General features: G+C 44.9%; 10 protein-coding genes and 2 long non-coding RNA genes across 20 annotated transcripts; 7 read left to right on the top strand and 5 right to left on the bottom strand.

The window, feature by feature from the left end:
* Positions 1 to 9,784: 9,784 nt before the first annotated feature.
* On the bottom strand, positions 9,785 to 19,898 carry LOC135915466 (uncharacterized). The gene is made up of 3 exons (XR_010568632.1): positions 19,475 to 19,898; positions 16,567 to 16,901; positions 9,785 to 11,212 (listed from the first exon to the last, which is right to left on the bottom strand). It is a non-coding gene; the product is annotated as an uncharacterized lncRNA (long non-coding RNA).
* Positions 19,899 to 20,117: 219 nt separating this feature from the next.
* On the top strand, positions 20,118 to 22,324 carry LOC135915467 (uncharacterized). Its single transcript, XR_010568633.1, has 2 exons — positions 20,118 to 20,292; positions 22,070 to 22,324. It is a non-coding gene; the product is annotated as an uncharacterized lncRNA (long non-coding RNA).
* Positions 22,325 to 26,377: 4,053 nt separating this feature from the next.
* LOC135915462 (ATP-binding cassette sub-family C member 5-like) lies at positions 26,378 to 81,950 on the bottom strand. Its single transcript, XM_065448545.1, has 29 exons — positions 81,444 to 81,950; positions 76,653 to 76,748; positions 73,203 to 73,361; positions 72,180 to 72,324; positions 67,396 to 67,543; positions 65,106 to 65,188; positions 64,844 to 65,017; positions 63,983 to 64,130; positions 61,303 to 61,559; positions 60,320 to 60,472; positions 57,864 to 58,007; positions 56,978 to 57,049; positions 54,322 to 54,446; positions 54,163 to 54,235; positions 53,159 to 53,519; positions 50,183 to 50,242; positions 49,111 to 49,310; positions 46,962 to 47,019; positions 46,732 to 46,877; positions 46,078 to 46,207; positions 44,318 to 44,600; positions 42,644 to 42,830; positions 40,623 to 40,712; positions 35,690 to 35,879; positions 33,602 to 33,761; positions 33,052 to 33,130; positions 31,980 to 32,093; positions 30,650 to 30,814; positions 26,378 to 28,649 (listed from the first exon to the last, which is right to left on the bottom strand). Exons 1-29 carry the CDS (start codon positions 81,590 to 81,592, stop codon positions 28,539 to 28,541), a joined length of 4,260 nt encoding a protein of 1,419 aa, XP_065304617.1. The 5' UTR covers positions 81,593 to 81,950; the 3' UTR covers positions 26,378 to 28,538.
* On the top strand, positions 80,743 to 87,973 carry LOC135915463 (uncharacterized). 3 transcript variants are annotated; one of them, XR_011512196.1, is made up of 5 exons: positions 80,743 to 80,878; positions 82,938 to 83,045; positions 86,270 to 86,325; positions 86,413 to 86,509; positions 87,743 to 87,973. XR_011512196.1 is itself a non-coding variant. In XM_070534121.1 (5 exons), exons 1-5 carry the CDS (start codon positions 82,542 to 82,544, stop codon positions 87,825 to 87,827), a joined length of 453 nt encoding a protein of 150 aa, XP_070390222.1. In that variant the 5' UTR covers positions 82,306 to 82,541; the 3' UTR covers positions 87,828 to 87,973. The 3 variants fall into 3 exon arrangements, 2 of the variants coding, with proteins under 2 accessions (XP_070390222.1, XP_065304618.1); XM_070534121.1 differs by lacking the exon at positions 80,743 to 80,878 and adding an exon at positions 82,306 to 82,648; XM_065448546.1 differs by lacking the exon at positions 80,743 to 80,878 and adding an exon at positions 82,779 to 82,816.
* A 2,482-nt stretch (positions 87,974 to 90,455) lies between these two features.
* On the bottom strand, positions 90,456 to 113,601 carry 14-3-3epsilon (tyrosine 3-monooxygenase/tryptophan 5-monooxygenase activation protein epsilon). Its single transcript, XM_065448555.1, has 5 exons — positions 113,340 to 113,601; positions 103,365 to 103,564; positions 95,276 to 95,382; positions 94,421 to 94,764; positions 90,456 to 93,165 (listed from the first exon to the last, which is right to left on the bottom strand). The coding sequence occupies exons 1-5, from the start codon at positions 113,401 to 113,403 to the stop codon at positions 93,110 to 93,112; spliced, it is 771 nt and encodes a 256-aa protein (XP_065304627.1). The 5' UTR covers positions 113,404 to 113,601; the 3' UTR covers positions 90,456 to 93,109.
* A 2,464-nt stretch (positions 113,602 to 116,065) lies between these two features.
* LOC135915469 (protein phosphatase PTC7 homolog) lies at positions 116,066 to 139,087 on the bottom strand. The gene is made up of 6 exons (XM_065448556.2): positions 138,637 to 139,087; positions 138,144 to 138,323; positions 134,965 to 135,163; positions 123,109 to 123,232; positions 122,423 to 122,552; positions 116,066 to 116,400 (listed from the first exon to the last, which is right to left on the bottom strand). The coding sequence occupies exons 1-6, from the start codon at positions 138,878 to 138,880 to the stop codon at positions 116,285 to 116,287; spliced, it is 993 nt and encodes a 330-aa protein (XP_065304628.1). The 5' UTR covers positions 138,881 to 139,087; the 3' UTR covers positions 116,066 to 116,284.
* A 213-nt stretch (positions 139,088 to 139,300) lies between these two features.
* On the top strand, positions 139,301 to 150,710 carry LOC135915470 (malectin). Of its 3 annotated transcripts, none has more exons than XR_010568634.1 (5): positions 139,301 to 139,881; positions 140,987 to 141,166; positions 144,037 to 144,094; positions 148,228 to 149,127; positions 150,387 to 150,710. XR_010568634.1 is itself a non-coding variant. In XM_065448557.1 (4 exons), exons 1-4 carry the CDS (start codon positions 139,531 to 139,533, stop codon positions 148,467 to 148,469), a joined length of 831 nt encoding a protein of 276 aa, XP_065304629.1. In that variant the 5' UTR covers positions 139,301 to 139,530; the 3' UTR covers positions 148,470 to 150,710. The 3 variants fall into 3 exon arrangements, 1 of the variants encoding a protein (XP_065304629.1); XR_010568635.1 differs by having other exon boundaries at positions 148,228 to 148,519; XM_065448557.1 differs by having other exon boundaries at positions 148,228 to 150,710.
* A 30,677-nt stretch (positions 150,711 to 181,387) lies between these two features.
* Positions 181,388 to 228,220, top strand: LOC135915472 (piwi-like protein Siwi). Of its 4 annotated transcripts, none has more exons than XM_065448558.1 (19): positions 181,388 to 181,612; positions 186,878 to 187,002; positions 187,343 to 187,820; positions 188,913 to 189,130; positions 189,787 to 189,911; positions 190,041 to 190,121; positions 193,927 to 194,121; positions 194,242 to 194,350; positions 204,498 to 204,621; positions 205,237 to 205,354; positions 212,336 to 212,453; positions 213,243 to 213,430; positions 214,234 to 214,382; positions 214,487 to 214,611; positions 215,977 to 216,151; positions 216,802 to 216,955; positions 218,625 to 218,756; positions 222,904 to 223,051; positions 227,617 to 228,220. In XM_065448558.1, exons 2-19 carry the CDS (start codon positions 186,880 to 186,882, stop codon positions 227,731 to 227,733), a joined length of 2,877 nt encoding a protein of 958 aa, XP_065304630.1. In that variant the 5' UTR covers positions 181,388 to 181,612; positions 186,878 to 186,879; the 3' UTR covers positions 227,734 to 228,220. The 4 variants fall into 4 exon arrangements, with proteins under 4 accessions (XP_065304630.1, XP_065304632.1, XP_065304633.1 ...); XM_065448560.1 differs by having other exon boundaries at positions 187,346 to 187,820; XM_065448561.1 differs by lacking the exon at positions 181,388 to 181,612 and adding an exon at positions 181,732 to 181,837 and having other exon boundaries at positions 187,346 to 187,820.
* Positions 198,455 to 200,519, top strand: LOC135915473 (uncharacterized). Its single transcript, XM_065448563.2, has one exon. It carries the CDS (start codon positions 198,645 to 198,647, stop codon positions 200,517 to 200,519), a length of 1,875 nt encoding a protein of 624 aa, XP_065304635.2. The 5' UTR covers positions 198,455 to 198,644.
* On the top strand, positions 209,042 to 211,117 carry LOC139056160 (piggyBac transposable element-derived protein 4-like). Its single transcript, XM_070534123.1, has one exon. It carries the CDS (start codon positions 209,124 to 209,126, stop codon positions 210,600 to 210,602), a length of 1,479 nt encoding a protein of 492 aa, XP_070390224.1. The 5' UTR covers positions 209,042 to 209,123; the 3' UTR covers positions 210,603 to 211,117.
* Positions 228,221 to 232,493: 4,273 nt separating the features above from the next.
* On the bottom strand, positions 232,494 to 240,286 carry LOC135915474 (rRNA methyltransferase 3, mitochondrial). Its single transcript, XM_065448564.1, has 5 exons — positions 239,873 to 240,286; positions 239,530 to 239,774; positions 238,844 to 239,005; positions 235,805 to 236,008; positions 232,494 to 234,332 (listed from the first exon to the last, which is right to left on the bottom strand). Exons 1-5 carry the CDS (start codon positions 240,094 to 240,096, stop codon positions 233,908 to 233,910), a joined length of 1,260 nt encoding a protein of 419 aa, XP_065304636.1. The 5' UTR covers positions 240,097 to 240,286; the 3' UTR covers positions 232,494 to 233,907.
* Positions 240,287 to 240,491: 205 nt separating this feature from the next.
* On the top strand, positions 240,492 to 254,061 carry Ald1 (fructose-bisphosphate aldolase). Of its 2 annotated transcripts, none has more exons than XM_065448565.1 (7): positions 240,492 to 240,651; positions 243,328 to 243,452; positions 243,930 to 244,196; positions 246,181 to 246,341; positions 247,526 to 247,784; positions 249,623 to 249,822; positions 252,397 to 254,061. In XM_065448565.1, the coding sequence occupies exons 2-7, from the start codon at positions 243,341 to 243,343 to the stop codon at positions 252,490 to 252,492; spliced, it is 1,095 nt and encodes a 364-aa protein (XP_065304637.1). In that variant the 5' UTR covers positions 240,492 to 240,651; positions 243,328 to 243,340; the 3' UTR covers positions 252,493 to 254,061. The 2 variants fall into 2 exon arrangements, with proteins under 2 accessions (XP_065304637.1, XP_065304638.1); XM_065448566.1 differs by having other exon boundaries at positions 240,493 to 240,651; positions 253,726 to 254,061.
* Positions 254,062 to 254,280: the final 219 nt, after the last annotated feature.

The raw sequence follows: 254,280 nt of genomic DNA on the forward strand, positions 1-254,280 counted from the left end.
GCAACGTGAGGAACTATAAGCGGACGTGCCAGTAACAGTGGTTTGGCAACACATATCTTGGCGGCATGTCGGTGATGGTCCAGTTCAATTACTCCTGCCAGTGACATCAGGAGGTTACGAAGGGATGAGCTGGTGCTTTGTAGAGCAAGACTGCATACTGTCGGCAATTACTTGGGAAAGCAAGGTACAACCACGATCCTCGGGCTGTCCTTGGGCGCCATGCACTCATATGATGTCGTCGAGGTGGAAATACGCGGCGTCACTTGCGCAGCTGATGGGAAGCGCTCTGGCAATTACGCAGCGCGTCATGTAATTCGTAGCCACAGTGACCCACCTGTTGCCGGACTTGGACTACGAAAATGACCCGAGAAAATTTAAACCCACTCGAAAAAATGGCTCAGTAGAAATGTCGAGGGGTTGAAGGTGCTCGGCAGGAAACGTCGCTGTTCTTTTTTTTTTTTTCGTTGCTGACGGTGCTCGCATGCCGCAACGTATCGCTACAGGGCGAGCAAGGCTGGCGCAGTGGAAGTGACGTTGGACACGGTTGTAGGTGCAAGCGACACCAAAATGGCCTGGAATTGGTGCGTCATGACTCTCGCGGAGAACGACTGAACGAAGGCTTCAAGGGATGACACAGAAAAGGCAAGGAACGACAAAGTGAAAATTAAAGCGGTACAAAACGCCGTCCAGGAGGACGAACCACCTTATGTAGAAACTGGCGCTTGGAGATCATCTGTGGGCAAATTCGCTGTGGGCAAACACAACAAATTGTGGCGACGTGTCTTGCAGCTGTACGTCGACATGGTCGCTAGGGATGCCACACCGGAGCATAAGAAAGCGGCCTGAAGGAAAGTTTTTCACCTCGATACCTGCCTGCGTCTCGGTCCTTCCTTCAGGCCGCCGTCCTGGCGTGTCCCCTGCACTCTTCCCTATGCCCAGCACTGACGTCCATGGCAGCCTCACCAACACAACAGAGGGCAGGTGTCCAACTACAGGAAAATAGTTGAAAGGCTGTGGAAACAGCAAGTTAAGAAACCCCCGCACTGCTGATGACGTGCTTGGTGTCATTCGTCCTTATGTAACACATGACATGTTTAAACTGGGTAGGATTTTCACCCATGCTGTTTGCAGGTGCGATAGATGGTGCAATAATAACTGCACAAATGTATACAGTGAACTCCCATGCTGAACATAAGAGCAGCTTGCACAACGATTGGCAGACACACAGCTACAGAATGGAGGTGACAGAGGAACTTGCCGCAGCATGGCTTGGGGTGAACTGTGAACTGGCACGTAAAGTTGTATTTGTATTATGGTTACTTTCTTGTTTAAGGGGGGACACAGCTCTTTAAGGCGAAAAAATCACGAAAAGGAGTCGATTTTTTGAAAACGACATTTCCAATACCTACAGCTACTATTCCTTTATTTCACCAAGTTTCCCATCTCGTGAAAAAGTATTCTGCCCGCAATATCAATTTATAACGTCGCTGTGAACTGAATTCCGTTCATGAACAACCCTTTTTATCACGGCACGTAGCTCTTTTCCTACACTTGCGATCGCAGCCATCTTGGTCTCGTTGTAAAGAGGAGCCTTTCTCCTTCAATTTCATGCCAAAAGCGACCGCTGGCTCGCCGGCGACGTTGAAATCTGAGGAGCAAGAAAAGTCCAATCGCGCAATCCCATTCGTCGACTAGCGCAAGTGACCATAAACACGTGCTATGGTTGGCGCGCTGCACGAGGTTCCTGTCATCTGCTCCACTTCGCAGGCGACGGGATGGTGCATCTCATAGTTTTGTGACAAGTGCGCAACAATGTCTAACCCAGTGGAGGAGTTCGAAAGAAGAGGAGATCAGCTTAAAACTTTCAAAAGCGTTCAATTCTTTCGAAAAAACTTAAAGAATAGACCACCGCCAACTGCAAGTGATGCCAAAGCCGTGGATGATCCCTAAGTAGGCCTTAGCCAGCTCACCAACAAGTGAAAGTGTTCCGTAACGCAGTCGAGTTCGGCATGACACTGCAATTTTGCATCGTGTGGATTTGCTGCAGATGAATGCGGGAGAATGCAGATTTGCGGGAAATGAATGCCCCCCTCCCCCCAAATACTTGCTTCAATGCCAGCAACAAGCAGAAGTTGGATTTCCCCACTTGCACCAACAACGTTGTGGCCACACCAGTCAACACCAAGGCAGGTTTCGCTATCATCAGTTTGAACTCCGCAAACGCACCGCTGTCGTTTGCCAAGTGCAAGGTGTGTGACGGTAGCATCACAGTAGGCAAAAACGAACAAGAATATGGCCTCGCCAAAAACATCGTTGTCATGTGCGTGTGGTGCGGTGATGTCATGTCGGCGTGAAGCTTGCCCCGCGTGAACGGCAACCAGCAGAAGAGCAACCCGTTCATTGTGAAAATTCTTGCCGTGCACGCAATACAAGCTACCGGGAATCCAAGCTACCAGGAATCGGGGAATGTCGCTAAACGATGTTTTGCCATATTTGGGTGGCCATAGTCGGAGCGACTACATTCCTGGTGGCTTTTAGCCAATTTCACTGCAAAATATTGCAAATTTTTTTTTGCACTTTTGATTAAAAGTGAATGTATTTCTTTTTTCTCATTTTCTCAAAACACCGATTTTTGACTTCTTGATAATTTGTGGCAGTGATATCTCTGCCTTCAAGGCAGGTAGAGCCATAATTTTTGTTGTGGCTCTTAACTGAGTGTGCCAAGCACACAATAGTACGAACAGATATTGAAATTTATGCTTGAAAAATGTTCAGTTCTGCTTCAAATTACACAGTAGGCTACTGACGTTTGGAACAGTGAAAATAATTGCTATAGAGTTACTAATATTTGTTATATAAAAAAAGTACTCCTACCATTGTTTTCCTTATGTTTTCTAGCACATAGGCACCTAGCACCAATATGAATTTTTGTAGCGCGGTCATTTTCCTATTGTTTCTGCAAATGATGAACAATGAATTTCATTTACCTTCATAACTAAATGGCCTACTGGAAGAAAAATTACATATTTGAAATCAGCACAAAAATCTTAATGGGACTAGAAAGTTTCATTAATAATGTTCAAGCAAATGAACATCATTTCAACCACAGCGTCCCCCCCCCCCCTTAAGTCATATTGTTAGTGTTTCAATAACTATTTTGTTCTGGTTATTTTGTGCCCCTGAAACAGACAGCCAGCAGCAGGATGACTGCAACTACTAAAAAGCCATGCTAAACTATAATTGAAAAAAAGGCAAGGGTGAGCAGTGTGCTGAGTGGATGAAAAAATCTGCGCTGTACTTGCATTTCTGTGGGTCACGGGTATATCAGTTCTTGCCCTCAATGTTAACCCCGCCCAGTGAGTTTTCAATCAGGAGGTGACCCTCCTATATAAGTTACAGCTGTGATAACTCCAGGGATAACGCCATCAATCTCACTGGCAACTAGATCATGCTGTGGGCTCAACTACATGTGTTCTCTATACTTGATGAAAGGATGCTAAAGACAAATTTGATTAACAATGTAACCCAGGATGTTGCACAGGGATTCACTGCCAATGCTGCTGAGCGAACTTTTTTCGTCGTAGACTGAGCCATGATGGTTTTGCTCTCTGGGATCTTCTATGGGATGGGTTCGGCCAGTTGCCTACACGAATGGCCACACATCAATGTTAGAACTGTGCAGCTTAATAATGTCTCCTATTGAACAGTTAAACGAGACTGGAATCACTGTCAAACTGCTCATACGTGACCAGCAAGCCTCTAATGTGAGCTTAGCTAGGCAGCTTGAGTTCTATCCCAAGTTCTATCTGTGGCACAGCCATTTCTCACTGTTGACGGATGTTGCATCCTTTTAATTATTTATATGGTGTACACGTGAAAACAAAGCAGAACAACCTACAGTCCACAGATTGCATATTGGAATAAGGTTATGGACTGGTCGCATATCACTACAACACATGAGCTTAGCCTTAGACTGGCACTGAAACTAATAAAAAGACATCTACCAATTCCATTCAACAACACGAAAGTGAAACGTGCAACCAAAGGGTTTAGTGCGTGTTTCAGTCACCACTAGGGCTCTTGTGTATCTTAGGGCACGTCGCTCTTCTTAGCAAATTTTTGTGACAGTATGGATGAATTCATTGATGCTTTCAACAGCACCATTGCAGAATAGAAAAAAGAGGAAAAAGAACTCACATGCGCTATGCAACTGGTAAAAGACCAACTGCTACCAATTGCTGAGATGCCAGACTTCCTTGAGGCCACTGTTTACAGGCAAGTGGCTACTGAAACATTTCATGACACAATTGTTCATGGCATCAGTATAATAGCAACAATTTTTCATAGCATACAAAGCTGTAGAAAGTCACATGTGCATCGTATCATTAGATTAGACCAACATCATTGTCGTCATTCTCATGCTTGACGAGCCAGCCCCCTCCAGTAAAAAGCTGGATCTGCCTTTGGTTGCACTCCTGGTGCGTGTACAAACTTTACTGCACACTGTAGCTGTACGAAACACGAGCACTGGACATAGACCTTGAGGCCACCATCATCACAGCAATTAGAAAAACTGCATCAGGCATAGATGTGGGAGCTTCAAAATCAATGAATATTCACTTCATTCACCACAAGATGTGTCGCACCATAGCTTCTTGACATTACCTTAGCTTATGAATTTAATCTGTTGCATACTTGCCAACCAATGGACCTCGAAGTTCCGAAGATTCATCGAGCGGAAATGTGTGTGTGTTTGGGGGGCAGGGGGGAACGTAGAGAATGATGACAACAAAAAAGTCGCATTTTTTCCTGGGCCACAGTAACATCAGGTACAGCTCTGAATGGCTGCCAGTACAGTTATTAGAGTCTCGGCACTGGTACTGCGAGTGGAGACAATGTGTGCATGTACAGTAAAGGAACACTGACCATGTTCTGCGACACTGAAGCCTTTCCACTCTCGATATGCTTCACTGCAATCTCTTGCTCATGCGTCTTTGCATAATGCTGCTGTACTGCGGCAAAGCGTACTTTAAAAAAAATGGCCATAATGGAACGCATATTAGACCCTTGCCCCATGCACACCCCTCAATGCATTCCTCGATATGAAGTCAACCGAGTTAGACTTGTTAAGGCCTACACTGCATACACACAAATGGCTTGTACTATTCAAATGTGATGTCGGCCAGCTGCCTAGCATATGATGTCGGCAGCTGCCAGGCGCAACTCTACTGGCCTATCCTTTCAAGTACCACAGTGTGACGTCATCGCTTGGCGCCGCTATAAAAGCAGACCGGCATGATTTCGTCTTCTGTGGGCACGGTGGATCCATTGCCGCCATGTCGCTAAACGGAACGCTTCTCTGCTTACTACAGGTTAGTCCCAGTTCTAGTTCAATACGTAGTGATTGTCGAGGCTTAGTGGTTCTGCCGTGCCCACGGCGTTGTTTTGTAATAGCGTATGCCTGCTTTGTCGTTTGCAAACTACTAATTTGCGGCGATGTCGAGGAAAACCCAGAACCTACCCAGAAGGAACTGTACGAGCAACTACTTCAAGGTCAGACAGAAATTTGCAAGGAACTATTAGAAATAAGAAATGATTTTGCTAAACTCAAAGAACAGATGCACGACTTTAGGCATACTGTTGAAAATATGGTGTCAGCGCTTAGTGCAGCATGAAAATACTGATCATTTGCAAGCCACATTGAAATCGTTTGAACTCGTGATGTCTTTTCAAACTAAATAGCTAACAGACCTCGAAGACCATAGCAGGCGCTCTAATTTAATTATTCATGGTATACCTGAGACCTCTGTAAATTCAGAAGAGGAACTAAAGATCAAGGTTGTGAAAGGTATTTTTCACGACAAACTCGAGGTTAAATGCGAATCTGTTGGGCGTATTCATCGATTTGGTAAGCAGGTGGGAAAGCGGCCTGTAATAGTACACCTGCAAGACTTTAAGGAAAAGAAACAAATACTGAAAAACGCAAGCAAACTGAAGGGCTCAAATATCTTTATTAAGAATTATTATTCTAAAACAACGTTAAGAAAGCGCAGTCTGCTCTCGAAGAGCGCAAAGGCCGAGACAGAACAAGGCAAAAAAATCAACCTGATACACGACAACCTAAAGATCGATAAGGATATGTATTTTTGGGACAAAGTGCAAAACAGGCGGGTGAAAATGACAAGCTACAAAAGCACCACCCCTCAACCGCCAAAACCTTGACGTAATCTGCATGCGCACGACAACCAACTTCGTCTCTTAAATTTGAATGGCCGTAGTATTAGGAATAAAACGGGGCCCCTTGATGTTTTGCTGCTGCAGTACGATCCTCACATTACCGTAATAACTGAGACGTGGTTACATGAAGAAGTGAATGACGACGACATTTTCCCGCCTTCGTATACGATTTTTCGTAAGGACAGGCAATCAAGGGGAGGTGGTGTGGCCGTTCGGATCCAACAAAAATTTGACGCTGTCTTGCTGGAGGACGTACCGGAACTTGAATGTATCTGCATTAAAGTAACCTTGTGGGGCCACTCATTCATCCTATATGCATTATATAGACCGCCTGACTAACCTCTTGAATACTTACTAAAATTAAAGGTACATATGTCTAAATACCAGTACAACAATGTTCTTTTGGTTGGCGATTTTAATCTGCCTGGAATAGCCTGGGAACATTTTGATACCTTTTCAACCAATACCAATCATGCATATACTGTGTTTGACATAATGCTCGCACATAACTTGATACATACAATTAGTTCACGAACCAATGCATTATCAAGGTGCCTCTAAATCTGTTTTGGATTTGGTGTTTATTCCTCGTGATTTTGGTACATCCACCGTTGTAATTGATCAAGGGCTGTCTGATCACTGCCTTGTCTCAGTTTCTATTCCCCTGGTGCCGCTTTCGCAGACTGCAAACCCGTCCTTTCATTATGTGAAAGACTACACACGTGCCCGTGATGCACGCATTATCGACCACCTAGAAACTTGTCTAACAGATTTTGTTAATACGGATGTTTACAGTTTGTGGGACCAATTTAAACGCATATGCTTCTACTGCATTGAAAACTTTATACCATTTAAACATAAGAAGGTGCATAAACATACACCATGGATGACGAGAAGCATCATTCACCTTAAGCGTAAAGCAAAAAGATTAAAGAAAAAGCATGCTGATCCCCAACTTATATCAGACACTCTAAATAATCTTGCACTTGCGGTGCTTACTTCGAAAGACTACTACTTCAATACGTCACTCCCAAGCTTCATAAAAAATGATCCAAAGAAGTTTTGGAACTATATCAGCGAAAAAAAGAAACCCATATCACAGGTTCTTGTCGATGGTTCATTGGTATCTGATCAGACCGCCATTGCTCAACACTTCAATGACTATTTCCATAGTGTATTTTCTGCCAATACTGATTTTCTACCCACCAGAAACATGGACCATACTGTAAATGTAAACTTCATTTCTTATCCTGGCGTCCTTGCTATGTTGCTTGACTCTAAGACTAAACTTCTTGTGGTCCCGACAATATACCGAACATATTTCTTCGTCGCTTTGCCGAGTCTGTTGCTAAATACTTATTGTTTTTCGTGTCTCTCTACTATCAGCAGAATTGCCAGATGACTGGAAGTCAGCCCGAGTTGTGCCTATATTCAAGAAAGGCGACCGTCTATTAGTACAAAATTATCGCCTTCGTTTTGTAAACTTATCGAACACATAATAGCTCACAAATTACACGAATTCTTAGAAGAAAACTCAGTTTTATCAAATCATCAACATGGATTTCGAAAAGGATTTTCTACCACAATACAATTGGTTACTATAGTTCACACCTTTGCAGCTTGTCTAGACACGAACAGTCAAATTGATGTAATATTCCTAGATTACAGCAAAGCATTCGATACAGTCCCACACGATAAACTAATTACTAAGCTTCGAATGATTGGCATACCAGAATTATTCATTACCTGGATTTAGCCTATCTGTACGACCGCAACCAATACGTTCAGGTGGGAGAGCAAGTCTCTGGCTGCCTTCCGGTAACATCTGGCGTTCCGCAGGGGAGCGTACTTGGCCCTCTACTTTTTTTACTATATATTAATGATATTGTCAATGTCGTTAACACTCCAGTTCAGATTCGTCTATTTGCTGATGACTGTGTTTTGTTTAGAGAAGTTACCTGCATTACTGACCAATATGATCTTAACTCTAACTTAGACAACATGTTGAAATGGTGTGAGCAATGCGGAATGCTCCTTAATGCATCTAAGTGTGTCTATCTCCCCATAACACGCAAAAAAGTCCCCTTAGACTACACTTACAATTTAGCTGCATCACCTTTGCTGAAAGTAACATGCTATAAATATTTAGGCTTAACATTAACGAGTGACTTATCATGGAACTTGCACATAAATAGCATCTGCTCTGCCGCTTTCCGGAAACTATGCCTTCTGCGCCACAAACTCAAGTCTGCTCCATCTAGTGTTAAACTACTCTCTTACTTTTCCTTAATTAGGCCAAAACTTGAATATGCCTCCATAGTTTGGGACCCTCACACAAAAATTAACATTAAGAACCTAGAAAGAATTCAAAGAAAAGCAGTACGATTTATTTACAGTAAATTTAAGGCTACTGACTCCCCCACTGCATTACTAACCGATAACGGCATTCAACTACTACAAATTCGAAGAAAGAAAAGTCAGCTAGAGTTTCTTTCAAACTTAATCAATCATAGGATTGCCTTAGCACCGCTACATACGTATCCCCCTTGACAAGCAGACCCACTCGGCACCACTACCCTCATTCTCTAACACCTATTTTCGCAAGACTGACACTTTTCGGCACTCTTTTTTTCCGCAAACAATAGATGACAGGAATAAACTAACTGAAGCATACCCCCAGTGCCCGTGAGCTGTACATAATTTGTGTAAATCTTGTTATTTCGTGTACTATTATAGTTGTATTGTAATCAAGTTAAAATTTTTCTTAATCGTCTACCTTACGACCAAACAAATTGTGTGAAAACGTGTTACTCACTTGTTTCATCTTATTCTTCTGTGTATATCATCCTTGTTTTTTGCTCACCCTGCTTGGACTTCTTGTCCGCAGTATTGTATAAATAAATAAATATGATTGCAATTACGTTGTAGCTGTGCTGCGTGACACATTTTCCATTTTTTTGCAGTGAGCTTGGGGACAACTTTTCGAAAGATTCATGCTTGTGCCGATACAATCGGGAGGAGTGGTCGGAATTCGGGAGTCTCCCTGCAGTAATTTTAATATTAAAGTTTACCCAATCCAATCTCTCAGCCAAATTGGGAGAGTTGGCCGGTATGCTTGTGCTTATGTTATTGAGTTGAGTTTTTGTGGTGGACACCTGTTGGATTTGTGTAGACTTGTCTCAAACCTAACAGCATTTTTTTAAGCTCTTTGAAAGGTGGATTGTATGATCAGTGAAGTGCACCAAAGTGATTGCATGCAGTGATCACTTGTGGAAAAAAAGAAGAGATGACAACCTTTGTGCACCATACTACATCGTTGATCCTTACATCACCGATCCCGATGTGGACAGGGTAAGGCAAGGAATGGGCAAAATGACAAAGCAAGACGCTTCGGCAACCATTCAAAGGAAGTACTCAGTCTTAGCACAGATCCACGTGAAAAAGCAAACCCCACAACCCGCTTTTACCAGCTGTTGGACAAACTTAAGCCCAAGAAGCAATGCAACAATTGTACTGTTATAGTCGCCCATTAACTATACACGAGTCATTGTACGTTCCGTCACAGTCGGTAGTACTCCCACCAGTTCAGCAATACATTATAGCATTCGAAATCAATAGCACTGCTTCTCACTACCAAAGTGCTAACGACGATCATCAACAGTCCGAGGCACATATTGCGTGAGTGCGCTAACCTGATAACGGTCACATTTCAGCGTGACTGTCTGCTTTAGATGCTGCAACAGATGCAGTTTACAAAACTGCAATATATGTTTTTGGTACGCTCTTGGTGCAATTTGACGGACTTGCTGCAGATGTCCCACCACTGCCTCGTCAATGTGCACGACATAGTTTCCAGTCCCCTGTCTTTCATAGCTGAGAGTTTCACAGAGAACCAGAAATTTTGTGCAAGCGCAGTAACATAGTAATTAGTCGCATGTCAGCGGAAGCAATCCCAGGCAAAAAAAAAAAGTCTGCCTCACATAGGCAGATGTACTCCAAACAGCATGACATGCACAAAGGTAAAGATGAAAGGTTCTTCATAAACCTGGAAAAACAAGCCTCTACACAGTACACTGTAAATCGATAGTGCTACGGCACAATATGTGCGATCACGAAAGGCCAGCAGTGTGAAGACGACGACGACGATTTAGAAGCTAGCGCGGGCTGTTGCCTCTTGGCCAAGCGCAGCGTATTTTCCTTGTAAATATATTTGTACATAGCTTGTCATCTGCGTCTTCCTACGTAACATATTTGGTGGAGGTGGACGTTCCCTGTACCTCGTCACGGAGCTTCGCAGTGGACGGTACGTCGAGCCTACCTTCATGGCTCCCGGCGACGCCAACCCGACTCCACCGGCTCCAACACCTGCTGCCACTTCGACGACCTACATCACCCTTTCCGCTCCCCGTGATCCTGGCGTATTCTCGGCAAAAGATGGGGAAGACGTCGAGGACTGGATCAGCCTTTACGAACACGTCAGCCGCAATAACCGGTGGGACCCAACTATCATGCTCGCCAACGTCGTCTTTTACCTCGGTGGTACACCTTGAGTTTGGTATCGGACGCACGAAGCTGAGCTGACCAGTTGGGATTCGCTTAAGCAAAAGCTTCGAGACTTGTTCGGCAACCCCTACGGTCACCAACTTGCCGCTCTGCATTACACTGTGAAGGATCAAGGTCCCCTATCAGATAAGCACGGTCACACACTCAAGTTACCTTTTTTTTATGCGTTTGCTATTTAGCATCAAAAATATTACTGCACGTAATTGTGAAGCTCAGTTTCCTAGATATTGTAAAAATACCATCGACATCGACAGATGGCTTGTCACCCAGGGTACGTCCACAGGAGATGGTGCCGGTCTGCCTTTCGCACTGAAGCCTAATACAGCCTTGGAAAGCGCTCACCTTAAGTCGTCTTCAGCCATACCCATGAGGAAGGTTTCTGGGAGGCTGCAATAAGACTTGCCCTCCTTGCCTGAAAATAAGAAAAAAAGAATGAATGGAATAAATTTATTTTCAGTAAATGTCCTTAACGGGGGCTAAGAAGATGATCTAGCTACATGGGAATGGCTACACGGAATACCTCCATGGGAATGGAAAAGTAATTTTCCTTCGCAACCACAGTACAGATTTTGATGAGGTCTGTTGCATCTAAAAATTAAAAACCAGTGACTGTAGGAAGCAGCTTTTATATTTAGGTAATTTTTTAGCGAGAATTGCTGAAAATTGCAAATGAGAAAACATTAAGTGCAATGTTCTATCTTTTTAACTTAGTAATAAATAATAATATCGCAATTCAGTAAGCTTCGCTTATTACAACATCTAAAGCACACAAAATTGATATGTTATACACCACTCTGAAATATGCCACTAATTTGTCGGTAGGACTTTTGCAAAAGTCTAAACTCCATCTCTGGCTTGTGCAAGCCAGCATGGCACTTCTTAAATATGTCACTGACTGGCTCAAATCGCATTAATAAGACATAGAGAACAAGCACTGGGAAGGCTAGCACTTTGCTTTAGCCCGATACGGCCAGCCAAGCTCTGTCTTTGGCCATGCCCATTACGAGGAGCTTGTGTGCTCCATCTTAGTACGCATGGTGTCTAGTCAGGCCTGGAGTTTGACACATGTGCCTCAAGTGGAGCAGTGAATTTTCTAATGTGAAACCACAGCATGTCCTACTGAAAGCTATTTCCTCCACCCCACGTGTTACGACATTGCTGTTAGCATGCAATGTTTCAGCCCTGGTTGCCCATATCGGTGTCAATACTGGCACTTTTCATCACGATCAAGCTCAACGAGGATTACAATTCTGAACGCAATTGGCTCCTTTGTATAAGCTCGCAGAAGGGAGTCAATGGGGCTTGTAGACTTCAAACATCTTCGTTTGAACATTCTTTCAAAGCGTGCGTGCGGCAGGGGTATTAGTCATTGTCTGCTAGCATTATGCGACACATTCGTCATCTTGTGGCTTAATCCATGGTTCATATTACCTGCCGGCTCCTGTTTCCGGTGCCAGCTAAAAGACAATCTGAATATAGCTAGGACTAACCCATTCACCGCAAGTGACCAAGTGAATGGGTTAGTTGAGTTTGTTGATCGAGTAGGGGGGGGGGGGTGACACAATCAATTTTGCAAGCGTGGAAGTTGCTGGCATGCGTTGGGGCAACAGTTGCATTGATAGAGCATACGAAACCTCTCGTAGTGTAATCAGCAGCTTCTGTGCTCCCTACATGGAGGATGGGCGTTCTTCACAGATTTCCTATGCACATTTTGAAGCACGCACACCCCCTAGTTCAAGTCTGGTGGAGCCCACAAAGGGGGCGCACAATTGATAACATACATAACAAGCAAGTAAAAAAAACATGTGCTGTACGTTAAAGAACATAGCTATGCATCAAAGTTGTTTAAAGTGATAATATGTGAGCAAGTGAAAATTTTACGTAGCTGTTGCCCAAGGCAGCCTAATGAATTCATGCAAACTCACAGGCATGAGGTCGCAGCCCCATGATGTGTGAGCGCTACTAATGAAGCCAGGGGCCACATGACACTACATGGTCTCCCCCTGGGAGAATTATTACTTCCTTATACAAATTTCCTGTAGACATAGCTATTTGTGCCACTAGATCTAGCTCAGAATATCAACGGTCCCAAAGAACTATACAGTGCAAAATGCACACTTTCCTTATAGTGTACAGCATGTCATCATCATCATCAGCCTGGTTGCGCCCACTGCAGGGCAAAGACCTCTCGCATACTTCTCCAACTACCCCGGCCATGTGCTAATTGTGGCCATCTTCTCCCTGCAAACTTCTTAATCTCATCCGTCGACCTAACTTTCTGCCGCCCCCTGCTACAGCATGTAACAGGGAGTTACTTCTGTAGGAGTAATAGAGGATTATGTAGTTCAGTTGTACACAGTAAGCATACATAGTACACTTCCCACTATTAAGCAATAACTTCTCAAGACATTTCAAACCTGTATTAACACAATTATGCGCTGCAATCTTTCAAGCATGAAGCGTAATGTACAATATTAATAATGCTGCAGACAAGCTGAGAGTCACTTTAACTATTTCACTGTTCACTAGTAATGCACAGCATCAGGCGGTGCAGAGCTTGCATTTTTCACACAGAACTTCGTAACATTATGCAAAATGAATGAACCATGTACAGGCGTGGCCACCGCGAGCGGAATCACCGAGCCTGTGGCATTGCTGCCTGAAATGTCCCACCACCAGCGCATGCAATCAAAGCAACTGGCAAAAAGCTTGGCTAGTCATCTGTTATGGTGAGTCGTCTGCCGACACAACACGAGGCACCAGTGCTAGCACTCCACAGAGCACTTCAACGGACTTCCGTGTTCCTGCTAACAGTGGCCGCACCTATACATAAGAACGATACAAGTGTAACAAAATAAAACATGAATGATACAAAACTGTACGAAAATGTTCTGCAAACTCATCAGCATGCCAAGAATACAACAGGTAATGAAATGCCAGTGCCATCGCATATATTGAAGGAAAACAGAAATGTAAGAATCAAACTGTAAGTCGGCAATTAAATATTCACACTGCACACAACACACATGGTCCTTTACAGCAGCACAGCGAGGCCTCAAAGCAGTAGAATCCCAGAGGACAATGCAGGCTGCATCAGGCATCAGTCTATATTGTCACAGTCTTGAGGTCAGGCCGAAGGCTTTTGCATCTTCTGTGGTCGACTTGCCTCCACATCGGCAGTATAGTCGAGAATTGCAACCACTAGTAGCAGAGTGTGATATCCTACATCCATCATTTCCCTGCTCCGTGTTGAAAGATTGTGTAGCCTGGTAAGTAACCTCTATTTGGTACCAGCTCGTAGCTATCTGTCGCAGGATGAAATCGAATTTGGAATCTACATTTGCTTTAATGCATTCCTTTTATTTACATCACTTAGCAAAATGTAGGACTAACCTTTTGCCTAACTGTTAGCAGCTTACTGTATTTGAATGATTGCCTCTTATGAAGCTGTACTTTCACTGTATCGCCTGCTTTGATCTGAGTCGGCTTGGCCCCTCTATGCTCATCCACATACAGCTTAACCTGCTGCATCTTCTGATTTACCTTTTGTCAGACTTCTGTACGAGAAGTATTCTGCAAAGAAGATAACTTAGGCTTACTGATGTCTAACTTTGATCGCGGTTGTCGGCCGTGAAGTAAGATGGCTAGTGAAGTACCAGTTGTAGCACGGGGCATAATCCTGTAAGAGCCCAAAGACTCGGTAGAGCTTCTATTAGCGGTGAGAAATTGGAGTGGCGCCCTCCCGCAAGCGATGACACGGCCAGGATGCTGCTTGTTCTGGCTCACTTGGTTGCTGTGCACACTCGTTTCCTTTGTGCATGCTTGGGGTATTGGTGGCTCGAGCCGTATTTACTAAAGGATATGTCGGCGGCTTTCTGCTGTGCATGCCTGAACTGCAGTCGACAAAATTTGCCGCTTGGCTATCGCAAGCTATGTAACGTTGAAGGGATCTACTGGTTATCCAACGCATATATGCGCTCTGCCTGTCTAAGTTTTTCATAAAAAAAAGAATGTCTGCAAATTCAACATGCAAAATTGTATATGATACTTCACATTACCATTCCCTTAGTACTTTGCTATGAAAGTGATTGCATTTTACATGCAAGAAAAATACTGTTATTTGGTGTCAACATCATAAATCCATGTTAGAAGGACACTGCTCAGCGAAGCTTTCATCATGATCATGATCAGCGAGCAAATGGAAACACTGCAGAAGGCACCCGGACACCACCCGAAGTGCTGCAAACGACATGTGCAAGACCGTGTCTTGACGTCATGCATTGGGAAAAGGCACAGCTAAAGAATTGCAGCCCAGGCCATTTAGAAAGCTAGACATCTAGGTGATGACATAAGTTTTGTTTGGAGCTGTACTCAATGGAGCGACAATGTCCATGCCCAACAACTGCCGTGGCCCTTCGGGCCACTGCACTGGCAGTAATGGAGTTGTGTGTTTCCTCCGCAATGAGACAGTGGTGGGGCAGAAGGTATTGAAAGTAAACAGCCGATAAAAAAAAAACCAGTGACACGATCTGTGCTTACCAATTGGAGAGGTTTGGCCCGGTGCTAATGCAGCCACTGGTCTGCACCATGCCGTTTTCGATGGTGCGAGAAAACGGTGCTTGAGGACTTAGTTTCATTTCTGAAAGCCCTAGCAACCCTTCTGGAGCAGTGTGGGCAGACATTTCTCATATTTTGCTGAAATGTAGGAGGATGTAGCAAAGTACACGTCTCGCCTCTTGGTCCAATCGGTGCAGCGGCAGCATCACTGGAAGTCTGGATGATACATCAGCTACACAGTTTTCTGAATCTTTGCAATGCTCTATGTGGAAGTTGTAATACAGCAGCTGAGCCGACCATCTAAACATGCAGAGAGGTCCCCTACCTGAATCACCTGCAGCTGCTAATAAAGCGAATACTGCTTGGAGATGTGTTCAGAGTAAAACGTCCTCCCCACAGGTAGACATAAATGCCATTTCTCACATGTGAGTAAGCACACTAGAGGTTCTCGCTCCCCAACTAAGTAATTTTCTTTCAGCAGCAGTTAGTTTTTGACGCAAATGCTATAGTTGCTGTAACAGCCATATGGCTATTGCAGCATTTCACCCAACCCTACATCAGAGGTATCCGTCGTTACAATTGCAGGCAGTGAAGGGTTGAACATTTTTTTTCACAGAGTTGCATGCAAGGCAAGCTTTCACTTGTTCAAAACTGCATTGCGCTTCCTCAGATTATGAGAACTTTTGCTCTTGTCTAAGGATGTTTCTAAGCGGTTAGTCAAGATATGCGCAGTGATGCAGAAATTTGGCGCAGTAGCCTGCAAGTCCAAGAAAGGACTGGAGAGCTTTTAAGTTTGTCAGAGGAGGAACATTCAGCATTGCATTGACTTTGCTCTCCATAGGAGATATGCCTTCTGCTGAGATCTTATGTCCCAAAAACATGTATTCCCTAACTGCAAACACACATTTCTGATTTAACTTCATTCCACTCTACGATTTGCAGGCTAAGACTTTAGGTTCGCATCGTGCTCAGACTTGTAACTTCCCCATTTAAGTATACCATTCACATAACCGACTATATTGGTACGTCCCTGTAAGATATGACACCAATTTAAAAAAAAAAACAGCCGACGCTGAAGCCAGACCAATGCAGCCTCTTCTGGATCTAAAAAAAACCCTCATGTATGATGAAAGTATTCTCTACTATATTCTTCTAAAGGAAGTTGATGATATGCGGGCATTGAGTCCAGAGCAGAAAAATATAACGCACCATTTAACATGTGGAGCAGTTCTTCACGTAGGGTAGTAGATAACCGTTGATGATGGCCTTGTTTGGTTCCCGAAGGACGACACAGAGCTGGATGGTGCCATTCTTTTTGCAGGTCACCACAAGTGGTGATACGCATTCGGATACTGACACCCACTCAATGACATCGTCATCCTTGAGTCGGCGTAGCTCGGTGACCGGCTGCCGAAGAGCCAGGGGTAGCTGCCGCAGCTTGGCGGACACCAGCACCATGCCCTGCCGCCACTTGGTCCGGTGGATGCAATCCTTAATGAACCCAAACTCGCCATCGAAGAAATGTCCATACACCAGAGGTACACCTGCAGGAAGTTGTGAAGATAAATGCATCTCCAGTTGACATGTTAAAGATGTCCCATGTAAAGTTTAAGTAGTTGGATAGCGTCGAGACCCAATAATAAAATACTGCGTGGAATGTGATGTTGGCTTGTTTTTCCTTGTGTCCAACATCCGTTTGAAAGAGGTATCTCGATGCGCCATTTGGAGAAGTTCTGAAACTGAACTGAAGTTTTCATAAGTTGATATTTCTGGTCAATGAATTCGTTTAGTCCTTCGTCCTGAGTGACATAGTACCTGCCTTATCCATTCGAAGCTGCATGTATATGTCGTGACCAACGACCACTGGAACGTCGAAGTTCCGTGTGCTTGGAAGTATTCATGGAGAGAACCGATGCAGTTTGGATGGATTCTGCTGGCACAGGAGTAACTTTCTGAACTGGCGATGCGCCTTTTTGTCTTTCGGCAAACTGAAGCCAGGTGGTTCTGGATGTGGCAGAAGTTGCCAAATTATAGTGGACTTGGCTTCAACCTTCCTTTATTCAAGCAAAAAGAATAGATTGAAGTCACAACCAGGTCTGATCTATGCAGATGACATTGTACTTATGGCAGACAAGGAAGATTTGCAGGGATTGATATACATCTGTGATAACAAGGGAGATGGGTTGTTTATAGTTTTGTAACAAAATAATGGCAGTCATGATCTTTAATGACAATCTGGGCATAGGATCCAGTAAGTTGAGCTGGGGGCAGTGGATAAGTATAAATATCTTGGCGTGTGGATAAACAATGGGGCTGAGTGCTGACTGGAACATAAAAATATGTAATGACTAAAAGTAGCAGGAATGCTGCTGTGATGAAAAATAGGGCCCTGTGGAATTACAAGAGATACGAAGTGGTGAGACGGATTCAGAAAGCGGTGATGGTCCCTAGTCTAACCTTCGGCAATGCAGTCCTGTGCATAAGATCAGAGGTTTGAGCAATGTTGGAAATAAGCAACAAGGCGTAGGTAGGCTTGCTCTGCAAGCACATATGGGTATACACCAAATTAGGGGTTAAAGGGTGACATGGGATGGACATTATTCGAGGGCAGGGAAGCTAGCAGCAAGATCGAATTCGAGGAGCAATTGAGAGAAATGGTGGGAAAGCGGTGGTCAAGGAAAGCTTTCAGTTACTCACACATGAGGAATGTTGATAAATAATGAAGGGAAAATCACATCCGCCCATTCGTCCTGGTCCGGGACTTCAACTGCGAGGCTTTTCTTTCTAGGAACCTGTATGGGTTTCCTTAGTAGCATTTGCTACGAACGGTTGGATGTCTGATTTTCCCTTCGTTATTTACTTCTCTCCACCTTGCGGGTTTCTGCAGAACTATTACGTCAAAATTAAGAATGTCGACACAAAATGGAGGAAGCAAACCAGAAAACTGGCAAGCAAATATTTGGTCAACAGCTGAGAGGCAAACCAAGAAACATCAGTTAAGAAAAAGGTTAACAGAGAGGGTTCTGTGGAAAACTGACGCAGACAAAATCAGCACTGGGAACATACAGAACTTTGAAGCAGGAAATTGCCAAAGAAAATATCTACGATAATTCTAGAGGAAGCTCTTTGTTGTTTGAAGCCAGGACGGGAGCATTGCAGACTAACACAAACCGAATCAAGTACCAAGGGATTGAAACATTATGCAGTGCGCGTGGAGAGGAAATGGTTAACACCTGAAACTTTTCTGTAAAAGGCTTAAACCTATACAGTTCAAAGCAATGGGGCGGACATTTTCAAGCATTGGGGTTTAGGGTCAGTGGAGGAAAAATAGACTAAGCGGGGGAAATAACCAAATGGAGGTTATCTAACTGATGGCTAAAATCAAGGCAAGAGCTAAATTTCACCCTCCACTACGTACAAAATATATTACTCGGCACGGCTAGGTGGCATGCGTCGCCGCCAGAGTTAAAGGGTTAAGCCTTATCCACCCATACATCTGTTGCAAGTCTTGTTCCTGGCCGGCCAGTTTCTTTGAAGATGCTATGTATACAAGACTATTACAACGATAACATAGGTCCCTTGGATTCGAAGAACTTTAAGGATTTTCGTATGTCACAATTCCCGGCCGATTGTCTCTGGTTCGAACGTCGTTACGCTGACGCCTCGGGCAGGTGCGAGAGCACGCGCAGCCATCTTGGGTACGGCCTCCCGTAGCCAGGAGGGTGAACACGGCCATCTTGACCCAGACGCCGCGCCAACGCGCCAACGAACCGCCATCTTGCGCGGCTCCTACGTGAGAACGCTCTCGGTGCCACCGAACGCTTGGTTCGCTTTCTACGTTGCTTATCTATTCGCAGCGAGGCTGTAGCTTGCTTCAGACATATGGATTGGCGACGCCGTTCGTTATCTGATTGAGGATTCTATAGTAATTAGTGCCGAATTTGTTTGCGAGATATTTTCCATGAAACTCTCACCGGGCCACCCCTTTTGGATAGTGAATAAATAGGTATCGTTCCACCAAAACATGGCTAGTGAATATAAGGTATCGTTCCACCAAAACATTTGTCGCCGCAGAGAAAAAAACGATCCAAGAGTTTTTATAGGTACTCGTACTCACTTGTCGCCGCCGTCACCGTAGTTAACACACCGGGCGTCTGAGTCGCACATATATATTGTCCACCGTTGTACATATAATGTCCACTGTTGAACACTGCAGTTGCTGCTTGCGCTTCAGCTTGCTGTTCTGCTGCAAAGTACTTTCTCTGGCCTTTCCTACCGAAGACGCTGGTGAGCGCTGACGCTCGGCGCCCGTCCTCCCAACCGCTCCCGCAGGCCGCCACCTAAGCCTAACCATAGCCTAAGCTTGGAACGGCTGCGGGCCGATACCATACAGAATAAATGCCGATACTCCGTTCCATGCATATCAACGTTGTGGAAGCTACGCGAGAAGTTTGGTCAAGAAAAGTTAGCACTCCGCGCGTTCCATCCTCGCTTCGCGCCAACCAGCGTTCGCTCGTGCGAGCATGCACGTGTGGGTCCTCGTGAAGGGTTGCAAAGAAAACCCGAAAAGATCAACAAAAATAAAAATGATCTAAAACAACGCATTAGCAGCCGTATACCACAGCGTGTGTTTCTTTCCAAGGATTAAAACTTGTTTCATTGGATTACAATAAAAAACAGTTGCACACAATAAATTGCGGCCAAAAAACATCGAACTATATTCCAGTGCGAAAGAAGCCACTGCAAGAAGTCTCTCTAGCCTCCACAGCGTTCACTGCTATGTATGGAACGGAGTATAGTGTACTAGAATAATGTAGGACGGGGTAAAGCACTCTGTTCCTTGCTTTTCACGCCCGAGCGTACATCTCGCCGGTTGGCGGCATTATGTGCGTCGCCGCGAGGGAAGCGCACGTCGGAGTAGGAAGGCGCCTGGAGGTGGGGAAGAGAATTGCGCTCTAGGGAAAGTACTATAGTGTACCATTGTCTAGTACACACTATAGGTACGGAGGAGCGCGCTGTGATGGTGATCTGTGGGTTCACCGTTTTATATGGTTTATTACAATAGCAACTATATATGGACACTTCACGCGCATTTCTGCCGTCGGCGTCGCCGTGTGGTTGCGTATAATGACAAAGAGCGATAACACCGTCGCCGCGCGCCCTACGCTGTATGTGCGAGGCAGCAAGGCTCCGGCTGCAACTGCGCACGTAAATACGTGGTGGCTGCGCGCGGTCGCTGGCAGTCTCGAGAGCGATCTGCATCGGCGGCAGAGTCTAGCTATGTCGGCGGCTCGTAGCTTCGTGCGTGCTGTGTGTCCTCGACGCTCGGTTTGCGTTGAAGCAATGGACAGCACGAATGTCACTTCGCTCGCTGCTGCTGCCGCGTTTCCTCACGCCAGCGAGTTCATCGAGTGTGATGTGTTCATGTGTGTTGTGCGTGCTGGCACCATGCTTATCATTGCGGTAGCAATTATATGGACACTCCAGGCGCATTTCTGTTGTCGGCGTCGGCGTGAGGTTCCGTACAAGTGAAAGCGCGCGAGGGTGAGCCGGCGAACGCGGTTCGATCTAGTGTGCGCTAGCGCTAACGTGGAACGCGTTCCGGATGCGTGCCATCTCCTGTGGCGCGTTCTTCTCCGGCGGCTGCCATATGCGGCTGCTACGGTGCCTCGATGTCCTCCTCGCTGGTCGCTCCGTACAGTGGAGACAAAGGCGGCGTCTACTACGGCGTTGGCACCGCGAATCGCGGACGCTGTAGTAGACATCTTTGACGGACGCCGTAGGGACGCGTTGCCGACGCCCGTGTCTTAAAAGCGGTCTGCGATGTGGTTAAAGTGCGCGCCCACGTGGGCCCCATCTTCAAAGCGATCTGCGACGTTTGCAGAGTGCACGTAGTGCAGACAGCTTCGTACGCGCTGTGCGTTCGACGTTTCACACGTTTTGAAGCGACAGATGCACAGAGACCAATTGGCTCATGGCTGCTGCCGCGATTCCTACCTCCAAAATTTTCACTCACAGTTTCCACTGTTATCGAGCAATGCGTGTTCATGTTTACCTGTCCGCACGCGACACCGTACTGGTTAATTTAGTTAAAACATGTTGACGGGCTAGTTGGTTTGAACCCATGATAGAATGTGCAAGCACGACTGAACAAGGACGTACAAAGAAGGAGACACACAAAGACAACGCTGCCTCCATGTGTCTGTTTCTTTCTACGTCCTTGTTGAGTCACATTTACGCATTCTATAATTGTTAATTTAGTTAGCAAGTGAATGTTTACAAATTTATATGGCCAATAAAACTACTATCTTTACTTCGTGCAGCTATCTACTAATTTGCTATTGCAATCGGTCTTTTGCCTTTTGGGCAGAAGTGTGAATTTTTTTTAATTAGTAAGCGAATATTTACACATTCATACAGCCGATAATAGTACTATCCTTACTTTCTATGGTTGTGTGCTAATTTGCTATCGCAATCAATGCTTTGCCGTTCAGGCGAAGATGCATTTTTATCAGGCAGACACAACGTTCGCCTCCTATGAGGGGAAAAAAAAGATAACAATAAAACTACTCACACTAGCACAGCAGTTCCCCGTTTCGCCATCTGGATTTACGTCACTTTCCACCACTGTTGTAGTCTGTCCTTTGTTATGGACTTAGCAGTTGTGCAGCGTCCACTGTCCGTAGTGAATCCAAGTGCCTGCTGTATGCAGGCTGGTGTCCTCTTGCGGGGATGGTGAAAGTTGCCTGCGGTGGAGGACCAGATGTTCGACCGTTTAGGTGTGTTGCCCACATCCTACATGCCGCCACTGTCCGTCTCGGGTGAAACCGAAGCATTGGCCGTATACGAGTGTTCTCAGCGCTCCTGCACGGGCTTCAAAGAGCACAGTGTTGCCACCACCGTTGTCATGTACAGACTCCATGGCGATTTCTCCCTCGTGGGGATGGTAAAGTGCAAGTGTTGTTTTTGCCTGCATGTTAGCTCTCCACAGCGGCCACGGCATCTGCTGCTGCATGGGTGTTCTCAAAACTTTAGACTTCAAACCCACCACGCATACAATCCGAATGACTTTTCTGTTCTCTGACAACATGAAACGCATTTTCCTCATTTAACCTCACATCGTCACCGCACTCGCACCCTTAAAAAAGTTTGCACCTTTGTGGGCGCATCTTGTCCCACAACGATAATCGTCATCTACCTTGTCCACACTTCCTATCTTTAACGCTAAGAGCCTACATCCAAGTCATGAACGGCATGTGCGTCATCAGCGTGACATAGCATTCTTGATAGGAAAGTATAGCGAGCGCAGCGTTTTCAAGAAAGGCAATGCAAGGCAGGTGACGATTGTGCTTGTGGGACAAATACTATACTCTCCAAATGGTGCAACTTGCCCTCCCTCACCTAACCACGTGAGAGTGAGGGCAGATGAGAATGAGGAAGGCCCTCGTGAGGGCTGACGTGAGCGCAGACATGGGCACCCTGACGAGGGTGCCCATGTCTGCTCACAGGTACTCGCATTCATACATCTGCTGGCTTACTGGCGCTCACTCATGTTCATACTCACATCCACCTACACCCTTCATTACTCACTCAATTATATTCACGAATTCAAAATGAGTAAGAGTGAGTGTACTCACGAGTGAGTATGCTGACTTGCTGTGCACTTTTTCATTTATCCATCCAACCATCAATCTACGCAACCCGCGACCGAAAATCACCCCTCGGGCTTGATGAAATAACATATTCTGCAGGTATCATACGCTGCTGTGAACACCTCCACCAAGTTTTGCTGTCTTATACGCTGTGCGTGGAGCTTGTAAACGGAGCGCGAAGTCATCTTTCTCTCAAATGCTCTTTTTTCAAACAGAAGCCTGCTCCTCGCTCTCTTCTGGACATTTTATTTCTTAATAAAGTGGATACCCATACGCGGCTGCTATTGGTAGCTACAGTAGACTACAGAGCATAGATAACACAGCTAGGAGCATATACACCAACCGCGGTTGCCACAAGTTCACTGGCTAAGCACTGCGGCTCGCTGAAGACAACCACATTTGGCTTACGCTTAGCACGTCATAGGCATCATAATCGGAACTCATGGCGTCTACGTTAACACCCACAATGAAATAACTGCACACCATGGTGACATTTAGAAGGCGGAGCGTTGTGGGCACGCCCCACTGTGCCATAGCCTTCGCAGTGCAAGGCAGACAGACAGACAAAAAACTTTAGTGAAGGTCCCGAGGAACCGCGTTAGGTACCTCCCTTTTCATGGAGTCCCCGTAGCCGTCACAGGCTGCAGTCATGTCGAGGTCGGAAGATCGTGGTCCTCTGCCCTGTTGCAGGCCGTCTGGACAACCCGTAGTTGCTCCAAGAGGTTGCCGCTCTTAAGAGCTGCCTCCCAATCAGAGTAGTAAGCGATAAGTTGTGTAACGCAGAGCATTGCCAGAGCATATGAGATAAGGAGCAGTACACCTCCCCACAGTCTGGACAGTGGGGCTCTTTATTAGGCGCGAAGTGCCTGAATCGGCCCTTGGAGGGGAATGACTCTGTTTGGAGCATGTGAAAAGCCGATTGTGGTCTAGTAGGTTTAGGATGTGGTAGCGGAAAGGCCCGCTGAGCAAGTTGATAATGTGCCTAGATTTCATGGAAGGTGAGAAGTGAATCCCTGTACAGTCCTAAGTCGCCGCCCGTTAGTCCACCGTAACTGCCGCGGTGTGCAAGACCTCACGCACAGTCATGGGCCAACTCATTGGTGTTAACAACCTCAGAGTGCACATTGATTCCGATATGGGCCGGGAACCATTTCATGATGTGAAAACCAGCAGCCCCCTTGCTGCCAAGAATGGCCGCCGCCTCCTTTGAGATCAAGCCAGAGGTGAACGCTCGGGCTGCAGACCTCGAGTCTGTAAAGATATTGGGACGTAGAGGGTGCTTCAGTGCTATAGCTATAGCAACCTACTCGGCTACTGTTGCTGTTGCAAAACCTTCCACACGGATGCTGAGTTAATAGGAGTGCCATTGGAGTCAACCGAAACTATGGCATAGTGATCAGAGCGGCCGTACTGAGCGGCGTCAACTAAATATGCAAGAGTTGAAGTGGCCACAGCCACCTTTAACAGGGAACGAGCCCAGGCTACCCGCCGCCCTACATTGTATTTAGGGTGGCCGTTACGTGTCATGGGATCTACCTTGAACGTATCTCAGACCATGGGTGATAGGGTCATGTTGCGCTCCGTGATTTCCTGGTGACCGCACCCAACGGATTCGAGAATGCGTCTCCCCGCTCGCGATGATGAGAGTCATATTATTTGGGCCACTTGTTGGGCCTCGATCACCTCTGACAGAGTGTTGTGCATGCCTAGTTCCATGAGACGCACGGTGCTGGCGATAAACCCAGCACGCGCTTGATGCTTTTGCACATGAAGGCGTCCATTTTGGCCTCATCCCGTTTAGACCAGCGCAACGCAGAGGCTACATAGTTACCGTGGCTCTCTCGCATAAACCCCTCCCTGCGGTTCGAGACCCTGAGGATAAGCCGAAGCATATTCTCCGTCTTGGAGGTAATGTGGGCTATAGCCTGCGAGTTGCCCCCGCGAGATTCTAGCAAGTCCGAGGAACCTGATGGTATCCACTCTGTGGATTTGTTGTTCACCCCTCGTATAGAGGGCTATGGGAACTTGATCTAAGGGTGTGGAGTACCTAACCCCCCATCGCGTGGGCCTATACAATAGAAGTTCGGACTTGGTTGGTGACAGATTCAGGCCCGTGTCTAGTAGGAAGTGTTCTGTGATGTCAAGCGCCTCATGGAGTGCACTCTCAACTGCAACATCAGACCCTCCCATGCACCACACGGTAATATCATCCGCATAGAGGATGTGACCCGTTCCTCTTACTGTGGCCAGTCTGTCTGAGAGGCCCTTCATGGCGATGTTAAACAGTAGGGGAGAGATGACCGCCCCTTGTGGGGTGCCTCTTGCTCCCCATGTAAATTCCTTGGATTTGATTTGCCCTATTTTGACAGTAGCCTTGCGATCCATGAGGAAGGAGCCAGGGTACGCATGGAATCGTGGGCCCAGGACCGAGATGGCGTCTAGCACGAACTGGTGCGAGATGTTATCAAAAGCCTTGGACAAGTCTAGAGCAAGGATGCCCAGAGTGATCTCTAGCGTTTGAAGAAGGAATGGGAGCACAGCACGGGCTGATTTGATTTGATTGCCAATAACTCCTCTTTTGCTGAATGCATTGAAGTACTTTTTTGCAGCAAAGCTTTTTTGAAGTAGCCTATTTTCACTTCAAATGCCTTTCTTCACTTTGACAAAAAGTGAAGGAGCAGGCAGGATTTCGAGTGTAGCGACGAGAGCAGCAACTGTGTAAAGAAACATGCCATTAACTACAGCACTTGAGTGAGAGAGAGAGGGAGAAAACATTTATTTCTAATGAAGTGGGGCGACTTCCTCATAGAGTGGAGCCCTTAGTTCAGGGCCCCATTGGCTCACTCCACCCTGCATGCCCACCAGATCAACCGGCGCTGCTCTTGCGGGTCTAAGCTGATCAGTGCAGTCTCCAAGGAGGAAGTTAAAGGTGAAGGAATAGGTTACCCCCCTATTCCTTCACTTCAGTTAGGCTTACAGCTAACAAAAGAATTTAAGTTTCATGCAGATAGCAAGGCAATGCAACTTTTAATTTAATCTAATTTTACTCGAGCAAATAAATTAAGCTCCTTAAAACTTGTGCAAGCAAGCTTTTCCTTGCCTGGTTCGAATTCTCATTAATGCTCATGACCAAAAGAGAAAATCACTAAATTGGTTGAAATTAGGTTGGCTGAAGTCTTGGAACACCTTTAAAAATGATACTTTCAGATAAATATGCAACTGCGAGCACTGCTTTAACCATGCATGTTACACAAATTATTCAGGAACATGATACATGATAACTACACAGGACCTACAGGCATATGGCCACTACACAAAACTTAGAATAAACATGCACACTCCATTGACAACAGCTCTGGGAGCAACAGTTTTGAAGTCCAACGAGCCTTTATTATTCTGAGAGGCACCGAGAAACATGAACATATTTTTAACATGAAAATATTTCAACATGAAACAGCACGCAAAGAACTTTTGTATACAATGATATGTAAGCTGAATAAATAGAATGTGTTTCACTAAAAATATATTTCACTCGTAATGCTATCACAAAATGAGGAAATAAGCACAGCTTTGACTGCTGCAGTCTCTTTTGATAGTATGATGAAATGCTTTCACGATAAAAGGTAGATTAATACTGATAGAAAAGTATCATCGAATATTCACCGGCCTACATATGAACTTGTCATACAAATGAGACTCCATTTGACCAAACAATATACAGGCTACTAAATATGAATACCAGTTCTGTAAATGTTGAACAAAATGAGGAATGAGATTGACGAATCACTTTCTTTACGCAAACCATCAAAATGGTATATATGCAAAGTTTATGTTGGTTAAAAATCACCGGTGTACTCGTATAAGTCATGAAGGCACACACGTACAAGGCTCGTTGTGTGTTTAAAATCTGCATTTCCTGGCCGCCCGGTGCATTGTGACACATTAAAATGACCTTTGGTTTCTGTGGCCAGGCAAAATGACCTAATAAGGCACAACCTTGCAGGGCACCTTCAGCAGTCCAAGTGTCAGTGGCCTTGCAAAAGGAATAAGGCAAAATACAAGCAGCAGACTGGCTTTGTCAGGACGAAAAGGCATTGAGGTGTCAATGGTAGTTGTGCACTGTGCAAACAATTGCATTCAAGAACACATTATGAGCACGACCATAGCTGAAAGAAGTGCTAAGTGACCGCTGAAGAACATCACACGGTGTGACACCAGACTGTATGAACAGGCTGGCAAATAAGTCTCGATGCATGCGTCTACACCATAAACTAACACCAGAACTGGTATAATGTACCGATTCCTTTCACTCAATTCTATTCCTTTCACATCCACCACTTAGAGTGGCGATAATGCAGGTGATAATCCTGGTGATAACATATGCGGAGCGCCACTCGGACCACTGATGAAGTATGAAAAGTAGGGGTGTGCGAACACTGAATAGTAGATTTAGAATTGAAGCAAGAAAACAATGCTAAATATTGAATAGAATATCGAATATCAGACAATTTTGAACATCTAATGCTTACGAGTTTTGGGCAAGAAAATACGGTGCTGGACATCAATGCTGGAAGTCTCCTAGCATTGTATAACAAGAATCTAGCAAGCTACTAGTAACATAGGTACATAGTACACATGCTCGGAAGTCTCCTGGCATTGTATAACAACAAGAATCTAGCAATTGCTAGATTCTACGTTACTATTACTATGTACCTATGTTACCGATATCTTAAGATATCGGTAACATAGGTGCATAGTAATGAAGACATACAGTACAGTCTGCTCTTATTTAAGGCAACACCAAATTAGTATGCTGCCAATGATTACATACAGGTCAGTTCTAGTATATGAAAGTCTAGAAGATATTTTATCAATAAGATTTTTGTTGAATAGAATAAAGTGCCTTTCTTCCTCTGGAACTAATGATTTTGTAAGGCTCTGTTGTACTGAATACCAATGAGGTCCTCAGTTTCATAGTGGTCCTATGTTTTGAGGCAATCTTTTATCTATTGCATGGAAAATTTTGCTTTCCAGTTTTTCTCCAAAATGCAGAAGGGCTATCCCAATTTTGCAAGGTATTTGCCCAGTCACACACACAATACATTAAAGCAATAGCTCTAGGGTGCCACTGCACCCTGAAAATGATGAATTTAGTAAACATACCAACAACACTCCCACAAACCTTGATTCAGCACCTAAAGAAAGTAGACTGTGCTTACCCTGAAGAAATGCAATTCCAAAATATCTTCACGAAAGAATCCGTGGCACAAAGGCAGAAATTTTCACCAACAGAAAAGGCATGCCGATGTGGATTTATGGACGCTAACACACAGCTAATGAAGGAGATTCGTAATAGTTTGCAAGTTCAAAAAAATCAGATGTATATCGCGAGCAGGGACAAAAAAAGTAAATAAAAATGTAAAAATTAGATCCTACAATTAGAACACCCGTGCGATGATGACGGGGTCCCATCTACACATAGGAACCAATGTGTCCACCAGCAGTAGGCTGCAGCTAAGCTGCGCACAGTCAGCGGCGCATTTCACTCGACGGCCCCTGGATGCCAGATGCCCTCAGCATTGCTGAAAATATTGAGCTGGTGTCGTTTGAAAGGGTGAAAGGGCTGCCCATTTCAACAACCTGGAAGGGAACAGGAAATATCAGATGACCTGCTCATCACACAGACAGCCAAATAGCCAAAGAACTAGGTAAAAGTAGTACCAAAGTAAAATTTTACTGTATCAGCAGTGCAGTGAGTGTTGTATCATAAACATCCTTCATTGATTGATGGATCCCCTACTGAGCAATTACAGTCAAACCCACTTACAACAATATTCAAGTCACACGAAAATTTTTTGGTTTTAACTGGGTTGCTTGAAAAAAATCAAAATAGTGGGGTGGCGGAGCTGTTGTGAGAAAAATATAATGGCGAGGAGGCCAGTGCCCCTCCCCACCACCTTACTCCATCCGGCTGCTGATTGCATTCACTCGTTTAACTGCTTCCTGGGCGCTCCAATTGCGTGTAACAATCCGCAGCTGTTGGCATTAGAGAATGGCACTGCTATAACAACTGCAAAGAGGGTCATGGGTGGCAAGCGATGCGAGCTCCACCGAGGCATCACTTTGGTGGCCCCAAAAGGGGCCTTTTAAAACATGCGAGAAGGTTACCGCGGTAGCCCGTCACCTTGAGAAATCCAGAAGAAATGCTGAAATGAGATTGCCACAAGCATCTTGTCACATACTTCTCACTTGCTTGCACAAGAGAACCCTATGTCCGTCAGCCTTGCATGCTTTACGCAAAGCTTGCAGACATCCTTTTCCAAGCCATCCAGGTGCTCCACGTAGTGCAGCGGAAGGTTCCTCGCAAAAATGAAGCACCAGAGGGACTGAATTATCTGCCGGACCTCCTGTGAGGACAACGTTGAGGCAGCCTGCCCTACTGCATCATCGCTGCCGTCGTCACCGTCGCTATCCTATGCAAGCACGTTCGGGACAATCACCTCATCAGTTAGAAGCACTTAAAACCCAAATCTATAGTCGTGCGCTTTCTTTTCAGCGGCAAAGTCGTGCACTACCGATGATCAGCAGGAGGATCAGCCATCTTCCGTTTTAGCGGCAAGTCAAATGAGGCTGAGAAACCACGTGGCCAGGAATGATTTTGACGCAGACGAATGCGAGCGATTAAGCTGTTTGCAGAACTGAGCTGAATGAGGGGCCAGTGAGCAAACTGGGAGCAGAGCAGTTGGCGGGGTCCACTCGTGTTTCAGAGGGTGGTATGGCATAGAGCTATGGGCACAGCCCATTTCCGTTCGGAGGGGTAGAAAGGTGGCGAGAGAGAGGCGCTCGGAGAAGGCTGGAAAATGAGCGCGTAGCAGCAGTCGAGGTAGCAGCAGCTTGAATTCAGCAGCTTGAATTCCTCGTTTTCTTTCTTTCTTTTCAAGGATTTTGCATTTAACTACTTTTCGGCACGGGCACCCAGCAGCCAGACTTCATCATTACAACCGGTAATGCGGCATTGGGGCACTGTAGTAAGCAGGTTATTTCCCCATAGAAAACATAGAAAAGTTTACGGTGCAGCAGCTTTTCAATGTTATAACCAATATATTGTTAAAATTGGTATCATTATAAGTGGGTTCGACTGTATAACTAGGAAACAGTGACGAGAGCAGAGAGAGGCTACGCCCGCTCTTCGTCTCTCCACGCTTCCTTCCAAATCACGAGCAGCATGCATGTTACCAACATTCCCGACAGGCAAGTGCAGAGTTTTTGAGTATGTAAATGCAACCAAGACTGATGACAATTATTGTTTGGGGGCAAATATACGCCCCAAAAAGGTGTAAGCTCTTATTAGAGTGTATAGGCCCTGTATGTCTTTGTTTTAAATTAAACAGTAGCACACTCACTGAGGCAAAGCACAGCCAACAAAATTTCACACATACTTCGTTATATCTAATAATTCTTAATATCAAAAGTTCACTTTGTCGAAGTTACACTTCTCCAGGAATAAACTTTCTAAGCTACACCTCGTACAAGCCTCAAAAATGCTTTTTTTTTTTTTTAGTATACTAAGAGTTTGTATCAAAGCTGCAATGTTTGAGAATCTCATGCAGCCCATGCATGGTACAGAGTGAGCCACCCACCTGTCCTGCGTCCAGCACAATAACCATATCGCAGCTAAGAACCGAGTGCAGCCTATGTGCTATGGTCAAAACAGTGCAGTCTGCAAAGGTCTCCTGCACCGTTTGTTGGATCAACCGGTCTGTCTCGGCATCCACCGATGCTGTGGCTTCGTCCAAGACTAAAATCTGAAAGCAAAGCAAAAAATAACATAGCTTGAGAAGCACGCAAAATCATTACACTGCAATGAAAATAATGTCTACGAACAAAACACAAACAAGCAGCGACAGCGGCAACTGTTGTCATGTTGAGAAAATTTTAGTTCCTGACCCTAAAATGATGGAACACGTTATCATGCTTTCAAAAAGGAAAAGAAAGAAAAATGTGCCGATTTAGGCACAATGTTTCTCTTGCCAGTGACTCATCTGTTTCAAGATCATGCAATACGAAATTGCCTACAACCTGCTGTGCTTGCAGGTGTGTGTGTTCTTCTCCACATGTGCAACATGACACTTGCCCCAGAATTTGGCGTGCATGACGTGCTACTTTTGCAGCTGCTGTGATGACTAGCATTAAAAACACCACCCCCACCCCCCAAACCTACTCAAATACACACAGTTAGTCTTACTTCCTTTGAACATGTTACTCTGAACCATAGTGGAATCTCAATGTTGTCAGGCACATCATTTAAGCAAAATCTATAATTGAAAATTTTTAATTTTTATTTTGCAGTTTTTGTCTTGTCAATAGCTTTTTATTTTTGCTGTGAAGCAGTGAAGTAATCTTGCTTTGCAGCGTTATATTAATGAAGAAGTTGCACCTTGCATGCATACTTCATACCAACCCGAACCAAGACATACTGACTGCATGCATAGAAGCAGAGCTAGCAAGACACTGTTTCGTAATCTGTACTACTCTTTGAAGTACGGGTTCTTTGTATCGGGTTTGTGTATATACTCTATTACATTGAGGTATTTCTCCTGCTGAAGTAACTGCAACTTCAGGCAGTGAACACCACAGTGACACGGCAGATTTTGAGGGATGTGTTGAGTCACAAAACAGGAAGGAAAGAGACGTTTGCAAGCACAGCACAATTGATGTACTCTTCTCGCACTCTTGATGGCCAACTGGACCAGCGGCACACAGTGCTGCTTTGTGCCCTGGTCACTACTACTATCACGAGTCGTCATCGAATTGTAATCCGTGACAGCCAAAAACATCCCCCAAAAACGAACAGCAAAATCTAGCTGTCTTCAGAGAACGAAAATGCTTCAACCTTGAACTTCCCAAAAGCTGCAATGAGAACATGTTAACATTGTGCTCGCTACAGACAGCACAAGACTCGTTTCCCACCTTGTTGTGGCGCAGCATGGCTCTGGCCAGGCACAGAAGCTGTCGTTCGCCGACGGAAAAGTTGTCGCCATTCTTCTCCACGAGACATTCAAGTTGCTTGTCTTCTTTTTCAATCTGCACAATGGAACAACCAACAATGCATATACAGCATATCGACCACTTTTAAAGGGACACTAAACAGAAAAAAATTCAACCTGATGGAGTATTCGTTCAACAAAACACTACTTCATTTCACAGTAATAGGTTGAATACTGTTTAGAAGAAAAAATGAAAGTCCACGCTGCAACTTCAGCATTGGTACGGAAGTGTAACATCACGAATTTCAACATATTTTCTCGCATTTTGGCTGTTCTGCCATAGTGAAAAAATTCTCCAAACTTGTTAAGTTCAGCCTTTGGCTCTTTTACAATACGATGCCAGTTGAACTTTACCAACGAAAACTTAACAAGGCCTCAGAAGACGCAGTCAGAATCCATGATGTCACGTCTGGCTGGTGCAGGAACCTCAAGGTGGCGGTGTGCTTCTTTCATTTTTGCTTATTTTCTGGATTACCAAGCCTCTTTCTCATGGTAGAACGATAACTTGCAATTTCTCATTTGTAATAATTTGTAATCATAGGAAGATAATTTACTAATACAGCTCAAATTGTTTTTCTACTTAGCGTCTCTAAGCACATAAGTATACAAACCAAGATAATGTGAACATATCGTGAACTTCAATAAAAAGAGAGAGAGAGGTTTGAATGGTGCATTACATAGACCTATAATAGCAAAAAATTATTACCAAGGCCTTTAGTATTAAAACTGAGCTATGGCCAGTCCCGAAGAACAAATTTGGCATTCCCTTTAAGAATTGATCGCACTGTAAACTGTGCACCAAGCACGGGCAAGCATATGCCTTGTACACTCTGTGCAGCACCCATTTCCCTTGTACAGGAGCAGAAACTTCAGAACGGCTAAGCCTAAAGGCGCAGCACACATTTTTTTCCTGCATTCCGAACAAAAAGCCTTTGTGCTCCCCAAACTATAAAAATCAGTTACTGCAGCATGATAAGAAGCATGGACAAGCATACCTTTGCCTTTAAATGTGCTCTTTCTAGGACATCCCAGAGCTCTTCATCCGTTTTCCGATTTGCAGGATCCAGGTTGTATCTGTGCAAGGTAAGCACAATGCAGCAGAAGTTATTTGCTTGCTGGCAACTACTTCATTCAGCTTCACTTCTACAGTGCTAAGCAAACACCTTTAAAGTAGACAATTAGAGCCTTCCACAAAACTCCATTTACCTGTGTACCTTAAGCAAAGTTCACTGATACTATGCCTCAAAAAATTTCATGGCGTGCATAAAAAATGTTAAGTAGCATGGTGGACTCTCTATAAAATTAACGTGAAGGTACATTGGAATTCTGCATGTTTCGTAAGAAGCTCAGCTTTGAAGAAATGCACTGAATCACTGGTAGATTCAATAAAGCTTTCCAAACTGTTTAGCCTATTTAAACAGCAGGTCATCTTCAAGCGCACACGCACACACACACACACACGCACACGCACTTATATAGTAATGAACAGTACTCCTGAAAAGTTCAATTACAGAGCTGCGTGCAATTTATCACGCACAAACACACCTGACAGTGCCCTGAAAGAGCACGGGCTCCTGCGGAATCACAGCTATCGCAGAGCGCAGGTCATGGAGCCCCAGAGTACTGATGTCGACGCCATCCAGCAAAATGCATCCAGACTCCAGCTCTTTCATTCGCATCAGCGCCACCAGAATGGATGATTTGCCTGTGTTGACACAAACGTTGCACTTTAATACTGAACTCTTGTAGCAGCACCTAAAATAAACAAACTTAACTGTAAGAGAGGATCAAGGGTCTGAGATATACACAAATGGCCTACGATTTGCAAAAGAATTGCCTGCCACACAAGAAACGTGTTTATCACAATACATATCAAGCCCCTCCATCATGTGAAACTTAGTGCAAGACATTAGACTAGGTGGGAAACGTAAAATTTCAACTAAGGAATGGCCAGCACGATATACATGCTGGGCCTTCCTTTTATTAAATTTTGTGCAAGTCATCACACTACAGTCGCCGACAGATTTTTCGGACTCCGAAAATTCCGACATGTTCGATTATTCGGTCTGCTTCACGGCACAGCCATTCTCCCCATAGACCATAATGTATCACAACTGCCGAAAGTTTGGACCCCTTGCAGCCTCTCGTCTGACTTTTTGGACACTCCTTGAGCCTACTCGATTGAGAGCACCATGCACCAACTGTGACCGGTGCATGGTTCGACTTGCTGAATGCCATTTTTGTTTTGAACGGAGCCTCCTTGCTGCCCCACGAAGTGGCGCTACTGCAAATCCCCGCTCATCATCATCGTTTCTGCCTGGCTCGATAGAGTGGCTCTGCAGCAGTTCCGGTTTCAGCTTAGTAAGCCATGTCGAGACAATCCAGCAGCTGATTTGTTTCTTTATGCACGACTCTGCGAGTAGGCCACGTTTTTCGTTTGTGCGACTGGTGTCGGTGTGACGGCATGGTGATGTTTGCTTTGGTTTCAGTGATGCAACGCGGCACGTGGAAACGTCGCGTCAAGTGTCTAATGGTGCTGACCGTGCCCATGCAGACTGCGCTGGGGAATGCCGGCAAGCGGGTGCCGGGAGGCAAAAGATTTGTCACCTTCCGATGTGCTCCCTACTGACGCTGAAAATGTTCTGCCGAGACCTGCGCAGTGGTTTCATTGCGATTTCGGACACCGCCTCATTTGACAGTTTTACAGGTGCTTACACTGCTGTACTGACATGTGCAGAACTTGACGACGGCAAGATCATTCATCAGGTTTCTGCTGCACTGCCAGACAATGACTCTGAGTCGGAAAATGACGCACCATGTGCTACGCTGCCGTTGCATTCGGAGCGTGTACAAGCAGTGACTGTGCCTTCAGTCGCCTATAGTGACCGTACGACCCTCTCCGAGATTCAGGCTTATCTGATTGCACGTAAATGGAAGAGCGTGCAATGGCGCTTTCACGATTTTTTCAAGCCTACTGCCGAGCCCGAATAAGTGCGTGAAACTAAAAGATTTCTTTATTTTTTTATTAATCTGCTTTTTCGGACACCTGTTTATTCGGACATTTCCGCAGTCCCCGTGAGGTCCGAATAAACGGTCGGCAACTGTAGTTGGAAAGTGTCAAATTTGTCTACTAAGCAAGTAGTTCAGAAGAGCAATATAAATGCCTTCCATGTAAGGATGCTTCGTTGCAGCTGTTCCTACAACATGCACTGCTTAAAATGGTTGGCTTGTGCGAAGCTATGCTCTTTATCACAGTGCAAAGAATGCACAGGTCTCAAGGCAGTTTCAAGTGCCATTTTCAAACCCCGCAAGAGCCAAACAGCTTCTACTCCCTCCAGGACATTGATTCTTGGGCCGTCACTTTCAGGGATAGTGTAACCTTAGCAACCTCTCGCGTGACTAGCACCAGATGCATCAGCATCAGGTGACGGCGTTCCTCGCACTGTGCCAAGACAGCATGCTCAGCATTGTGTCAGGAATGCTGGCACCTGCAGATGCTAGTTTCCCGAAATCTCGCAAAAGTGGAAGTATTATCCCTGCAAGTTATTGCCCCAAGGGTACCTACCGCCCCATTTCTCTGCGGCAGTAATCAGGACCGCCTTTCGGAAACGCAAAAACCAGAACGAGACTCACCTGCGCCAGTGCGGCCGACGATGCCCACTTTGCTACCCCCACGTGCGTGGAAGCTGATGCTGTGAAGCACCAGGGGCAGTCCGTCACGGTAGCGCAGGCACACCTGCTCGAAGCGCAGGTCCCCTTCGCTGGGCCAGCCTTTGAGCTCTCCACAACTCTGCACGTGCTGGGGCGCCTCCTCACTCAGGTCCTGCACCAAACAAGGCAGGCTGTTTTGTTCACACCCTCGTGAAGAAAGAAACTGGGAGCACTCTTGCCAGAGGGAGCAAAGCATTGACAGCAATGGCTAGCACAGGTTTGGTGGGACTACTGCTTGTGATCCCTGCTCTTTCTATTTTCTCAGCATTGACTTGTGCCTCAAGAGGTGCTGTAACAACGCCTCATCGCTCAGTCACGTCTTAAGTTTTGGTTTTAAACTAGAAGTTGCAAGGTGCCATTCAGGCAGCGTCCCTTGTAAGAATGTTTTAAAGGGGCTTTAGTAATAGCATATGTAGAAGTGAAAGAAACATTGCGATACGATTGTGCGAGTAGGTCAGTCACTCTCCTTGCATCAGATGTCTTCTCCTATCGCCTCGGCCAACACATGCACATGAAATTCTTGTACTGCCTTCTCTATTGTTGAAGCCAAACACCCACTCGAGGTTTTGCCACTACCCCCTGTCTCTTTTGTTTGCCACTCCATTTTTTTTTTCTTTCTCTGAGCATTTTGTGGGGTCTGCATTCTAGAGTTGTTTGCATCATTTATGGCTATTTGCTTGCTCCAGATGGCACGCGCGTCGTGTAGGGAAAGTGACTTCTTTGGGAAGGCAACCTTGTGAGCTTTTGTTTGAGCTTTCGGCTGCTTTTGCAGAACACATCATTGACCTTGCCACAAATTGGTACAATTTGAGTAACAATAATAATAATAATAATCTTTATTACATCCAGTCATGTCAAGGTTACAGATCCAGCCCGCATAAGCAACATTGCTTGTGTGCGAGGCTGGGCAGTGAGCTGGTAGTACTGATATGTGTACAAATAAATTAATAAAAAAGAATATAGGAAAAAATGATATTGCAAAAGTGAACAAAAGATATTATTTGTACAAAAGATAACATTGCATCCACAGGGAAAAAAAACAATACACATTGACATTCGAGATGAGTTCGCAATCAGGTTCGCATGCTTCAAATCCCGAAGAAAACTTCAAAGAATGTGGGCATTACTTATCACCCATGACCTTAAATGTGATTTTATTTGTTTAAATGTTCCCGCGATATCATTCTCATTCAATTTATTGAAATGAGCCGGCACGTAGAAAGCACGAGTTCTCTTGCCGTAGTTTGTGTACACACGAGGTACCACATATTTTTCTGTCTGACGTAAGCTGCGAGATTTCACGTTCAAGTTTTTGAATTTAGTAGAAAAATAACTTTTACACATGGCGTCGAACAAAACTTGCTGCTCGACAAACAACATGCCTGACTGGTACATGCTCAGCAAGATATCTTCCCCGTGACCAAGTGTGCCATACGAGAGGCTATAGGCAATTTTCTTTAGGATGCGGTTAATTATCTTAAGTCTACTTGAAGAAGCAAAGCCATAAATTGTTATTCCGTACTTTATGATCGATTCCCCAAGTGCCTTGTAAACCATTTTACGAATATTTACATCACAGAAAGATTTTAGGGCATACAAATGAGCGCACACAGCACGTAAGCGCCTTGCGAGCTCTTCAATGTGGATATTCCATGACAATGTGTCGTCGAAGTGTAGTCCCAGGTATTTTGTGCTATTTACCAGAGCTACCGGAGGACATGAGCATGCAAGGCAGTCACTGGTGTGGAGATAAACAGGGGAAATATCCGCGACTGATTTATATGGGCTGTGAAAACATATCATATTAGTCTTCGATTTATTAATGAACATTTTGTTATTAATGAACCAACCAAGTAGTTTACAGACATCATACTGTAACACTCTAGCGGCTTCGTTTGAAAATTTATTTGATACAACCAAAGCCGTGTCATCAGCGTATAAATAAATTTTTGATTTTATTGGTAAGCAAGCAAGATCATTCATGTAAATGTTAAACAAAAGCGGTCCCAATACGGACCCTTGCGGTACCCCTGATTTAACATGCAACAAAGAACTATAGGACTCCGCCACACGGACACACTGTTGTCTGCCTGTTAAATAATGTTTAAAAAATGAGTAATACGGGCCTCTGAAACCACACCTGCTTAGTTTTGCTAGTAACCGTTCATGATCTAATGTGTCAAATGCTCGTTGTAAATCAACAAAAAGAGTCAAAACAACATTGTTTTTATCGATTTCGTTACAGATATAGTCATTAAAATCTTCCAAAAGACTCACAGTACTCTGTCCCGAGCGAAAGCCAAACTGCGCCGGGTTAATAAGGCTAAACTTTTCACAAAATGAGGCCATATTAATATAGACTACTTTTTCCAATATGCATGCCAAAGACGAAAGAATTGAAATTGGTCGGTAATTCTCGTAAAGTTTTCGAGATCCTTTCTTATAAAGAGGTCTCACAATGCTAATTTTCATGTTTTCATGTATGTGACCGGTTTTTAATGTTTCATTTAGGATGTAAAGTAGTGTTGATTTGAGCACATCGAAATTCGCAGCTATATCTCTTACCCTAATTTTATCAAAACCTGGAGATTTTGTTAAACTCATGGATCGTATAATATCCCACAATTCCGTTTCATCAACAGTAGGCAGAAAAGCAGAATGAATGTTAGAGAACGTGGCATTGTTTCGGATATTTGCCGGCATGCACCCATTTGTAATGTTGTTTACTGATTCGATAAAGTGTTTGTTAAAATCATTCGCTATCTGAACAGCAGGTGACTCGAGAAAGGCGTCCGCAAGAGTATTATCAATACTCTTTTTTGCAGGTCTCCCTATTAGAGTGTTAACCAAGTTCCATGTTTTACCGGTGTTACGACTGCAAGCTGCAAACTTGCCTGAGTGGTAGCGCTTCTTAGCTAGTCTTATTTTAGCGTTTACTTTGTTTCTCATCTGCCTAAATTCTTCTCGTGCAAGAGCGTCCCCGGGTTTATCTTGGCATTTTCTAAGGAGCTTGCTTTTAACGCTGCAAAGCTCCATTATTTCGTTATCAATCCACGGGCTATCTTTATTTCTTCTTTTAAGCTTTATTTTCTTTTCTGAGCAAAGGTAAATTTCTCTAAAGGCCTCTACAAACAGTTCGTAAGCTTTTAGGTGGCTGTGCCGCGTTAGAGAATCCCAGTTGAATGTTCTCACACGTTTATCTACTTCATTAGAATTCAAAACATATTTCTCTACAGTCTTTGTTTCAGTCAAAGCAGCAGCATCTCCTGAAACTGCTATAGCGATAAAGTAGTGGTCCGCTACTTTTTCCTTAATAACACAGCCAAATGAATTATATTTGCACATTTTTGTGCTGATATGGTCTATACACGACCTTGTTAAACGATGACCGAGAATTTCCTCTCGTGTATAACTCTGAATTTTGTTTTCGAGTCCGTAGCTTGCCAAAAGTGTTAAGTAATCAGATGTTGCTGGCTTATTTGCTGTAAAAATGTCTATATTAAAATCACCGGCCAAAATAATGCTGCTTCTGTCCGCGTACTTTTTGAGGAAGCTTGCCAAATCGTCTAAAAATGTATTTAGGTTAGTGCTTGGTGGCCTATAAACAGCACATACTGTAAATTCCAGGTCTGCTTTAGTCATTAGTATAGTAACTACTTCAGCATCTTGAAAATCAAAGGACACTCGTTCACAGTGCCAATCACTTTTTACATAGACCGCTATGCCACCACCTCTTTTGTTATCCCTGCACAAAAAGAAAGACTGAAAACCACGCAGTGCAAAATGAGCGCATTCGTCTTTTGAAATATTGATTTCGGTTAAAATTAAAACATGTAATGATGGCAGTGCTTTAGCTAGATGAATATTTAACATGTCCCAGTGTTTGCGCAGGCTTCTCACATTCACATGGATTAGCTCAAGCAATAAGCTGCTAGAAAGCTCTGACGCCCACTCGTCTTTCATTGATAGCCATTGTTCAGTTGAGTGTACTTGGTCAATCATTTTAGATTATTTTATGTAAGCCTTGTTCATTGTCAATGCGTAACAACAGCACAACTTCTCTAACAGCACCAGCGCATGGTAACATGATCCCACTGTAGGATTTTTCTTTATCTCTTTTTCAGTGTTCTGTCGCTTTTTTTTTTCTGTCATTTCAGGACCAATGCGATTCTTAAGCTCGACAAGGGCACTGAAAGCACATGATGAACTTAAGATGTTTCTTGCTAAGCAATGATCTGGCATTGTAGAATGCTGGGGTGAGTCTTTTATCAGTCAACACATGTACTCTTGTTTTGAAGGCAGCTGTTATTAGTGGCAGTTTTTTCCCTTCTTTTGGTTTACGCATATGCACACTGAACTCTATATATTTTATATTTTCACATAGTAATGATTTAAAAAGAGTACTAAGCACTGTCTGTGACATGTATAAACTGTGTAGCTATAATAAGTATGACTCAACACCGGCTCCTCTGGTTTTTAATTTGTATTGTCTACAGAGTCTTGCTAAACAAGAGAACACAGTTAAAAAAAGAAAACATGCTACATCACGGTGGGTCCATTTTTTTTAAGCAATAGCTATTAAGTTTCAAACACAAGGCAAGAAAAAAAAATCAGCCCAATAAAATATAGTTGCTGGCTAAATATGTAAAGTGCTACAAAGCTTCTAGACAGCTGAAAACCATTATGGCTGACCCGGAAGCCATTGTCATTCAAAACAAATAGCATATACAGCCAATTTCATTCATTAACATTTCACCCATTCTTTTCATTGCGTCTACTAACCAAGCACCTCATCACAAAGTTGCTCTGCCCGTGATGACTGCAGTAAATTTTCTTGGCTAAATTTGTCACTCACCTGGCAGTACTCATGAATTCTTTCCATTGAAGTAAGCCTGGCTGACAGTTCAGACTTCAGCCTCATAATGAAAGGTATAAAAGTGCATACCTGCAAAGACAGAAAGCACGGTCAAATATCTTAATCGTGTGCATAATTGCTCAAGCCACACCTTCCACACGACTTAGCATGTGTTGTGTGTGCTGGTACGACACATTTGCAAGTTAAAGAATAGTGCAAATGAGAAAGGAGCCCACTTGTCCTGAGGGTGGTACTTTGTTGCTGCCATTCTTTTTTTCACTTTTTCATAAATTTTGTCAACTTTACACCAGCGTTGTTTGAAACGTACTAGAAAGTAGTAAAATGAAAGAACAAAAAGAAGGCCCCCATCCACAAACTCTCATCCAAGTGCCAATAAACAAACAGCCATCGCTGCAGTGTTTGCCTCAGTAACATGCCAATCACTATTAGAAGTTCCAGGTGCCCAAATCCCAGCTTATGATGAACTGCTCACGTAAGCATGCAAAATTGTGTGAATGCAGGCCCAGACTCACGCTCATGTCATTGCTTACAGAGTTATACACAGCAAATAGTGGTTTATCCCCCAATCCTGCACAACTAAGCGCAATTTTATGCCAAACCTATCTTATACTTCCTGTGAGACAGGATGCGAGCAGCAAAAGGTGAACTAATCCTGTATATCGTATAGACTCGCGTAAAGGCCACACTTTTTTCACAATTTTGACGAGGTACAACCCTCTCAGGGGACTGAAATTTTTGGTCAATATGGCATCGGCACGGCCGGCGACTAATGCACATCCAGGATCCCTGAATATACCATTGCATCAGAGGTCAGCGGGCAGCTCTCGCCATCTAGTGAGGGTACGCGTAAGTGCACAGCGCGCGAAAATTCGTCGATACCCGTGCACGGCATCAGTGCACCAAACGCAATTGCTTCTACGACATAAATTTTTATTTCCAAATTTTTTGGCTGCTAAGTTGGGGGTACGGCCCTTACGTGGGTACAGCCATTACATGAGTCTATACGGTAATTATTATAAAACCATTTTTTCCACCCTGAGTTGCTGTTTGGGCTTCTGATATGATACTGTTGCTCATTTCCACTTTCTACCACATCAAATTGGAAGCCCAACAAACAGCAGTATAGCACCAATGAACAGCTCTTAAAGGTATCTTGAGGCAAACTTTGCATTAAGGTTCAATGATGCTGCACACCTCAAAGACAGTCAAAAATATCATTCTACGGGCTCTTCTTAAAGCACACATTAAAACAATGAACACTGTTGTGGACAAGTCTCTCTCTATTCAAACTCCAGTAATTGTTCTCGTATACTAAATTACATAATTACAGACTTCAGAACTTCAGATTACAAACTGCTGGCCATATCTCCACTTCAGGAAATGAATAGGAGGAAGTGTCCAAAACAAACCTGGACATTCCACACACTATAATGACATCTCAAGCATTTCCAGAAGCACTGATTCATACTATTGACAAGCTGGTGCCAACACATCTTGGAGTTTGCTCCTGACCATTCATACCTCTGACACCGAAAATTTTGTGGAACAGAAGCAGCTCTGCTTTTGTGGTATGCTGATTCAAGTACAACTGGTGATGACGGTTTTGTGCTGAAACCATGGCCTCTACCACTGCATCGCTGTACGAACAGCACACACTGATTTAGGAAGCCATGCAAAACTGTCACACACGCAATGTTTCCTCTCAGTGTTAGGCAGTTGGAGAGTAATTAGCGAAATCAGGATTAAGTGATTGTATGACTACGACACCTGTTCCAGCTACAATGAGCATAACATGTTCATAAGGCTATAGCTCCATTTCTCTGCTCTCATTGCTGTATGTCATTAACTTGCATTACTCTAATAGAGCCAGAAAATGCGGTTTGAGCACAGCTATGTTACAACTGGCAGTGCGATAACCAAAATAAAAGCAAAAGCTACAAGCTTATATATGCTACCCTCTTGTGTACAGTAGGGTAAAATAAGTAATGAAAGCAACATACAGAAAAGACAGAGGCAAGCATGAGGCCTGCAAGCCCAGTGCTGACACTCTGTCGCATGATGACCACAATGAAGGCCGCAGCCGCGACCATGCAGATGCCCACAAATTCCATGCGCAGCGTGAACCATCGAGAGGCCAGGTGGAACACCACGTGCGCTACAGATTGCTTGTTCACCAACTCGTACATTCTGCAATGCATGCACACATACAAAGATGACGGTTACTGCCTAGGCATTGCTCTACAGTCTCTATAAACGTGAGCCTCAACCTTTGCTAAGCATGTGCACATACAGCTGAACTTCCTTACAACGAAGTTACATCTGGCACATAATACCTTGGTATACAATATTTGTATACAATATTTGTTATAAGCATATGCACTGATACCAGCAGGAAAAAATTCACCGTAATGCTGAACTTTTAAACGGGTCGTTTTTTAGTTTTGTGCCACCTTTTGCACAGACTGTTGCACGGCTCTCGCAGAGTCTGAAACCGCAGGTGGCGTGCGTTTCTGCCACAAACATGCGCAAGAGAGAAGACAACTCTAAGCCTAAATTTTGAAATTCTCACATCATTCTTTCAGTTTGCTATGTCACATTTAAAGCATTATGACACATCTCTACACAAGTGCATTAAATAAAAAAAGCTCTCGAAGTCACTGTCTAATTTTAAAAAGCTCTGTCTTTTCGCATACCAGTCATACCAATTAACTCTTTCAGACACCACTTTATCCTGTTGATTGAAAGCTTGCTTTCACCGCATTTCTTGCATCTTTAGAATCATAGATCATCTACAGCTGCAGAAAAGATTAACAATTTTCAATTGTTTAGAGAGTTTTGTCAAGTTTACAGAATGTTCGATGCGAAAACTCACAAAAGGAACGTCGAAAATGAGAACATAAACTAGCTCGTGTTTTGAAAAGTTTGAAAAGCACTTATGCGGCCACTTGACACTTATGCCTGGTGCACGACACTGTGAAAAACAATGAAATAAGTGAACCTGCTACGTACAACATACTGACACCGAGTGGAGAGACCCAACCATCTACCTTCCCACTCATTCTCCTAAAACATTCTATACATTATTCGAAATTGCAGTACAATTCCAATCATAAGTGGTTCAAGATGTATGTGATACAGTTTAAACATCACTACTTTCATGGGCAATTTTGCTGTTGATGCACTATCTTGCTGTACACATTTGTGTACACAGCGTCTGAGGGAACTAATGGACATCCATACTATTTAATTGTAACTATGTTTAGGAGTTCAGCCCTGGAACTAACAAATACAAGATACAGCCAATCCATTAGGCTGCCCAGCTGGTGCAAGCTTTGGTTACCCTGGCACTGCTACTGTCTCAGCGTGTTCTCTCTCTACTACAGAGTAAATAACTTGTGACAAAGCTTGAAACAAAAGGGCACAGAAGTGACAGCATATAAGTGCATGCATACAGTAAAACCTAAATTTAATGAAACTTGACATTGACATAATAGTTCTGCGGGAACCTGCAAGCTGAACAGAAGTAATTAAGGGAAAATGGGACATCCACCCAATCGTAGCGATTGCTACAAAAGAAACCCATACAGGTTCCTCGAAAGAAAAGCCTCGCAATTGAAAAAAAAATGTTTCCTGGTTAGGGAGCTCCACGTAAGAATGGCTCAAGCGCATCTCACTTGTTGGTGAACCACTTGTGGCAGCCAAAGACTCGGATGACCGCAACACCCTGTAAGGTGGTGGTGAGGTGCACGATCACTGCCGAGCGGGCCACATTGTCCAGCTTCTTGACTTCGCGCACGCCCACGTTGAGCCAGCGATCCAGCAGCAGGTACACCACCACAGCCGCACCCAGCACAATGCAGAACACCTGGTACACGTACACCGAGATGATCAGCTGCAGCACTATCGAAAGCAGGCTCTGCACCACCATCTCCAGGAAGAACGGCACCCGGATGTCCACTGCGAGAAAAAGAAAGAAAAGATATGGACAACTCAAAACTAGACAAGTACCCCTTCACTCTGCTGAAGGTTCTAGGCATAGGGAAAAGTGTTTATAAAACCCCACTACTGTCTTGGTTATAAAAACAGGGTATTCAATACAATATGATCAAAGAGCAAGATTCCCAGCAGCGGTGGACATCATTATTGCACATTAATGGCTAATATTCTTATTGATTACAGTAAAACCTTGTTACGAAGTTGAAGGGGAGCAAGAATCGCTTCACTATGTCCATTATTTTATTATATACAGTAAAATCTTGTTAAGCCATACCCACTTAAACAGTAGTTTCGTCTTAAAAGCAGTAAAGTCAAATCCCTGACTCAGCGGCCATTGAACATAATGCATGTTGTAGCCACATAAACCGTACCAGCTTATTGCATATGCATTGGTTAACACGTTACACGTTATGTCAGCCTCATGAATGCAATCATCACCACAAGAACAGCACCCCGCAATTAAAAAGGCGCCCCGCGACTTCTGCAGCACTACCGCCCGCATGCCGAAAAACATGCAACGCCAACGAGCAATCTGCCATGCGAGTGTTTGCCGAGAGTAGGGGGCTGGCTGAAAAGCTGGCTTGCAGCTTTAGTAAGTTTGAGGCCATTGTCGTCGCTGCTAGGCTGCTGTGGCATCAAACAAAAATAACACACTTTTGTCGCGTGAAGTGAATAAATACTGCATGTTTTTGCTCTTTCATCGCACTCTCTCCCAGTTCCATTTTTGACAGGTAAGAGGGCGATATCATGCTATTTCGGTTAAGGAGTATTACCACTTAGTACGCACTTTTTCCGAGCTATGGCCAACTACGGTTTAGCGAGGTTTCACTGTATTCAGATTCGTTATATAGGGGTTTGACTAATACAATTTGGTCAATCAGTTAATAATTTTAGGAGACTCGTGATTACAAAATTGAAAGTCCGTCATAGGTCTAAGCAAAGACGTTTTGCTAGAAACTCAGGGCCTCACCATTTCGAGAAATTAATATACTCAAGAGCTGCAGCAAAATAAACTGCTGTTCCAATTAGTGTTTCTGTGCTAGGAGAAAAAGAATGAAGTTAAGAAAGGTGCTAACTGGAATGACAATGCATTCTGTGGTACATTTTGAGTCCATATTTATCAAAAATGGTGCTAGACGCAGTTCTTAGCAAAAGGTTATAATTTGAGGACTGACCGACTTCAGTCCTGCAATTATAACATGCTCCCTATGCCATAGCCTATCATTAAAAGTTATTTATTTAGCTTTTTTTTTTACTTCTGTTGATTATCACGCACATTCCGATGTCTGCAAGTGCTATGAACCTTGGCCTGCAAAACGTCACCATTTTATCTCAAATCCCGTATTTTTGGCATTCTGAAACAGTTGCCGCAGAAACATGCAGTTTATTCACATCTAAAGCCCTGCAACATCAGTGGTGGAGCTAAGCGATTACTCACTCTCATCCATGTCTTTGGAAAACCGGTTGGTGATGCGACCAGACGGAGTCACATCGAAGAAGCTTGTCGGGCATCGCAGTATACCGTGGAGCATCTGGTTGTGAAGCTTGCTGGAGGCACGCAGCATAATCTGGAGGCCCAGAACAAGGCAGGCGGTCATTCAAATGCATGGACATGCAAATAGCCAATGCTGGCGTGGCATAGGCCCATGCATAGGAAAATTTCACTCAGAACTTTTAACAAACAACACTCAAGTGGGATCCTTTGACAATTTCAAACTGTCAGAAATGTGCCTGTAGTAGTATAAAGTAGTGCGTGCACAGTAACTACATGCACGCGCACATTGTGCAATGCATTGTAATGCAGTGCCTGTAAGACATGCAAGAGACTTCTGTAAAGTAAACACAAAGCAATGTTGGGAATATGTCTTGCGATAAGTGTAACACAATGTATGTGCACCAAGTCCGTGAGAGATAAACAAAGCTGCCTAAACTGTCCAGCCTACCAAGAGCATCACAGGCCCAGCACTGCTATTCAGCAATCGTGTGAAAGGCGAGCAGTGGAAATCAAAGACTCCAAAACTAAAAAAGTAAGGATACTGTTTTATATCTACGTGCTAAACTTACATCTCCATGAGCATAAATGCAAGCTTACCACTGTGCACGCAATTCCTTTTACAATGCCGCACAACAGCATCACGGGCACAGCAACACCGTAGGCAATGTAGTAGAAGCTGTCCGAGTGGCTGTGTGCATCCGTAGAGTTCTTGTGAAACGACTGGTTGCGAACAGTCAACGCATCTGCGTGAGAATAACAGGCAAGAATAGAGTACAATAAAAACAATTTTAGTGTGTGGCTGGACATGGCCCTGGCGGATTCTGTACCTGTGAGTGGTGACTGCGTGGTTGTTTCATTGGCAAAGGCAGATTTTCGGCTCTGCATCTGAAATGGTAAAGAATTAAGTTCAAAACATCATACGGTGCATGACTCTATGCTGATACCAGCTGACAGGGCCTCAGAACTACTAAACCATGTTTCCATAAAAGTGAAAACAACTAGAACAAACTTAAAGGGATACTAAGCGTGATACAATACAATTGACTTCCATTTAATGGCCCTGATGGGGCTGAAATAGATTGAATCATCCGGTTGGTCAAATTAAACGACGCAGAAAAAAATGCCAGAACTAACATGCTCCTGAATAAAATGCGCGTCCATTTCCTCTGTCTAAAGAAGAAAACTAACATGGAAATGACATTAGAACTCCTTAACAAAGTATAAATTTAATGTGCAGCGATATTTTAACAAGAAAAATTGGCAATGGTCTAATATGTGTTGCATAACGACGGCCGGTTTCATAAAGTCAGCTTCGCTACGAGACACTCATGTTCAGCAGTAAAGCATACAAATGCCAAGAAGGCAGTTTAGGTTTTGTATCCGATTGGAATGCTCGGGCAATTTTTGAGCCGCATTTTAGGGGGGGAAAATGGTGCGCATTAGGATCAGCTAAATACCATAATTGGACATTTTGAGCTATCATTATTGCTTGAAAATTTTCCTAGGGTAGGCCCAAAATAAGCAATTTCGACGGGAGATGATGGGTCTTCAACGCATTCACTGTCCCTTAAAGGGGACACTATTGAAGTCACCCTAGGGGTCAGACACATGCATTATGACTGGTCAAGTTCGAGTTATCCAGCAAAGGCCAATTTTAGGATCAAAATAACAAACGTTTAGGCCCATAGAAATGCATGGGCGCCGGGTGGGACTTTCAGTCTGAATCTAATTAAGTGAAAAATCTAACTGGAGTCGAATTAATGGAAGTCTACAGTACTTTGTTTATTCACTACCAAAAGTTCGCATCCAGATTCCCTACACCATATCTTGAAGCTTTTACATTCATTTTAAATGCGCGTTTCCAAAAATTGCATGCTGCAAAAAAAATCCCCTTTGTACTTTCAGTGCTCTTGATGACTTGAGAATAGCAATCAATCACGAGAAAGATGTTTATTACAATAGGTGCTACCAGAACAGAGGGATGCAAAATGGTTGTTGGCCGGACAGAGGCATGCTTGACTAACCAACGTTACCAAAGGTGGATGTGAAGATGCCTGCACATACTTTGCACATGCCTCTTTCCTTGATTGAAGACTCTGCAGAATGCACACACATGAAGCCAGCATCATAGTCGGGGTGCTGTTTCTACATGCCAAGTATGACAAGAGCTCACGAACGACTTAATTTCAGTGCCTAAGAATGAAGCCTCTCTTTGTCTGCATTCACCCATACTAGGAACCATCACAACTCACTTCACAGTGCAGTGTGGCAGTGTTGGGGCACCATCTAGTGTATGCACCGTAAACCAAAAGAGCACAGCACTGATGGGAGCCAAGGTCAAATTATGCGCCTAATCATTAATCAGAGTGCTGTGAACTGTTTGTTCTTACATTCTTTCTTTTTAGCATCACAAATACAAATATGGTGTATGCAAACTTTTTATAGAAACAGAACGAAACAGGATTGCATTGAATGATGGCGCAGTTAACAATGTGACAGTATGTACCAATCACATGCGTGGTACATTGATTTGTGGCTCACGCCAATTCACACCAGCACTGACGGAGTCTCTCCAGCTGTCTCCTCTACTTCAGAGCTTGATGTGCATTCAACATTAAAAATTCCCTTTAGTGTCTTACCCAAAGAATGCTAGATGTCTTTTTCAGCCTAGACAACACCTTCAAGGTTGATTGTGACAAGCAATAGTTGCTGTGCGGGCTTGCTCACAGCGCTACAGAACACAAAGGACAAAAGGAGGCAGCAAGACAATCACAAGGCAGACTAACAACTGAAAGTTTACTCCTGAATCACACAGAGCACACGCTGACTTACAAGTGATAAACTGAGGATGCACGTTTTACTTTGTGATCATCCTGCTGTCTTTTTGTACTTCCTGTTCTCTGATGCCAAATGCAAGCCATGAGAAGCCAACTAGACCAACAATATGTTCTACTTGGCAGCCTCATGGAGACGTACCGAGTCGACCCAGTGCTGCAGCCACACGTTGGCGAACATTTGCGCACATACGAAGACCAGGAAGGCCAGGGACAGCAGGGTCACCACACAAGGGCCGCCCGCAGCCCTAACGTAGAGCCAGACAGCGCGCTTCGACAGACCCCCGACCGCCTTCTCTTCGTCCTTCACCAGACGGCTGCTGCCTTCCATGCTGCCATCCACTGCGCAAGTTTCAACTGTCAGCACTCATTGAAATGGCCAGAAAAGTTCTTTGACATGAGATGAAGTATGTAAAAGGCAACTAGCATTTATGAAGTGGTACAAGCTTTGCGCTATGCAGAAGACAATAGGGACAAATCAAAAAGGGATTGGATTCATTTGGTTGAGAAATTTCTTAAATAAGGGAAAGCCAAGCTTTTTTTTTCCTTTCTTTTCCCCCTCGAAGCATAGCAACAAACAGCACACAACCAGTGAAACCCAAAAAAGGGGAACTAAATAAGTGTTAACTAGAAGTCAATTAGAAAGTCATACATCAAATCACGTCTTAAAGCAACGCAAAAGTAATGAGAGAGTTATAGTGAAGGGCTACAGACTTTTTTTGACTACTTGGGGTTGTTTAACCCACACCCAAGTCTAAAGGGAAGAGCCTGTTTCTGTTTCACCATCTTTTGCATGAATGTGGCTGCCACAGCAGAGAACCAAGCCTGGGACCTGATGCTCACATGAGAACCTAAAGGAAAGAGCAACATGGTGACACGTCACTTCATGAACAGTGTCTGAATTGGCATAGGAGTCTCAGCAAGTGATCATGACTTGATCAACAAGTGAACATGAAAATCCCAAGTACAGCCTCGGCAGCAGATGAGGAATGTTGTCAGGCTTAAGTATTCTTCAGCACTTCGTAGTAAATGTGCGATGAACTTGCAATGGCCTTGCGATTAATCTGTGAAGCACCACAGTGCCTGTGCAACTGCCAGATACAGGGGAGATCTTATCTAAGCATTTGGCGATATTGAAAGTAGCCACCAACATTACTTCAACTGGGCAACAACAGTTGTTGCCGCAAGATTTCAGCCAAGTCATTTTTACTTGCCTGTATCCTTGTCACTAGCCAGTCCTTCTTTTGAGTCGGCTGAATCCACCATTGGCACATCTGAAGGAAAGAAAATAAAAGATTAGAAGCAGAAACTGAAAATAGTGAAAACTGCACTGTTTAGAAAAACATAAAGATTGTCACTAAAGTTTTAGCCAGCTTCTCCTTAAAGTGGGGCATACCCTTCAAGTATTTCTTTTGAAACGGGTTGGTGGTCCACCTTACTTTGAATGGGATGCTCACAATATCCATCTGTAGTTGGTAGAGTGGTATGGATGGATGGATGGATGCTATGAGCAACCCCTTCGGAGCAGGGCGGTGGCTTGTGCCACCAAGCTCTTATTATTATATTGCCTAATGTCCTACCTATGCTTTAAAAAAAAAACACACACAAAAGATTCCCATCAAATTTTTAGAACCCCTTTTGGAAACTTTGTGTTTGTACACTTCCATTGTTTTTCGTTTCCCTACTTTTCTTCCACCAATCTTTCAATCGGGTCTTACTAATCTCTATGGCGGACATGTTTACGTTCCCCCTGCTCTCATTGAACCGAAGGGCTTCAAGGAGGCCAGAGATGCCTAAATTCTAACATTCCAACAAAATATGCTCCGTGGTTTCTCTAGCTTTACCGCAGCAAGCACATGCAGTGCATGTTCTATCGCATCCTGATCTCACTTCGAAAAGTAATGAGCTTCCCTTTGAGTTATCATGAACTGCTTCTTTCCCAATTTCGTTTTTTCCTCTTAAGTAGTTACTTAAAGCAGGTTTCTTTTCCACTGCCGTTACCCATGTCATTATTGCAGCCTCTCCGACTTTCCGCTTGATGTTCTTTGTTGCCTGTTGCTCACTATACTGGTCGCGTACTTGCTGGTAAGCTTCCTAGTTCTTTTCCTCCACTGTGAACCAATGTTTTTCCTGTGCAAATATCTGAACACTCTCCCAGCCCATTTACTTTCTTCCATATCCCTCAATCACTCTTCATAACCAATTTTATACTGAGCTTCCCTGACTTGCAGCTATAGTGCTGCAGTGCCATTCGTTGGTGAGAAATCTAACTACTATTCAAGCAATAGAACTTTCTTTTTAATTAAAGTCCCATGTCCTTCTGCGCATTTATGTGAAAACAGCATTGCACTTTTATTTACACTCTTCGAATTATTGAATCATAACTTCTGTTACTTTTGGACCACCTTATAGGTATAAGACATAAGGAAGCAAAGAAGAAAACACGCAAGACAAAGTTTTCTCCTCAAAATGGCAAAATAGTTTTGTGAACTGTCGCTCTAGTCACATCTTGTCTAAGGCAAGGGCAAGGTCGCACATGATAATTACAACATATAACTACAAAATGATCACATGTGCAAAAATAGCAAAGGTGCGGGATGCAGCAGCAACAGGCATGTCATCACAGGTTCGATTACTTTTGACAAAATAGCAGCATACTTCAAGCAGAATGTCTTCTAATGCATTCAAAACATGCAGAATCACAAAAAGTGACCAGAGCATTAGAAATGACTGCTTGAGGTTCTTAAATGACGTGAAAAGAAAATTAGACATTGAACTACTGTGCTTTCTTAAAAACGAGCTCTTTTTCAGAGACGAGCTTCCTTTGCGAACCGTCCCAAACTTCCCCGACTGTGGCTGCCGGTAGCTGCTGCTGTCTTGCCGAATAGCTCACATTTAAAGAAAAAAAAAAAGAATGATTGAATTATGTGCCCAATGGTAGGACCAAACCTTGGTCCCCCAGCACAGCAGTCCGACGCTCTAACCATTATGCCATAATCTCATGTATACTTCTACAGTGCAAACGCCATCCTGATCATCGCCGTGGGTAGCACAGGCGCGGGAGAGTACACGCACTGTAGTTGTTGCATACGGCTTCATAACAGTTTCTCTCTTTATTATTGTTTTTTTTTTCAGGTCCCTATAAAGCCAGCTCATGCATTATATTTGCAGCTGTGCAGTTTGGCTCTCTCCGCCTCACAGAGGCGTTTTTTCCTATGCATGCTTGGTTCTGTAGTTTCCCAGTCCCAACGTAACAGACAAGCTTGCATTCCTGCACATCTCAGTTGTGTGGTGGCTGAGCTTGCCGCATATCTGCCCTTTTAGTGACAGATCCTTTCTCCACATTTGTGGCAGAAAACAAGGCCATGCGAATTCATGAAAATAGTACTACACAAACACATATCTTTCTGTCATGCATACGGTATATAGGGAGGCACAATGATCTCTATCAGGATCACAGATGGATAAAGAATGTCACATGCAAACACTTTCAGTGCCAGAAAATAGAGGACAACGTGCCATGCCAGTTGAAACAGGGTGTTCTGTTTCCACCCTTCAGAAGAGCTCATGCTCTCTACAAATCCTGAGGCAAGCACTCTTTGTGTCTAGTAAAAAAGGGGAAAAACAAGGTTGTATAAATGGGAGCATAAGGTGATTCAAGAGGTCCTTCTGCAAGTTGGTAGCTTCTTTTTAACTTGCAATAATAAGTTATACTTTCTCTTTTTCTTCAGACTGAATCGTAAAGCCTCTTCTGTATATTGTGTGCCTTCAAGATGTCTGAACGAGCACAAAGGGGATTAACCGAGGGGCCCGATTTTTATCGTTGAAGACCGTTGGCTTTAAGATGTCTGATCACACAAAATTTTATTTACTTTGTGTTTGCACTGGTTCACACAATCTTATCTGAAGTCTCTTGTGTGTCATATGTCTCATCATGTACCAGCACCACCAGCGCTCACCAACACCATGTGCAGGAGAGACCTTAATATTGCTATCGCAAGTGAGCCCTTTTACTATCAATTTTGTTGCAAAAGGCATATACTAGTAGGTTTTCTTTAAGAGCAAGATTTAGGCATTGAAATCTCACGAATGCATTGCATTGCATCATTTTGTTTTGCGAGGTTTGTATGCAAAGTTCACAAAGACTGCTTTACAGGTAAGCTGTATATACAAACCGCCGGGAGACCAACCTCCTGCTCCAGTCTCGACGGGGGGCTTGGAAGCGGCGGCGTCCACGTAGAACATCTTGCGGTACTCGCCGGGAAACGAGACGAGGGCAGCATGCGTGCCACGCTCGATGATGCGGCCGTCGCGCAGGTACAGGATCTGCTGACACTGCTCCAGGGCGGCCATCGAGTGGGTCACGAGGAAGACCGTCTTGCCACGCAGTGCTCCCAGGATGCAGCGCTCCAGCAGGTGGTGCGCCACACGCGAATCCACAGCAGACAGCGGGTCGTCCAGCAGGAAGATGTCCCGGTCGCTGTACAGCGCCCGTGCCAGGCTGATGCGCTGCCGCTGGCCCCCGCTCAGAGTTGTCCCTTTCTCACCGATCTGCGGAGCTCCCAGGAAGGCCAACGTTTCACTCCAATGACAAAAACGGGCATTGCCTAAAACAGCAGTTAAACATTATAAGGCCTGTTGCTGGGCAAGTTGGCTAAATTATCTGACAAATATCGCCACCACAATAAGACACCGCACTATAGCAAACAGAATAGAACAAGACAGTGACTGCCTCGCCTTTGAACACCAAAATAAATTTCTGTACCCTTGCCTCCCCATCTCGTAGACTTGACAGAATTGGCTGGCAAACTGTTTCCTTTGTGCTGCAGCACCTGCCTGTTAGCGGGCATTCATGGCTATAAACTCCACAAAAATTGAGCATCCGAACCAGATCGGCAAAATGGACAGCCCAAGATGGGACTCGAGTGCAACCAAGCCTAGCACCGACTCTACTTAGAGAAAAGTTGACACATACTTTAACCTTCCTACCAGTGGTCTGTTACATTTCGCTGTGACAGACCTTATTTATTATGCATTTGATTAACTGGGTGCAGTTGTTCAATGATTGCTCGCACTTAGGCACCAGTTGCAGCTAGATGCACCTAAATGGTGTAGCACATTCTGAAAGTTGCTCATGTCCCCTGAAGCAAAAGCGTGTAACGTTAGGACAACGCAAAAGGTGCTATAAACTCACCTCCGTGAGATCCCCACAACTAAACATTGCCAGGTCAGGCAAAAGGCAGCAAGACTCAAGGACTGCGTCATACCTACAAAAACGAAAAGCATAGCATTAATGCTCTTTACACGGTCTTCAAAATTTAATACCTTACACAGGATCAGATTACTGTCTTACCTTGACTTCAGGTATGGCAGCCCAAAGAGAATGTTGTCTCTAATAGTAGCATTAAAAATCCAGGCTTGCTGAGTCACTATCGCGATGCTTCCATTGACGTCCATTTCTCCCTTCAGCAAGTTCATCTGCAGTATTCAACAGAATATCAGCACACCACAGTTTCTTTTTATCATTCTTTACATGAATTGGCATCAATTATTCCTACACCTGCCCAAATGTACTGCTTGCATTTGCAATGCCATTCCTTACACATCTGTCAAATACCTTGGAATAACCTTCAATAGCGACCTTGCTTGGAACTCGCATCTTGAATATGTTTGCCTTAAACTTCGATTTGTGTCTTGTATACTCTACAGAATCCATTACTACATGCGACTGTTCGTACATAAAGTGACTGTCTATGCTTTGGCATAAAATATGCTTCGGTAGGAAATGACAGTTTATGGGCACTGTTTTATGCACTGGCAAATCTGAGTTAATTAAATTTTGCACTTTCTGCTAAAGACTGTCTCATACAAACTGCTTCTTATAAAAAAAAAAGGAATGCATTCAAAGCATTAGCTTTACCTGACTTCAACAGCTTATTACTGGAAACTGTAGTTTTGAAGCATTTTCGGCACAGCCCTTACAAAATTTTGTATATTCCTTCCCGCTCACTCAGACTTAAAGGGGCCCTGAACCACTTTTTATCAAAGTGGAGAAAGAGATTTGAAGCGAAAATAGGCTATTTCAGAAATACTTTGTCGCAAAATGTACTTCAATGTGTTCAGCAGAAGTGGAGTTATTGGCAATTGAATATGGCCTCCGCTGCGACCCCATTCTTTCTTCAATGCACTGCAAAGGCTGCGCAGTGAGGCATGCCTATAACGGAGCCACCTTCTAAATGTCACCGTGGTGCACAGTTAAAATTTCATTTTGGATGTTAATGTAGATGACACTACTTCTGCCTTTGGTGCCTACAACGCGCTAAACGTAAGCCAAATGGGGTTGTCCTCGGCAAGCCGCAGTGTGCTTAGCCAGCGTATTCGTAGCGGCACCCCGCGGTGGCCGCGCTATCTAGGCCATGTAGCTGACCGCAGCTTGATGTCAGCTATTGGCCAATAGCAGCCATCTAAAGGAATGACAAAACAAAGTGTCCGATGACAAAATAAAGCGTCCAGAAGAGAGAGAGGACAGGGCCTTCTGCTGAAAAGAGAGCATTTGAGAGAAAGGTGACTTCGTTATCGGCTTGCGAGCTCCATGCATGGAGAACAACAGCAAAACTAGGTTGAGATGTTCACAGCACCGTGTGCTACCCACGGACTATGTTATTCTACCAGACCAAAGGGTGGTTCAGGGCCTCTTTAAACAACGCTATTGTATTCCTCGCCGGTAAACTAAATATGACAAAAAATAATGCAGGCTTATTACGTTTCATCGTTTTTGAGCACTTTGCCTCCAAGCATCCACCACCCACATACTGTGCACAATCTTTAAAAGAAAGTTTACAAGAACTATCTCAGATTAACTTTTGTTCCTTTCACAACTTCTCTAATGCATTAATAATTGAATATGCAATCATGTAGTGTCTTTTTCTTTTTTTCTTATTGTTCTTTTTTTCTGTGTTTCTTTCACTTACGCTTGCACCTCTTGTGTTAAGGTTTAGGCTGCCTCTTTGGATTCCTTCATTTTCTTAATTGTCTGTTTCTTTAACGTTGTGCAAGATGCTTGAACGATACATGAAATACTGGCTGTACTTATTTGGTAGTTACTTTTCTTGTGCTACCTATTCCTTTGCTCTGACAGAGTTATTAGTTTTGTTCACTCCTTGCAAAATGTACTAAGTGTAATTGAAATAAGAACTATGCGATATCTTTTCTGTTTGTTTTTTCCTCTCTTTTCAGTTTGCACTTTTTTAACTGTTAGAGTTGTATGGTTAATTTACAGAACTGAACTGGAGCTTAACATGTTTGGAAGCTTGTCCCCTCTGCTTTTCTTTTTTGTTCAGGCTAGCCAGTTATAACAATTATCGGTTATAACCGAATTTTCTTGGCACTAGAATACTGTTATAAGTGGGTTTGACTGTAATGCCATGCAGGCAGACACCGAAAATATGACGAGTGATAATGTGTCCTTTATACATGCAGTTAATATCCATCAGCTATCAATGCCATGAGGGGTTATTAAAAAGTTCTGAACATAAGCATGAACTAGATAACGGGCCTAGAAGTAATCACGTACAGACACAGATGGCACTAACACCTAGGCCCATGTGTTTCCTCCTTTGGCCCTAAAGGTGCATCCTGGTGTTAGTGCCATCTATGTGCAACAACTTTCCTTTTTTCTGTTGTCTAGTCCACTCTAATACTTAGAACAGCATGGATTACCCACTCAATAGCCAAACTAGCTCCCACAGTTTATAAAAGAAAGAAAGGCAACTAAGAAAAGAGCCTGGGATGTAAAAATATGTAGTTGTACTCAAATGCCCTCATTGCAACCATGCTTGGGTACAACAGCTGAAGCACAGTGAAGGTTTATCAAAATGAATAAAACAAGTATTTTGCATAAACTTCTACCAATTATATGTTGTCATTTCCACTAATTTCTACTATGAACTAAAATGTAAAGAAGTCTGAAGGCAAAAGCTATATTTTTTAATATCGCAGTGTGTACCTACCTCCCCACACAAAGCATTCAGCAGTGAAGTCTTGCCACCGCCTACGCGGCCACAAATTCCAATCAGTGACCCCTGAAAACATAAAGCACCACAACATTACAGCATTTGCCGCATAGACTAAAATTTTGCTGATACATTTCCAGTTTGTGTGATTTCTCCTGATTAAAGAAATTTTACATTTAGATATCTTTTTTTATTATATTTAAAGTAAATCTGTGCATATATAAGTGCTTACTGAGCCAGACCGACTCTTAACAGATCATCTCTGTGAAAAACAGTATGCTGCGCTAGAATGAATGGAGGGAAAAGGAGGGGGACAAAGCATACTTGCATGAAAAGTGGCTCGGTGTCGGCGTGGCAACGCTCACTCATTTCTATGCCTTTAAAAAATTTATACTACCGTAACCTCTTGGTGGAGGTACTAAGTAATGTAACAGCGCCTTCAAAGAACAATAAAGATCTGACTTCAGAATCTCAACCCATGGTGCTTCACTAAAGCCGCCAATTGCCAGTGTTTTCGCGGGAATGGCTTCTGACAGCGACAACCCCGCCACCTTCAAATTAAATTCTTGGATTTCTCGTGCTGAAACCACGATACGATTAAGAGGCACGCAATAGTGGGGGAACTCCAGATTTTGACCACCAGGGGTCCTTTAACAAGCAAATTTAAAGGCATGTCTGTTTTTGCATTTTGCCCCTATCTAAATTCGACTACTGCTGGAATCGAACCCGGGACCTCGACCCCACTAGCCCAACACCATGGCCACTGGGCTACCATGGTGGGTAAACCTGCCACTCTCATCCTCTTTTACACCCTTTCACTCTAGCATAGCAACATCACCAAGGTTGGAGACGCGTCAACGTACAGCAGTAAGGGCCTTTTTACCTTCTTGATGTGCAAGGTCACGTCTCTTAACGCTTCCTCGGGTTCAGCGATCACCTCCGTCATCGGCGTCCGCTCGTTGGCATCCCCGTTGCACGCCTCTTGTGCACCCCTGTGCCTCGCCCGCTTGGCATTTGGCCCACCCTTCTGTGCAAGTAAAGAGATGTGTGCAGGCAGCAAAGTTCTTGAACACATAAATGTACTGCACGATGCAGGGTGACTGCACATCAATACAAAACCCAGGGCCAAATTTTCATTTTCCATTCTTTTCACGCTTCAATACTGCTTCACACTGCTTCACAAGCTGCCACGACACCGTTAGCATGCACGTCGGCTGCTCTGAGCAGTCCCGGATGACATGCAACAAATAATATAATGAAAAAAAAAAGTATTTTAAATTACGGCCCCTGATCCTGCTTTTACGCAGCAAAGGGTGACACAGATTTGTCTATATTTATTCAAAGTAAATTCAATGGGAAATTTCATCAAGCTGAAGGGGTGCTCAAAGTTTTGCGCAATGTCAATTTGCTAAAACATTTGTGTAGCCTTTGCATACACAGCAACATTATTTTTCATGATTGTTAGTGTTACATGCTTAGGAAGCAGTTCTGTGTCACTTTTCATGCCCGTGACTTCTGTGCTGCACAGTTGCTTTACTTATCCTAAAATTATATCTCTTGTATCCATCACTTATAGAAGAAAAAAGTGACTATGAACCATGGAGATTTGTAGGCCTATCAAGTTAAAGATTAAAATGGGGTGAACTTGGAAGCTGTTCTGCGCCAAAGCACGTAGCTCCTGAGACATGCAGAATAATCTAGTTGACGATTCAACAAAGCAGGGTCATGAGAATTCCAAGTACAAATTCAATATGTGCTGACCATTAACAAGCAGACAGACACCTTGACTAAGCACTGAACAGTACTAAGGACTACTGTATTTATTAGATTCTAACACACCCTCGATTGTAATGTGTACCCATTTGCCATGACCTAAAGAAAGAAAAGTCATTTACAGTACCGTGAACCTCATTCGTTCATACAGAAATACAACTTTCCCTCATTTGGAAAAGCAATGATTTACCCCTAATACGCTAAAGCTGTGATAAACAGAAAAAGTATCAGTTTCGCACGAAAGGCAAAGCATCGATTGCGATAGCAAATTAGTGGAAAGCTATATGAAAAGTAAGGATAGCAGTTTCATTGGCCATACAGACTTTTATATGTTCGCTAACTAACTAAATTAACAAGCATAGCATCACGTGGGCACAAGCAAACATGAACACGTCTCACTCAATGACCACCAAAACTCTTTATCAAAACGCTGGAGTGAGTAAGTGCAGTAGCAGGAGCGAGCGAATTGACCATTTCGCGGCCTCTCGTTTCAACGTGAACTAAGTGACGAGAACACAGTGTGGTGCATCTCTCCATAGCAGATCGCTTTCAAGATGGGGGGCCCGTGGCCACACTGTATGCAGCAGCTACCGGAGTACAACGCCTTTCCTGTTTGCCCCAGTCCTGCACGCAAGTTTTGGGAACTCCGAACCCCCGTGATATGGTCCGATTTCTGGATTTCTGTCCGTCTCCGCACACCTGATCGCTTTCCTTTTAATTGCGGCATCGCGTGTCTTCGCAGTCGGCACTTCCATGCTGATAGAGCAAACACAGAAAACAGGAAGACAGACAGTGTACTACTGGAAGCTATGGCAGCTAGGCTCGAAGCATGGACCAGGCCATTTTGAAATGCTGATGGCAATGTGGTAGCGCAGATTTAGGGTTGTGCTCAACTCTATACGCGCAAGTAATTTTCGGACGCATTTTATCGAAAAAGAAAAGCGCACGTTAGATTCGAGTAAATACGGTAATTAAGTGCAGCTGCTGACCCAGCTTATGCTTTCAGTGTTGATACCAGCAACGAAATGACATGAATGAGCTAGCAAGACAGCACTAATCTTGTCAAAACAGCGTGCTGATGCAGACGATGCTGCTGTCATTTTAAGTGCTGCTGAACGCCAAACAGACATAACACTACAGAGAAATGGAATATGAATGGTAAAGTATAAAGTAGAACATGCCTCACAAGTTGCTATAACTGCATTTTTGTGTATCTGGTCACCTAAGAAAGATGGCACAGGCCTCATACTATGCACACAAGTCAAAACCATGCTAGCATTACATGAAGTGGCAAAAACGTAATTAAAAGAATGCGTTCAAGTTAGGCCTAATTTATTCACACATCGTTTGTCCACAATAGTACAAGCTGGAATAGCATCAATGGCAACCAGCAGATAATTTAGCGATGCATTGATCAATGGTGAAATGCAAAATTATAGACTTTGCGGCTCTCATGTGGGAGCAAGGATGCCGTTAAGTCATGCATGTCTCAGGCTAGTGCTTCGTTTAGCACTCAGAAGTTTAAGAGCGTGCAAAGAAACCGCCCGTCAGAACCAGCTCACTCACTTTAAACCTGTCCTTGACAATGTCAACACTCTTGATGTTGGAGAGCACGCTGTTCCACGTGAACGAGGCATCCGAAACTGTCACAGCAAATCGCTTGTCCTTCTCCTCGATCTTTCTCACCCACACTTTGGCATCGTCCAGTTCCAGGAGCTCCTGCAAGAATCGCAAGGTAATCAACAAGTGCATATGGTGCAGACATGCAGAAGAGTGAAACTCCAGAAGAAAGTTATCAACAAGTGCATATGGTGCAAACATGCAGAAGAGTGAAACTCCAGAAGAAAGTTATCAACGACACATGCAGCACACTGGTGCTGCATGTGATGGACACAAGGGACACAACTCAGTCTTCGAGTGCCAGGGAGCAAGGCACTCAACAAGTGTTAGCAGCTGCCAGTCAGGAAGCCAACCTCCCAACATGATCGCCGGACAAATTAAATGTCGACCTCCAGGGGCAGGGAAGCTGCAGAGCTTCCTGAATTGGGAACGCTTCTGTTTACAGAAGTGCCGTCAATGTCTCCTCTCCATGTCAAATCAATGTACATACTTCATTCAATGTAACTATACAATCCTCAGGGTGACAAAAAAAATAACGAAATAAAAATAAAATAATACCTACCGATATGATTCGTCTGCTGCACGCACCTGAGCATACTGACATGACGAAGGGCACAGTTGTGCCCCAGGGTTTTTTGGGTGTCAGCCATTGTTAAAAGACGGCTGTTCTGTTTCAGCGAGCCCGTCTCAGTTATATTCGTGACAATATATATTTCTTTCTTTTCAGATGCCAAAAAGGTCTCCCTGCACTATATTTGTGCAAACGCACTACCCCAATGGAAGATTTTGCTACGGCCAGTATTAATCAATTCAACCTTGGCAGAGAGTCCGAAAATGGATTTGAGGATCATGTAAAATTAACATAAATGGAGGTCAGCTGTATGTATTGATCATGCCACAACAAAAAACTACACAAGTTGTTCACGCACCTGGATTCTCTGCAAAGCTACTTTGGCCTCCGTAACAGCTCGGATGGAGTAGGGCAAGGTTCCGATGGAGAAGCCCATGCCATTGAAGAGTGCAAACAGAGTGAAGGCCTTGGAGGCCAGCAGTTCGTGTCCCGTTGCCCCATAGCCCAGCAACGTTGACACCGTCGCCATTATCAGAATCACAGGAGTTACGGTCGTCGACAGTGACTGTAGAAAATTGCCCTTCATCAGCACTTTGCGCTCCTCATTCCGTACATCTGCAACAGGAAAGAACAGAGAGAAAGAGAGAGAAAGAGAGAGCACTGATTAGTCACTCTTTCCAGTTTCAGATGTGCCAGCAAGCATACCAAAGTCCATTAGGAAACCAGTCATACATATAGCCAGACCTCTATAATGAAACAGGGAGGAATTAAGCAACACTTGAGCTCAGAAGTGATGTTGCTTCAAATAAAATTCTTCATTCCTTCAAGTGCAGCAAAATAGACACCTCCATGGTCTGAAAGCATTGATGTCACGACATGCTTCACTCAATACTTGACAATTATATACAAGTTGTCCCAACTACAGTAAAACCTCGTCAATTTGGATTTCACAGGACCAAGAAAAATGTCCGAATCAATCCAATGTTGAATTATGTAGGTTATCAAGAAAACAATAAACAAATGCTTACTACGTCAACATGCTTCTATTTATTAAAGGAATGAGCCAATTTTGTTTCTATTTTGCACAATAGCAGTGCAGAAGCTGCAGTCCTCGCCATCAATTAGCGCTCGCAGCAGTGAAGGCCTTGCGACTTCTTTTACAGCGCAGAGGCGGCATGCGTCTTCATCTGAGACAGGCTTTCTACTACCGCGCACACATCCCTATTATTTTTTTTGCCAGTGAGCTGGTCGCAGGCTATCGCGATGTAGCCGGTGCGCCTCAGCCTCAAAAGCTTATTAAAAAACGAGGCTACTGTTTGACGCAACCGCTGCGGACGAAACCGCGGCCGCTGTCGATGCAATCATGGACGGCGACCTTGCGGTTCTGAAGGCGCCCCGCCGACGCACGCACTGAGTCATAACAAAACTAGCATTTGCCGCAACCACCGCGGACGAAGCTGCAGCTGCTGTCAATATGATCAGAAATGGCGGCTACGTAGTCATAAAAGGCTGCAGCAGACGCGGTGTTAGACGTGGCGGTAAACCCAAGAATAAAAAGCTTTACAAAGGCACAAATCGACAGCAATGCCAGAAGGCTTTGTGCCTTTGACGTGCGATTTACACTGTGCGGACTGCGCCACTTCGTTTCAGTGGATGCCAATGCCGTTTTTTGCTCTTCCTGTGCCGCGCATTTGCGGCGCTCCGGCGCTCGCCACGCTCAAGAATTGTCTGAATTAACCGATGTGTGGCCAAATACGTCCAAATTATCCAAATTAACAGACTTTCTGAATGAACGAGGCTCAAACTAACGAGGTGTTGCTGTAAATGTTCACAAGAGTTAAAAGATAGTGCTCATCTCTAAGTGAATGGAGCCACTGCACAATGCTAACAGTGTAAAAAACTGTGTAAAAAACTAACAGTGTAAAAAACAGAGTTGCCCCAACTAAATGTTCGCAAGAGTTAAAAAATAATGCTTATCTCTAAGTGAATGGGACCAGTGGCCGTTGCTAACAGTGCATGCCAGTCCCGGACATCGGTACTTGTAGCACATGAGTAATTAAACATTAATGTTGATCAGTTGATGAATACACACACAAATACCTTAAGTACTCTTTCAAAAGGACTCTTAATAAATTTTTTGCAGACTTATTTCTACAGGAAACAGGAACAAAAAGACGAGAAAAAATATGTAGCAGTGTTTCTAGATGACAAACCCAGTTTACTTTCCTGGCCTGTGAGAACAAGACCCCCTTCTCCCCATAGACTAGCTCATCACAAAGACATACTTCAGGTATACCTATACACATCCTAAATATTTATGTTTGAGAGCTCTGTCATCAAGCAACTAATTACTTTGCGCTAAAGGGAATATCTGACTTAAAGAAATTTTGTAGCAGCACAGTTGGTTCCATATGCAATAGAGCTCTCTGCTGTGTGTGTTTTCTTTTTAATTATGTAGATATTTAGTTGAAACAAGCTGTATCGGCTCCATAACATTATGCACAAGATAGTTTTCTATAAAGCAAGGACAAAAAATAAGGCACACTACAACTTACAGTGTTGGCTACTACAACAGATCTAACTTTTATGAGTCACACACATGCACATTTACTTCCCATCAGGTGTGCAACACACCTGTCTAAAGTGGTTCTTTTTGTCATAGTTCTGTTGAGTGCAATTTCCATTTTCAATTTGTTTCACTAACCTGCCTAGTAGTCGACAATCATCGATAGTTAATGCCTAATAGTAAACACCTGACAATAAGAAGATAAGATGACAAATTGCAGTAGCTTTGGCATTTTCAGAATATCTTGCATTATATGTTACACTGCCATTATCTCGGACACTGTACGAAGTCATCTACAATCTTGTAGATCATTGCAGAGTATATATGCTGTATATAGTCTGCATATAAGCATTGAAACATCATATTATTTGGCATTGCTCGTGCTTTCTCTAACCAATTGTAGAAGACTCGGCAAAAGTCCTAACCCAGTACCCAACTGAATGAGCAGGGCAAGAACAAAGGCGGCACCCACCAAACACCTTGCTTGCAAAGGGCTGCTCCCAAGCATACAGCTTGATGAGGCGGATGTTGTTCACCACCTCTGCCATCAGCTGCACCCGTGCGTCGGCCTTTTTCACAGTCAGTCGCCGCAGCTTGGCAATCACAGCTGCAATTGCACCCTGCAGACAGTGTGAGCGGGCACATGGCCGATGTTTGAAAAGTGACAGCTTAGGTTAATGGCATGAAGTTGTTTTCAAGAACTGAGAACTGCTAGTCCTGTGTGACCAACCATAATAATATGTACAGTCCCTATAGTTAGTAGTAGTAGTAGTAGTAGTAGTAGTAGTAGTAGTAGTAGTAGTAGTAGTAGTAGTAGTAGTAGCTGCATTTGACGAGAAGGAAATGGGGTTAAGGAAAGGAAGGGCCACAAGCATTTGCAACTGTGTCACCTAACATTGGACACCTGAACAGTCCTGTGGCCATGGAAAAGACACAGGGTAACAGAATAAAGGGGAAAATTACAAAAAGATATAAAGAAAACAGGAGGACATAGGTGGAAGCAAAGGGACATAACTACATTGATCAACCAATCAGTCGGAACAATACGACTCTTCCCGGCGTAATGGTACATTCGAGAAGAAAGTAGGTTTTTCTTTCATGACACATTCTTTGCCTTGCAGATTTCAGCACAACTTGCTGCTGTTTCAGCTTGTTGCCAAGAGACATGCACAAACCAACTTCTTACAAGAACAGCCACAAAGTGTATTAAAAGGATTGAAGTGTAAAGAAAGCAGCATTTAAACTATGATCACAGCCTCCCCGTATAACTGGCTCGAACAAAGAAGTTATGTCACAGCATGCCATTAGTTCTAATCCGCGAAAATGTGCTTACCATGACTGGGTAGAACAGCAGAATCACAATGTTTCCCATCAAAGCCCAGTACCCTATAAGGTAACAGCTGTAGACTAGCGTCAGCAAAAACATCACTGGTGTTCCCAACATCAACGTCCCATTCATGGCGGCGTCAAATATCCGTTCCATGTCATTGGTGACATGGTTGATCACCTGGATAGAATGCAGAGCACAGCAACATAGTTTCTTTCCTGCTTATAAGGGATAATTAAATATATGAAAATGAACTCAGTCTACTGACCTGGCCGGAATGTTTTTCTTCAACCCTAACCTTGAGCATTCTTCGATACAAAAGCAACTGCAAGGCTCCCTGAAGTCTGATCGCTGCAAGTGACAAGGCAAAAAGGTAGACGAAATTGAGTAATAAAATGCAAGAACAGTTCATTTATTAATCTTAATTTACCCGAAAAGAACAATACACAAGTGGAAGTTTCTTAGCACGGGTCACACAGCTTACCACTAAATGGCCATCAATAACACTGATCAGCAAGACCACAGAATCCGAACTATGCAGAATTTCTCCAATATTCTGCAGCGGCACTGTCACAGCAAAGGTTCTGGGGATGCTCGACTGCATGTGTCCCCTGATGTCATTTCCCTGCATAGCTCTCACGTCTCCTGTGATCCGGCTTCTCCCTGTGGCTAAGCACCAGCAGCAGTCAGTGTGGTTGCAACATATTACCAGAGATGGTGTGAGTGTTGCGTTGCTAAGGCCGCCTGACGGCGGGGTTAGTTGACTGCGACAGTGAGGAGGCTCTTCCTCTTGGGGTTGGCAAGCGGCACGGATGTTCGGCGTATGCACCAACCCGCTTCGCGGGACACCGGAATGGACGAACACAGTTGTTCGATTGTGCCAAGGTTCGCATGACCGCACACGCAAATAAGCGTTGGTGTCCAACGTGGGTGTACTAAACGTATTTGCTCACTATCTACTTGCGGTGAGTTGGACTTCTAGATTTGTGGCGCGCCCATTGGAATGTTCAATGTGTTGCAAGCCGGCTGGCAGGCATTAGTGAATGAAAGGTGCAATAAATGCACTTGTGATTGTTTACACTGCTGTGTTGTCGTTCCCTTGTCCCAAAAGTGCATGCGAGACCCCACAAAGTCAACACATCAGACTAAATATTTCAACACTGTGGTTACCAAGCCGCAGAACATATTGAGATTCATGAAGAAAACAAGAAAGGCGTAATGCAAGCTAGTTGCAATAGGACTATGCAACTATTGGCATAAAATATGCATACTCAGGAACTTAAACATTTCTTTTAATGCAAAGCTAAGTTAAATACAGCCCATGCCAATTGGACATTGGCTCTGACAAATTTCATCATCAATTTACGTGATTCTCAGGTTTCCTTAGCCTTCGACATGAAGAAAAGATATATCATGCAGAATGCAGCATCCAACTGTCACAAACAAGTCACAATTGCCAAACCAAAAGGTAATATTTTCTTGTAACCAAGTAATCAGGTAACAAAACAACTTTATTACTTACAAGAAAACATTTCCTGTGTTAAAAACATATGACCGAGCCTATACATACACAGGCACTAAGCTGGTGAGGTTATGAGAAAAGCAATAAACAAGAAAAAAAAAGAAGATGCATTCCATTCCAGACTCCATTAGGCTGCAGTTAAAGTACCAGCATGTGCTCCAGAAAGCGCATTTAAGCATGAGCCTACAGACTTGCCCAGCAGGTTCAGATTTGATGACTTCCAAGTGTGCCCGCTGCTACTGTTACTACTAAACCATTACTTTGCTTTCTGGGGAGAAGATCACCCAATAAAGAGTTCAATAATATTTATTCACTGCCGTGTTGGTGATCCCACTTCTAAACCATCTGTGTTGTGACAGCATATCAAAGCATGGGTGAAGTCTGCATCAGAACAGATGTCCTCTTTACTCACAAGTTTAACTGACTGCCAATAAAGGTCTCAAAGTTTTATGACTTTATTCTGAGGTACTGCAAATTTCAGAGAAAGAAAGTCAGGGTAGTAAAGAGTGTGCTTGTTATTACAGTAGTTAAATACACAGTCTGTCACGTTGCACCTTTTCGTTAAAATAATCAAGTCAGTTTTTCGATGCACGTGCACAAGTTAATCACTGGCTACAATCATTACGAGGAACGAAAAATAAGTTTCCTTCACACCACTGCAGACGAAATGCAGCACCTCGAACACGTCGACAAACATGGTGGCGACTTCAGTGAAACGGTCACGTGTCGCTGCACACTGAAGTGGAATGGAGCCACAAAGGTTAAGCAGAGGATTCAATTTACTTGCACTGTGACTTCTCTCTTGCCACTAGTGGACAGAACTGGCCAAAAGAAGTTGCATGCATTCGACTGAAGGGGTCATTCGCCAATTTGCTATGCAGCACTTCAAGAAAGGCAACACTATGGAAATTCTTGAGCATTCGTACACATTAAGCGAAGCCTGAAAGAAAGCCAGGCAGGGCGCAAAAAGGCAACAAAATACATCCATTGCTCGCAAGCAGAGCTGCGTTGGCAGAGCATTGTTCAGGAGCCTCACCGGTGTGCGCACCAATCACCCACGACATGCTCAGGCATCCCGAACGCATCAGCTGAGTCCCCACAAGGCTGAAGGCAAGCAGCAGGCCTGTGCTCATGCTGGCGTGAGCATCCTCAAGGTATGAGAGAATCGCACGCAGCAGCACAGCCTGAAACACCAAACGCCTGTGTCAGAGAACACACTGATACGACGCACATCTTAGATAGGAGGAAAGCCGCTTGCGTCACTTGTTACTCTAGCAACATGAAGCACATAGTTACAAGTGAAAAATGCAGTGGCAAACGCAACTCTCGCAGGCAAGTTGGGGCATTGAAATACCTTAGAATACCTTAGCCTTAGAATATCAAATCGAATACTGAATATTTTTCTGCTTCTAAACATAGAAGATAAACCGAAAGAAAATGCAACAACAAAAAAAGAAGAATATGATTTGCTTTTTTCAAAGCACACAAAGCCATGGTAGCTCATCCAATTACTTCAACTTGTAGACCAGCAAAAGGTGACAGTACCCGATTGGCTCACAATATGCACTTCAAGTGGTTGGTGGACCATACATGCATAGGACTTTTCTTTCTTTCATGGCAAGCAGGCAGTCCCCAATATGCGTAGTAACACTGTATATTCAGTCAAATTAAATATTCTAGAAAATCAAATATAAATCCTCAGAATACTTCATTCAAAGCAGAAGTAAAGTTAAATTCACACTCAAAGTTTCGGATATACACATTTTGCACAAGCCAGCCAATCGCCCTTGCCTTTACCAGGTGACAGATTGGCGTGAGCCTTCAAGAGGGGAGAGCTTGTAGTACAAAAGGCAGAGGTGATCACCATGGGTGGGAAAAGGATTACCTTGGCCTTCAGTAATGCATTTTCTTAGTGACATAGCTTGACTTCACTGTTTCAGAGGGCAGGAAGGTCCCAGAAAGCAATGTTGAGATAATCCTGATAACTCTTAACCCTTTCCCTACTCAGTTTTTGGGTCAAAAACAATACAAAAATACTGATTTTCTTTATTTGCCTAAATAATTCCACGTATCTTGAAACAACAACAACAAAATTTTCTTAAAAGCACATTATTTGTAAGACACATGCAAAATATTTTTTTCAAATTATGGAGAGAGGACTGGCTTTACTGCCCTGCACAGCGGAGAGTCTCCGACTTTCTGTGGTTCTTGATGCAAAAAAAGTGTCTTTGGAAATTCAAAAACAATACTGTGACAAGTGGGGCCCATACTTGTGGCAGGGGATGTCAGATCCCTAAATTGTAGACTTAGTGGGGTACATTTCAAAGTATGGAATAGCACAGAGTGCTATTCCACATTCCTCGTACCAGGTATGTGTAGAGGTTGGTTTTGGGGAGAATGAAATCTGTTAGTTCATTCGTTAGAAACAATTCAAAATATCGTGCACAGTTCCCTTCCTCTGTCACAAGTACCTTTATGCCAGGCGCGGCCGTGAAGACAAACTTTGGAGGCGCCGGTGGGGGGTTCTTTACATCTACTGGCGTCCACTGACGACACATTGTGACGCTGTTGTCGTCTGAATCCGACAACTCAGAAAAGATATGGTGCTCAATATCGTCGCTGCCACTCTTGGAGGAAAACCGAACTACTTCTTCACTGTCCGAGTCCGACAAAACTTCTGCAAACAAATGTTTCTTTTTTTCCTTTTTACCGGAGCGTAGCCATTGCCGGCACACACGCACACAGAGGAGGACACCATTTTTAAATCCCAGTTGCCAGCATCGAAACGTTTCTCAACCAAAATGCAAGCTTTGAGTGTATGTTTAAATTTTTGTACTGCGCCATGTGTAGAAGCCAAAAAGAACTAAACAAGATTTATCAGGGTAGCTTGACTGTGGCAGAGCACAAGCACTTGTTTCAGCTTGGACGAGCCCAGCTCATCTTCGGTGCGAGTGGCACAAACCATGTGAACGAGCTCAGCTCGTCTATGGTAAAGAAAGAGTTAATAAACAGCTTTAGCTGAGCACCAACAGTCAGCTCCATTCAGATGCGTGCACCTTAACAATTTGTACACAGCTGCTTGGTGTGAATGCTAATGTACATGCACACAACGCTTACGACAGCAGCAGAAAGCAGACTGCTGTCCTCGCTCCACTGCCATTACTGGTTAGACAAAAACTGATTGTGCATCCAATTGCATTTCATGTTTTTGCAGTCAGGCTTATAACGTGCTTTACATACCTCCAAGACATGCGCTTGTCAAAAATATGAAATCAACACAGTCTTCTGCTGCACATGAGCGCACAAAATGCGGCTATAGCAGACCGTAAGCTCAGCTCAGCTAAAAGCTGGCTAATGTTACCAGTGTGGCCTCACTGTTAAAGCAAGCACCCAAGTCTGTGCATCTCACTTCACTGGCACCTTAGCTCTGCGGAGGCAATGTCAGCGCACTGCTCAGGTGAGCTGAAAGGAGTCAGGGCTACCAACCACAAGTTATCTGCTGCAAATCTAGACAATTATACTCTTGCGAGGGAGCGGACATCCTCTGCACTCAGGTGCTTCCTTTAACAATGAATGCCTCTGTACGCGCATATGAACCTGCACTGCATCTGTCAATATAGTTTTACACTTTTAGCTGTCTGTATGTGTGATACTTAACAATGCAGCGTTCACTTTTTCACTGATGAAAAACTACTGGAGCTCGTAGAGCTAGCGCAAGCAGTACAGGAGCTGTTCTCTGGAGTGTGGAGGGATGGAGAACAGAGCAGCAATCTGCCATAGCCAGCAAGTGCAAATATCATATGTATGAATCCTTGTAAGCAACGCTTTCTGTGCTCTTTGTGTTTATTGACGATACGTGGTAATGGTTGACGGCATACGACAGTTGTGATGCGATGTTTAATGTTACCTTGACCAAGAGGCCAGATGAGCTCATCCCAGAGATGGTACAATCTTTGGTGAAATGTGGCATGTGTTCTGTTTCACTAATGCCACTGTGCAATTACTAGTTGTGCATCCACAACTAGTCATAGCAATCATGATTAGCATTTGGAATGTGTTACAAGGCATGAAATCATCTCATACAATGCAGACCTTTAATGTTTTTAGGGTGCAATCCATTGAGCCCGGGCCTCAGATTCAAGAGAGGTCATCATGCTGATGGATATGCCATTGCTAGCTATTTAGCTGAAATCTAATTAACTAGCTTGCTAGTTAAGTTACATGGCTAGCTAGATAACAAGCCAGCTAGCAAGCTACCTAACTGAATGCATGGTTAGAAAGATAGGTAGTTCTGTGGCTAATTTTATAATTAACTGTTTAGCAGGCTAGCTATTATACATTAATCAGCTAACTGAGTAGATATTTCGCTATTTAACAAAAACTTACATGGTTAGCTAACTAAATTAGTTAACTAACTAGCCAGCCAACTTAATCCTTTGTTGCATGGCGATGTTCCTAGTTACACTGTTATCTAGTTAGCTAGCTAGTTAGAAATGTAGCTTACTTATTAAGGCGAAAGCATTAGATGACTCAAGCGGCAAAAATTTAACTGGCTTGCATTATAGCACCGAAATTCAACGGAACCAAAATGGGGCGTCGAACCCTTGACCTTTGGTGTTAATTGCAGCAAAGTTCATTAAGACAGAGCTAATTAAAACATCCAAACCCCCAAACTTTGGTGGGAGTTGAACCTATTCGGAGATATACGCACACTGGCCATATCTCCAAGTTCCATTGCAATTGACATTGTGAAGGTCGAGAGTTGAACCAACTACCCACTACCAAGGCAAAGCGAATTAAGGCACAGTTAATTAGGGTAGAGTTAATTAAGGCACTCGAAACCACAACCTTTGGTGGAAGAAAACAAGCAATAGGAAGTAAGAATGCATGCTAGAATGAAAATGTCATGTAAAGAATGTCTCATGAGACGCAGGCTTTCACCTTCATCCTCCTTAGCGTATGCTAAAGAGACTGTCAACTTTTTTTATTAGTTAGCTTTAGTTAGTTAGAAGGGGTGTGCACACAGTAATTCTTGAGACTGAATCGAATACAAATCGAATAGTGCAAGAAGTGAATTGTATCGGATATTGAATAGCTTTCCTATAGCCTTCCAATAATAAGCAGGTGTTCTCCCAATCAATCTTCACATTCTAATATATTCACAATGTTAGCATGCTCCTGTCATTACAATGCATGTTTCAAAGCATTGGTTATTAAAAGCACAATGGAGCATTGAGGATCAAACAGGCAATTTATGCGCAGAGGCAAGACTCATTGATGAATGTGCATGATAGCAGTTTAGCCAGAAAATTCCAGCTTTATGAATCACGGAGCATGCTAAACTAAGTAACTTTTCTCATCTTTTGTCTGCTATGCCTGCCAGGATGAAGTTTATCACACAGATGGCAATTTGAAGTATTCAAAAACTTTTTGAAAATATTCACATTTACAAATAGTCACTATGCAATTCGAAAACTGAATGGCTATATTAGATTCGTTACTGGAAAGTTTCTAATATTCCCACACCCCTAACTAATAGAGACTGTTGCCTGAGAAATGAAGCAAACAGAAGGCTGCTTCACCTTGCAAGGCCTCTTAGTGCAGGAAAGCCAGCCTAGACAAAGGGGCCATGTCCACACTAGGAAACATTTGGGCTGTTGGGGCTAATCCCTGCTACCAGTAAATTTATGTAGGGTAAACTGTGGCACCTACGACTTGGTTTTAAAATGTTGCTGCGACTATGAGTGCGCAGGTTTAGCAGACACAGAGGAGTTAGCTGAGACTCGAGGTGGCAGCTGGGACAATGGACCAATCACTTACGGGACCAAGAAACTGAAAAGTCATGCCAAGACAGATGAAGAGGCCCGCAACAATCGCACGTGTCTTGCAGAATCTGGCAGCTGCTCGCCAAAACTCAGCCTTCTCTCCTTGCAGCAGCTGCTCGTCTTTCCAGAGCCTCTCAAGTCTGTCAAGGACAAGAAATAAAACACAAAGAAAACAAACTTCTAAACTGGCTGGTGACGCAAGGAAGACAACAAACTAGGCATGAAGTGCAGAATATTGCTTTCAGTCACTAACTGTGGTCTACAGTTTTCACAAGATTGTCAAGCTGACTGACAGGAGCTCTACCTCTTGCCATCCATATCCAAATAAATTGAGAAATGCAAAATTCTCTGGGCAACCCTGAAACCAATTAAAATGATATTAATTGCTCATAAAAAATAAATTCAAGTCACTGCTGAGAGGATATTTCTGATTTAGGCCTTCAATTTTTCATTTTTTATTTACCTGTCAAGAAGAGAAATCTTAGAAAATGATAGCATTGTGTATAACATTCCAACTTTGGAACAACAAATATGCAGAGGTTTACTAAACTTCCTCTTTCAGGGCATCTAAAGCAAAAAAAAAGGGGGGGAGGTGTACTGTACTTTTGTACAATGTGCATGTATGATTTTGACGAAGAGTGCATTCCTAAAATGGCTTACAGGTGGCACTGTTGAATATAAATGCACATAAGGGTACTGCTTCAAAGGCAGTGACCACCAACAGACTTAATTCAATTTTTTTCTAATTCTTATTTTTTTAATGCATGGAATTACCGGTGCTAAAAGTTTCAGATCCTAACTTGCATATTATGCACCGTATAACTTCTGTACTTTACAAATCAACTTCACATATATTTTATCTCAACCTGGAGGAACCACTGGAAAACAGATATAATAGCATTCCCAAAAACTTCTTACAAGTATTCTTCTTACTTTGGCCATTTGCTATGTTGAAGGATCTTTACAGAGAGTATTACAGAAACAACAAGAAATAAAGAACTTGGAAAGGTAGGTTCACCTCTTGACGTTGACCTCGGCCGACTCGCTGGGAGCCATTTGCCATAGGTCTTCCTGGTGGATACCCTGACGGTAGGCCTTCCACATCAACTTAGTCATCCAGACGAGCGAGATGAACGAGAACAGACCTGCCTTGCTTGTGGGCATCTCATGCTTGTCTCTGCAGTTGGCGAGGAAGAGAAACAATACACTGACAGGGTGAAGGGCACTACAACTACCACAAATAAAATTGAATTAAATTCTATTGTTTTACATGCCAAAACTACGATCTGATTATGAGGCATTATGGCGAGAGGGGGCGCTCCGAATTTATTCTGACCATCTGGGATTCTTCAATGTGCGCCCGATGCACAGTAAACAAGTGTTGTTGCACTCTGTGCCCACCAAAATGCAGTCACCACGGCCAGGATCGAATCCACTACCTTGAGCTCGGCAGTGCAATGTCATAGCCACTGCACTACCGCGGGGGGTGGCCACTAATCAACATGTACTGCCATTCACTCGCCCGCTTGCTCATTCATCTTTCACTGACAAAATAGAACACGGACTTGGAGATTACACGTGGCAATAAAGGAATGTTTATACAGCTCACAAGCAAAAACATGCGTTTCGCTGAAGCTAAAGGTTCGACCTACAACTAGTGGTTGTATGTTGCGGACGTACCCTTCTTTACAGGATACCGATGCATAATGTCACTTTGTCTAGCTTTATGGATCTGTTAATGAATCTGTATGGATCTTCATGGATCTGTTAATTTAAGATCAGAGCTCTCGGTTTAACTGTCGATCTCACACAGAGTAGCATTTACATAAAAGGAGGCTTTTAACAGCAACTTTTTACATGGTGCAATGAGTTGGCACTCCAAGCAACAATTTTCAACCTGAATCTTTATGCTTGGCTGACACATAGCTAAAAACAGAATTCTGTTCCAAGAAAAAAAATGGCTGTGGCTTAGGTAAGGTTAAGCCCAGGATGCGAAGCATACTAGCCTTTATTTTAGTTGTTGAACCACTGTTTAGCCTGGTGAACTGCTGTTGCTTGGCTATATTTGGTTCGGCTAGACGAAGAAACAACTCATGCATTACTGCTTCGCCTTCAAGAGTGGAACGCGACAGCGTTCCCGTCGACCCGCCAAGGGGTGTGAGACAATGGGCTACAGGACAGCGACTACGCGCCCCGCATTGGACGCGGTGAGCGTCGAGCAAAGCAGCGTTCGGCGCGGCAACGAAATGTGCGCCTGAGCAAGAGACGCACGCCTTAGAAACAGCTCGTTTCTAAGGCAACACCGCATTCACTAGAGGCGCTTTTGTACCGCTTTGAAGCATCGTACTCGTGGCTCAGTGGTAGCGTCTCCGTCCCACACTCCGGAGACCCTGGTTCGATTCCCACCCAGCCCGTCTTGCAAGAGTTGAGCCAAAGCCACTTCTCCTCTGTCGTGACGTCACGGTGTCACGTGGTTTCAAGGCGACACCGCCGCGCCTGAGGAGCTGGGTTGAGCTCTCGTAATATGCTTCGCATAAAAAAAAGAAAGACTGGTAATTACTTTCTTTACCATTCGTATCTTAATGATGAACTGTGCCATTTCTGAAAGATAAGGTTAATCACATGGATCACTGAATGGAAAGATGAACAGACGGCACAAGGCCTCTTTGAAACAAGAGGTGGCAAGTGTCTTCTCATAATCACCCTTTACAAAGCTCTCTCTAACAGTCACAGTAATTTACGGAGGAGATAAAAATAAACTATATTTAGTGCAGTTGTTAAAGGGGGAAGCAAATGGAAGTAGTCAGGAAGCTCCATCAGTATCCTGAGTTAGCGAATGTCTACTGCAACCACAACACCATACTACCCATGGTGTTGCCCGCACACCCCTAGCATCACTGAAATTTCTTGGATCTCAACGAACCCACAAAAGCATCAACAAAGTTGCTTTATACTACTAAGTGTCACCTCTGACCCCTGCTAGACCCATGAACATGCACAACGAACACCCATAAGTGCTGAGTATTAAGTATGCAGCATACACACTCAATACTACAAAGTACTACTACTATACTACTCAATACACACTCGCCTTACACAACACAAAAAGTTGTCAATGATGCGTTCCAAGAAGTAATCATCCCAAAACATAAAGTACCATGTGATGACATTCGTTACCGTGTTTTACCTTGTCTGAGAATGGCAGTGAAAATGGCACCTTGCAAACACTTACATTCCTGTTCTCCAAACAGGCACCACATTCTTGTTCTATCACTTTCGGGATATTTTCACTTTTCCATGAAAAAGCATCTAGCACTGGATCTCACACAAGCAAAGGGCATCATGCCCACTAATTTATCCAATGAATGAGTACAAAAAGTTATATCCCTGAAAGTTATTGACTCAGAAACCCAGAACACTGCATTTATACCTATGTGGCTTAAATGTGATGGTCATCAGTTCATCATTTTCAATGTTACAAGCACTTTTACATAAAATTTGACTTATAATAATACCCGTGAACCTGAATACACATAGTCACATAATCTGCAATAGCTGGGCTCACTGTAAACGAATTATTAACAATATATCGTGTCAATTTCGTGCATGCAGTCACTGCCAAAAGCACATCAAACATAATGAGATGGTTGCCTCATACCTAAGTTCGCCTTGCAGTTACAAGGCTTTCTACATTTTATTTTCTAAAGCTGCTGTTGCACAAGAGCAGACATGTCAATAATCAACAGTTGCATAAATTCACGGAAATGTAGTGAAAGAAACTTTTCATTAGGTGCCTAATCGAACTGTGCTGTAGTCATATCCAGCTTAGTGCGATCAGACAATTGACTGCTCTCTGACATGTTAAAGCTGAATGCACATTTTTCATGTAAAAACTTTTAATAGACACATGAGACTTGGCATAAAAAGAAAAGTACAGCTGCTGCAAGAGCTTAAAAAAAAAAGAAAAACAGAAGAATGTTCATCATTTGCCAATGCCCTGTAGCCAGCATGCCCTGTAGATTGCGATGACTGCAGCCTGCATACCTTGTAGACTGCAATAATTACAGCAGCTAAAACCGTGCTTAGAACCTTAACCTTATCACTCGTGTCATATGCACAGACATTCACAGCATAAAGAACATCATAATTACAGCTGCATGCCATTGTAATTTCAGGCATTTGGCAGAGCTATTGGCCTTTCACTGCTAGACACATACAGATCTAGACACCTTTCACGCCATTAGTGCAGAAGATTCCTTTCATATGCATAGTGAATGTACACACATCAACAAAACAATCAATCTTCTCAACATGCCATTGTTATCTTTCAGAATGGGCCAAGTGGTGTGTTTTTCGCACTCGCTCTGACCTTTTGTGCTTGGTATCCTTAGGCTGTGCACCGATGCAGATTCATAGACCACGGTAAAAAGGTATATATATATGTATATATTGCATTTATATAACTCACTTGGATTGAGGACGGACTGGTATCAGGACCTTCAGGGCATCCTTGTACTTGGACAGGCCTTCGTTTACTTTGAATGTGTCCAGGTCTAGTGAATCGCTATGAAAAAAAAAAGCACAGGTCTATTCAAAAGCAATTCGAAAATTCAAAACCTATTTGAAGCTAACGCAGCCCCACTCAAGTCGAACAACAAAAACACAACTTTTTCTATAAACAACTCTTGAACTAAATTAGGTTATCCCCCCCCCCCCCCTTTTTTTCCTGCAAACAATAGTGAATTCAAGTCAACTGACCAACCCGATCCAGTGATTCTGCGGCTATGGAGCAGCACTGCCGAGCACAAGGTCTCCGGTACAAATCCCTGCTGTACTGGTCGGGTTCTAATGAAGGCGGAATGCAACAACACTTCTGTACTGTGAATTGAGCATTAAAGAAACCCAGGTGGTCCAAAATTAGCCTGGAATGCTCCACTACGGTGTCCCTCATATAACCCGTTGTGCTGTTTCGCGACGCTAAACCCCACCAATTTTTTTTATATACCCCACAGTCTTCATTGACTGAAGCGTTTCCCCATAACCTGTAACATAACTGTACCTGTTCTTTATTTTTTTGTGATGTTTTGTACAATCCTTGTTATCACCGTGCTATGAGCCATCTTCTAATCACCTTCCTGCTTAGACAATGTGCCCACAGTATTTTACGAATGTATAAATAAAAATTCAGAGCGACTTTTCAATCAGTTAGAGCAGACTCTGCATGCCCAGATGCATTTAAAGCTCCATGACAAATGGTTTTAAATTAGGAAAACAAGATCGGAGACATCTGGAAACAAATATTGCCTATATAGAACTAACTTTAACTGTTAAACAACAAAGAGCACTTGCACCTCCATACAAGTTTTTTATAATTCTTATTATTATTATTACAAGGTAAGAGTGTACATAGATGCAGAGGACTGTTTGTAACCTAGATGAACCTACGCAGCATTTTAACCTTACTGAATTATTGTTTGCACAGTTGGTTCATAGCTATTAGGATTACAACTTCGAGCAAAAAACTTGTGTTTATCTTTCTATGTACCCTTTGCACTATCTATCGTCTATTTCTTTGGGCCATTTCACAGTTAATTTCATCAGTCCAACTGACCTCTAGTTATAATCCCAAAGTCTTTTGCTTTCTTCATTCACTATTTCACTAAACAAAAATATCATCGCTAAAAGCAGGGATTCTCTTGCTTTTCTATTCTGCGCAGTAATGCACAAAGCATCTGATTAAAGGAAAAGGGAAGAAATGAATTCAATAGGCATTATGTCGTGCGCTCTATTGGACTAACAGATGCGGAAATGTATACAACAGGTCTTTAAAAAGGAATATTCTGTGAAGCCCTTGAATTTTCTTTAGCCAGTAGTGTGAAGAACACAGGTGCCGCAGTGGCATTGTTTCGGCCGCTGCAAGTTGAACAATTCCAATGCCAAGCTGAACAAGGCAGAAGTTTCCCACATGCACGCACAGCCAAAACATTGATTCTTTGCCAGAATACACATGCTTGCTTGGCGGGCATGCAGCCTGTGACGTCATGGCTTGTGAGCGGGTCAGTTTTACTTCACTGTTATGCTGTGCGAGTGTAGCATAGAAAATTCAATTACAATTTACGTGCCCGCTCAAATGTGCTAAAATTTTGCCGACATGTTCTTGAATGCACAAGGATTACGTCAGACAATACAGTTTGTGATCAAAAATTGGGTGTCATGCCCTCTTTGAAAGAATTTTCTTAAAGAAGCAAGAAGAAAAGGAGAACACAGGTGATGCACTGGCAAAATTACAAAAATACTAGCAACTAAGACTCTTTGGAATATAACAAACCACAAATACCATCTCCTCCTCAAAAATTTCCAATTTGAGCATGCCAACACTTTTATGATTATTGTCACTGCTGCATAGTGTTACTTCGTGACACATGTTGGAACAGGACAGGTACAAATAAACTGGACACACAGGGCTCTGTGTCTGCAGTCTATACCTTCGTGCCTTTCTTGTTCTGAGCTTTATCACAAACTTACACTGAATTAAGGAAACATACACTCTGATTCACAGTGTTACACGTCTGCGATGATGCCAATTAAAACGAGCTAACACATCTATCCTATTATTGACTGTTAATGTTTACGATTTCATGAGATGCAACAGACAAAATGTGGGCAGAAAACAAAACAAAACAAAAAATTTATATTTTTTCAGGTCTCCTGTATGCAACATGAAAAGTGGGCATGACCCAACTGTGAATGTGAAATGCACCCATAGATGAGAATGATGATTTCTGAAACTGAACTAACTATATAATGTAAAGTTATAGGTGGTTTATTACTGTGCCCAAAAAACATGTATATGCCTTCTAATGGGAGAATCAAGTACAAAATAAAATGGCTTGATCGGCTTTGATAGGTTAAATAAAGTTGAATATATTGCCACAGCATCAGAAACTCTAGGGACAAAAGCACACTGGTCAGCAGGACCAACTGCACACCATGCACTTGTCACTTTTGGACTACATTTCCTTTAAATGCTGATATATCTTATTGTCACTGTCCTTCCGGTGCTACAGACGCAACAATAAGCACAGTGTTTTTAAACAAACTGAATAGATTAATTGCATTTTGCTCCTTCTTTTAAAGCAAACATGAATTAATGTGGATCCCACCAACATGAATCTTGTCAGCTTTCAAATCCTCCTGAGCATAGGGTAAGTTGTTAACTTAAACTATGCTGGTTAAGTGCAGTAAGAATATATTTTTGTGTTTATAACAACATGGTGTAAGGCTATGGAAATTACAAGGCTCAAAATAAAACAATTTTTACAAATTTTTTTTCTTCTTTTCCTGTGGCACTGCTCAGGACACATGCTTCCAGATTTCTAGCAGAAATCTTGAGACAATAGCAATTGATAAACAACAAAATTCTTAATGCAAATGAGCACACTTTCAGTTAGTGCGTATCCATAATACGGAATGCATTTGATTGTTTTCTTTCCTTACTATGAGCCTTAGTTTCTCCAGTAGATGATTAAAACACAAATGACTTTAATAGATATGCCAAATCCTGTCAGTGTCAGAGACAAATATGCCTCACTGCAGCCTTTAGATAAGGTGTATAAGATTCTGATAATTATTTCAGAACCTTCACATATGTCAAATTTGCATGTTTCATTTGCCATCAGCCTGGGTTGCAGGTACTATTCAGCCACAATGCAAAGATCTTCAATGTGTATTGCCTGCCACTATCGGAATTAACAGCTCATGTATGGCAAACCAGACTATTACACAGAATCTGAGATTTTGCAGTTTTACAACACTATAAGCTCCATTGTTGTAGATGTTTTTGGCATCAAGCTGGAAAACAATTTCAATAAATGGTCGTTTACCTTCTCGTATTTGCTGCTCAAGAGGAACCATAGGCATTTTATGCGTGTTACTTCAAAGCCGATGTCAAAGCCCATACGTGTTCAAGCAGTAACGCGAACATGCATTCAAAATTAAGATAATCCATTTTCAATTTTTCAATCTATTTTCATTCCTCTTCAAATGAGTACTATTTATTTACTGTTCAGACTTATTGAACACTCTTGCCTACTGAATTCCCAAGCAGAGTAGGCCCTTTGGATCGAAATATATGCCCCCATGGGAAACACAGCTTAGGTGATGCCTGGCTGGGGTAACGTCTAGCATAACTCTAAAGGCATGTCATATATACATATTAAGATACACAACAGAACCTCCTTTTCACTTTCTTAACGAGGTGGAAACATCGATCAGATTTCATTTGCTTGCTTATCTTTATTTTCTTCCCCCCCACCCCCACCTTAGGTATTCGTGGAACGACGACACTCCCAAGAGAGCAAATTTAACCTTTGCAATTACGAAAGGAGCTCCGGCACGGGAAGCTATCGGCGAAGCACACACGCACCCACGCTAGCCGGAGGGCGATGCACGCGCAAGGCGACTTCCTCCCGCGGCGAGCGCAACAGGGCTCCGGCATGATCGTACGTGTCGTCAAGGAAATGACGCGTGCGTGCGCATGAATGCGGCAGGCTCGCTCGACGCGCATTTTTTTTAACACTCTGATCGAGACACAATGCGCGAGCTATAGCTGCATTGTGTGTCCGTATCGACGCAACTACGCGTTGGCTGGCATCGACGGCGGGGCACGTTCAAAGGACGACACGAAGCGGTCAGGTAACAGCAGCTGCGCCCGGGCAACGGGAGCCGGCGCGGTGGTAACCCGACCATTCTGCCAGACGCGTGCAAAGTTCGCGCGGCGCACGCTAAATTCAGTCACCGCGCGAGCTGGCGCAGCACGCACGAAGGCCGGCGATCTTTTCTCTCTTTTTCATCAAGGATGCGTACGACAGCGCAAGCTGTCTCCACGGCCTCGGTCGGAAGCGAAGGGTGCAAAGCCGACCCAATTGAAGTATCTATACATCGGACCATGAGCTCCGATAAAGGAAAAACCGACAAACGATCGAAGTGGCGGAAAAATCTAAGCAGCGCTCACAGGAACAACCACGAAGTTCAAAAGATAGAGTTCCGCGTGAAATTTCAGGCCGCTACACGGCATGACAAGATACACGCCGCGTTTGCATACCGTTTGCCGATCTCTCTTCTTTTCCTTTTTTATTATATATATTTTTTCCATTCATTCAAAGGTTATAGGCAAGCGATCTGTGACTGGTGGCTTGCCGCCAGTGTATCCTGTAAGGTCGAGGGAACGCATTGTGAAAGCGCGGAACATTATACTTACGCGTTAACCATGTTGCATGCTCTGCCATCAGCTGCATCGTCGTCGGCTTGTGCGTAGTCCTCCGCTGTGCCGTACGGAAGGAACAACGAGCCCGTGGACATCCACTTGTGCATGTCCGTGGGGGGCCTGTTGGTCTTCGTTGCCGCCATGCCTTGAAGTCGTGTGCGGCTTCTTTTGCGAAAACGATAACACAGTTGCTCTTCAGATGAGTCAGACGCGTCTGCTACAGCTGGACGTGACAAACGCTGGTCGAACGGTTTCGGACGTCATCATTCAAGGAACAAAATGAATCGAGGATTGCTGTCGCCGCAGCGGCCTTTTTGGGTGATGGGCTGCAACTTCGTACGCGTTTAGTTTAAATTTTCAGTGAAAAAGAGAGGCATCGTACCGTCAAGGTCGAACAGCCGGCCAACCGTTGACGCGCAGGGCAAGTGAAGCTCGCGCCGACCGCCGACCTCGAGCGCATCGAGAGCGAGCGGCGAGCGCACGAACAGGATTGACTTGCCTTGACTGTGACTTCGTTTTGTAATACTTCCGCTACGACAAAACATGGTGTCCACTGCAAATGCTTTTTGCAAAGGCTTTTTACATATGCAGTCAGCAAAAGTGTAGCCTTTGAGATTAGTTTTTGCTACTCAAAGGGAGCCGTCGCTAGGCGCAACCTTTACCACCTATACATAAAACTATGGCCTTAGAGATTCGCATTTATTACTGAGGGAACTGTCACATGAGGTGCGTGCGGCGTCCATAAAATAATGTTAATGTTTGAGATAATCTGACGTTTTATAATGACACTGCAAGTTTAAATATTTATAGTATGGATTGTTTGTGCTTTTTACTCTGTACCGCCGATGCGCTCACTTGTATTGGCTCGAATATGTTGACTGCAAGTACGATCTGCAGCCTAGAACTTTTTTGATGGCTGCGCCCATCTGGGGTGTTCTCATCCGTATACCGGGGCGCCTGAATTAAAAGTGTTTTGCTTTTAGAGATCCGTTTAAAGGATTATCAAACCACAGTGCGTAGATTAATCATGTAGTATTATTACGGATGTGACACTAAGCCTTGACTGATTGATTGATTATTGCTGGACGCGAAATGTCAGACAGCAGCTCCGACGAGAGCGATGAACGACTACGAGAAGCGGCGGTTACTGTTCAAAATATTTTTGCGAAAAGTCCGGTGCAGAAAAAGCCACAGGAAAGGTACATTGATGTCACCTGTGTTCTAAATATGGCGATTCTGACCCGTAGAGTTTCCTACAGACCATCCTTCGTGCGGCCTGGTGAACAGTCCGTTTGTCTGCCTGTTTGTATGTGCGTTTGCCGCCGAAAGTGGCTCATACCCACTATGGGGTACTGGCCAAGTATCGGGTGAAGAAAACGATTATGTAGTCTAACCGCAACTTCTTTCCTTTTTCTTTCTTTTCTGTTTTTGAACACTAATCGCAACGTTCATTTTCTTCTTCTTTCTTGTCCCCCTTTTTTCTTTCAGCGTGCAAGAAAACAATGACGCAACCAAGGACACCGGCACAACCATAACAGACTTGTCGACGGAATGCAGACAGTTCCTCGCCAAGAGCTTGTCGAACAACTTGGACAAGTATGTGCAAGTTTGCCAGCGATGCGTGCTAGGCCGAAAGACTGACTAAATCAGTTTACTGTGATAAAGTATTTCTTAAATACCATGCCGTCGGTCACCTATGGAGAAAAGGGTTTATGATTGCGGAAGAAAATAAAAGCCAAGCTTTCCTCCTCTGACTTTCGCGCCGAAACCTTTGAGCCGGTAGGTCGGTGTGACGTCACGTATTTCCATATTATCGTATTTAGATAGTCAGCTTTGGCCCAGAAGAGAGCGCCCAAAACTTGCTGGTTAGGTCTTCGGGGTTTTTGAAACGCAATGTAGTCCTTTTTACCGGTTAGAAAAAAAAAAAAAGACCCGTGCAGACGATATCACCATCAGCGACGTCACAGCGAGCTGGTGCAGGAACTTCAGGGAGGCGTCGCCACCCGTCTTGCGTTTTCGCGCATTCCAGACTTGGTAAGCCACCTTTAATGGTAACAGTGGCTGATAATAACAATAATACTATTTGTCTAGAACAGCTTTCGTATTCCGGGACCATAGCTTAGCATTCCTATTTGTCATAATGTCATAATTCCTGCTGGTCATAATGGTTTAGCTTGTGAAAAGCCGCAATATAAGAAAGGAAGGTAATGTTAAATGGTCAGTGCACGGTGTCATTACTTGAGTGATAGTTGCAGGCCAGAGACATTGCTCGCACAAGTCTGTTGATGAACTTATAACTAACTCTGCCTACAAAGCCATGCTAACATCACATCTCTTTCTTAGATGCTTTCCAGTGGTATGCACGAACATAAATTTTGTGTTGTTTGCCCCGGATACTTTTTTTTTTAAAGCAGTGATTGAAAGTGCTTTCTGAAATGGGCACATGGTGAAACCACATAGCAACGCATCTGGCTATTAACACCTAATTTAAAATTAATGCTAAATGCAGAATTGCTACTGCTAAACCAGTTCGAATTAAACTTGTTGCATTAAAAAATATAATGCTAAGCTCTGCTGAGTGTTCCAACATTGCTTCTTATTTTAATACATAACTGATTTGACAGGAATACTAATAGATTAATGTTGGGAGATTTCGAGAAAGAAAATTGGTGTATCATGTATCACTAACTTTGCAACAAAGACAGACAACACATTTAAGATTTTCTGCATATTGTTTGCAGAATTAGGGTATTGGTTTTTGTTGTGTTGTAAACACAATGCTGCAAAATTTGTGTATGTGCATGTGTTTCATTTTTATCATTTTTTGTATAGCATTCAAATCCCAAATAGAGGGTCTGCTCACGAAGATCAGTTGAATTTATGTTTCCCTTCGAAATAACGCAGAAAATTACATTCAGATTGTTTAGAAGGCTGCCTGAAAGGAGCATTTCTGCATATTACAGAATAGTAAACTAAACTTCCGTTAAAGGTCTCGAGTACTGCTCTGTGCTCGTACACAAGATCTCCCTATCTCTCCTTAGTGTACAACTGCCCTTCAAGTTAGATAAAGTGGACGCTTAATAACTTCCATTCCCAAAACAGATACCTATACACTTGCGGGCTAGGCACCTTCAGAGCCTGCAGAAATAGCTTTAGCTTAGCTCTGTCATTTATAGAATCATAGTGCTTTACACGAAATGTACCAAAGGTATAAGAACAAGTACAGTAACTACCCCGAGAAATCAGAGCGCCAGCAATACTAATTACATAATTTATGTAGGCTAGGAGCTGCAGATCATCGGTTCTCTCTGAAATTCAGAATAAGGCTCGCCCATTGTTGCATGTCAAGATTAGGCACCTGACTTGCATGTTTGGAGCCTGCTACCTACTGCATGTAAAGGCATGGCATGAAAATAACCATCGCATTACTTGTGCCCATTCTTGTCGTTGTCATTGAATTTAGAAATTTAGAGCTTCGAAGCCCCTTTAGCTCTCCGTGGCAACTGAATTTGTGATATATGGCTCTTGCTTATCATGAAAGCTGGTTTGGGAATATTATTATTTTTTTCCTTTCCTTTTTCATTCGGACTAAAAAAGGTTAAATATATCTATGGATGATCGTTACAGTCTCATTTTTCTTGTTTCTTGAGTCTCAGTCCTACTTTCTTGACAGTTAGATATATTTTTACCCATTGCTTTTCTAGCCAAAAAAGAACACAAATCCAATTGTGTTTTTTAATGGGACATAATTTCACCAGTGTTTGCCAAAACCCTTTTTGTGTCCAGTTGGTTCTGATAGGATATTATTGTTGGTCCAATCTGTATGAAAACATTTTCGTTTAGGCCTTATTGTGCATTCCGTTTACACAAACTTGGAGCCAAAGAGCCTCCACATGCTTCTATGTTGGTTAATTGGCTATTCAGGCTTTCCAGAGAAACTAATTAAAGTCTGTAGCTACCTAGTGGTAGGGCCCCTAAATATCAGTCTGCTTGTATATGAAAATTGGTTGTAATTGGAAATCACTGGACAAGCAAGGCCATGAAACAACAAAATTGTCAATAATGGTAGCATAAGTATAATGTAAGTTCGCAAATAAATTTTTGCAGTTTGCTAGGATCACTGGAGAGCAAACAGGATGTAGGTTTTCATTGAGCTGAAACATTCTTCCAAACTATAAAGTTTTAATGTTTTTCTTGAACCCCTAGCACTACTTGGTTAGCAAAATTTTGCTTGCGTATACGGCACGCGACAGATTTCAGACACTGAAATGCTGGGAAAATCATTGTAGTAAATTGACATTGTGTGTTCATGCATGTTGAGTAAGCTTCAAGTAATAAGTGTCGAACATTTGTGTTCGACAATCTAATATTGCTTGCCTGCATCGAGAATTTCTTTTTTAGTGGTCCCAATGGGTCTAATAAGCCTCATTCTATCTAATTTACCCATTTACTGTGTTTAAAACTTGGTCAAATTGGAAACACCAATGTTGTTCCTTTCCTCATGCTCTTATTTTTGAGTGGGATTGATCCTCCATATGACGTGTTATGGACCAATGCCTAAAGCAGCCTAACAAAATTTAATGCTATAGCATTCATTTGGTAATATGCAGCAACATCCATTGGCTGTTTTCTTAGGTGCTTACCCTGCAACTTGGCCCATGCAAATTCACATGCTTTCTTGTTACTTTAGGTGTGATAGTGCTCTGGTGCCTCAATCAGGTACTCGCCAAATAGACTGTTTGTTACCTCCATCTCACTGTACCCTTACCTGTGAAAGTGTGTGAATGTTTACACACTTTATCTTGTCTTTCTCCGGGCAGGAAAATCAAGATAGTTGATAAGCACTTTGAAATACAAGGTGATGACAACAGCACAGGCAAGTGTTTTTTTTTTTCTTCCTTTCTTTCTTTCCATGTGCAACTTTTCTTAAGGACATCAAATGACGCCGCTTTTCGTCATGCAGGCATTAAGCTTTTTACTGACTCCACCGTGGAATTGGTTGAGCTTGAGGAACCTGAAGTGCAGCGACCTCGTAAGAAACACAAAAAGTCTAAAGAAAAGTGAGTGTGTGATAAGCTGACATCCAAGTAAAACATATAAAGCAATAGTACAGCTCCTCCCCCTCCCCCCCTTTCTTTCTTTAAGCTCGTACACAGTTTGCAGCATCTGTGAACCGCATGTTTAAAGTGAGAACTTGTAGCCACTTCTGTAGCACACATTCCTGAGAAGCATGTCAGAAACAGCATGAAAAAAAAAAGCACCAATAAATTAATAGTACTGCATTTCTACAAATTTGGTGCAAAATGTTTTACCTTCAATTATGGGCACCAAGCTGCAGTGATCTCAACCACCATGCACATTAGCTCTGTGAAAATGCCAACATCCGAACACTCAAGGGAGATCTTAGTGCAGCATGGCGTGAGAAATGCGCAACAATTAAAGATGACAGCAGTGCATCCCAACAGCCAAGTAATCGCCCAGTCCACTACTGCAGTGTGCTTTCACGAGAGTTTGTCTGTGTGAGTGCAGCTGCCCCAGCAAATGTAAAAGGGATAGGGTGTACGCAAAAAGAGCAGACAACAACATTGAAACTTATTTTCTTTCTCACTTTAAACTATAACCTTTGCCCATTGATTTTTGAGAATATCTCTTTATTTACTTTCCAAAAATAAAATAACATAGTGCCCGTGCACCTGCATGCTTTGCGCAGTGTCATGCCCTGCAGTTCATCTACATGGGGGGCACTTAAGGTCATCCCAATCACCACGATCAGCACTGTTAAGAAGCTGGGTTATTCTGATTCACCTATCTGCAGCTTACTGTGCTCCAGCTTATATCTAATGACACAAGGGAAGCTGCTAACGGAACAAAACCAAAACATCCTTTATGTGACATTTGCACCCCTGCGCATGTGTTCCATCTCTGTAGGGTATCTCATGGCGACATTACTCAACATAAATACTATTTTCTGGGTTATTCAACGTTACCCCCACCTCTAGTTACATTTGTGATCAAATTGTAAGAGTTATAGCATATTGCTACCTTTATTTACTGCTATTGCCCCAGCCACATTCCAGGTGCATGTGAGAAAACTGGAAAGTAGCTAAAATAATATGTCGTAGCACTATGATAAAGCTGCCTACATTTGTGCAGTATGACATGTAACACACCAACAGCGGGTGCTGTAGTCCTTCTCTCCATTTTTGATAGCCATGGATTCTCCCAGCTTAAAAGGTCAGTCCAGCGTGATACTAAAACTAATAATTGTTTGTGACATGCTTCCATTCGTACAGGGTAACAGACGACATGCTCGCAGCCATTGCTGTAACACCGGAATGGGTGCTACAGCAGTCTGGCATCCCAGGTGCTAACAAATAGCCAAAAGTCATCTGAAAGAAGCTCTGGAGCTACTCAAGTTGCAATGGTGTAACAGTACCTCAGCACTATATTGACTGTAGATACATTGTTTGAGTGCTTGTAATATCTCCTATATTTGTAAATAAACAAATTCTTTCATTACCTTTCTTTTTTTGTTGCTCGAGTTCATCACTATAGGACTATTACTGATGTGGCATCACGTTGATGGCTCAATCGGGTTGTTGAACGGTGCGGCGGCCCCTAACATCCCTATATTTCTGTGTGGACTTCAAAGCCATTATCCGCCGTGGTTGCTCAGTGGCTATGGTGTTGGGCTGCTGAGCACGAGGTCGCGGGATCGAATCCCGGCCACGGCGGCCGCATTTCGATGGGGGCGAAATGCGAAAACACCCTTGTGCTTAGATTTAGGTGCACGTTAAAGAACCCCAGGTGGTCAAAATTCCGGAGTCCTCCACTACGGCGGGCCTCATAATCAGAAAGTGGTTTTGGCACGTAAAACCCCAAATATTATTATTATTATTCAAAGCCATTCACCTACCTGACCTCGCACCTGTTTGTTGTGGCCGTTTCTTAGCTGGCCCAGCAACCCCATCCTTCTCAAGGGGGGAGTGCTTATTATGCGTTTCCTAGACAGGCAAGTTGCAAATATTTTTGTAATGCTTTTCTTCTGTGCAGTGTGGTCTACGATTTAGTCAAGTACCAGAAATGAAAAGCTTTTCGATGATACGAAGGACTGGACGGGAGCAACAATCCCCCAAGTTGTATGCATGTGCTCGTGCCATCTTTATCTGTGCGCTGAACTTTAGTGCTGATCATCTGAAATGAGGTGGAGGTGCACTGTGAATGGGGCCACAATGTTCTATACATGAGAGAGGCGATCGCCCCCATGGCACCCCCCCCCCCCTCGCTTCACTTTCAGACTACCACAGCTCCCGCCTTGCTTTCACATTTAAGTTCTCCCTTTCATTCATGTCGTTTTTCAAAGCCCACCCCTTGAAACTTGCTTTTCCATTAATAATTTTGGCAAGGTAATCAATAATATCATCACAGTAATGAATGCTAAAGCTAAATTTTTCATTTCAGACTGGAACACGAGTACTAGTATGGCAGTGTTATTGCTTTCGAAGTACATTTTTTTTTTGCATTTGGACCATTGTGGTTCAATGAAAATTCTTGAAACTTCAGTCTGCAGCTCCTTTAGCAGTGATCCAATTGGCCGAGGCAGTTTTGGAGCAATAAAAGAGGCTTCTGGAGCATCTAAAGGCGTACTTCAGAAAGGCACTTAAGTCTCTTTACAAGCATTGAATGCAAAAGCAGTACGACTCTTCTGCATGATACTTTGCACTTGGTCGTGCGCTCAAATGGAGGCATAGTCAATTTTGGGAGTGGGCCACGTCAGTTTTGAACGTCTGACTACTCGATTTTTGTATAGGGTAAATTTTTTTGGCGTGGGCTGTGGCTTCCGTCCGAGAGAAACTTTGTACCAAAGAGCACATGTGCATAGGTAGCTCCTCCGCTCTGCAGTGAGTGGTCCCCTCGGTCCAGGAGCTTAGCTGCCCTTCTCTCAGTTGACCAGGTTGAGCTGGTCCGTCGAGTCAAAGCTGGACAGCGCTGCCTCCCATTGCTATGTAGTGAGGCAGGTTATGGGTGCAAGGTCTGGCGTGCTTGCAGAAGCTCGTACCATATGGTAAAGCATTGCACATTGATCAATACACCCTGCACTGTATTCCTGTAAAAATTCATTTGTCCAGCTCCGTGGCTGTTCAATGTGGGATTTTGCAGCAAGAGCCACAGCAGGTCCAGTACCGGGAACGTGGCATCGCTTGGTCACATGGTTTTGATATCGAATGTCAACGCCAGGTGTTCACCGGATTTTCCACTTCGTGGGGCACATGATGCTTTCACATAAAAATTGCCATTGTGAGAAGCAAGAGCTTATAGATGGAGGGATCCTATCGAATATTGTGGATCCCGCATGTTCGAAAAGGGCTTAGTAAAAAGCGTGTCTAGGATGAAGACGCACGCTGTTGCAAGCACTAATCAGTCACGTGATGAAAAATGCAGCTTCTGCACTGATTTTGTGCAAATAGAAACAGGATTTGCAAATTCATTCAGTAAATAAAAGCTTGTTGATGTGGTAAGCATTGCCTTTTTTTATACCCTAATTTGTTCGGTTAATTCACATTTTTTGCAGTCCCACGAAATCGAAATTAAGGTTTTGCTGTATGGATCCCAAACAAATATTCAAGCTTGGGCTGTATGAATGTAAAATAAACAGAAAGTTCAACGTTAAAAGAACTTCAAATTTTATGTTACATAATGAGGTTTGTGGAATGGTAAGTCAATATGCCGCTTCATTGCCATTCCCACAAAGAGGGCCAGAATGTGCAGAAATTTATTAAATCTGCCTTCAGGCACAGATTTTGTTAAGTGTGGCTATTCATTTCCACAGCAAAGCGACCTTTCTAGTGAAATGACTGTTGAAGAAACAGTCCACTGGTTTACACAAACCAAGCTTTTTCCTTTTGGTGCCCTTATAACATGCATTTCCGCATTAGGGAAATGACTGCAGATGCGCAGTCACAGCTCCCACAAACGGAGCGAGAAAGTGAGAAACGAAGCAGCCTGTAGGTTGTCTGAAATTTTTAGTTTTTATTACCCAATTTACACGATGCCATAGTATGCAGAGATATAAAGTCGTAGTACATGCATCCTAGCACACAAAGGGGGGGGAGAACTGTGGAAAAGTGGTCAAAGGGGAAGGAGAGTTGCGTGGCAGGCGGCGCAAATGACTACGTCAGGGGTAACCACACTCTTCGGACACAATCGTACGAGCCCCCTTTGAAAACGCTGCGGCCACATTTCCAGCTGCACCGAGATAGCGAGGCACCAAAGAACAACGGGGAGAGAGGGGTGTGTGAAGGGCCGACATGGCATGTGTGTGTGTCCACAGCAAAGACATGAGTGCTTCACAAATGCTGCACAAACACTAAGACAAGAACTTATGTAAAAAAAATGTGCACAGCACGAAAATCAGCTGAAGAAGCTGTTTTTACACACAACATCACATGTCAAAATTGTTCTCTGGAGAAATATTTTGCCATCTTTGGGTGTGAATTCTTACATAAAATGAGCGCAACATCCAAGACATTTCGGCAGTGCCTTTTTTGCCCTCGGGTCAAGACTCGTGGTTTCGCCGAGGTCGTCTTGGGCCACAGCAAATGCAAAAGATCTGCCATTATAAAGGTGGTCTTGAACAGGGGAAGAAAAATTAACTGTATAAAAGCTCAGTTGGCAGCGACTTGCAAAAAAAAGGAAAAAAGAAAAAACAAATATACAAATTTTAAAAGAAGACATCGGAATGCTTAATGCAGGAAGCCTGAAAAACAGCGACTCTTTGTGCTCCACGAAAGACTTGCTCACCCAAAAAGCAGGTGAAAGCAAAGGAAAGACCGCAATGGAAAAAACTGACACCCATTAACAATCGCTGCACGCATTTAACAAAAGTGGGGAAAATTAGACGTCAGAGGTACACATTCTGGTGCCCAACATGGCACTAAAACTACCACTTTCAGAAACACAGTGACATAAAAAAAAAGAAAGAAAGGACATTCGGCACATACACGACACACACACAGCATCTGACTGTCCTCCCTAACGTCCGCATTCAAAATGGGAGAGTATGGGGAACACGAATGTGCAACACTAATAAGGCTAAAAAAAAAAAAACTGGATGGCGCAAATCTATATCCCGGTTCTGGCACATGCAACACATGAAGTGTGAATGAAAGGCACCACCTGAACAGAGAAACTGAGGAGAAAAAAAAAAAAGAAATTGCTCGGCCAATGGTGCTGAACTTGGCGAGCTGTTGGCAAAAAGCACAGGAAGGGGGGGGGGGGGGGGACATATCCTGAACAATTGCCGGCTGTAACCATGGCGACATCAAGATAATGCCAAGAAGCAAGCACTGAGCAGTGAATGGCTACGCTCCTTCGCACCCCTCCCCAGATGATGCAGGGACTGCCCTTGACACTTGACCCCAATTGCCTCAGCTACGCAAGGAACAGAGGACAACACCAGCACACGAGAAAAAGGCCGGCACTGCATATGCTATTGCTTGCTTTTTCCCCCCTCGGGTTTGCAGAAGGACCGCCCTTTTAAAGTACAAGGCATCTCGAGTACATCGTGGAATGTCTGCTTGTCGAAACAAGAAAAAAAATTATATATATATACTTGAGTACTGCAAGGAAGTTGCACAGCTGACCAACAGACACTGTAACAAACACACACTGCAGACACTAAGGGAGGCTTTTTTTTTTCTCTCTCCAACCAAAACTAGTTTCGAAAGCAACAGTGTCAAAACAAAGGGGCACGCTTTACAAACATGTCTTAAACGTCTCAACAAACATTCCGGACCAAGGAACTTAGTAGAGATTCTCGTTCACATCACCCAGGGAAAAAAAAGGCGGCGGTGGCGGCGAAGAGTCCCAACAGTTGCGCTCGGTGCGTGCCCAGTTCCTAAAGCCAGGTGGAGGGGGGGCTGGGGGACCAGAACCGCAAAGCAACCAAGACTCGCTACGAGGACTCCAATAAGGAAAGCCCCCCAGGATTCCTCCATGCCAAACCCCCTCAACAAGCTGAACACCAAACAAAACCTCACTAAACGTGTGAACCTTGTGAATGTCACAGTGGAGAAGACGATGTAACAGAAGAAGGCGGCACTTGGACAGCATCCCGAAAAGCAGGGGGTGCCTCACTGCCGGCCGACTACGCAACTTGGGCGAAGCCCACCACGGCAGCAGGGGAAATGGCCGCCGTGCACGACGCACACAGTCACTCAGGTTGCTCTGCTGTCATACCATCCAAAGCGTTTTGGTCAAGGCCTGGTTACAAGAATGCTACGCTAAGTAAAATGCCCAGCGGCCAAGCCAGGTCCGACACGGCGGCGGCCAAAGGGGAGACTGTGTGCAATAGGACCAAAAAGGGGAGAAAAGCCTCCTCTACTGTGTGAGAGAAAAAAAAATTGCTATTAAAATGCACTGAATTTTCTTGCGATTTCGAAAGAAGCTTGTGTGTCTTCAAAACCTGGAAAAAAAAAGATGGAAGGGAAAAAAACAAAAGGGACAGACTCCTGCAGCATTTTAGGTCACTAACAAGCACGTACTAGTCGCAAAGACAGATCACTTGATCCACCACTGGTTTCCCCCCCCTTTCTTCATCTGCGGCTGCTGCTGCTGCTGTTGCTGCTCACATTCTTTGTAGAGAAAGCCTAGTGCCACTCTTACGAAACATCTTGGTCTTCAACCTCTGGCGCCTGCTCCTTCTGTTCACCTTCACCTGCGGAAGAAAAAACAACAGTTGCAGGCATTAAACACTATCGCTTGCTGTCTAAGAGCTACACAGTAGGGCACAATTATGGAATCCAGCTTCATATGGCGCCACTTCCACCTTTAATATCTATGCGACCCAGGGTGGCGATTACTGTAAAATTCTGAGCAAGTGCCCCTACCCGTGAAAGCACACTGTGTCCACTTTTAAGTGGTTTGAAATTGGCGCAAACTACCGAGCAAGCACCCCTGTTTCTCCACCCTGTTCACCACTTCGTGAATTTTCACCGAACTGCTTGGCTGCAGTTCTTTTGTCAACTTTTTACAAAATTGCATGTTAAATTACATAAAATGACAATTTAGTGAGAAAAGAATTTGTTGTTTAGCCGCACTTCTGCCAAGGCTCGACACTTCAACATAGCCAGGTATCTGCGTAGCCTTTGTCAGTTGTCATTTTGGTGAAATGTGCGAAGTGTTACAAGTGAACGAAGCGCGAGACACATAGTGCGATGTTGCATGCGATCCGTTCTACAATGCGCTGTAGTCAGACTTTCCACCTGCGACGATTCGGGACACACGGTACGAATGAGCGAGCGGCATAAAAACCTCCGCTCAGAACTCTCGCCAGTCTGACTGACTTAGCAAATGGATAGTCTAAATGACTTAGCGAAAGTGAAAAACGTGTTTGCACAGCTTTCTCATTTTAAACAAAAGATTACAATACAGACATGACTATGCGAGCAGCGTAGACATGTTTCTGCAAGGACACATTCGCAGTGTCGGCTCCATTGACAGACGGCGATGGTAGGAGCCGGCAGGCCTAGCTCACTGGGCACCTGTGGCATGACCGCATGCAGTTGGTCAGCACAATGTGTACACAAGGGTCACGCTTAAATTGCAATACATTTGATTTTATAGACGCCAACGGAAGCAAACGAGCAAGCCAGGCAAGCCTGTTATCACTGGGAGATGGTATAGGCTTAGCTCGCTGGGAGACTGTATAGGCTGCCGGATCAGGGGCCAACAGCCCTTAAATTTTCATCCACGACCGAAACCTGCGAACATTTTCACAAACAAAATTTCTGTGAAACTTAATGAAACATCCCTAAAATCATACAGCAAGCCCATATTTGCGAACTTCACAGAAAATTTTGGATGGTTGGCAGGTATGCATGCACCCCACAGCACGACAGTTCCCAGCTTTCCCTTTAAAAGGAAGTTTAAGGAAGCCCCAGTTCCAAGGACAGCTCCAGGTAGGCACCCACCGTCGTGCTGCATGTCGGAGGTCCAGAGGGTGAGGTTATCCCTGAGCAGCTGCATGATGAGCGTGGAGTCCTTGTAGCTCTCCTCACTCAGGGTGTCCAGCTCAGCGATGGCATCGTCGAACGCTGCCTTGGCCAGCCGGCAGGCCCGGTCAGGGGAGTTGAGGATCTCGTAGTAGAAGACAGAGAAGTTGAGCGCCAGGCCCAGCCGGATAGGGTGCGTGGGCGGCAGCTCCGTCATGGCGATGTCGCTGGCTGCTTTGTACGCCACCAGGCTGTTCTCGGCAGCCTCCTTGCGGTCATTGCCGGTCGCAAACTCGGCCAGGTAGCGGTGGTAGTCACCCTTCCTGCAGGGCCAACCGCAGAAGCCATTTAACCACTTCTAAAGCCTCTGAAGAAGTGGTTGCTCTAATCAGTTCATCCCAACAATGCTTCTTTTGCTGCTGTGAATCATTAAAGCATGGTTAAAGAAATCCTGCAACATCAAGCTAGCTGATTCACTAAGCAATGCTCACATCACCACCCAAGCAAATTATGGCTATACATACAGCAGGCAGCCAGCCTACAATTCTGTTAAAGAACTGCCTCTGTATTCATTCAACTAACTGAAATCTGGTAACCTATGTTATTGAGACCTTCATACATTCATTTATCAAGGTATCAATGCTAGGAGACTCCCGAACGTGTGCAGCACCTCATTTTTTTGCCCAAAATTTGTATGCATTAAATTTTGTGAGAATTGTTTTCATGTTCGATACAATATTCTTTTTCTCCTTGATTCAAAATTTAGGTATTTCCACACCCCTAATAAAAACAAGTGTACTAGAAAGAGAAAAAGGGAAAATGGCCTACACTCACATCTTGTAGTAGAACACCTTGGATTCACCAGTAGAGGCAGTAGGGATGAGGTGCTTGTCCAAGACATCCAAGATGTCCTGGCAGATTTCTTTCAACTCTGTCTCAACCTGGTAACAAAACAAAGGAAGCAACAACAGTTCAATGCTATTCAACACCCTCCATCGATCCATCGATAAAATTAGCCACAGCGGAATCAAGAGATCTGCTATCTTTCGAAGCGCACGCTCTGCTCCCAGAGGCGGACATTTTGGCTATCTACTTTGATCGCAAAACTTTGGAGTGCGCTCGAAATGTATCACCTGGCAAGAAAAAAGCAAATGGCCTAAAGAACAAAATTATAGTTCTCGTCCGACAGTGCAGTGTGTCTGAGCGACATGGAAGGTCTCAAAATAGGTGCTTCAAACCATCGGTAGCGGGCTAACGATGCCCAGTGGGCACAACAGAGAAAGAGTTAATGTGAGCATTTCAAGATATAGGCCAAATAGACCACAACTCCTTGGCGTAGGGTTTGTTTACAAAGCATATCTGCACAACATGAAAATCTGAAGTGGCAATCACAAACCACTGAGGCACACACTGGTCAGCCTGGACCGGCACTCACAAGCCACCCAATGACTGCCTCGCAGGGAGCTGGATGCATGCTGCATCCATTCTGTCCTCTTACCTCCGCCTCTCTGCATTTCACAAGGGAGGATGAGCTTGGTCCCTTATTACCACTTCTGTCAGAGTGCATTGCACTCTTCAAAATTTTCTCTCATATTATGACGTCGTCTATACATTTGGCAAAGTCGTCACAATGCGGCTTCAACAACTGCACTGACTCATGTACCAGTGATACTTTCGCGTGTTTGGGCCATTTCCGTGCTAAGAATGTTCTTAAAACTTGCTATGTCAAGTCTCCAGTTTCTCTTGAATGCGAAGTTACCATCTATTGTTGAAGAAATTTGTCATGAGCAAATGCTTCTAAAATCTGGTGTCACAGGCAGTTCAGAAACTCGAAGGTGGCTTCGATAGCCACCATTCACTTTTCATGCGCCAGAAGTGCTATTTAAGAATCTCAGTTAACCCTTTCCCTACCGCAGAAGATCTGAGCTCGTCCACACGGTTTGTACTACTCCTACTGAAGAGGAGCTGGGCTCCTCCACACTGAAACAAGCGCTTCCGCACTGCCGCAGTCAAGCTTCCCTGATAAATTTTGTTTAGTTCTTTTTGTCTTCAAAAAATGGTGCAGCAAAAAAAAGGGGGGGGGGGGGGGGGGCACTTAAAGCTTGCATTTTGGTCAAGAAACATTTCGATGCTAGCAACTGGTATGTAACAATGGTGTCCCCCACTTCGCGTGCCACGACTTCACTCCGAAAAATTTTTTTAAATAAGAAATTGCGGAGTTTTATCGGACTCTGATAGTGAAGAAGTTATATTTTCCTCTGAGAGTGGCAGCGACGATACTGAGCAGCGTATCTTCTACCGAGTCCTCGGATTCGCATGACAACAGCATCTCAATACATCGGCAATGGACACCGAGAGATGTAAAGAACCCCCCACCAACGCCCCTAAGGTTTGTTTTCATGGCCATGCCTGGCATAAAGGTACATGTGACAGAGTACAGGAACTGAGTGCTATATTTTGAATAGTTTCTAACGAATGAACTAACACATTTCATTCTCTGCGAAACCTACTGCTACACGTAGCTGGTGCCAGCAACGTGCAGTAGCAGTCTGCACTACAGTCGAACCTGGCTATATCGAACTCAGGGAAAAAAATAAATAAAATTTAAAAAAGCCTATCAGTTCGATACAGAGCATAATTCGATATAAGCCTGCTAAAGAATTGGATATACAGTAAAAGCTCGTTAATGTGTCTCCCGTTAATTCGGAAATTTGGACGGCTCTATTGGCCCCGGCCAAAGTGCATGTTAGTCTATGGGACCAAACCTCCGTTAATTTGTCAGAATTCGGCCCCACACCGCTTAATTCGGACAATTGCTGACGGCTGCCACTACACGAAAGTGTGGTAAAGCAGCGCTGGCAGCACAGGAGTGAAACCGAAAACAGAGGCATCGCCATCGTCATCAATTAACGGGGGCGATCGCAGCACCACCAAACGCCGGTGGCTTCTTAGCTCCACTGCGCCTTCGATGCCATTTTTCCTTGTGTTGAGTCGGTATCATCTTTTTTTGCGGAGTTATCTTTTTTCATTATGATCGTGCTTTGCATGCCACCATTATCATGCGCTACAGTGATGGCAACGCCAGCAAAGCGGCAGAAGTACTAAGCCAAGAACTTGGCGACTAAGGTGGATATATTGCATGCTTTGAAGAATGGCGAATTGCGACAGCATGTTATGACCAAGTACAACGTGAAGCAGAGCACGTTTGGAACGTACGTAAAAATGAACAGATTCTTCAAGCCTTCGAAAGCGAGGAGTTTCATGCATCAAGAATGCGGTTGCGAACCGCAGCTCATCTCCAGCTCGAAGAAGCTTTGCTCCAGTGGGTTATTGACTGTCGCAACGCGCATCTGCCTTTGAGTGGCCTTATCATGGCACAAGGTGAGAAGTACGCTGTAATGATGAACATTGACTCATTCAGAGCTTCAGAAGAGTGTGCGGTGAAAAGGCCAGCGTTGATGAAAGCATGACCACCCAGTGGAAAAATGTGAAGCTGCTTGAGCACATCGTTGCGTATGAACCAAGTGATGTGTTCAATGCAGATGAAACTGCTCTATTTTCAGACCTTTGCCTGACAAAACTGACTTTCAAAGGGGACCCGTGCATTGGTGGCAAAAAGTGCAAACAAAAGATAACTGTGCTTCTTGCTGCCAATACAAATGGCACGGAGCGCTTGCCACTTGCCACCGGGAAGGCACATAAGCCGCATTGTTTTAAACACATCAAAAGCCATTTTGTCGAGTACAGAGCGAACTTCTTACGAAGGCTGAATGACATCGGACATTTTCCTAGGCTGGCTGCAGCAGTTGGACCAGCACTTCACGTCTAAAGACCGCAAGGTAATTATGGTTGTTGAGACCTGCACTGCATATAACTGTACACTCAAACTGAAGAGCGTCAAGGTATTTTTTTTGCCGCCTAACACTACATGTGACCTTCAGCCAATGGACCAGGGTATCATTCACTACGTGAAGTCGAAGTACCGAAAGCACCTGCTACAGCGAATTATCTTATGCTCAGAAGTTGGAAAGCTGCTTGAAGTGGGCTTATTCGGCACAGTGCACATCATCGCTCACATGTGGAAAAATAGACCTCCGCAAGTCATCACCAACTGTTTTCGGCACAGCGGTTTTGTGAGGCCCAAGCATGCGGCAATAGCCAACGAGGTGTCAGTCGAGTCCACCGATCATGACTCCCAGACCTTCAATGCTGTCTTTCCCACAGATGTGACCCTTCAGGACTACATCATGATTGATGATTGTGTCGCCATGACTGGTCTGACCAATGAAGAAATTATTGATGCCACGGGCACCCAGGAAGACCATGATTCAGACGAAGAGTCATGAGAGGAGGTGCAGCCCCGACCTCATCGCACCTTACGAGAAGTCACGGAGGCGCTTTTGATATTGGAGGATGTTTGCCGGAGCACTTCTGACAGTGAAGAAAAATTGTGATGTCAACCGGAATCTGTGCGAAAAAGCAGACGACTATTGCAAAATACTTCCGTAAATAAAGGTATGCTTTCCTAACTTGATTTTAATGTTTTTGCTGTTCATTCGTTAATTTGGCATTCAGATAATTCTGACATTTTTCCTGGTCCCGTGAGATTCGAATTAACGTGCTTTTACTGTAATAAAATCACATACAATTTACAAAATCACTTTATTAATGAAACTAGCTTCATTTCGTATTAAATAGTCCTGTATTTTCTTCTGTTTGGGCAATTTCGCTGCCTACTTGTACACGACTGTGAGTACGCGTCGGGCGCCACAGGCACCGGGTTGCAAGTTTGGCCGCTTTAGCCCTAATCTCCCCCTTATTCTTCAAGATAGTGCTGAGAGTGCTCCTCGAAATCTTGCACACGGCGGGGGCATCCGACTTCTCACCGCGTTCGACCCGGTTTACGACTTCGAGCTTCACGACAAAAGGCGAATTCTGCCACTTCACGGCAACACTGCGGGAGAAAGCCCACAAGGCGCAAACACAAGAAACCAGAAAAGCAGCAAGACAACTCGCACTTGCGCCATTGTGCACGACGAGGGCACAAGAGCCTCTGATTCGCTGTCTGAGCAAGCGCTGCGGGCGGGCCAGGTTCATTTTTTGCAGGGGGTGTTGACGGCTTGCCCGAGGCAGTGCGGTCACGGTAGGGAGAGCGGTTGGATGGAACTGTGCCACCAGGTTGCGTGTTTCTATTTACGCCCAAGCCCAGTGCTCGACCGCTGCACCACCATGCGCCGCTCGCGTGTACCACGTTTCTAGGTACTTTTTTCCAGAAGTGCCACGACGAGCGCCCTAGATCGTTGCAGGTACTTGGTGGGACTAGGGAGATGTTATCTGCTCACCCAGCTGCGCAGTCAGCTGTCATAACAGAAAATAGGTTTTTCAAAACACGCCGCCTATTTCGAAATAAGAGTTTCGTGCAGAAGCTGAAGTAACACTGGAGGAAATTTTTCAGATTGGGTAAGGGGATAAAGGGATGTGATAAGAAGTTGGGCGTGGTGTGCGAGGCGCTTCGATCCACAAAAACTGGGATAATCATGCAGCATCGAGGGTTTCTTGCACCAGGAGCCACATCATCGCTGAGCTCAAGCGTCCTTTCCTTCTTGACATCACAATCTCTCTTCCAGCCGAGACAGCAAGGCGCTGCCACCACACACAACGCATATTAAACACACTATCGTGCAGCGTACAGGAACAACAACAAAAATAATAATAATAATAATAATAATGAAATAAGAAGCAGAAATTCCTCTTGGAGTTAGACTAAGTATGCGTAAGCATTATGACCCTTGCTCATCTCCATGCAGCCCGGTGTCACTACCAATGATATGAAACATGATTAGGCCTGTACTAACGACAGCTGAGTGGTGACACGAACTGATGCCGACGGCGGCACAAGGCGTATTGATGACGCAAACAAAGTACTGCAGGTTGACGCACCAGGTGCGCTGATGACGTTCCGATCATTATAAGCCGTTTTCACTCTTAGCAACTTATCCATCCGTGTCAAACCATTATGAACTGTGAAAGTACTCATGCGGCGGCTTCTTATGGCACCGCTGTGCGGGCCGCAGCTTGAAAGTGATCTGTGATGCCCACAAAGAGTGCAGACTGCTCATAGCTTCGCACACTGTGTTCTCGCCGCTTAAATGTTGAAGAGACGCACGCGCCCGTATTTGGAAAGCGACCTGCGAAAGTGGCAGAGTGAGGCGTTTGCCGAGAGCATCGTCAGCACTGTGTTTTCGCCACTTCGTTGGCATTGAAGCGGGGAGGCAGCACAAAGGCAAATTCGCTCGCGGCTGCAGGCGCTATCTCGAAAGCGGTCGTCTTATTACATACAGACGCAGGGACGGTTTCCCCGTTGGATAGGCATACAAATGCTTATGCATTTAAACTTAAAACTTACCTATACCACCTAAACTCCGCAAATGCGGGCTGGCCCGAGCAGACTGCATGCCCAGGCACAGCCAGGGACGCAAAACCAAATGCTTAGAAGGATCTAGGGCGCGTGCCGTGACGATTGGGCGAAAAAGTACCTAAAGATGCAGCACGTGCGGGCGGCGCGGCAGTCGAGCACTGGGCTTGGGCATAAATAGAAACGCGCCGCTGGGTTTCTCCGCCACCACGAGGGAACGGCAACTTTCGGGGGCACTTTTCCGCCACTTGACGTTCAATATATCGGCAGTCACTGCTTTTTTTTTTTTTGATGCAAGCCTAATTTTTGCTATGTACACTCATTGTAACTATACCGCGTTCAGAAATTGTTCAATATATAGAATATTTCAGTGTAAACAGGTTCAATATAGTCATGCTTGACTGTATTCTGTGCTTTGAAATGTACCACATCCAAGTCCAGAATTTAGGGATCTGACATCCCTTACCACAAGTATGAGCTCCGCTTGTCACAGTATTGTTCTGAATTTCTAGAGCGATTTTTTTTTTGCTATGAGGCCTACAGAAAGACTCCACTGTGCAGTGAAGCCAATCTTCTCTCCATAACTAAAAAAAAAATATTTTGCATTTATATTACAAATAAAGTGCTTTGAAGGATATATTTTGGTTGTTTCAAGATACCTAGAATTATTAGGCAAATAAGAAAAATCTGTATTTTTGTATCATTTTTGGCTGAACCCTGAAGAGAAAGGGTTAACTTGGTTCTGTTAAGATTGTACTTTTGTAATTTTAAACAGCTCTCAGCTTCCAAGTGGATGCTTGATATGCCAGAAAACATGAAATCAAGACAGCCTTGAAGCTCCTGCATCAGCTTTCGTGATGAGCAGACAATTAAACATCTACAATGAAACTAACTGCTTCATAACCAACTACTAATAAGGAAAAGTACACAGTGCCACAAAGTAAGTAAAAAGTATCAGACAGCTCCTGTTGGCATTTACCGCATCACAAAGGTTCAAGATATGCTAAATCATGCACGTTTCATTGAGGATTGCCTTGCACTTTTTCGAAGGATGAAAAATCACTGAAATTCTAAAACAAGCGAACGTGTGTCGTACTACGTAGAAAACAGTTTTCTGAGGTTTCTCGCTTTTGTTGTCTGAATGAAGCATCAGCCCTGCAAATTGTCTAAATATAAGATTGCAGTGCCCCAATTTCAGGGGTTTGCCTAGAATAGTAACCATTCTAGATTCGAATAACTAAACTACCCTTCGGGTATGGGGGGCACCTTGCCCTGCCACAAGAGGGCAGCACATGTACAATCACAATTATTTCCGCACGCATTTTGTGCAACACCTCCCCGCCCTATTTTTGAATACCTTCAAGACTTTTTCACAAAGAAAATGAGTTTTTCATGTAATTGACGCAAAATTTGTAATGTATAACCAGGCCAAATGCATAAGCTTAAAGGGAAGTTTGGTTAACCTCCCTGCCTTTCCGTCTTCCCTTCTCTCTCTCTCTCTCTCTCTCTCTCTCTTGGGAGTCTGAAGGTATGCAGAAGCACACATCAATGATGATACCAAATTGAATTGCTGTTGAATCCCACCACCGTAAAACTGGCGAGTTTTCAATGCAAAAGCTTACAAATATCCCTGAAACATGTGGTTTAGTGCACAGGAAGGAATTTTAACTCCAGAAGTCTAACTTTGGCTTGCTAGCAAGCAGCAATGCAGCGTGGACTTTTCATTGTCATAACAAAGATTGTAGTAGACTGCTCATATTTCATTTGGTCGTCAACATTTCCTTAGCATCAAAACTCGCGAAAGTAGCTCTCAGTATTGTTTTCTTTTTCAAGGATGGTGGCATCCAGGCTTGCTTCATGAAAACTTCAATGAAGCGAAAAATGAACTCATCACAACTTTGTTATAGAGGGAATTCTTGTGCATTACTCTTTATGGGACACGGAGGGAATAAAGAGAATTTCGTCATGTGGTGCACGTTTTGTTGAACCAATACTCCATTCATTATGCAGGAATTCTACTGTAGCTTCTTTTTTCTTGCAATGATTAAAACAATGCTGCAATCTCCTTGGAAAGCTAACCACCCACCATTAAGTTAAACACAATGCAATGCAAGCTGTAGTTTTGACCTACAAAATATGGTGCAACTGTTTGAACTACTGCAAAACTGCATTCCTCCCCCTGTCACCGAACATGCAGCTGTGATTTAGTCTCACTAAGACAGGCAGGCACTCCACCAAAAGGTAACGAACCAGCCGTTCAACCAGAACAGCCTTTCACACTGGGCTTTCTTATAAATGTAGCATCTCCTTGTCACGATAGACATACTACAGCTTCATTCCAAGAGCTTTTGTCAAATTATGTTACAGCAACTGCTGCGCCCAGCTCCACCTGGCATAAAGCACGCAAGTTCCTCAACAAGCTTATAGGATTAATGTGGAAGCAGCTCACATTGCTGTTGAAAATGCACATGCCACTGAAATCAATGTACATTCAGCAATGAGACACACCTGTATCCGGTACTGGCGGATCATGTCGAGCCGGCTCTCGGATCCCTTGTTCTCTTCCTTCTGCTCAATGGAACTGATTATACGCCAGGAGGCACGTCGGGCACCAATCACATTCTTGTATGCCACTGACAGAAGGTTGCGCTCTTCAACGGTTAGCTCCACGTCCAGGGACGCCACCCGCTTCATAGCCTCAACCATCTCTGCAAAGACAAACATGCAGACTTAAGTCAGAATGGGAAATGGCCGGAAAACTAACCTAACACACACAAACACAATAATCTAACAACAAAAAACTTGAACCTGACAGAACTGTCACAATACACCATTACTTCCACCAGACTGATAATAAATCTTAGGGTCAACCACAGTTGTGCTATGCCCAGGAAGAGCAAATGCTATAGTGCAATTTTTGAAACTGGCCATGTTTCAGCTGAAGTCCTCTAGTGTGAAATTTCGTTTGAATAAACTGAAACAAAACATGATATAGTACAGACCACAATGAAGATGCACACAATATGTTTTGTTTTCTCTCCTATAAAATATAAAGTAACACTAGGTAGACTTGAGACAGGATCATAAGCCATGGGCACCACAAAAACAAAATCTTTTGCTATGTGCACAACCTCAGAGGTTTACTATGCTGCACGCACACTAAGCTCAGGCTGCACTTCTGAAGTCAGTGCTATATGCTTAACTGTCCATGCTCACAGAGAAGGCAGACAGCAACAGACCTTAGAAACACAAAAGAAAGTTACCATTCTCACGCACCAATTAACGATCTTACAGTTCAGCAAAAATTAGTAAGCTATATGCATTCACCTCCAGGCACTGGTAGGCAGACATCAGGTAGCTTACACAGTGAGTGGAGTACTTACATACAATCAACAGATTAAGGTTTTAAAATTTAGACCACAGGTGACGTTTGTACAGCAGCCACTTTGTATCTAGACAATCAACCTACTAGACTTTTTGTGCAGCTCAATATTTTGCTCCAGGTTGCCTTTAAGAAGCTTTATGTATTAGTTACATATGAAAGTGAGGCCCCATGAGAACACCGGATATTGTACAAAATAAGAAGACCAGGACTAGTACATATAGAAATCAAAGGGTAGGCCATCACGTCTCTCTTTAAAAAGGAAATGCGTGAAGATTTCCCAGTAAGCTAGCAGAAGCATTGATCAACAGAAATGAACAATGCAGGGAGAGGTAAACTTTGCACAAGGACTCCCTGTACTAAACGAAACATGAGATGAGCGGCCTGCGTCACAGAACACGACATCACACATCTACAGGGTGTCCTAACTAACTTTAGCCAAGGTTTCGAAATATTCAGAAGTGCTATGTAGGACTTAACACTTTCGGGACCGGCCCATAGGCCATCGATCATATATGATCGACGGTTTTGCGCGCACTGCCCCGTTCAAATTTCCGCGCGCTTGGACATGTAGCTCCATCTAGGAGGTCGTCAGGAACTAGACTCTCGGTTTCGGCATAGTTTCTTTCATTTCCAGCAGGTGGCGATACGCGAGAGAGAATTTTCTCGATTGCGGCGGCGGCGGACGCAGTGGAAAATGGCGTCGTGCTCGCGTCCGGTCGCTCGAAAAGAACGCCGTCAATCGCGCGATTCCGCTGCTTCGGCAACGGATTTTTTTGATGAACCGAGCAGCGAAGAGTCTGAAGACGACTTCGGCAGCTCCGATTTTATTTCGGACTCCGATTCGGATGATGATGAGCCACGGACTTCATCTAGTAGCCGAAGGTGAGCATAGTTCCACATTCATTTCTTTCTGGAGTAGGTGAACGGGCTCGCTAAATGTTCTCATTATTTTATCTTTACTTGATAGGGTCTCAACAAGCTACGGCAATGATCTGCTGCCGCCAGCACAGAAGCGGATTGAGTTTTCGCCGCGACGGGAACCTGGCGTGTACTTGGACGCAGAAGTGGGCGTGGCGCTCAGAAGCGGATCAAAGAAATTCTTGACTGCTCTGGACTTCTTTCTTCTGTTTTTCTCGATGAATGTGATCGAAACAATTTGTGACAACACGAACAAGTATGCTTGGACTCACATTTTGGAAAAACCAACGCATGCTTGTTCCGATGGATCTTGGGAAGAAGTCACCCCAAGTGAAATGCTAAAGTTTATCGGACTCGTAAATTACATGGGCGTTGTGAAGGTTCCTCGGCTGAAGCTGTATTGGAACGTAGGAGATCTGTACAGCGGTCTGTTCCCACCACGGAGTATGCGGCGACGCCGGTTCATAGCTCTACTCGCAATGTTGGAAGTTGCAGACTTGGACGATGTCACTCAAAGTTCAAGAGGAAAGCTCCGATACATGTGGTGGCTCCTGCAACACATGAACGAAGTGTCAGCGAATCTTTTCCAGCCACATCGCGATCTTTCCGTGGATGAGCGCATGGTGAAATCGAAAGGGCGGTCAGGCATCCGACAGTATATCAAAGATAAAGTAACAAAATGGGGCTACAAGCTGTGGGTCCTAGCTGACCCTGGCACCGGATATACTGTGCAGTTTAGTGTGTATACCGGTAAGCGTGAGCAGCCAGGGCCCCATGGCTTAGCTTTCGACGTAGTTTGCCAGCTGTGTCACAGATATCTTGATCAGGGCTACAGGATCTTTATGGACAATTTTTACACTTCTACTAGCCTGTTCAGTCATCTTCTCAGCCGAAAAACATTGGCTTGCGGAACCACACGCAAGGATCGCCGAGGATTTCCTGCCGAACTGAAGGATGCACGGTGGGAAAAAAAAGCTCGACGTGGCGACATTCGATGGTTGCGCGATCAGAACATCCTGTACCTTCAGTGGAAAGACCGGCGTGTTGTCAACATGATGAGCACGGTTCATACTGCAAATGACACGGTCACCGCAAAAAGAAGGGAAAGAAGGCAAAACTCCTGGACTCAGATATCTATAACAAAGCCTCTGCTGATCCATGATTATAATGCTGGCATGCTAGGCGTAGATAAATCGGATCAAATGATTGGATATTATAATGTTCTCATGAGAAGCGTACGGTGGTGGAAGACTCTGTTCTTCCACTGCATCGATATTGCATGTGTGAACAGTTTCGTACTCTTCCAAGCTCACCGCACATTGCACCCAGAGATTCCTGAGCTGGCACGCACTGCCGGGTTTGACCACCTAGCTTTTAGAGAAGAGCTCATTCGGCAGCTTCTGAATCTTGACGGTGCCAAGCAAGCACACACGCCTCCACCACCCGTCGCAAAACATGCACTCCACAAGCCGGAAAAAGTGGCAAAACGCAGAAACTGCAAGCTGTGCTATGAGCAGAAGAAAATCGAGCTCAAAACTAATGTCTTTTGCAGCACATGCCAAGTTCACTTGTGTTTTACGACTGCCCGGAACTGCTTCGTCGAGTGGCACAAGAACCGTGGGACCCGAGTGGCTGACCACTGGTGCAAGCTAGATTTCACACAAAAAAAAGACATTTGTAGATACGCGTGCCAAATTTTCACAAGCAAGAAAGGTGGCATTGTAGCACATTTTGTATATCTTGAATTTTTTTTATTATGTTTTTCCACTTTTATATCCATGACTTTTCCAACTTTTTTATGTTGTTCTTTCAGCAAATCTTGAATTTGAGATTTTTTAAAAAATATATATCACTTTTAAGTCTAACCTTTCTTTATGCATGAAAGACCATCTAATTAGCTACATTTTGATAAACATTGCAGCAATATAGCGTAATGACTATTCGTAATAAAAAATAATTTTTGACACCCATCAGAATTGCCTGTTTTTTCCCCGGTCCCGAAAGAGTTAAACAAAAGTATGTTATTCACAATTTCATACATCAAATCACAAAATTTTCCTGTTCCATTTTGCTGCACGTTTAGTCAAGATGAATAAGTTTCACGAGTCAAAGTTGGGAAGAATATCCAATGATAAAGTTGTACAACGTTTTGGAAGCATCTGAATGAGCAGTACTTCATAACTATTGCACCATCATTTTTTATTTGTAATGACATTTTTTTCGATCCAAGGACACCTAAGCACTTATGAGTTGCGAATGTGAAACCATTGATGTCCAACTGTACTCCTCGCGGGCAAGTGAGCACGTTGAGATGATTGGCGCGTTTTGAGTTGGCCTTACAGAGGCACAGTTACAATGCAGGCGAGAGCCTGTGCTGACAAAGAATGCATGAATAACACACGTGAGCGAGGGTGGCGTGACGTCCTGGCAGTGCCCTCCCCCTCACGCAACACCTGGTCTGCTACTGGGGCCCAGCAGGTGTTCCCTTTCGCCCGGTCTGCTCTGCCAAAGCATGCTCATGCCGTGGCATTGCACCCAATGGGAATTTAGGTGCTGTTTCACTGCTACAGATGCTGGCTTTTTTGCTTAATGAGCCATTTCATGCTTTTGCATAAAAAAAAAACTTGAACTACACGTTTGCACGCTGCAATCATACTGCCCTCAGACATGCCAAGCATGAACGAACAGTGCTTCCAACCTAGCACACTACTATTGAGAAAGTGACCCGACAGTGAAAAAGTTGCTCGCACTGCCGAATATAACAGACACGGCTGTTTGCAGAAGCAATAAGCAGAATAAAGAACCTGAAATCATCACTGTCCTGTCACTTTTCTCTGTGCCAGCAACCCAGCCTAAAAGCACTGCTTGTTCTTATGCAGCACAACTGAGACCACTGTGACCACGACACACAAGCAGCCTGTCGTGTGGTTTCTTTACTCATTTTGTGGGCTTTACGAGACAGATAAGAGATTACATAAAGGGCAGCAAATTAAATACTGCTGAATGCTCTAGCATTTCTCCATCAGAAGTTTTTCTAACTTGCAGGGCTGATTTAATCAATGCCGGCAAATTAAACTAAAAATAAAAAATACTTCATCCCTGTAATATTTTTAAGCCTTGGCTAATTTTATCTGGGACACACTGTACATTACTTTTTTATGTACACATACCGCATGTAACATATTTGCAATATTAAAGGCAGTCTTTGTACCAACTACTGGGGCTTCGAAGCGAAGATGCTTACTTAGGCTAAACATTGGAACTGGCAGAAGCTTTTATAGTATTTCCCCTACATTTTACAAAGTCAAGACATGAGATCTGCAACAAACATTTTTAGAAGGAGGAGGAAGAATCTGAAACCTAATGGATAACAGAAGAACGCCCACATTGCTTAAGGAAAACAAAAGAGCATCTTATAGCTTGCACATTTCCTTATGCACAAGGAAGCAGTCGCCAGCCGCTGAGCAGGGAAATGATTCATTCCAATCACTTGTACAAAACATTGAGTGAGAGGGTCACCTGTTGCATGTTCATGACATCTCGGACGGGGTCTATTCGACCATGGGGTCAAAGACTGTGGCTAGCTAACTGTATGTGAAACATTCTTGCGCAGACCTTGAGAGTTGAGTGGAACACCCCCCCACCCCCCTCCACATGGGTTGACTGAAAAAACTTTATTCTCTGACCTTTGCTCTACAGTAGTTGTATGCACGCCAGCTAACGTCAGCCTTTAAATAAAGTGCTCTCTCATCTTTTTGAGGTCCCCTCCCCCCCCCCAACCTTCCAATATCAAAATGACTGAGAAAGTAGCAAACTCATAAGGGGCACGGTTTGTGGAACTACAAGGAAATATTTATTCCGTAGTACGAACAACTGAACAGGTTTATACCCATGCCACATGGGCACAGAATATGGCATTCTCCATAATGGCATTCATCACTGATTCGACTGAAGAATGCGCACTCAATGTCATAGCATGCTCAGTGCAGTTGACTTAAAGGGGTACTAAAGAGAAAAATGATTTCCGCATCAGTAAACTACCTTTCTATGACACTGAAACCACTCTTACCACGATAAGACGCTTGGTAAGCCAGAAAAAGCACAAGAATGAAAGACTGGTGGCAATGCCTCCTTGAAGTTCCCGCACCTCGTCACTGTGACGTCATGAATTTTGATGGCATCTTCTAGGGCCTACTTAATTATATAGCGCTAAAGATTGACTACATTGTGTTCTAAATGAACCAAATATCAAACATGGCAAGTTTCGGGAACCTTTACTCAGCCAACGCGGCCTAAATGCGAAAACACACTTGGGAATCCTTGACGTCGCACTGACGTACCAAGGTCAGTGTTTCGGAAATTCAAATACCGATACTTCGACCTTTATTTTCTCTTCTAATAATCAAACTATTATTTTGAAATGACTGCCTGCAGGGTTCTCAATTCTTTATTAGTCTAAACAGATTTATTGTTTTGCTTTAGTGTCCCTTGAAATTACTTGAAACGACATCCTATATTGCTGGAAAAATTTTTTTTCAGATGTTTAAAGCCATACAGCACACACAAACAAGCACATCTTTCAATATAACGCAAAACAAATACACAAAATAGGAAGAGATACTGTTGCAAGCAGAGTCGTGTTAAATGCTGGCAACAAGCATACAACATGACTGCAACAAACTAAAGCAAGTGACACCATAGTATGCTCAATTCTACATTTCACTAGCCTTGAAGACAGGTTAAACTTGTAAATGCACGTTTATCTTTATTGTTACCTTAAAATTGCTCACTTCAGAAGATGCTGTTATCGACATAATTGGTTCAAATGTCATTAAATTTGGACATGCAGCAGCTCTGCCGAAAAAAATTTAAATCAGGAACTTAAGACCTTAACTACTCAATGCCATTTTCTGTGCCCATGTGGCACAGGCATAGGACACTAGTCAACTCTGATAACTAATTTCCCAGTTTTTGGTGGAATATAGTTTATCGAAAGGTTTCCCTCTATTTATTGGCTAAACAGCTAACAGAGCTAGCCAACCAAAATAATTTTGCGAACGGTACATTTCACTTGGTCATTTTCTGAATTTCACTGATGATTCCACAATTGCCCCGAGGTACTCCCAGTCCCTCTTGCCTATTCCTGGTTTCCCCCCATTCTCCAGGTTGATAGAAATAACTAAGAATTAGTCCTATGCTACACTAATAGAGATTTTAACAGTCCTGAACGGGACCTGAAATCAATAGAGCCCAGACAAGGCCACAGTGTGAAGTTGTGAATGGAGCCAGTGCAGTAACCTGTATAACTCTTAATACCTCTAAAATTCCACAAAATGACTGCATATTGAAGGCCAGAAGAGCTGCTTTCTGAAACAGACTGGTCCTGCTGCCTTTTGGCAACTACACGTACAAATGAATGATGATGACACCAATGCCAAGTGCTTCCTTTTCAATGAAGCAGACCAAAACATGCGACTGTATGGAGAAATTTAGTTGGCAACAAATCTTTGAAAGTCAATAATAATGCAGGTCACCATACTGAACTGTGCGAGGAGGCACTGAACGTTTCACAGAGCCATTCTCTGTGTCGAAGCAGCAAACATGCCTAATCACATGACACAGGGATCAATTTGAGTGCCAGGTTAATGCATTACATGAAGCTTTGGATATCTGGTGTACAGGCAGCCTTTGTTTATTATATATCGGGGTGTTGCACTTGTAAATTATGATCCGATGACGGGTGCACCTAAATTTAAGCACAAAAGCATTCTTGAACTTTGCCCCCACGGAAATGCAGCCACAACAGCCGGGACCTAACCTGCAAACTCGAACTTAGCAGCGCAGCACCATGGCTACTAAACTACAGCAATGGGTAGCCTCTCTTTTTCACAACATCGGTGCAGTCACCCCTTCAATCCAAGACTCGCCAAATTGGTGTTATGCGCATGCTTCATATATTCATAACTACCATACCCAGTTTAATACATTTCTTATGTATGCCTGCCAACTTTTACAATTAAAATTTGGAAAAAAATAGTCCTGTCTGGCATGAATGGCATTTTTGTGAAGTTTGCAATAAGCAGACACCTTTTGTGTGATACACATACACTTTTTTAATGACCATTTGCCTCTAAGATGCAACCAACTTGTAACAGCAGGGACATGCATCTCATTGTTTTCATATCCCAGTGACTAATTCAGCAACTATGCTGTTGCAGACTATCTGCTTCAGAGATTTGACTGAATAAACTTGTTTGAAATATCCATCCGGTGCCCTTTCACAATCTGAAGTCTTTTCAAGGGTGCGGTCGACGACCGAATAGCTGCGCTCCATTCAGATTTTGTTTGCAGTACTCTGTAGTACTGCATTACTCTGAAGAATTGACAAAATCCCGAAGATCTTTTCGACACAGGAAATTCAGCAAACTGTCTGCACATCAAATGTTTACTTGTGCCCGCTGTACATTGCACTTTAGTTCATATGTCCAATGAGTTTGCAAGTTGCAATACTCCTAGTTTTGTAAAACTCGATGCAGTATTTGTAGAATTATTATAGGGTGCGTTGGCAGATATGCTGTCAATTTTGGTAAATATTAAATAAAACTGACGCCGTTCAGGTGTATGCAGCACACACAAAATTAAGGCTCACATTACTATGTTACAACCCTGCCACCTGGCACAAACCATTATTTAGTAAAACAATGCTGGGCAATGTCAATTAAACCTAGGGTGACAGCCGCCGCTACTACGGGATACTGTCAGCATGATAAGGCGAGCTGCATTTCAGTAACAATGGCATTGTCTGGTCTAGGTTGTGCCCTCCGCATTCAGCCTTACTAGCGCTTCTCGGATGCGGCAATGGAATATCTCTGCACATCCCACGTCAGTAATAGGAGCTCAATATGCGAAAGCTACACTGTGGACTTCTGGAGTTCTTTAACGTGAAGTTAAAAGCAACTGGAAGCGCGGTTTGGCATCCTGGGCCCATCGCAATGCGGCAGCCGCGTCCGGGGTTCGATCCTGCGACCTTGCGCTCATCCGCAGACGCTTATATCACTAGGAGGCACATTCGTCCACGTGATCACATTCGCCGTTTCAGGTCATTTACACGTACTCCACATGGAATTCCACTTCAGTGTTATCGCACCTTAGCAAACTTGCTACAGCTGACGAAGAAAAACATTACTCTCCAGCAGACGTTTCCGATTACGTCTAAACTGATACTACACGGGCGTCTAATTCTTTTCTCAAATGTTTACTGCTCAAGTTTCCTGTAGCTGGATAAACGGCTCGCCGCAGCCGAGACCAAGCGCCGGACCTGTGTACTCCAAACGCTTTGAATTGTTTATAAACGCAGCTAACTGCCGACAACCACTATCCGCTCATACCACGGTAGGTACAAAGACTCCGCCCAACAGCACGCATACACAGTGAAACGACGGACACTGCGTGCCTACACACACTCGCGATTCGAGTGAAAGAAAAAGAAAATGGAACCGCTGCCAAGCTGGTGACAGGCGCACACTTTCCACTTCCCCCCACGGTCCTAGGGGTAGGGCGCGTGGACCGGGCGCCGGCAAAGGCCGTACCGACTTTGATCGTCGAAATACGGCTCGCTAAAGGCGACCCCGGAGGAACGATGGGCGCAGTTTCGAAGTAGCCGAACTCTCATAACGACGCTCTCCGTGCACGCAGCCACTAGCGCCCAGCCAAATGTCAAAACCGGGCATATCGCCAACGCCGGACAAAGCAGCCAGTGACCTCACCGCAGCCGCCGCTGCCTGGCGGATAGTTCCGCGTGCGTTACATCGCGCATTTCTCTATAATAAATGGTTTTGTTCACGGCGTTCTCAATTTTATCCGCGCGCCACGGAACGCCTTGGTTCCGAAGGCGGTCGCTCCTGGCGTGGGCAGGGCACACGAGAGTCTCTCCCGTCTCCGGCATTAGTCAGCAACCGCGTACGCTGAAAAACGAGCTACGCGCTCCCATCCGGTGTTACAGCGGACCGCAGAAAAACATGCACCGTCCGCCTCGAACTTTGCACGAAGAACTAGCGGTTCGTTGCGAAATCCAAAACGAACACAGTTGCGACGGGCCGAGGCAAGGTGGCACATAGGCCTAACGTCATACGCCAAAAAGGGACTCGACCGCTTTTGGGAGGGCACCAAACGTCGCTCACCGTCGTATCGTTCGGCTTGTTCCGCTAGCTTGGCCTTGTACACGTTGTCTTCTCTCTCGGCCATGGCGAACTAGGAAAGGAGCGGACCAACTTGTGCAGAACGTGCGATCTTGATTAACTTGGAACGCTCTTCAAATGCACCCACTCGGAGCAAAAAAAAGCCTGCTCCACCTCCCGGTATCACCAGGCCTAACAACACTTTGCCGCCACGAACGACAAGTTACTCCGCGCCGCCGCCGCACGCACGCACAGAGGCCGCTGCGCCGCGCCGCAAAGCAAGCCGGTCCGCTGCTGCTGCCGCCGTGCGTGTCTCCGGCAGCGGCATCCGCGCGCGCTCCGCCGGCGAAATAGTTCCGAGACGGACCCAACCCCCTTTTCGCTGCTCGTCAGGAACCAAATCAAGACTTTTGTGCCCCGGAGATGCGAAACAAATGCCGTCCACGCAGGATCACCAAGTTCATGGACGCGAGGAATTTCTCGCCGAAGCTGTCACTTCGTCCTTTTCTTTTTTTCTTTCCCTCCTTTCCTTTTCTTCTCTCCTTCCTAGCGCAGACCGGCCGGCGTTGGCCAAACGCAACGCTCTCTCGGAAGGGTCGATCGGTAGCTAGCGCGCTTATTCCGTGCTTCTTCGAATTGGTTTTTCAGCGGGGCTCCCGTTATTCCCGACGCCAGGAAACATGTATCTCTCCCTCTCTTTCCCACCCCCTTATTTTGCGCGAACTTGCACGCTCTGACTACTAAAACGCACACTGCATTAACACCGCGCGTGCAAATGGAGCGAACGTTCGCCCATGCTACTCGGTTGGTTCGATAAGTTCCTCCTCGTTATCGACATGGTACCGCTCGGTTTGCAATAGCAAATACTGCCTATTAGCTTAAGGGGGCGCACAGCAAGATAAAGACGGCACAAATATTTTTCGTTTTTCTAGCCGCTTTCCAGCAAGAACTGTTGTTCCGAGTGTTTTTCCTACGCGAGAACTTCGTCTCGCAAGAATTACAAATATCTTCATGTCAAAATATTCATGTAGAAGACTTATTCTCCGTAAAGGAATGAAATGGTCCAAGCACTGTGCATCTTTGCATGACGGAAGTTGATACCGATTTCTTTGTGGTCACTCCACTGGCACTCTGAAGAATCCAAATATGCAGTCTACAGCTGTAGTAAGCAGCTTTGGCAGCTTTAGTATAACCCAGTGCTAAGAGCAGGGCCACAATGCTTCAAAAACCACACAATGCTATGCACAAAAGCAATATTTGAAACGAGGCAGTTCCAATGCCATCAGCATTTTACTAAACGTGCAACTTCAAACTGAAGTATGCAGACCGCAGGTCATGCAGAGAAAAATTTGAGTTCATAAGCAACCTGAGCTTGGATGTGCAAGCACAGCAGGACAAACACCGTCGATTTTAAATCATGTGCCTAGGCTACAAGAACACATCAAATTAAACCTGGTTAAGCCGGTTGAAAGAATGAGAACTATAAGCACACACCACCGAACATGCACCCCCAACTACGAATTCATCTGTTCAGAAAACACAGCCACTTATAAAAGTGCAGCTTGTAATCGCACAATGGTCACAATCGCCTTAAAAGTGTGGACACTATCCACTGTTTGCCCAAGCCACGTTCGTCATGCAAGTGTGGACGAAACTGACAGGGAAATGTTCAAGACCCATCATATCAAGTGAAACTGAAACAGCAGGCCTTCACTGTCCCTCCTTCGTGAGCAACTGATATAGCTTTTCGAGATATTGATTTTCTGAACACACATTTCTCTAATGGTGCACAGTGCCTAACGACAGTAATGAGACATGCACTATTTTCTGCTCGCTTTTGCAGACAATAGCTGTTATAAATCCATTACGCAGTTTAAGAGTTCTTGGTGCATAACAGATATTATCACCTTAGGGATCTTGCCTGGACTGAGTGCACAGGAAGCGTATACTACAGATTACTCATGTGATGGAAGCTATCCTCGACTAAATTTCCATTTGTCACTATTAAAAAATGTACAATAAGTATTGAAAAGATATAGGGGCAGCAACAATAATCTTGCATAATGGCACCCTAGACCAATATGCCTTTAGCTCCCCAAATGATTGCACAGAATTGGCTATTTTTCACAACATTGTACATGACTGCACACACACAGGCCTGCTTAGTAAAACGGCTATTTGCTTTGTACTACTCTCCTATGCATTCAAGTGTACTGGTCTTGACTTGTGTTACATTCTTGAGGTATATATTTTTACCACTAACCGACTCTTTTCATAATGTGAAAGTGCACGTCTGCTTTGCGCATTCGTCCAACTAATGATTGCACCGGTCACACTTCAAATGAAGATGTGTTAGCTGCACATGCCGGAGGCTTGTATCTTGCAAATGGTTTCACTGAGATAGCCATGTCTGCATTTTCCAATTCATAAAACAAAAAGTGTTTCTGTGCACGTTGATTACAAAATTGACTTCACTGCCATTAATTTGGCAAACAGCCTTGCAGGGAAGCCAGCTTTACAATGACTAAAAGGGTCTGTTTAACATCAGTGAATGTAATTCACAGTGAACTGCCAACTAGCTCACACAAACTCCAGCAAAGCTTCATCCGAGTTTGCATTTTTCTTGGCACCTGTGGTTCGTATACTCGTACAGACTGTACGCACCTGCTAGTACCCTAGTTGTGTACACCGTCCTCCAAAGAAACAAAGCCAGACAAGTTCGCCACCGCTGAGAGGCTCCTAAATCAGCACTTTTATTCACTTGCTTATTCAAATTAAAACTTATTTACACATACGGCCGCGAAAATGGCGACGCAGCTGTAGCTCTTGTCTAGACTAAGTTCTTGACTGTAGTCACCTCAGGCACAACCACCTCCTCTACCAGGGTTGACTTTTGGATGCCGCACAGTCCACAATACAAGACACATGCAAAGCGGGGTGGGTACAGGTTATCCGTGGTCGAGAGATGTGTTGCGTGCTACGTTTGTCTTCAGCGTCTCCCTGCTGTGGCCTTGCTTAGAAGTCACAGATGCTAACAAAATTGTTATATCATCCGGTTTTCCTCCTGCACAGAGAAGATGGAACATTTGCACAGTTAGAAGCAAGACACAGCAAAATATTCTCTCACAAGGCTCTGCACGAATACATCCGGTTTGTATTTTCATCGGTGTGCACAGATTCATGGCAGAACAAACAAATCATTCAAGACAGACATGTGTACTACCGTACATGATGCAGCCATGTTAACAAGGTGGAAATGCCTCAGTGTACATCGAATAGCACAGCTTGAACAAGGCATCGCAGGAAAACAACTTTACCATTTTTAAGAGGCGGTCTATTAGGGACAGCACGAAGCTAAACACTTTGGCTTAGCGGTGTGCACAGACTAGGGCTGTCCCAGAAGCTATAGCAGCCAGGAAAAAAAGTCCATCAGAATTCAGTGAGCCCAGTGCATTCCCGCCCGACACTGACGTCACCATTTTTCACAACACTACTTGCATGAAGAGTGGGAAGACGTCGAGGAAATCACCCACAAAAATATTCTTCTGCACATTCTCTGAAGGGCCAGTATCATTTCCGGCTTTGTCCCTCCAACTTAGCTGCCACAATGAATGATTGCAAAGAGTGATTGTAACCTGTTCGGCAGACTACTTCACTGAACAGTAGCCGAGTGCGAACATTAGAAAATTTTGAGTGCCATCGAATATTAGGCTTTTAATATTTGGCTGGATACGAATATTCAAAACAAATTGAATATATTAGTGACTGCGAGGGAGCAAACATGGTTCTTGGCGTTTGTTTCAATCTAAACCCATAATACGTGTCCGATTTTGTGACGATTTCATGCTGCTGGAGAAATTTCACCTGTAAAGCGCGCTCTGCCACTGGACGTCGCAATTTTGCGGGAAAGCCAGCCTTTCAGTAGCGAGGGGGCACGGGTTAGGGGACTGCGAGAGTGCACTTAGAGCGCAACAAAAGGGAATAGGGGCAAACGACAGAAAAAGAATTCAATTGCAATGAGAGAGCTTTTTAGAGGAGCATAGGTCCAATGGGCCAACCCTCAGTAGCAATGCCCATTCATGTGGCCTCACTAAGCAAATATGCCAGTTCCCTGCCGCATGCCCACGTCGTGCCTCTGTGCAGTGTATCGCATGGCTGTTATATTTCAGGATGCCGTGATGGCTGATCCGAGCGAGACCTGGGTCTTGTAGTATACATCTTGCAGGCGATGGCCGTTCCGCAATGGGTACTAGCGCAACGCCCAAACTCCTTGCAGTTTGCTAAAAGGCACTATTCTAAGCAAGAATGGATGTATTACACATGCTTACTTGGAGTTTTAACTATTTTCTTTCCATGAAATCGAAGGTGCGTTTTCCTTTCTTCTTGTAGTATCATGTAGTGTACCTCGCATTACAACGGTGGTTGCGCTATATTCTTGAATTTGCAGTACTTTGACATCTCAGTCAGTCAGATGACTCACAGTGAAGGAATGTAACAGAAGGGGCTTGCCGCACAAGATGTGCTGCGGAAGTCCTGCTTACATGTGGCACAAAACATAGGAAAAATAAAAGACAATGTTTTTGCAGTTATTTCCTAAGCAACAGTTATAGCAAACAGGAAAGCACCATTTATTTTGGTTGCGAGTAGCAGCAGCTTTTGCCTCGCTCATTTGATACTTTTGCAGTACTGCCCCGAGCTTATTGCTTGACAGGCATTTGATGCTGCATAATAAGGCACAGGTTGGCGAGAATTGACAGCTAGAGGGAATTACTCAATTTTAAAATTCAACGTGAGTCCAATACACAAACCTTTAATATAAAAGGTTACTAGTCAAACATCTGAACATAGCCAAGCTCCCTAAGAAATGCCTGTGCATATCATTATTTGATATTCGAGGCTAAACATTGTGGGGATGTGCGCCTCTCATGCATCCCCTGATATGTTGTTTTCTCGCATAGCTCCTTTCTCCTGCAATCTGGCTTTGCCGCGTTGGCTTTACTGCGGCGGTTTGTGTTCTTGCAGGGTAGTACGAGAGATGGCATGAGTGTTGCTCTGCTACCGCCTCCTAACGGCGGGGTTACTTGGGCGCAAAAACAAGAAGGTTCTCCTCTTTGGCTCGGGTTCGGCAAGCGGTGCGGACGTTCTGCGCGTGCGTTGATCCATGCTTCTGCAAGACAGTTACGTGAGGCCTACCCCAGAATGGACAAACACGATCGTTCGAATGCGCCACCGTTCGCGTGACCATACGCACGAACGACCAGGCGTTGGTGTCCAGCATGGGGCGAATATATTCGCTTGTTATCTGGTCGTGGTGAGTCGGACTTCCGCGATTTTTCGCGCACCCATCGGTATGTTTTGTGGATAGCAACTTGGCTAGCAGACATTAGTCTATGAAAGGTGCAATGGATGCCCTTGTGATTGTCTGTACTACTGTGTTGTCGTTCCTTTGTCCCAAGAGCACAGGTGAGAAACCCACAACATTCAATTTGCAGTAGAAACTTTTGATATTTGTACATCCCTATTAACGAAAATGACAGACAGCCAAACACTGGTGCACCTCTGGTTCAAGCTAACTTAACTGACACCCTAGTTTCTTCACTGCTGTACTTCCCTGCAGCGTTTTTATGGTTCAAATGAACATGTACTGGTGGGGAGAAAGAATTGGAAATTCCACCTTACACTGACTACAGAACAATAGCTTCTATCGATTAGTGGAACACATCACTTTGTGCAGTATTACCTTTACCAATGTCCAAGTTCTTCGACACAATGGAAGATGCACATTGTACTTGTATTGCCTTGCACTATGCCTAGCACTTGGATTACGAAAACTTTGTTTCCTTTAAAACTCGTGCATTCAGGCTACTACAGAAAACCAGAGGTACAAACATATATAGCGGACTCTCGTTAAACAAAACCTCAAGAAACAAAGAAAATATGTTTCATTTATCGGGAGTTTGATTTGCAGAAAGAGCGCACACAAGATGTTTTTTTTTTTTTTGAAGGGGAAGACACTGTTTTGCCTGCAACGTGGTGTCGGAGCCAATCAGAAGTTTCACTGCTACAGTTGCCACCGGCTTTTTTTACTTAATGGGCTATGTAACGCTCTCGCATAAAAAATATAGCTGTTTTAGTGAAGCAGCTACCCTCAAAGTCATTGATAACATTGACCTTCATTTCCAGCATGAGCACATTGTATGGATGTTTCTGTGCCACTACTGGAAACGCATACTCACAGCTCTCTCATATTCTTGAAACAAAGAAACCACAGCAAACTACACACACATACACAGAAATCAGTGTAGAGCCATACTAACTGCAGCACCAACTAAAAGTAGGAAAAGCCACCTTTAGGAGAGAACATGGAGAACTGGCAAGAAAACCCGAAAAGGAAATGTGCAAGAAGTGATGCTAATAGCAATACCACTAAGACTGGCTACTCAGTTTTGCTTTTGGTAACATTACTAGTTCTGTTCACCCGGAGTCGGAAAAACATATGGTTCCATTTAACAAACTTATTTTCTTTTTCGCATTGCTTTAATGCAGAACCAACCAACAATATTTCCAACCAACAACTGTATTTCAATTCCACTATAGTGTTATCCTAAAAACATTGCACTACGCATGTATTATGGTGAGGAACAGACACATTATTCGTATAAACTTGATGTCAATTTTCATGGCAACAAGGATGCTTAAGAACATACAAAAAGAGTTGCTTGTTTACATACATGTTGTGGGGATGCGCGACCCTCGCGCCTCCCCTGATGTTTTTCCCGCATAGCGCGTCTCCTGTAGTGCGGCTTCGCCGCGCACGCGGCGGTCGGAGTGGTACAGGCATAGTGCGAGAGATGGCGCTAGTGTTGCGCTGCTGCGGGGTTACTTGGGTGCGGGAGAGACAAGGCGCTCTCTCTTGGGTTCCAGACAGCAAGCGGGACGGACGTGCCGTGCCGCACGTGCAGCGACCCTCTTTCCCGGCGGGTCGGCGCGCGGCGGGGACGTCTCCCGCGTGCGCGCCGACCCATGCTTCTGCGAGACCGCCTCGCGTGGCCGCGCTCGAACGCGCCACGATTCGCGTGACCATACACGCGAACGACCAGGCGTTGGGATCCAGCATGGGGCGAACATATTCGCTCGCTTCCAGTCGCGGTGAGTCGGACTTCTAGATTTGTCGAGCGCCCATCGGCATGTTTTGTGGATAGCAACTCGGCTAGCGGGCATTGATCTATGAAAGGTGCAATAAATGCCCTTGTGATTGTTTGAACTACTGTGTTGTCGTTCCTTTGTCCCAAGAGTACGGTGTGAGAATCCCACATCAGACCCCACATCTGACGTCCATCCCGCTTGCTGTCTCGAACCCAAGAGAGAGCGCCTTGTCTCTCCCGCACCCAAGTAACCCCGCAGCAGCGCAACACTAGCGCCATCTCTCGCACTGCGCCTGTACCACTCCGACCGCCGCGTGCGCGGCGAAGCCGCACTACAGGAGACGCGCTATGCGGGAAAAACATCAGGGGAGGCGCGAGGGTCGTGCATCCCCACAATGTCTACATGAATAGCAAAACAGTAAGGGTGTAGCGAGGGACAGGCAGGACAGCACTACCAAGTACTTATCAGCAGAATGAACAAATCTCAGTTTCACATGACAAAAGTTAGGGAAACAGGACTAGGGAGATTCAAGCCAAACAACGGAGCAAAAAAAAAACACATTTTGCCCATTCCTACTGAAGTTGCAAGGGGCGAACAAATATTTAGCACCACTAGACACATGATGCAGAATTGATGAAATTGAAAAAAGCCCAAGACACCCACAAACTGTGTTTTTTTAAGAGAATTCTCGGCGCTCTCGCGTGCCCCCACATTTGTCCTCCCTGGACAACTCTCACCATATCCAGGCATTTGACTTCTCTGCATGACAGACACGCAAGGGTAGGAGCCGGTGCTGAGAGATGGCAAGAGTGCTTCAATGCCAGTGCCAGCCGATAGTGTGGATAACTTGGGCATGTGAAGAGCTTGCTTTCTGCTCTTCAGTTTTGGACACTTGTGCACGTTAGCAGCCATCTGCTTGTCGATGCGCTTCGAGGGGCTGTCCACCGCATCGTCCACGATGGGCTGGCCACCACCGGGCGGTCAGCGAGACGCATGATGAATGGACAAGTGACAGCTCCCTCTTCTCCTTCATCCTGTTCCTCCCCACCACTTGCCTGCTCGAGAGCAATGCGCCCTTGCCGATGCCTTCCCGCGACAAACAAGTGAGCGAGCTAGAGAGCGACTGAGAATTTACGCAGCTAGTCGGGGCATTTTGGCACCCAGTGCGGGGCAATTCCAACAAATTGTACTCGTTCAGCATAGCCTGGCTCAGAAACATGCAAGTATATCAAAATGGCGCAATTAGCACAGCTGTTGCACCCATCGTCATGCCGCCACTGTTGCCATTGCGTTGTTATGCTGTCAGGCCAATTCCTCACCCTCAGCTTCACCCTCATTACACGGCAAAGAAAAACAAAACGTCTCCCAACACTGCCACTAGGGATCGAACTCATGCCTCCCGCAGGAATGCGTAGTTGGGAACAGGACACGCTCTGACCACTTGGCTCTCACACAACTTTGGCACTTAACAGTATGTGAGTATGTGTGTGGTGTTGTGCATGACAAAGAATCACAGAGTAGTGGCATCTGCGCATGTACTGCAAAAGCAGCAGCCAGCAGCACTGTAGCACACGAAGACGATGTGCACGTCACAAAGAAGTTGTTCTCCAAATCAATAACTGATATTTTGTTATGTTATTTTCCTTACAAAAACATATATAAGTAAACCACACCTTAAAAGATTCTTACAGCAGTGCCATTCATAATAATCCCAAAGCTTAATCCAGATACTTCCTATTTTCAGGCCAGCCTCCTGAGTGCCTACATAGGCAGGCAAGTTTGCTGAGCTGATGCTCCAGACCAGGCCCACTGCCTCATTCATTACGCACAACATTTTTGGCCAGTGCACACCTCTACTATCTAACTACCAACATGGAAGGACACATGGTGGCAGTAAAGTGAGCACACGCAGGAGAGTGAAAGGAAGCATTCAAACTCACCGATGGTATCGATGCCATTGTCACGTGCCCGAAGCGAAAACGGAGACAGGTGGGCCTCGTCGAACGCAAGCCGCCTGGCCTGCAATGCTAGAGAGTTTACCGTCTGCTGAATGCTGTCAAAGCTTGTGTCCTAGAAACAACAGAGGAGGGGGGGGGGGGAGAAAGAAAAAAATGAGCACAAAGCATGAATGAGTTACACTTCTATTAACATGTCATGAAAATAAAGAGTCGTGAGTGCCACCGCAGGAAGTGCAGATACTCCAGAGTGAGAGCGACATCAAGTTCAACTACGATACTTCATTGCTTTTATTTCAGTTCCCAGTGATCGTCGTGACCACAAATTTTCTCTTGTGCAACATTTACACACTAAGAGATTTCTAAGACTTACAAGACATCCTCTTTCATTTTATCAATTTCTTTTCACCAGCACGTCGTACAATTATGCAAATTAATATTTCAGGCATCACCATCATTTTCATGCTGGAATGCAAGGTAAGAAACATGATGATGATAGGCTGCATGAGTCAAGAGAGATAATCTAGTGCTTTGCCTATCTAAGAATAGCGTTATACAATTCAAATTTTCCTGTTCAATATAAAAGCAAACCCATTACTATGATATGTGCTGTAATTGCTCCTTCACTGCTGTGAACTTTCATTAATGGTAGAAAAGAGTAACTGAAGTACCCTAAGTTGTGCAAGCTCGTTGACTATCATGTTCTCCGGCAAGTTGTCGAAGAGGCCGTCGGTAGCCATCAAAATCAGGTCCCCTTCTTGGACGGGAAAGGAAGCTGTATCTGCCGACTCAGGGCTGCAAAAATAAAGGCAGGAAAGGCTCACACATCTCATCACATATTCAGCACGTCACAGATAGCATGATCAAAAATAATGTACAGCGCAACGGACCGACTAAGAGAGCATTGTAACAACGTCCGCAACACTGTACAAGGCCACTTGGGCATTCATTGCCGGGACTGCGGCTGCGTGCCATTCTTTGAAGATACGCAAGTTTTAGCGAGACACTGCTCACAGCTCACCAGGGAAATTGTGGAAGCTGATTTCATCAGAAAACTTGGCAGTATGTGCGTTAGTGCGCCCTCAATTGCGCTGACCCCTGGTGAAATCGCGTTTCTAAACAGATAGTAATCGTATTGCTTAATTTTTTTGGTGACCATGTTCTTGTTCAATGACTTGCTGTTAGGACACCCCCTGTGACTGTCGTATATTTTCTGCGCATGCCTCTTCTTGTATATATACACACGATGTGGCGACGCAATAAAATATTGTTGGAAGTCAGCGCTGTGTATGTCGTCTATCACTGTCCTTGTCCGTTGCGCTGTACATTATTTTTGATCATGAATTACCAACTAGCCCAAGCAACCACCCTAGTTCACAGATAGCAGATTGCATAAACGGTGCCTGCAGTCTTTTTGAAAAGTTTCAAAGACACTGCAAGACACAGTGCTTCTTTATCTTGCTTTATCTTGCATGTGAGCATCAAGGAAGATGCACAATTACTGTGCCACGCTTAACACAGATGGTGCCAGGGCACCTATCATGGTTTGTTGTTGCACCGAGCAGGGGCAGTCCACTGGATGCGATCGGTGTCTGTTAATCTCCTGAGGCAGTGCTGTCGGCATGCCAATTCCTCAGCGTACCAGCTCGGCCGCCCTCAACACAGAAGACCTACCACAGCTCCACACCCTTCATCTTTCTTCGTTGCTACTAGTAAGCTAGATGATAACAAACAACAACAAAGCAGTGCCCACAATATGTCATGCATTACGCTTTGGCATCATCACAATCGTACACCATCCGCAGACAGAACCACCGCCAGGCTCAGACTTTGCGCAAATATAGGGAGAGCTTTATCTTGTGCATTTACCAGCTTGAAAAAGCATCTCACGCTACACTGGGACTAGGCTCCAAACATGAAGCAAAAAGAAGAACAAAAAGTGTTTTTCTTGTCGATTTTATATTGCAAGACACACTAAGCTCGAACACCAGGCAACTGAGGTTTGCAGTAAATCCACTCTCGAGGTGAAAACCACAAGTAGCTAGCCGCATGTGTACGTGGAAGTACAGGTGAGCAAAGAAACACAAGGGACAACAGAGAATGGAAATAAATTTGCAGAACAGACAGAATGATAAATGTCAGCAATTACAGATTAACCTGTACTGATGAGCTAGCTGATTATTCCCAACTAAGTGTCCGTTGTATTATTTTCAGGCGCACTGCTTTAGCCAGGCATTGACAATTTTGTTTCCCATGGAGGAGGAAGCACAACTCGGGCAGTTAACTGTACCTTTAGGTTAGAACCGCAAAATCAGTTGTCATTTATTACGTTTTTTTTTCTATTTTCAAGGTAAGGGCCATACGTTCTTCTTTTTAGATTTGTTGCACTGAACAATACTGGTACTGCCGAGGACATTATGCTTTTATTGGCAGTACTAACCGGGGATATTAAAAATATCAAGCACCATCCAGTGACTTGTAGCAAAGTGCCATCAGTCATGTTGTTGAAGGCACGACAAAACAAAGCTGCTTGCTCGGGCCAAAATGGCCAATAACGCCGTACCAAAATAATGCCAGTAGACGTGGCTTTGGTGATGCGTGAAGGCACAGTGAAGTTTGTTTTCCATTAATTGCTGGATGATGAAAACGACTGTTGCATTTTAGAATCCTGAACAGACATATGGCGATGACTACCGAGCCACACTGTAGATTGCGCAACATACAGATGCTCACAAATGTGACTCGGGGAAGATGGCAGATAGCACCAGTGCTGCCAGATAAATATGCATTTTGAATATCCTCTATTAGTTGCTAGTGTATCAAAAAATCCAATTGATAGCCATTGATTGTTTTCTATGTACTGTCATATGAAGCATAAAAGGTGGCATGGATTTCAGAAACTCATAAAGGAGAAAGTCATAGGAAAGGACAAGAAATGCTTGGAATTAGTAGAGTCCCTGCAGCTTGCACAGGAGATACATATGTCAAAGGCGTTTCTGACAGTTTTGTCAAGCAGCTGACAAGGTGCATGCTATCATCCACACATAAAAAAAGATCAAGACCAGCCAGCCACGGCTGACAATGGTTGAATGAATGGCCTTTACTTCTTTAGGTGGAAAGCTGCACATACTGTACATAGTCATGTAAATCAATAAATTTGTATCTGCATTGAAAAACCGACATGCTTGCCCCTGCGTGCGACAACCTTGGGAAGCCTTCTATCTTAGCTTAATTTCCTATCTAATTTGTTGTTACTGTCACAGCTGGAATGTGGTCCACAAGCGCACTGTTACAAGATGAAACTGCCCTTCGATACAGGCTTGAAGTTAGCGACACCATAGTGTTGTGTGATGTAATAAATACTTGTGTTCACACAAAACATGAACGGACTGTGACAGTCGATAGCAGTAGTGTGCCTTTCAGCTGGCACGTGAGTGGCAAAAGCTCGCAGCACTAACATGTACAGTACATATGAACCACAAAGCCCGTAACAAAGCCCCATGTACACTGCAGTAATGTGTATGCACAACACTACAGGACAACCTGCAGGGTGCTGGGATACAAATGTCAGCAGTACTGAACCGACAACTGCGGAAATAATTGAAGTGGAGACCAATATGCATCTCTGTATCTCATCAATACAAGGTGCACACAGTGGTGGTGGTGGTGGGGGGGGGGGGGGGGGGAGAAGAAGGCAACGCGGCCAGTGCATTAGAACAAACAGTACAGTCAACTTATGCTAATTTGACTCCGGTTAATTTGATTTTTCAGTTAATTTGAACCTGAATGGCGCCCATGCATTTCTATGGGCACACATTTTAGTTATTTTTATACTAAAATTAGCTTTCGCTGAGTAATTCAAACTGGACCAGTAAACACACGCGGCACACATAAGCCTGGCCTATGACCCTAATAGGTGACCTAATAGTGATATGGTGAGCCTAATAGCAACCCCTTCAGTGGCAGCTTTTGTTCCAGCGGAGCATAGGGGACAGTGAATGTGTTGAACACACGCCATTTCATGTTGAAAGGGCCAATTTTCAACTCGCCCTAGAAGGATTTTCAAGCAATAACTATTGCTCACTATGACCAATTATGGCAGTTACCCTATTCTAATCCATTTTATTTATTTAATTTCTTTTCGTGAAAATTGTGCCAAAAATTGCTTACGCGGTGAATCGGGTAGGGGTGTGCGAACAGTGAAAACTAAGACTGAACCAAATAGTGCCAGAAGTGAATCAAATCGAACCGAATGTTGAATACTTTTTGAATAATGAATAGCATTATCACAATTAATATAAAGTTATGTTCACATCCCAGTATTCTTAAAGGGCCCCTCCCTCACCAGGCCCCATAGCAAATATTGGTTATACACTGGAAGTTGTTACATGTCCTCTAGGGAGTGTTCTGCCACAAAAATTCAAGTCAGCTCATTAATAGCCAAGATAGAAATATTTCAGTGTCGCGAACCCATGATTTCAGGAGGTGAGCTCCACTGCCAAGCGAGACAATGTCCACTTGCCCCGTCTAGTCTCCGCGAGCAAAATTCCTTCCCTTTGTTGTCCCATACCAGAGCTCGAGGATCACATGACCCCCCCCCCTCCCCGTCTACCTCTTCAATTTTTTTTTTTCACGTAGCTTTTTTGCGCCTTAGTGCACTTCTACCAACAGCATTACGCGCAAGTTGTTGTGATTGTCTCATTTCACGCAGTGCATGATTTTGTGCGCTGTGCACGTCACCTGACTAGCGGTATGAATCAGTGTGACATGCATACCGAGGCAGACACAAGCGGATCACAGAGCATGATCCTACCGCTGGAACACGGTAGAAAATAACATAGTTTCGGTGTCTGCAGGCGCAACTGCACGACGTGGCAACAAGCATGTGAAACGGAAGTACATCTCTCTTGCTGCGGTGTGAAGTAAAACAAAAACATGCAGACATTCGGTTTTTGTGTTTTATTATTTCTCTAAGCTTTATATCGTCTATTCAAGCAATATATTGCACAAATAACAGATGTTGCCTTGAAAAATTCTCGAAGTCATGTGTCACTACGAGCAACGTCACAGTGCAAACACGTGTACATAGGTGCACTAGCACATGTACATCATCCTCCGGCTTGGAGCATGGCGGCCGTGAGGAGAAGGGAAAATGTCGTTCGGCGTGAAATTTCAGATCTTCCTGCGGTGCGTAGCAATGTAATACTTTGTAGACACGATCACAATCACGCAATGTATATGCTGTGCTTTTCAGCTCAAAATGGCCAGACCTGGTGAGGGGCCCTTTAAGGTTAGCAAGTTTCTGTCACTACATAGCACATTAGGAAGTGTTGTATATTAAAAGCCCGAATGGAACACTAGGAGTAAACTAGTTTCTTCACAAGCACAAAGCTCTTAAGAGAGTGCGAATGATTGATGTGTAGCCTGTGAAGTATGGCTACCTAAGCGGCATAGCTTGCTAGACTGTGCAAGTTCTCGTGTTTTTTACGTCTATACTGTGCTTGCGAGGGTGAAAATTTACCATATTTTTGCTCCAGAGCGCCCGCTAGATGCAGAGATTCGCAGAGGACAGCACCATCTGGTGGTGCTTGAGGAAGCTCTGTGTCATGTGACTAATGATGCTGCACTCTCATTAGCAGTGGCGCATGCAGCAGCGCGACACATGCATTTTTTTCTATTTCCAACAGGACCACGCAGCTAGGCGATTTCCGTGGGCATGCACGTCTAAACGACTCCTCCACCCCAAATTGTGCCATGCGGTTCCAGCTTAACACGGCTGCACTACAACAAAGCTGACTTCAAAAAACTGCGTGGCAAAACTGGCTTTAGGAAACCGGCAGCCAATGTGCAACGTAGATTTAACCCTTGGCCATTTTTCTTGCTAAAAAATGGGGTGCGGGGTAGATTGCTACTTTGTTAAGGGGGGACGCGGGTCTTAGAATGGCGAAAAATGGCCAAAAATGTGATTTTTAGAAAAACGCATTTTCGGACTGTTTGAACCTTCGAGCACCTGCCCTCAAAATATTAACGCTGAATTCGATCTGCAAATACGATAAAATCAGCTTTCAAAACACCAAGGCAGCGGCGAAATGCTCCGAAACGGACAAAACTTGTTCAAACTTCCCGCGCGCGCCACTTGCGAAGCCGTCGGCCGATCGCCGCCATCTTGGTCTTGTTTTGAAGCTGGTTTCTTTGTGCGTGTTTTCCGGCGTCTCAAAATGGCGTCGCTCAAGCAGAACAGCCGCCGTTGCGGGTTTTCTAAAGAGCGTTTCCAGGCCGCTGATTGGCTGGAGCGCGAGCGCGAGGTGTTCCGCGCTTCCCATTGGCCGGCGCGACGGCCGCGTCATTTTTTTTTTTTGCCCATTTTGTTTCGCGTGTTACGCTGTGGCGTTTACCGTGCGTGCTTTTTTGCCGTCGTGTCTACGTGCGAGCGTGTTTCCCGACGCAGTTTTTCTGTTTTGTTCCGGGATGGCCGGAGACGCTCGCCTAAAGAAGAACACGCGTCAAGCGTATGGAAAAAAACGAAAGCGTGCGTGGAACGCGCAGTCGAAGGAGGACGGCGCGCTGCCAGCATCACCTGTAGCGTCCGAAGCGGCACCGACGGCCCCTTCTCAGCCGATATGTAGCACATCGGGCGTTATCAAGTCGTCGGCAAGCGCTTCCAGCAGCGTCCAAGACCGCATCGATACGGTGTACTATTCCGCTGACGAGTCTGCCGAGTGCGCGAGAAATGCGGCTGACTTGAAAGAGCATCTAGCGTCGCAGTGCGCAACGGCACGAAAGTTCAACCTGCTGGACGTCGAGTTGGTGAGCGACAACAAGGAAAATGGCACAGAATTTGTCATCGTGGATTTAGCAGTGATGAATGCGTTGTTTGGGACTGTGCTTTGCCCCGAGTGCGGCATGAAAAATATGACTCTGTCTAAGTCGGGCAGAGAGTATGGGATCTCTTCAAAGCTCGTGCTCTCCTGCAGCACCTGCGACTTCCGCGAAGAGCGCTTCTCGTCTCCGAGAGTATCCGGCGGTGCTCAGTCCAAGGTAACGCCTTTCGAAGTCAACGTGCGCGCAATGAAGGCCATAAATAGCATTGGCAAGGGAGCAGCAGCCCTCGGCGACTTTTTCGCCATAATGAATATCTCTCATCGTGGCTTGCATCACAAAACTTATCAGGGTCACATGAAAATGATGGTGGAAGCTTGCACTGCGACCGCTACCGAGTGCGAGGCTGCTAGCGTTGCTCGCGTAAAGGAATTGTACGTGGAGCTTGGCAGCGCGCCAGGAAACATCGACGTTGTCTACGACGGCACCTGGCTTACTCGTGGACATAGCTCCCACATTTGTGTTGGGTGCATAATTGAGATGCACACGGGTCGTGTAATAGACCATGTTGTGCTGTCGAACTTTTGCCTTGGCTGTGCAAATGGGCCAAAAGAAAATGAGGAAGGCCATGCAGCCTGGCTCACCCAACATGCTCCACTGTGCCAGAAGAACGTGGACTGTAAAGCAGGGCAAATGGAAGTGGAAGCAGCCCTGTGTTTGTTTCGGCGCTCATTAAAGAAGCACAAGCTTCGCTACACTACCATGCTCTCGGATGGGGATAGCCGAACCTTTCATGCACTGACTGAAGATGCTGTGTATGGTTTTATAAAGGTTGAAAAAAAAGACTGCATCAACCATGTGCACAAGCGCATGGGAGCTGCCTTGCGCACCCTTTCGGACAAAAAAAAAGCCCAAGGTGAGCCACTTGGGGGTAAAGGGCGACTAACGCAAGAGAGGATCAAGAAGATCACGAATTATTATGGCTACGCTTTACGGAGCCACAAGAATGATGTGCCAAGCATGCAGAAAGCTGTCCAGGCCACACTGCAACACATGTCGTCGACGGACGAGGCACCGAGACATGACCTTTGCCCTGAAGGCCCAGAGTCATGGTGCAAATTCAATAGGGCCAGAGCCAAGAATGAGGAGCCCCCGCCACACAAGAATAGCCTGCCTGACTTTGTGTGCCAGGCATTGGAGCCTGTGTTTAGGCGGCTGAGCGATGATGCTCTGTTGAAGCGGTGCAGTGATGGGATCACGCAGAATTCCAATGAAAGCCTGCACGCCATGATTTGGAACCAGGTCCCAAAGAACCAACATGCCTCATTGCGTAGCACTGAAAGGGGAGTGGCTGAGGCTATCAGCCGCTTCAACCAGGGAATAATGAAGAGCAACACACAAATTGCCAATAAGCTTGGCTACAGTGCGGGAACCTGCTTAGTGCGCCGCAGCCTGGAGAAGGATAAAAGCAGGCTTCTCAAGTCTCAAAAGGAGCACTTGGTTGCTACTAATACCAAAACTAGACTTGCAAAGCGCCACAAGCCATCAAGTGACCCTGCATACAGCCCTGGTCTGCTGTAGACCAATTTCATCCTGGGACAGTGAGCAGTTTTAGGTCATCTGAATAAATATGCTGCTATGGTTTAGCTATAAACATTGTGTAAGTTTGTTTATCTGTGGCAAGACCACTTTATTACACAATTTGAATTGTTCTTTAGAGTATAAGGCACTGAAACAAGCACATGAAGGTGGTAGATGTAGTTTCTTATACCAACCCTAGGGGTAGTACATGGCTTTATGGCAAGCTTTTGCAATTTGGTTTGGAGGGTACCATCACATATTTAGTATGGCCTTTCTCTTGAACAACAGAGCTACACAATGATGCCATTCACACTGCTGTAGCTGCATTCTAGCAAAAGTTATAGTTGTCTCAAACTTCAAATGCGTTTTTCTCAGTTCGATGTTTTTGGGCACCGCACCCAGCCTTACGGGGCTTTTTTCTATGTCTTTTTTGAGTGACACTGACGAATTTGGTATTATTTTAATCGTGTTGAAAAGATCTACGGGGTAATGCTATTTATGTCACTCTAGCATCATTTTGCAACTTACAAGCTAAGATGGTAATGTGAGAAAATTAAACAAAATTAATTGCAGTAAATGTTGGTTCATTTTTTTGTCTATAATTTACTTTCAAATGAATAAAAATAGCATCACCCCATAGAGTAGGTCTTTGGCCTTGAGGCCAAGCACTTACTTATTGTGTTTGGCTAGGCGAAATTGCCAAAAAGCCCCGTAAGAAGTACCCTTTAATTTTTTTTAATATCTTCAACTGTACCTGAACCTGTGCAGCTATCAAAATTCTGATTACAGATTTGAAATCAGTGTAAAAAACTGATCAAGAATGTGAAGTTTCATTTAGATCGGACCAAGAATAAAAAAAAAAATTTTAAAACCCACTTCCCCCCTTAAGGAGCTTTAATGTAATTTCTACATTCGTTTTCTGCCTACAAACAAAAAGTGAGCGTGCATCTGATACAGGGGCAGGGTACAACAGGGCGAATACTGTCAAACGAATCTACAGTGTGTTTTCTACATTTTGTCTCATTTGACTTGCCAGATAAATTGATCAAGTCGGTCAATCCAGTCAGGGTTGAATGAACGGAAGCAGACTGTATTTTCGACCTGCCCTAGGAACATTTTCAAGCAATAACCATAGCTCACAATGTCTGATTACAGTATTCACTGTATCCTAACACATGCCTTTATTTTAAAAATAAATAAATAATATATGTGCTCAAAATTACCTGCGTGCCGCAATTGGATAAATAACCAAAACCGCCTTCGCGACATTCATATGCTTTACCGCATAACAAAAGTGTATTGTGGCAAAGCTGCCTTTAAAAGCTCTGCAGCAAGCCGACTTTAGAAACCAGCCATTATTGTGAAACACATATCAGACGCTTGCCCACTTTTCTTGCTGAAAAATCGGGTGTGCCTTAGATCTCTACTTTGCTTAGGAGCTTTAATGTAATTTTTTATGTTAGTTTTATACTTTGAACACACAGAAAGTGAGCATGCACTTCATGCAGACAACACAGTAGAACCCCGTTGATACATTCGGAGACCATGAAAAAAAAAAAAAAATACCAGCTGGGTAGATGTAACCTTGAGGAACGGCACAAATCACCACAGCAAAACATCAGAAACAGTCTGAGTGCAGTTATTAGATATCTCAGTGCTTGTACTGCAACCAGGAATGGCACATGCATGCGTGCATAATTAACCCTTTCGCTGTCACGGACGTACCGGTACGTCATCGCGCTTCCCCCCCACGGTGTCACTCACGTACCGGTACGTTCTCTATCGTGCATTCAAAATTTAACGCCAGAGCGCAAAGCTGGCGCTCCTGGATTGGCCACGCTATCTGTTGACTCTTTCTACAAGTTCATATATTCGCCCCGACCTGTGTTACTCTATGTATTGAAGAGTACGGCGCGACTGCCACTCCCCACTTTCTCTTTGCTGAGTGGCGCGGTGGCTCCGTGTTCGCTGTATCATGCGTCGCGTGCGTGTGGTTATGGGTACAAGGGTTGTTCTGCCATCTCCGCTGGTTTGAAGGTTTTTATTTTTTCTTCTGTTGGTGTGCCTGCTATGGCGCGTCAAGTTCAGGCGCACGTGCCGTTGCCTCTCCGAAAAAGGTGACTCGTTGCTGCTTTCGCTCTCTCGTCGCACCCTCGCTTCCGGCTTGCAGCAGTAAACGTAAAGCCCTTCGAACTTTGTTTAGCCTTTTTCCATCTCCCTCTGTGTTCTTGATCACGCAACGTCCCATTGCTCTCCGTTGTGCGGGCGACTGAAAGCGCATCCTCCCTGCGCGCGGTTACTTTCGGATGGCTCAGCGCGCGGGACCTTGGTCTGCTCATTGGAGCGGTGGCTCAATTCCGATTCACAATACGAGCCGAGCTCGGATTCGGACAGAGTCGCATGCCAGGAAGAGGGTTCCGCATCGTCAGATTCGGATGTTGAACGGATTTTATAGTCAGGCTGATGATGATGATGATCTTTACTAACAACAGCTGCAGAACACTGAAATGTGCATATTGCATTGACTATGTTATTTGTATACCAATCATAATCAAAAATAAATTGCTACATTCATTCCCTGTTATGCTCGTTCCCTGAAACCAAGCCGACACTGGGGGTGCGTCACGGCCAGAAACGTCCGACAGCGAAAGGGTTAAGGGACAAGTACAGTGTTCCGCAACAGTGGACCCTACAGCAGTATTTTGTGTACACTTTACCACATATGTTTCTACTGTGCCAATGCTGACTAAAGAGAACCGCGAATTTCTAAATGTAAACAAGACCCTTGCAGGCTCCAAAGTAAATGTAGCTCTGTACTTGGCAGAACTGACCCAGTGTGCGTGGCTCCCAGTAGGTTTTCATTGATGTGTACTTTTTCAGATGCTTTGCCAACTGCTGCTCTGTGCATGCTTTTTCCCAATGTATGTGCAGCGCTTGGCATGTAAAACTTTGTTCGTTTATCGCAACGAATCGGTAGCTTGTTGCACCGAATCGGTTCGCTTGTTGCAACATGTGAGAGCCAACTTCTCCCTGCACCAATACATTCATAGGGCATCCATTTTCAAATGCAAAGTAAGATGCCGGAACATTACACAATTGCGCTATATCAAACGGGAACATAATACATAGGAATCAATGGTATTTAGGTCGAGATCATGAAGACATGATGTAGCAGCTGGGAAAAGGCAACAGTGAGTAACGCATCAATGGAGTTCCATTGTACTGCTAAATTATTCAGCAGTGTGTTCTGGCATTTTTTTTTGCATCTTGTTTAATTCGACCCACTGGATAATACCATCAATTTCGTTGCTGCTGTGTGGGTTGAATTAAAGGAAGTCAACTGTATTTATTGTGTGTAACTAGCACTGCAGAGCCCGTATAAGCACAGTAGAGAAGAATGGAACATCGAGACACTCTACTCTTCTTCCCCCAATGTTTGTCTTCTCCACATGACTCTTGCATCTTGTTGTTTCACTTCCCCACAGCTACGACAAGAACATGCAAGTATTCTTAGTACTGCAGCGGCATGGATCGATTGGGCGTGACAAGGAGTTTCTCGCTCCTTTTTGGCTTGGGAACGTTGCTGCACGCAGAATGACCCCACACTCATCACAGTGCTCTATAAGACCATCTCGCACAAGGCTTTCTGTCTTTGGTAGCATGGCACTGACATGAGTGAAAATGATCACTCTTACGCACTTTGCTTCATAGGACAGCAATATCACATGAGCTAGGCTACATGACGTCCCACATCCGCCGCCATTGCTGTAAGTAGTGGTAGTTAACACTCTCTGAACTAGGGTTAGTATGCATACACACATACCAAGAAAGTGCGCCAGAGGACAGCCTTCACTGCAGCTCAATAGGTACAGCATCAAATGTATCATGTGCAGTCCTGGAGTTTGGCTCCCAGCTGTAACATGCTACCTTTTTTACCACTTTCACCTCCCCTTTTTCTTATTATGTACACATTACAACTAAAGACCACAGCTAGCTTCCCCTATGCTTTCCTTGACCTCACTGTCTGTTCACTTCATATGACTGTTTAATATTACCAACAAAACTATTGAGCCCCTCGACTCCCTCAGTTATTCTCACAGAGAGAACAGAGAAATTTAGCACAGCACCTGTCGCTGAGAACAAACTGGCTGACGCCTGGTGGAGGCAAGCACAGCTGGAAGGGCGTGTTGAAGTAGTGCTGCTGCTCCTGTGATCGGTGCACCACCTGTCCTCGCCGCACAACCAGGAACCCACTGTCACCGAGGTTGGCAGAGTACAGGATGCGCTCCACGCAGTTCAACACCAGCACACACGCCGTGCTACTCCCTGCACAAGAAGTCACTCGGGTTTCCCACAACATTCAAATACAAAAACAATACAAGCTTAGACAACAGTGCGAACAAAACGAAAAAGGTGTGAAATGGATGGAGGACCTGACTTCTGTGAGTAAAACTTGTTTGATGGAAAACTGCAACAAAATTTCACTTAGGCTAAATTGATTATACATTAGTAGTATTAGTATATAGAAGAAATGTTGCCAAGGTTGGAAGGCTAGTAGTGGTCTAAACATTCTTAAAAACAGCCTCTAAATTGCACCTAATGCTGGATTCACACGCAAGTGCAAAGTCCGACCTGCACCGCGGTCAAGCACTTATCTGATCATTTCACACAGGTGCAACCAGGGAAAGTCGCACTCACACGGCTGCAGCACTCTCAGAATGCCTACTCTTGACTCTGCTTATGCCCATTGCCAAAGCACCAGAGGCAAGAGCATTCTCTGCATCTCGCTCGTGATGTGAATTCATATACGTCATGTGGTCAGACCAACTCAGCCCGCACTGACAGACTTGATCCACATTAAGCTTGACGAGCAACCGCCAAACGAAGAGGCAGAAATACCACCCCACATTTTCCATCTAGCCTGCAAGCGGAGAAAGCCAGACTCGGTGAGGGCAGCAAGTTATGATGACACATGCATGACGTGATACACTGCCCACTGCAGAAATTCCTGCTCCTGTCCGTCGTGTAACTCGTCGTAAGCAGACAATGCGTACATCTGGTGGTTAAGGGATATAACACACATTTCAGACTATGGCCTCTGAGATTTTCAGCATGCAACAGACACCGCAAAATGTCGGATATCATGCCTAGAATCAATAACCTTGGATAGCACAGGAGGGATGAAAGATGAACAGATACACAGGACAAATTGCAGTGCTTGCCAAGTTCCGACCGGGAAGCCGCACAGGTTCTCATCCTCAGTTCTGCATCACTTCCAGTGAGTAGTAACATTTTTTTCAGTTTCCACATCAGAAGCATATAATCTTGCTAGCTTTTCGTAGTTTGTTCATTCATACTTCAAATGCAAAAGTTTGCTCAGATGTTGCACTATGTATACATTATGTGAAGCTAGGCTTTCTATGCATTCCAAAACTTTGCTTGCAGCTAGCCTTTAACCAGTGTATGCATAGTTTTGTTGTTCAACATATCGGATATGGCAGCAGCACTCCAATTACGGTCTGTTTGGTTATTGGTGAAGTGTCTTGCTTTATTCTGTTTGTGAAACTTTTTTAAACTATGCATTATGTCCAGTCTGGCCAGCATTCATGCTGCTAAAATTTGCCATCATCTGCGAAAGCCAATTTATCGCCCCCAGAGATCTGCACTTACCACTGCCTGGCATCACCAGATCTGAGCCTACATGCATAAATTTCCCAATACCATCACTCTATTTAATCCTCTACCACCCTCTATTATGTTTCCCTTCCCTTGGCACTCATTTAAGACTTATACCTGTCAAAGAAGAAGAAGAAGAAATAAAGGCGATAAATGACAGTGTTGCATTCTGCAACCTTTTGCATATTCCAGATAAGCTACTTCAAATGACTATGAACAACAAAAATCAGTATAGGCTCATACTGAATCACCCGAAAAAGGTTATCTTGCGTTTCTTCTGTGGTTGCACTGGGATTTCCAGCCTTTCAGGTATTGCGCAAGTGACAAGTGATAACAAGCATACACTTACTCCTGTTGCCTACAGCAAAAGCAAACAGGATGTGGCCAGCAGTGAAAGCCGGACTAAACAAATTATGCTAAGGCCAGCCTTTACTACATTAAAGGAAAACAGGACTGTCCAAGTACCTTTGTTGTCATCAGTGCTTGATATGAGTTTATGTACCACTGAATACCATGGCTCATTCCTGTCGGAGTAAAACACTCTTTTTCCTGTTCCAATAGCAGACAATTCATGAATCAAGGATGCACGATAGGGGGTCCAGAAGGTAAAAGCTTTCAAACAATGACTTCAACTAGACATGCCACAATTACAAACACGATGCATTCCATGCGGTGCGGCAACAATCTATGGGCTCTAATATATGCAAGCCACTCTCACCCCACACTAATTTTTTTTAAGCAATGCAAACATTTTCAGCTGGGCAAGAATAATCCGTCAAGTTTGGTGCCATACTATGTAATAGTCAGCAAACTACTAACAATTTGAAAGTCATGTGCCAACGTTTATGTTCCTGAGGAGCTTTCCGAGATCTACAACGGTCAAGGAAACAGAACTCTAGCAACACAGACTCATCCTAATGTTGTGCTACACGGCTTTCATTTAGCTTTACTCAAACTATACAAACATTGCTAGATTCGGGGCATTAAGTTGGCCTATTACAGGCCAACTTAATGCCCTGAATCAAGCCCTTTTTTTTATGAGCCTGATGACATGTTTAATTTGTGTTGGTTTGAATACTAGCTACATGTTTCCTTTAAGAGTGGACAGTAGTGTAAATTGCTCTTACTTTAGCAATGCGCTTGCAGCCCTAACAGGATTACAAACTAAAGGAATTACGAAACAAGGTCCGTGCTTATCGATTATCGCTATACATGTCTTAACATCAGATACTTATAAAATGAAAACAGCATAACACACTGCAAATGCAGTGATTAGTATCCCACACAAAACGCTGTCCGTAGAAACCTTCTAACTGCTCTTAAGTGCAAGAGCAATGGCAGCTGCAAGTGATCAATTGTACACTCGAAATGCACATTGCATCTCCTTTCTGGTGGATTTGTTTGTTTGCGCGCAATAATTCCCAAACCAATAAAACGTGACAATTCCACAATTCCTTGTTCACCACGGTGGAGAGATCACCTGAGACGGCTGTCGCAAAGGTGAATGAAGAAACGAAAGGGAAGCCTCGCCTGGGATTCATTCATTACGTTTTCGAGAAGAGGAGCGGATCGGCGCTACAAACACTCACACATTGCGCGGCATTCGTCCCACGAGTCCCGCACAGCTTACCAATAATGTGCCTCTTGTTCTCCAAGAGCTCGTAGTAGCTCGACGCGATGATGCTCGCCGGCGAGTTGGGCTTGAACCTACCGGAGTGGACGACACGTTCGCAGTTGCGCATCAACGCCGTCGAGAAGAGAGACGGGTCTACGCCGTACGTCCGCCAGCCGCCGACCCCGTCCGCTACGCCTGGATCGAGAGCGCCGGAGAAACAAACAGAAGAAAAACCATCAGAATTTCGACGAGCTAAGTCGAACTCGACCGAAACTTTGCTGAACTTCGCATTCGCAGCGTACAGATTGCTGACAGGAATGAATGACTTTCAGTTCATCCCGTGCCACTGCAGTGATAGGTCTTTCGAAACTAGTAAAAGAGGCAACTGTCCGGCGTTTTGAGCAATCGAAGAGTACGATCAGCCGGACCAGGAATGCGGCTGGAGTGTTGTAAGAAGCCGACGATTGCGGGCCGGAGTGAAAGTACTTTAGGCTTAAAAGGCGCTCACCTAGGACATCGAAGGACTTGTACTTCGCTGCGAAGCAGGCATCGTCTCCAAACTGGCCCCTTCCGAGACCTATGGAGAAGCGATTTCTCTCCTTGGGGAAACCGCAGGTGACCGTTTGGAGTCCGAGATCGCCTTTGGCCCAGGCGTACTTTGCGTCGGAGCTCGTCGCGCATGTCGAGTAGCTAAAAACACTGTTCGCTAGGGCCCGCGTGAGGATGCGTCCATACATCAACACCGACTGCATGGCAGTGTGAGTGCGTGTTTATGGCAGGCGCTTTGCGGCTTACATGTTCCGAAGTCGCTGTTGGCGCTCTCAGCGGGGGAATTTTTTTTTTTTCTTTCGCTACGCGGTGGACGAGTTGCGGAGGAGAAACTTCGAGCTCGCGATTGATTAAACCATGCTGGATCAAGAGAAACAGCGCCTCTGGCGACCTTCACTTCGATCACACACGGTCAGCAGACGCGAGCTCGACGTGCGTCAAATACAGCCCACTTGAGATTATACCAATGTCTGTAAACGAACAAAACATAACTACCATTCAGAATTATATCTTTATGTTTCAAAGCTGAGGAAAATTAATAAATTTAAATAAGATGAAAATTTTATTTTTAGTCGGAGTTGTCGATCGGCGTACGAATCTAACAACGAGGATGCGTGGCTTTTCGCGACCGGCGGCGCGGCGAGCGGCGTTTCGCGTGGATTTTCTGTTCCGCCGGGGGGGTTTGCCCGTGGACGCTATGTGTTCGCGCTTGCTGCTCGAATCGCGCGTAGGAAGCAGACTAGTTCATGTGTGAAAGGCGTAGAAAGTCGTCCCTGGACGAACGCTGTCTCCTAATTTCCTTAACTTTCGTGCACTAGGCTTTATTGAACTCCGGCGGCCGGCTAGCCTAGATATGCGGCGCTTCGTAGTATCCCCTTTTCTCTTCGTTCTGCTGCTCCGTTTTTCCGATCCCGCGCTCAGTCTAGGCGAAGTCATCTACGCGATCAACGCCGGCGGCGAGGAACATGTGGACATCCACGGCATCAGGTACAAACGCGATCCGCTGTTCGGAAAAGTCGGCACGGCCTCCGATTACGGCAAGCTTCTAGTCATCGGTCGGGCCCCCAGGCCGGACCACATCCTCTACCAGACCGAGCGTTATCACACGGCCACTTTCGGCTACGACATCCCCGTCAACAAGGACGGCGACTACGTCCTGGTGCTAAAGTTCTGCGAGGTGTACTTCGATTCTCCGGGCCGAAAGGTGAGCTTGCACGGCTCGGGCGACCGGCCGGTCGGCTTGCGTGGCGTTCCATTGCCACTTTCGCGTTGATTCCATAGCATGTGCGGATTAAACTGCACGCCGCGTGCACCGGCTCTCGCGTGATTTTGCGCTGGGTCGGTGGATGCTAATTTTGCTCGTTTTTATTGATTCTCGCGCCCGCTATGCAGTTTCGTTTGCGGTTCGTTCGATCCAACTTCGCATGCGGTGTAGGTGGTCGCGGCACGCAATACTGTGATACGGCTGTAGCCCTCTGCTGCTTTCCGGCGGAATGCGCAACATGTCTTTTTTTTTTACTTTCTTTTATAACTGATCACCTACTTTGTTGTTACAGTGGCCGAGAGAAAATCTCTTAGTTATTTTGTACTCGTCTCCACTTTTTCGTACTTGAGCCACGCAGCTGCGCAGGTGAAAGCTTACAACGCTTCCGTGCTTTTTTTTATTATTATTCCTTGATTACCCTGCCAACGAGGCACCTTCTTAATGTTCTGACACGTTTGTAGTCTTTTACACGTCTGCATACCCGCAGAACGTGCGTCATTTCTATTTCTTTTTTTTTTCGCATTGTTGCTTGGCGCGCGCTTTTGCTGACCTCTGTTCTCTCTTCAAGGCATTTATCTAGCCTTTCTTTTTTTTCTTTCGCACAATTTTTAAATATTATATATGCCACATCTATCTTTTTAAATGTCAGCTTCTGCTATAGACAATCCATTCAAAGGCAGGGAGCTCTAGCCTTGCAGTGACGGACGTTTCAAAATTAGATTTCTTTGGCAAAAGAGAAACAGAATGTTAGCAAAGGCTTTGAATCTTGATCTGGTTTACAGGTAAGTTTAACACATACTGCGAAAAAGATATGGAAGAAGAGCAAGTTGCTTATAGTAAACATACTCAGTGAACTCTGTAGACGTTGATGCAGCAGTAAAACATTGCAGACAAGTTAATAGAAAACATTGTGCATTGTTATGCCGTAGTCGGAAGCTAATTTGCTGAGGAACTACAGCGTTTAATTTGTTAATTGGAATCGTCGTGTTACCATATTCAGTACATCTGTTGTGAGCAAGCATGCTTGGTAAAAATGTCTTTGCAGGTCTTCGACGTAGTCTTAAATGGCCAGCACACTGTGGTGGCCGACTTGGACATCCATGCCAGGGTAGGACGAGGGGTCGCTCATGATGAGTACATTGCGTTCAGCATCAAAGGCAACAAGCTGCGTATCAACGATGAAGAGTCCACGCACGATGGAAAGATCAAGGTTGAATTCATCAAGGTGTGCAGACAATCCATATTTCTTTACTTAGTTGTTGGGAGATATGCTTTGCTCATTATCATTCCTAGATTAAAGCCTGTGAGAGCATTGTGAATCCGGATGTCGGGAGAAAGCTAGGGAGCTCCCATTGCAAGTACGCAAGAACATAAAAACTGTTTTGCTTGGCATCTATGGCACCAAGCTTCTTTGACGTTTCTTGCATTTCAAAGAAGGTAAAACCTAATGACTGTAGAGGATGGCCTTGTTTATTTATGCCATCAATCTTTTACAAATGTTCTTGAGGACAAAAACATAAAGCTGGAGCATCAGGTTTACAACTTCAACTTGGCAATGAAAAACAAAATCGCAGTTCTACAAAATGTGCCTATTAAGACATCGAAAATGGGTGGAATGGGCGCCACTCAGAAATAAACCACCAATTTGTGATTAGGACATTTGTAAAACCCTCATAACGTTTGTTAAATTTCACATAAGCAGTATAAGCTTTGTCCATTTCACATGAAGGTGACAAATGCAGTTTTACGTAACCGTGATATCTCTTGTGGGTGCTGTGTTACGAATTTGTATAGTTAGTGCTTACTTATCTTTAGTTTTTAGATAAACTTGATGTTCCGAATCAAAGTCACACAGTTGGTAGAATTGAGCTTTCTCCCTTAAATGCAGCGAAATTCATTCAAATTACATATTTACTTGTTTCTCTAATGAGAGCATTTCTATGTTTCACGTGTATTTGAGTAGGGAAATTGGCACTGGCTGTAAGAAACACCGTCACTCATCCTTAACTATTATTGTAAATATCACCAGTAATGTAGGTTGAGCAGTCAAGTTGTTTTGTGAAATTGACTACAGTGCTGCAAAGGAGTAAGACAAAACCAACAGGACACAAGTGCACCGCCTTGCAGATATATAAACTTGACTGACACATTTGTCATAACACATTTGTCATACCATAAATTTGATGAATAATTGAGGCACCTGATGATGCACAACATTTTGTTGAATGCAGCTTCATTTTAAATGAAATAGCTGCCCGTAGTCGGTGTTGGCTGAAATCTTGCTTTGTTGTTTCTGTCGTCGTCAGCATCGGGCAGCAGCACTTCCTGCAATTTCTCTTAAACTGAGTCATCCCTTGTCTCACCTGTCTCACCTACAGAGTTGATGCATACGGTTTATGCTTATATCGGAATTCTAAGCACAGTGTATAAACCACACGTTGTCATGCACCCAACGTGTGCTCAGATTAAACATGCAGTCGTATGTATTTTGTTGCAAGGGCTGAATTTTATTGATCAGAAAAACAAATATGCCTAGGCGAGATTTTGAGGGCATTGAATGACCCATAACAGAACCGAGAACACATCCAAAGAGCCCCTAGTAAACGCTCTAGCCATGGTACTCACAATAAGTGTTGGGGCATGAAAATTCTGCTGCTGTAGTTATGTATAGAATAGCTGCTTTCTCCGCTTTGTCTCCACAACAGCAACTTTAGAAAGAAGCCTACATTAGCAACTTGGTCAACAAAGTTTGTTTGTTGGTTGCATGCATCTTACCCCCTTTATTTATTTATTTAATATTTGTCAAACAGCTATTTCTGTTGAATGCTGAACTTCAGTCTTGCCTAATCATACACTATTTCTAGCAGCACCATTTGCCATTAGACTTGGATCAGTAAATGCAGTTTGCAGAACTGTGTTTTTGTTTTTTATTGCAGAGTTGAAGTTGTAGACCCAATGCACCTCTCCTTTTTTTTCTTCTTTATTTTTCACTGGCACTTGTAAAAAGTGTGTGGCCTAAATAAACATGAATCAATCACATTTGGTGAGATCGCTTTAGGTTAATTGTTCGCTTTGTCAATTGGCGAGACCAGCAGGGAGAACAGCAGGCCCATTGACAGATTGAGGCCTCGTATTAGATGCCTTGTCGCGCATTAGTGAAAGTATTGTCGAAGTTGATTGATTGAGAAAGTAGCCTCTAGTCGCTGGCTTTAGTACAATGTGAAGTGCAAATACAAGGTGTGTTGAGCATTCTTCATGCTTTCTCTTTCTGACCGGTATCACTCTGGCATTATCAACTGTTATCTGTCCTGCATACTGGGGCCATTTTCAGTCATAGATATCATTCATGTTACAAGCCAGCCATCTGTACAATGACCGACATAGACAATTGGGACATATGGTGCTTACGCAATTATAGCACATCCTTTTTCTTTTTCATGTTTCATTGTCTTGAGGAGTTAGCAAATAGGAGAGTTTATTGACAATTTTTTTTATTAGCTTTTCTTGAGTATTTTTCTGCTCCTAGCTGTTAACTGGTACTTGGGTCACAATGTGATTGTAATTGAGTAGTATATAATACCTCAAGATGTGATAAGGTTAGACATCATGTTATATTTGTGGCTTTATTATGAAGATGCTAGTTAGGCCAGTATGTGTTCAGCTGTCTCTCAGGTGTGGCCTCCAAATCAATATGATATGATAGAGTTTGTTGTTATGGCTTGCTATTGAATTAACATTGTAATGGGAGAAGTTAGAACATAACCAAATAGCGTCAATAGGACAGTGAATTAGCAGCAGTCATAAAGTGTATTGGAATTACAGAACTTATGTTAATAAAGCTGATGATTCGGTGCTCTAATGGGCATCTTGCTTACCTGTGAGGTTGGTTTTCGGGGGAGTTTTGTTTGTTTCAAAAGCTAAGGTTTACTGGGAAGACGTTTTCTAGCCGAGCTGGCTTGTTTGCTGCCCTAATACGAGCCTGGGCAGTAGCGAGCAGCCAGCTCAGTTTAAATGTCGGGCAAAACTGCCAAGTTTAGTCATTGGCAATTTACATAAATTACATTATGTGCCTGTTGTATGTACTTTGTCTTCCAGGGCTACCGGGATAACCCAAAAGTTAATGCCATCTATGTGATGAGGGGGACACTTGACGGTAAGCAGCTTTAACATGTGTTCTACTTCTTATTTGCATCATGTATGCCATTTTTAGGCCTCTGTCAATCTAGTGGCTAGTGCTAGTGTGCATCCATCCATGCACATGTAGGAGAGGAGCGTATTCCTTTTGTTTAATTAGTTGGGTGGGGGCCGCAGGAGAGGGTTGAATGGGTCCCTCTGAGGTCACCAAGCAGTTATGAAATCTACTGCTTCACTAATCGAGGTGTTCGTAAAAGAGAGATCAGAAGTCACCCTTCTCCCTAAAAAATTTTTTTTCTGAAGTTTTAGTTTATAGTAGGACATTCTTGAGGGCTAGTTGGTTCATACTTGAAGGTAGGTTAAAACTGCGCGAAAAACGAGGACAGCAAAAGAAACACACAACACACCACGAGTACGGACTGCCAACTGTTTATTCATGAAATCAGAGTATAGGCTATTTCAAACAGGATCCCCAGCACATTACCACATTGTCACTCACACTTGTGCGAATAACATAAGAGACTAACTGTAACACAGTTTGTACTGAATAAACTGAATAAACATGAGGGAAAAAAACGAACCAATCTGTTGTGTGCACAAACATTGAGCAATCAAAAAATGAAGACGGCACATGTAATAACAGTAATCGAAGTGTAGGCAATAAGTGAGGGAATGAAAAGGCACGATGGTACCTGTAAAATGGGGTTACAACAAGGTCAACACTAGTGATGTAAGAAGGACAAAAGATAACAAAAATGGCAGAAGAAAAAGACAACAACTAAGCAAAGTAAAGGCGAGGGTGAAACTATTAAAACCTGAAAACTTGTGAAATGGCATGAAGGAAGAGTAATGAAACACATTAATATATGATGAAGCTCAGCATGAACTCAAAAACTCACAAGTGGCTTCCCAAGAAAGCAATTTCTTAGTGTAAAAGCAAAACAGACGGCATGCTGACTTGTCGCTAGAGTTTATAATGTGAAATGCTTCCACAATCTCTCTTTCTGTCTGGTCTCTCAGCCTGAACAAAAACATCATGTTTTCCAAGATCGGCTTGCAAGGAACCTTTTGCTTACCCTCATCTTTACCTTTACATCCTTTGCAATGTTGTGATAAGGTGCCTCCTGCGTTATTCTCTACATTCCAGTTATTCGGTACAAACTGTGTTGCAGTTAGTCTGCAGAATTCTCTTATGTTATCTGCACAAGTGTGAGTGACAATGCGGTCATGCGCTTGGGATCCTGCTTGAAATAGCCTATGCTCTGATTTCATGAATAAACAATTGGCAGTCTGCTCTCATGGTGTGTTGTGTGTTTCTTTCGCTGTCCCTGTTTTTCACATTGTTCTGACCTACCTTATGGTTTTTAAAATTAACCTCAGACACTCTACTTCCAAGTATAATGGAATTGATTACCTCATATAGTCATATATAGCAATAGATGTACCTCATATGGTTGCTGTGTGGCCTGAGAAATTGCGTGCATATTGGTCAAGCTTGAGCTCATGACCCTTGTTCACACGTGGGCAACGCGAGTTGGGCAAGTCTATAAAAGGAAGCCAAATTCTTTTTGAAAGAATATCCCCCCGTTTCGTATCCTCTTGTAATGCCACAAATTTAAGACATTTCTGCATCTGCCGCAATTGTTTGAATGCAAATTTTCAACTTTCATGCGTGTCCTTTACTGCAAGTTCGGCCGTTTTGCAGCTTCTGTGGCAGTTTTGCGATCTTGCAGTCATTTAATTATGTTAAAATTTTGTATACGCACATAGGATGTGCGGTGCAGTTGCATAATCATATTTGCAATATCTCTAGCACATGTTCATGCAATACTTTGGGATCTGAAATCGCATTTGGTATACTCCACTGCCTGAAAAACTTTTTGAAGCTGCTACCTGCTTAGCTCACTCACCAGAATGCAGCATGCAGTTCATGCAAGGCACATCTTCAGATGCAAAAAAATGACCCCACATTGTCCAGTGTTATCACAGCTTGCTTTGTCTGAGGAGATGGCTTTCGAGATAGAAGGTATCTTGGCAAGCAATAAACACGGGAGGCCGCAGACCTATGCTGCGGTGGTGCTGCTTTCTTGTGCCTCAAGTGTACACGCCCACATGACTCATGCTATCGCGACTGCACATAATAATGGGCTGATACTTGCGCTTGTTTCATTAAAGGTGCGCATTATTATGCCAACTTGTAGAACTGGTACGAGAACATACAAAATTAATTGCACTGCTAATACATGGCAACCTCAATTTCACAATATTTCTCGCTTAAAACCTCTTTATTTTATTTTTGGCAGCTACTGAGGACAAGGTGGCAGGTTTCACGTCTGGCCACGTTTCCACAGCTGCCACCTTTTACAATTTTATTGTAAAATTCCAGGGTTTTAGGACTCGTTTCCGACTGTTGTATAGGTACTACGATTTTTTGTTTGAATCCCAGCTTAGCACAAAATCTATAGTTAAAATGCAAATGCAGTTGCCAACTAATTTTCAGAGCCAGACTTTTTGTACACACTCGATTATCCCAACGCATTCTCTCAGCAGCCCCACCAACTCCACTGAACCCATATAAACTGGCAACAGTATCTTCAGCCGCTGTCACATGAATAAACTTAACAAATATTTCCATCTGTGATGCAGATGATTTTGGCTGTGCACTTAGAGGAGTGTGCCTATTCGTAGCATTCCTACGGAACCAATACTGTGAATTATTTGAGTAAACGGTTCACATCTGGAGTACTGAAGCAATCTTTACTGTTTCTAACCAAAATTTCATATTTTTTGGCTTCGACTGTAGTACTTTACGAACCTAATGTTTGCCAGTCTGCATTTTGACGGGGCCAAAATGAATAAAATTGTGCCCTTATATGCAATTGCACATTAAAATGCTCAGGGTGATCAAAGCAATCCAGAGCCCTCCACTGTGGCAGTTCCCATAGCCACGGTGTTCCCTCAGGACGTTAAACCCCATAAATCTGCCAATTTCTTTTTGGGCGCACACATTCAATTCTTGCAGTTCAAGGTTTAACTGTTTACACACACTGCGTGCGACTTTTCTGCACGTAACATTAATGAATAAGGCTGTGAACCATCTGCCATTATTATAGGCTCTAATGATAGCCTATTTTCTTGCCACAAGTGTCATTAACAATACTGTTGTTGCGTCATTTTGCTTTAGGAGAGCATTAAGTGACAACTAGCAGGCAACTTTTTTTGCAGAGAGCACAAGGCTGACTCATGAGACTTTTTTTCCCTTGAGTTTTCTTGTTAATCATTCCGTAACTAAGACACTTCTAATTCCAACCTTAACAAAATTTTAGGCTGCATAAGGGGCTTAGCTTCAGATAGTGTAGATGCCGTGCAGGCCCTTCGTGCAAAATCTTACTTTTGAAGTACGATTGGAGGGGGCATAAAAAGCTAAAAGATATACCTTTTCTATATCAAAGCTCAAAGTAAGCCATTAATGCTCGCCAGAAATGATGTGAAACCCAGAATGTTGAGAATCATCGCGGCAATTGGGCATGACCTTCGAGATTAGGGAGCACCCGCGTTGTCTGCTTAAGGGCTACTTAAAATCTGTTAGTAACAAAATTAGGCATGGATAACCAACTTAGCCAAAGTGATTTTTCATTGCAGTTTGCCTTTAGGTAGGCGTTGCCTCCAGCTGCCACAGTAGCTTGCTGGCTGTAACTTTCTACTGCAGAGCACAAGGTGGTCAATCCATTTTTTACTGCGGCAGCCATGTTACCAAGGGTGCGAGATTCAAAAGCGCTTATGTGCTTAGATATAAGTGCACAATAAACACCATGGGGTCACAATTACAGAAACATCAAAAGGCGCACAAATTGGTGCAAAGTTATGTTTTAATTAGATAATGCAACGCAACAAGCACTCTAGGAGGAACATGAAACATACGGGACATGTGTTGTACAGGTTTGTCTGCAGAGGCCCTCTCTAGCCCTGTTTAAACGCTGTGTGTCTTGTCCATGTTCTGTTATTGAATCAGCCACCCATTTCAATCGTAGTTGCAGTCAATCCCAACTGGCATTTCTCATGGCCCACTCTGCATCTTTTGAAACTGAAACGTTGGGTGAGCATTTGTTAGGGGAGTGTCCTCTCTTACCTTTGTGCTTTTTCACTGTTCAGATGTGCCCGAGATGCCCCCCTTGCAAGAGTTCGAAGAGGAGGAAGAGGAAGAAGAAGAGGAGGTGCCTACGAGGCACGCTTCCGGCGACTCCGCTGCTACTGGATCTCAGCACCAGCCACGCAGGCCCTCGGGACCTCGCAGTCCAAACCCCTACACGGGAGATGACAGCAGTGCCCTCCTTCCCATCTTCGTTGCCATTGGAGCCTTCATCCCACTGCTGTTCTGCCTCTGCAAACTTTGAATGTGCCCTATGCGTTGTGTGGGCCGTGGTGTTCCTACTGTCTTTGAGAGGTGACGGGGTGATTTGAGCTGTCGGGTGGGCTTGTGATTGGGGGAGGGACACATTTTGTGTTATCCTTAGACTGCAGTCGCTTTTGCCTTTGCATTCACATCTGTGGTGGGATCCCATTTTGCCCATGGCCAAAGGTGGGGTGAGCTGGAAGCACTGTGGCATCAGGCTTGTGCTGTAGTTTGAGCCTTGAAAGGATCTGCAGTCTCATCGTGTACTTGCATGCGGTGGCAGTCACACTGATGCAAGCACTTTGGCGAAGCAACAGTGTTGCAGCACTTCATTTCAAAGTCCAGTAACAAGGAAATAGGTGGGATGTCTTAGTGCACCATTGTTGTCTTACCACTTCCACATCCGCACCTGTGAACACATGGGTCATGTGCATGAACTGCACCAAATAGCAGCATCGGCTACGGTAGCGGTGAGATGGTAACGATGCGCTGAAACATTCTAGTCAAAAGGTCGGCTGTTCACTGTGACTTGGCCCTCCTGGTCTGTTGTTTGATAGTGTCATAATTTTTTTTCTCTACACGTGGCGTGGAATAGTACTTTGGCACGTTGTGTTCCATTCCATTCATCATTCGACGTGTCTTGGCTCCAGTGGGAATCGGTGAGCCACGCTTGTGCTCTAACTTAGTTAGTTTGCATTTGTGGCTGGGGTTGTGTTTTGATTGTGGCCTGTGGCGTGATTTGTGCAAGTGGTTGAGACCACTACCCCCCCCCCCTCCACTTTTTCTTTCTTTCGTGATTGTGTGTGTGTGTGTGTGCATGTAGCTGGGCTAGGTAGTAGAAAGAGAAATTTATCAACACAGAGTAGTTGTACATTGGCATCGTCGGTTTGCAAGAAAAATACTTTTGTTTTATTCTTTTTCTGCTAACAAAACAGAGTTGAGGGCGCCATAACTGTAAGCCAGCTGTGTCATTGTGTTGTACAGGATACGTTATCTATCCATACATTTTTCACTCAACATTTCTACATTGACGATCGTACTGTACAGGTCCATTTCCCAAAGGCACACATTTTGGGGCTCGACGTCATGACATTTCCTTCCCTCACAAAATGGTGGCATGTAACTTCGCCTTGCAAGAGCAAGTGTCACAGTTTGCACGTTGAACCAAACACCTTTGATAGTGGGGTCATAATAGTATTGTGAGATCAAGAAATGGCATTTACTGGGTAAAGTTGTCGGTCTCTGTAGCATATATTCTCTGCTGAAAACGCTTACTTTGTGTATGCCGTAAACAGCTAAACGCTAACTATGTTTACATCAGAGAAATAGGTGCTCAGCAGGAGTAAGATAGTAAACCAATGTTTTTTGATGAGCCTAAAATCGGCAACAGGTCATTCATTGGAGCAGAGTGTGGCATCCCTTTTCATGAATACTTTTTTGTGAAAAGAATTTGAGAAACTTTTGCCCTGTGCCAAAGGGTGAAACAAGCGAGAGGCTTGGCATTTTGACTTAGGCCAACTGTTTGCATCTGCAGACTGAATGTAGTCCTTAAACATTGCCTCTACCAATGAAATTGCTTATTGCTACAACAAAGCCCTGTGTGATACATGATAGGTGAGACAAGTTTACCTTTCAAGCAGGCCAGAGAATCGCTTCACAATGCAAAATGTCATGCAGACGTTTTGCACAGTATTGAAAAAAATCACCTGTTGCTTTGTGTGTGTGTGTTTGTGTTTTTTCTTTTTAGGTTGGTGAGCGGATGAAGTTTTGCTTTGTTGTGAAAGAAGTGTGAAGGCTTTGTCTTTCAAGGCTGCTCACTTTCAGTCAACTGCTTTTTGGTTGTTTCATTTTTTAAAGATTATGTGCTTGTTGTTCCCCTTCTGAATCTTTTCTACTTTACCTTTTTTTTTCCTTACAGGACTTTTCCTTTTGTTAATTCATTGCTTAGCTTACTTTCTCCCGTGTGGGTTTAAGAAATGTACACCTGCTTGTTGCTGCTTCAAAGGACCGACGGTTTTTTGCTGCTGTTTTCACCGAAGTGGACATGACTGAGTTTTCCGTTCCAGGAAAACTGAAATGTGCTTGTTTTCACATACTTTGTTATTTCATCGGCATGACTTTTCCTAACTGTGAATGATACATTGCATAATTAAGATGCTTTAAGGGAGAGGGGCACAGAGGAATTTATATGTACACATAACATACACATGTATGTTCTACATTAAAAGCTTTTGCATCCAAACCTGCAGTCTGTCAATGAAATTTGGTTTTACAGATTCAGCTTTTGTCTTACTGACAAACTATGTTGGGTACCATTTTGTACCAAGTACCGTTTTGGAGGAAAATAGTAGCTCCTAGAGTTCGGAAATGAGGTGTCCCAAATCGCTCGATTGGCTACCTCGACGTAGAGGTAAGGAGTCCCAGAAAAACAGCCCAAAGTACGAGTTGCATTGCAAATGATCTGCAATCAAATTGTGTTTTGTTTCTTGCTCCATGTGTTAAGAGGTAAGTTAGATTATAGTAACTTGCACACAATTAAGGTTTTACATAATTATTTTTGTCAACAGAGTCTCTCGGTACTTGACATTTCATGATCGAAGCTTGGGGTGGCACCCCAAGAAAAGTCAAGATGTTTCCTCAATTGTGGCCAACCTTGCCAAGGTCAGCCCAATGTTACATAGGCTAATACTTGATGGCCAACAATCGACCACCAACATATATAGGACTAAGCTCATACAGCCAGCATTTGGCCATTAATTTGCAGGAGCAGCCTTGACAAAGTGGAAAATATGAAATTTCATTATAAATTAGGAATGCGAGTGATTGCCTCTAAGTGCAAGTGAACATGAATGCAGGTCGGTGCCTGTGAGTATGAATGAAGAGTTTCAGTGGAAGTGCAAAAGTGTGTGTCAATGAAATTTTAGAAATGTGGTACTAAAGAGCTTCAGTGCCCCTAAATAATTTATAAAAGTTTTTACAATAGTTTAGATTTCAGCGAGGTGCATTGACAGGCTAGTCGGTGCATAGAAGTCTCCTCTTTGGGTAAACTGTGGTATAACGGTTATAAACGGGGATAAGGTGCCTCGGAAAGCCTTTCTGAGGCACCTAATCCATGTTTATAACCTTTATACCACAGTGTGCTATTCCATCTGTCAGCCCCTTTCTCGACTTTGGATTTCCTTGGGCTATAGATATAAAATAAGCTTAGGATTCATACCTAAAAGGTCTGAGATGTATGAAATGCTGGGCGATTTGGTATTATTTCGTATGACAAAAGAATAGTGTGATACACAAGCGAGATGGAATCGTGACACAAGCACAGGAATAACTTGGGTTTATTGGCAAACGCTAATATAACTGCATAGCACATAAATGTAAAAAAGCCAAATAATGAATTTGTAGCTTGGGCAGCATGATGTGTGCGTCATGCCATGACATATAAGGTGGGAGCACGACATGGTGACATTCTGGCACTTATTCTAGCTTGCTCAGTGATTTGTTGTGCTGCTACAATGCTCAATGCAACGAGGAGCAGTGTAGCATAGAACAATCAAGCATTTTTGTGGCTGAAAGCACCGCAAATGAAATAAAGCCACTACAAACCCAATGGGCCTAGGCGTTTGATGCTAATGCCCACCCTACCTTCCTGGCCTACCTTGCCACGGTTGGCCGAAAGTTACATGGGCCAATAATTGATGGCCAAAGATAGGCCAGCAACAAATATAGGGCTAACCTCACATAACCAGCATTTGGCTGCTAATTTGCATGAGCTGCCTTGAGAGAGCGGAAAATATGAAATTTTGGTTGGCCAAGCACCTATGCCGTGGATGTTTCCTTAATTTTGGTTGTTTGTGCAATATACTGCAGAGGTAGTTACAATGAATTCACGGATATAGCGAAGCTTTTGTAATCCCCCATGAAGTTTCCATGGAAACAGATGTATTTAAACCGTTTTATTGCAATAAATATGTTATAGCAATAGACAGGACAGGAAGTTTCTTCAGTGTTCAGAAATAATGTTTACTGGTCATTTTCTGGAGATTAGGCCTAAGAACCGACAACTTATAAGGATTTAGTGGCAATTATACTGTCGTCCAATTCGAATTCCGTTGCGTGTCACTGTAAATGCGAAATGCATATCGGCATCCTTCAGCTGTAATTACAGGTATGTGTCTTGGAGCACGGATCCACAGAGCACTGCACTTTTGTAGACGGAGCTTGTACTGAATTCTTAGCAGTGCCCTAAATAAAGAATGATGAAAAGTCACAGTTTGCTATAACAAGTTAGTAGACAGCTATACGAAGTAAAGATAGTAGCTTTATAGGACGCATAAACTTGTAAACATTCACTTACTAAATTAGCAATCATGGTGCCATATAATAAATTAGTAGACAGCTAACTAAATTAACAAGCATGGTATCACGAGCGCACAAGCAAACATGAATACATCTCACCCGATGACCGTGGAAACTCGCTGTGAAAACGCAGCAGTGAGGAAGTGCGGCAGCAGCAGCGAGCGAATTGATCGTGCTACCTCGCTTCACCGCGAACTAAGCGGCGAAACTACGGCGCCCACGAAGCTATATGAGTCCACACACCTAAACTCTGCACTCGTTGCAGATCGCTTTCAAGATAGGGCCCGCGCGGCCACGCCATACGCAGCAGCCGCCGTAGTAGAACACCCCCCTCACCTCGGTGCGTTGCGCGCGACGGAAGACGGCGCGCTTCCTCCCCGCTTTCCTTTGTTGCGTGCGCGAGATTCGGCTCACGCTCGCACATGTAGCATACGGAGCGCAGCGACGATGTTATCGCCCTTGGACTTTATACGGAACATCACGGCGATGGCAAAAATGTGCCTGGAGTGTCCATATAATGCTATCGCAATTATAAAAAGAAATATGGGGTATTGTACGTGCCAAAACCAAGCTCATGATCATAAGGTGCACGTCGTAGTGGAGGATTCTGGATCGATTTCGACTACTGCGGGGCAGATGTTGGGTCCATTTCAAAATATGGCAGTACGAGGGGGATTAGTCGCACAGAAGATAAATTAGGTGAGTATGTAATAATAATAATAATAATAATATTTTGAAAGAACAACAAACTAAATATAGTTAATGAGTAACGTATTTATTTATTTATATGTTTATTCATTCATTTCAAGAGTACTGCCAGGCTCTGATGATAGGCTAAAAAGCCCTTCACCAGGCCCCATAGCAAATTTTGGTTATACGCTGGAAGTTGTTACGCGTCCTCTAAGGAGCGTTCTGCCGCAAAAATTTTTCAAATCGGCTCATTAATAGCCGAGATAGAAATATTTCAGTGCCGCGAATCCATGATTTCAGCAGGTGGGCTCCACTGCCAAGCAAGACGCTCCCTCCAGTCGTCCCGTCTAGCCTACGCAAGAGGAATTCCTTTCCTGCGTTCTTCCATACCAGACCTCGAGGATCGCGTGACGCATACGTCACAAGCACCGCCTTCATTTTTTTCCCCCCCTGCGCTGCGCATTTCCGCTGACAGCGCCGCGTGCGAGCTGTACGTGTTTTATTATTTCTCTAAACTTCAATTCGTCAATTCGGGCAACAGATCACACAAATAATAGATGTTGCCTTGAATGATTCTCGAAGTCACGTGTCACCACGAGCGACGTCACACTGCGGACACGATTACGTAGCCGCAGGAGCCCGACGACGTCATCGTGACCCTCAGGGCGGATTTTTCCGCGAGTGAAAAGGAAAACGGCATTCGGATTGAAATTGCAGGCCTTTCCGCGGCGCGTAGCGATGTAATTCTCTGCAAACACGATCGTTGGCGCGCATTGTATGCTCTGCGCTTGTCAGCCCAACAGACCTGGTGAGGGGCCCTTTAAGCAGGAGTGTTTACAGACAGGAACAACGTATTGAATACATTTAGGTGCGAGGAATTAGCAGAATGAAATAGCACTCAATTGAAGAAAACATTAACAGTGCGTCATTTGCGAAGCCGTAGCATTTAGCGCTAACAATGCGAAACCATTGAAAAAAATGCAAACTGTTGTCAGCGCTATAAGTTCGCGAACATCAAGAGACAGAAAAACAGAAAACCAGATTAAGAATATATGCACACAACGCCTGGCAAACGGTGTCGCAACGTACAGCCGCGTGCGATGTGACTTGCAACACCCTTGTTCGTGGTCGAAGAGGCTCCACGACTGCGTGGCTGCTCTGACATGCGAAATGGCGGTTCAATAAACACCACTAGTTGAAGCTGTGTTTAGGTCTGGAACTTACCCTGTGTCTGCGCGGCCCTACAGTCCTGAAGGCCCTTCGGCCACGGGCACCGGTGTTGCAGGTCATATTGCACGTGACTGTACATCCTATATCAGACAAACACAATGAGATGGGGTGGGAAAAAAATGCTTAGCAATGGCAGCTGCCATTGCTAAGCATCAGAAAACACATGCGTGCAATAACGTGGAAGGGAAGGCTGAAAAAAAGAAATAGCAGGGTGAGAGGGCAGTCGATGTACATTGCGCATTTATACGATTTCGTTAAGCAGACTTTAGAATGAATCAATGGCGTCGCAGCCCAGGTAGCACAAAAGAGATACGTAACGTTTTCGTAGCGTTTATCCAAGACGATAAAAACGGGTTAAAGAAGACACGAATGAGAGAACTTCGGCGGGAAAACGTCGTATATCTCTGCTAATGTCCGGCTTAATTACTTTCTTGAGACGATCTAGAACAGGTCTGCAAGACGTATTCGAAAAGCTGGTCTAGAAATAGGATTGGGAGAGACACAAGTAATCCCTTTGCCAAAACTATTCGTAACCAATTTCTAAACGTTTTTAGGAGGTTATCAAAAAGCTGGTCTAGAAGGGGTCTTGAAAGGTTTACGATCATCTGAAGCTAATTTTCGCGGGTGACGGGTGCGATCAGACATCGTTGTTCAAAACACGCGTTTAGTTTCGCCTCACGCGACTGGCCTATGCCGCGCAGACGTCGTCAGCCGCACCCGTCGGCACGGCCTAGGCCAATCGCGTGAGGTGAAACTGATCGGGCGTTTCGAACAACGATCTCCAATTGCGCCCCAGATGAGTAGAAGCGTCGTGTTGACTGTAAGAGCCATGGCGCAGTGCCAAGCACTGTTCCCCGCATGGCCGGCGTATCCTCTACCAAGTCCCACGAAAATAAGCCTGTTAGGAATAATGAATCCTTAATACCACCTTTAGTAAGCTACGATGCTTACAACCAAAATGGGAATGACATCCTGCAAAGAACAAATGGTCACGACTTGGCAGGCGGCAAGACCAAGCCCTTCATGCCAAAAGTGAATGAAATGAGAACATTGTGACCAAGCAAAAACACTTTATTAAAATGTAATGCTTATGCAAGCTTCGAACAAACTGTGTGAGAAATGCAAATAGAAGTAAAAGTACATCAACAATCACAAAAGTCACAGAAAGGATTCGTAATGAACTCGAAAGTGAACATTCACTAGCACATAAACAAAATTCCAAGTACACATACAAAAATGAACAGAAGAACCTGGAGTGTGCTAAAGTTTCTCATTTATCATAGTAAAGAGCACGTGCCATTAAATGGACTAGAGTTATGCAGAAGTGACATCGGAGCGAATGGAAGAAGTAGACTGAAAAATGCAAGAGTATGAGTCGGATGGTAACTGCCTCCAAACAATGCTACCAATCAGCTAGAAGCTTGAAAAGAGCACAAAAAGAAATACCACCGCATACCATCATAAAATAATCCTGTGACAGAAATAAAAAAATGGGAACAATGCAAAATTGGAAATATCGCCTTTAGGATATATCAAAGAAGGTAATGGCGAGAAAAATAACCATACAACAAAAAAGCAATAAAGTGAAATTAGTACAGAATACTTAAACGGGGATTCAGTGTAACAAGTGAACACTACTGTAGTACAGTGAACGATGAGACAGTAATGCTGCATCTTGCCACTCCAGAACGTGAGAAATGAATATGCAAGCCTCATATTAGTAACTTACATAAACATGGAAATAAACTGCAATGCACTGGAACCTGCATTTGTGTAACAAAGGAAGCAATGCTCGTAATAAATAGTAAGTGTTTTATCTAAAAAACCCTGTACAAGAGGCAAAGTTGTACCTCTCTGGCAAAGACAAAGTTGCAACGAATAATTTGCAAACCAGCAAATACATTAATTAGCACACTGACATGTCACACTTTGCGCACATCTTCAGTCTCCTAAAGTAAAAAAAAAAAGCACTCTGAATGAGAAAAACGTTTAACACATGTAGCCCAGAGCAAATTCTTTGCCAGTTCACCCACACTTTCACATCCAAAAACATTTGCACAAAGTCCAGGCACAGTTCCACTGATGTTTACCAATTCACCCCCACTTTCACGTCCAAAAATATTTGTCACACAGTCGAGGCAGAGCTTCATAGATAAACAGCTTGAGCGCACCCTACTGGTTATTCTGCAGTCCCGCTGGAAATAGAACTGCCGCACAAGCTGGTAGTGGTTTAAATGTAGACACACTTGCTGCCCTGGACAGGTATGCTCAGATATCTGCACTGGTGCTCCGTTTTATGAAGTAGACACATTGATGCACTACGCTGGTAGTTGAAATGTTTTGAATGCACAAGTATTGGCTTCACCAGAAAGACTTGCCCACATACCACCACTGGCATATATATGCACTTGCTCTTCACTCAGTAGCATTGAACTTAAAGTGTTCCCTATGTGGGAGCTATGTGTAAAACCGGCGTCACGCGACCACTCTCGATCGCCATCACGCCCGATCCGGATCGAAATTATCGATGCGACTGGCTCACTGTCGTAGCTTGCGCAAAGGAGCCAATCACGACTGAGGAATTCGATTTGTAACGGATTGGATAGCGCTTAAAAGAGCCCCGTGTGAAACCGGTATCAAATAATGCACAGGCGTACCCTAGGAAAATGTGTTGCACAAGGACAAAGAACTGCGGCATGCCCTGCTGTGCGAAGCGCGCGAACAGAACACATATAAAAAAAAAAAACGCGCGAGCGCTTCGCAAACTCCACGTGCACACATTGCACCCGCACGAACTCGGCAGGCCGCCGACTAAGTAAAGCGCGAAGGGCGCACAGCGTACATTCCGACACATGTCCCAAACGGCAAACAATCGTACTACCTGAAGCTCGACTCACGTACGCAGTATCCACAAGCGAGTTATGCAGCGTACGTACATGCTGTATCCATTCGCCAAGTAGTAAAACTGATAACAAGCACAAAGCTACAAGGGACTCAATACATTAATACCATTTGAGGCGTCAAATAAAATAGAGTGGGGCCGTTTCACATATTGGACACAATATATGGACACACGTGGTACCCCGTAAGACCATGAAATACCGCTCACGTGGGTAAAGGGAGCGAAAACACAATCGAGAACCTGAAGCGTAAACGATAAAAGCACGGTATATATGGTGCACGCAAAATTCTGTCAGTGCGCTGTAGCGCGAGGGAAGAAAATAGGGCGAGCACTTGACCTCACCTTTTGGGATACCGTACTAGTACTGAATCATAAAAAAAAGCCTGTTTGGACCAGTTATCTTGTCTGCAACACTCTTGCTAAACGGGAGACTAAAATACCACGATGACGGCTCTATTGCGGAGATTGGCAAGGTGCGCACAGACAGCAATTTTGCCATCTTTCTTCGCATTCTGCAAAATGCTTTCTTGTTAGGATCACGCATAGCGGCCGATCCCGACGCTAGGGACACACAGGCACGATTTCTTCCCTCTAACTTTCGTCCTTATACTGCCCTTAACGCCTGAATTACAGCGTCAGTGAAAAGGCGCCTCAAATAACATGACAATGAACTTGAAGAGCTGATTAGTGCCCTCCACTCGGCGCCCTGCAATTGAAAACACCACTGAATTCGAAATTAAAACTACACAAACAGATCGCACAACCCAAACTAATCACAGAATGTCGTTTTCTTGCCGGCAAAACACTGCAACACTTACATGACAAAGGGCAGCGGCAGCACATTCAAAACAGCCGCAAACATACCACAGCGCAATGCAAGTGCGATAACGCAACTATGCCCGGCTTCACGAATAACGTGGCCGCCATGGTCCGATAACAATTGAAAACACTACTGATTTCCGAATTAAAACCACACAAACAATTTTGCACAACCCAAACTAATCACAACATGTCGTTTTCGTGACAGCAAAACCCTGCAACACTTACATGACAAAGGGCAGCGGCAGCACATTCAGAAAAGCCGCAAACACACCACAGCGCAATGCGAGTGCGGGGACGCGACGACGCCATGACGACGCGACCATAGACGCGACTGTGCCCGGCTCGACCGGCTGCCCGGCATCGCGAATCACGTGGCCACCTTGGTCACATGATAACTAAAGAGATAGAGCGAGTCATATGAAGTCGTTTTCAAAACGTATTCACCCCTCGTTTTTAAGCTGCCTGGCTTCCAACGTTATCCAAACGTATTCACCCCTCGTTTCTAAGCTATCTTGTTTGGAACGTCTTTGATGCGTCGATTTTGGTCAAAAATCCGTTTGAGACGTTTAATCCCTTAATACGACGTTTTCAAGACTTTGTGTGCTACCTGGGAGGCAACCGCCGCAGCAGGAACTGCATTCCATTCCCTAACGGTTCGGGGGAAAATACAGATTTCTAAACGCTTCAGTTTTGCCGTGATAATATCTTTGAGCTGCTTAGCGCGACTAAACCGAGTGGCTTGACGATTGAGAGGCTCAGTATACGTGTCCTTGTCTATATATGCCTAGTTTTTCATGATAAATTAGATACACATGGAGTTTAATCGTTCTTTATATCGCCGTTTTTTGTAAGGTAACTAGTTCTGGTGTTTCGAGCATCTTACTTAATTGGTGATGCATACCGGCCAATACAACTAGCTGAATACAAGTCTTATCACCTTTCTCTGATTTTTTTCTACCTTGTTTTTATGTTAACATCGCTATGTGGATCCCTGCAGACGACGAACCCATACTCAAGCATCGGGCGGATGAAATCTTTGTAAGCTAGTAGCTTTATCTCACGGGATGAATTTCTCAAGCAACGCCCCGAGCAACCAAGCTTCTGCATGCATGGCTTTCTTTTCTATGCATATATATGACGTACACGTGCTCATTCCACTTTAAGTCCGAACTGATAACTACATCCAAGTATTTGTAGCAATTGTCACTAGGTCTAAATTTACCCATCGACTGAATACTGATTGTTTAATGCGTGTCGTTTCAGCGTCGTGGTCATTGCGACAGTTTTCTTTCTTTTTTTTTTCGCGTTGATTTTCATTTGCCATGCCCTGTGATTGCACTACAGACAGCGCGGTATTTAGCAGCGATTGGTCTGCTGGACTACAAATTTCTTTATATATGTGCAATCGTCAGCAAATAAGTTTATTTTAACTGGCATTTCTTGCGCACTGTCATTAAAAAAAATATATTGCAGCATTTGACACATTTGCCGTTACTTCCCAGCGCCGACAAATCAAACCAACAAAAACCGATCGTCCCCTGTTCTTAAACGAGACGAAAGTGTCCCAGTGTCAGTTGGGACACTCGATTGTAATCATATGCCCTCGGTTACACAATAAAAACGCAAGGAAAACTTGTAAAGCAGGCTTTTCCGCAGAAAGTATCCTGTTGCGAAGAAGCCAAACCTCACTGTCGGCAAGAAAACGCAAAAAAAGCCGTTGAACGCTTTAATAGAAGTTTCCACATGGCGCGAGCTTCTTTTGGCGTGAGGCGTTCCGCAGAAACCACTTTGATGCTGCCCAGAGGGGCTCGTGACCACCACCCCTTCTATGTTTTGTTTTATTTGTTTCTTTTGTGTGTGTGTACCAGGATAACTGGCATAAAGGCAGCTGTGAAAGCACCCGACCACCGCCTCCTCGTGTACTCGATCGCGCTGATGGCAGAGAGCAATGACATATGACGAGTTGTCGTGACCATCGCTGAGCCGGGAGGCTTCTTTTCAATTCGGAAGGAAAAGGCCCACATACGCAGCCTCGCTGGTCATCCTTCTTCACAGAGTGAAAGGGCACTGAGTTTTTTTAGTTTTTTTTTTGTAAGAAAATGGTGGTGCTGATTGAAACAAAACAAGAACCGTAGCTAAATGACCTGCATTTTGCAATATGCCATCTGTCGGGAAACTGACAGACTAAGCGGCTACAAAGCGATAAAAAAAATTGGCACTGGCTTAGCTCGGCTATGCCAGGATATACGTAGCGAAAGCTAAGCCATAGCATGGTTAGCCTTGGTTAATCTTGATTGCAAGTCCAGGTTAGCTGATTGTCTAGCTATGTTGCGACGTTTTAGTCAGTCCTTCGGCGCGCTGTTCGTCTGTTTCCTGAGCGATTCGTTTCCTCTTCATCTCGTTCCGATGTCGATTCCAGGCCTCCTCCTGCTTATCAGAATTGTCGCCGTCCATACTGCCGCCTCAACTGTGGTTGCGGCGTTAGCGAGCTCTCCTTTTCAATCATCCGACATGTTATCAGGCATGCGACGCAGCTGGCGAAGCGAGCGGAGGCGAACGCAACGACGAGGAACGCAGTGTGACGTCATGTGCCTCCTCAGAGCACGGCCACGGCGAAATCGCAAGTTCGCTTTCGCCGAAAAAGAAAAAAGAAACAAGGCGCAGTCGGCTTCGCAGCTGCTAACTCGGGCTCGTGGTATCAGCCATCTTGATCTGTCGTTGTTCAGAGCGCTCGACTACCGCTTAGACCGGCTGCTGCAGGCATAAATCAGGTTTATATACCTACCACAATAAACTGAGACCTTGTTATGAAAACTGCGATTTTCCGGTGCGCTATCATAAGGAAAATAATGAAGCAATTAAAGGAACGGCATGCCTCTCATAGAGAGGCATGCGACGTAGAGATATTTGTAGCTATGCTGTGTTCGTTCGAGAAGTGTGGTACCACATTGGGTACCCAGTTTTAATGGGTTTCAGACATGGTGAGACTGCAAAAAAAAATGTTCTCCTTGCCTGAATCAAGCTAGCAGATTTACAGGCTGCCGCAAAATATTGAATGACAGCTATAGGAACTTGTTCAGCAGAATCGATTAGCACCCGTGCGTTAATTCTCTCAGGAACTCGTGCGCCTCTGAGCAAGAGCCACGGCTCTCCAGCAGCACAATCACTCGGAATAAGGAGGAGGAGAAGGAGGAGGAAATAGAGAGAAAAGGCAGGGATGTTAACCAGAAATACATCTGGTTGGCTACCCTACTATGGGGGACGGGAAAGAGGGAATAGAAAGATAAGATAGGGAGAGGGACGCGAGGAGGAGGAAAGCCGCGGTGAGCTGGCAGTGAGGGCCTGAGAGAGTCAAAGACGTTCGCACAAGCCAGTCGCCCTCAAGGAAGACAAAAGTGCCTTCATAGCTTTGTAGGCCGACGAGCGATGGGGACCCCGGTTTTCAAGTAGCACCTGCACAGGCAATTGCAACGGCCGATCGTACAGTCGTCGCAGTGCGATACATAATGTTTGTCTCTTCGACTCGGAATAAGAGTCCTCACTTGCATCGGCCCCTCAGCTCAGAGACGTCAAAAGTGCAGTTATGCGTTACGTTCGAATGGCAACAGCTATTCGATCATTTTCAATAGTGAATACTGAAGTGAAGTCGAATACGATCTGAATAGCAAACACCATTCAATTATCGAATATATATATATATATATTGTAATGAAGCAGACGCGCCCCTGTGTATGTGCCGTCTGAAGAGGAAGACGAAGGGCCGTGCCGTGATCTCGAGCGACCCCGTGCTTCGGACAGCCCTTGCAGTGCCTTGTTTTGCCTAGCGTTCCACAACGTCGTGAACGAGAATAAACCTCATCGCATTTGGTGGAGGTTGCTGAGATCCTTCGCCTCGTCCTGGAGCTCCGCACTCGAACCCTGCCAACAAGATCGCCTTGCACTATGCCTGATCCCGCCACCTCGTTGCCCGCCCCACCGGCTGCCACTGTCATCTGCGCCGGCGTCCCTCGTCAGCGCGACCCACCCATTTTCAGTGGGACCGCCGAACACGACGTGGAAGACTGGCTCTCATCGTACGAACGTGTAAGTGCCCATAACCGATGGGATGACCAGTCTAAGCTGACCAACGTGCCGTTCTACCTCGCCGACGTAGCCAAACTTTGGTTCTTCAACCACGAATCAGACTTTACAAGCTGGTCCGCCTTTAAGACTCTGTTTGCAGAAGTGTTTGATCGCCCAGCTGTACGTACGCTACGCGCTGAACAGCGTCTACGCCAGCGCGCACAGCAGCCTGGAGAAACATTCCCCAGCTACATCGAGGATGTTCTCGATTTGTGCAAGCGGGTCAATCCCAGCATGTCAGAGGATGACAAGATCAAACACATCCTCAAGGGCATAGAGGACAGCGCATTCCAGATGTTGCTGGCCAAAGGCCCAACTAGCGTATCCGTCCTCATTAACCTCTGCCAGAGCTTTGACGAGCTGCGCCGCCAACGTTCCATCGCCCGCCAGAACATCCAGCACGCCGATTCCGTCTCCAGCATCGCGGTTTCTACCGAATTCACCAACTCGACCCTCTCGCAGCATACCAAAGATTTTATCCGTGAAGAGGTGGCCAGGCAGCTCTCCCTGCTGCCTCACAGTGACGCACCTACGGCAGCTTTGCCTCCAACGCTGCAGGAAGCCATCCGAAATCACATATCTGAAGCGCTTCCTGCAGCTCCTACAACCCCCCCACCCAACCCTATGAGTGTGCCGCTGGCCCAACTTTGCCAACCACCCTACGTCGCTGCCGCTCAGTTATGCAGCCGTGGTTGCACGGCCACCTGCGCAGACCGCTTCCTTTCCATCGCCCATGAATCCGGCTTCATTTCAAGTTGCCCGACCGTCACCACACTTTTTTCGTCCCACCGAGACGTGGCGCACTCAAGACAACCGGCCTATCTGCTTCGCCTGCGGCATTGCTGGCCATGTGGCACGCTTCTGTCGCCGCCGCGCCTCAACTGCGTCTACCAGCTTTGACAGGCCCCGCTACGCACCACAATACGCCGCCACGCCTCCATTATCACCGCGACGTCTCGACACTGATCGCCGGTTGGAAACTCGGCGTTCCCCTTCCCCTCGTCGGCGTTCGATTTCGCCCCTGCGTCGTCGAGTTCCCACTGAAGAGGGAAACTGACTGCTGCAGTTCCTGAGGCAAGAACTGCAAATACGTCGATTTTCTCAAGACCTCAATCTTCGCCGCAAAATGTAATTACCGTTTTTGTAGAGGGAGTACCAGCAGTGGCACTAGTCGATACCGGAGCAGCCGTTTCCGTCATTCACGAGGGCCTTTGCCGCAAGCTACGAAAAGTGACTACAGCTCGCTCTGGCCTGGTGCTCGCCACTGCCAGCGCGCAGCGAATCCACCCTTCAGCTGTATGCACGGCCCGTGTCGTCATCAACGACGTTCTGTACATAATCGAGTGTTTCGTGCTACCATCGTGCTCTCACGACCTCATCATTGGTTGGGATTTCCTGTCACGTCATCATGCTGTCATTGACTGTTCACGTGCAGAAGTGTCGCTTTTACCACTATGTGAATCACTGCCGACCAGCTCTCCTCACTTTGCCGACAAACTCACTGTTGATGCCGACACAACCGTACCTCCTGAGTCGTCGATGGCTGTTGTCTTGTCGTCTGATTCCGCATCTGACGCCACCGTAGTGTTCACGCCGTCCGATGTGTTTGCTCAACGCAAGGGCATTGTTCTTCCGTTTGCCGTGCTTACTGTAACCTAGCTCTGGCTCAACTGTGATGCTGGTCACCAACTACTACCAGTACCCGATCAGCCTACTGCGTGGAGAGACGGTAGGATACTTTCAAGCGGTCGACTACGTCGACGACTTCGATGTTCCTGCTGCCTCCCTCCGTCACCTTGACGCCATCGCTTCGGTCTCCGGCTCATCACCTTCAGTGGGTTTTGACAAGGCCATCGACCCTGCACTTTCCCCATCTCATCGCCGCCAACTTCTCGCTCTCCTTCACAAGTTTGTCTCTTCTTTCGACTGTCATCAGACGTCACTGGGCCGTGCCACCGGTGTTTCTCACATCATCGTCACTGGTTCCCACTCCCCCTTGCGACAGCGCCCGTATCGTGTCTCTGCCGAAGAGCGCCGAATCATCACGGAGCACGTGGACGACATGCTCCAACGTAAAGTCATCCGTCCCTCTCAAAGTCCTTGGTCTTCACCTGTCGTATTGGTGAGGAAAAAAGATGGCTCCATTCGCTTTTGTGTCGACTACAGACGCCTAAACAAGATAACGAGGAAAGACGTTTATCCTCTGTTTCGAATCGATGACGCTCTCGACTGTTTACAAGGCGCAGAATACTTCAGTTCCTTGGATCTGCGCTCCGGGTACTGGCAAGTTCCCATGGCCAAGCCTGACCGTCCGAAAACCGCATTCGTTACACCCGATGGCCTCTACGAATTTAACGTCATGCCCTTCGGGTTGTGCAACGCGCCTGCTACTTTTGAGCGTATGATCGACACCATCCTTCGTGGCCACAAATGGAAGACCTGTTTATGTTACCTCGACGACATCGTCGTCTTCTCAACCGATTTTCCGACGCACCTCGCTCGCCTGCATGACATTCTGACCTGTCTCGCCTCTGCCGGTCTACAGCTTAACCTCAAAAAGTGCCGCTTTGCTGCAAGCAAGCTAACCATATTGGGTCACGTTATCTCAAAAGACGGCGTCCTCCCGGATCCAGACAAGCTCCGCGCTGTTGCAGAGTTCCCAAGGCCCACGTCTATCAAAACCCTCCGAAGTTTTATTGGCTTATGTTCTTATTTTCGTCGCTTCGTACGCAATTTCGCATCCATCATGGCGCCTTTGACAAGTTTACTTTCCGCCAGTAACGGCATAGCAGCATGGTCACCTGAATGTGATGCAGCATTTCAGCAATTGCGCCACTTGTTGACCTCACCACCGATTCTTCGCCACTACGACCCTGATGCTCCCACGGAAGTCCATACTGACGCCAGCGGAGTTGGCCTTGGCGCGGTCCTAGCGCAACGGAAAGCTGGCTATGATGAATACGTCGTCGCTTATGCGAGCCGTACTCTAAAGAAAGCAGAATTAAATTACTCCGTCACAGAAAAGGAGTGTCTAGCGATCATCTGGGCATTAAGCAAGTTTCGCCCATACCTTTACGGCCGTTCTTTCGCCGTTGTTACTGACCACCATGCCCTTTGTTGGCTTTCTTCCTTGAAAGACCCGTCTGGACGCTTGGGACGTTGGGCGCTTCGCTTGCAAGAGTACGACATCCGCGTCATGTACCGCTCTGGTCGCAAGCACTCCGACGCTGATGCGCTCTCTCGCTCCCCACTGACGCCTGATTTGGCGTCGTTGTCAGCTTCCTCGTCCACCCTGTCACCGTTCACCATCCCTGACATGCTCACAGAGCAGCGCAAGGACCCATCCCTTGCAATGTTACTCGACTACCTTGCTGCTCCGTCTGATGTCCCTTCGACACGAGCACTGCGTCGCCAAGCAACCCACTTCTCAGTGCGGGACAACATTCTATATCGCCGAAACTACATGCCCGACGGACGCAAATGGCTCCTCGCTATACCTCGTCATATGCGCTCTGACGTCTGCGCGTCTTTTCACGCTGACCCCCTAAGCGCTCATGCCGGCGTCCTCAAAACTTACACAAGGTTGCGTCAGCGCTATTATTGGAGAGGCATGTACAACTTTGTGCAAAAGTACATTCAGTCTTGCACTACATGCCAACAAAGCAAAACACCTACACAGCGTTTCACAGGACCGTTGCAGCCGCTGCCATATGCCCGTCTCGTCCGTTCGACCGCGTCGGCATCGACCTCTACGGCCCGTTTCCATGCAGCGGGCGTGGAAATCGGTGGATTATTGTCGGCGTAGATCACCTTACTCGCTACGCTAAGACTGCAGCACTGCCAGCAGCGACCGCCCGTGACGTTGGTTTTTTCATCCTTCGCAATTTTGTCCTTCGCCACGGTGCTCCCCGAGAATTACTGAGTGATAGGGGCCGTGTCTTCCTGTCGGAGGGCATCCAAGCCCTCCTCGCTGAGTGCAGGATAATTCATCGCAAATCGACCGCGTACCATCCCCAAACCAACGGTCTTACCGAGCGCTTCAATCGCACACTTGGCGACATGTTGCGGATGTATATTTCATCCGACCACTCCAACTGGGACACCGTACTCCCCTTTGTTACGTTCGCGTACAACACCGCGACGCAAGCGACCACCGGCTTTTCCCCCTTTTTCCTTGTGTATGGCCGTGAGCCATCATGCCCTTTGGACACCATACTGCCGTACCAACCTGACGCTACAGAGTATACTCCGCTTTCCGAAGTCGCCAAATATGCTGAAGATTGCCGTCAGCTGGCACGTGCCCTGACTAGTGAGACTCAAGAACGTCAAAAGACAAGACATGACCGTGCTCATCAACCACCGCCCAACTTTGTTCCTGGTTCACTTGTGTGGCTTTGGATACCAGCCAACATTCCTGGCCTTTCTTCCAAACTCCTGGCGCGTTATCACGGTCCATACCGTATAATCGAGGCCACTTCACCGGTCAACTACACCGTCGAGCCGCTCACCGTGTCACCAGACCTGCGTCGTCGTGGGCGAGAGACAGTACATGTCAACCGCCTGAAACCGTACTACGACCCGCTCATCTTCTCCGCGCCCTGAGTCGCCAGGATGGCTACGCTTAGCTCCCGGGGCATTGTAATGAAGCAGACGCGCCCCTGTGTATGTGCCGTCTGAAGAGGAAGACGAAGGGCCGTGCCGTGATCTCGAGCGACCCCGTGCTTCGGACAGCCCTTGCAGTGCCTTGTTTTGCCTAGCGTTCCACAACGTCGTGAACGAGAATAAACCTCATCGCTAATAATAAACCTCATCGATAAGGGCGCGCCCTCCAACGCTCGTCTTGCATAAGGCTAATATATGCCCAAGGCACAACAGGCGATAGGTGCACGCGATATCCGGCCACGCTGCTCGTGCTGGTCGCAGACTTGCGCAAGCAGGCGCCGAAGGCCCGGGCTGACGCCGCGGCGCGACCAGTGGCGGCCCGACGGGCTTATCCGGTGGCGCTGATATGCAAAGCGGCACGCAAATGAGCGCGCGCAAGACGCCGACGAGAGACCTGAGTGGTCGCGTGCGAGCTCGCGCAGCCGTAATGTATTCTCGCGAAGGAGGCAAGCGAACGCCATGCGGAGAAGAGCGCCTACAGGAAAAGAACCGTTGCGCAAAACGGCAGGACGCGTGATAAGCGAAACGCGGGCCTCGATTTGCTTGATAAGAGTGTAGCGCGACCACGCGTGAGGAGAGAATGTGCGAAATGGCGAGGGCGCACGTCGGCAGCGGAGGGCACGGCCCCCTTTTCTCGACCGCTTACGTAAGTTGCGACGATGGTGGGCTAGTGGCAGAAAAGGAAGGAGGAAAGCGACATTTAGCCATCCATTATAAAAGAAACACTAATGCTCGCAAATTACGCCGAAATTTTTCCTTTTCGACTGGATTTGTAGCCATTTAGCGGCAAATGCGAAAGAGATGCGTCAGCATTACGTCGCACCTCTTTACGGTGTCGGGTCAATGATTTAAACCGCGTTAACCACAACCACATTGCAAAGTCTGTTTCAGCAGCTCACTCGACATAGGTGCTGCCTCCCTGAGGAGCGAGGTGCCACTGACTGTGGTCCGGAGCAGTATATATATATATATATATGTGTGTGTGTGTGTGTGTGTGTGTGTGTGTGTGTGTGTGTGTGTGTGTGTGTGTGTGTGTGTGTGTGTGTGTGTGTGTGTGTGTGTGTGTGTGTGTTTCTGTCTCATTTCACCTGCTGGCACGTTGAAGGATATCGCCAGACAAGCCACGGACATTGCTTTGGTAAAGACTTCCTGTTCTCCCCGATTCAGTCTGAATACATAGGCAATATCTTTTCCCTAACACTGTTGTTCATATTAACGTCCAGTAATTGTACTGATTCCTTTTCTTGGAAAGTCGATTGGTTCACTTTGGGCCAGTGCAGCTTTTAAAAGAAACCCGCCTATTCCGGTCGGGAGTTTCCACTTTTTCAATTAGTGCATTTAGAATATTTGACAATTTTTCTCTTGCATGTATACATGCATATGTACCCTTCTATTTACCTAAAATAAAGTGCATTGGTCATCTGCATCTCTTCGCGCCACGCAGTTAATAAACCTGATTTATTTCACTATGATATTGATTTCTTTGATTCATTGTGCCTGATCAATGTTCCATAACAAGAAGCACGCGTAAAAAGACGCGTAGTCAATAATTTTTTTAACGTAGCTTCATGTTGCATATAAGTGGCTTCCATGGAAAATCGAGTGTCACTTTTAAAAAAAACATTGGTAAAATTAGCAGTTCACTTGGCTAAAGCTACATTTGGTACCGGGCGACAAGGGTCGTGGGCGCACCAAAGCAAGCAAACCATAAAAAAATTTACTGCACAAACTGTCCGCGAGAAAAACTTGGCGTTCGCCAGCGTCTGCGCCACGAACGCGCACTCGCTGTAGTAGACGACGCACTTGACAACGACAGCAAAATTGAAGACATCATCCGAGCTGTATAACCCATGTTGTTGTATAACTGTTGTATAACCCATGCCTCAGATATGTATACGTAACAAAAAGGTGTCAATATAAATTTGCACTTGAAAAAATTCGCAGTTCCGCCCGAAAGCCGAAGCACCGATTGCGATAGCAAACTAGTAGATAGCTGTACGAAGTAAGGATAGAAGTCTTACAGGCCGTATAAATATGTAAACATTCCTTACTAACTAAATTGACAATGACAGAATTTGTAGCGTGACTCAACGAGGACATAGAAAGAAGCAGACTCACGGAGACAGGGCTGTCTTTGTGTGTCTGCTTCTTTCTATGTCCTTGTTCAGTCGCGCTTACACATTATGTCGCGGATTCAAACCAATTAGCCAGCCAACGTGTTTTAACTAAATTAACCAGCACGGTGTCACGCGCGCACAGGTGAACACGAACACATCTCCCTCGATGAGCGCGGAAACTCACTGTCAAAGTTCTAGAGTGAGGAATCGCGGCAGCAGCAAGAGAATCGGACATCATGCACCTCTCGCTTCAACGCGTACGAAACGTCGAAAGCACAGCGCATACCAAGCTACCGGCACTACGCGCACTCCGCAAACAGCGCAGATCGCGTTAAAGATGAGGCCCACGCGGGCGCGCACGTCGGCCACGTTGCAGATCGCTTTCAAGACACACGAGCGCCTTCTCATCAATAAAAGTTTTTAACCACCACCACCACCACCTGCAACGCATCCCTACGGCGTCCGCCAAAGGCGTCTACTACGGCGTCCGCGATCAGCGTGGCCAACGCCGTAGTGGACGCCGCGATTGTCTCCACTCTGTACGGAGCGGCGGGCGAGGAGGACATCGAGGCGCCCTAGCTAAAGCCCCTTAAACTTCGTAAAGTACTGCCACGCTTTGAAGAATGCCGCCTCTTCCTCGCGCACTCTGGCCGAGGCCGACGCCGCGTCGCTATTGGCCTAATGGCATCACGTGGGCCCTCGCGCCGTGCATCAGCGCCATTTTTGCTCGAGAAGCGTCTACGGAGTGACGAGGAGCGCATGTTGGCGCCGTTGCTACGCTCGAGCAGTGTAGGCGGCGCCACGGTGGAGGAGGAGAGCGTGAAAGAGAGCAGAAACGCGGAGGAGTGAAGGTGGAGGAGGAGAGTGTCAGTACTTTACGAAGTTTAAGGGGTTTTAGCCCTAGCAGCCCCCGGAGAACAATGCCCCTCCTTCCTTGCCTGAACACCCTGCCTCGTGCGCGACTGGAGAGGGCACGATTCCGGTCCGCGTTCCTCGCTCGCGCAGGCGAGATTGAACCGGGTTCACCGGTTCACCCTTGCACGCTTTCACTCGTACATACAGCATAGGGCGCGCGACGACAATTTTATCGCCCTTGGACGTTATACGGAATCTCACGGCGATGGCAGAAACGCGCCTGCAGTGCACATATAATTGCTATTGAAAAATAAAGGTGGCGTTTTACGTGCATCGACGTAAACGACTTGCCATTTTGATGCAGTAGATACACATTTGATATTTTGAAAAAAAAATTAGGTCCACTTTTTCTTGACGTGTACGGAAAATTTGAACTCTATAGGTTGCTTATGCGTTCTGAAAACAGTTACTGAATGCTCATTTTCTCCCAATTGTTATGCCTTATACATAGCACTACTTGTTTTCCCCCGGTATCCTCGGTAAACTATAGGCGGGGCACGGCGTTTCTATTTATTCGAAGTACGAAGCAATGTCCTGAGTGACGAGAGATAAATGATTTTCTCTGTGTGTGCGTAGGTTCATTAAGGCCTTTGTAGAAACTTGCTCATAGAAGTGTTCCATGGCGTCATACTGCCGTTAACCGAAATGTTTCCCAGATTCCTAAAACAATACGAAATACGGACTTGAAATCCTGTGAAATTAGGGCGAACTTTAGGTGCATTGCGTTGGCGAAACTTTCACTTTCCTATTCTATATGCCCTCACGCCCTATCGGTAATTTCGGGCGCTAAACGCGACACGGCCCAAGACGCGCCTCCTGACCCGCACACAACACCCCTTTCGTCCTCACAGACTTTCTGATGCTGTTCTGCACATAACTCAGTGAGGGCGGTGGACAATTACATAGCATGCCTACTTAAATGTACGCGCTCAGGAGAGTGCCCGTATCTACCGATATAACGAAAGTCTTTTCATATGAAAGCTTGATTTATTTATATGGCATACACCAGAACCGTGACCAACCATATACGATATGCCTGCTCGGCTATGGGAGGTGTAGGTTTCAAAATCGTCAGTGCACTTGGGAATGAGGATCCATTCAGTCAAAGCGTTTCGAGCGTATTGATGTCGTGTATGGACATCCGTGCGCTTGGGCTGATCCCTATGAAATCTACGCCGGTGTGAATGTTGCTCAGGAAGACCACGAGTATGTCGCGGAGAAAGGATGGGAGAGTGCGAGAGTAGCTCAGATCTGGACGTATGCTGACAAGCTATAGACTGGGCGTTGCGGAGGTCTGGGAGGGAGGCAAGGAAGGACGCTAACTCAATACATTTTCGCAAACGTCCCAGCAGAGCTGTTTGGTAAAGTACCCTGCTTCCGTGGACTGTCTGGAGCTGTGTCACACGAGTTACTTGATTAACCGCTTTGTTTCAGTCAAAAATAAGTAGCACAGTGAGTTTGCCTAGGTTGAAACGAGTTATCTACGAGGTATGCACTAAAGCGGCGCCACACCAAAGCCTGCGTGTGGCCGCCGAAACGCATGGCGCGCCGGTGCGTGTGAATGTTGAGAAACGAGTCATGTGGCAACCCGACTCCACTGTCGCGCTGCTTTCTGAACACGCTGCGCCATCCTGTGGCACGGTCGAGAATCGCGCACGCGGCCTGAGATACAAGCTTAGGGCACCGCTGCCTTCTGCCGTGCGCTGCCGTGCGCCGCTGCTCGCTTGGCGCACGGCACATACTCACAAGTTAGCGGAATTTTTGTTGAACAGCGGCGAAATCCTAGTGCATTTGTGGCACAGCCTGCTGATGCGTAGGTTTGCTGTGACGTTGGTTCGAGTCGATTCGGCAACGGAGAAAGGTAAGGGATCTTTTTCATCATTGTAGAGTGGCACATCCGCAGTGTCTCATACCCAGTTACCCATTATGAAGTTACAGGCGCCAGGGCTGGGCAAAGATACTTTGCAATTGCAGCGAGATACGATACAAGGTACTTGGACAACAAGTATTTGAGATACAGGTACAAGATACTACCACAATTCTTGTACCCTATACGATACTCTCTCCATTTGTATCTTAACATACTTCGATACGCTCACAAATTTCTTATATAGATCTACATAACGTAGCAGCAAATGCGTGTACACGAAAAGGTTTGCTTGGAAATTTCTTAACTCCAACAAACCTTGTTTCATTTGAATAAAATGCCTTTCAGTCTGTTAGTCTGTTACATTTCTAAATTTTTGCTTTATTTGCTGAAAGTATAGTATATACAGAAACAAATTATTGGGGTTGCTTTAGCTGCTTAACATGAAACCTCTTTACACGCTGCACTTTCAGAGGTTCTTGCTCGTCGCTTTTGCAAGTGATGGTAGTCACTGTTTTTCTTTCCGACCAGCTCGCGAATCGCCATCTAAATACAAGAACGTCAATAAGAAGCCTCAGCACAATGGTGCGAATACCGCTGTGGAGTTTTACCTTGTCTGTAAACGCATTACCGTTTACGCAATACCGGATCACCGGTAGGTTAGGTAGGTAGGTAGGTCCATACCCAGCCGTTGGCTAGTCCCATGTCGGAACAGAGAGGCCATGCCTCTCCGCTCGTTAAATTCTCAAATTTAACCCGCTACCCGCCCGCTACTATCCTGTAGGGAATGCTATGTCGTACTGATAACGCGCATGCCGTTCGTTACTGGGAAGTACCGGGCTCGCCGCGTTAAAGAAAGGAAATGCGGAGAAGACAGATGACTATTATCGTTGGGTGGCAAAAGGGTGTAATTTTGCTTAAGAGTGTAATGTTTAGAGATAATAATCGTCATGCAAATAAATATGCGGTGGAAATTAGCAAAAAGCGATTGGAAGGTTGTTGGCTCAAAAACAGAGAGGTGACATAGGGTTAAAAGTGTACGAAGACGTATTTAAAGAAAATGGCGAATTTTAATAACTTACAACACAGTTAAACAAAAACAAAAAGCTGAGCATGGTGGCAACTACTATCACCACGTTTCAAAGGGGACGCTCTTCCATCCATCCATCCGAAAAGAGTGTTGCTGGCACACTAGCCAGTGCATTCTAGGCACTCATATACAATAATTCCCATGCTGACTCAACACTCTTAGAAAAATTTACACCCTTTAGGGCTTATCTTGTCCCACAACGATAATCGTCATCCGTCTTGCCCGCGTTTCCTTTCTCTAACGCGGCGAGCCCGGTACTTCCCAGTCACGAACGGCATGCGCGTTATCAGTGTGACGCAGCATTCTCGACAGGAAAGTAGCGAGCGCCGAGTTTTCAGGAAAGGAAACGCAAGCAAGGCACATGACGATTATTGTTGTGGGACAAATTTACACCCCAAAGGGTGCAACAGTTTTAGGAGTGTAGAGTGTACACTCTATAGAAAGTTTACACCCTTTGGAGTGCCCCTTCTGCCACACAGCGATAATCGTCATCTGCCTTGATGAGTTTCCTTTCTTGAAAACGCCGCGCCCGCTACTTTCCTGTCAGGAATGCTATCATGCTGATAACGCGCATGCCGTCCGTTACTGGAAAGTACCGGGCTCGCAGTGTTAAAGAATGGAAAGGCATCAAGGCAGATGACGATTATCGTTGTGGCAGAAGGGGCACACTCTAAGAACAGTTTACACCCTTTGGCTTGCCCCTTCTGCCACACAAAAATAATCGTCATCTGCCTTGATGCGTTTCCTTTCTTTATCGCTGCGAGCCCGGAACTTTCCACTAACGAACGGCACGCGCGTTATCAGCATAGAACAGTTTACACCCTTTGGAGTGCCCCTTCTGATAACGCGCGTGCCGTTCGTCACTGGAAAGTTCCGGGCTTGCAGCGATAAAGAAAGGAAACGCATCAAGGCAGATGACGATTATTTTTGTGTGGCAGAAGGGGCAAGCCAAAGGGTGTAAACTGTTCTTAGAGTGCACTCCAAAGGGTGTAAACGTTTCTTGGAGTATATTGCCGCTCCCATACACACAAGAGCCAGAGGAAGAAAAAGAAGAAGTACCTCCGAGCGGCCGCTGCTTCTTCGGTGAGTTATTGTTTTCTGTTTTCTTCAAGAATCAGTGCTGTGTTGAGATTTAGCTGTTGACCAGAGAGAACGGACATCTCGTCGGGTACCTGTGTGCTGGAGATAGCGCACAGTATCGCGTGGTTTTGCTGCGCTCCGCAGCGCATCTATACGCCTGCCACGGCGGTGGGCATACAAAGAACACCGGCACGAGCCATATGTCCGAAAGCGCGTTCCTAGACGCATGAGTGCCGCAGAATCGGCGCCGCACTCGGAAGTGCCACAACACGCGCCTAATGTCATCAAGCCGGCGACGCTAGTCTTCAACGCTGCCCTAACTTCCAGCGCACCTTCAGTGAATATGACTGAGACAAGCGAAAGCGAAGCCAAGAAACCACGGGTTGACGACGATAAGACATCTACCTATGAGCTAAGTGAAGATGAAGACATAGACTGCGATGAAACGCCGCTCTCCTTGGTAACGTACAAAAAGAAGCGGCTTGAGGGAATTCCAGTTGTTTTTCGACCCTCACAGGAAGGACGCAACTTCTGGCAAGTGAATCCAAACCGCGCTGCGTCTGAAATTGTCTCCGCGGCAAAGGAAAAAGTACAGTCATTCCGCGTGAATATAGATGGAAGTTTCTCTGTCAACGTTACTTCAGTCTCATCTGCAAGACATCTACTGTCGATGAGTGAGGTGGCTGGGTTGGGAGTCAAACCATTCATTCCGGCATCTTATACCAGGAATGTTGGCAAGATACGCCACGTGCCAGTTGAGTATACAGAAGAACAACTGGTTGACTTCCTGAAGGACTTTGGCGTGACATCTGCCCGTCGTCAGGCACGCTACAATCGCCAAGAAGACGGAGTGGTAGAATCACGCCCTCTGAGAACTGTTATTTTTCATTTCAGAGAAGACAAACCAATGCCGCAACGCGTGCATTTAGGTTTCACCAGTCATCCCGTAGAAGAATATCACGGCCCTGCTCTGAGATGCTACAACTGCCAGAAATTTGGACATCTATCGAAGAACTGCCGCAGGCCACGTCGCTGCAAGATATGCTCAGAAGACCACGCCCATTCAGAGTGCAAGTCTGTGTGCCAGCCAAAGTGTACCAACTGTGGCGGAAACCATACAGCTTCCTTCTCCGGGTGCCCTCAGAGCAGAGCTGCCTCAAGGTTGCGCAGACATGAGCTGAAATACGGAAGGATACCTCCTCGTAATGCGCCCCCACCCAACCTTGATGCTGTAAGATGCGCGCCTCCAACTGCCAACAAAGAAAAAGAACAAGTGGTCAACATGAACTATTCTGCAGCTCTAAAACACTCAGGTCGTCAGCGCTCTGACAGCGAGCGACACGATCCACCTACAGAGAACACTACTCATATTGCCCAGGCTTCGAGTGAATTTCGCCGACCTTCTAAACAACGCCCTCTGCCAGTGACACAGCAACCTCACCTAACATCTGAGCGACTACCTCAACATTCGCCTCAACCACACCAGTCATCCCAGCGACCATCTCAGTCAGCTGTTCAGCGACCTGCTTCGAGCACACATGGAGCTTCAGCGTCCTTTGGTGATTATGCGTCTTTACCCGTGGCACAGATGATCCTGCCCATGCTATTCACAGCTCTGCGTGCAATTCCCAGCGCCATTCCACACGCAAACAACCTGCCAGAGGTAAAAGCACTGCTTTCTATGGAATCGTTGGTGCTTCCACAATCACCAACAGCTCCACTGCAGGCTAACAATGAATAATCGCTATAACAATGTTTTCATATTTCAGTGGAATGCTAATAGCCTTCGAAATAAGTCAGCTGATTTCCGCAAACTACTAGCTCAACATAACTTTCCTGATTTATGTATACAGAAGGCAGGCGTACGAGATGACTTTCGTCTTTCGAACAATGTTATATATAAATCATCGCGCATTGCTGGAAGTAGCAGAGCGAAGTTATGCGTGAGAAAAGACCTGCCGTCCTATTTAATACAGTCGAGCGATTTAAATATACCGGAGTTCGTAGCATGCAAGATATCTTTTAGAAATATCAGCGTCACAGTGATCAGTCTTTATCTACAATGTTCTAGCAAATTTTCAGTAGACAGCTTGGTGAATGTGTTTAGTATCGCAAACTCACATGTGCTGGTTTGTGGGGACTTCAACGCACATAACGTCATCTGGGGCAGTGAATATAATGATTCCCGTGGAAGCATTATAGAGACTGCCGCAGAAAAAAGTAATCTGTCGTGTTAAATGACAGCTGATCAGCGTTCTTGCGGGGGTTTCGTTACTCAAGCTGCATAGATGTCACACTCTGCTCACAAGACCTTCTTGATGGCGTTGAATGGTCAACAGACATAGAAACGCACGGTAGTGATCATTTTCCGATCCTGGTAAAACATCACCTCATCGCCTCACCTCATCACCTCATCGTGAGGGGACCCGGCGCTACTCAAAATATACTAATTGGCAAAGTTTTCGGCACCATGCATTTACTCATTGGGCGAAAATCCGAACTTTCAAAGTTTTGCAAATATATTGTGTGAGTCTTACAAGATGTGCACAAAGCAAGTCATTGTTCCGAATGAATACGCTGCAGTCGACGGGGAATATGAATGCCTAAGGGCAATTCGAAGACGCGCAGAACGGGCTTACCGCCGCAGTGGAAAACTGGATGACTACAAGATGGCGCAGAAAGTTCAGTCAACTTCGCGCAGACGCTTACAAAAATTAGGTACGGGAAGATGGCGAGAATACTGCGCGTCGTTGTCTCCGTTTACTCCAGTTCCCAGAATATGGTCGATTGTCCGATCTTTTAGTGGTCCAGTTACCCAGAACCATCCCTTCCGAGCCCTTGCGGTAGCTCGAAGCACTCCGGAAATATATGTTGCTGACGAATTCTGTCAACTTATATCCAGACCAGGAATTCCGTTTACTTGCCTACAATTCGCAAATTCGACAACACTAGCAGAGCAGAAGGTTCGTGCGTGCTTTATGTCACAACATCCTCAGCTTGACTGTGAGTTTAGTTTACATGAATTGAAAAGTGCTCTTTCGTCATGCCGTACAAAGACAACCGTAGGCCCAGATGGTATTACGTATGTGATGTTAAAGAACCTAGGTCCAGTAGGAAGAATGACTCTTTTGGAGATATTTAATGATATCTGGATAAGAGAGACCCTTCCGGATTCGTGGAAATTAGATCGGGTAATTCTAGTGCTAAAACCAGGAAAGACTCCACTTTGTCTTGACTCCTACCGACCCGTCAGTCTCACAAACTGTTTTTCCAAGCTAATGGAGAAGATGACAGACAGTCGACTGCAATGGGGGTGCGAACACACAAATGTGTTTTTTGACCACATGACCGGTTTTCGACAAAATCAGTGTACAATGGATGCAGTATTAGACATTGTCACATGCGTCGAACATGAACGAATTTGCGGAAATGTGACAGTAGCAGTATTCTTAGACATTCAAAGAGCATTCGACACTGCAAGTCACATACACGTCCTTGATGGTATGTTAGAGCTTGGCCTACACGGTCGAACGCTGCGATGGGTACCAAATTTCTTGAAAGATAGAAAAATATTTATGGAAACAATTGAAGGAGAAAGTAATTATCACAGCATCACGCAGGGCGTTCCGCAGGGCAGTGTTCTCAGTCCGTTTTTATTCAACTGTGTCATGCAGCCTTGCCACAAAAACTCCCGTCTGGTCTACAGTATTCTCTGCACGCAGATGACATCTGCATATGGGCCTCTGGATCTCATATACAAGACATTCAAACAATGCTGCAAGAGGGTCTTGATAGTATCGACACCTTTTTAAAAGAAAGAGGCATGAGTCTTTCATACGCAAAGACAGCCGTACTTCCTTTCACTATAGACGACAGCTAAATAATTTCCAACTTACACTTAATGGGAAAGTTTAATGTTTGTGAAAGAGCATAAATTTGTTGGAGTTATTCTTGACCGCCAGCTAACATGGGCATCACACATCCGCGCAATCGAAAAGCAGACCAATGCAGTAATAAACGTACTTCGGCGACTCGCTGGCACAACGGGGGGGGGGGATCAGTCTCTTCGCTACTACAAGTTCATAACGCACTCATAAAACAAAAAATTGCTTACTCGGCCCCTATTCTCCATGGTTTATCGCAAACTTCTAAGGAACGTCTTCAACGTTTACTAGCAAGGGGGCTACGAGTGTGTCTTGGGGTTCCGCAGGCTACCTCGAGTTCTTTAGTAATTTCTGAAACTCGTCACCCCCCATTTGCAGTCATACGAACGGTTGAAACATGCCGACATATTTATCGTATCTTAACCCAACACGAGAAGCATCCATTAAACCTCGCGCTCACCGAAAGAAACAAAAGCAAAATTCACGCTGTTGTTCGAGAACATAAAGCATTATTACCAAGATTTGAATTATGCAAAGTGGATGTTAGTTACCCTCCCTGGATGTTAACATGCCCTAAAATAGGATTATCGGTTGACGGGATTTATCAAAGAGAGACATGTTCATAGTAGCCGCACAGCAACTAGCACTTTTCCAAATTTACTCATTATATCCCCAGTACATCCACGTTTATACAGATGGTTCGTGTCATAAAAATTCCCCGACTTCAGCATTCGTCATTCCACATTTAGCGCTAGAGCAAACATTTAAATTATCCCGGGAGACATCTTCCACCATGGCAGAACTATTTGCATTCCTGTGTGCTTTGCGTTTCATAATATCAGAAAAACATTCGCAAAAATGGGTTATCTTTAGCGATTCGCAAGCCGCTCTCACATTACTGCAGAGCAATAAGAAAAATTCTTTGACCACTTCGCTATTGTATGAGACGCTCAAAGAACTTACAAAAGCAAGCGCAATTAACCACGTAATTGCATTTCAGTGGATACCTGGGCACTGCAATATTCCTGGTAATACTGTAGCGGACGCAGCTGCGAATCGAGCGCACAATAACGCAGAGACAACCAATCTTCCCCTATTGCGTGGTGAAGTCCGTCTGATCCAGAGACAGATTTCTTGTCGCCTCAGCGAAACTACCTGGTTTGACCAGCAAACTAAAAACTCGGAGTTATACTCTATATACCCATGTATAAACTTATCAATGGCGGAAACTCTAAGAGACAACAGAAAATTTGAAACATTGGTACACCGGCTGCGTCTTGGTACTGCATTTACGCAACACTTCTTGTACAGGATAAAACGTATCTCTAGACCGCAGTGTTCTTGTGGCCATCCAGACGAAGATGTGCATCATCTTCTTCTCGAATGCACGAAATACGATACACAAAGAACGGTACTGCAAGCTAATTTGTTTATAATAGACAGAAGACCATTCACTCTTAAAAAGATATACTTGGCCCATGGCCAACTGCGGGCCTTCAAAAGAGAGCACTTCTTGCTCTGAAAAAGTTTTTAGAGGACACCAACATTTTGGGAAGATATTAAGTATCAGATGATCCGAATACGCTAAATGAGTTACATAAACGTTGTTCCTGGTTCATAATTGGTTTATGGGGTGATCGCATCTTTTACGCAATATGTATAAATGTGTTCTGTACTTGCAGTGTATTACATGTGTTGTGTGTTTTGGCTGTTCAAAACATCTGACTTTATATATGCGTACGTGGACTGAACGAGTGCACAGAGCTTTGCGACTCATGTACTGCTGGACTGTATATTTTTTATTGATCCGGTGTTCTACTGAGTGTTATCTTTTGTGTCGCTATTCTTTCTTTGTACGCAAATTTGTTTCGTTTGCCAAGTGACAAGGAGTAGCCGGTGCCACCATAAAGGCGCCAACCTCTCCTAACATTCACTTCAATAATAAAAAAAAAGAGCCAGAGTTCCCTCTATAGTAATTATTGTATGAAACTGTATGGTTCTGGAAAATTAATGACGAATTCGGCAACCACACTGCACCGGAGCCCCATATAGGGCGATGCTCGGTCTTAATGCTTAATTCGCGATAAGTTATGCAACTTGTAAATGAAATTTATGCACGTATAGTTATTCGGCAAATCGCACCGGTGTGCGCCGGGGCGCACCAATGCGCCGTTCCATCCAATCATCGTCGTCCAGGGCACCCCGGAGCGATTTGCCGAATTCGCCTTAAAATTAATGGTCACTTAGTCATACAAAGTCATCCCGTCAATCACGAGCGCGCGTCGTCTGCTTACCGGGTGCCATTTAAAGGTTGCTAATATAAAAAGAAATAGAGAAATAACAGCACTGCAGCTTTGCCAGGATTGCTTCACTATAGTGAAGCAATACGTATTATGCTGATAACCATTTTAGCCGAGATGAAATTGCGTGGCAGGTAGAGCGTACTAGAATATGTTGCAGGTCACCAGCGAAGACGGACTATATATGCACATCGTGCGTGCACACGTGCGTCGTTCAACTAGCACAAGAAATGCCAAGGTGCATGCTCACATTGTCACGTTGTAGCGATGGTGAAGAAGCAGAAGCAGTTCAAAAGAAGAGAGTTAAAATTTTCGGCCGAACTTGTCAGGAAAGAAATTTAATACGTCGAGCAAATCATGTCGGTGTCCGACTATCCTCGCAAATCACATCCGTCAATTATTTCTGCATGTTTTACCGTTAATTCCACAATAATAACTGGTTCTTGTGTGCATTGAGGATGGGCAACACACTTCGTGACGCGCGCTCAATGCGATTAGACATGTGGTCGTTTGTGAAATTTCGGATACAGCGATGACTCGACAGCGACAATGCGTAATGCACTGAAAACCAACACTGGCAGAAAGTAAAGCAATAACGGATGGTAATATCTACTTAGTACGAGGAAGAGTAACAACTGAACCACTCGGAACCATTGCATTCATATAATGAGAAACTCTATGATTGCATTTAACAAATTACATAGAGTTTCTCACTATAATGTAGTGAGAAACTGTATGACAAATTATTTCCCGCGTAAATATAGGACTTTCGGTGGGGACACTAGACAGAAAGTACATTGCGGCGAAGCAAAGTGGTTGCGCGCGCCCTCTGGGCTGGCTGCGGCTTCGCTCTGCTATCAACTGCAATCGCTCTTGCGGGTTTCAGGTCTGGCCAGTCTGACATAGACAGCGCATGAGGCTGTGCATGTGTTCGTGTTGGTCAGTCAAAATTGCATGTGCACTTGACCGCGCAAAAGTACTGCGGTTGATTTAAATGTAGTTGTTCGTGTCTTATGTACGACACAGGACTGTTGTGTATCGCGTAATTTTGTGGGTTGCTTCAATTGTGTCTCGAGAAGATTTGTTGCCCCCTGCAGATTTGAAAAGGTGCGTATTTGTTTGCCGCTTATGGTCGAAGATGCGTTGCACGACTGTTGTAAGATAAGGCCGTAAAGGCCGAGATAAATTGTTAGTCTAGGTGGATGAGCATTGTTTTGGGCCAGCAACATATGCATCGGGCAGTGGTAGAAATTGGCTGCGACGCTGGTCCCTAGTAGCGCCGAGCTGTCAGCGTCTCCCTACATGTGCAAGTCTGTGCAAGTCTTCTCCGAGGTAAACGCGTCTTTATACAATAATTTGTTTGATATCTCACGAGTGCACTCGCTGAGCATGCTTGTTTAGAATGGTCTTTTTTTTTGTAGAATAAGGACGCTTTAAAGCACTTTTCTGTTTCCGCGCTCATTCGCGTTTAGACAGCCGCGTCTAGTTCCACGCCGTTCCCGTGCCTGGTTGCGCCTTCTCATTTCTGCATATTCTAGTAGGCAATAGTAAGTTCCCTGTCGCACGCGGGCGTGTTACCGTTTTTCGTTTTCAAAGTATTCGACATTTGTGAAATATTGAGGCAGCCGTCATTGACGCCATTCCATCGCAGTTACGATTCCACATGGCGATGCACTGCTGTTGCTAGGCCTAATGCTGATTCTCGGCTTCCTTACCTAATTCGTGCTATTCAGTGGCCGATGTTTCTCTTCGCTGATGTGCTCTGAGCTCCTTCTCGAAGGTTACAGCGCATGCTGTTCATTTTCCTAGAAATGAACTTAGTTGTGCTGTTGCGTCGATCGGCATCGGCAAAACAAGCATGGTAGCCACTTCGGGCACCATTGTTTTGTTCGCCGCCAGTACCTTTTTTCTTTCCGAACATGCTCCAGAAATTCAACTTTGTCATCTCATTTGAGTATCTGGAACGACGATGTCTTGTCATCCGCGACAGGTTTCAATCATGAGTTATTTGTTTTCGCGTTGTTTTATGCTTGTGCTTTGTCATTTTCATAGCTGTGCCGCGCGCAGATTCGCTGCAGCTGTAAACGCGCGCATTTGTTTCTCTGGCGTGCGTTCGGCGTTGATAGCGCCTAACAGCACGTTCGCGTTGCTGTTGAAGCCTTCGGTAGTTCCACATTTGCAAGTTAATCTGGTCGAGTTATTCCAAACAGACTCGTCCACCCACACGGTGACGTTTTAGCGTAGATTTTGCATAGACGTGGATGGATACAATAGTTCAGCCCCAGCGCGTTCGTGCCGTTTGAAGGTAGCAGAGGTGCTGCGTCGAGTCCTATAATCATAGACGCGGCTTGCATACTAAGCTGTCGTAAAGATCGAGCCTAGTCGATATTTTTAGCAAGTAATCACTCGGCAAAAATGACGGGCTTAAATGTTCCAGTTGTTTTGTTCACTAGAGCTATTTCTATTGCACGCGCAATAGAAATATCTCTAGTGGCGGTGTGGCTGCTTGAAGCTTGCACGACAACTTAGACGGTGTGAGTGGAGGGAACAAGCTCCATAAGAAAATTCCAATGAGGCAGAGCTACCACATGTCATATCGCAGTTTTATTTCCATGGACCACCACTAACTGCCTCTGAGCAGGATTGCAGAGTTTGTTGACCCGTTAAATACTTGAAATTTGGAAAGAGGGATTCAAGGGTCCTTAAAGCTTCTTTAAATTAAGTGTGCTCCTTAATTTCCTTGAAAACTGGGGTTGGGGGTGGCATTTTGATGTTGCGAAGGGAGTATGACAATCGCACCTGTAGGCAAGTGAATTCTATAGGGAGTGTCGCTAAACCTTTTTGTGGGACAGCCTGTACAACCTGCAAATAACTAACGGCGAAGTGTGCTCACTCAAAGTAAAAGTAAGTTTGCACAGCTAACTGGGGCGCTTATATTGCGAACTTCGGCTATACTCATGCATTCATTTCGTATGTTAAACATGTTCCCTTCCACCTTCTTACCTGTCTTTAGATTGCATGAAGTTCCAAGAAAAGGGTATCATGTCCTTTGCTAAGCATTGCAGGTGTGGAACACGAGCTAGCCTCAAACTGCATGCTGTGGCCTTCTCTTAGACAAACCCCTCCACATCAATATCAGTAGAACTTGCATTAAGTAGCCTATATTAAAGCTTTCTTTTTTAATACCACTGGAATGGAAACTGCCGATGTAACTATGATTTCTAAACCAAATAAGCCTATCGGCGTTCAGTACCTGCAACCTGTACCCCTCACCTTGTGTGCTGGAAAACTTGATGTTCAATCAAGCGTTTGCGCACCATGTGCTCATCTCTATCTGACATGTCCCAAACACCATCTTTGGATTTAGAGCACATCAGTCCATGCAAGATAATTACTGCAGATCAAGGAAAAAGACGGACAAACTGGGCATGCACACCAACAGAGCCATTCTCGCACTAGACGTGAAAGGGGCTTTTGACACCATGCCACATGAAGCCACACTGCCGCACCTCGGCATCTATAACTGCGGAGAAAAGATATATAATTACGTCAGAGCTTTTTTTAAAGGACAGCTGCAGTGGGAATAGGCAACTTACACTCCGAGAAATTCGAAATGCCGCAAAAGCTCAAGGCACGCTGAGGCGTCATTTTGCTGATGCTGTTTAATTTGGTTATGGGCTTGCTACCCAATGAACTGAAACAAATAAAAGGCATTGGTCAATCAATGTGTGGTGACGACCTCACCATCTGGACTACGGGAGGGTCGACAGGCAGACAGCAGGACGCTCTGCAAGAAGTGGTTGACAAAATAGAAAAGTACCTGGAAAAATGTGGATTGATGTGTGCACCAGAAAAGTTGTAGTTATTGCTGCTAAGAAAGCACACAAGAGGGCGACAACTGCAGCAGATACCAGATTGAGAAGTAAAGGTAGGAGGCATCATCATTCTGTAGGTTGCGACGCTTTCCGTTGGACTTGTGATTCAAAAGGACGGGACAGGGGGAGCAGAGTTTAAAAAGAATTAGGGAATGGTAGAAGTAACCTACCTGATCAAAAGGGTGACGACCAAAAGTCAAGGACTTAAGGAAGAAGGCTGCACGAGAATGACTGATCATGAGCATCACCGTGACGGGACCCCATACGTTGACATGAACAGTCAATGACATGACAAGAACTTTATTTGAGTTCTGAGGGACTGAGATCTTGGGGAGTCAAAACTGAAGGCTCCCGAAGATCGTCGGTGGCTCCTCCCACGATGGGACCGGGAGATGAAGTCTCGCCGCAATGTCGTGGGCCCACGAAGGGCCCTGCTACAAGATATGGACTACCAGGTCGAGGACGAGAGGCACCTACATCGGCGTACCACACATGAGATCAAAGACAAGCTACATGTAAGTACCATGCTCAGAAACTCTCATCTGAAGTATGACAAAGAAAGGAGACAGGCAAGAATACAAGCAAGTGAACACTCAAATGCACCAACAAAGAAGAAAAGCAAAGATACATGGATGTAGTGACGTACAGAACAAGTGACCAATTTGCAATCAGCGTGGTTAACAAGAAGGGCGAAGAACTTGTAGCTTGGTCCATGTGTGCCAAGGACACAACCACAGCGGAAGAGCTGGGCATAGCCCTGGCCATCACAGCATGCAAGAAGACCCTGGTTATGATGATGACAGACTTGTAAGAAGCATGCAAAAGATACATGAATGTAGGGATCGGAAAGGCAGCATTTCAGATCTTAAGAAACATCGAGATAGAAGAAGCAAGCAATCTCTGGACACCAGGAGAATAATCTCTCCCGGCATACCAGGCGGCATATGCCACAGCTTGAGATCATGCATGCCAAGCCATCTCTGACAAACTGAGAACACAGACCAGCGGCTGTCAGCAAGAACATGAACGAATATCCAAGAAGTACAAGGAGATCTTGGCACACTACAGGAAGCAGAGGAGTGGCTACCCGCCCGCACAAAAGAGGATGAGTAGGGAACAATCGGTGACCCGGAGGAGATTCCCGTAGAGAACACTGCTGCATGCATGTATCTGGGGGCATACGGGCAGGACTGCACATGCTGCCTGCCAGACACACCCAACACCTTGTGCCACATAGTACAGGAGTGCAGGAATAACCCAGACATACCACCGTCATCACCACCACCAAGTGATAATGAGCAGAAAGAAGCCGAATCACAAGAAGAATCGAGCAGTGGGAGGCTCTGCTGGTGACACAAGACCTTGAAAGCCAGCTACAGTTACTGAATAGGGCTCGGGTGGCGGCAGCAAGCCATGGCTACCTGAATCGAGCAGGCGACCAATCTTTGGGCTCAAGTCGAAGCCTGGCAAAACAATAAAATTTAGTTCTCTCTCTATTGAAGCCACGTCTAGTTCATATTGAATGTAGGATTTCCTTTAGCAGTTCTGTTCTTGAAATTAAAATTCCTTACTGTTTTATTATAATAATGACAGCCACACTAACGAGGATAAGAAAGCAAATAGGAGAATGCTGTCCTTTGTCCTGGTTTGTATTGCTCTGCTGTTGTAATGCATTATCAACTAGCCCGATTATCAGCTTTTGTCTCACTGTTTTTTGGTTGTGAGATATTTCTCACACAGAGATAACATTTTTTGCAGTTCAGTGCTTGAAAGTTCACCTCTTTCAGCAACCTCTGTGACATTTCCCGTTTTTCTTTTCATTCGGTCCTGCTTTTCCTTTTTTTTTTCCCCTATCATCTGCCGCTTGTGACTGGCCGGTCGAGGTACAAATGTAGGCAGATCACTGAAATTGCTGACGAAACGTGCAAAGGAAAAGAATTGGAAAAAGCTGCAATTAATAAATTCATACAAAGCTAGTTTTTCTAGCTGCTTCCAGCTTAACTGCCTATTCGAAATTTGTATACATTTTAGTGGCTTTAGGAAAAATGATTGTTTCATTGTCCTGGCCATGTTCTGGTGCACATGCTGATGTTCCATGTTGACCTAACAATGCTGCGATGGTTGATAACAGGACCGTGGTAGGACTGTATGAAGCAAGTAGTGCTTCTGCATGTACCGATAGCACAGATTGAAATGTGAGGAGGAAATAACTGATCAAATGCCTGTTACACATGATTTTGAAGTCTGGCGTAATCATTCTCTAGCCGTTTCCTAGGCATGGAGTAGTGCTAAGTGTATTACTTGAGGTATTAATTAGATCTCTGTTACGAATACAGCTGAACATGGAAGTGTAACAACACATTAGAGTACTAATAAAAATGTTTAATGCATTGAATAGTACCAGCCAGACTGCTGTTCATTTTGTGACATTGCTGTTTCCACGCGCTTGCGTGTGCTGTCACTATCATCATCAGTGTATTGTGCTGGCCATTTGCAGACATGTCTGAGCCGACGGGACGAGCTAGAGGTCGGTCGCGAGGCAAGTCCCGCGGCACTACGGCCCCGCCGCAACAGGAGTCTGCAATGCGAAGGCCTGGCTTTGAAGGCGCCGGGCCATCCCAGGTGAGCATGGTGTTTGTTGTGGGCTTGCCACACCGAGGTGCTTGGAATGCTGCCTTGTACGGCTGATCAATACATAAGCACTTCATTGCCGCATGCTGTGTTAATGAACACAGAAATGTAAAGCTCTCAAGCAGCAGATATGCATGCTGTTGAAAGAAGCCTGTATCTCATAGATGCTGCTGATTGAGTTCTTAATAATAAGGTGCTCATAAGAAAATTTTGTGACATTGCTTTTAGAGTTTGGTCATTCTCCCATTGTACCATGCGCAAGTTCATGGGCTTGCTGTTAGATACATGTTTTGCAGGATGAGATTGACCTGCTTTTTGTGATCATATTCAGCAGCCACCACAAGGATACCAGCAGCCACCACAAGGATACCAGCAGCCACCGCAGCAGCCAAGCTACCAGCAACAGCCTGGGTATCAGCAGCGGCCTGGTTACCAGCAGCAGCAGCAGCAGCAACCTGGATATCAACAGCCACCTGCCTACCAGCAGCAGCCTCCCGCATACCAGCAGCAGCCTCCCGCATACCAGCAGCAGCCACCCGCATACCAGCAGCAGCCGCCCGGTGGCATGGCTGGCCGTCCTCCACAGCAGCAGCAGGCCCCTCCACAGATGCCTCCGACTGGACGGGCTGGCCATCGTCCTGGAGTGATGGCAAGGCCTGGGGACGTGGTTCCGCCGCAGCCGCCAACCCAACAGATGGGGGCCATGAGCCTGGCTGGTGGTGATACTGCTGGCCGAGGTGCTCGACGTGGTCGTCGTGATGAAATTGCCATCCTTGCCACTCGTCCCCAGCGTATCACTGACAAGAAAGGTGTGTGAAAGCAGCTTGGTGGTTGACACTAAACTAAGCAGGGCTGGTCGGAGCTATGCCTCTGCTTACCCCTCTGATTCCTTTCAATTGAACCTCCACTCAGGGCATCTCCAATTGGTAGTGCAGGCAGACAGTTCTTTTGCAAATGCCAGTCTCTGTTGGTAAGGATATGCGTTTCTAAGAGGACATTTGCAGCGCTGTGGGCATGTTGGCATGGGCGGGTGGCTAGAAGCACAGCTGGGCCAGAACCACTCTCACCACAGCAACCTTGCATGCTCCCATTCTGTGCCACAAAATGATGCTTGTCAATACTGCGTTTTCTCTCTGCCAGTCTCTCCTTGCACGGTTGTTCATGGGATGTCTGGTTTTCTTGCACTGTGCTTTGTGGGTGTGTGTGCTGTGCATGTGTACTGTGAGGCCTCATGTGCTTTTGGTAACGAAGGAAATGACAAGCACTGTGAACATACTAAAAGGTTCTTTATTGCTACTTCTGTGTGAGAATAAATACAATGAATGGGGCACGCTGAGGAATCAACTGAGTTTTATTTGACACGTAACCACAATCTGCCCATGCCAAACACCTATGCCTGAGTCATTCACAGGCGCAGTCTTGCAAATAGAGGCGTGTCCGATAGAGACTGGACAGGAAGCCTTCCGTGGGTTAGTCTCGCAAACACAAGTAAGCATGCACTGCATGTATTGCTGTCCTGATGACAAAGAGAAGGGAACAAGTTCTTGTGCGCAAGTTATCCATGCTGTCGGGTCATGTTGTCATTTTTTTAACACTCGTCATTGTTGCTGCTACAAAGACTTCCTCCGCTGGGTGCGTGTAATGGAGCTATCCAAATGCCAAGAGATTTGAGTCACGTAGGGGGGAAACAAAGGTCAGGGGATGCAGGCGTCGGGTGTCCCCAGAGTGCACTTGGAACAGTCCTGCCGACATGCAGTGTAACTGTGCCTGTGAATGTACTCATGCGTTGTAGGTCGCATAAAGTGCAATAATGTGTACACAAGTTTTTGATGCATAATTTCCTGTATGTGCTGTTTACGTTGGGAAATTTTGCAATGTTTCTTATTGCTGCTTGGTTTCAGGTATGACGGGAAACCCCGTGAAGCTCATGTCCAACTACTTCCGCCTGCTCACAATGCCCAACTGGGCCATTCAGCAGTACCATGTGGAATTTGCACCAGACATCGAGTCGTCTCGTCTTCGTAGCGCTCTCCTGCGAGACCATCGAGATCGGTTTGGCGGGAGCTATATATTTGATGGAATGTCAGATTTGAAGAGTGCGACTCGACTGGAGCATAAGGTAAGAACATGAATTGTTGCTGCTGGTATTTTGTGATTCAGGATTGGCGCCAAGTATGCTTCGGCGTGTAACATTTTACTTGCGCGGGAAGTGTGTGGCTGAGGATGAGTGAGTTTTGATGTCGTTCTATGTGCTCTGCTGGCTTTCTCTGTGACAAAAGGAAACTATGCCTGCCCTAACTTTCTGTAACGTGTACAAATTCAGGCTCATTGTACAATTGTACAATGCCTGTGTAACTCTTATTTACTAGGCTGCAGTGATGGCACGCAATTTAGTTATATAATATCCACGCATTTAGTGGGCTTTGTAACGCTTCACTGAGGCAATTTTGGTTGTTGAGGTACCTGGTAGGTGAGCAAAAGGATTGACTCTCCACCATGACACATTCGTTGCCAGTCCTTTGCTTCATTGCTTAGTCAGTCATCTGCAAGGCTTGTTTACAGCCTTCAAGTGAATTGTGGGTCGATAGTTCAGTGACTGCCTTTGCCACTTTTTCTTTTTTACTTTCTCTCTCTTTTTTAAATATTTGCAACACGTGTATTTACTGTGGCAGTGCCGTTATTGCCACTTTCAGCCAGTGCACGCTGCAAATAATGGCAATGCCATAGAATGCGAGAAAAATTTGCCCATGTATAACAATGCCAACTTAATTTCAGGTTACAGAGCTGTACTCTCAGCGTCGCACTGATGGTGCCCAAATTCGCATCACAGTGAAGCATGTCCAGGAGCTTGCACCCAACAATCCAGAGCTGCTGAGAATCTTCAATACCCAGATGCGCAGGTGAACATTTTATTATTGTTGCTGCTGCTGTTGGAGAGATGGCGTAAGCTCTCGAAACATAAGTGCGCAACTAGACTTCTCTGCTCTATGGTTATTGCTAGAGCACATATTTTTTGCTCCCTTACGCAGGAACCTGGAAAGCATGCAGTTTGTTCAGATCCGACGCCAGTTCTTTAACGCTACTGGTCCAAAGCCAATCAGTCGTCACGGGTAAGATTCTAAGCATTCAACTTTTTGTTTTTTTCGTTTGTTTGTTTCAAATCTGAATTTATCCCTTTAGTGGCAAACTATTATGGCAAACTTTGTAATTGTATTGCCATACAGTCAAACGCTGCAATAAAAAAGGCTCGAGACAACAATATTTTAAATCCACAAAGGAAAATTTTGGATCCCCTGCGAAGCATCCATACGATTCAATGCGTTTCGTGTCTCTCTACAACAAAATGTCACTATCTTGCATTAGCGAAATCTGCCAGAATATTAGACCCCATAACGTCTACCTGTAACACCGAGTGCTCTAAATGTATTCCCACCTAAGTGGGGAAGAGGGGTTTAGAAACTTTTTTTTTTTGACGAAATTTAGTATAAATTGTCACCCAGACAGTTCTTCATGCTGATTTCAAGAATATCCTTACTTTTTAAATAGACTGAGTGGTTCCAGATGTAATTAAAATTAATCACCTATTGTTTATCGGAACAATTGTAAGAAAAGTATCAGCCAGAATGTTTATAAAGACGTATGTCTGGATACTACAAAGTCTGAACAACACAACTGTTGGACTTTTCTTATATTGCAGGTATTGGTAATTATACAGCAATGTGAAGTTTGATCTCCAGACATGCCAATCATGTGGTCCAATTAGTAGCCAGATTTAAAAATTTACGAAAGCAAAATTAAAAGATCTGCTCCTAGCATCGTGTAGTACTTGCATGGATGCGACTACATGCTGCTGTTAAAATTATGGCTCTATGTGCCCTGAAGACCGAGATAGCGCTTGGACAAGCTTAATAAATACCCAAAATGAGATTCTGAGAAAACTTGAAAAGTCAAACAGAGCTTATTTTTATAACAGAGCACCTCAAAATATTTGAATATGTACAAGGGCTATTGCATTAGTAGCTTTCAGGAATGCAGTGTGTCTGGCTAGTGTCACTACGGTGATGCCTTCTGAGCACACATTTAGCCCACACTGGCACCAAAAATTTATATTACGGCTAAAGTATTAAGAATGTGCGAAATTTGGCGAAGTGGTAGAATAATAGTTGGAAATTCTGAAAATACCGTTTTCTAAATATGAATTTTCTCCACAATTTTTTTTGGCCTCTAAAGCCCTTGTCCCCCACTAAGTTACAAAAATACTGTGCCAGTGTGCTTACAGAGCCGCTGCCATTTTTCTTTACAAAGACTGCAAACTGCCGGAAGCAATTGCATACACCAAGAACATGTCATGGGCACGGTCTAGTTTGCTGATCGCCCATTCTAAAGGCATGTCTGCATCCCTCTATTGACCTGTGGTTACTTTTTATATACCTAGCACATGATCTGCTTTCGGTAATATGAGTTAGAATCACTTTCATGCTCTGCAGCAGCTGCTTCGGCATCTATGGGCCATAACTTGCGCTCAAGGAATGCTGTTGTGTGCTTGAAACGCAGTGGCGCTGCGTCTGGGGACAGGATAGTCGAAATCTCGCGAAAGTGATGTCCGACTGCAACCAACAGAATACCGCCCCATGGCCGTGCTGCCATTGTTGATTGATGCTTGTGGCACACTTTGGGCTGTCGACAGTGCAGTTCTATAGCCACGAGCAAGGCTTGCAAAAGTAGGCTAATAGCATTTTTACAGTAAAGTTTCGCTTTGCACTGCGTTCTCTACCGGTGCCGTCTCGTTTCACAGCAACAAAATTCTTGTGAAAGCACATTTTCTTGCTTTTCCCACAGATTTTGTTATTGCGGGGTTCAACTATGCGTCCCTCTTAGAGTTTTGATTGTCGTGTTAACATAAAGGTCAGGGAAAGGGTGCGGTGGCAGACAACAGCACTGACGGGCACTCAAGCCTCAGAATGGCAGTAGAGTTGAGGGGAGGTTGACAGTTTTTATTGGGATGGACAGTTGGGATTTTGATGGCGAGAGAGGTGGGTTTTGTTTTCTGTCACTTGAATTGGTGACACTTTCGCGTTCAGCAATCACATAGCCCAATGTGCATTGCATGTCGCCACAAAGTGTAGACGTCACGCATGCAACCTTGGCTTCACAGAGGTGTTGGTATAGGTTATGTTGTGCAGATTGTTTATAGCCGTCTCAGTATCCAATATCTTTCGGGAAATATTTTCAGATAAACGGTAATAAAAAGTAGGAGTGTGCAAATGGTGATTTTTGAGACGATTGAATACGAAATGAATAGTGCCAGAAGTGAATTGAATATCACAGTTTTCAAATAGTTTTTCAATAATTGCCAGCCGTCGTCACAATGTAAAACAATGTTCACATCCATGTATTTTTTAAATTAGCATGTTTGTATCATTACATAGTATGTTGTCAAGCATTTATTGAAAGCACAAATGGAGCATTAGGAGCTAACAAGTAGTTTTTTCACATTCAAAGCACTCTTCAGAGAGTGAATAATAGCTACATAGCCTGTAATGTATGGCGAGCTACCGCATTTACTCGAATCTAGGCCGGCCATGATTCTAAGCTGACCCCCGAATGTCCGAGTAAAGAAAAAAAAAAAAAGCTTACCTTGAATGTAAGCTGAACAAGAGTGAGGACAGCGTTCACAAATATGAACATGCCGAGCTCACTCTACATTATCCTCGCTGCTAGCCTCGTACGCTTTCAGGTGTGCGCAAGCTCGCGTCCGCACGGCCACGCATGCACAGACAGTGTGGCATGGCTCGTACGCATCAAAACGCGATACAATCTCAGTGAACAGCTCCTCTCTGTTATCACTTGCTTATCTTAGTTATCTCTGTCATCATTATCGCTGCCCCAGTCGACTCCACTGTTGAGTGGGCAGGCATATCGCACTACATTGGAGTTTGGTTGGCATTACCGATCTGGCCAAGTTGATAAGCGTTGCTGTGTTGCAACGATAAAACATATTGCTGAAAAGAAAACGGCTTACCTTCAAATTCCTGTGGCAACTTCTGGCACATGCCAGTCCGCCTTTGCAAAGAAAGTCCTTTGTGCTTTATAAATCTACTGATCTAGTTCCGACTTGCTTTTACTGGCTTCTCGGGCGGCCTCAACTCCTGGTGGATTCGTATGTTTTTACCTACAGCACCTCCTTGGTGACGGGCATGTGGTCCACTCAGAGCTACCCCATGAAATCCCCGTTCCTCCCTGTTCGTGGACCATGGTGGCTTTTCCTTGATGTTTTACTACTGAAAATTGCATTTCTTCAAATATCGCAAGTGCAAGTCTCCAGCACGCTGAAATTGCATGCTGTAGCTCTGCTCCTGCTCTCCTCCGCGCGTAGGATCACTTTCAGCTTAAAGCCATTTTTATCATGGAAATGATGGAGTTTTCATGGCCGCTGCATTCATTTGCTTGTAATTTATAGAGCACGGTAGCCTGCTGAGGGAATATGCGAGTAGATATCACTGATACAGCTCACTGTAAAAAAGGCAGCACTCCACAATTGAAAATGGCTGCTGCGACTGCGGAAGACGACGAGGAAACATGCTGCCATGGTTGCCAGCAACGAGTAAACTGCCGTTGCCTTGTAATGGCGGCGGCAGTTTCCTCAAAAAAAGAAAACAGGTGCACGTTAGAATTGGGCAAATATGGTATTGAAAATAGCGACTATTCTATTCAAAAACCGAATCGAACTGGACACTATTCAACTCATCATTCGAAAGTTTCAATTATTCGCGCACCCCTAATAGAAAAGCAGTGCTTTATCAGTATTTGTTGCTCCTGTCTTGTCAAGGAATAGGGCATAATGCAGGGAGCAGCTGTGTATAGCATCCACAGCCTGGGTAATTGCTTGGTGCTTAACGGCTTGGCTGCGTGCAGGCTAGAGATCTGGGAAGGCTTGACAACTGCTGTCGGTCAGCATGACGGTGGTGTCCTGATGGTGGTGGACACGGTGCACAAGGTGCTTCGTACAGAGAACGTTCTCCACCTTCTGGGCTCTCTGCAACAGACCGCTCGCGGCAACTACAAGGACGAAGCCGTAAAGGCTGTGGTTGGCTGCATTGTCATGACCAGGTGACTTTTAACTTTTTTTTTTTCTGCTATTGTACTCTTATTACATCTAGTGTTATTGGTGTTACTCTGGGTTGCTTGCTTTGCATTCACTCTGCTTTTGGTGCTTTTGTCCTTGTGCAGGTACAACAACAAGACCTACCGTGTGGATGACATTGACTGGACTAAGAATCCACAGCAGACATTCGAAACAAAAGAGGGACCCATCACGTACCTGAAATACTACAAGGACGTAAGTAAACATGTTTTCTGTGCAACAACTATAAGGCATATGTTGTTGAACCTGAGATTGCAAAATTGTCATCTACCCAAGTGTAGCGTGAAGCTATGAAGGAAACCCACCCGTAGGGGTGTCTCGGAAAGCTTCACAGTCAAATAATGTGTCCCGTGCCATGGATCCAATCTGGGACCAATGCTGTTGCACTTTTCTGGAGTGGTCGCTCTGCCATCTGAACTAATGAGGAAAACTCAAAGCACGGGACACCTCATTGTCCCAGTGCTTTGTGTTGTTAAGGGGGGACGCGGCAATTGAAGTGGTCAAAATTGTCAAAATTTTCGATTTTCCGATTTATTTTTTTTCGCAATCCTCGGACCTTCTTTTACCTAGTGGTGAAAAATCATAACAATATACGCGGTAGAAATCGAGAAAACAGCATTTTCCTAGAGCGCCGTTATCGAAAATTGCGAAAAAAATCGGGCCTCGGAAGGTGCCGTTGCACCGCGGATAGCTCGGCTATCTGATGACGCAGCGCCGCCATCTTGGCATCATCGTAAAGAGGAGAGATCGGAGCTCAAGATAGCCGCAGCGCCGTATTTCTCCCCTGAAAAATAACGCCAGCAAACGTGAGCGAAAAAGAAGAGAAGCGGCATCGTGATTGGGCGCAGTAGTCACGTGGGGAACATGGAGCGCTCCTATTGGCTGTTGTTCATTTGAATCGCCCGCGAAACACACTCGCGCGCATTGGCGCAGTAGCGCCTTGCGCGTTCCGTTCATTGTGTTTGCCCATCGTGGCAGCCAAACTACCCTAACGTGCGTGTTCCGTGATGAGCCCCAAAGGAGCGAAGTTCCGAACGGCCCACGCGTACGGAAAACGACGAAAGGCGTGGAACAGAAGGCGAAAACTACCCGCAGAAGCGGATGCCGCTGCCCGCGTCGACTAGGTGCGACCGGCGCACGCGGGTGATCGGGAAAGCGCGTCTGCGTGCAGTGCTGACGACGCGACCGCGTGCCGTGACCGTGGGCTGTGTTGACGACGCGACCGGGCGCGGTGGCGATAACGCGACCGTGGGCTGTGGTGACGACGCGCCCGCGTGCGATGGTGAACGCGCACCCGCGCGTGGTCGTGACGGCAATGTGACATCGGCGAGAGCAGACGTCAGGTCAAATATTCAGCTGCGGATTTCAGCTCCAGTTCTCACGAATGAAGAGATTGCGAAACGAGCGGTGACAAGAGCGGATGTTTTGAATGCGCTGTCATCTACCTCTGCAACAAAGAGGAAATTTCAGCTTTTGAAAGAATGAGAGTGTGCCGACGACGTGGTTCCCGAGTCATCATTTGCGGCGGGCTGCTAAAAAGGATGCACGACGTATCAAAAAGGCAACGAAGGCACATGAAACTGCTGTAAAGAAGCGAAAAATTATCTCAAAATGTAAAGGAAATGTGTCCTCACTGTCAAAGGACTACATTCCAGGCGGGTTTTAGGTGCCCAAAGTAAATATTTTTATGTTTCCAGCAAATAAAACTTTGGGCCCTGTTTTCTCAGCTTTCACTTTTTGTGCAGTTGCTTTCAGTAATCCCAGTGCAATTTCACAACGAATAAAGACAGAATCATTCTGTCTTTTGCACTTAGATTGTGAAACATTGATGAGTGCACTAAAGCTGTCCATTTTCATCTGCACCTCATTAAAAAATCTATAAAAAGTTTTTTGCAAAGGTCATTAGTAAGACAACATGCAGAGAAAAGTTCAAAAGAAGATTTTATGCTTATTTCGGCATTTAAAAATAAACCAATAGCTTTATTGCACATAATGGGCTTTTTTGAACATGCTGGTATGAAAATCTTGACAAACTTATGTGTAATTAATTAATTAATTTGGGGCATGACCATTAGAGGATGTCAAGTGTTCTAACTCAGGAACTATAGTAGATAGCTCAAAACTGATTTCAGTTATGATATCAGCATAAGAAATCATACCTACATGCCAAATTTTGTCAATTTTCTCCCATAAATAAAAAAAAATTTTTTTATTGCCACGTCCCCCCTTAACTTGGCCTCGCTCTGCAGTTTTCTAGCCTCTTGGTTGGCTTGGATGGTAGTCACTCTACCAAAGGAGGTGTTTTTTTGTTAAAGGTGTAAAAGGTGTTCTTGCATTCAATTTGCTTTTCACACACCCGTAGTAAAATTACATCAAACATTTCAAAATATGATTAATATGAGACATAAAAGACATAAAATAAATAAATATGAGACATAAAAGTGAATTCTGCAAATTTTATTACATCTGTAAAGAACAAATTGTGCTTGTTTATTAGTGTGTTCAATAATGCATGTCTAAAACTGCACACAACAAATTCGTTTTGTCAGCTATAGAAGTACCGTGTGAAATGGGATATAGCGATCTTTTCCCTGCCAAAATAAAAGGAAAAGAAAAAAGCTATATAGTTGAACCCACTTACAAGGATAACAATGAGAAGCTGCTGCACTGTCAACTTTTACACTTTTTCCATGGTGAAATAACCCGCTTACTACAATGCTCCGATGCCACATTATTGGTTATAACGATGAAGTCTGGCTGCGGAGTGTCGTGCTGAAAGGTAGTGAAATGCAAAATCCTTGAAAAGAAAAAAAGAAAACTAGAAATTGGAGGGAGCCGCTGAAGGATGGCCGGCTGCCCCAACAGCTGCCGCGCTCTCATTTTCCAGCCATCATCTTCTGTGTGCCGCTCTCCCGTTTCCACCCCTCCGAACACGAATGGACTGCGCCAACTGCGTGGCTCCCATATCGCTCACTGGCTCCTCATTCATCGCAGTTCTCCAAACAGCTAAAGGGAGGCGGAGTGGGAGCGAAGCAGTCTGCGATGTTCGCAGTGTGCACGTAGTGCCGGTAGCTTCATATGCGATCCGCTTTCTGTTTTGTTCACGTTGAATCAAGATATGTACGAATGTCAACTCACTCGATGCTGTGGTTGCAATTCCTTACTCCAGCGTCTTTCATCGAGTTTCTGCAGTCATCAAGCGAGATGTGTTAATTTTTACCTGTGTGCACGTGACACTGTGATTGTTCATTTTTTTAGTAAGCGAATGTTTACAAGCTTATATAGCTGATAAAACTACTATTCTTACTTCGTGTAGCTATCTGCTAATTTGTTATTACAATAATTCCTCGAATTTAGGGTGAAACTGCAACATGTCTTTTGTCTTCGCGCCATGCATTGTGGGTCGGCGTAGTCGATGCGACGAATTCCCAGATGGAGCAAGAGCAATCTCGACGTCGGACAGCGTTGGCAGAGTCCAGTTACATTGCTGACGGCAATTCACCGTCGCCTTCAAGAAAGAGGTGATTGAGTACGTGGAAGCCCACGGCAACCTGGCGGAACAGCATGAATTTGGAGTATCCGAAAAGAGCATTCGGTACTGGTGAAGGCAAAAGCAGCATATTACAACTTGCAGTAACGAAAAGGAAATGTCATTTCATGGGCGGTCCGCAGCGGACCGCAGAACTGGAAGACAAGGTTGCGGAGTTCATCCGAGAGCTGCATCAAAGCCCAAGAAAAGGTATCTGCAGAAGTTTTTACGGTCTTATACTTCCGAATTTCCGTGCTTTTGACATCAAGAAAAGGAGAACATTTTGCATTTTGCGCAATGTGTAGGTGCGACGTCAGTGTGTCGCACGGTGGCAGAGGTGACCTGAAACTGCATGTTTCCACGACGAAGCATCAAAGTGATGTTCGCACTGCTGAGCAGCAAGGCAACTTGGTGAACTTTCTTCGGAACAACTGCGACGACAGGTTATACGTGCAGAGTGCCTGTTTACGGGATTCCTCGTTGAACACAACCTGCCCCTTAAGGGGAGATGCGGGTCGAAAAATCGCGTTTTTTGCGAAAAGTTTCACTTTTGAGATTTTGCTTCTAAAATTATTTTTGGTCATTCAACTCTTATTTTCCTAAATATCAAGGCTGAATTCGAACGAGAAATTGGGGGAAAATCGATCTGCATCAGCCAAGGTAGCTCTCTAAGTCACAAATTTGCGCGCATAACGGCTGTTTTAGAACACCCGCCTCTCGGAAACTCGACGTCGTCCACTAGTGCGGTTTGTTCGGTGAGGTAGATCAAGCCTTATTCTAGCATACAGGACTGCCTCCAGTTTCGTATTTTGGTTAAAGGAAGCCGTTTCGAAGTCCGTTTTCAGCCAAGTTTCAGCCGATCCGGCCGTCCCGACTGGTCACGTGGTACTCAGCCCGGCTCGCGGAGCGCTTGAGACGGTCAGCGCTTGCCGTGCGTTCCTACGTTTCTGCTAGTCCGCAATGGATCACTCAAAGAAGCGTGATTTTCGAGCTCGAAAATTTGGAACCAAGAACAAGTACCAAGGGCGTCGACGTAGGCCGAAACGCAAAGCAACTGTGGAAGAACGCGACTCGCCTGCCGCTAGGCCTAATCAAGGCTGCGGGGATACGGTGGCTTGCGGGAACTGCGATGAGATCGACGACGCCGACGCCACGATCAAGTTTGTCAGCGCATCCGAAAAGAAGATAGGACATTTCAAAAACGAGAGAACAATGACTGGTGATAATTCCGTGAACGGAGTAATCTGTGACATCGGTGCGCTTACAGCAATGGTAAGCGGTGCCGTTTGTCCAACATGCCACACTACTGGACTCGTCGTCCGCGACGCCGCAAGCAAACGTAAGGGCCTCTCTGCGTTCCTCGAGCTGTACTGCAATAACAATGAATGCCCCGAGTCAATGCTTTCCGCCGCGCATAGCTCACGGCGTGTTGTGCCAGAAGGACATCCTATCGGCGCCAGTGCCGACCGGAGCTATCGAAGCGGCAGCTCGCGTGACAGCTTCGCCGTGAATGTGAAAGTTGTAGTGGCCGCGCGTGCGATAGGCATCGGACATGAACAGCTATCGCGTTTTTGCGCTATCCTTGGCCTGTCAACGCCCATGCATCACAAGAGTTTTATTGCAATTGGCAAAAAAGTTCATGCCGCAGCTGTCAAAGCTGTGCAAGGAAATCTCGAGAAGGCAAGGATTATAACAAAAGAGAAGGCCGGTGGAGCTGATGTTGCTGTCATGTATGATGGAACATGGCAGAAAAGAGGACATAAAAGCCATAATGGAATAGGCACTGCTGTGTCTGTGGACACTGGTTTGTGCCTAGATTTTGAGGTGCTCTCCAACTACTGCCTTGCATGTAGCCGACACCAAGACCTTGGTACGGAGGAGGAAATATGGCAGGCATTTCACAGTCCCGTTTGTGAAAAAAACACAGAGTGCTCCTCTCATGCTATGGAGACTGAGGCAGCTTTGCGTATATGGAGGAGGACGCCTTCATACGCGACACCATTGCGCCTCACCAAGTTTCTCAGTGATGGGGATAGCAAAGCGTACACCGCTGTTGCTGAGGCCAAGGTGTATGGTGAACTAGTTGTGGACAAGGAAGAATGCACAAATCACGTAGCCAAGCGTCTAGGCACTGCACTTAGGAAGCTTCCAACACGACTTCCACGTGGAGAGAAGTTGAAAGATGGCACAATTCAGAAGCTGCAGAACTATTATCGTATTGCTATAACCACCAATAGGGGTGATCTCCTGAAGATGTATCGTGCTATCTGGGCCTCGTACTTTCACTCGTCATCCAGCAACACCGCAGGAAGCCACAGATACTGTCCAGAAGGGGCGACTTCCTGGTGTAAACACAGGCGAGCTGAAGCTCTCGGGGAGCCTACACCAGATCACACCCCAATCCTCACGAAGGCTCAGGGGTTGGCTGTGCTTCCTATATACAAGCGCCTCACGGATGAAAAACTGTTGGTTCGCTGTCTACAAGGAAAGACGCAAAATGCTGCAGAATCTTTGAACAGCAAAATCTGGCTTCTTTGTCCGAAGACCAAGTTTGCATCTCGGACAGCAGTAGAAACTGCAGCCGCAATGGCTGTGTTATGGTTCAACAAAGGACATTCAAGCTTTGAACATGTCCTTCAAGAGCTTGGTGTACTGCCACCTGACGAACTCATCACCTTGGGCCAATCCCGTGACCACAGAAGAGTTCAAAGAATGTCTGCATGCGAGACAGCTGAGGCAAGGGCTCATCGTCGCCACGTGGCAAAGAGAGCGCGCCTTGACGACTCCATTCTCCAGTGCCGAGAAGGACAAACCTATGGTTCTGGATGTTTTTAAAGGCACTGACTGTGGAAAGGGTGGATTCTTCTATTACGGCATAAAGTTTCATGCAAATCTCACTGCAGTTTGAAGAATAAACATGTTTAGAACTTTCAAATGCGTTTTTCTCAATTTTCATTTTGAGGCAATTCAGACATGTCGTGCACAAACTTTCATGCATTTAAAATTGTCCTATCTTGACGAAATTTTGCACAGAGCATCTTCAAACACTCTAGAGTACTGATATCTATATAAAGTTGCAATATACATTACAGATTTTTTGTTTCGTAACTTGAAATGCTGATGGGGGAGATTTAAAATATAGATTTGGTACTCTCGATTTTTTTAAAAAAAGGTAGCATGTTATGCCCACATTTGAGGTTCTTTTCAGTAATATACTGCTCATGTGCAGCAAAATAAGCCATATTGGGATTCTGTGTGAAAATTTTTAATGAGCTAAAAAGTGTGCACAAAAAGCCCTATATTCTGTTATCAAATTTGTTGGAACTATGGAACTATTGCAGCTACAAGAAAACCAATTACAGCTTTGAAATCAGCATCACAAACTCTATTAATACCTAAAATTTCAAAGTGCTAGGTCAAGAAATAAAAAAAAAACTTTTTCGAGTAGCATCTCCCCTTAATGTCAGCGACCATGTTGGGCCTCTTCTACGGAAAATGTTTCCGAAATGTGACGAGGCGAAGCGTTATGGATGTGGACATAGGAAGGCAAGTGCAATTATAGGAGAAATGGCATCAGAGATGCAGAGCACGATGCTGGAGACCATCAAGCACCGTGCTTTTGCTGTTGCTGTCGACGGCAGCAACGACACTACTGCACAGCTGTACCCGATTGTGGCGACGTACTACTTCGAGGAATGCTGGCGCATTGAAAGTAGGTTACGCAGCATTCAGGACCTCTACGGGGAGGCGATGGGAAGAAAAATCGGGAACCTCGTATTGAAGGCAATGGAGACCTTTGACGTGCCCGTGTCAAACTGCATTGCGTTTTGTGCCACCACTGCAAACGTTATGTTAGAGGGAAAACTGGCGTCGCCACATTCTTAAAGGAGGCACAAGAAAACTTGGTTGTGATTGGCTGCCCATGCCTTCTAATCAACCTTGCTGCCGAGAAAGGAGCCATGTGCTTGCCGGCTAAGATGAGGTTCTTGTGAATATCTTTTATTACTTGGAGAAAAGCTCTAAACACTCTAAAATTAATCCAGAATAATATCATGGTTTTGGAACGTAAAATCCCAAATTCAAATAAAAGAAATGTATATCTTTTCCACACTCACACAATTGTGCATTCAGCACAGGTCACACCTAGACCTATAAAAACCCAGGACTGTAGGCAAAGCCTGTTGCTGGCTTGTGCCTCTTTGTTGTTTGTCAAAGTATTTCTGTTTGTGTGATCCTTGTTGGACATGTGAAGCCTCCAACGATCCTTTTCAAGGCTTCGGCACACCATACAGCTACCGGCACTGTAGCCCATCTTCTTGGCTATTGCAGTGTTGCTTCTTGTCACACCCTGGCTGTATCGGCTGATGACTTCAGCTGCGGCCCTCTGGACACAGTGCAGTGAGGCATGCTTAGTCTTCGGGGCTTGATCCCAGATCACGGAATGCAGGCTTTCACTGGCATTCTGAGTCACGCCGTTGCTGCACCACTCCAAGAGGGCTTCCCTACCCAGTCGCTTAAAAATTGGCTCCAGAGCTTCGCACACGAAGTCGGGCAGTCTGTTATTGTGTGCTGGAGGTCGCTCGCCCTTTGCCACAGCTTGGTTGTAGCTGCACCAGGATTCTAACCTTTCAGGGCAAAGGTCATGCTTGGGGTCATCATCAGTTGACATATGGTGCAGGGTAGCCTCAACTGCCCTCTTCATGCCTGGCACGTCATTCTTGTGACTCCTCAGCCTTAATCATTTGTAATCTTGATCCTGTCCTGGGTGAGCCGTCCCTTTACTCCAAGTGGCTCACCTTGGGCCTTCTTTTTGTCAACCAGCCCACGCAGGGCTGCTCCCATGCGCTTGTGCACGCGATTGATGCAGTCTTTCTTGTCTATCTTGATGAAGCTGTAAAAAGCTTGCTCGGTCAAGGCAGGGTATGTCCTGCTGTCACCATCGGAGAGCATTGTTGTGTAACGCAGCTTGTACTTGTCAAGCGGTCTCTGAAACATGAGCAGTGCAGCTTACACCTCCATTTGCCCAGCATTACATTCAATGTTTTTCTGGCACTCTGGAAGATGTTTTGTGTGCCAAGCCACCTACCCTTGCTCATTGGGTTTTGGACCATGTGAGCAGCCCAAGCAAAAGTTTGACAGCACGACGTGGCCAACGACGAGCCCGGTGTACAGCTCAATGATGCACCCAACAGCGATGTGCTAACTGCGGCCGCGTGTCAGCCAGGTTCCATCATAAATGACATCTATGTTCCCTGGTGAGTTTCCCAAGTCCTTGTAAGGTTCCTTGATTTGGGCCACACTTGCAGCCTCACAATATGCTGTAGCACTGCTGCACGCTTGAACCATCATGTTCATACGGCCCTGATAGGTCATGTGGTGTAAGCCACGATGAGAAATGTTTATTGCGGCAAATAAGTCGGAGAGGGCTGTTGCTCCCTTACTAATGCTCTACATGGCCTTCATTGCTCGGACGTTTACTTGGAACAGCGTTATTGTTGCATCACCAGCCACTCTTGGGGAAGGAAATCGCTCTTCGCGCATGCCACATGTGGAGCACTCCGGCACAAGTTTAGCACAGAGCCTGTACTCCTTGGCGGGGTCCTTCGAAAACATCAGCGTTTTCTTGCTGCACACGGGACACTGCATAAGTCCAAAAAAGTCTTGTACCGCAGATAAATCCATGATTGAATATTTCGTTCCGCTGTCGTTGACGTCCTCTTTCGTGTCAACACCCAGCAGCTCAAACTTTTGCTCCGTTGCAGACTGCGACACCAGGCGCATTTTCGCCTTATCGGTGATCGCTGCGTGCTTGCTACTCTCTTCGGTCGTAAAGAAAACGGTTCTAGATGGTTTGTGCCAACACGCGAGGCGTGGGTGAACGAAGTGTTGATACTAGACATACCGAGTTGCAGCTCGGAACTCGATCCGGCAGAACCTTCAGGCAGACCAACAACTGGCAACCTCGGGTGCATGACAGGCCTATCTGTCTTCTGTCGCGCATTCCACTGCTGCCTTCGCCGAATGCTTGATGCGTAGTAGTTTTCAGACGATCTCCAGCCATTCGGGCAGCAAAGAAGATACCTTATCGAACGTTTTCGAGAAGCGAGCGGCTGAACAAACGTTCACAGCGGCGCAATAAAGCCACAGAAAGAAACACACAGCGCGCACGAGAGAGACCAGCCTGTCGGGCACGTGAGAATTTGCACCCAAACGGCGCCAGACCAATAGGAGCGAGATGCGTGGGGGGGTGCGTGCTTTGGCCAATCAACGGCACAGGCGCATCCTTCAGAAATTACGCAATGCCATTTTGAACCGGCGCAAAATATGCACAAGAAAAGCGGCTTCCAAACAAGCTCAAAATGGCCCCCGCCGGCCAAGGCGTTTGCAAATGACGGCGCGAAGTTCGAACATTTTTGGCAATTTTTTGCTGATTCCGCGGCCATCCTGGTCTGTACAAGTGTGTTCTTGATTATTTTCCGATTAAATTTAGGTTCTAGATTTTGCGAAGGGATTCTTGAATGTATAAACGTAGCGAAAATGCACACTTCCGAAAATCAACCTTTTCGAGATTTTTTTTTGTCATTTGAAGACCCACGCCTCCCTTTAAATATGGTCTAATGAGCATTTCATGCCGATTAGGTTGAAATTTGGTGGTGCACGACAGAGCGTATAACTTGTATGCAGCAATGAGTGCTGTACAATACCTGCAAGCCTTGTTGTCCTTATTTGCATGTCTGTTCCCTTGCGTGAAGTAAGGCTTGCTGATGCATCAGGCTGCCACGTCTGCCTCACACAAGTCTTCTCTCTGTGCAGCACTACCAGAAGGATATCAGGGATCTTAACCAGCCTCTGCTTGTGTGCCGTCCTAGAGAGCGAGACATCAGGGTTGGCCGCACCGACAACCTGTACCTCATTCCAGAGCTGTGCTTCCTCACCGGTAAGTGGAAGGCATTGTTTCACCTGTACAAAGGGTGAGGGACGTGGGTCCTTGGCGCCAGATTGTTCTGTAAAAATAAAGTTCCTGAACTGAGCTGCATTGCTAGTTATACTTTCACCTGTGTGAAAAGATTATCTTCTACACATCTTAACAAGACGTAGCTCACAAATTTTAAGTGTAGTTGTAAATTCTGCGCTAAACCCTGTGTAATTAATGGGTGCTAATTGAACAATGAGGCTTAGTAAAGATTGGGGCGGGGGTGGTATTCTCATTTGTTAACTTCAAAACGTACAATCACTTTCTCGAGGTTTTGTGTGATTAGCCACAGATCCGTCGATACCTATGGGCAATGGCATTTGTGGCACTGAGTTAATCATGCCATCATAGCAAAGCACCTAGAACGCTACCACCCGTAGAAACAAGCATGTCTAAGCACAGTCGAGCCAAATATCTCGGGAGTGATGGCATCCTTGAGAATGAATGACCGAAAATACCTTCAGAGATCACGGCTGAAAGTGGTCTTGTTCTGAAACTGCCTGCACACTCAATGACGATGTGTGCATTTCATCATCCTTGCGGAGAAAAGCCACTTGCTGCTTTGCTGTCTCATCGCAGGACTTACGGACGACATTCGCTCAAACTTTAGCATAATGAAGGACCTGGCTAGCGAGATGAAACTTGACCCTGCAAAGCGTGTGGCCAACCTCCAGGAATTCATGCGGAACATGAACAGGTTTGTGGATGAGTGTTTCACAATTTCCCCTGGGTTCGAGATCGCACGAGCACCTGCCTAATTTCATTGTTGGTTTAGTTGCTGAAGGTGTGCATACCTAATCCTTTCTCGCTTACCAGTATTTTAAGGGGGGACACTGTACTTGAGAGAAATGTCTAATTTTTTTCATCTATTAAAAAAGAAACTTGACATTATGATTGAGTTCTTTATGCTGATTTCAAAAATGTGATTATTGTTGTTGCATGTCAATTAGCATTGGAGATAATTAAAGTTAATTACGCATTGTTTGAAGGTGGAATAACAACAGGAAATTTTTATTGGAGAGCTACTATTGGCACATGTCTAGATACTAAAAAGCATAAGCTTCACAATGGTAGGAGTACTTTTTTGATATGATGATTTTTAGCCAAGCTGTAGCAGTTTGAGTTTCAATGTTGCAGACACACCCACTTTATGCTCCAGTTTAGTGGAAAATTAAAAATTTTTGGATATGTTATTTGAAAATGCACTCCTACCATTGTGTGCTCTACAGATTGAGTTACATGTCACAACAAAAATAGCAGTGCTAGCTGCTCTGAACGCAGAGTTATTGTTTTTTCAAGTTCACAATTTCAGCAAACTTTTTATTTAGAGAAATCAGTGAAAAACAAAACAAGTCCAATTTGAGCCAACTGAAGCAAAAATTGTAGAATATTTGCAACTATTTACAATTCTAATATTGTCAGTAGGCACCAGGCATGTAGTCCTTCTGTTTGGAATCGCCTAAATGCCGCTTTTTCAATGCCCGCTGCATGCTCTCTGCAGAGACGCGCTTGCAAGCTGATGCTGTTGCTCTGCGGCGGTCCTTTTCTGCCATGCGTTTAGTGGCTAGGACTCCAGCATTGACCTTCAGTTCCTTCAGGATTGCTGATGAGGCTGCTTCATTTCCTGCATTGAATTTCAATACAGCCTCAGCCACAGCACCTTGCACAGAAAACAATGATGCATGGCACTCTTTTGGTGAATGTGCCCATACAACGGAGTGGAAACTCTCATTACTATTCTGTGTTTTCCCCCTTTGGCACCGCTTGAGAAGCTTCTCATCCGACAAACGTTCGTAGATGGGAGAAAGGGCCTTGCAGACATGTGGCGGCAAGTTATAGCGATGCTTGGGGATTGGCTCGCCTTTTGCTTGGGCTGCATTTTGCCGACACCATGAGTTTTGGCCTATTGGACACAAACTATGATTTGACACTTGGTCATTAGAGGTGACATGGTGATAGGTGGCCATGACAGCTCTGTGCATGGCCTTGATGTCACCTTTGTTGGACTTCAAAGCCCAGCCGTAATATGAAGTAAGCTTGGCAACCAGGTCACCAGTCAGTTTTCCCCTGCCACCAAGGCTTTCAGTTCCAGTCCCCTTTTGCTTGGAAATAAGGTTACGCAGTGCAGTTCCCATCCTTTTCTCTACGTGGTTGACACAGTCTTCCTTGCTGATGGGAATATAACCATACACCTTGGCTTCCTGTAGGGCGAGAAAGGTGCGGCTGTCGCCGTCCGAGAGTATTGTGGTATATCTGAGGTTGTTTTTTTTTCAGTGATCTTTGAAAGAGCATTAGACCAGCTTCCACTTCCATTTCTCCAGATTTTTTATTTGAGTTTTTTTGGCATACATGCCTCTCCTTCCACGACTGGTATGTTGGGTCTCCTTCTTTCGGTCCCCGTTCGCACGCCGCACAAAAATTGCTCAGAACAACGTAGTCAAGCACTAACCCTGTAAAAAGCTCGATGACGGCGCCGACGCAGATATGAGAGGAATGGCCACGTGTCATCCAGGACCCATCATAGGAAACGGCAATGTTTCCTGGGTCGCGGTCGCCAAGCTTCAGTTCGCTGTACAGATTGCGCACAGCGAGCGCGCTCGCGGAAACGCACTTATCGGCAGCTGCAGTTGCAGCGGGCGTCAGCTTCGACTTCTGGTGCGCCTGCCATGTCTTGGTATGCATGCCACGGGTAGATACATTCATGATCGCGAATATGTCATTCAGCGCCGTTTGCTGATTTCCAGTGCTTTTCATAGCGCGCGCGGCAAGAATGTTCACGACGAATGGGTTGCACGTCGTTCCGCTGTTCGCGCGCGGCGAGCTCCACGCCGACACGCTATCGCCGCAGATCTCGCACGAGGCAACCATCTTTATCGCAAGGCCATAATCGCGTTCATCTTTGCTCATCGACGCATCGCCACCACATTTTTTGCACTTGAAAAACGACAGCAGAGTGTTTATAGCGTCGAGGCTCACCACAGCGAAGCGCGTATCCATCACATCCGAGCCTTCCGCGGTGTCGTCCGAGGCAGTGGCAGCGTCGGCCGCACAAACGAGAAGCTCTGATTTTCGCTTCGTAGCTGGCGTCGATGCAAGATTACGGAGTTTTTCCTCCGCATCCTTCTCAATCTTCGACAAATCAGCGGGCTCCAACATGACGGTGTCGTGCCGAAACGTCTGTGGAACACGGCCGCTGTCGGAGCCGCTTCCACCCGCTAGGCCTATTCCACAGTCGTCCTCGGCGGCGGCTTCGGTGGCGCTTGGCTCGGGAAGCAAACTGTCGTCGAAGCCTTCCGACGGTGATCCGCGCTTCTTTTGAAAGTTGAACAACTTTCGTTTCTTCTTTGGTCCACCGAATTTGTGCTTCGTAGCAAACTTTGGCGATGAGTTCGGCATGGTTGCGTTTCTACCGTGTTGCGAACAATCCGCACGCTCGAGCAGCCGACAGTCGACAATGGGAATCAGCCAATGGCGGGCGCGCTCGCTGTCACGTGCGTTCGTAGACGAATAGGATCGCGTATCGGGACCGACTTTTCGCGGGCTTTTTCTTAGTGGCCGCTTGGCGTATGTAGTAGCTGTGGCGCGAAATATAAAGAAGAAACGCAGCTCTTTCAAACGAGACCAAGATGGCCGCGATCAGAAACGTAAAACGGCAGCTGCGCGTTCTTGAAATATGCCAATTTTTGCGCGTCAGTCGACGAATATCCTGGTCACACACGTCATCTGAAACACTACTGTGGCTAAAATATCAATCCGGGAAGCGTAAAAATTTGCCAGATTATGTAGCAGTCACTGCAGAATCCGATTTTAAGGTAAAAGAAAAATCGATTTTTCCGCGATTTTTCGCTTTCTAAGACCCGTGTCCCCCCTTAACTCTTTCCCTACCACGGCACTAGGCATCGTTCACCGGTGAGCGAAGTTTTTGAGCGCGCATTTTAAAAAAACCGCTACGCCCCTGGACTTGTGGCGCCATCTCGGTGATTGTATACAAAGTAGAGTTTCTGTTTCTGCATGGTTCACATTTTTACCGCGCGGCGGCGATTTTTAAAGGGCGCGCGAGCTCAAAGGTTGATGAGCACTTGAGCGGGGCGATGGCGTCGACATCCGAAACCGCGCGCGCTCGGAAGATCGCAGTTTCGCGCGATCCCGACGATCCCGCAAGTGATATTTTGGACTTGTCGAGCACAGATGATTCCGACATCGATGTCGCGTCGTCGGAGTTCAGCTCAGATGCGGAAGATGCTGCCGATCAGCCGGGAACATCAGCTGTTACCCGCAGGTAAGTTTCGGATTCGCCGTCCGCTTTGTTTATGCATAGCTAGAGCCGGTTCAATGGCCGTGTTGGTGCCCAAACTATTATTTTCTTTATTTATAGAGTGTCCACTTCATTTGGGAAAGATGCCCTTCCACCAGCTCAAAGAAGTGTGGAGTTTCGACCCCAGAGAGCTCCGGGCATCGACCTCGGGATGATGCTCCGTAGCGGTCCGAAGCGGCTGTCGCGAGCGCTCGATGTTTTTCGCCTTTTCTTTACGGCGGAGGTCATTCACGCTATTTGTGCAAATACTAACAAGTATGCATGGATGCACATCATCGAGAAACCGACCTACAGTGAGAAGGATGGTTCTTGGAAAGAGGTAACCCCAGCGGAAATGATGAGGTTCATCGCCCTGCTGTTGTACATGGGAGTACTGGAACTGCCGCGGCTGCATATGTATTGGAGTACAGCAAAATTGTTTTCCGGGCTCCTCCCTCCAAACATTATGCCAAGGCGACGTTTCACCGCGCTCCTGGCCATGCTGCATATTTCTGACCCAGATACAAGCAACGGCGCTGCCGCACAGAAGCTAGACAAGGTGTCGTGGCTTCTTGAGCACATGAACGACTGCTCCGCGTCATTGTTCCAGCCTTATCGCGAAATTTCAGTCGATGAGAGAATGGTAAAATCCAAAGCGCGGTCTGGAATTCGGCAATACATTAGAGACAAAGTTGTGAAATGGGGCTATAAATTATGGGTTCTTGCGGACCCAAAAACTGGCTACACCATCCAATTCATAGTGTACACAGGGAAGCGTGAAAAACCTAGTGCCAATGGGCTGGCCTTTGATGTGGTCACTAAGCTTTGCGATAAGTACCTGGATCGTGGGTACATTATATATATGGACAACTTCTATACATCGACCTCTCTTCTTGTGCACCTCTTGGAACGCAAGACACTAGCGTGCGGCACAACACGAAAAGATCGCCGGGGATTCCCCACAGAACTGAAAGGCGTCACTTGGGAGAAGAGAGCGAAAAGAGGAGACGTCCGTTGGCTGAGAGACAAGGGAGTCTTGTATCTTCAGTGGAAAGATCGACGTGTTGTGCATATGGTGAGCACTGCACACACAGCTAACTCGCACGTGCTTGCCAAACGGCGAGAAAAGAAGGACGGAAAGTGGCAACAAATCTCCATAAAAAAGCCACAGCTCATTGATGAGTATAACGCCGGAATGCTTGGAGTCGATAAATCCGACCAACTCATTGCCACGTACAATGTTTTGAGGAAATGCGTCCGCTGGTGGAAAACGTTATTCTTCCACTGCATCGACATCGCAGCTGTGAACAGCTACATTATTTTTCAAGAATATCGCACGCAGCATCCCCAAGCATCCGAGCTTTCTAGGCCTTCTCGGTATGACCAGCTGGCCTTCAGGACAGAGCTGATTGGACAGCTCCTAGAGCTAGAGGACACAGCACCAGTTCATGTCCCTCCCTCGCCAGCTGCACCACGCACAGCTGCACAGCACAAGCCTGAAAGAAAGGACGTCCGCCGAAACTGTAAGAAGTGCTATGAAGAAAATAAAATTCAACACAAGACGAATGTGTTCTGTCGCACATGCAATGTGCATTTGTGCTTCACAACGAGAAACTGTTTCGGCGACTGGCACACCAATCTGGCTGACTGAAACATTTGTGGCTCCAAAAGTTATTGATCTGCAACTTTCAATTTTTGTGTAATATTGTGCTATGGAGTGTTAACTATTTTGTATATGTCATAAGCTTTATAGAATTTTTTTCTCAGAAAATATAAGCTAATCATTAAGAATGTTTGCGGTGAATTTCATTAAAGCTTGTGTTTGCTAATTTTTATTACGCATTTTGTTATAACAGTTTTCTTTTCGAAATGTGCTTTTTCAATGTGCATTTAGTACACGCGTTTTGGAGTATAATATTGTACCATAAGTTAATCTTTTCCTTGAAAAAAAAAATCGTAAATAGGACCTATCAAGAACTTGAATATTTTACTATGCGTCATGCAATTTTTCATAACACAAAGAGTACTTAATGTATGGGTGTAATTTTTTGAAGAAATGTTGCCTAGTTATATACCTACAATTTGTATATTTTGAAATCTTGCTAAAATTTTTTTCTGCCAGAGATATTACTCCGTAATCAAATTTTTTTTTGAAATTTTCTTGTTTTTTTTGTTCAAGAATTTTTTTGTGTAAATAATTTTTTTTATATGTTGTTAAAATAAATAGTATTCGAAAGCACGTTCATTTGCCTTTACTTTTATGTACTGCATGACACTTTAAACTTAGTAGCTGTTGCACAAAAAATTCTTAACTAAACCATACAAAAAACAGCCAATTTCCCCGTGGTAAGGAAAGAGTTAAGGCACCCGTGCTAGCAGTTCCTCCGGACAGGTTATCACATCTTTTATAGTTACTAGGGGTGCGCGAATATTCGAAAAGTTCAAATAATATTGAATAATATATTTTTAATATTTGTATTCGATTCAGAAATAGGTAATTAGAAAATGTTTGAATATTCGGTTAGATACAAACATTCAAATCAAATCGAATATATTGCTGGTTGTGCGGGAGCAAACATGGTTCTTAGCATTTGTTTCTATCTAATCTAAGAATATTGGGGCAATCTGCGTAATTTTGCAACAATTTTGTGCTGCTAGCAAAATTTCGCCTGTAAAGCTCACTTGGCCGCTAAACACTAGACTGTGCGGAAAGCTCGCAATACCAAGGGGCACCGGTTTGCGGACAGCTAAAGTGCGCTTTTTTTTTTTTTCAGTGCCACTCAATGTTGAGCTTATTCCTTGACAGCAAGTGCGATGAGTGACAACTGGCACAGGGTCAAATGCCTCAGATTTTACGGTCATTTGATGCGGTATAAGACATGCTGGCGAGGAGAGCTAGTGGGAAATGCCAAATTTTTCAAGTTAACATGAGCCAAATACATAGTGTTTTAGTATAATGACTTACTAGTCTAGTTTTTTTAACATTGACAGTGAAATTGCAGTGCTCTAGTATAAGTTAGCCGAACTTATTAATAAGTGCATGTGACAATGTAATTGCAATGTTCTAGTATAATAAGTTAGCCCAACTTGCTGATAAGTGCCTGTGCATATCATCATTTCATATATGATTCAATATTCGAAGCTAAGTATCTGAGCACCCCTGGTACTGATGAAGTTCGAAATTACGATGTTGCGGCCTAAATGTTGTGGTGGTCCACCCTTTCCTGACGTTATTCTTGGCTTTGTGTGGTAAGCACTTAATGCACAAAACGCTGCTTATACCAGCCCCTGCTGCACAACGATGTCAAATATGGAGATGCTGTGGGGGTATTTGGGAAGCTTTGTCGCACTGCTTCTGTTTGCTGACTTTATGATTTTCTGCAGGAATCCGCAGGTCATAAAGGAAATGGGCCAGTGGGGTCTGAAGTTCTCCGAGAGCCTTGTTGAAATTGATGCTCGTCAGGTTCAGCCCGAAAGAGTGATTCACGGAAACAACATCAGGGTAATTTGCTACTTACTTTTCTCTTCTCTTGTTTTTTAAAGGCAAAGTGTTAGATCGCTGTTCATTGCAATAAGAGTAGATATATATAACCCTGTTAAAATTGTTTCTAAATCCATATATTATCTGTTAATGCGTTAAATCTAAATGAAAAATCTGAATTAGATGAGCCAGCTGGAATAGGTAATGCTGTGCGCTTAGCTTTTGCTTGGTGTTGCATTTCCTCTACTCGGCTGCGGTTGCATGAAACAGTTTGATTCAGTACGAGACACCTGGTATGAGTGATCGCTTAACCTCTTCACTTGATTACGCCTTGGTGAAAAAATGGGCAAGAATATGCGCTTATGTGAGAAGCATGCCTGTATCGATGAAGACTCACTAATGGCGTACTTGCTGCTCCTGCTGCGGCACTGTGAAAGAAGTTGCGAGGCTTTAAGTGTTCCACAAAAGTGCTGTGCAGGAGTTTTAACAGGTGGCAAGCACCTATCACTTGCACAAGATGATTATTGCCATTTTCACGCAGAGAATATGAAGGTAATATATAGTAAACACCGTAAACACGTTTGTTTTTAGTCTGTTGGATAATGTGACATTTAAAGTCTAGATTATTTTTTTCCCCCTCGTGAAATCTGAATGGGATAGTGTACTTCTGTGTTAACAGGATTTAGCCATAACCCAGTGACTATGGAACTCTCGTCTACGGCCTTTTCCTTTCTACACTTATATAGAAAAAATTCATAGCAGCAACATTTTATTCTGACCCCCCCCCCCCCCCCCCTCTGTATCTTTCAGTCCAACGTAAACCCTATGACTGCCGACTTCTCAAGGGAAATGCGTGACAAGACGATGTTCAAAGCAATACAGATTCGGTCGTGGGTGGTTGTGTGCACACGTCGTGACATGCAGAATGCTCAGGACTTCGTGCGTGAGCTGATGTGCGTTGGGCCGCCGATGGGAGTGACCATGCAGCAGCCACAGTTGTACGTATCTAGATTTCTTATTATTTGAATTGAATTGAACTGCTTTTATTTCATCCTGTTTGGTTATGTAAAAGGAATATTGTGCTTTTGGTTTGAACACCAGAGGAACTAGCAGTGTCAGACATAGTGTACGACATATTGAAAGACAAAAGTTTGATGGATTTTTTTACTCCTTAGGGGGATGAATCAAGAATTCCTTCTTTCCTTACCGTCACATTTAATTATGGAAGCTGCATGCAAAGGCACTTGTGTACCAAGCTTTGGGTTTCATTAAAGAATTGCAGGTGTGAAACATCATTTGAGAAACTCCCATAACAGTGTCTGAACAGGAAAAAAAGCCCCCATCATGCTGTTGCGAGTTTTCCTGAAACTGTTCGCTCAAAACCCTGTGTTGGCGAAAAAAAAAATGAATATTGAATAAAGATTTGCTTTTGGCAAGATGAATGCCTGCATGCAAAGATACTGTGGTATACAAATGATGTAGAAAAAGCAGAACAGTGCAGCAGAAGTCTAGGCTACCTTCAGCTTCGAAAGATGACCTCCAGCCTGGGTCTGGTGGTACTCAAATTGCAATAGTTATCATGAAGGACAGCTTGTGTCCTGTATGTTTGTAACTCTGCTGTTGATGTGACCTTTGGGTGAACTCTTATGGGTGAATGCTCATTCGGGCTGTACTTTGAAATTAGGTGATAACTCGTCGGACGAGTAAAATTTGCTTTCAAGTGCTCAGTGGTCGCTTGACTCCCAAATGTATGGCTGCTGTTGTGGATCAATATTTTTTTTAATTTTTTGTTTGTCTGCAGAGTTGCTCTGGATGATGACCGTGTAGGCAGCTACATAAATGGCCTCAAGAACGTTTCCAGAGACACTGAGCTGCTGATGGCGGTGTTTCCCAACAATCGCAAAGACCGTTACGACAGTCTCAAGAAGGTGGCTTGTGTCGACATGGGATGTGAGTGGTTTGGCTTTTGACACAGCTCGCTCTCTTTCCGTTGCACCATATCTTTTGCTGTGTTGCTCTAAGCTTCATTGCTGGGCTTCCCTTTACTGTTTCAGTGCACACACAGGTGATGCTTGGCAGGACAATCAGCAACAAGAAAAATCTGAAGTCTGTGGCAACTAAGGTGGCCATTCAGATGAACTGCAAGCTTGGCGGAGAAGCTTGGGCTGTGGAGATCCCGGTAAGCACTTCCCCTTGCCTCTCGAGCTGTCGCTGTATTCATCCGACTCTCCCTGTTTCAATAGGAAGTGCTGTTTGCTTCAGGGCAGGTGACTTCATGGCCTCTGTAAGATGAGGTATACTACGAAGGTCTCGGTAGCAGTGCTGGTGTAGGCATTCATTTGTTTAGTTCAGTGATATATTTGCACATCTGTCTGGTTCAGCTTTACCAACTGCATGCCTGAAGTCTCCCCTTCTCCCCCCCCCCCCCCCCAAAAAAAATAATGTGCTAAGATAAGCAATTCATGAAGCACATGCCAATAACTTGTTCTTATGCTTGGTATTGACCACACAACTTAATGCTAGGTTGCCTCTGTGGCTTCTTTGCCTGGTGTACTCAATCGTTCTCAGGTAGCAGTGCCATGTAGGATTCCAGCGTCAACATTTCTGTGACGCGCTTGCAGAGCTACCAATTAGAATCCAATAAATCTGATCACATGATAGGGAACTATTACAGGAACTAGCAAGATGGAAATGTGAATAACAGTGCTGGTGGTGATAGCGTGTGCCAAAATTTGCTCTGGAGCATTGTCTTGTGTAGGGCTCGTAGAAAAGAGCAAGCGTGGAGAAGCCTCGAGTCATTGAGAACGCGACTTCGTGCCAGTCGGCTGCTGCATTTGCAGCCGCTGACTACTATAAAAAATATCCACCCTAAAATATGGTTGAGCTTGGTGTCACGAGGTGGTGCCATCCACTTTTCAGTATGTGGCTCTGTTACCCTATACTGTCAAAAGATAGCATTGAGATTTATTCTGCGAAATCTCAATATGAGCATGCGACCGCCAAGAATCATTCCATGCATTGAAAAACATGCAAATTGGCATTAAAGGTTGAATGAAACGATAAAAAATGGCTTAATTTGCAAGCATTACATCCACATGTGCATTTACGCTGACGACAGACAAAAACAAACTACACGTGATACAAATTGGGACGCTGGAAAAATCTGGGAAGTGGTGCCATTCAGGAAGAAATGCAGCAGCCAATTAGGGTAATTGTGGTGCACATAATGTTTCATGGCCTTCGGTGAGTTGCAAACGTGAGCTATATTTCGGGTTACAAATTCATTGCTCGGAGGTGTTACTAACACACACAAAAAAAAGATCAGATGTAGCTCATAATATTGAAATATCCTGTGTTTCAGAAATTGCAGTACTGAAATATTTTTACATCTTCAGCAGTGGGCTTATGGCTGGAGATATTTCAAACCTTCGTTATTCTAAAGACGTCAATAGGAAGCTATTAGCAAGTGGATGTCAGTCTGCATACTGACTGATGCTGTCTCATCTCAACTCTCCTCCTGTTTTGTGCTCATGATCTCGTGCAGCTCCAAGGTGTGATGTGCATTGGGTACGACACATACCACGATTGCCGTCAGAAGGGCCTCTCGGCTGGCGGCTTCGTTGCAAGCCTCAACAAGACCCTGACACGCTGGTATTCCCGTGTCAGCTTCCACCAGACGCACCAGGAGCTGGGGAGTGCCCTCAAGACTCACCTGGCATGTGAGTGCTCCCCGAGTCAGAAGCCATGCTGCGCCTGCAATGGTTGCAGCGGCTCCACACAGAAGGCTGCACTTGGTTAATCGTCTCAATAATTAATGAGGCCTGCACTTTGTACTGGTATTGCTGGCACTCGTGTTTCATTTTACCATTGTCTCTGCCTTCACAAGGGGCTGCCTAGCAACTGCTTGCTGCAGCTAAGACACGCCATCGTTCACAGCCTCTGAGAAGGTGGTTCAGGGCATTTTATGAAGAGAGTTCATAATAAAAATGTGGTATGTCAAACAATTTATATCTTGCGGGACAGGAATAGGAACTCTGTGGCTAAAGTTGTATGAAATATGGTGCGAGCCATGTGGCACATGAATGCCTGCAAGAAAAGGCATTTCCATCTTGTCACAACATCCCCCCCCCCCCTATACTTTCGTTTGCCTTGCTTTGAGCTGTTGTGAAACTTGGGGTGTTGCTGGTTGTAATAAGGCACCGTATGTCTGTGCTAGCACTTGACATTACCGCATGTCATCGTGAGAACCAAATCATTGTTGACTTGCAGTGGATGAGCTGTTGAAATTGTTGTGCATTGCTGTTGTGCTAGGAAGAGTGGTTTGATTTGTTGCTTCACCTGCAACGTTTGCTTTCTCTCGTCTCTGCAGTGTCACTGAAGCAGTACCAGGAGGAGAACAAAACAGCCCCCGAGCGCATCCTGTTCTTCCGCGATGGTGTTTCGGACGGGCAGCTGCTGCAGGTTCAGGAGTGGGAAGTGGGCCAGATTCAGAGCCTGCTGACGGAAATGTTCCCAGGGCGAGAGTAAGTTGTCGGTCGCTTGAACTTTCTTTGTGTTCCTCCTTGTGTGGTTGTGCTTTTCCCGGCTTGCGCAAATAGCAGACAACGTTGGGTGCAGCTGTGGCCATGATGGAAGGGCTTGCTGTGTGCCTGATGGTAAACTTGCTCTTTCAATGCTTGAAAGCATGGATGTGTGCCAATTGTCTGAACACATTGCTAAGGGTGCACAGTGCACAAGCACTTGTATGGCACTCCAGTGCAGCGCGACTGGCACAGGCATCATGATATTGTCCATCACGGTCAGTCATTTGCTTGCAGGATCTGTGAAAGTCCTGGGTCCCGCTTGGGCACGTAATGTGCCAACAGATCCCCCACGGCTCTATGCAATAATGTTACAATGGGGGTGTAATGCACTGCTCAGTGAGGCTGCATGAACAGCAATCGCTGTAGTGGTGTAGCTCAGTCACGATGCTAAGTTGCACTCTGTTTGCAGAATGCAAACCTTGCTACCGTGAGGTTGACTGGCACAAAATTGTGTCCACATTTGCAGGTCTCGCAGAAACAAGTGCAAGGAATTGTGCCTGCTGCTGCACAGCCAGCAATATTTTCAATATTTCAAATATTTACCATATAGGCTCGTGTAAGGGCCACACTCTTTGTTCCCACAATTTTGATGAGGTGTGACCCTTGTACAGGACCGAACCTTGCGGTCAAAACGGTGCCAGCGCAGCCGGAAACTTGTGCATGCCCCAGATCGTGTGCACATCCCAGGTCTCGCCATCTAGTAGCAGCAATTATGTCAACCTGGAAAGAAATTTTAGAAATCTTTGGGTATAACTTGCGGAAATAACTGCATACAATGCATTCAACTGCATTCAATGCATCGAATGTGGTGGTGAATGGGAACTTCAGTTTGGCCTAGTTGGTATTTACTGCAAATCATATTGACCGCAAAAAAGACGGGGACATAGGAAGAAAACACATAAACCGCCTGTGCTGTTTATGTGTTTTCTTCCTATGTCCCCGTCTTTTTTGCGGTCAATATGATTTGTGGTGAATGGGAGTTTGCTGTATGCATAGTACATTGCTACACTTCTGCATGGGTATATTACAACTGTTTGATACAGACAGTAACTCAAGATATCTGAGTTTGATATATCCAGAATCGACTGTACTGATAAAAAGAACACTCCACCAGTGGTAGCCTGTACACAAGCTGCATCAGGTGTGTGCTTGTGTGTATGTTTGCCTATCTCTGTATCTAAGCACGCTTCAAAATGCGGGTGTATTACTTGTGGCAGCGTTATGTGTATTGATGGCAATTACTTGTTCTATCTTGATGTATAAATGCTTAGTAGAGTCAATGTGAGACTTCTCGACTAGGGACTGTGAAGACATCCGTAAAGCTAGGCAGTCTGAAAAAAATGAATGCGTGCCCTTTCATGTCCTGAAGGGCTCAAATCGGTACAGCCATGTCCGAGGCTCCGAATCATCGGGCATCTCCAAAGAGTTGGTCGTTGACTGTACCCTAATTCTTGGTTGAAGTAATGTCTGCTAGAAATCTTGCAAAATAGTACATCTTGCGTTTGCATGGAGAACTCGTTTTCTGAAGGCTTACGTGAGATTCATGAAGGTCAAGTGTATCTCAGAATGATGCCTGACCATTCGATCTCTGTGCTGTTCTTTACCTTAGGCCTCAGCTTGCCTTTGTTGTCGTCACCAAGAGGATTGCCGCCCGTTTCTTCAGCATTGACAACAGGGGTGGTGGATACCAGAATCCTCCCCCAGGAACTGTCATTGACAACAATGTCACCAGGCCTGAACGGTAAAACTTCATCTCATGTTTGCTTATAGAAATGGTTATTCTCTTGCTTGCAAGATAATTGTAATGCTGATAGCTCCAAGTGTTCTGCACTGAGCAGCAAGGCAACTTTCACTTTAGTGCTGAAGCTCGCCACAATGCATGTTTTATTGGCACAGCCTCTGGTCAACGGCCCGGGTGCTAGTTTGACCACCATGTTGAGCAGGATTAGCTACATTTTCATTTGCCAAGTTCAAACGATCAGTCAGCTACTGTACCTGGTTGGATGAAGCAATGGCCACGAGAAATCTCTAAATTAAATTGGTCCATCAGCATCTGTAGTGCTTGTGACTAGGTATTACTGGATGACATTGAAAAGAGCTGAAGTGTCTGTATTTTCATTAAGGAAGGAGGAGGGGATGAGAAATAACATTTTCTGGCCAGAAAGGGCTGAAATTTAAGGGGGGATGAGGGTCTTGAAAACTTTTTGTTTATTTCTTAACATATCTTTCTGACAATTGGCATGCAGATACATCTTTGAATGCTGATCCCAAATATATATTCAGATTTTATATATCTCATCTATAAATGAAGATATTGCAAAATAATTCATCCCACATAGGTCTTTTCTTACGGGCCATTATGATAATTTCTTAATTAAAAAAACTAGTTTCAAAGAATAGCTGTCATTTCCAAGGGCCCACTGCACATCCTAAAGCTAAAGAAATTCTTAAAAAGTGATCATATAGGTCATGAATGAATAACAAAGTAGGAAGAAAAAAACAATGCGGGAGTAATTAGCTTACATCTGACCTAATTGCTAGTCTAATGGGTTTAATGAAAAATGGAAAGCTTTAGGATGTAGTTGAGGTTTTACTGAAAAAAATGATACCTAATTCAATAAAATCAGTTGATGCAAACATTATGAAAAGTTCTGTAAGGCAAAGGCATTTGATCGAAAAAGCAAAGCTGAGAAAATTGCATTCAAAGTTTTGCTTACTCTGCCACTTTTGTTTACCTATCACATGGAAAAATTTAATGCTTTAGCATGCAGCCCAGTCATTACTGAACACAATAACACCAAACTCAAAGAAATCTGTTCATGTAAAGATTGTGAAAACCTCTGTATTGCATTGGTACTTGACAAAAAAAAAAAAAAAAGCTCAGAAAGTCGTTTTCACTTGCTGCGCCGACGTTCATTAGCTCGAACTTGCGGGAAGTCGCGGACTTCTTCGCCAATGAAGTTTTAATGTTGTCTGCGTACTTTACACGCCCCGCGCACTCCGCGCAAAACACCGCGTCGAAGCGTTGAGCACGCGAGTTCGGTTCAGCCGCGTCCGTCGGCACGGAAGCGGCGTTCGGAAACGCCGAAGTCGACGTTAGGCTTAGGTCAGCCGGCTCGGCCGCTTCCGACGACACGGAATCCGAAGCGACTTGCAGCGTTTCAAAAGTTAGCGTTTTCGACGGGCTTAGTCCAGGCGCATCCACCGGCACTGGAGAGACTTGCGGTAACACCGAAGTTGACACCGATCGGGACTGTCCAGCCGCGTCCACCGGCGAAGCTGTTGGCGAGCTCAGTCCAGCCGCATCCACCAAGGCCACAGCCATATCTCTATGCCACAGCAGCTTGCGGCATCACCGAAGCTGTAGTTCTCGACGATGTAGCGCTCTTAATACATGCGCGCCTCTTTTTGCAGACTGCTTTTCGCGTGCTTGCTTTCAAGCGCGCGTCTCGCGCCATCGTGACACGCGGAACAAAGACACCAGGCACGCAAAAGCAAGAAATTCGTGGTTAAAAGAGGCGACTCAATAGCCAAAATATCTACAAGAACGATAAAGAAAAAGGCAGAACGAAAAATACTAGGAAACCAAGAGGAATGCGAAAAATGACGTGCGCGCCGGCGAAAGCAGATGACGCGAAGGAGTCGAACAATGCGGCCGCGGGGCTGCGGCAGGCGAAGCATGCGTCACGGCCAATCAGAGGGCTGCGCCTCGGGGAGGCGCCCGTTTCACCCAATCAGCGGCTGTCTCGCGACGATTTCGCTCTTGAGAACGGGTGCTTGGGGTGCCGATCGCTCCGCTGCACGAGGGTCTACAGCGTGCCGAGGGGCGCCAGAATGGAGAGCGGGAAACCAGCTTTCAAACGAGACCAAGATGGCGCCGATCGGTTCGCGTCGTGCGGAGCTACGGCAGCTTGAAAATGAGGCAAACCTTCGCGCTTGGCGTTCAATTTCGGCTCACCGACGTTTCTAAATTGCCGTTCTTTTATACTTCGAGTAGGAATTGAGCCATAATATTTTGTAGAGGCATAGTTGGGACATTAAAGACTTCAAAAACTCAATTTTTGAAAATTGCCATTTTTGACCATTTTTCGCGATTTCAAGACCCGCGTCCCCCCTTAATACACACACTGCACATTGCAATAAAGAGACTGGTCTAAAATTTCGTTAACGCATCTTCGTTAGTATTTGTTTTATAAGAATTCACAAGTTCCTTGCATGTGGAAAGCCTTGCACAGGAACGAAACAGGGCAGGGAACTGGGAATGCTTTGTATGTTTGCCCAAATGTCTGATCTTTATCAAGACTGTGTAGACTTTTTTTTTTTTTAGTTCCCTAATAATATTTTGCTCAACATGAAATGCATATGACTGTGCTTCACTGCATTGAGCCATGTAGTTATTGTGAAATAATAAAATAATTGAAGGAGAAAGAAACCTTTCAGGACTGCGTTCATGTACAGCACAGTTAATGGATCACTGCAAAACAAAGTGGGTCATAATTGGTCCAGCCATTGTTATGCTATGCTTTCCACAAGCAAGGTAACCTACAACAAAAAGAGAGAGAGAGAAAGGGGCTGCAAACTTTTTCAAGCAGTGCAGATTTATTAGAACGCATCAGGGCAACAATATTTGGCATCATAGCTGTCGGACATCTTGCACCTTTGCATCATCGTTTGGGGGGGCTTTGAAAATTTGTTCTTGGCCTTGCTGGTCCATCGAATTGAACTTGTTTAGTTGCGGAGATGGCACTAAGGGAGTCATGAACGCTGCATGCTTGCTCTTCTGCCATCACTGCTGACACGAAACGCGGCTTGAGGTGCATCTGAATGGTGCGACGTTCAGACGACATGTCCAGTGAATCTTCAGTTATCACACTTTAGCTCGTCGATGGTTGGGTCTCGCTCGCAGGCTGTGTGTCATTGTTGCATGATGCATCAGAAACAGAGTACGCCATGTTTGCCAGCGATAGTAACCTTCTACCCACATTGCCTCCAACACTGCAATCTGTGCTAATGATTTGCGCGGCTGTACGCTGAGGCATGGGAGCTTCCGTTGGCACATCTTGTGTCGACTGCATTATCGGTGTCTATGGCACAGGGCAATTGTCGGCTTCACTGCCGGAGTCGCACAGTGCAAGATAGCGTAGCATGTTATGCACGTTGAACTGGGTGCTCGGCTTGTCCCATTAATTGCCGTAGAGGCTTGGGCTTCCGTTTTCTGGAGGCATGCTTTGTTTAAAATTTCTCCTCAAACGAGCGACGATCGATCACTATCCTGGAAGCTCTCGGAAACTCTAATGCTGCGGGTCAAGTAAAGACACCGGCGTGATTTACAAAGCAGACAACTGCAGTTGCCAGCTTGCCCGCTGCCGCAGCAGCAACAGTGGGGAGAGCCTTTCAGAAAGGCAGCCAATCAGAGGCCTGCTTTCATCAGAGGGGCTCGTATGACCACCTCAAGCAGACCTGTGCTTGTTTTGCGATTTCACGTTTGTTACAAGATGGCGACAACCGAGGAATTGAGAAGCAGAATAGCGAAACTTCGAGCTTTCGAACGATACCAATATGGAGGCGCTCTGTGATGTGAAATATGAGATAAGGCTCTGCAAAATGCCGTGATCTTGCCCAATATAAAGCTATTTTCTTGCCCTGCACACTGACGAGTTAATTTTTCTGGGGCACTTTTAGTGTGCTTTCAGCCAAACCGCTTTGATACAGCGTAGACTAAACATCGCAGGTACCAAAACATGCTTTCCGAAAACTGACTTTTTTCGCGATTCAATCCTCGCGGCCCCCCTTAACTTGATTAAAGAAATAACTTGCTGCTTGCACTTGAACAAAGCAGTAAGAGATAATAGTGTACAAATTCTTTGCTTGTAACCTTCACCTTGCAGGTATGACTTCTATCTAGTCTCCCAGAGTGTACGTCAGGGAACTGTGGCACCCACACACTTCAATGTCATCCACGACACGACTACACTGAAGCCTGAGCACATGCAGCGCCTGTCCTACAAGCTCACCCACTTGTACTTCAACTGGCCGGTAAGCACCTGTCCTTCTTTCACTGTCAGCTTGCAAGTGAAAGAGCTTATTCATTGTTGTATGTGCTGTCTCATATCGAGCTATTCGACAAGGCACAGCAAGGCAGGAGACTTCTTTTGAACTAGAATAAGCGACGTCTAGGCCAGGCGACAGGGCATAGAAGTTGAGTTTTGCCTAGCTGCCTGGATAAGGTTTGTCAGGTGCTCTGCTTCCCTCGTGTAACCCTCTCACTCCAGTATGCTCTGTGCCTGAAGTCGTCCTTTGGGGCATACATATCGGTGTTCCAATTTCCAATTTTTGAATTCCTTGAATAAGGTCTTTGTGTTGGTCGGTTGTCCGTGGCCATCTATACAGTCAAACCCCGTTACAACGAACACCACATTAACGCACATTTCAGATTAACGAACTTTTATGAAATCCCGTGCCGACTGCTTATAGTTTCAATGTAAAAATATTTCACTACTACGAACTTCAGAATAACGAACATTTCAGAATAACGATCGTTATTTAATTTCCGTGTCATCTTAACGACACCTCAGTACTACGAACTCATATCCCGAAATGCGAGGATTCTTAGATTTCAGTGTATCCGTCACGGCAGTCGGAGCTCTAAGCTAGCAGACGACGCAACGCGAAGAGCGGGCCGCCTTGCAACTTGCTTCCCGCAAAAACCTGAGATGGCGCGGAAGGAGAAAGATGCGGGCGGAGACTCTTTTTTTCCTTCTCCGTTGTGGAGGCAACGACGCACCAGGTTTTGTGAGTGGAGAGGCGGGGAGCATGGGCTCGTAAAACCTGAGACGGTGCGGCAGAAGAAAAAAAAAAGTAGTAATTAACGCTGAAGTGGGCCTTTTTTTTTTTTTCCCCTGTTGCGGAGGTGACGACGCATCATGTTTTTCTTGCTTGTTTTCTCAGTTGTTCGCGTGTTGTCACGCGTATCAGGCCTGTCCATCTTGTTTTTCTTCTGGTTATATTATTGTGTTAGAAGTGCGTGCCGGCGTTCGCGTTGCCATGAGCTCAACAACTCTAACCACGGCGAAGAAGCGAAAGCAGTTTTCTTTGAGCGAGAGAGTAGAGATTCTTCGCGAGATAGAAGACGGGAAGAAACAATCCGTCGTGGCTAAAGAACGTGGAGTGGCGCGGTCGACGATCGCCACGATTCTCAAAGATAACGAGAAAATCTTTAAGCACCAGCAAGAATCTTGCTGCAGGTTACGGCAGCACCCGAAGACCGCGACGAGTCCGTGTCGGCCACAGATGCGTTGGACTGCTGGCGAAAACTCCGCATATTTATAGCCAAAAGCGGCACAGCGACCGAAGGCGTGCATAAGAATGCGGACGGTCTAGAATCGTTCGTTCTGCAGAGTCTGTGCTGCACCCGTCAGAAGACGATCACGGACTATTTCAAATAAATGTGCCTTGTCTGACGATCACGTGTGCATTGTGTGAGAAACGAGTTCAAGGAGGTACCGTTTCAAAGGTAGGACGCTTGCGTTACTGAAATGCTATTGTTATGGCTAATTTTTGGGCTTTCACTATAACGACCTTTCAGAATAACGAACATTTTCCCGCGGTCCCCTGAAGTTCGTTGTACCGAGATTTCACTGTAACATCCTTGGAACGACACCCCGCACCAAGTTACGATTCCTAAAATAATGCAGCTGGAAAAGTCTACAGATGATGCTTCATGCTTCTTTGCCCCCCCCCCCCCCCCGCCACGTTTGACGGCAAATGCTGACTCTAGAAATCGGATCTCGAAAGAGCTTCCACGCCAGTGTCCATGCTTTGGGGAAAGCGTATTAGCCTAAATATTCTTCCTAGAATACAATATCGTTCAATCTTGTGGAAACCAATCACATGAATTGTATATTTTTGAAGTGAGAACGGTACGGGACACACTGCGGAACGTGCAGGCACAACTATAGCAGAGGCCGCTGAAGGATGCCAGGCCTTGCATACTGCAAAGTCCTACCTAAGAACATACTCTTGATGAGATTCATGAGACATTGCATGCTCAATGTGATTTCAACCGATTTCACAGAAACTAATGCAGTCTTTAACTGCCACAATTTAATGCAAAAGCACCCGTGTTCTGTGTATTGGGGGCATGTTAAAGATCCCCTGGTGGTCAAAATTAATCCGGAGTCCCTCACTATGGCGTGCCTCATAATCGTAATGTGGGTTTGGCAGGTAAAATCCCAGATTTCAATTGAAGTTCTGCCACAATTTATTTGTTTTGTCACTTATTAAAGCTTGTATTAAGAGTGGCCATTTTGCTATCACCAATGCATAATTTATTGTTACCATATTTACTCGCATAATAGGCGCACTTTTCCTTCAGAAAATCTGACTCTAAGTTCGGGGTGCGCCTATTACGCGAGGTAAAATTTACGAAATTTTTTCAACTCGCATTCCCGCGCATTAAATTTTAACATATGTCAGGAATATGGCTACTCTCACATAATTCACCAATAAATCCAGCATAAAAGGGAAAATAAAAACTACCTACTTACCTTTTAATGAACAGGCGAGAGACGTTGACTGAACACACACGTAAAATTTATTAAGACTATTCAGAGTCCGAGTCCGAGTCGGAGAGAACATCCTCATCACCGCCGGGTGGTGACTCGTCTTCCTTGTCTGAGCTCCGCAGCATGTTGTCTTCGCTTGCATCCAGTGCATTGGAGATCCCAGTCTTCTTGAAACTTTTCCTGACGACGTCATCGGAGATCTCTCGCCAAGCTTCCACGATCCATTCGCACAGCATTTCCATAGGCGGCCTCTTAATTTTGCCACCGGGGGTTAGTTGATGCTGTCCTCCAGCCATCCAATTGGTGTAAGGCCTTCGAACGTTGTCCTTAAAAGGCTTATTTATGGAAACGTCCAAAGGTTGCAGCACGGAAGTGAGGCCTCCCGGAATCACGGCAATATCTGTACGCACCTCTGACAACTTCTCTCATACACGTTCTACAAGGTGCCTGCGAAAACTGTCTAAAACGAGCATGGCCGGATACAACAGGTCGCCGGCCCCAGGCGGTCTTGACCCAGTCTACCATCAATTCCGCGGACATCCAACCTTTCTCTTGGACCCTCACGTGTATGTCTCGAGGGAAATTTCCCTTTGGGAGCGTCTTTCTCTTAAAAATAACATAAGGCGGTAGTTTGCACCCATCCGCAGTCACTGCCAACATGACAGTACACCTTTGTTTTTCAGCGCCAGATGTTCTAATAAGCACACTCCGTGCACCTTTTTCCTCTACTGTTGTATTTCTCGGCATGTCGAAACAGAGAGGAGTCTGATCTGCATTACCTATTTGTGACAAAATGAAGTTTTTTTTTGCTGCCGGAGCCGTATGACGAAACTGTGGAACTCGAGTACCTTGTCCTCGTATGCTGAGGGCAAGCGCTGGCACAATGTTGTGCGCCTCCTCAGAGTAAGTCCGTGGCGTCGCATGAAGCGCGTTGTCCATCCGGAGCTTGCTTTGAAGTCTTTCGCTTCGATGCCCTGCGCTCGGGCAATTCTGCGCGCCTCCGTCTGCATTATGTCGAGAGACACTGCACAACCGTCCTGTCGAAGGCCCCGTATGTGTTGAACTAGTGATCTTCCACTTGCGGATACTTTCCCAACTTTGCACCGTGGAAGGCCCGTCGCGACTTCTTTGTGGCCTGAAGTTTTTCTTGCTGACCTCGCCAGTAGCGAATGCTTGTCTCTCCGACACTGAAATGCCTGCTTGCAGCACGGTTCCCATGCTCGAGTGCATACTGCACAGCTTTCAGTTTGAATGCAGCCGTGTAGCTGCCGTACTTGCCCATTGCGGAACACGCGACCACACGAACTGCACGCCGTTTGCAAAATGGCGAGATGTGGCGATTTGTCTTTTCTTTGCCTGTGTCAGCATGTGTAGAGCATTGATGGCGATGGCACTGTCGCTTGTGTCGAGTCGCCCGGCCTCCGAGAGTCGCCCAGCTTTCCGAGCTGCCTAAGCGAAGGTCGCGAAAAGCTTGTATCCGCGCGGCGGTTTGGTGAGGAGGGGGGTGTTATCGATAGTTGATGGAAGAATTATTTTTCGCTCGTTGATGCGTTTTTCTTTTCTGGTTTTTCTATGGACGCGGTAGGTCGTTGCGCTCGCTGGCTTCGCGGCGGTTCGGGCAGGGGGGTGTCGGTAGTTAATGGAAGAACTAGTTTTCGTGATGTTCTATGTGCTGTGGGCCCTCAGCAGCTGCGACGGCAGCAACACTAATGAGACTAGTAGTCCAGCAAATGCGTTGATAAGCTTGGGTTGTGAAATGTGCTTGCATTTTTTTTTTTTTTCCTCCAGTCGAGATGTAGGGGCAGGAGGGCGTCGGCTTGCAATAGTGTAAATGCGGTACTGATCACAGTGCCAAGTTCGGGGTGCGCCTATTACGCGCGGAAATAAAAAAAAAATCAAATTTTCCGCAACCAAACTGGGGGTGCGCCTGTTATGCGAGTAAATACGGTACTCCTTTTTCACTTTTGTGTTGTCCTGTGCAGCGCTGCATTTGATGAAAAAAAAAGTGTCGTAATGCACCTTCTTTTTTTTCCACAGGGCACAATCCGTGTACCTGCTCCATGCCAGTATGCCCACAAACTGGCTTTCCTGGCTGGTCAGAGTCTTCATGCTGAGCCGCACAAGAATCTTGCGACCACACTTTTCTACCTGTAAATTCCATGCGCGTCCCCAAGAGAAGGTCTCAACCACTGCCAAGTCACGACAGCGGTCACTGTGTACACCAAAAATCGTGCATTTTTTTCTTTTTTAGTTCCCCCTCTTGCATTTGTTCTGTCATGCCAACCTGTGGTGCAGCTGATAACCACAGGTTGGGATAGAATTGTTTGATAAAAACTTGCAATATTTCTTTATTTGAATGGGCATTTGGATACCAATCAGTTTGATGTTTTCACTTGTTGTTCTGTGACAGAACGCACAAACACTACCTCCCGTTTTGTCGTTGGGGACAATACTCCTGCCACTTATTCTTCTTTCGATAGTTCAGTGCCAATCACCTTTATTTTTGTGCATTGTTGATACGGTTCATCTTGTAGCTCTTTTTGCCGAAGGGAGGCATGATTTTGGCAGAAGTGAAGTGCCTTGCATGTTATCATTTCACTGTTAAAAGTCCATAACATTTAATAAATAGATCTTTTTGCTACATGGCTTGCTTTGTTCTTACTCCCAGTGAATGTTGCCTGTATTACATGGCAACAAAAGTGCACTGACGATCCTGTGTATGGCATGGAATACATTACATCGATATGTGCTAATGGCATCTGGAAGCTAATAAGTTTGGATTCTGTTCTTCATCGCCAATTAGTTCCCAGATATAGTCGAACCCACCAACAATACTGTTTAACACTGCATTTATTACGGTCAAACCTTGGTTGAATTTCCCAATCTTAGTTCCGTTTAAAACCATGTATTTCTTGTTTTGCAGTTTAATGGAAGTGATTTTATGACTCGGTTTCGCTTTAACGAAGTTTTCGGCCATTTGAAACATACATGTACATGGCTGGCAGATCTAGCAAAAAACTATAAAATTTCCTTCCACAGATCCTTCCCCATCAAAATATTCATTGGCAAAAATGCCATTGGAAGTGCACATGCCGGGACATGGTATGCAGGAAACACTGCTGGCGCCATTTGTTGCATAACAACTTGCAGAAGCCGTGGGATGCCCAACAGTCCAGAGAAACACGAAAGCACATGATTGCTTCAGTGCAAGGAGGGTTGGGGAAGAGATGATTCTCAGTAAAGTGATCAAGCATGCACTAGAAATAGCGAGTGGGGGGGGCAGTGGATGCACGCCTATCAGCCCCCTTCCCCCCTAGCGTGACCTCCTCTCCTCTACCCTTGCTGTAGCTGCACATGGCCGTCTATATGTGGGCCATGCACCGTATCTTGGAGCTACTAATCTTCAGCAAACGCAATGGTTGAGCCGAGATGGTGCCTCGATGCGCTTTTGTTCCTACGCTTCTGGCACTGGCTGTTGTGTAATCGCAGGGAGTTTCTGAGACGAGGCACAGTGGGAAGCTTTCACTTGCGGCGAGTGTTCTTGGTCATCAAGCGAGATCTTTGCCAGAGTGTGCGTGATACCGATAAAACTACAAACCTTATTTGTGTAGTTGTCTTGGCTATCGCCATCAATGCTCCACCTTGCGAAACTGCAACATTTCTTAATGCGAAAGTCCGACGGCGTGACCACAGGATGGTACCAAAAATAGAAGGCAGGCCACTGCACTTGTTTGCGTGCCATGTGGCAGCTACCCGTCTTGTTTCTCGCAGGGGTGGAGGGGAGAGAGGTGGCACACGAGGCTGGCAATGCGGCAAAGGTGCACAGCAGACAGGCGGGGACGGCAGCTCGCAATATTTTTTTTCTTTTCCGCTTCCTCTTGGCAGAGACGCCCAATAGCCACATTTATTTGTTTTAACCAATTGCCCAGCGTGGTAACAATGTAGTAAACAGTTTATTTGACCGCAACTCACCCCCAAAAGCTCTCAGTGGCGCAGCTGTTGCTACATCAGAGTATTGTAAAATATGGTATAAGTGAGTTTGACTGAACTCAGTGAAGTTGCCGGTGCCTCCTCAGAGCCGAAACTAGTGATGCCTAGTCAATGAACTAGTTTCCAGCTGCGCTCAAACAACTGGATAAGCCAAGCTGCTATTGGCTGCATTTGCAATTTGCTGTACAAGCAATGAGAGTTTCATTCGTCAAGCCAAAGAGCGACACGGTCTCTGGCAGCTAATTTTTGTTGCTCGGAATAGTCAAACAGCTTCAAAATGTGCCAACCCTATTAAGTGCTGGAAGTATCAGACAGTGACTGTTACAAAAAAACCCATAAAGATTTGGCACATTTGTTGACAGTACTTTCATGTATGTGTAGCGATAGCATGAAAATGGGCTAAATACGAACTCCCCAGGTGACAGGTGTGGGCACAGATATGTGCGTGCAGCAATGCGTTTGCAAGCTTTCTTTTTTTCTTGTCTCTTTTGAATAAGTGGCCAATTTTCTGAAAAATCCGATACTTTGATTTTTTTTAATTAGGCAGCGCCTGTCAAGTCTGAATTATTGGTTGGCGACTGTACTGCAAGTGTGTGTGCAGTATGCTCTCGATCGCTTTGTTTTTATGTGGATAACAGCTCATAAAGCAAATTGAAAGAAAAAATTCATTGAAAAATGGATTTTATACAAGACCTTGTTAGACTAAATTTAAGATATCATTTGCACTGCAGTCTAGAAAATGAGTGCTGCAAGGGCATCATTTGACCTACTTGCAATAGGAATAAAGTTTTATTGCTATTATGTAAAGTTGTTACAAAATGCAATATACATGAGGAGGTCTCGGAGTCTGAGACTGAATGGGGATCTCCGGTACGTGGTGTACACGAAAACATAACTTAGTTATAGCAACGACAGTAAATAAAAAAAAAAAGCAAGGAACCACACTGTGTTGGCACCACTAGTGTTGGTACTGTTTGGTGTCGCATCAATAGCGGAAAGAAAACCTTTGTAGCATCATTTGACAATCTTGGTCTAGTCGTAAAACAATTGTGGGAGGAAAGCATCCAATCATGCAATTGCAAGCGGCTGTTTCTAATTGCCCTCTACGACTGCGCTGGGTTTGCCACCTGCTGCTCTGCACGGATGTTGTAATGCGCAGCTAATTGAACTGACACTCGGGAGCAAGTGTTTCCATTGCGGTGGCAATGCTTCCAGGCATCCAGGCCGATAACTAAAGGCCTCAAATGTGTCGAGCAGCAAGTGAATGGCACAGGCTGAAGAAAGTTGCAACAATTACAGCGACCAGCAGTAGTGAAAAGTACCATGAAATGGATGTGGTGAATGATATGCTGTTCCCAGGCTCCGATGTGCCATGCGTGCATTTCATGAGTGAAAGTAGAGGGTGATGTCGGGGGACGCTGCCTTGCCAAGATTGCATTACATCATTCATCTTGAACGATTCCACCATTGTTGCATCACGGTACATCATTAATCATCTTGAACAAACTAATGGGGGAATCTCAAATGCCAAGTTGACTAGTAGGAATTAAAAAAAAAAAAGGTATCCATTTGTATTTGCAAAGGCACACACAAGCCAGCTTAATGCATCATTGAGACCTAATTATTGAAGAGCGGAGTGGTTTCACCATGTACGTCAGACTAGACATTGGACTTGTGAGAGAAGTTTGTAGATTTAAAATTTGACTGAGTGAAAGCGATTTAATAAAAAATGTAGTGTAAAACTGTACAGATATTGACAGTAGATGTTTATGATGTGCGAGATATAGTAGTGCGAGACTGCAGAATTGCTGCAAAGTTTTAATCGCGCAACTGCGTGTAATCCACTGTTGGTCTATCTGCGACCAGCATGGTGTTCCATTGTCATATGGTGCATGCCCAAACTGCAAAAAAGGGCTATGCGGCAGCAAGTGGCGATGTTTTTTTCCTCTTGCAGTATTTTGTCCTGCAGCAAAATACCAACTCTGGAAGCTCTGCATAGCCGAGCATTCAGATGAGTTCGTAAAAGAGATTTTGCCCTTAAGTTCGAACCAAATAATAGCACCCCTTGCAGCTGAGTTGGGAGTGTATAGTAGTTGAAAAGAGAGTTGCAGAAAAAATAAGTGCGTGCACTTGCCAGGTCACAGCGCAAGTGTCAATATTTAAAGCTAAAGCACTGGCCATGTAGTGAATGATGCACGGGAGCGATAATCTAAAACAATTGCTTTTGGGGATACTTCTGCAGTTATGCTTGACTAGTGCCGGATGTATTTGGCATCCATGGGTGCCAACCTTCCTTGCACTGCCGAGAATGCAGTCTCTCACAAGTGCTAGCGTGTCTAAGCTTTAGTCATGTAAAATCTCTTGAAAGCTGGTGTCCTACAAAACCATTGAACTCTGGTTAACCTCCCTGCCTTTCTCTCATTTGCATCTCTCTCTCTCTCTTCAAACAAGCATACAAAGGTGCCACCTAATGTGTGTACACTGCAAACTCATCAGAACTGTTGCTCAGACCTTTGAATGTCGGCAAGATACTCCAAACCTAGTCTACCTGCACTTCAAGGAGTATTCATTTCATGGAACGCCACTGTTTGTAGAGGCCTTTATACACACTGACAACCTAAGAACTCTGCATGTCTCCATTCACAAGGCCACGCTGCATGCTACCCTCTGTGCCTCGAAGCTTCAAAAACGGTGCCTAAATGGATGCGAATATTTAATAAAAGATGTTCGCCTATGCCATGAGATCACAGAAGTGAGCAAACGTAATTGGATGGCATATCTATACAATTGGAAAGCGGTGTACTTGCCGCTGCGCTTTTAGATTGCCACAGTAGTGTTTGTTGGGTTTCTTTGTTTCTTGCTTGTTTACCTGGGTCACTTCTTGTCTGGCGAAACAGCAGTAGCTGCAAGCGAAGGCAAAACACACAAACTTTCACATGCCATGAATTTTATTGGGTGTAGTAACGCTGACAACCATGGCCAATGCCGTTGTTGCAAAGGAAGTTCATGCATGCCATTTCATAATGGTGATGCTGTACTAAAGAAAAGAATGCCATTGCTTTGGGAAGTAGGTATATGTGCTATGTGTTGTGATACAGCGATGTTTCAGTGCTTGCGTAGGACACAGCCCAATGCATGCAGCCTCTATAGTGCCAGATGTGTTTCCCTGTTCATTAAAGGGCACCACCAGGGCCTAGGAACAGAGGTAGCTGCTGCATTTTTCATTATACAGCTGAACCTTTTAACTACGGTTCAGCATTTTTTGGTTCATTACCGATCTTTTTTTTACCACAATTTGGTTTTAACCGAGAAAGGTCAACGAACGCAAATCTGCCTGAGAGCTAAAAATTGGCTTCAGCTGCAAACTTGCAGGAGCTCCGATCGAAGAAGCCTGGCCAGGTAATTTCTGATGTTTCAGCCTGCTACCCAAGTAATAATGTTTGATAGGAGGCCTTGTTGTATTTGTGCTCAAATATCAAATTTATTGTCTTGATTCCTGCATACTTTCATATTACCATGTGGTTTTGTTGTTCTGTATATTGGATCCAACCACTGCAGTAGAACAGGATGCGCAACCATGCGGCACATTGCAGCGTCAACAAAAGTGATGAAACCAGATTTTTTAAAAATGGTAAGCTTGATGCAAAATGTCCATCGAATGTAGCTAGTTAAAGTTAATTTAGAGAACTATATTCACTGAAATATAACCTAATTTCCAGGTGAAAAAACATATGCTGAATTTTGGTAAAATAACAAAATATGCTGAGCCAGAGTTATAGCAAAGTTGCATCCAGCATGAAAATACATTCGCTTTATACTATATTCGTTATAAATGCATGATCATTACATCCTGCTGATGTCAGCAGAACAATTGAGATTTACTAAATTACATCCAATAATTTTTATATCCCTGTTATATCAATGTTCGACTGTACTTGTGAAACTTATGTGGCTTCAGGGGTGGGGCTTCTACATATGTACTGCTGCACTGACAAGCCTGCAAAAAAAGCAGTGGACCCGCAAACGACAAACTCACTGATTCGTACAATGTACAACAATGTTTCTTGTACCAAAACTTGAGCACAAACTAAAAACTACTATGTACAAACCCCCTACTGACACGAGGATATTGCCCCCATCATTAAAAAATAAAACTAATTCACACTTTTTAAACGAAATAAATGAAATTAAGTAAATGTTTTCAGCAGAAACGTTTCAGTTCCCTGGCTTTGCTTTGATAGCCAGAAAACGCTGTTAACAATGTGTTTAGGTAACTACAAAAGTCAATGATTTTGCTCTAGCAATGCTATATGCCAACCACTACAACAAATATGAGATTTACAGATGTCCGTGTGCACTAAGGCTACTGTTTGTTTCTTCCTCCTTGCTATTGTTGGAGCCAGATGACAACAGCATTTGTCTCCGCATCTCGTACAGAATGATAGATGCTGCAATCGCAGTGTTCAGGCTGTCGACGCCGTTGTTCGCTGGCACATGCACTCTCGCACCAACACATTCCACAGCCAGCTTGTGAGCCTGGAGGCTGAGTCCCTGTGTTTCTCCTCCCACCACGAGAACGCTCGGCACGTTGGTGTACCTCGCAGAGGTGTACTCGTAATGGGGCACACTGATGTCCCTGCAATCTTCCAGATCGTCCATGTCTCGATACGACTTATCCACTGTCAGCCTCCGTCCGTCCGCAGTCTGAATCCTGTACCTAGACTCCTCATCATCATCTTCCTCCTCTTCGCTGTCGGAGGCTTCTGCATAATGGAGCAAAATAGCAATTAAAGGTCAACCGCACGCACCCAGTGGAACAAGTGGAAGTAAGAAAAAGACCAATTTGCTTTATGGCACCTAAGCAGATAATCATCATCATCACCCAATTTTTAGTCCACTGCAGGACGAAGGCCTCTCCATGCGATCTCCAATTACCCCTGTCCTGCACCAACTGAATCCAACTTGCAGCTGCGAATTTCTTGATTTTATCACCTCACCTAGTCTTTTCCCATCCTCATTGTCCTGTTTAGCAACACTGGGGACGAGTTACAACAAATGATTGAGGACCTTAACAGAGAGAGTGTAAGAGTGGGGTTGAAGATTAATATGCAGAAAACAAAGATAATGTCAGTCAGCCTCTAGAGTCTGCTAAAGAATATGTTTACCTAGGTCAAATACTCATAGGGAACCCTGATCATGAGAAGGAAATTTGCAGAATAAAAATGGGTTGGAGCACATTCGGCAGGCATTATCAGATACTGACTGGAAGCTTACTATCATCACTAAAAAGAAAGGTGTACAATCGGTACATTCTACCGGTGCTAACATATGGGGCAGAAACTTGGAGACTGACAAAGAAGCTCGAAAACAAGTTGAGGACTGCACAAAGAGTGATGGAATGAAGAATGATTGGCGTAACGTAAAGAGACAGGAAAAGAGCGTTGTGGATCAGAGAGCAAACAGGGATAGCCAATATTCTAATTGACATCAAGAGAAAGAAATGGAGGCAGGCAAGACATGCAATGCAACCCGTAAGACAATCGGTGAACCATTAAGCAGATAATGTGTGAACCTATTTAATAACAGACATGATGCCAGTTTCAAAACCTGGTCAAAACAGGTGCAGCACACTGCAGGTTCCAAGTCATTTATAAGCGGCAAGTTTCCCCTCTCTTCATCTCCCAAGTCATGACAACTGGATTATAACCTGCTGCTGGCAGTTGGGAACCAACTTTTGCCCTGCAGTCTGATGGGAAATAGGAAAGGGAGAGGTGCAGTCTTTTAATGAAAGCTAGAGATGTTTTCCTGGCTGATGGCCTGGTAAGCTACCCTGGAAAGGTGTTGGGTGAAAGTTGTGATCACAAACACACAAATAGTAAGTGGGGTGCATTCACTGTTATATTTTAAATAATTTCAAATATGGTTTCCATTGTTCCTCAATTTTTGCACCAATATGTGTGTATTTAGAGGATGAAGCAGCAATTGAACAGAGACTGTCTGCAGAGTGTGAAAACAAGGCCTCTACTAAAGAATGAAGCAGACTGACATGATGATGCAATGCGGACATGGAGCACTCCTGCAGTTCATGCCAGCAAGCCCCCGCCACAGTCATGGCCCACCGCACTCTTGATTACAAGATAACGTACATCCAATGTTCTAATGTATATAGATAGGAAGCCTCGAGCTAAAGCTTCCTCTTAAGGCATGTTTGGGATAACTATGATGGCGATTGTACCTTCATTCAGTTCGGTGTCATTGTCTGTAGACAGTCTGCGTGCCCCAACAGGTTCAACACTGCGGTGGTCCGCTAGGTAAACCGGTGTCTCGGGGGTCACGTAGCTCGGCATGTGTTCCCAAGCTATGCCGCTGTATATTGGTATTCGAAAATGTGACCCAGCGCCAGCACGTACCACTTTCAACTCCCATGGGTCCACGCAGCCTGCAGCAGTAATGACAGATGCAATGCACAAGTTGAAATGATGCAGGCCAAAGATTATGAATACTTAGCAGCCAACAGGCTACGTGGGTAATGCAGGGAAAAGTCTCATTCCGCACGTTTCGCAGTGCATTTGATTTGTAACCACAATGCCCTCTGCAAATTAACTACTTCACGTATTACAACTACAAATTCTGGAAGTTAGGTTATATGAAAACATGCATTATTTGTTCCACTTTTGTGCTTCCAGTATGTGACTAGACATGTTTTGGTTGTGAGTGCAAACAGTGCGCTGTGGTCGCTGGTCACAGAAACGTGTTACTCCACTTGTTCTGTGGTAAATAGATTCAAATCAGTGATGCTTTACATGTAATAATTACGTCAAAGTATGAGACTTAATTTTACATCCAATTACATGACGTATACCTTTATCTTTCTATCATGTTTGTTGCACTATTTCTTGGTCGCATATGCGAGCATTGAGAAAAGTCCCATTAGTTTTTGTAACATTGCCTGGTATAAAGTGTGTTGCGAATACACGCAAAGTGCCTTGAGCGGCCATTTGCACGGCAATATCGTGTGTATTTGTGGGCTTCTTTCATGCTTGGAAAAAACACCTTTATGTAGCACATATTGAGCAATAGAAAGCTGTATTGGGAGTTTCTCATGTTGCTCTACAATTTTCTCATTGACACTATTAATCTAATTATAATAATTGGAAAGTTTATTAATTAAGATACATTATCTATTAGACAGAATGCAAAAAATAATCTCAGTTTCTCCAAGCGACGGCAAACAACATTACTTTAGTTCTGTCCAGCGCCATAGAATTTGCATATTTTTAAAGTTTGGCTCAAGTTAGGTGAAATACCCTGTATATGAACTAAGTGTACAGACCTACAAGTAGTGTGAATCACACAACTTGGGAAAGGTCCAATGCTGATGGGATTCTTGTACAAGAGTATTTCCAATATTATCCAAATGAAGTACTTTTATTGCAAGCACGACAAATATTACTGCGCTTGCAAACATTAGAAAATGCATCACTGCTTACACTGCCTCTATAATAATGAAAATGACATGGTAAATTCACTTAGAAAGATGCTTTCTTGTCGTGTTCCATTCAAAGGTTCGTCAATATTTGCCTGTAATATCCTACACAGAAGTTGTACATTGTGAGTTTTGCTCATCTACCTTGAATGAACCAATATATTGGGCAACAACCTAAGATTTCAGTACTGGCTTCGAAAAAAAAAAAAAAAACTGCAATACAATGTCCTCTATGCCTCCGTGCTTGAAAATGTATTTTCTAAGGGGACACTGATACTGAAACAACTTTGACCTCACCAGAGTGCCACAGAAATTAGTAAACGTAATTGTCTAGTGTATATATATATATAAGAATTATGTTGAGTTTGACGGCACTGCATTTGCCACTGCATTCTTAGGTGGTCACCCAATATATTTTGCTGTTATGTCATGAATTTCAAAAGTGTTTGTTCAGGCTCTGTTAACCGTTTACCGATAAATAAGGACTACACTGAAGTGCAAACGAATCAGACTCAACCAAGCATGTTCAGATAACTTTCCATATGTGAGAATGACCTGAACACAAGAAAATAGTATGAAATCTGTGACATCAAATTTTTATAATAGTGTGCATATATATATATCTATATATATATATATATTTGTTTTATTTCTTTCATGATACTGTCAATCCCATCAGGTGTCTTTAGAGTAGTGAGTTAGAAAGGTCTGTAGACATTGTGGTACAGGAATTTACAAAAGTATACAAGAGGGTAACTAGAAAGTGTTAAAAGATAATGGACCTATGTTAACAGCATTGAGTAGAACTGAAGCATAACTGCGAGTCGGCCTAGTTGGAACATATTCATATTGATACTTGTTGTGCGCAAACAAACAGGGACGAAGAATAGGGGCAACACAAGGACGAGCGCTCGTCCTTGTGTTGCCCCTATTCTTCGTCCCTGTTTGTTTGCGCACAAGTATCATTGAGTAGGGCAAATAGTAATGCATAATGAACTTATTTTGGTTACATATGATGTACTGCAAAATAATAAAGAAAGGCAAGCACATGATATATAAAACTGATAACATCATTCACAATTTTGCATCACAGGTTTCCATTATACCTGGTAAGTAAAACAATGATAAACACAGTAATGACAGCATCACTTACTTGTTGCTGACAACACAGTTGGCCAGCATGTTCAACAAATTTGTCAACAGTGGGCTGTGCGACCAACATCTGGACTAAAGCATTCCAGTCACAGACAGTTCACGGGAAGAACGAAGGACTAAATGTTTTCTCGCAACATTACTCTTGGAGTGTAAGGTGATGCTTATGACGCGTTTCTGTGGAAGTGTTATAAGAAATATAGGTGTCAGAATCCACTTTAACCTAATTTTGCAGGATGAGATATAGAAATTTCAGTAGGTACAGCATTGCACGACTGGTTAGTGTATCAAGGACAATCTGTGGCAGCATCGGCGTAGGCATGTAGGTGAACCTATAGCTGTTACAGAGGAAAACTGAATATTAACTGCACTGATGCCATAAATTGTATTCTGATGAAGGCTGGACTGTCGGCCAAAACATCTATTTCATTAAACATTTTACCATACCACGAAATGCTTCGTTCTAGTGTGTTTGTGTGAAAGAGGCACCTCCATGCATTTCTGCTTTTCATTTGCAGTTCATCAGCACCTTTCTTGATAAGTGTAAAATGTAAACACACCATGTCTTTGCAATGCTACAGTTTCCCAGCATATCGCAGACCAGCTAGCCCAATTTCTGCGCTGCTAACCACTTGCCTTTTGAAAGCAACAACTGGCTGCATCCCGCAGCTGCAGCAGTTCGGATCAGTGTTCCCATGTTTCCAGGATCTCTAACATTGTCCAAAATCACGCTGACAGGGATTGTATCTCTTGTTCTTTGAATCTCGATTTGGTCCGCGGACGGCTTTTTGAACACACCTGGAAAAAGAAAACGATTGCACATTCGTACGCGCGTTAACACACAGTTCGCTTCAGTTAAGGAAAGTTGTGCTTCATTCAGCTGAGCGCGCTCACAAAACGTACAGTCGCGGACAGAATGTTATGGACCATGAAATCTAAGAAAAAGCTGAATATCTCCCCAACCTCACAACGCAATCTGGTATTTGCATTTTGGACATCGACTAGAATATCCCAACAATGTTGTCGTGGGCAGTTTTACTGGTTACTGCTACAGGCTGCTCGGGAATTGAACGTTTTCGGAGATCCCGTGGTCCATTTTATTCTGTCCGCGACTGTACATACTTAGTGCGTTTAGAATAAAATCTTATTAACAGCGAATTGCTCCGAGTTAATTATAACTTTCAGATTTAACGGCGTCAAAGAGGATTGTTTGAAGATGTATCAGAGCTTGGTCAACTGTTTCCGGTTTAACCACGTAGCGTGCAGAGCGCTCTGTTTCGACTCTCAAACAATGCACTTAGAGACAGGAGTAAAAGCCGTACCCATTATTCCAGGGCATGTTGTCATGTCGGACCAAATTTTCATCTTCTTGTAAAACACCTTCTTTATCTGGTCTTCCCTTAGAGTTTCCAAGGGCAGTCCTTCTATGTTTTCCGGAAGTGTGAAGTAAATGCTTTCGCACTCAACGCCGGCCTTCAGCGCATCAGCGATTAATCTCTTTCCTTCCAGGAGGACCTTGTTTAGCTTCTCCCTCCTGCGCTTCATCTTCAGCTGCATCATGGTGTTCCTGTAAGAGAGCGCTACGTCAAAACCGTCGTTGCTTTGAACTGGGGCAAAGTAATAACACGCCTTCGCGCGCCTTCAAGGGTGGACTGCGGTACTTACGCGAATTCATCGTCATCACTGCCTAACTTGACGTATCGTGGCCCAGAAATAGGATCGCTCGCCGGTTTACTCGTATCTTCTGTTTTCGAAGTGGGATATATGACTTTCTGGGCCGTTCTTACAAAACCCTTTCGACGAAATCGCACCGATTGGACGGACATTCCCGACCGAACGTGAGTACAGATCGCAATAAAGGTAGACGCGCTTCTTCCTAGAGACCCCATGATCGCAGAAATGCTCGTTCGTTAAATGAATTTACACGGTTTCTTTCATGAGCAGCTACTTATATGACTCGCTTAACTGAAGTTCACGCAGTTTAGTGCATGTGCATGCCGCTCAGCACATCAATGAGCGCGGCCATTTTGGATTATAGTGGATCTGGCTGACTGCTGAACGGCAAGCAGAACAGAAACCGGAACTAAAAATCTACAGTGCGCTTTCTTGTGTCAGGTCAGTTTACTAAAGCGCAACTGGGTACGTGTTCCGCGCGAAAAACGCCAAAGTTGTTGACCATCCTTTGCCGGTCGAATGCCGACACCGTTCGGCTGAGGAAGAAGGTGACGGGTTGCGCGCGAGGTTGGTGAGCGCGTGGTGGCGCGTGATTGGTGCCCCGCCCCCCTATCTATTCGCCTCGCCTGCGGTACTTGTCCTGCTCGCACAGGTCACCTTGGGCATCTGGCGAACGGGCATCCGCGACAGCAGCCACAGCCAGCCGAACTTCGACAGCTCGCCGAGACTCCTTTCAACCCGTGAAGTGCTTTCGCGAGCTTCGACGTCGGGTGAGTGGAAGACGGAGCCGGTCGGCCCCCGATTCTCGCATCTGCGGGCGGTTAAAGGCTTCGAATCCGACGCACACGATGGTCTCGCGAGCCGATCAGCCGTTTTTCCTCTAGGAAATGACGCTTCCGTCTAGTGTTACCAAACAAGAGACCTTGGCGATTCGCAGGCATGTTTACTTTGCCAAGTGACCGTTCTACACGCGCTTTAATTGTGGAATTCTCAGACAGCGCGTCTCCTACGGCTTCTTCACGCGCGAGATGCGCGTCATATTGGACAGTTTGGCATGGCTGTTTTTCGTTTCGATCTTGTGCAACATTGCAGCATTGCGACTTCATGTCAGATGATGCAAGTGTGCGCCGGAGCTATAGTGAACTATATGTATATATATATAGCCGAAACGAACCACTGTTTTCCTCAAACATAAAACATACTCGAACTGGACGCTTAATTCGTCGATCGTATCGGAAATTTAGGTGTTCGGGATAAAAAATACGCTACTGTGCAACAGGATACATTTGATTGCATATGCATTTCCACGGAACTAGCGCGTATGTCTAGCTATGTTTGACCCTGATAAAACGACTTCAAGGTTAATTCAGTGCAGGCAATTGCCTCAAGTTTGATCAGTTTAGCTAGTCGTTTAGCCAGTTTACGAGTTTAGCTAGCCGACCATCGCTCGGTAAAGCTTGGCGGGCGCGCACTTTTTGACGCGCTTTTGCGTAACGGCAGTGTTTTACTTAATCGAGGTCGTTGCTCGCATACTAGACGTGGTCGTGCGTGGCTTGGCAGAGTTTCAAGCTGTTGCGTCTAGGCCGTTTTGAGATTGTTGTAGGGCGCGACGATATATCTTGCGCAAGGGCCAAAGGCCATTTGAGTTGACGTCCAAGGTGACCTTGACGGGACTTGGTGTATCTTGTTTACGATCTCGACTACAAGGAGGCACGTAACATGATGCGCCTGTCGAGGAGGCTTACTACGTTTTCAGTTTCACCTCGAATTACGCGCCTCGGCCCCTGTTTGCGCGAGTGGTACCGTGCGAGCGCATTCCGTAGTCCGAAAGAGGACTGAAGCCGTTTTGGCGCTTCGTAACTCATTTGATGTTTGTGCTGAACGTTTATCTACTTTTATTTTAACCTGGAGTACGCTGCACTCATTTCTAAACTTTTTTTTCTTCCGACGTTTCCCGAGGAAGTGCAGGAACAGTGCATGGTGTTGTGAATGATTTTTCGCAAGGCCTTCTATTTTAAGGCTTGACAGGGATCTCCGGCCCAAGGATTTAGTCCTCTTGGCATAGGCTGTGTTTCTATTGTTGACGTACACTTTACCTTATTTTCCTTTTTGCACCGAGGACTTTGGCATTATATAACTTATGTCTTGCTTCAGCCATAGTAGTGCACTGACCGTCCCAACTCTCCTTCGACGGTCTTGAAGCTAATATCTGTGCAGATTTCTGAGCATCAAGTTATTCTGAAACGAACCACTCCACAACAATGATTAATCACCATTGAAAAGTCTGAAATGCACCACGTGCATTCTTACGAGGGAACTATATTCAGGATGTACTAATCATGGTGTGAAAGTAATCCAGGAAAACAATGAAAGTCCAGTATATAATGAATGCAGCAGTTCTTTCCTTCTGTTGTAAGCAGTTATCATACTTTGCTTGTGGTAGGGTTATCCTGGTGATAAATGTAGGTGGGTGCAGAGCTCTGACAGCTAGCCGACTGTGCGTGAAAATTGGGGAGATATGAGAACTGAGTTGTTGCATTGTGTTGGCCCACGTTTCCTTTAGATGTGCAAGTTGAATAGCCGTGTTAGATTTCACAGTGCACAAGCGTGGTATATAATGTTAAGATGTAATCAATACTTCAGTTGAATTGCTGTGTGGTCAGGTATGAAAGCATCATTTAGAAAACTGGTTACTGGCCAAAAGAAAGATAAAAAAAGATAATGGGGTAAAGAAAGATTAAAAGAAGACATCTCGGAACCTGTACACACCCCTTGCTTACAATGACTCAGCCGTGATCGGTTAGCATTTAAATCAACTGTGCCATGTTTGTGGTACCATAGGCAATCTTCTAGTTTACATATGACATTCTTCTGCCACATCCCTTTATATAGTTCCAGGCATCTTCGTTAGTTGGTATTGAATTACACCATCACACTTAAACAGCTACCCCCAGTTTCCTTTTTAGTCAAATAGTGGTACTGCACTCCAGAAGGCAGCACTGCAAAGGCTAGGAATACTTTTCATTGCTTGCATTCACGACGAAGAAATGGCGTATCGCATAGCAAACAGATTAAGTATGCATCATGCTTTTGGACGCAACTTAGGCCTCGTACCTTTGTCACAAAATATGATGTAATCATTACAGGGAAGGCGCATATGTGCATCTATTTGCCACTGACCGTGCAGAGTGGCACACAGCAGCCACGGTGGCACTGTTTGTACTCCCAACTAAAGATGTATTGCATGGTTTACTGGAAGCGTTCCTGGAAGCATTTATTACTGGAGGTGTTCATAAATGTGGTTTGACGTAACCTTACGTCTCCAGTTGTAGTTGTAATATACAAAGTAGTTGCACTTGCTCACTTTCAACATTACTGATGGGAATCTTCTTGTGAGTTCGTGTCTGCAAAGAGTTTCCTATACGTGTGCACACATTTCCCTGCAGTTAAGAGCACAAGATGGCTGGCCACTTCACTTACCCTCCTCCCGAGATCATGAAGGAGCTCAAGGCCACTGCCGAGGCCATTGTGGCACCTGGCAAGGGCATCTTAGCTGCTGACGAGAGCACATGTGAGTAAATCGTGGCACATTGAAATTAGATTACACGTAAAATAGTCCCTGTACCTGTAGTGCATCATGAATCAGTTGACTTACTTCCTTCAGCTTAAGATTTGTGAAGTCGTGAACTGGTATTTCTCTTGGTTTCATTTCTGAGCAATAACGTTACAGGCCTCTAACTGCAACCTATTCCTCCCGTTTCTTTTATTTCCCTTTTTTCTTTTTCAAAAAATTTTTCTTTTCAAACTCTAGTTTTACGTTCTTTAACATATTTGTATTTCTACTCAGTAAGCCTTAGCAATGCTTGTCACTAGAAATGTTTTAAAGTCAAAAGAGAAAGCTCTTTGAAATGGCTTGCTTTTATTTGTAAAAGAAAATACTTTGAGTTGGCGGTGGCATACTCCGGGTTCACTGTAATTTGGTTACACCGTATTGAGTCTTAAGCATTTCCAATTCTCATACGGGCCTGCTTGTTGTAACCGCACACAGCCACCATGGGCAAGCGGCTGCAGGGGATCGGTGTTGAGAACACCGAGGAGAACCGGCGCCAGTACAGGCAGCTGCTGTTTACCTGCAACGAGCATATGAACAGTGCCATCAGCGGCGTGATCCTGTTTCACGAAACCCTCTACCAGCAGGCCGACAATGGAACTCCATTTGTCAAGATCCTTGAAAACCGCGGCATCATTCCCGGCATCAAGGTGGACAAAGGTGTCGTGCCCCTCATGGGCACTGATGAGGAGAGCACCACACAGGGTGCGTACATTACATTGCATTCAGTGCATGTTTGTTGTTTCGTGCAGGTGTTCGTACACAAGTGGTAGTCTTGCATGGCGCTAAATGCACTTGAAGTTCCTGTCTTTCTTTTTTTTTCTCCTGTTTAGCATTGTGTGACGCACAAGACATATTGTTTGTGAAGCAACAATTCATCTGCTGAGTTCGTGGGTTTGATTCCCTGCAGCATTTCAATAGGCTGCGATCCAAACATGCTCGTGTACTTAGATTTAGGTGCAGATAAAAGAACCCAAAGTCTGTCAGAGTTAATCGTGAGTCCTGCACTACAGCATGCCTCATAATCTGATTGTGGTTTTGGCTCTTAAAAACACTATAAAATTTTGAAGTTTTACCCATATCTGGCAGCCGACATTGACATATTAGTTGGTTTCAGTAGGTTTCCAGCTAACATTTGAAATGGCTCGTACTGCCATAAAGAAATGTTAAGACTGGTGACAGTGCATAGAATTTTTTAATTCATTGTCATTTATGTAGGTAGCGCCATGAATCTACTAGCTACTGTGTGAATGCTTTGCAGGTGATGGATCACTGTAGGCAGAGGGGGCTATTTTCTTGCTATTTTTGTGAAAGATGGCAAAGTGCCAACAGTGCAGTTGTAAAACTAGGAGGCGAGAAAAGTAAGCTCTTAAAATATACTCTGCACTACAATAGCACTCCAAGATGCCATACCAACGAGCTTGCAATTCAGAACTAGTATAACATATCTCATTCTTGCATCCTTAAGTGACATGGGCACTCGGTAAGGTCAGTAAAGAGACGCTGCATAAATCTTGCACACATGCACCTGTTACCACTGACACTTCAAAGTCTTCCAGAAAGCAGCTTGTCTGCTTGTAATTGTGTCACCTGGTACCCAATTACTGGATCGTACTAAAAGGAACTATCAACTGCTTGAGCGCTGAATGTGTTGAGGAATAATGCTCATGGAAGCTTCTTGCTATGACTGTCATGGCAGTATGTATTCCCACTGCTGAGAAATACAGGCTGTATATGAGTGGGTGGAATAATAGTCTGCAGGTCATGTTGAAGGGTAGCTTCTAGACCAGCACAAATCTTATGGAAGTGTTATTCTCTGTAGCATTGAGTGCCACTGGGGCCCAATCAGACTGCCAGGCAGCTCTTGCCGTGCGTGTAACGGCCTGTATTCTTAGGTTGTTCATTTAGTATTTGTTGTGTTCTTGTCCTGCATGCATGGTGGGAGCAGATGTCTTGCTGTAACCTACACCCCCACTCATGTCCTGTGCCTGTCTTCCACGCTGCATGATATCGACCGGAACAGGCCTCGAGACAGATTTCACAGGAAGAGCCTAGTGTGGTGATGACTTAAGCGTAATTTGATATCCGTGGGCTCTCCTAGACACCATTGTCCTCGTCTTATCTAGAGGCCGTCCAGACGGCAGAGTGAAGTGTTACAGATTGTAGTGTTTTTATGCCTTTCCTTATCGTAGATAATGCCCAACTCCTCTTACCCTTGTGGTAGTCCCATCATAGGTGTCTGGGACAGGTAGTCTCTTCAGTACAGACTTTCGTACTCCAGCACTCCTAACAGTTTTGGGGGCACTTGCTCCCCTGTAATTCTTTTTTTTTTTTAACAATCATTTTCTTTTATTTCCAGTCTAAGTGAAAGCATAAATTGTTTTGGGTTCTAACCCCCCACTTTTGAGTCACTGAGCACCTCTGGTGTCTGCATGTATTTTTTGTTTATACTCTTGAAGGGTTTCTTATATAGGGGGTGGGGCAAGGAACATAGTTTTTGAATAGTGCAAATATAAAAGTAAAACATACAAAAATCCTTAAAGTACTGCAATTATACAATACAAAAAACAGAATATTCTGTTAATGTGTAAAAAAAGAGACAGCATGCAGGCTCTTGCTAAACACATGTTATTAATGTTAGCGAAATATTGCGCTGGTCAAGAAGGCTGCTTCTGCTATTTTGCTGCAGGCCTTGATGACCTGACCAAGAGGTGCGTCCAGTACCGCAAGGATGGTTGCCGTTTTGCCAAGTGGCGCTGTGTGCTCAAGATCCGCCCGCACTGCCCGTCGCCCCTCGCCATCCTGGAGAATGCCAATGTCCTGGCCCGCTACGCCGTCTGCTGCCAGCAGGTTAAATTTTTCACTTGTCAGACTATTCTCTCAGACTGCTATTATACTCGAATCGTGCATTGGCAATGCTCTTTGCTTGCATGCAGGTCCAAAATATGGTGAATTGGATTTGAAACATCTGAGCCTATTTGCCACCAAACGAGTAGAATGACCCGTTTCTGAAACGGCAACCACAGTGCACTACTTGTGCTCGTGAAAAAAACAGTATGCCACATACTGGAAGCACAAAGGTTGCACAAATAACACTTTATTTGATGTGACTTAAGTTGTAATATACGAAGTAGTTAATTCATAGAGCGCATTGTAGATGACGAACTGCACTGAAATTTATGTGGAGTGACTTTTATGAGCACACCACTTGCTACCTGCTTAGTTGTCAAAACAAACGAGGCCATTCTTCTGTGTCTGTAATATGGTTTTGTGGCTGTGGTGTTGCGCTGCTAAGCCTGAGGTTGTGGGGTCAAATCCCAGCTGCGGCAGCCACATTTCAGTGGGGGCGAAATGCAAAAACGCCTGTGTTCCATGCATTCGGGTCACATTGAAGATCCCCTGATGGTCAAAAATAATCCAAAGTCCCCTACTACAGCGTGCCTCATAATCAAATTGTGCTTTTTGCATGTAAAACCCCAGAATTCCCAGTAAGGTTTTGGGCAAGTTCTCTGTAGATGTTGCCTCCTCTAGCACTACTACATGACGGGAAGAAACACTGCTTGATGTATGAAAGGAATGCAAGCCTCTGTGCGCTTATCAAATTGCTTTTGCTGTTTGCCTGAGTAAAGTTATATTTGGAAGGTGGGGTAAAAAACGTATTCGAAGGTTTCATAATCCAGCTAGTATCAATGGCTGCCAGTACCATCTTTGAAATTACACATTCCGGCTTATTACAAAGATCATTTCACCTTTCCCCAGCGTAAAGTAACTAAGAATTCATTGATTTTATTGACATAAATAAGGCGCATTGGCTGAAAACGGTAATGAAAGCCACTCGTATATTAGTGCAGCAGTGAGCAGCAGAGCTGTGTAGAAAAGGCAACTATTTTGCACATTAAATTTTAGCATACAGTTGTCAATTGAAATCTCAGCTTATGGCACTTGCTTAGCCAAACTGAAGTCTAGAATTTGCTGTAGTAAAATAGTTTCGTTGTGTGCAGAGTCCTAAAGCATGGGTTCTGTTTTGGCTGCAGGCGGGCATTGTGCCCATTGTGGAGCCCGAGGTGCTTCCTGACGGGGACCACGACCTTGACCGGGCGCAGAAGGTCACGGAGCAGGTGCTGGCCGCAGTGTACAAGGCCTTGAATGACCACCATGTCTATCTGGAGGGCACTCTGCTCAAACCCAACATGGTTACCGCCGGGCAGAGCTGCACCAAGAAGTACACGCCGGCCGACGTGGCCCGTGCCACTGTCACCACCCTGCAGAGGACTGTGCCGGCTGCCGTTCCCGGTGCGTACAGCTTCCACTTGCACTTCCAACTCTGAAACTGAAATGGCCAGGGAACAAAGGTGCCCCCTCTCGTCATCTGTATGCAAGGCCTCTCCACCAGTGATGTTTCAGGTTGCCTTTTAACTCCTTCAGCATTAGACCACAGGGATGCAGGGTTACAAAGAAACCTTGAAGGAAGTTGAAGACCATGCAATGAGTGATAAAACAGAAACTAGCAGGCAAGTTAAAGATCGCAGATGGTACACATTTCTCAGATCAGTGATGGAAATGTTAACGTAAATGGAGGTGGAGTTCAGAATGTTCTGTAATATGTAGAACTTGAATGTGGTGGTGAAAGAAATCAATTCCAATGGGATATTACATAGAGCAGAGATTAGGAAAGCTTCAAAGTATAAAATGCATTGGTAAAAATGGCACTAAGGGACTTATTGCCACCCTTAGTGCATTGTGAAAAGTACTGCCGAAAACTAATGAGTACAAATACAGCCTATCCAAGTGAGGCTCCTTTCTCGACGTCTGTCTAGCAGTTTACTAATTCTCCTGTGCTCATCCTGACAGTGTTCAAATATAGTAATTAACAATGCAAATCTGATGGATTTTCACCTAGATCAGGGTCTCCTATGAGTAATCTAGGTTAGCTGCTTGCAGGTAATCCTGATCACGAAAAGGAAACTTACACAATAAAAATGAGTTGGAGCGCATACAGCAGGCATTACCAAACCATGACTGGGATCTTACCGCTATCATTGAAAAGTGCAGTCATTGGATTCTACCATTACTATCATAAGGGGCAGAAACTTGGAGGTTAACAAGGAAGCTTGAGAGCAAGTGATGGATCGCATGAGTGATGGAACAAAAGATGTTAGGTGTAACATTCAGAGACAGAGCGGTGTGGATCAAAGAGCAAGTGGCGGTAGCCGATATTCTAGTTGACATTAAGAGGAAACAGTGGAGCTGTGCAGGCCATACAATGCATAGGGCAGAAAATCGGTGGTCATTAGAGTTGCAGAATGCGTTCTTAGGGACAGGAAGTGCAGTCAAGTGTGGCAGAAATTCAGGAGGGTTGATGAAGTTAGAGAATTTGCAGGTACAACTTGGAATCGACTAGCACAAGACAACAGTAATTGTAGATGATATTTGGAAGTTGCCGCACACAAAACACAAGACTTGAAAGGGGCAACATGAAGTGTTTCTTCGAATCTCGTGTTTTGCTTGTGGTAACTTCCCAGAATCGAGAACCACCAACTGGCCTACACACACACTCTATGTTAATTGGAGATGCTTGGAGAGGCCTTTGTCCTGTAGGGGGCATAAAAAGATGATGACGACAACGACGACGATGATGATGATGGACCTAGATGCACTGCAAGAGGGCCTGAAATTGCATGCTAATATCAAAGTTGAAAATGGGCATCCAATTTGGCCATTCGTTGCACCAAATGTGGGTGCAAGCCTGTCTTCAACCAGATGCATAATTTACGCAGGTTTCACGACATGCGCTAGTGAAATCTTCGTGGCTTTCACACAGCTTTGTAACGGCCCCTGTCAGCTTGCCACTGGTCACCTTTTATTGACAGTCTTTGGCTCTCTCCACAATACAGTGGTTGAGCATTCCTTTTGTTTTCCTCAAGAGCACATAACATGGTTTTAGCATCTTCTTTCTTTTGTTCAGCATATATACCGCAGTTCCAAATAAAAAACACTTGTTGGCAGTCAGTGCCTAGTCCTGTTTTCTTGTCCCACTTCTTGCGGTGTTTTTACACCATGAGCCTATGTGTGGCATCAGTTACGTCGTGCAGCAAAGCTCGTAGTACAGTCTCATTCCCTTTGGTACCCAGGCATCACATTCCTCTCCGGAGGCCAGTCTGAGGAGGAGGCGTCCATCAACCTGGATGCCATCAACAAGTACCCTGGCAAGAAGCCCTGGGCCCTGACCTTCAGCTATGGCCGTGCCCTGCAAGCCAGTGCTTTGAAGGCCTGGAGCGGCAAGACGTGTAACATCAAGCATAGCCAGGACGAGTTCCTGAAGCGTGCCAAGGTGAGTTGAGCATGTTGGTGTCGCTTGCGCACCCTCTCTTGCATGATTAGACATCACCCTCTTTTCATGTTTTTTTACAACAGTGACATGCATCTTTAAAATGTTCTGGTTACTAGCTACATACCCAGGCAAAACAATTTAGATGTGTCAAGCGTGCTGGACAGTGGCCAGAGAGTGGCTTGTTTCCTAGTTAACATATGTGCTGTTCCAAGGAACGTAATCAAAGAATGTTAGGCACAGCCTTTTGAAATTGTTGTCAAGGTGGTTTAAAAGCCTGAAACCTATTGGTGCAGTATATCATCAATTAATGGCCTGTTAATTACGAGTTGATATTATCCTAAGGAAATGTTGCTTATTAATGGTAAACTTCAGTCTGCTGCAGTGAGAATAGCAATGACTTTTCTATAAAGCTGTCTTGATATCTCTGAAAATATAAAGGTTATTCCAGATGTAATACATATTAGTGGACATAACTGACAACTGCATCTGAGGGGAAAACTTTGAAAAAGATTGTGCAATTGTAATAGAGAAGCCTAATTAATTTCTTGGCGTATTACGAATACCGGCTTCATGGCATCTCTTGTATTTTGGTGCAGCTCGTACAATATTTCAATGGGATGCCGACTTGTCCTGATAGCATGAGAGCTGTGCAAATGTGTGCGGGCTTTCAATTGTTCAAACTGCCTTTGAAATTTTGGAAGTCATATGGACTCTGCAGCTAAACTTGCATAATAGAGCTCTCAGATTTGATGCTCATGGAAAGTACACACGTGGGAGAGAAAAGCAGTGGTATTTATATAGCACTGCTTAATAATCTGTAATTGCTATCCTGCAGTTATAGCTACCATACTGTTAGCTTTTTTTCTCATGACAGTTTCGTATCCATTCCTAACTTTTAGTAATGATTGCCTAGCCTTATCTGCAGAAGTCTTAGGGGACATGGCTTTATCACTAGCGTACAAATTCTAAAACCATTGTATCTGTTTGGCATTGTATCTTTTCACCCCCGAATGTAGCATGTTAGTGTGTGGCAGTTGCACGGTGGTCTCACATGCTGCATGTGTTTGCGTTTCAATATGCATGCTTGGCAGTAGGAAGCTGTATAAAAACTTGCACGTCATGCTTAGGCAGTTTCCTGTATGCCTTGCTGCAATTTGTAATTGAACGTCTCTAATAAACACAAATATAATCAATTATTGGATAAGACCGACTAAGCCTAAAGTTTGCTTGCCCATGCTATATTTGGATAAGCATTCTAGTGCTATAAGAAAACAGAAAAGGCAAGCTCCCGGAATATAGTGGTAACAGCAAAGGGAATACTAGTTCACTTGCAGCTCAAGATCTGTTACGGTAGGCAAAATACAGTAAAAGCTCGTTAATTCGAACCGCAAGGGGAAGCCGCTTCAGTTCGAATTAACGAAAGTTCGAACTAACGAAAGTGAAACAGAGCAACAGTACACTGCAATTTGGAAGCAGTTGGGCATGTCAGAAATTTGGCGTGTCAGAAAGTGATGGCATGTGCCGCGGGCACACGCCATCTTCAAGTCGAAGCTCTGGGTCCAACTGTGCCACACCACCGATGTCCACCGAAACGAACGTTAGCTGAGACTTAACACCATCGCAATGAATCGCGACGGCTGATACCTCCTAAGCTGAAAACAGAGGTGCACAACCGATGGAGACTGCCGAGACAGACGCTGAACATGTGAAGGTGGCGAAGGCCCCAATTCGTTGGTTCTTGATTGCAAGCGCAGCTGTGACGTACTTGATTCGCTGCGTTTTGGCGCTTGCCGTGCCATCTTTGCACAACATTAGCAGCTGTACCAGATTTGCGAAGCCTCCAAGATTCGCAACGGGCAAGAAGTCTCGGAGGTTACGTAGAACGGAGAGGCGGCAGCCGCCGCTGCCTTCTGGCTGGCCCCGCGTCGGTTAGGTTTTTTTCCGATTTTGCCTTCTCTCGCCGTTCTCTCCGTTTTGGAGGCAATACAGCCTTGTGTGTAGGCAGTAGGCGCGTTTCTCTGGCCGTGTGCCAGGCGAGCGTAGTTTGAATTATCCGTGAGGGAACCTTCTCACGTTCGAATTAACGGACTTTTTTATACATAGACTTCTGTGGAGCTTGGCCGGACCAAATCATACAGTTCGAATGATCCATAAGTTCGAATTAACGAGCTTTTACTGTACCAAATACACAGCAAGAGAAATGGCACATTATGAATATAGGTAATATTGGCAAGAACAGTTGCAAATATTGGGTGTAATGAAGACATTTTAGTGTTGGGTGCGACGTTATAAACTAGGTTCAACGGTATGAGGATGAATTGAAGGCTCCATACTAACAGCACAGGTGCATTTCCGCAACGTTAGAGCCACGTGTGCAAATTTAGCTTACAGAAACAATGTCAATTTTGAAGGTTCCCCAGAGCCAGCTAATTTAGTGGGATGGCTACCAAAACCTTGGCTGTCCAACTTCATTGAAGTGGAATGTCTTAGTAATGCACGTTTTTCTTTCCTTTTATTTGCCACATTCCCTTTCTCCCACACCCTCCCCCTCCTTTTGTTTTCAATTTATTTTAGGCTAACCACTTGGCTTGCCAAGGGCTGTACACCCCTGGTTCCATTCAGAGCCTGGTCGCCGATCGCTCCAACTTTGTCCCCACCCATTCCTACTGATTTCGCTTCTTTTCTGGCACAGCCTCAAACCTTTGGAGTGGCGGCACTTTACTTTTTTGCCTACCTGAATTTCGTTGTTTTTTGTGCCCTGTTCTGGTTGGGGAAGCACTCTGTAGTTTCCTTGTTTAGTTCTTGACGTCTGCAACTTTACCTGCTGTACAACCTTCCTTTTCTTTTCTTTTTTTTCATGCATACCCACTTTTTCTGTAGCTACACTGCTTTCCCCGAGCACCACTTTGCTGAATAGAATGAACAACTGTTAGTAGAGTTGCATGGCTTATTCGACAGTTTATGCATCTTACAATGAGCTGTTACTTTTGTGATTAGTGTGGTATCTTTTGTACTTGATGCACGGACCTTTTTGTCAATGCAGAGCGAATTGCATGCCTTGTTTTCAGATTTGTATCTACTTTATGGCATTTTAGTCTACCAAAACCTTACATGCGTTTGTGCTAGTTTTGTTAACCTAGTGTGCAATGGAGGCCTTGTTTCTAAATGCTGTTTGCTTTAACATTCCTCTAGAGAGCATTGTCTGTTGCATACTTTCCAGAATGTTCTCTTGCCCAGTTTTTGAAGTTGATTGTATTAGAAATTTGTTTTTGTTATAGCGAGGATTTGGCATGTCCAACACTGTCGGCATGTTTTTTCCTGCATTCTCTAATAAGCTTGATATTTGCATGTGCCGCATGCACATTCTAGTGGCTCTTTTTGGTTACCGTGCGCTTCTGTTTTGCAATGCCTTGTTTATTGCACCTGAGCAGACCAATATGTAATCATGCACTTTTACAAAGATGTTATGGCTGTGTGCAATTTTATTTGTCTAAGAGCTCTTGAACCACTTTTGGCATCGTTTTCCTCTTAAGAGCTTTATTTTGCATTTTCTTGCCATACCTCGATTTATGAGGCCCTTTGTTTACAAAAGGAAATTTTGTACAGAAACTGACTCTTTAGCCTCTACTCTTGTCTTCAGTTATGTTTTAGCGTGCATATTGCAAGAGCCTTGTGCCAAGTGAATCACCTGGAGTATGTGACAAATTGTTTTTGCCATGTGCTTACTTATTGGTATATGTACTTCCAGAATATGCTGTTGTGCGCAGTTTGCAGTCTTTACAGTGTAGAGTGAAGTGCCTGCCAGTGATAGCGATTTTATATAAAGCCACACCAAGTATGTTGTAAAGAGTGGCTGTGACAGTGTTTTATAAGCTGCTGTGATGTGTTCTGTCTCCAACACAGGCCTGCAGTGAAGCTGCTCTAGGAAAGTACGGCGGCGGTGTTACTGGAGCGGCTGCCTCAGAGATCCTCTTTATCAAAAACCACGAGTACTGAGCCCTCCCCTCTCCCATTCAATCATGTCCGGTGTCGGCGTAACATACTTGACGGCCAGTCTTTTCTCTCTGTCTCGACTAGCTGTAGTAGCATTCAGTCGCCTCCCCTCTGCCGTGCTCCAAATTTTAGACTTATCTAAATGGTGCCCCCTGTGTGGTTTGGACATTCCCCTAATGCTAGTGCCATTTGGCGTTTGCCAAAACAGCTGATGTGCACAATAAAAATTGAGTTGTTGGCCTCGCATTTTTTTTTCCTTTCTTATGCACCCTCTGTAGGTGGTCTGTTTTACAAAAAAAAGATGGACAGGATTTTGTCAGAGCAGACCACTTCAGTCACCCGGCGTGGTTGCTCAGTGGCTATGGTGTTGGGCTGCTGAGCACGAGGTCGCGGGATCGAATCCCGGCAACGGCCGCACTTCGATGGGGGATAAATGCGAAAACACCCGTGTACTTAGATTTAGGT

This window comes from Dermacentor albipictus, chromosome 2, assembly GCF_038994185.2.
Source record: "Dermacentor albipictus isolate Rhodes 1998 colony chromosome 2, USDA_Dalb.pri_finalv2, whole genome shotgun sequence".
NCBI classification, from domain to species: domain Eukaryota; kingdom Metazoa; phylum Arthropoda; class Arachnida; order Ixodida; family Ixodidae; genus Dermacentor; species Dermacentor albipictus.

Excerpts from the sequence above, each read along its gene's own strand:
- LOC135915462 (XM_065448545.1), bottom strand. The coding sequence starts at position 81,592 with ATGGCGGCAACGAAGACCAACAGGCCCCCCACGGACATGCACAAGTGG. Across the intron at positions 47,020-49,110 it reads TGCAGCACTGGGTCGACTCG|ATGCAGAGCCGAAAATCTGC; the intron begins GTACGTCTCCAT and ends TTACCATTTCAG. Across the intron at positions 40,713-42,643 it reads TGCTTGCCTCTGTCTTTTCT|GTATGCACTTTTATACCTTT; the intron begins GTATGTTGCTTT and ends CTGTCTTTGCAG.
- LOC135915463 (XM_070534121.1), top strand. The coding sequence starts at position 82,542 with ATGTCAGACAGCAGCTCCGACGAGAGCGATGAACGACTACGAGAAGCG. Across the intron at positions 82,649-82,937 it reads CAGAAAAAGCCACAGGAAAG|CGTGCAAGAAAACAATGACG; the intron begins GTACATTGATGT and ends TTTTTCTTTCAG. Across the intron at positions 86,326-86,412 it reads AGGTGATGACAACAGCACAG|GCATTAAGCTTTTTACTGAC; the intron begins GCAAGTGTTTTT and ends TTCGTCATGCAG.
- 14-3-3epsilon (XM_065448555.1), bottom strand. The coding sequence starts at position 113,403 with ATGGCCGAGAGAGAAGACAACGTGTACAAGGCCAAGCTAGCGGAACAA. Across the intron at positions 103,565-113,339 it reads ACAAGCCGAACGATACGACG|AGATGGTTGAGGCTATGAAG; the intron begins GTGAGCGACGTT and ends TTGTCTTTGCAG. Across the intron at positions 93,166-94,420 it reads CTCCGACATGCAGCACGACG|GTGAAGGTGAACAGAAGGAG; the intron begins GTGGGTGCCTAC and ends TTTCTTCCGCAG.
- LOC135915469 (XM_065448556.2), bottom strand. The coding sequence starts at position 138,880 with ATGCAGTCGGTGTTGATGTATGGACGCATCCTCACGCGGGCCCTAGCG. Across the intron at positions 135,164-138,143 it reads GAACAAGAGGCACATTATTG|GGAGTAGCACGGCGTGTGTG; the intron begins GTAAGCTGTGCG and ends CTTCTTGTGCAG. Across the intron at positions 123,233-134,964 it reads CAGTTTGTTCTCAGCGACAG|CCCTGAGTCGGCAGATACAG; the intron begins GTGCTGTGCTAA and ends TTATTTTTGCAG.
- LOC135915470 (XM_065448557.1), top strand. The coding sequence starts at position 139,531 with ATGCGGCGCTTCGTAGTATCCCCTTTTCTCTTCGTTCTGCTGCTCCGT. Across the intron at positions 141,167-144,036 it reads TCAAGGTTGAATTCATCAAG|GGCTACCGGGATAACCCAAA; the intron begins GTGTGCAGACAA and ends TTTGTCTTCCAG. Across the intron at positions 144,095-148,227 it reads GATGAGGGGGACACTTGACG|ATGTGCCCGAGATGCCCCCC; the intron begins GTAAGCAGCTTT and ends TTCACTGTTCAG.
- LOC135915472 (XM_065448558.1), top strand. The coding sequence starts at position 186,880 with ATGTCTGAGCCGACGGGACGAGCTAGAGGTCGGTCGCGAGGCAAGTCC. Across the intron at positions 194,351-204,497 it reads ACCTGAAATACTACAAGGAC|CACTACCAGAAGGATATCAG; the intron begins GTAAGTAAACAT and ends CTCTCTGTGCAG. Across the intron at positions 205,355-212,335 it reads TTCATGCGGAACATGAACAG|GAATCCGCAGGTCATAAAGG; the intron begins GTTTGTGGATGA and ends GATTTTCTGCAG.
- LOC135915473 (XM_065448563.2), top strand. The coding sequence starts at position 198,645 with ATGGATCACTCAAAGAAGCGTGATTTTCGAGCTCGAAAATTTGGAACC.
- LOC139056160 (XM_070534123.1), top strand. The coding sequence starts at position 209,124 with ATGATGCTCCGTAGCGGTCCGAAGCGGCTGTCGCGAGCGCTCGATGTT.
- LOC135915474 (XM_065448564.1), bottom strand. The coding sequence starts at position 240,096 with ATGGGGTCTCTAGGAAGAAGCGCGTCTACCTTTATTGCGATCTGTACT. Across the intron at positions 239,006-239,529 it reads AACATGCCCTGGAATAATGG|GTGTGTTCAAAAAGCCGTCC; the intron begins GTACGGCTTTTA and ends TTCTTTTTCCAG. Across the intron at positions 234,333-235,804 it reads TGACACCGAACTGAATGAAG|AAGCCTCCGACAGCGAAGAG; the intron begins GTACAATCGCCA and ends TCCATTATGCAG.
- Ald1 (XM_065448565.1), top strand. The coding sequence starts at position 243,341 with ATGGCTGGCCACTTCACTTACCCTCCTCCCGAGATCATGAAGGAGCTC. Across the intron at positions 246,342-247,525 it reads ACGCCGTCTGCTGCCAGCAG|GCGGGCATTGTGCCCATTGT; the intron begins GTTAAATTTTTC and ends TTTTGGCTGCAG. Across the intron at positions 249,823-252,396 it reads AGTTCCTGAAGCGTGCCAAG|GCTAACCACTTGGCTTGCCA; the intron begins GTGAGTTGAGCA and ends AATTTATTTTAG.